General features: G+C 37.6%; 1 protein-coding gene and 1 long non-coding RNA gene across 3 annotated transcripts; one reads left to right on the top strand and one right to left on the bottom strand.

Annotated features, from left to right (window-relative positions):
- The first annotated feature begins 39695 nt into the window (after positions 1 to 39695).
- On the top strand, positions 39696 to 48962 carry GJA1 (gap junction protein alpha 1). Of its 2 annotated transcripts, none has more exons than XM_021547096.3 (2): positions 39696 to 39966; positions 45880 to 48962. In XM_021547096.3, the coding sequence occupies exon 2, from the start codon at positions 45892 to 45894 to the stop codon at positions 47035 to 47037; it is 1146 nt and encodes a 381-aa protein (XP_021402771.1). In that variant the 5' UTR covers positions 39696 to 39966; positions 45880 to 45891; the 3' UTR covers positions 47038 to 48962. The 2 variants fall into 2 exon arrangements, with proteins under 2 accessions (XP_021402771.1, XP_021402770.1); XM_021547095.3 differs by having other exon boundaries at positions 39697 to 39966; positions 45876 to 48962.
- A 61947-nt stretch (positions 48963 to 110909) lies between these two features.
- LOC110479666 (uncharacterized) lies at positions 110910 to 240399 on the bottom strand. The gene is made up of 3 exons (XR_004148046.2): positions 240269 to 240399; positions 166653 to 166716; positions 110910 to 111187 (listed from the first exon to the last, which is right to left on the bottom strand). It is a non-coding gene; the product is annotated as an uncharacterized LOC110479666 (long non-coding RNA).
- Positions 240400 to 286878: the final 46479 nt, after the last annotated feature.

Genomic DNA, 286878 nt, shown 5'->3' with positions numbered 1-286878 from the left:
GGATGATACCACTCCGAGGGTGATACTCTAGTGTGAAGAACACCATTTTGAAGTACAGTATGTTTGCATGGATGGCTGTCTGTCATGTGAGAGAGTTTGCAATCATTGTGAAATTGTTTGTATGGATTTCACACTGGTCAAATTCCACTCACTCTAGGAATTCCTTCTCCTTGGTATTGAGATGTTCTCCCTCGGTTGTACAAACAGGAAAGCCTGGCTCCTAACCCCAGTTCAAGAAGGCACAGTCTTCATAAGATCTCAGCATTGTTAGAAAGTCACAGTGCTGACTTCTGTAATTTTAGAAACTTAAAGGAAACAATACACAAATTCTTAAAGTGTGTAGCATATAAGGTAAGCAGAGTTTCAAACTGTGAAACATTATAGGAACGTGAGTAATTTAAGTATTATAGAGGAGTTTAATTGATATGCTTTTCTCCCCATACCTTCAACATGTCCTAAAAATCATTTTATGGCAAATTTCCATAAATTTAAAATGTTCCTAAAATGTCTTCAATGTGGCAGACCAGAAAAAAAGAAAACTGTGAAAAACGAAGAATCTTCTTTACAAGCTGGTGGTAGTAGTGGAAACAGCTTATGTTGGTGCCAGGGTCATTACAACTGGGACATAATTTCTCTCCCCTCTTTCTGCTCTTTCTGACTTTTCTCTTTCACTCTAACTTACAACAAGACCACTCTTTTTTTTTTTGGAATGACACATAAAAGTTTGGAGAAATTTTTATTTTATGTAGTTAGTTTATCCAAGACTCTTTAGCTATGACTTTCACCAACTCTATATGTAGGACCTTCTAAAGAAATTGGAGGTTAGTATCTTAAATGATTAAAAAATTTAGCATAGCCAGAATCTATTGAAATTTCAGTTTATCAGCCTTTCCTTGGCTGATACAGTTTTTAAAGGACTATATACCAAAGAAATAAAAGGGAAGGCAAACTTCACTTGACCAACAAACCCAACCAAACCAAAACAAAAGCAGCTTTCTATACTCCCATTTCAGAGCTAAATCAAGATCAGAAGGAGCCATGGTGTCCTCACTTTAGAGTTTCCAAAACTGGGACTAAGATATGAAAAGGAATAAATAAGTTAGTAAAGGAGAAATAAGTTTGAATTTTGGTCTGGAGGTAGAACAAGAAATCACCACCTTTCTGCACACTGACCTCCCCTGAGAAGTTCTTGAAACTCCAAATAAAAGATCATCAACCCTTGTATGAATGTTGTGGCATTTGTTGCCCTCTCACATCACATTTATGGCAGTTTCCAAAATTAGGAGAAACAATGAACATGTTTTAAGACATCATTAGATCATAATCTAATCATAGATATCAAAAAGGAAACTGCTTAAAATATTACAGCTGATGGGAAAATCGTTTTAAGTAATCTCCAAAGGAAATTTTCTGTTTTGGAGACCATCTGTCCTTTCCTCCCTGTGCACTCTGGGGAACTACTAACCCCTGGATAGATGTTTCCGTTAAAACACTGAGGAACTAGCGGGTAAATGGTCACGAGGGTTGCAGGCTGGAGCACTGATGCGATCAGCTGCACTTAGGAGTTTTGAGTTAAAACACATGCAAACAGAATTCATATCAGTTCCGTAACAGGGAAAATGTAAAGTGTCCTGACAGGTCTAAAGTTATATCAGATGACTTTGTACGTTCTGTTGAGAGCTAAGCTGGTATGAGATGCATGTAAACTATTACAGGAATCAAAAAACTAAACTGGGTCAGTTTGCTTATTTGGTGATTAAGCTTCAGTTATGCTGACATTTCAAAAAGACTGAAGATCTCTGCTGTTCCTGATCTCTTTTTTTTCTGAAAAGTGAAAGACTGACAGGAAATCGATAGGACTCTCGCATAACATTGTAAAGCACCAGCTCTGAACCAGCCTGTCCAATAACAATCAAGAATGTTATTGATTAAAAATGTAACTCAGTGAATTTAGAGGTACCGATTTTTCCATCTGTACTTTATGATGCAGTTTTCAATAGATGCTCTGCTTGCAGTTGTAAAAGGAGCTGCTGGAAATGAGGTGATAAAGTTTATATCACAATTCTAAGTAACTACCTCAAAGAATCAAAGACAAAATAAGCCTCAATGACAATGTAAATATCCAAATGCCAATAAAATAATTTTTTGATCCACAACTTTCTTTTTGTGAAACTTCAAGGAGCCAAGGACATGTATTATTAGCTCTGACTGGCCTTAGGCAGATCTCTTAGCATCAGAATTAGGTCTTTATTGGAAATTGAGGATAATAAAATTATCTTTATATGCCATTATGAAAATTAATCTCACAACATAATAACCAAATGGCATCATAGATCTTGACTTTATTTTCCATTTCTTTTCTAATTAATATTTTGGTCCTATTTTATTGTGTGTTTCCTGAAGGTGGCAGCAATATTCAGGACTTGCAAGAATGTCTGACTTTTGAACCTATTGACCAATAATACAGCATTTCTTTCAATGTAAATGTATTTGTATTTATGGATATTAATAATATGTTTAAATCAAAATTTGATGACATAGATATTGTTGTTGTAGACACAGTATATACAATATCACTAGAAAATATGAAGAAACTATGTTGACCTGGAGTGTTAGAATTGCTTATTCTTTTGTTTGGTAGAAATTCATAAACTAAAGGTGGATTCCTAAAGTATTAAATATTTTAATTAAAAATTTACCATTGCTTGTAGTTAAAATTATCCATTTCATTGTCTTCATTGAAGCCTGTATTGTATGCTTTTTCTGAAGTGAACTGTAACCTCATTTGGGGACACTACATTAGCAGTTCAAAACACTACAAATGTTATGTGTGATCTCTGAAGGAAGATTATAGCCTATCTGTAGGGTTTCTTTCAGTTCCATTTTTTCATTGATCTTAATCGTTTAAAATCATTGCTGGAGTCAAGCAGGCAAACTATCTCAGCATTGCAGGGTTTCAATTAAAAAAGAAACTTTAACATTTCTCCTTTTGCTTCAGATGTGGTAAAATGCATTGTTGTGAAATGCTTCTGCTACTGAGGCAAGGTAGTTGCATCAACATTAAAAATATTAAATAATTTAGAGAACTTTTGTCTCCTTTCATTAGCAGTTGCCTGGTCAGGTAGTTGTAGATCCCACTCCAATTTAAATGGATGATCATGGAAGCCCACAAAGACGTCTCTGCAGCAGGGCTTTCCTCCCCTTTGTCTTTTGCTAACAGAACTGCATTATGTCAGGTGATTGTTTTGCCTGCAAGTCTTCTGTCAGCTCCAGGGCTGCTCTCACAATACATCCAGGACAAGGGCTCAAGTACCAGTACTGCTGTCCCAGAAATGCTACTTTGATGCAGGTCTCCTCAGTACAAGAGAGTCATGGAGCTCCTGTATCAGATCCAGCAGAAGGCTATGAAGATGATGAGGGGACTGGAACATCTCTTTCAAGAGGAAAGGCCGAGGGAGCTGGGCCTGCTCAGCCTCAAGAAGAGATAGATGAGAAGGCACCTCATCAATGTCTGTCAGTATCTCAAGGGGGGTGTCAAGACAATAGAGCCAGGCTCTGCTGGGTGGTGCCAAGCAACAGGATGAGGCAATGGGCAGAAACTGATGCACAGAAAATTCCACCTGAATATGAGGAAGAACTTCTTTACTGTGCAGGTGGCCATGCACTGGAACCAGTTGCCCTGAGAGGTTGTGGAGTCTATTCCACTGAAGATGTTCAAGAACCATCTGGACACAATCCTCTGCCATTTGGTCTAGGATGACCTGACTTGAGCTTGGAGGTTAGACCAGATGACTTCCAGTGGTCCTTTCTATCCTTATTCTGTGACTCTGTCAGTTGCATACCTGCCAATGGCCATGCTTCTAAAGAAAGTGCAGAACAGGGCTTCCTTTTGAGTTTTCACTTGTCCAAATGAACTCCCTAATCCTTGCATGCCTCAGATCTGAATGCTTCATCACAAGAGAAAAGTAAGGAAGAAATTTTTTTTTTCCTTAAAGTAATCTCCATTCCTAAATAGGCATGGAACACAAAAGCTACAATTTTAAATTATACTGACAGAATTTATTCCACTGTCCTTCTTAAGGAGTTTGCTTGGAAAACCTGGTGGCCCTTTTAGTAGTTGTATATTAATATTTCCGTGCCTTAGAATTGTCTGTCTTTCTTCCTGTCTTTACCAATGACTGTTGTGCTACCCCTCAAAACAGTACTTTGATATCCTGAAGTTGAATATTTTCATAATTGCTCAACTTATGTTCATCCTTAGTAAAGAATTGTTAAAGTAACTTCCTTAAGATTTCCTCTCAAGATCATCATTCATTCCTGTGCTTGTCACATTGACATTTCAGAATTCATTCATCAGCTTCTCTGAGCTGCTGATGTGGTATTCTTTTGCAGATACTGGCTGGTATTCCTCTTTGCATTTCTGCTCCCTCTTAGATTTCCCTAAAATATGTCATTGGTATCACTTCCTTTATTACACCATTATTACTACAAAGCCTAGCACTAACTACAAAGCCTAATTACTAGCAAAAGTGTTTTTGTTACTTGTGGTTTAAGTGTTGAGTGACCCCACCTTCTCTTTCCTGTTTCCCATTTGTCTTATGGAAATTTTACCAGTCCAGATAAACTACTGCTCTCCTTACCCAATGGCTTATCCTGATATACTTCTGAATCCCAGCACCAAACACAATACAGTTTCCTTCCTGGATCATCAACCCAGTTCTGTCTGTAATCTTAATATTTGCAGGGAGTCAAATACTGGAGAATTTGCTGTGTAAGCTGCTGTTTTATATTCTCTTGTTAATATAAGTTATAGTCTTCTTGTAAGAATCTCTTCTACAAGTACAGATTAATCTGACCAGATGTGACACACAGATAACTTTGTTCTGTTCATTTTTGGAATGTTGTAAAATGCTTGAAAAGTAAGCAAGCAAATTGTGCCCTTTGCTGCTCACTTGAAGCTGTACTCTTTGTAAGACAGGCTCAGGAAGACAGAATTTGGCCCATCCTTTGCCATGCTTTATTCCTTTCTGTACTTTCAGTAACATGAACTGTGCTTTGTTTTTCAAATGTTTTGTGTCCTAGCAAACTGCAACCTCTTCCTCAAAGTGATGTTTTAAAGAAATAGTCAAAGCATTGCTTGGTAACAACACTGTTTATTTAAATTACAGAAAACACTTGTTTTTACTTTTTTCTTTTATTTTGCTTAGATAGTGTCTGTGATCCTAACAGAATTTTACATCTGAGAAAAGTTTTTAGCGATTCTGTGAACAAATACAGTGTCTGAAAGAAAAATGGATGAAGAAAAACACCAGTCCTGAATGCCTTCATACACAAAATATGGTCTTTTAATAAAAAATTTATTTCAAGATTGTTGTGTAACAGAATCTGTTGTGCAATGTAATCTTATTGGTGACACACGTTCCTTAAGATAATTAATCTAATTTATTTAAAAAAAAAACTGTCATAGTTTTGCATTATTGAAGTCAATATGCCACCATCATCTCAATATAATTTCCGTGAATATTATTGTTAAGGATGAATTTGATTCAGTAAATCTGCAAGTATATTTCTCTGACATGAAAAATAATCTCCATGTAACAAGAAGAATATTTAATATTTTCACTGGTATTTTTTTAGTGCCCTCATGATGTCAGTGGAATTCCAATAGAGATATGATTTTTTCAGATGAATTTCTTTCACTGAGGAATAAGACAAACACTTCTGTATTTTGATACACCTGTTCACTGACTGTTACAAATTTTGTAATGTATATTTTATCATACAGCTGTAGTGCTGGGTTGTTGTAAGCCAAAGGCACAACATGGCACTTGGCCTTGTTGAACCTCAGACAACTGGCCTTGATCCATCAATCTAGTTTATTTGAATTCACAAGATGACTCAGATCTCTTGATTCAGAAGGTATCTTTTTTCCGGACTTGTGAATGGCCTTGTTTACTATACCAGACGTGTAGTGTGCAAGTCAGTGCTACTGAAGGGGAAAGAGCTGTGATTCTGGAGTAAAAGTAACTCTTGATGGGGGATGGAACTTCATAATTGGCTTTACAGTTGAAGCAAATGGGAGTATATTCTGTTTTGATAAGGCTGAGTGTAATATTCATCCCTTTGTAATCCGTCAGATGGGCTTTGTGGACTTGTGATTTGATTGGAGACTGATTATTCTGCTTGGAATCCTTGGAGCACTCTGTAATATGAAAAGTATGCTAAGAATGTGATAATTACTATTTTAAAGTCTGATTCCTTTTTGGTGCACTCTTTTCTGATTAAATGAGGTTCTGGAGCTGGCATTGGAGAATAATGCAGGAGGTGGAGGAAAAAATTAATGTGGATGTAGACTCTAGGCTGCTTTGGTTGATTAACTTGATTTATTCTGATGGATCTATCAAAATACACCAATGGAATATTCAATCCCAGTTTTAAGGAGGAAGGAGGATATACTCACAGATGAGTAGTTTTTGGCAAAGCTCTCAGAACACTTTAAAAATACCTGCTTAGTTTTTAGAATAATTTTGCTAGCTACTCTGATGCTTTATAGTGTTTATTGCACTAAATAATTGTAATGCCATTGTGTTTCATACTCTTTATTTTACTGTTTATGCACCATATGGTATTGATGTGTATTATATTGCATATAACTCAACACAATAAACATAATATTACAAAACAGATTTGGTATAGGTAGGTTACCTACTGTGATGAAAATAATATAAAAATATAGAGAAATTATTACTCCCTTCTTAATTTTTATTCAAGAAATAACCTGTGGTAAATTAGGTGCAATTCCACAAAGTTTTATAGAAGCATAGATCTTGTTATAAAACTGTAAATAAGCTCTGCTAGGATTTTATGGTTTTTATACTTGTCTTTTAAAATTAGTTTATATTTGTAATGTTTTGCCTCAAAGGTTACTTGGAGATCACTCCTGAGTGTTATTGCACATTCTCAATTATTTCTGAAGGCAATAAATGCCAAGAATCTCACTTTGCAGACCAGAACCGTTTATTCTTTCTATTACTTACCCCATGCAGATTTTTTTTTTTTTGCATGTTAACCATGACATCCCAATTCCTATCCATCAAAGATTTAATACTTAGCTAAGAGAGTAAATCTAGGGACTAAATAAATTTTCTGTTGTTCTATAATATGATCCTAAGGTTAGTGAGATGAGCTGACCTCTGCAGAAATAGACTGCATGGCTCTCATTTTGTTGATTTAATTCCAGAATAGACCTAAGAGCCAAAAGGAACCATTGAAATTGCATTTTTTAGGCAAACCTTCCTCTCTCAGCTTTCCATTTTGTGAGCTCCACAGAGAAGGGAAAGGAAAGGAAGGAAAGCATTCCTCTCCCAAAGGAATTACAAATTCCTTGCAATCTTACACAACTATGAAGCTTGACTGTAGCATTGTGGTTAAGTACTGATGTGGGAGTGTTGGTACTTTTCTTTTTATTAAGTCCAGTCACTGTTTAATATAAAATGGATGATCAGTCCTGACAATAGAAACAGTCTCACAACTCACTCCTACCCAAGTGTCTCTCCAGAGTCAATTTCCCACTTGTTGGATTTCCCTCCTTCTTTGGCAAATCACTACCTACTTCACAAGTCTTCAGCAGAAGAGGAAAGCCCTGCTCAGCCTAGCCTGCTTCTCAGCCACTAAAAAGTTCTAGAAGCAGGTTTGTTTTGAATTCCCCATTTCTAAAGCTGAGTTAGATACTGTCAGTGGGCACTGTGACTCTGAAGTGTAAAGAGCCAAACAGGAGGCTGCATCCTAATTTTTAGTCTCAGACCTTCCTAATCTGGTCCTAAATGCCTTCCATTTTTCACACGTGCCTCTTTTTCCAGGTCAATAGGTTATATATCGATTTTCTAGGTTATTTATCAATTTCTGTTACCTAGGATAACATAATAAGGATAAGATGTAGAAGATGTTTGTATCTTTATATGAGCATAATTTTTTTTTCAATTTTTCACTTATTTTGTATAAATGTAAGACTTTTTATCAGACAGATGTTACAGCAAATTAAAACCTGCATGGGGTACAGAAGGAAGTGAATGACAATCTGGATCAAACATATAAGGAACTATGCTGTATGTTTAGAAGTTTTATCTGCAAAAAAGGCAGCATGTAGAAAAATTCCTCTCAGCCTTTCACATCATCTGTCTGTCAAAGGTGATTTGTGTTTTATTTAATGCTAGTTGAACCTGTCATATCCCAACACTACATATTGTTTGTATCAAAGCACCAAAACCTTGGTTCATAGTACATCATGCAGATTTATTTGTCTTAAATAGTTTTTTCAGGGTGAATACCACAGACTTTGTCTTACTACTGTTACAATTTTGTAGCAATACAAAACCAATGGAGCTACTTCACCTGCATCATCCTCCCCTTCAGTCTTATGCTAATGTAGCACATCTACCAGAAAAAAATTACATCTACCTGCTCTACGTCCTAGTCATTCTTGGTACTATAAAGGAATGTAGTGCTGGTCCCATGGAAAGAGTACACAAACCAGGCCCAAATTCCCTACAGTCATTACTATTCTTCCTGCTGCAACTGTGCCCCACTGGAATTTTAAACGCAGGCACTGCAGAGGCTCATTGGGAACAAGTGAAGCTGTTCAAGTGCTGATTACACTGACAGAGCCTGAGCAAATTAGTTAATAATTAGGTGTGAAATTAATGTACACCTTCTGTTTTCCTGAGTAGATTTCCCATGTTGTTAATTTGTTTCTGCACCACCAAGGGACAAAGTACATTTAAGGAACATATGTGGGAATGAGCTAAAAATGTCCCCAGGTAAACCTTGTTACAGTTGTTATCTAAATTTTAGTATTGTATAGAGCTTTGTCTGAACTCTTCAAAATGTCTCACTCCTTAAATCTTAACTATGTATAGTGCCTGTTTGAGCAAGATGTAATTGCCTGATGAGAAAAATAAAGCATTGCTTTGGCTTTGTGTTACATTATGTTAGATAGAGACACAGTATAGTATATTATCTCATGATGCCATATCATGTATGTTTAAATTTCAAATGTGATATTTCAGAGTGTTTATATAGAATGTACTAGCTAAAAATTGTGTGATGTGATGTTGGACCTGCAGTGTGGTGCCTAATGTAGCAATGTGTTGTTGGAGGGGTTCATGTATTTCTGTATGTTGAGCAGGATGTTATATTCAAAGGAAGTGTTTTGTGATTCTTTACTTTGAGAAATACATAAATGATGTTAAGTAGACCTGAAAGCCGCTGTAGGAACTTGTGATTATAGACTGCACCAAAATTCAGAATGAACGTTATCGACATTTCACTGAAATTACCATTCTCACTGTCACCCACAATGTAGAGTGTGGGAAGATCACTTGGAAATCTGAGGTGATGCAAGATAAAGTTTGAATTTCTGGTCCTCTTAAAAGGTGATGTTAGAGACTTTTTGCTCTAACAGACCTTTTTTTGATACTCCAGTATATTTAAAGCTATGCCAAATCGTTGTCTCACTGTTTATCCTGTTAGCACAGAGTGTGACTTTTGTTTTCTGTAGCCTCTCTGACTTTTTTGACTACTCCAGTTTACCGGACAGGGATGGAAATGTTTGTATGCAAGGGCAAACATGTAAGCTTGGAAGCTTTTATGGGAATAGATAGAAGCAAGTGTATTGAAGTTTAGGAAGTACATACTGCTGTAGCAGGCAGGGCACATGAGAAAATGAAAGGTTCTTTCCCTTTTTCTAGAACAGACTTGTTATAGGAGATCAGCAAGCCTTTAAAAGATTGCTTTGTTGCCTGTTTTGAATTTTGTGCTATTCAGGTGTCTCACTTCAGCTGGAGGTAAGAATACCATTTTCATCAACTAGGAACATTGCAAAATGACATGACTTTTGACAAACTCTAGGAGTCTTTGAAGTAGCTCATATAATGTAAATAATTTCCCAAACTGTTCTTAATGCATATATTAAGCAAACAGTCAGAACAAAATTGAGCTAACCCATCAGGTTCAGATTAGCCTTCTTGCAAGAATGTTAACAGAGGGAATTTTTGTGATCTCTAAGTGTTTATTGTATGCATATACCAAAAGGTAGCACTTTCTTTTCATTGAATGCTATTTACAGTCAAAAAATCCAGGAATAATCTGAAGGATAAATAGTTAGGCTACTTGTAAACTGTGGTAGGAATATATGCCAACATTTCAGTTTACAAAGGATAGTATTTGCATATAAGTCTAAAGAACAGTTTACATTAAAAAAATTAGAAGGCTGATTCATCAAAAATCAGTTACAAAAATACATTAGGATTAAATAGAATCTAAATGTTATGGCTGGACTTAAGTGGCTTGATTATGCTTTTAAATATCTAGCATTGAGTTTCCATAGTCTTAATAAACTGAATTTTTTTTTCTTCCAAAAATTGTTTCTACTGTTTATCCCATTTGAATAAATATTAGTGCTTGGACTGGCTGGCAGGGGAAGAGAGGCAAAACCCTTTCACTCAAGTCACTGCTGGTGAAAGCTCTGAGAAGCACCTGCCATCTGGACTATGACCTGTGCCTGGGTGAGGAACTGTGTTTTCATCAATTGTCAAAGTTGGTCTGCTTACCATCTCCCAGGATGAAAAATTTTAAGGCTCTCTTAGTGCAGTCTTAGGTTAAAATATTTTTAATGTAGGCTTAGTCTTATTATGGATTTCATCAGTTTTCTGATGTGGGTGTTCTTTTTTTTCCCATCTCATAATCCTTTTCTAAGGCCACCCATTCTGCTTCATGCATGCTCATGAGTAATAGAGGACCATTTTTACCAGACCTGTAGATAATGATCTTTTTGGATTATGTGTCTTTTACTTTAACCACAAAGTTTTTTTCTGAGCTGCAACCTTCTCTTCAGTGTTAAATTCTGAATGCAAGAAACTGTATTTTATTGGTCTGTGATTTGCATTCTCTCTTTTTGTCATTACTAGTATACGTGCTTCTTGCCACCAGTGCAAAAGCTTTCCTCTTTGTCTTCTTTGCTTTTTTGCTTTCAGTTTTCTTGGAATTTGCAGTAAGAATAACAAAGTGGGAGAGGTACTTGGAGGATGTTGAACCCTTGCAGCTTTAATCAGAGGCCCATGAAGGTGCTTCCAACTGTGTTATTAATTTCCCTCTGCTGTGCCAGGTTCATCTTCCTCCTTCTTCCTTGACCCAGCTTCCTTTGATCATGTCTCTTCCCTTCCCCATCAGTTTTTCCAAGAGGTACATAGCCCAGAGTTCCTATTCCCCTTTATGCCTCTGCCTGCCCTCCTTCCTTACTGTTATAATTTTTTTTCCCCTTTTTTTTTTGTTCCTTTCCCTCAGTTAGGCATAGAAAGGACAAGGACCTTGTCCTCTGGGCTTTCTTGAACTTTGGGTGCTATCCATAAGTTCACTTCACTCTGGCAAATGTCAGAGTCTATTTAAGTCCATGGAAAGACTCCAGTAATTTCAGGGAGGTTTTGGTACTGGCCGTGAGACCATGGCTGTGTTGGTCAGAATTTCTTTCCATAGCAACCTTATCCAGGTATTCAGTAGAATGTCATGGCTTACCCTCATTCTCCAAAACACTTGTTCACTGTTATAGTAAGTGGTAACTACAGCAGCAGTGAGAAACTCTTTCTTGACTTGTTTCTTGAGCTATTGGAAATATTACTTTTTCAGTGATCACAATATCATGAATTTTTGCTTCCTTTCCACAAAAAAAACCCTTTTTTTTAAATAAGAAAGTAGCCAACTGATTCATACAATACATCTGAACTTTTACAATGATGATTCATGTACCAAATAGCCCTATGGAATGCAATTGCCTTAATTTTTCATAAAGAAAACCAGAAAATGCTTATTCTTAATTTTTAGTGATACTTCCTCAGTTTTTTCCAGTTTTACTTTATATCATATTGAGGTTAACATTTTTAAAGAAATGTCTGTGACATTTCTTTAAAACCAGTTACATTGCCCTTCAGTTAGCCCCGTGCTAAGTTTGAGATATTCAACACTTTTAATTGTATCTTATAATTAGTCCAAACATTCTGACCATTTCTGTTGTTCTTCGTTGAACTTAATTTAGTAATGTTTTTCTACTTCTTGAAAGTAGTCTAAAAATTCTCAACCTATTAGCCAAATTGTCTTATTAAAATTTCAATATTTGACTGGTAAGTTTGTATAACAAGGTGGTCATGGTATATTAATACTTTTAATGAGCTATTGAAGAAATTACTTCACATATCTTGGAACTCCTAATTTTCTTCTTGGCATATACATCCTAACTATGAATACCCAAGTATTAATGGGTTCTTGGCTTAAGTTACACAAGATTTTTTCTCTGTCTGTAATTCTTTTTTTTTTTTTTTTTTTTTTTTTTTTTTTTTTTTTTTTTGACAGTTGCTTCTAACCTCAGGATACAATTTACAATTTTTCCCAATTTTTCCAGCCTTTAGGAATAAGTCAGAATATCCTCTGGAGTTTTTTTTGGTTTTTTTTGGTTTTTTTTTTGATAACTAGAATTTACTGTCTTTTTAGATCCTTGGGATTTATGTGCCAGATTTGTGTTTTAAAGTTACATCAAATGAAGATAGTACACAATCTATGCAAGCTGATCCACAAATTACATTTTGTTGGCTGATATTTATAATCCTTTCCTCTCATTTTAATGTGATTTCTCAACTGTAGAATTTTTTTCCAATTTCTTATCTCTGCCAATTTAGTTTATTAAAAAACGTCATCATGATCCTTCTCACGGAAAAAAGAGGTCACTGCAACACTGATAATTCTGCTATTTTAGACAGCCAAAAAATCACAGTGTGAGGCAGATATGCCATTTGTTCAGTGTTGACTATAAATTGGAGCCATGGCAGGAGACAATTGTTCATGTCAAAACCAAATCCTCAAATAATTTATCAAATTTGATTTACAATCCAGGAGAATTGTAAGGAGAATAAGATGAAGGAGATAATAAAACATTTTTGAGAGATCTCTGATGTTATCATGTTCTGGCAAGCAAATGGGAATTTGTCCCATCTGCTTCTAAATTTCAGGCTTGGATGAAATTCTTGAATAAATAAATAAAAAAGAAAACCACAACAAAAAATCCCAATAAAACACTCCTCCCCAGAACAAAACAAAAGGCAACCAAACAAAAAAGAATCCATCAAAAGTAAACTGATTAATAATGCATGTCCAAATGCTAACAAAAAGTAGTAGATTGGTCGTAGTTGGAAAAGACAGAAAGTTCATCTGGTTCAAACTTTCATGTGAAAGGGAGCCCTAATGACGTTATCTAGTACCCTTTCCAATGGTATCTTAAAACCTACAATGACGGAGACTATCGCATGACTGGGAGATTGTTCCAATTACGGATTGTTCTCACAGTGAAAAATTTACTTCTTATATCAAGATGAAACCTGTTCTTATGAAGCTTGAGCCCACTGTCCCTTGTCCTCTCCATTTGTGTCCTTGTGAAGTGACCTTCTGTTGGCTTTTTAACTGCCCTTTAAGTACTAGAAAATTGTGATGAGGTCACATGAGTCTTCTCATGAGAGAAATTAATTCCTTCAGTTTTCCTTGTAAGTCAGATTCTCCAGGAACTGAATCATCTTTATGGCCCTCACGTGGATCTTCCCAAGTCTGTGCATGTCTGTTTTGAGTTGTGGAGCTGAAAACTGGACACAGTTCTTAAAGCACATCCTCAGTTTTGTTGGCTGATACCTCTGCAGATAGCCTTTAGAGATGTAATTGAGAGTTACATCCCTTTTACTATCTTGAAACTCAGCTAAATCTTGGCTTTTGTACACTTTGCATTAATAGCATTCTTGCAATTTTTTCTACAAGAATATATATATATATATATATATATAAAATTTGCAGGAGGATTTTGAAAGGAGGAGTACTTATAGTTGATGAAATATTTCTTTTTTGTCCTGTTAAATTTTGGTAAGCCTCTGCTGAGATATAAATTCTTCATACTGCCATTGATCTTCTTTAGCACATGGGCCACAAGAAAAGACTATGATAGCAAGCTGAAATATTCACAGACTGTGAAACTCTGTGGCTGGGCTGATTCAAAAGCCAAGGCAAAAAATAGTTATTCTTTCTAATGGAATCAATATGCAATACCAAAATACACAGTCAAGACTGGAATTATCTCTATCTCCATATCTGCTTCAGTACCCCCAAATTTTCTGTGTTTCCCTGGAGTATGATATAGACAGCAGGAACAGAGAGAAGAAAAGCTGAGTTATTGTTAATTGTCTCCCAAACAAACCAGGTGATTGCTATCCCCATTTCATCATATTAAAGTACATGTGTATGGAGAAGGGAAAGAAGGAAATAAGGTTATGGTAAAGCTGTTTTTGGCAGTGACACACAACCTGGAAGTGTCTTAGAACCTAGCAACTAGATATATGTTACAGATCCTTGTCTTTCACTCTTGCCAGGAGCCTCAGTCACTCACCAGGGCTGCAGTGCCCAGGTGCTGTCTAAACACAGAAAGAACAGTCCCTGTCAGTTTACAATCACAAAAGAAAAATAATAGGAGAAAACAAGAAGCAATGTGCTTAAAAAAAATATGTGTTTTCTGAGTTGGAATTATGGATTGTCAAGTGAACTTTTCTTGCAATACCAACTTTTGAACATGTTAGTGGGCACTCATATCCTAGGACTGGGCATGTACCCCTGTCGTGGTTTGACACGGAAAGGGAATTTTTTCCGGAAGGAAGAGGTCAATTTAGGTATTGACCAATTGAAAGTAGACACGCCTCTGAGAACACAGAGGGGCTAAAAGCAGAATTCCCAGGGGAACTCGCTCTCTTTGGTTCCGGTCAGTGTGCAGTGCAGACCTTCCCCCGCCCAGCCACGAGCTGTGTTAGCCACAACCTGAACCAATCTTCTCCTCCAAGAGAGACTGTGTTTTGGGAGGATGCCAGTGAGTCAAGAGACCTGCTTCAGCTGGGAAAAAAGACAAAATAGGAGTGAACAGAGAAAAAGTTAGGGGGTTTGTGGTGGCACCCCCTTGCCCTGGAAAGGAAAGAGAAGAGAAGAAGATCTCTGTTCTTGAGCCCTCGGCCCCAGGGGAAAATGGGGGGGGGCTGTGGTCCCAAACAATGAAAAACTGAACTGTTGTTTTCTCCCCTCTTGGCAGGGCATCCTTGAAAGGAAAAATCCTAAAAACAGTCTGTCCATCCATGCATTTAGTGGTGAGAGCACTGTGCATGGAAAGGAGAAGGGTCACCATGGCAAACTTTTCTCCGGGCGGTGCCATGTGTGACATGGAAACACAGGATGTGGAGCTGTGTTTTCTTGGGGGGTCTGTGGCACAGGAGAGACTGTTCCCTCAATGGACTGAGTATCTATTGTTTGGAGGGTGGAAACCTGATTGGGGTCCAGATTGTGTCTCACTGTGGTTTGTTGGAGTTGGGTGGTGGGGGGAGGAATGTTTTGCAAGGTTTTCATTTGGGTCTTTGTGTAGTTTTTTTTCCCCTTCTTTAGTTTTCTCTTTTCTTTTGTAGTAGTAGTTTAATAAAGTATTTTTCTGTCATTAAGCTTGGGCCTGCTTTGCTCTATTCTAGATTCCACTTCACAGCATTCAAGGGAGGGATCACATTTTCATGGGGGCACTGGCATTGTGCCAGTGTCAAACCATGACAACCCCAAACACAGGTTTAATACACAAAGCAATGTATTTTCTAACCTTTTTTGTGTTTAACTTTTCAAACCATAACTCAGGGCTCTTTAACAACAGACAGTTAAGAGTGTAAAAATAAATGTATCATTCTAATAATGAATGAAAATAAAGGCATTGTTTTATATGGAATTCAAATGAATTAATTATGGTCATCACTTATCTCCTGGGGAAAAAAAAAAAGCTTTCTTCACCTATGTTTATAGATTTCAGTAGCTTTGATGGGATTTTATAAACTAAGCCTTAAAATCTGCTGTCAAGCAATGGACAAAAATCTTATGAAAGAAGTAGAATTTAATGAATGGATCTCTTGAAGACACCAACTTAAAATGAAATTCAGTGATTAATTAATGTTGTATCCACTCTGAAGGTTTCAAATATATTACTAGTAGAGAAAGACATTAAATACAATCCATTTTATATGCAAGTTGGAACAATTTCTACCAGTTAGGATAGTCTCCAGCATGCTGATCCCAGGGAAGACCATGGAGCAAGTTTTCTTGAAGAACATTTTGGGACAGGTCAAGAAGGAAGTGACTGGCAACAGACAGCATGGATTTTCTGGGGATTGATAAATCATACCTTACCAAGCTGACAGCAGTGGGTACCATTTACCTTGACTTTAGCAAGTCTTCCAGCAGAGTCTCCTTTAAACTTCATGGAAATAAGTTGAGTCATTACACTGTGAATGGGTGGAGATAATTGGCTAAAAAGTAGTTGGATGGTTGGGCTCAAAGGACAGAGAGCAGTTAGAGGATTTTTTTTACCTGGAGGCTGGTGGCAGTGGAGTGCCACCAGTGCATCTGCCCTGGGACCTCTTCTGTTTGACATCACAGGAGCACCCCAGTCCAACCCCAGCAGAGTCTTCTGTAGCAGGGCTACAGCAAGGACCTCCCAATCATTTTTATCATATAGCCTTTGTACATCTGCCAGTGTCTGCATTCTGTAAAGGATATGTTTAGAATTTGTTTTCCTTTTGAAAGACTGTTATCTTGTAAGTAACTCTTTAAATTGCTTACAGTAGGCACCAGGCACAACTGAGCTCGGTTGAGATTGAACAATATGTTACTTACACCTGAAAATTTAATCTAGTGAAGATTTTAGACAGTTCTTAAAAATGAGGATTTGATTTTAAATGTCAGAGAAAAAGAAAACAGAAACAAAGTAGTAGGAATAAATCCATTTGCTAATAAAAAATATTTGCTAAGTGGCAACCCTACTTAGTAGAATTTGAATTTATTTGCAGAATGAGTGCTGAGTCAGAAAAAGTAGTTGTGAAGCCAGCTGAGCACAAATAGCCAAATTCAGCACTCACATGTATTCACACAGCTATCATTTACTGGGAACAGGATTGGCTCAGCGCATGGAAATTAATAAGCCTTTGCCAAGAAAAAAAAAACTGAGACAAAAAAACCACATCATAGGAACATTTCACCATTGTGCCTGTGGTTGTGGTCTGGTGGTCTGCTGAAGTGAGGGAGAAGAGAAAAGCATAAAATCAGACAGAAAAATGTGTCTGCAGGCACCAAAGCAGCAAGAGGTTTGCAGTATAGTGGCAAAGTGGCTCACTGAGTAATTCCTTTTTAAAAGGCTGAAACTGCATTTTGAAAAAGTTTATTAATTCTTTACAGTCAATTGAAGAATTGTGGATGGATGTGCTTTGTAAAAGTGATACTCTGCTTGTTGAATCTTAGATGTATTCCTCCTGATCAAGCATTTTTCTTTACTGTACTCTTTTTCCCTCTCCACATGTGTGACAGTTGATAACTTGAATTACAGGAAATCAATCAATAGACCTGTTTTCACTACATTACTGAAGGTTGCTTTAAATGATTTTATTAAAGTCAGGAAAATGAAACTAATTTTACATGAAAATATAGCTTACTCTGTGGTCAATAAGAGTTACTTAAAGTATTTTGAAGATTATTGGACTGAATTAGTCTGTACAAAGTTGGAGGCCAAAAAAACACAAAGTCTAAAGTTTCCTAGATTTTCAGGACAAAACACTAAATCTAAAGCAGTTATTTAGCTAATGAATGTTTGAGTCAGACTAAGGGGGGACAGTGGAAAATAATTTTGAGAGAAATTCTTATTCTTTAGAATTACTAAATTACTGCTAGACAAGTCAGAGTTAATTTCATTCATATCCCTACTTTTTTTTTCCTGCCTAGGCTGCAAAATATTTTTCAGTTATTTTCAGTGGGAACAGATAGTTGTAAAGGCTACTGCTCTCAGTGCTCCTGAGCAGACCTTCAGATGGTATTTAACAAGTCTGATGGACCTGAGGACATGGTGCTGCAATATTAGCTTAGCTGCTTTTCAGTCCAGTCAATGGGTCTGAGCACAGTGAATTCCTTTCCTTGCTATTTTTTTCAACGGGAAAAAACCAAGAGTCAGCAATATGAGTTTTAAACTGTGGAACTTTATTATTTACTCAAAGGATAAATTAAGCCATTCACCATTTTAAATCCTGTGTGCTCTCTAGATGCAAGATGCCTGCAATAGGAAGCTGGTCCCAGGAAACCAGAACAGTATCCCTGCCCACCCAGCAGGGCTGGAGCTTTTCTCCTTTGGTAATGAGCTCTGCCCAACAAAGTGCACAGTACAGGAAACATCATCAGTCTGTATGCAAGTGCCTGTGGCCCCTGATCTAGCTACAAATCATTAGACCCACTCTTAAGCATGTACTGAGTTGGACATTACCAGCAGGAGCAATAGCAGGTCTATCTAGCAATAATGACATGATGGTGGCAGAAATACTGTGAAGAAATATTTCCACTGCTTTAGACCTTTGCTTCAGCATAGCAGCATAGTGCCTCATATTCCTAGTCAGACACTATACAAGTATACAGCAAACAATTTAATTCTCCATTATATGTGTCAGAAATAATGCTTACAATATATAAATAATGTATAACAATAAAACCTTCCTTGCCTTTGACCATTCAGCCTGTGTCTGATAAGTACAAAGAACAGAAACCCACAGCCCTCTGAAGAAAGCAAGCAGGCAGCTGCACAGGGTCCGGTGAGCCAAAAGGACCTCTGAACTTTTGAGCTGGCCATAAAATTCACACTTTTTCCACCAAGGAGGACAGTGGTTGGCCACTGCTGCATACTCATTAAACACTGGCTATACACTTTGCTATGTGTGCTGTGTCTGTGTGATTTAGTAAAAGTCATAGCAGCCTCCTCTTCCCCTCTGTCTACTGATGATATGTTTCTGTTCTATATTAAAACTTCCATTGTGATGACTAAAAAAAAGAGAAAAATTTATGGGGCTGTGTGTTAGCTTAAAAACAAAAACCACTAGCATATTTGGATATGTTATGTGTAATAACATGTGAAAAAAATCTTTTGCTTTGCTAATTAAAAAAATTTTACAGATACTGTAGTAATGATTAGGTCTGCTTCAACACAGAAACACAGATACTTGATGATTTTTTTCTACACTTCCCTCATTTTTGCATTGTGCTTCTAGCTAAGATTTCCTCTTAATTCTAAGGTTTTGGCATTGTTTCATGCATTTATAACACTTGAGGAGCACTCAGCCCTCACTGCACCCTGAGCATGTCTTTTGAGGGCAAGAGAAGAAAAAATTCATTATAGCTACACAGTGATTTCTCAATGCATTTTGATACAAGGCTGAATACAAAGAAAACAGGATCTATGTGTTGAGTTGCAGGAAAGAAGGATAAAGGAAAGGCAAGGAGGCTAGATGTGCTTGAATTGAGAGGTTTTTTCTGCCGCATGGATTTGGCAGTGGTTGCTGGAGGCTTGAAACAAAACTCCGCCTGAATTTGGTTATTTAAAGTGATAGTGGCAGCTCCTTTAATGCAACAAAACACACTGGGGTTCCTGTGTTAGTTTTGATCACTGTGTAAGTGACTTGACTAACTTTGGTGGGTATAGAAGAAGGTTGCTACTAGGAGGAGAAAGGGTGTGGCCATTCAGAGCTCTCTCCAAGTACTTACTCAGAGCTCCCTTTGAGTGCTTATTCAGAGCAACACACAGTGTAGATGTTAAAAGGTGGTGATGAGACTTTTCAGAAAAGATAGTTGATTTTTGGGGTGTTTAAGTATATTTCAGGAAACTTTGGTGGGGCATGCTTTTTAGGAAGTGCTGTGTATTCATGCTCTGCACATCTTCTTTGTGTCTCCTTTGCACACATTGCTGCCACCCACTGCTGAATATCTCAGGCTACCTTCTTGCATCTGTTCTAGGTGATGGCTGAAGCCTTCCAAGACTAATTAAAGGAGCCACTTTGTTATCACAAGAAAGAATATCCTCTGTGAATAAAGCATTCCAACTTCTGTTCATGCACCCTTCCTCTCCAGCTAATGGCGATGTGCCAGTTATCTTGTAGTGCTTGTCCATAACAGCAGGAAATTGAAATTTGAAGTTTCTATTTAAGAAAGCTGAATAAAGAGTTTGAATTCTTCCAGATCAACTACTTTTGAAAATAAACCCTCAGTATTAGGATGCCAGAAAGCACAGTAAAATCTGCAGCCTCTTGCAGACTCAGAGCAGATACTTTTGGCTGGAGCAGGAGCTAGGATTTTTGCAGAAAGAGAGAGAAGGACCAGCATGAAAGACCAGGAGAAAAAAAGAAAAAGGGTTGGGGAAACTACAATGAAAGATGTAAGTTGAAGATAGAATCACAGTGAAATTAAAGTTGTCATTAGAACTATATAATGACATTACTTTCCCAGTAGTGCAAAGCTATGAGCCTGCTGGTGGAATAAACTCAGTGCTTAATGCCATCTGCCCTTGCTGATAGAAAACAGTGTTTTGCTGGATGTAGAGGGTGGGACATTCCTGAACATGTTAATGCTATAAGCTGTTCATAGATTAGCATGGTCTGTTGCAGAAATGCTTGAATTAGAGAAGGAAATGACTTGTCATAGCAACTTTACAAGAGCCCTTAATGGTCTCTTGCAGATCTACTGCATGCGAGTGAGTGACTCACCCAGCAGTGATCTGAGAACATTGCAAAATCTTATCTGCAAGCATAGATCCTGTTTGTGCCTGCAGGCAACATACTCAATTTACAGCCAAAGCTGAAAACCCTTTGAAATTTGGCTCTTAAGGTCATGCTCTCAGTCCTAAAGTCTGTCAAGGAATTTTCCCCTACAAGATATTCGAGAGTTTTCTAGTACATGCTTGACTTGTTTTGTTTTTGATGTGGCAGAAACAGCAACCTTTGTGAAAGTTCAGATAATCAGATTTTCATTTTGTTTAGCCATTCTCACTGCTACTATTTTGCAAATAACTCTTAATGTAGTTTTATACTCCATTAGCATAATATCTGGTCATCTTTCAGATTAAAAAACAACAACAAAAAAACAAACCAAACCAAACCAAAAAACAAAAACAAACAAACAAACAAAACAGCAAAGAAGTTCCTGAAGGAATCCAGAGTCCCTGGCATTTTCTTTTCTTTGGCATCTTTTTTTTGAGTCAGTATGATTTTTAACTTCTGAGGTTCTTTTGATTTGATTTACTGTTTTTCTTCAGACTCCTGCAATGCATGTTGGGAGTGGCATGGATTAATATTTGTTAGTACAAAGCACTGTGATTCTTAGATGAAATGTGGAATCTTTTCTGTTTAAGGTTTTGCTGTGTTTCCTAAAAAAAAGTGAGATTATAACACTTTCTAATTTTTTTTTCTTTCACCATAACTGGATTTGTCTCCATACACTCACAACCTTTGTCCTGTGCTTTCCAGCTTGGCACTGTTATAAAGCTTTCTCTATAGTACATATTTCGCCCTATAAATGTTTGTATACACTTAGCACCTCTTCAAAAGTGTCACACTATTAGTATTGATTTTTTCAATTTAATATTTCCCATTATTTTCTCAACTTTCAATGTTCTTTATTTACCTATTTTAACTCTGAAAACTCATATATTTCCATTCTTCTTGTATTATTATTATTATTAAGTATCCTGCTGGGTAAATCTGAAGTAATTTAGAACTGTAAATCTCAAACCTTATAAGGGAAGAACACTTAATTTGTATAAAATATTTACATTAATGAAAATTACTCAGTGGAACTGGATTATAAACCAATTCATTTATACAATACTTAAGTCAGTTGTTTTAGATTATTCCAAGAGCCTAAGAATAACAAGCAAGGCCAAAATGAATTCTTTAACTTAGAGATTGCAAACTAGAAGAAAAAACAAAATCAGAGGGGATTTAATGGCAGAGTAAATGGATAGAAGGCATGCAGGCAATCTAGAATTATTTGATTTCTCTCCTTGTTTTTGCTTATTTTGCACCACCAAGTTAGTTGGTCAGAAGTCATGCTCCATTTATAATATTCTAAGTGATGGGAGGATCTGGCTAAAATGACATTCAAAATCTCCGTAATCACGTAAATGGAAGCCCAAAGGAAACACAAACTGAATTAGCTAAGGTGAGGTCCATGTTAAGACATGGAGTCATAGACTTTATGCTAAAGTTCTTTTCTGTGCGGCCTCCTTTGGAATGTAACTGTTTACCCCTTTTCCCTCAAATACTGCAAGTGGCAAAAGTGCTCCAGTGTTCAGGGGCTCTTGCAGCAACCACCAGCCTTTGCTTCAGCTCTGTGTATGGGTCATTAATTTCCACATCATCAGTGCTGAGAATGAAAGTACAAATGACAGTAGATTAAAACATTCTGTTTAGTGAGCTCAAAAGAATCTCATAAAGTTGTTTCCATCCCTGTCTGGTGGAATAGCATGTGGGCAAATGTTGATCTGTTAGCTATGTGAAGCACCCTGTTGTGCAGAACTGGGCAGTGCAAAACGATCTTACTTGATATTTGTGAGTTTTCATTGGCAATGAGGACTGTAAAGTACCCTGAAATTGAAGGGAACATGATTTGGAGCAACATAAAATAACAATGGGAAAATGATCCATCTGTTAACAAAATCCGGTTTTTATTGTAGAGCAATTCACATGAAAATTCCTGGGTTAAGTGTGGCCTTCTTTTGCTATATTACAATACATTATTTTGGGTGATTGTTTTCAAAGCTTTAGTGGGACAATAAGCTTCAAATTCAGTTATCTATAAATGGCATTTAGTTTGAGATATTCTCGGGCCCAGTGCATGGTATCCAGATGCTCCAAAACAGTGTAGACATCCTGTTTGTCCTGTGTCACATCTGCCAGAAACATGCATATGTCTGAAACACCCTAAGGCATCCCAAATTGCAATAGCTGTCTGAGCCTGCTGAATCAATCCTCCAGTTTAAGCTCACTTTCACGTGAGCTTAAACTGAAGCTGGATTTAAGCCAACTAACATAGGAACAAACTTTAGTTTAACTTAAAGTCTTATCAAAGGGCTGCACATTGCCTATATATCTGTCCTTTCTCACAGTCCCATGATATACTAAGTGCACAAAATGGCCCTAGTCACCTGTAAATATAGGCAGTCTCACCATATGCAATTAATGCAACTAGATTTTATCCTTAACATCTACTTAATTTCTGTTTAGGCTCCGACATCCTGTGTATGTAGGAAACCATACCTGTCACTGAGGTCTACCATGTTAGTTAAGTCTATTTGTTTTTCACTAATGCACTCATCCCCCTTAACTCTTAGGCAGTAAATGCATGTGGAATCAGAGTGGTGAACACAGAAATTAAACAAATGAAAGTGGAAGACAATCAATTCCTTCTCTTTTACTATTTTTTGGAAAGAAATATTATCCCTCTTTTCCCATCTTTTTGCTCCAAATTAATTCTTCATCACAACGATTGCCAGCCTTTCTCAACAAAGCAGTCTCTTGTCTTGAAAGTAATCCCATTGAAACTCTGTAGGATTTCCTGAGCAGAAAGTTCTTATTCATTTCATTAAAATCATTTGAAAGATGAAGGGTGCTTGTGGAACAGGCTGCATGTCCACAACAATCACTGAGACAGCAGCATATGCAGCAATTTGACTATGACATTAAAACCATGCACCCTGGGCTTTCAGGCAGGTGACATTGCTAGACTAATTCCCATCTTCTGACAATTTTCTATCTTGTGCAGCTGTTGAGAACATGTGAGCTTTAATGTTTCTGTGCTTAGCGAGTCTTCCTCTTGCTTTCTCTTATGTAAACACATGCAGACCACAGCCTGCCTCTACTGAGCACACTGAACATTAAAATAACAGATTTGTTTTCAGAACAAGAAAGTAATGGATTCAACTCTTAATTGTTGAATAGCTGTGTTCTCTTTTAACAAATCTGAAACTCTTGCCAGTTCTGTAATCTGCTACTTTGATACTGGTATAGATTTTATTTGTGAGTGCATTCAGCTATATCTGTAGGAGAGTCTGAAAACCCTAAAGCACAGCTTGCTCCTTCCTGATTATACTGAACATTTTACAGGTATGGAAACATTGTGTTTTAGTTGGCTACAGTAATTTAGGTAGAAAGGTAAGTGCTGCCAATTTCCGTGCTAATTAAACAGAATTTTTACAGCAGTAGAAAGTGATATATCCTATTTTTCCAAATATAGGTTCAATCCAATCTGTCTTTTTAATTGCACTGCAACAGATTATTACATTATGCAAATAAATAATAGAACAAAACTTCAACTAAAATCCTGCTGAAGGGGAAAGTGCCTTGTATAAAAATGGTTCCATAAAATTTTGTTCTGCACTCCGACAAATACACAGCCATCAATATCCTTGCTTCAGTATGACAGAATTGTTCACATTAATAGCTAGCTATTTGGGTCTCAGTATGAATAATTATTTAAAACATTGATAAAACTGCCATCATGTTGTTTTAATGGACAGACCATAAAAAACTGCATTGCCCTGCAATATTACTTAATAATTCAGCAAATTTAAATCTTGAGAATTTTAGTAATTAAACTCCAAAATAAAAAATATGCATAACTCAGCCAATTGAAGACAGAAAGAAAATTCAAATTTTTTGCCAAATTATGCTTTGTATGGAAGAACGCTATGTAACAGATATTGAATGCTAATCCTTCAATAGCCAAGCTATTTTGAAAACCACCTGACAAGAATTCATATGCCTGGAGGAAAAGATGAGGGTAAGACAACCAGATCCTAGAACCACACAGAGAATCACTGCTAGGAAAAACCCTGTCTCCACAAAATTGGCAGTTTTGGTCTCAGAAAGTGGAAAAAAAATTTTGAACTTTTGGTATTAAGATATGGGAATAAGATACAAACCTGTTGATCATTTGGAAAATCACACTAGTGCACCCACCTCTGGAAAAGCTCAACCTTGGAAGCAATTACTGGTTCACAATCTGGAGCACGGGAAGGGCAAACCTATAGGAGAAATTAGATCAGGGTAACTGGAGGACTTGTGGACCTTTCAGCTTTGGGACGAAGCACTGAGACCTGCAGACTGGAATATCATTCCGTATTTAGTAATCATAGTCCCCAAATGGTTGTAATCATAGTCCCCAAATGGTTATCTTATTCACCTTTCACCTCCAAATAAAAGTTTACACCGGTTTACAAGATGTCAATTATTTTGATTTTCCTAATTTTGAGTTTTAAGGCTGGCTATCCATCCCAGATTCAGTAGATACAGGTACACACCAAAGTTTTACATTGAGAAAAGTTGAATCTGTCTTTTAATACAGTCTTTCATAGCCATGTCTTCCTTCAAATAGATTGCCAGAGGTGTCAAAGGTAACCCTGCTTGATAAAAAGAGAATAATTTCCAAAAACTGGTGAAAAAGGCAAACAAATGAGAGTAAGATCTAGCAAAACTACTAATGGTGCAGCACAGCATATGTGCACTCCATAACTTTGCACAAAATTCATAGTAGAGGTACACTTCTTATTGAGTCCATCCAAACACTAAATCTCACATAAATTAGATACCTTTAGATATTATATTTCAAATGAAGCCCTTACAACTGAGATAATTCCCATTTCCTACATTTATCCATTATTTGCTCCACATTGAGCCATGATTTAAAGTCTAGGTTATTTCAGTACTAAATCTGATTTTGACTTAATTAACTGTTGATCCAGAAAAGTTTTTAATACTGAGCAGGGGACACTGATTATTATGAGAGCAAATAGAAAACAAGGTAAAAAGGCAAACAAACAGAAAACCAAACTGAAAAGGTGAACTGAAAATCTATGTCAGTATAATGATCATATTAAAAAAAAAAAAAAAAGCCTCAGTATGGTTGTTTCAAGAACAAATCAGATTACATTTCCAGAAGTATAACCCATATTGAAGCATTAATCACGTCATTATCTCTTTTGTACCATTAATATTTTGTACAAACCCATGTGCATTTTTCTTGCTTAAAAAATCCCTCACTCTTCTGAAGGATGCACCTCTATTAAGAGCAACTCCATGTTGAGGCTTCCTTCCAGCTACTGGAAATTCTAAAATGTATTTTCTAAAGAGATAGCAGTTTGCTAGAAATCTCTGTAACAATATTGGGTAAGCTTGTGCATATCCATCATGCAGTGCATGACTTCCAATAAGGAGTTTTCATCTCTTTGTACTATGTTTCTTTTAAAAATTGTTTAAAAATCACCCATGCCTTTGGCGATATCTCTTTATACTGTTCACTTCATTGGGACTGATCTTCAAAGCCTTCAAAGAGGACACAAGAAGAGGACATCATTCATTTTCATATATTGCAAGTCTCCCAACACAATGAAGGAGAAGACCCCAGTTGTTGAAATACAAAATCAAAAGATTTAGAGCTGTAAATAGGCTTCATTATATCCTCTCACCTATGGTTTTGCTGTTTCAAAATTGTTGTCTTTTGAGTGTTCATGTCAAGTTAGTTACAAACAACTTAGGCCATATAAAGACTGAGAACAAAAGGAAGTTTCCATTCCCTGGCAGTTGGAAAATATTTTCCTTCATTCAAGAGCATCTTTTATTTTTTATTTTCACTTACTGTATTTTCTCACCTTCCCTGCACAAAACCAAATAATCAGCCAAACAAGACAATCCCAAACTTTACCACTATCCTTAATTTCTGTTTGTATTACTAGCTTGGAGTTTAGATTGCACTGTTTTGTCTACTATCTTATGCTGTATTCCACATTTCCTTCAGGACAATCATTCAGGATAAGTCTCATTATCAGTGATTTTTTCTGAAAATCAAATATTAGAAACAAATTAATATGGGCGTGTACATGTCTATTTTGTGGGGATGAACAGGCAGACTACATGTTCTGGAAAGTATTTTGTGGGCTTAAGAAGTCAATCAATATAGCAACCACAAACTGTAGTTTACAAATAACCCATGCTGGAAATAAAGAATTGGAATTACATGTTACAGGACCATTTCCAAGACATTCCTAAAATACATTAATATAAATATTTAAATGGATAGTGTTGAATACTGGATACTTTTATTATTAGCAAACTGTGCCTGGAAATATAATGTAAATATCTAAATGAATTTTCTAAATTAATTAGATATTCTATTTACTATGGTTATAACTTACTATTACATGACTGTATAACAACTTAAGAGTAATGGAAGTCTTATTTTTTTTTATGGAACTCTTGACTTTTTGTTAATTTATGTACTGCAACATTAACTTGTATCTACAGTACAAGTGGAGAGCCTCCTGTGCTTTGATTATCCTATAAAGAGCAATAAGAAAGTGTTTAAACTCCTGATGCTTACATCCACCAGTGACTCCACATATTATGTATGGTTATTTACCTTAGAACTTGTTTGGGTTTTTTTCTCCCAAATGTATTCAGTGCCCTTTCTAGAAGTGACATCAGATGGGAACATGTCCTCAAATATCATTACCAGTTGACTTTTTTTGCTGTTAACTTACTATAAAGGAATTTCAATGCTTCTAGAGATAATTAGATTTCAAGTGATCTAAGTACTTTTTTTTTCTGCCAGTAAACGTAATCTCCAGAGAAAAACACTAAGGCTTGACATACAGTCTCTAAAATTGAAATTGTTGTTTAAACAATTGCTGTCATATTTCCCAGGAGTTGACCAAATCAATTACAAGTAATCACTCACTTTCTGTGCAACTGACTGACACTTTTAATGAAAAATGTCTGTGTTGTAGGTTTATTGACAAAAGTATGCAACCTGTTGTTCCCAGAAGAACCAGAACATTTTAATAGAGTAATATGAATGACAGGAAAAAAACAAGAAAACAATTAATGACAATTTATTAGTTGTACTAATAGACCTTGAAAACCCTGGGGTACTAGCCAAATCACGACACCATGTAAATGGTGAATGTGTCCTGGGGTGCATCAGGCACAGCATCACCAGCCAGGCAAGGCAGGAGATTGTCATACTCTGCTCTGCACTGGGGTGGCCTCTTCTCAAGTGCTGGAGGCAGTTTTGGGTGCCACAATATAAAAAAGAGATTAAAGCACTAGATAGCATCCTTGAGGAGGAAGCTATATGAGGAGCAGCTGAGGTCACTTGGTCTGTTCAGCCTGGAGGAGAGGAGACTGAGGGGAGACCTCACTGCAGTTAAACTTCCTCATGAGGGAAAAAGGAAGGGCAGGGACTTATTTCTTCTCTGTGGTGACAGGACTGAAGAAAATGGAATCAAGTTGTGTAAGGGAAGGTTTAGGTTGGATGTTAGAAAATGGTTCTTTACCCAGAAGATGGTTAGGCACTGGTACAGACTCCCCAGGGAAATGGTCACAGCACCAAGATTACAGAGTTCAAGAACCATTTAGACAATGTTCTCAGGCATTGATGTGTCACATGATGTGACTCTTGGGGTGTCCTGTGCTGAGCCAGGGCTTGGACTTGATGATCCTTGAGGGTCCCTTTTGACTCAGCTTATTCTGTGATCTGTGACATGCAGAACTCCTGATGCACGAGTTAAAAACAAGGACTAACTTTCTGAGATGAACTCTGTCTTTGAAAGCAGATTGATTTTGTAGATAATCCAAGCTGATAGATAGCCAATCAGGCATCCTGTCAATTTATCTTTACTTTTATGGTAAAAGCAAAACCAAACAAAATATTGTTGATCAGTTTGTCAAAGTCCGAAAATGTTATGACAAGTTTATATTCTAGTCCATTATATAAAAGACTTTAAAATGCATTTCAATCATTACTTTCGGGTGGGAACCCTTCAGAACTCACTCGTTTCCCATTCTCAGATATTCATTCCCGAGCTAAGCCCGCAGCGCTCCCCTGTCTCGCACCGCCCCCTGGCGGCACCTGCTGGAAGCGCGGACCGTCCCGCCTGGCCCCTGTCCCCCGGCCAAGCCCCTGCCTCCTCCTGGTTCGAAACCTTAGTCTCGCATAAATCAAAATTTCTATCGTTAAATTATTTCGTATCATAATATGGAAATTAAAAAAAAAAAAAAACTTTTCAACATTAAAAACCAAAATTTTTATTTTGATCGATTCATTGTGGTTTTTTGTATATTTTCCCCCCTCAGCATGGGACTTCTTTTATATTTAGATGTAGGGCAAAATTGAATAGGGAAAATGTAAAAATTCATGTTATGTCCTCCAATGTCTTCGAGGCTAATTTGCTGTATTGGCACATTATACTTCTTTCTAGCCACAAAAACTTTAAACCCTGGTTAAAATTGGGATGTCAAAAGAGTCCTTCAGGCTTTTTGCCCAGCAGCAGTTATTCTTTTTGGCACAATGTGAAAAGTGTGTCTAATACCTCTTTGCAACCTTCATCTGCAGAGCTGCTTAGAAATGTGAGCTTGTTGTAAAACCAGTAATTAACAGGGACAGAAAGAATGATTATATCTCAGTGTAACATTTGGAATTAAGTCAAAGATTTTTGGTTTAAGGACATACACTGTTTCTGGTGCTGAGTTATGGTTTAGGCCTTTCTCCCCTGCTGTAATAGCCTTGAAGCTCCAAGTCAGCAGCTGCCATCTCTGAAGGCACCTCATTTTCTGAGAAGTCATTAATTGCTTCCTGCTGTGACTGCTGAGGGGCAGCATGCTGGTCTTGAGAGCATGAAGCTGCTTGGTGCCTCAGTCTGTGCAAAGAAAGCACCTTTGTAAGCTAAAACAGGACTTTAAATAGGTTGTGGTTGTGGTGGTCATCAGTGTGGCCATACTGACCAGTCATGCAGTGTAAAGATCCTTTTATGGATTTGATCCACAAAGATCCTTGGTATGCCTCTTTCCTGAATGTCCTTAGTGTCTTCAAGGGAAAAAAAAAGGCAATGATTTTATAATTTTAGTTCATATTTTTGTTGCCTTTTTTTTTTTTTTTTTTCATCCCTAAGTTGAAAACATTGGCAAGCACTCATAGTTTTATAGGAATAAACCTTCCTCAGGACAATTTATAGGACAAAAGAAATAATATGCTTTTGTCTATCAGTCCTGCTCTAGTGAGTTCACAGAGAGGCCAAAAGATGTTTCACACATTTTTAAGTGCATATTATTGCCTTAATGTGTTTACCTAGATTTCATGAATATTCAGAATAATTAAATGCAATAAATACTTAATTCCCAGATGGCTGTCTTAAAATAAATCTCACATATCTATACCATCAGAGCAAAACACTTATTTTAAAACACATGGTGAGTTGTTACAGCAGAGACCAGTGGTAGAAGTGAGCTGTTTTATGGCAGTATATATGGCACCAGGGTTCCCAACACAGGCACTTCTCAGATGCAGTCTGCAGTCAAGCAGATTGCATATCAAGGACTTTTACAATTTCACACTGAGAATTCTACATTTCCATTTCAAAGGCTGGTAGAGATCCTGTTTGTTCTTGATGTAGAATCCCCTCTTGAAATCAAGTGGTATTGAGGGCAGGGAACAAAGGCCGAGTAAGTAACAAAGAGCTATTTATGTGCCATGGAAAAGCAAAAAAATTATGCAAGTGCATCAATATCACTTGACTCTACAAGAATTCATAAAAGGATCTGTGTTTTATATAGTCATTCATGAAGTAATCTAAAGAGATTTTATTTATGTTTTTAGTATTTAACTTGCAGTATATAATGTGTTTTCCTGTGCTGTATGCAAGATTAGCCCTTCTTTTTCTGGCTCACTTGGCTAATCAGAAGATCTTTATCAGTAAACATTTTCAGCAGTATCTTCTACAGATACCAGCTAAACTGGCTTCATACCCATGACTGCTTTCCAGGTTTCAGAGAACGAATTTACTCAGAGGAGGATAAAAAGTGAGTAAAGAAGTTCATCCAAATAAAGAAGTTCAGCCAAAATGTAGTAGTTACAATTTCCACAGAATAGTGTGCAGTGGGTGGCCCAAGGGATTCTCAGGCTCATGTAGATTGCATCCACTTGTGCTATGATCATTTGAAATTGACAGAAATAAATTTACATTCTTTAACACTGTGTTATGACCTTGCCCATTTTAGGACTGTTTTTGAAAAAGATGTTAAGAAAAAGACCACATTTTTTCTCAATTATTTCTCATCTTACTGAACTTTTAAATTATTTTTCATATAATCATAGTGGAACGGACCATAAAAATTATCTAATTCCAACCTCATAGAATTATTAAGGTTGGAAGAGACCTTTATAGAGTTCAACCATAAATCTAGCACAGGCAAACCCACTGCTAAACCACAGCCCTAATGCCATATTTTTGCAAAATAGTGCAGCTTTCTCAACAGGAATAAAGGATGCATCAGTTTTCCTTCAGTTGTCCTCAGTTTTAATAGTTTGAGCAGTGGCTTTGAAAGCTAAAGATATTGTTTTGAACTTTACAGTCTTAGCAGGGCTTGCAGGTAAGTTTACCACTTTGGGAGCAAGTGTTCGGGTCACTAACTAATTAGCAAAAATCTCAGCAGCAGCAAAAGCAGAGTCACAAGCAGCCTCATCCAGGAAGAACAGGATGGCATGAGAAGCCCCACATGGCAGCTCATCCTGGCTGCTTCAGGTAATATGGAGCAAAACAGGGCCTTTCTGGGCAGGGAGGTAGGAGCACCTCTGGTGTTTTGGGGTTTCTGGTCAGAGCAAGGATGGGAGAAGGCTCTGGGCAGCACAATGTGCAGTGGTTGTGGGTGTGTTGAGCACCATGGGTGCCTCCTGAGCTCTGCAGGAATTTTTGCTTTTCCAGAGCTTGGTAATCACTGAAGAAAGGCAACCCAACCAGAAATTAGGACTTTTGTGCCTCAGCGCTCCAGTGTCTGTACTAGGACCTAAATTCTGTATTCATTCTCATCCTCACTGCTGACAACACTAGGTCACCATTAATATGCTATTATATAAAGACTTTTTTTTTATATAAGATATAACATCTTACAGGCATTGTCTACCATTTTTTACTTAGATTTTAGACAGAATTTGCCAGATATAACATTGATCATGACAATACTGATTTAATTTGTGCATTCCATCTTATAAAAATATTCTGTACATATGGAAAAGTCTGAGATTATTAGTACCCATTTGGAATTTTATTGTGATCAAATGTGCAAGAACTACGTTTTTGGATAATACACTGGTGTCAGTTTTTAGGGCAGGTAAGTGAGAGTTTTTTGTTTTGAATACAGCTTCAGAAATTTGTAAAGCTGCTGGGTTTTACTATTCAAATATGGCACATAAAAGAAAACCCTTAGTTTAATGCTCAGTACATTACAACTAATTTTTCTCACATTATTGAACATGCTTTTAGCATGCTTTTGATACAATGTACTTTGTATTAGATTTTTTAATAGCTTTCAGCGATTATCTTTTATGTGATGTTTTCCCTTATGCTCTATGTTCATGTCTGCTGAACAGTGCTGGCAATAACTAATGAGCAGTTTCCAGCCTAAGCTGTGAAGTCAGGGTTTCTTATGTTCTTTACGCATCATTTGTACATGTCATTAAATTACTGATATACTGTGTTACTTGACTACATTTCTTCTTCAGTTTGGTTAATCTAAAAATTTCTGAGAAATTAAACTAATGAATGTACACACATTTAAATTCAAAGCAGATTTCTGGACCTGATGTTCTTTACTGCCTAAGAAAATGACTCATGGATTATACTAGAACATCCCCTTCTGGGAAAATCTATAACAGAAACTGCTAATTCCAGTAGATTAATTTTCCAGTTGTTTTCCCAAAGCTGCTCTTATGGGAACCCCTTAATTAGTAGTATATTTTAAATCAATTTGTGTTTTTATCAGCAGTAAACCCTATTAATAATTTTTACTTTGCTTTTATGTAAAATTTCTTGACATTTAGTTCTTTGCAGACCCTTTCATGTCCTCAACACCATTAATCCTGCAGGCTGCCAAAAGAAAGAAGCCACTATACTCCTCAAGTGATTCTGTCCAACATATAAGCAGCTGTACAACAAATGGCAACAGAGTGGTGTAGGGGAAATGAGTGGGAAACCTTGAAATGTTCATGTCCTCAAACACCCCTGTGGTGCTATCAAGAAGCCCAGTAAGTGCACCTTTCCCTTTCAGCCAGGAACATCTCACTCCCTTTGCCTTTGATTTTTCAAAAAATTTTTGAAAGACTGTGCTTCAGGCCCATTCTCTTAGATAACATTAAATTTCTCTTTTCTGCAGGCAAAAACCCTCTTAAAGTGAGAGGAAAGATAAACCTCTTTGTTTCCTTGGCAGGTGTGTGAGCAGAAGACTTTAAAATAAATGACCAGCATAGTCTGTATGCCAGGTGAGTGAGCAGAGTCACTCAGTGAAATGTGAATGAAGCCACATGTCAATCTAAAAATAATTGTATCTACAGCAAAAGGCTTCCCAAGAGCATTCTTGAATCTTGTGAAGAATAAAAAAACAAAACAAAAAAAAAAAAAAAAAAAAAAAAAAACCCAAACAGTTGCAATTATAATGTACCATTATAATTAACACACTTTATTCTAATGCATGACATAAGAGGAGAGAGCCTATAAAATATTGATTCTAGTTTCTTTCTATGTAGGAATTGATAAAAAAAGAACTTTTATTTTTCTAAATGTAAATGTGTAGACTAGCAATAAAAAATGTTCATTTTCATGTTCTAGATAAAAAGTCCATTTACTTAGATTTCAATGTTCATTAAATTATTGAAACAGCTCAGTTTAATTCACTATAACCAATTGTATTGCCTAGCTAAATGTAAAAATATTGTTCTCTTAGTAAAACATAGTGTCTTACACTAATAAATTCACTCAAATGATGAGTGGATCTGGAATTACTTAAGTAAGACCAAAAATCAAAATTAAATAAAACTCGAGGACATTCTGAGAACAGGATTAAAAAGGCATGGTTTCTTGAGGGGAAGGAAGCTCACCCATTTCCTCTTTGCTCCTTTGAAAGTAGCCAAATTTTCTGTCCCTCAGTTCATCCACATGTGGAAAACTCATCAATCTCTGCAAGATTTCTAAGACTTCCATAGAAAGGCAGTTGCTGTTTCAAATCCTGGATAAAAAGTATTAGAATTATGTCAAAACAGCTCATTTATTCTAAACATCCAAAGCCCAATGATTACTGCAGAGCAATTTTTTATTTTTTTTTATAATAAAGAGTTTTTTCATCAATAAAGTTACAGAAGTATTTTCAGCTGGGTAATAATTTTGGGGACATACCTACTCTGTTTTTTTTTTTTTTTTCATTTGTGAAAATTCTTATTTTGTAGTTTGGTTGTACAACCTTTATTTATATTGCTGGATAATACTTTATGTGTGCAAATTTATTGTCTTCTGTGCAGTTACCCATAAGACTAAGTAGCAGACGTCATTACATATCCTGATGTTTTATTTCATTGATAATAAATTCCATCATTTCCAGACCTCCTGAAGAATTTAAAGACAGTTTGGTGAAAGACAATGTTACTTTCTCACTGTTACTCTATGGTTTGAAAATATGAAATGGCCATATTTGTTTTTAAAATCTCCCATCCATTGGGACCGAAGGACTTGGAATCCACACCACCATTGACAGAGAGAAACAAAAGCTCCCAAAATACTGTAAGACCATCTCACTGCTGCATTTTTTAATGTGAAATGAAAAATAAAATAAACAGAAAGATATTACCTGGCATTCAAGATCCAATATAATTCATGTTTATTTTCACTGTGTACAGAAGGTGGAGCCAAATTCATAAGGATCTGTGAACTCATACTTCAATCTTTCTTTGAATACTTTTCTAGTGTCTTTCTAGAGGGGCAACTAGTTCAGAGGATGTATTGACTTGGAATCAGTAATAATCATGGGATAAATCCTTTTCAGCCCCACTTTTCTGCTGTTTAAGCTGTCTTTTATGAGGTTTAGAAGTTTCTTGGCACAGATGAAGAGCATCTGAGCCTTCATGTATTATCCTTCTCCCTTTCTCCATCCATGACACAGGAATGAATTCATATTTCTGAATGAAGCATGTGAAAGTGAACAAGCTGAGTGTCTCCATGAAGTTGTGGTGAGACCTTAGTGGTATGAAGGGGCAAGTGAGACCTTTCTTGGTATGAAGGAAACAATCACCCCAAGTTTTGAGCACTTTATTTTCCTTCTCTGTGATCCTCATAAATTTTAAAAAGAAACTGGAACTCAGTTGTTTGTCCTGCTAGCTGATATTCCAAAATGCAACTAGAGAACAATCTAGAGAATAATCTGGGTCTTAAAGGATGGACTCTGACCTTAGAGAAATTTTGCTTCTCATTCTACTTGACCCATGAGTTGTCTGTGACTCAGAAGAGCTGCTGATATTCTCCATGACAAACTTTCCAAGTCCATAAAAAAAGCTACTATAAAGTAACTTATTCTATGATAATATTTATAAAACACTCTAAGATTGTAGACAGATGACTGTACAACAGTGCAATGTATTTCGGGAGAATGGTGAGCATACTCTAGGATGGGCTCTGATGCAATGGCATCTGTCACAGAGAGCTTCCCACTTTCATTTCAAGTGCTTCAGTCTGCTGTTTTTTTGCAGCAGGGTCTCTTTTAAAATAGCAATTATTTTCTTTTGCAGGCAGTAAGAGCAGAACCTATCTTATGCCAACTAAGACTCCTTTTCCCCTGAGGAATATCTAGCTTGGAATTAAATTAATCTGAGAGACTAGTTTCAACAAGGAATGGAAGTTGAACTCACTAAGAGGCAGTCTTGTGATTATCCTCCTTTTATTATTACTATCCTTAAAATTATTATAAGAGAATATTCTTATAGGCTATGTGCTGGGCCACCCAAGTGGGACCAGATACCCCCCTGAAGAATGACAATTGCCCTTAACTGTCTGTTTTGAAGAAGCAATGACCCTTTGAAACTTGGGGCAGGGGGTGAATATGGCTGTGCTCCACAGACTCAAGGGCATCCTGAGTGCATCAGTGGGCTCCAACCCAGTCACCCCAGCTGAAAGAATGTGCATTATGGTCACGTACTTCAAAGTTGAGTTGTATTTCTACGTGACGTAAATTCCTTAAACAAACAAAAAAATTACCCACTGGGTGAAAAAAAAAAAAAAAAAAGCATTAGTCTGCACATTTATATGCTTAGCTAATCATGAAATACTACATTATTGTTCCTTGGGTGTTCTGAAAAGCTTTACCCTTTACCTCCATAGGGGATGAAACAGGGCCACGCATTATTCATTATTTGAAGTTTGTCTTCAAAGCCAAATGTGTGAGAAGGGATATCAGTGAAAACCTGCCAAAGCTTATGTGCCATCCAGGGACGTGGGTTACTGCACAGCTACCTTGAAAGCAAGAAAATCTGCACTGCCTGTGTATATTAATTTCTATTTACTGTATATTCAGCTCATGTTACTTGGTCTGTGGATTCCTCTCTCAAAATGCACAGGATGAGGACAGTGCTGTGTATGGAAGTACTGGGAAGTGAATTTTGCAAGCAAATTGAAAACAAGTGAAGGCATATGATTCATTTTAAGAGCTCCACAAATTACAGACATGCTGAATTGGAAGTAGACCATGAACCCCACTGATATCCATGGGGAATTTGGTGATGGTCAAAGGACAGGATAGAGCCTTCCAAATGAAACATTCACTAGGTCTTTTCTAGTGAATCAGGTTTCTCAAAAATTATTGAGAGATTATTTGGAAGAAATATGAGGAAAAAAAAGGTTTTTTTAATAAAATGTTTCACTTGTGTTAAGGTAATGACTACAAAGAAAACAGTGGAGTGAGTTTTGTATTAACCATGAATATGTGCCAAAAGCTGGAAATACTAAATTATCCAAATTTCAGTTTCCTTTGGTAAGTCTGCATAGAAAAGCAGCAGCAGTGGCCAGTGTGGGCTCTGAACTATTTCACTGATTTAGCTGAGGATTCAGCAGAGACTGGACAGAAGCACTGTGGAAGTCATCCTGAGGTTCAGCCTCAGAGGTGCACTTGGCAGAGCCTGCGCTCCAGCACTGCACCTGGGTTGAGGTGCAACTGTGCCCTTATAGATTGTGCTGCAGCCTGCCAAAACAAAGGCAAATGGGTTCTGGAGGAGTCCTTGAACTGTTTTGCCCTTTGTTTGCTCCAAAAGGCAAAACATCATCAGTTCCCAGACAGTTCAATGCACCAAAATGTTTATTTTTTTAATGTGAAAAGAACCTGTCTTATACAATTCAAGGCTTCAAACCTGTGATCTTCTTACCCCTCTGTTAGTCCATAATTATGGACATATTTGCAAACATCTCAGATCTGACACTCCTGTGCTTTCCTGTTGAACACACTTTCAGCTGAAGAAGGGTTGTGTGTGTCACATTTGATCATCTGAAACAATCGTTTCCCTTGCAAGCAAAGGAATGTGAGATTTTCTTATAACCTTGTGAAATGATAGATCATTGCATCACCAGAGGCTGGATATGTTCTGGTAATAGGCTTTAAAATGTGATCATGAAGACATATTTCCAAACTCTAAGAAACATTTCCAAGTAATTCTTATCAGGACAGATAATAGTCCTTCCCAATTCTACACAGTATCACAGTGGAGACTTGCAAACCTTTCCCTTTTGCATGTAGATAATGCCATAGCAAAAGCAAGTCTTATACTTAATATGGCTGCAAACCCATTCTTCCCTTGTTACTTATGTACACATTTTAGTTTTCCAAACTGGGTTTTAAGATTGCTGGGCTTCTCACAAATGCCAGGAGTTTTAGTGGAGAATTTCTCTAAGTGGAGAAATACTTCTTCCTTCCTTCAAAACCATAATATTTGGAAAATTGCAGAGCCTGTACTGGAAGATAATGGGAAAATGCAAGATCTGGCAAGCTGGACCCTGTGATCTTTTGATCTTGCCAGCTTCAACAGGGAATGATAGCTTTGTATTCTTGCATGTTATAATTCAAGGGTTTATTTGTGGCATAATTCTGCTTTCCTAAGGGGCAATTTTTTTCAGTACCAACATACACGACATCCAAAATATCCTCAATGTCTCAACATTTACCCGCATAGTCATGTTGACAGAGTTTTATACTTTGCTCCAGAACAGATAGTAGCAGGAGACCTATGTGTACACTGCTTACTGTCTATACCACAGTCGTGAAGACAGTGAAATGCTATGGTTTGTATATTACAATTTATCAATTCTCAAGAAGGGCCCACAGTCTGTGAGGCACAAAACTCTAATTCCCCCTTAATGTGATGAGAAAAGGCAACCTGAAAACTACCTTCATGAAGTTTCTTTCTGCCATATGGCTTGGACAACTGTAAAAACAAGAGGGGGGGAAAAGAAACTCAAAACTAACAAACTAATAGCCACTATCAAAGGAAAAAGAGGAAACGAGCAAACTGTTTTTCTTTGCAGCTGGAAGAAGGGGAATGGAAGGTGTGCATTGTAGTGTACTATCTCTTTTTGTCAAACAGGAGGCGGTGTGGGCTGCTATTAACTGCTCCAGAGCACGAATCAGGACGGATGCGTTTAGCTCCTCGCTTCAAAGCTCCCTGCTGAGTATATTTCTACAAAGATCTTGTCTTCTCTTCTCCGGAGAGATCTGGGTGAAAAAACAGAAGGGAAGGACTGGGAAAAATAAGCAGCAATATCTAGGTTGTGTTGCAGAATGTAACTAATTGTTTCAAAAATAAACTGTAAAGAGGACCTTTATCTAGGAATAGCTCCATACCCTTCAAAGAGCAAAAAACGCTTATCCATGCTACTGAGCCCAGAAATAGCTCTTGAGAATAACATGAGTTAAAATCCAAGTGAGCCTGGTACAACCCAAAGTGTGAAAATTTATGCAGAACTATCTGGCCAGGACACTTCTAGAGTGGCTCTAAAGTCCCATGGAGCAGCTAATACTCCATGACATGAACAAGGACAAGACCAATTCCTAATGAAATTAGAACTCCATTTGTGAGGAGCTTAAAATAAAAAATAAATTAATCTCTGTTCTACAGACAAGGCATTTTTCAAGGAGTGTTTAACCACGGTCTAGGCAGGAGCAAAGCCAAATTAGTTTTGTTCCAATTGCATGGATCAGTTTTGAAGCATGTTTTTATTCCGTAGAATGTGTTCAAAAATTATTAAGAACATTTCTCACTATTGAAGCCTGATTCTCTGTACTATACTTTATTTTCTGAAGTTTCCTGGAAAGAGTTTCCTGGAATGTGAGATCATGTCTTCATTTCTCCCGTGGGACAGACACACGCACACATACACACACAAATAATAGTAAAACAATATGTGATGTGTATCTTGCGTGAAAACAAACACGCTGCTCTTGGTGTGTACTATGCACGTAAAGGAAATTGACCTCAGTAAGCAAGGCTGTGTTCACAACAAAAAAAGCAGAGAAGGCTTGGGAGGGCTTCCTCTCCTGAGTGGTGGCTGTGAGACTGCAGCCCCCTATGCAGAATGTGCACGCTGGTTACTCATTGATGCCTTTCGCTGCATTTCTGCCTTTCCCTGCGGTGAACAGGCGCACACCGGGGAGCCAGCCTGTTGCATCTGTCTCAGGCGAGCCCGGGTCCGGTCACCGCGCCGCCCAGGTGCCCCAGTGGCTGTGGGGCGGCTGCTGCCTGCCCGTGTGTTTGTTTTGTTGCATCAGCAAAGTGCACTGCCATGCTCTCCGGCTTTCCGCGGGCTGGTTTTTTGCTGTGCCTTCAATCCTCTCCCTCCTCCTCCCCCAGCTCCGCGCTCCCCGCCCGCAGAGCGCCCCTCCTCCCGGGCTGCCTCCCCTCCCTCTCCCCTCCTCTCGCACAGTCAGAGGCTTGAAAACTTGTTAAAAGCTCTCCCAGTGTTCCAAGTTGGAAAAAAAAAAAAAAACTTTTACGAGGTATCAGCACTTTTCTTTCATTAGTGGGGAAGGAAGGATGAAAAATACAAAACAGCAGTAGACTTTTAAAGTTTAAATAGACAGGTCTGAGTGACTGAACGTGCTCTTCCATTTTAGTTTAACCCTCCAAAGAAGTGCTCTGATCCATTTTCACTGCTGACCAGCAAGGGTAAGTTGAAAGTTTTCCTTTTTCAGCATTTTGTGTATCCTTTTTTTTTCCTTTTTTTCTGAAAACGCTTCTTTTCTTTTATTCTTTTTCCCCACCCTAAGAATTTTGTATTACTGCGTTGAAAGTTGAACTTGTTTAAAAGCACACATCTCTAAACAGCGTAGATTCTCTTAAAATCTAAGTTCCAACTTGGAGGAATTATTTCTTTCTTTTGTCACACATTTCTATAGGTTTCAATAAGTGCTACACTTTTACAACTTGTAACCTTGTTCAGCCCAAAGAGGAACTGCGGGGAAGTTGTGACTGCCGGGCTGAGCAGATTTGTTGCTGGCAAAGGCGATCTCTCCCCTCCACTGCTCTCGGGCTATCTCAGCTCCATTAAAGAAAAAGCCGAGGTGCTCTTCACTCTCCTCTGCTGTACCAAAATTGCACCCGAAATTAGTAACAGGGAGACCTTGCCTTGGATGCGTCCCATTCCTTCCCCGCACGCTTTGCTTTCATATGGAAATCCTGATTGATGCCTGATGCTTTGAGCAAAGCAAGCTTAATTAGATGCCTTGTTAAGTGCTGCAGCTACTGAAGTGGTGACTTTCACGTGGTCTTCCTGATAAGTTTTTTCCCCTTTTCTTTTAAAATAGATGTGATAAAATCCAGACACGGGATATGGATTTTTAACCTGGTTTGTATATAGTTACTCTGTTTTAGCAACCTCAGTGAGGGATTTTAGAGGAGGAATGTGGGATATCATGATATGCCTTACCACGTTGGCAATGTCTGTGAAAGTCTTGGGTAGATATAAATGAAAGTTGTCTAGGAAGGACTGTACATAATCCGCATATGACACATTCCCTGTATAATACCTCAAAGACTTAATTGTCAAAATGCAGAGGAAAAAATACTTGAGCAGCATCTCTTGGAGACCTAAAAACCTTTTCATGTTGTGAGACTTGGAGTGATTCCTTATAGCAGTTGTTGCTTCTTCTCGCCAGTAGTTATAAAGCAGCACGAGGAAGGAAAAAAAAGAGCCTTCAGCTGAAGGACAGACGAAGCAGAGAGTCTATCTTATCATGAACAAGGTGTGCTTATATGTGTCCTCATATTTTGCCTTGAGATAACCGGCAAGCATCATGGAGCTGCGTATTTCCTCTGAGGATTTAATTTTTGTACATGATGCCTATGACGAAAACCCTGGTAATGAGCACAAAAACGGGATATGGACACCTTTTGCTTGACGTCTGTCCCCGTGTGTGTGTGTGTGTGCATAGGGAGTGAGTTAGAGGACTTGCGTGAAGCTTTCATCCTGCCATTTTTAACATCTGGACAGCACACTACACGGCAGAATTTAAGCCTCTAGTCTTTGGGATGTTTACTGAAGTGTTTCCTTCAGAAACTTCAAAGCCAAACACTGGCGCTGACCCACGATACCTAACAAGCACCCGAATGGCAGAAAGGCAAGGGGCAGGCTGGGATCAGGAGAGGGAAGAGAGGGATGGATACAAGGGATTTGATTTGCAACATAAAGCTGAATGCTAACACACACAGGAGCGCAGACAGATTCAACACTCTAAAGTTATCTCAGCTCTCATATTATGCAAGCCCAAGAGATTAATTTTATTTGTCTCTGCAATGAACCAGGGCCAAGGATTCCTGTGGGCATGGGGAAGGTTAGAGGACATTGAGCAATGCATCTCTTTCATCAGATACATTGCTCTCTTTCCCCCAGTCTCTGGTATCTCCTTCCCATGTAACTCACTGAATTTGTCTGGTGTTGAGGCACCTGGGCTGATGTTTATTCCATTTATGTATTTAGATATCCAGATTTCAAGATCCTCAAGCAGGAGCATCAGAGGGCCTGAGGCCCCCTCAGGGAATTCAGTGTTCCTCCCTTAATTCCAAAGTGAGTCAGGAGCAGGATGAATCTGAGCATTAACACAGAGGATAGACCTGTCTTGTACAAATAGGGAACATCTAAGGAAGTGCTTACAGTTGCCTTTGCAAATGTGCTTTAAAATTAAATTAGGTATGGAGGGTACAAAATGGGAAAGCCATAAGCTAAGAAGTAGATCTGGTAGTGACTCACCACCAGCCAAAGGAAAAACCACAGTTGTGACACTTTAGATTCTAGTTACTGCAACCATTTTGTGTGTAACCTTTGTCCGGTGCATGAAGTGAACCGAAGGTCATCTGCAGACCTATATATGAACTACATCCTCCCAAGGGAATGTCTGCAAGGCATTTGATAAGATTTTGGAAAACTAGCCTTCCCTGTTCCAACAGGTCCAAACCCAATGAGTTGTACATTTCAGCTTCTTTCTCTGCGATGCATGTTATTTTTGGGAAATGCTCAAGCTGATTTATGTTCAAGGTCCAGAGTCTTCTCTTTTGTTGTTTAGGTGTGTGTGAGCACAAATAAAAAGATAGAAAAAGTTGGAAAACCAAAGCTTTGGCCTGTTTCCAAATTACTTCAGCTGCACAATCCCACTTTAGAACCCAATCTAAGCCTTGCTGCTCTTCCATCCACTGGCATGTGATCTTCTATCACTGTAGTCAGACCTAGGACATTACCACAGCACTGAGTTTGCATTATTCTTCTTGGAAAATATGAACCAGATGACGTGATGAATGCCATCCATAAAAAATAGTTCTAGAATTTCTTAATTGTGGCTTACAAATCAAATGTCTTATATATGTGGTCATCCTAAACCCATGCAGATGAATGTTGTCAGATCTCCTGCTGCTCTATGGGTTTTTTATCCTGCCTTTACCCACACACAGTAGGACCTGGAAGAAATCCATCTTTTAAAGACTGCTGGATTTTAATGCTAGGCCAGCATTAGTCTGCCTCAGAGAAGGTTATGATCCTGTAAAGCATTAATCAGTAGGAACTCATGAAATGCACGTACTCATCATCAGCCATATCCTTAAACTCCTGAAGTACTGAATTTTTATGAATTCAATAGGCCAGCCTGTGTCATTCAGTGGAGTCCTTTAAGGTATTTAGAAGTGTTAAAACAAGCTAAAGTCCAGAAAGCTAAAGAGCTATTTTTAAAGGTTGTCTGCCAACCATTTCAAACTAATTACAAAGCTAGAATACTTAAGTACCTGTTTGATACAAAACCTCTTTTTATACCTGGTAAACAGATTTGTAATCGCTTAATAAAACTGGTCTTTCAGTGCCCTGAAAGTAAACAAGTTAGATCCGATGAATGAATTTTCTCTACAACAAAGCAAAGTACTGTATTTCATAAAGCAATGGAATCCACTTAAGAAAAGGAATAATATATTCGTGCCACCACAAGGTTATCTGATTAACAGTACAATGTTTTGAATTGATGTGGGTTTTTTTATCACTGGCGAAGGCTAGCATGTAACTGATCTCTTTTTTAAAAAGTTGCTTTTCAGAACTATGTATGAGTAATTCAAGCATGGAATGTTTCCTCCTGGAGTTTATATTGCCAGCGGACACAAATGAAACTTAGCAATTTTGCATGCTGAAGCAAATTAAAAAAATAGGGAGTAAATTCTCCAAATATTGCAGGTGTGGGATTAAGTAGGTCAAAACTGAAGTAAATCATATTGCATTAATGAACCAGAGAGGAGTGTAATTAGAAAACAAACAACACATAACTGCCTAGAAATAACATAACCTCTGTTTTCTTAATCAGGCTTTCAATCTGCAATAACATTTAGACAGTAAAAAAAAAGTACGTTGAGTCTGAAGAAAGTCTGTTAACCCAATAGTTTCTAGTCACTGGAAAGCTGACTAATTAAATCAAGAAGCTGTTACTTGAAAAAGGCTCCTTCTGTCTCCTTGCACTCGGACATGGAGCAAATAGCTTGCCTTTGAAACAGACTTCACATGTTGTATAGTCACAGGCTGTTCTGTTTTAACAATCCCTGCCTGAGGAGGAACGTGGTCACATTTCATTCCAGCCTTTCCAGGGACCTCTGCACTTCTCTGCCTGACTCCTTCCCTGCCACTCCAGCCCAAAAAGACAAACTCAGTTTTTCTGGGAAGGATGAAAGCTGGTGGGGCTGAGGGGATGTGTCAGAGACAAACATGCTCTGTTTGCTCCTCCCAGCAGAGTCTTCCAGTTTTAAAAGTTTGAAAGTTTAAAAGGCCCGATCCTTTGATGGGGCTTCATTCATGAGAGGAACTAATTACATGAGGAAGGGTCAACAGGCTGCAGTGGCCGAACTTCAGAGCCAGCTGTTAAGGCAGAGGAGGAAATGGCCCTGGCATATTTTTCAGGGGTTCAAAGATAATTGGCATCTCAGAGCTATCAGAGCGAGTACACTCGTCTCCCATTACTCTCTCAGGGTCGGCAGCAGGAATGGTGTGTTTTTATTTGGCATCTATTGTTATGTTTGAGATTGCCAGATTTACAGTCTTGTGTTCCCAGTGACTCACCGCTTCTTGAAAGCAAGTCTCCTTGGTGCTAAAATTTCCCATTTTATTAATTCTCCAAAAAGCGTGTATTCTATAAATGACCTTCACTAGGGAATATATCCATGATGCAGTTGGGAGGAAATAATTTGGACAGTATCAAAACTATTAATACCAGGAAGGGATTACTCAGCATCCATGGAACAAATATCTGTGCCCAGCAGCATTAACATTAAAAGGGAAACTTCATGATTATTTTTCCTCTTAAGTTCCTGATTTCATGTGATTCATGCTTTTTTCATGTCAGGCAAGTTAAAACATAAGTTTTAATAAGATTGCCATTCTCCATTTGATAAAAATCTATAGTGAAATTTGTTTTTCCTAGGAATCTAGACTATCAAGCAAATTATTTCATTTCTTTTATGTCATCCTGTGTATTTCCAGATATCCTGAGAAGCTGTCTGTGTCCCAGAAACCACACTTCAAAACTCAAGTCAGGAAAGACACTTTAAACTTGCAGTGTTCAACACTTGGAATGTAAATTGCAAGCCAGGAGTCGCCTTACAAACAGAGCATATTTACCTTTTTTTTCCCTGCTAAATCTTTTCCTTTCTAAACAAAGAAGGAATTTACATACAAAAAGATGCAAATACAAACCTGAAACTCCAATGAATTACGCAAATCACAGATAAACAGGAAACCAGTTCCTCCAATATGGTAACACAATCTTAGCTGTGTTTCATGTATTTGCAATTTTTTGTTCCTTCATAAAACAATAGGTAAAGAATGCTTTCTTTGATCTTTGTGATGCAAATCCTAATGTATAAGCTTAATTTAGGCAGCAAATGCTTTTTCTGAAGTTTAGTAGAGTATAAACTTGGCATCATTAGGAGCTATACCCTTAAATGTGTTACATGCTATGAAGTTACAGGCAGAAGCTCAGTGTAATATTGCTGTGTAGAAAAAACTATGTGTATTTTGCAAAGGTAGAACTTTGGGTATGTGACCCTAATATTAACTTAAGGCAACCTATTGTATTTGGGTTATACTGCGGTTTGCTTTTTTAGTATCTGAAAGACTGAGAAATCTTTCATATATTCTAGCATATTTATGCAGCACTACTACTTATTCAACACCCTGCTTCAGCTGTGTGTCACAGCTGTTTTTTCGCCTGAGGCAGGTGTAGGTCACTGAACTGAGGCTGCCATCAAGGAAGCTGAGCCAACCACAGTGGTCACTGAGGGTTATCATGGGCTTCCTGAAAACTGGAGTGAAATTAGGAACTTTTTCAATTGTGCTCTGACACATTATATGTTACTCTCTTTTCAGTTTCCCTGACTTCCCACTTCACCTGCAGACTTACTAAAACTCCAGTTTCTCTTCAGATTTTGTAAAATACATTAATTACAACAAAGCTGACACTGCTGCTCTATTAGCATTGATCAGTGATTTAGTGTGTCAAAGGTATTAAAGCTCTGACTTAACCCTTGCTATTTTTTTTTTCCTTTGTGTTCTTGTTTAGCCAGCATCCTGTGAAGATGGGTGATTGGAGTGCCTTAGGAAAACTTCTTGACAAAGTTCAAGCCTATTCTACTGCAGGAGGGAAAGTGTGGCTGTCTGTCCTTTTCATTTTCCGAATCTTGTTATTGGGAACAGCAGTTGAATCTGCTTGGGGAGATGAACAGTCTGCATTCCGGTGTAACACTCAACAGCCTGGTTGTGAGAACGTCTGCTATGACAAGTCCTTTCCCATCTCCCATGTACGCTTTTGGGTTCTGCAGATCATATTTGTGTCTGTACCTACCCTTTTGTACCTGGCACATGTGTTCTATGTAATGAGGAAAGAAGAGAAGCTGAACAAAAGAGAAGAAGAGCTTAAAGTAGTGGCAAATGATGGTGTGAATGTGGATATGCATCTCAAGCAAATAGAAATTAAGAAATTCAAGTATGGGATCGAAGAGCATGGCAAAGTGAAGATGCGTGGGGGACTGCTCCGTACTTATATCATCAGCATCCTGTTTAAATCTGTCTTCGAGGTGGCTTTCTTGCTGATACAGTGGTACATTTACGGGTTTAGCCTGAATGCCATCTACACCTGTGAGCGAGACCCATGCCCACACAGAGTGGACTGTTTCCTCTCCCGTCCAACGGAGAAAACCATCTTCATCCTCTTCATGCTGGTGGTGTCCTTGGTGTCTCTTGCCTTGAACATCATTGAGCTTTTTTACGTGTTCTTCAAGGGTGTAAAGGATCGTGTGAAAGGGAAAACCGACCCCTACTCCCACAGCGGTGCCATGAGCCCTTCCAAGGACTGTGGCTCCCCCAAATATGCTTATTACAATGGCTGCTCTTCACCGACCGCCCCCTTGTCTCCCATGTCTCCCCCAGGGTACAAGCTTGTTACTGGAGACAGGAACAACTCCTCCTGTCGTAATTACAATAAGCAAGCCAGCGAGCAAAACTGGGCCAACTACAGTGCGGAGCAGAACAGAATGGGGCAGGCTGGCAGCACCATCTCCAACTCGCACGCCCAGCCCTTCGACTTCTCCGATGAGCACCAGAACACGAAAAAACTGGCGTCGGGACATGAGCTGCAGCCCCTCACCATTGTAGACCAGAGGCCTCCCAGCAGAGCCAGCAGCCGAGCCAGCAGCAGGCCTCGACCTGACGACCTGGAGATCTAAGCTTCTTGATGCAGTACTTGCTCAGCTACGAAACGACGTGCATTGGAAGATGCCGTCAGTGCTGATATATTGTTCCAGTGGAGGTGGTACTTAACAGTCTCAAGCAGGAGATTTTAACAGTCATAAAAGAAAAAAAAAGCAAAACAAACAAGCAAACAAACTTTTAAAATACTTGCTGGTTCTTTGGGGGGTGTGGGGTTGGTGTGGGGTGGTACAGTACACATTGATATTTAATGTAGCTGGTTTAAAGAATTTTAAATACTAAAAAAAAAAAAAGAAAAATGTAGTACTAAGGTAAAGGGCTGTTTTTCTAGAAAGGCTGTAAATATCTGAGTGTATGTGTATGTGTGTACTATCATGTTTGTTTCTAAAGATTCTTCTGTAATACTAAAACCCAATAATAACTGAACTCACATTTATCAGGGTGAAGTGCTACCTGAAGATGAAAACATTTTTCCTATTCAACATGCAAAAAAGTCCAGGATTGCCTCTGATCATTTCCCTGTCAAGAACATTCCAGTCTTAGAAAGTGCACTTTGAAGGTAAACTTTCCTACATGGTCCTCTGGGCTGTTGGAAGGCTCCTGTGAGGACAATTTACAGTCTTTGAGTCGTTCAATTCAAATTTCAGGCATGGCCCACCAAGAAATACCTTGGTCACCTGCTCTTCCAGCCCTTCATGCAGGTATATTTTGTGATGTGCGTAAATGGGATGGCTCCACATGCGGAACCAGCAACGACACAGTCTTGCCCATGGCAATACTTGTGTCCTGCTACTTATGTAGAGTCCCTTTAGTATTATATGAAACACAGTTTGCTGCCACTTGCAGATTTATGCATCAAGACAAGCAAGCAACTGCCTTTAGTGAATTTTATCATACCTTTATGTGCACTAAGGGTGTACGTATGTGTGTGGATGTGGAGGTAAAGGTATACACAAAACACCCTCAGAAGCATAGGCTGAGAAATAAACGCACACAGGTTACTTGCAGTTGACACATTCTCATGGATGTTGTGAAGATCTGGGCCACTATGGTGTTTACATTCTCTGGTTCCTTCAATGTAAGTGAAGCACAGGTTGTTATATTTTTTTAATTCTATAAAATATTTTCCATGTATCCTAAATGGATGCTCTTTTTAAAATAAATTAAAAAAAAAAATCTAAAGGGCGTAATCCTGGATGTCTTGCTCTGGAAAATCTCTCTTTCAAGTTGTTGGGAGTTTTGCCTCAACAAATCTGCAGGATCAAGCCCAAGATGTAGCGAAACATGTTCTTGCTGGCATGAATGATTTTCTTTTGTAGAAGTTAGGGGTGGAAAAGACCCATTAGGTCATCTAGCCAATCTCCCTGATAGGTAATTATGATGCTTGAATGATAGAAGATGTAGTACTGTAAGCAAGCTTTAGTCTTTTATGTGAGAAACTTAGAAGAAGTGCTTTGTGCTGGATTAATAATAAAATATGCCTAAATGGCTTTTGCAGTAACTGGTATTTTTCTTGTTCTAAATATTCACATTTACTGAACTGCAGTGTCCACTGAGTTTGACAGTTAGGTCTTTCTAGATGGCTCTAGCAACTTTAGTGTTTACAGTTAGATTATGTTTGAAATGCAAGTGAAGTTGAAAGGATTTTTAAAGCGTACAATTCTAGCTAATTTATTTGAAATATATGCTAAAGAAATCTACCAGTTTCTTCAAATGCATAGCCTGTTAGCTGAACACAGATTGACCAAGGAAATACATAGCTTGGTTTCATTTTGCAGCAACACAGATAAATTGTTCCTTTAATACATTATATTAATTTGTTTGACATTCCATGTTAAACTACTGTTGTCTTCAACTTCATTGCATGTATGCAACCATAGTTTGTCAGATCATGTTGTCTGGAGAACATTAGTCAATAAAGTTTTAATTTAGTATAAATACATTTTCTAATTGTCTTTTACTGTTTCATATGTCCATAGATATCTTTAGTTTCAGTCTGATAATCCAAACTCATTCCTCCCTTGTTCATTTTTCCACAGTCACTCTGCATTTCAGAAGCATCCTTTATTTAATGCATCTGGATTTGCTTTGAACTGAAATTCCACAGGGTTACGTTCAGACACCCTCACAACAACTGGAAAAACAAGCATTGTCTCTGTCACTCCTGAAACAAAGTAATGTTCAGCATGAACAAATCTTGCTAGAAATCTCAGAAAATGCCTATTTATTTACAAACTATTATAAAAATGGCAGTCCCAAAAGATTGTAACATAATTTCTCAAGCAATTTTTATATATGGATTAGATTTAACATTATGAAATAATTGCCTCTAGTTTACATTTCCCTATGTTATTAGATTGCTCAAGTGACAGTTTCAATTTCTGAAATGAAAACCTCATTTTTTCAAACTCAATAAGATAAAGGTTCTGATTTTGATAAGGCTGGGATTTTGCATATTTCCTCTCCTACTTCACCTTTTACATCCCCATCAATAATAAAGTCATACAGTGCTTGGCTTTTCAGGATTGTACTCTATATGTGAGGTGGTTCAATTCCTTCTATTTGAAAAATTAAAATATAATGGTCACGTGATTATCACAAAAGGTTTTACTTTCAAATTTGCTTGTTATTTTAAGTCCAAATTCTTCCCCTGCTTATTAGTAATGATGAGGGGAAAGCAGAGCAGTGGTAGTGGATTTATAGCTCTGAGAGATACTACAAAAGTACCAGCACAAGGAGTGACTCCTTGAAGTTTTCCTTAAATAATAACAGTGAGTCATATTTAAGCTGGCTTGTCCTTGTTCATCTGTACAAATGGAAGGGCATTCCAAGCATTTTGTAAGGATCATGCCCTTGGAAAGGTGGACACCAAAGCATTCAGAGAAGGGCTCACCCTGAGATAAAATGTAGTGTCTCCTAGACAGTCTGAATGTCAGGTATGTCCCATGGGGCATCTTGGACAACTGAAATAATTTAGCGCTTCAATGCCAAAGCTCTCTGAGTGATTATTTTTTGGTGGTAATGCATGTGTGTACATGTGTAGGGTAAAGACATCCCAGAGGCTATTTTTCCCACCTAGATTTATTTCTGTGGATGACATTTATTATACACATCAAAGTCATCGTGATTTTGTATGCCATTCATCTAGTTCTTTAGGCTCTTTCTCCCAGTGCATCCCTGCAGCAGCATTTGCTTTGTCTGCAGGTGACACAAAATAAGCTGTGATACAATGCTAGCACACACTTCTCAATTCACATCCTGTTAATTATTTTAAAATCATGTTTATGTTTTGTGTAGCAGTATTTTGCAAAAAAGGCAAATCATCTTAAGGCTTCCACCCTGTCCCAGTAATTTGAAATGTTTTTAAAGAGTAAAGTTAGAAGGAAAAGTTACAGACAGCCTAAAATCTATATGCCTATCATGTAATTTCAAGACTTTTTAAATACTGTGAGCACACACTGAAGATTATTTCCTAATTTAGAAATTCTATTTCCATATTTAAAGTGGAAACTACAGTAATAGTTTGAGAACCAGGACAAATTATGTGACTATACCTACCTTCCTCACGCACTGAAATCCATAATTTTTAAGCAATGCACTTGTGTCACTTGTCCAGAACCACATCTCCCACATCTGTCTGCAGCACTCCTGTGCTACTCAGCAGTAGCACACTGGCTCAGCTGCACACTACCACCATTCTACCTTTCCCTCAGACTTACTTTACAGCTTGTTATTGATTAAAACAGAGAAAAAAAAAAAAAATAGCGATGGAAGTAGCAGTTTTTCAAGTCAGATGTAAGAGTTCTGAAGTTACCCTGACTGGTTAATCCAGAGTTCTGAGTATGTCAGATCAAAACCTCCTCAAGTTTTGGAGGTGCCTGTTTCTATTCTGCTGAGACAGAATTCTACTTTTAATCTTTCTTGTAATTCCTCCATGATTACCACTGCTCCCTTTTCAAGAATTTAAACAAAGTAGGGCAGAAAATAGGATTTATCTTCCTCCTGTAGAATTTTTCCTTTCTATTTACTCCTAATCCAAATTTAGCAAGACTGAGCGTTCTACTGAGCTTGACATACATTTTTTTAATGTGCTGTATTATTCAAATAGTTCAATTTACCATAATCTCCTTGAAGATATCTTGACTTCTCATGCTGCTCATGAGAAGTCATGATTCTCCAGCCATTTGCATTAGATCTGCCAAAGAGCTCAGAAGACAGAGGTGGAATGGATGGCCCTTAAAGGATTTTTCTGGCCAAAATCCAGTCCTTTGATGATACAGAGCTACTCGTTACATGACTTCTATTTCTACTCACAACATAGACAATAAGGTCAGAAACCTAAGTCATGTCTGAGAAATCACTACCTAGATGTATCATCTGCCTCATTGCATGAAACTATTTGAGTGTCCTCTATTTTAACTTATTCTAACATAATTCTCCAGAAATATGGGCCTGCAAAATCAGCTCTGCAAAGATGATGACTGCCTTTCCCTGGCTTAAATCATGTGCTTTTGACTGTGCCCAAGGATATATTCACACCCAGACTCTGCCAGTCCTGGAAAAGTGTGTCAGATGTAAATTACATGATGCTAGTGCATCAGTAGATTGAAACAGGAAGAGCTTATTTGTTCCTGTTCTTATTTAAAAGGTATTTTGATAGACACAAAGGAAAAAAAAAAAACAAAACAGAATGCTTGTCTTAAATGTATCTTAAATACTTCCTAACCTGGAGCACTACCACACTACCAAAGACCCTATGAAGCAATACAGACAATGTGGATGTAAACATATTGAGCATTATCAATGGATACCATGAATATAAACAGTTTAAATAGATCCAGCTGGTCAGTAATGTGGTAAAACCAGCCTCCTCTAAAATGGCTGCTCTCACTGTTTCCACATGGTAGCCAAAATGCTGCATCCAGCTTCCTAGTTTTCTGGCATTTACATTGCAAAAGCATCTTGGACAAAGGCAGACATGTTTTTACACTGATGATTTTGCCTTAACTCCTTGTAAGTGCTGGAGAAGCTGAGTGTTGGAGGCAGAGAACGTGGGACAGCCTGTACTGGGTTAGTGACACTGTCAGGGGAGTCAGCCAGGGGAGTCACTGGTGAGAAGTAATGGCTTTTTGGGGATTGTGGCCTCTCCCATCACTTAAAAAGGTCTCCACTGTTGTGTTGAGGAAATTTCCGCAACAAAATGAAACATGTGAGCTTAGACCAGTATAAAAGGGAAAATGTTCAGACATTTAAATTGCTCCTTGAAACAAGCCTAGACCACAGTGACATGCTTCCCATTAGAACTGACAGAAAATGTTCACATAAGTTCCAGGATTTCAGTCATTTAAATCAATGCTAAAATTATTTTCAACATCAAACATAAACAGATTAGACCAATAAAGATATATAATGACATTTAATTTTCATTTATATAACTGCAGGGGGAAGCTGATGAGTATAAGCTATGAAATTTTGGATGTGACTATTTAAATATGTGTAATCATACTATTTCCTCACACTGTCTTTTTACTGTAATTTGGTCTAGAGGCAAATTTATGAAAAGTAGTCTAAAGGTTTGTTTCTTTTTACAAAGAGACATGAATTCTGTTAATGTAATGAAATACATTTACATGATGTCCATGTCAAATTTTTGCAGGATTATGTAAGAGAGTGTGGGGTAATATATAACATTCATCTAACTCTTCTGGGCTAGGCAGCTGGGGAGTGAAATCTTAACTTTGTCTCTCCCCATCCTTGTTAGAAAATTATTCATATCCCAATTGACTGAACATTTTCTCTGGAACTTAGCTTGGGTAGGGGTGTTTACATCCTCTTCCCCCTCCTTCTTTTTCCATCTATAGTGAAAGTTCCATACTGGAAAACAGAAGCAGCTACAAATATGCAAATAAATGCAATCACAGTTGATAACAAAACACTGCAATCAGGGACTAAGCAGTAGTTCTTTTTTGCATGTCTGCAACTAACTCAATAGGAGAGCAGCAGGGAAAATAGTTTAAGGCATTAGAAAATCCTCTGGATTCTTTAGCATCTGAAAACCACTTGGTCCTTGCTGAAACAGGCCTTTTCAGTCTCAGCTTCTGCTGAATCACAGAGTTTGCTGCCTTTGAAGGCTGAAGTACCTTGGCTCAAAATTGAAGTTGCTTTGGAAAAATTCAGACCTTCCCTAATGACCATATTTGCATGCTATTCTCAGTAGTATTTACATATAATAGGACACTTTCCACAGGAAGGCTTCTTCCAAACACAGGCTCTGCTTACACTTTGAATTTCCCTATTCAAAGGAGAATATTCAAAATTATCTATGCATCACTACTTCAAAGTGTTTCACTGGGAGTACTCTGCCATATATTTGGGAGACTCATCATAGTCGTTTCAAAGCTGAATATATAGCCAACTGTAAGATTGCCACCTGGGTTTTGTGTGTAGAGGCAAAGAAGTATTACTCAGCCAAGAATCCTACCTGGCCTGACCTAGCATACTTCTGCTGAGGACAAGGAGTTTCTGTTGAGTGATGCGAGATGAAAACCCTTCTCTGAGCTTTACTTAGTTCCTTCTTTTATTCAAGTCCCTGTAGTGTTGGTTGGTTTTTTTTGTTTTTTTTTTTTTTTTTTTTTTTTGTTTTTTTTTTTTTTTTTTTTTTTTGTTTTTTTTTTTTTTTTTGTTTGTTTTTTTGGGGTTTTTTTTTTGAGCACACAGAGGATCCAGCTTTGACTCTATGTAACTTGCTGAGGTCTAGGATAATTTCTGAGGAATTTCTTCTGTTTCTACTTTGGTTGTTCCAGCTCTGTGGACTTTTCCAGCTGTGTGGACTGTAGTTCTCAATCCCTCAATGATAGGGCAATTGGTGATGGCAAAGGGTGTGCAAGTAGAGAAAATGGGTCTGGGTTGTTTCCCATATGATTTCCCATAGAATCAAGGCAAGTTAGTCAACCTCCTTCCTTGTCCTGAAAAGTCAAGATGCAAAGGTGTGAAAGGATGCCTGCATTCTGAAAGAGGCTTCAACCATGTGCTGTAGTATCCTCTTAATCTCTGTTGTCTTCTTCACTCCATGCAGCTGTCTTCTCTCACCACCCACTTCTTTTCTGCATCACTTATGCCACAGGTATTTAGTGTTTTGTACTAAAAAAGCTTTCAATTTGATTTTTTTTTTCTCCTTGTGTCATGTGCTGGGGACCACTCAAATACCTTAGAAGAACCTGCTCTATTAAATATCTATTAATTAACAAGCTGTTTTATCTCCTATTTCATGTATTTAGAATGAATGCTAACTACTACAAGTTTTGCCTGACAGCTTAGGAAGGAATTTTGTACCTGACCTCATAGGAGCCCACATTTGCTTCAATCACTTTTTTTTTCATACTGTTTTACAAATAAAGAAGATAGTAGAGGTACACAGAATTCTAGTTATCTACCATAACCAGGTGCAGTGAAAGTGTCAGGACATGGAGTTTGTCCAAATCTTCCTCCCACCTTAGTCCTAAAGGAACTCAAATCTAGGCTCCCACTAATGGTTATGTATGCTATATAAACAGTAATAATAATCATACCTGGAGTTGCACTGATACAGTGCCTTTCATCTTCAAAGCACTTTAAGAACCCTGTATAATTAGTTTGCTATGGAGTCATCACTGACAATGCTGCATGAGCTCCAGTACTACCCACTGTGAGAGTCAAAGATGGAATCTGAACAGTCACAGAGACCATACATAACCTCCATATCACTACTAAAAGAAATTTAAAATGCTGAACAAGTATATTTTAACACTTCACACAGGAGGAGGATCCACAACCAGCCGGAAGCCAGTCTCCCTATGATAAGGAAACAGGAATGTTTTCTTTGCTGGTAATCTACTACTTCAGATCTCTAAACACATTTTACCTTGAACTATGTCTCAGTCAAGCTGGCAGAAGATCACAGGAAGATTATCTCATTGCATGGAATCTTCATATTCATGTAACTAGAATATATAAATTTTTTTAATTTAAAAAGTTTTTATTTGATGAATCCAGAAGGGATGCAGACACAATAAATATAACATTAAATGAGTTTTTACAAACTTCAATGAGATTACATGGGAACAATTTATCTAGAGTTTGCCATTGGCAATTGACAAATACAATTTTAATATCATAGTATTTTTTCAAGTATTTCCAGTGAGCTTATAACAGGTTCTTACCAATGTCCAGGGGTTTGCTCTTTAAATCAATTTGGCATTTTCTGGAGATTATTATCCCAACATAAATTTGTAAACAGCCTTTTCAAAATACACCATTAAGAAAAGAGAAGAAAAAAAAAAAAGCAGTAAGAGTCTGTTCAAACTGGTGAGAAAAAGAATGTAGAGGAACAGAGCATTTTTGTATAAAGGATGCTTGTAATATCTCTTAACATTACTAATTTTTACTTGCCTCACACAGTACACTGCCTAGCATTTATTTTCTCAGTAGAAAACCTACTGTGCTTTATTTGCCCTTTCCAAATAAATTCTTCTTATGGAAGATTCTATAGGACAAAAGGACACAATTTTACATCATTGCATATATTAATGGTCAAATGAAGAATAATCTTGAGAGTAATTTTTAAAGTTGTGATCAGGCAGAGTTACTGAACAGGCAGAAGCAGCTCTGCTTCCCGTGCAGTTAATGAATATGTCTTGATTTCTGCTCCATTTTAAGATCACTGTTTCTTTTTTAAAAATTGGTGTTCTTCCCTGTTATATTTAAATATCACACAAAACCATAAACATAACCATATGTCAGAATGAGGGTTTTACTGATGAATGATGGTTTGGACTCAGACTCTTTGCTTTTATTTTTACTCCTTATTCCATTAGTTTTAATTGAAATGTATTCTTGGTGTATGTTACATTCAGCTTTTTTTTAGCTACTCTTGGATTTCTTAAGGAAAGTCAGTGCATGACCTCAAGAGCATGAAAAGTACCTACTAAAGCTGCCTTTTCTCTCTCCTGTGGTGCATCAGTACAGCTTCATCAACACTGCCACTATACAACAATTATATAAACAAGAAGTAATGTTTTGGAAAAGCAGCAAAACAAAGAAAAGGGCTGGGGAAGAGCAGTGAGATGAATAATTTGGGTAGTCCTTCCAGATTTCAAGCAATCACAGCTGTTTCATTTCTGTAGTAAAAGCAGTTAGCCTTCCACACCAGCTATTTTTACAGTGGTGGAGCTGCAGGTCTCTGAGCAGGAGGAAGGAAAGGGAGTGACAAGGCACAGCTACATGAGAGGTGGTGTAGGAAAAAAGGTGACAGCCGGAAAACGGATGTTTCAAAAGAAAGAGTTACACCAAAGTAGATGTTCTGTGATCTTCCCATATGCAACAATAATGGAACTTTAAATTCAAGCTTAGAGTGTGGAAAGTGTTGGAGGTGAGACACTCAGAGCTTAAGAGTCTCCAGGAATTCATGAAGTTTCTCTGGGCCTGACTGCACTTTTGAAACATATGATGAATACATATCTGAGCAGAGAAATGTGGTTTGCTTCACAATTCTGCCAGGCAGTATACAGCCACACTGAGGAAAAATGTCCACGCAAACACTTCAAAGGTATGAGGAGGGAACTCATCCTACTTTGTTTTTTTTTTTTTTTTTTTTTTTTTGCAGATCCAGACTTCTCATTTTCAAAGCCATATGTACAGCTGTGCTTTTCACACTTTCATTCCCTGCCGAACCTTCATTTGGCCCTATTTTTTTATTATTTATCTGACATTGCTCCTTTTTTCTTTACCTCTACTCAGTGGTCAGGTATACTCTGCATGTCTGAGCAGGTACACCTCTTCAGAGGCACAGCCAGCCCTGGGGCTCGGGGCAATATTTCCTCATTCTAGTGACCCTGTGGCTGATTCAGTGTGTCCAGCAGAGAAGGTGATGCTACTGAGCAGGTCTGAGCACCACAGCAGTGCGGCTGCAGGAGCTGTCACGCCCTGCTGCCCTGAGTCACCAGGAGACACTGGCCCAGCTAGTGCTGGCTCAAGGATAGGAAATCTCAGGGAAGAACACCAGGCTGCTGTGTACAGCAGACCTGACCAGTGTTTTTGTCCACACTGTTTCTTCTCTTAAATTTTAACTTCGTTTTTGGATCCCACCTGACCTCTGCCACATCTTGCCTTATTTTCCATTGCTCTGGGCCATGTTCTGGAATGCTTTTCAAACTGTGAGCTTTTCAGACATTCTCTATCAAATGTAAATAGAGCATTTGCAGAAGCATGCAAACTGAGTAGTTGATTTGTTGATGGTTAAATGTTTTGGGCAAAGGAGGAGGATTAATTTTACAGCTTTTTAGAGCCAGAGTGTCAGAAATTATTGTTTTGGCACCCGTGTGTTCCTGAGCTCTTTAATAAATTTGCAAGTGAATAAACTAAAAGTATCTTGTAGCTTTTTGCAGGCAATATTCATCATGAACGTACATATTTCTCACAGATTTTTAAACTTCCTTTATTGACTTCTAAAAAAACCTTAAAACTGATACACATTTTATAAAGTTTTAAATTGAATTTATAAAATTTATTGTAGTGACCTGATATCACATATTATATTTAACATGAATTGGGACTTATCTGAGCCAGTAGCAATGACCTCAATTCACTGGAAGAAGACTCAGGAAATCTCCAGTCTGTGACTGAATGACCTTTACTGTTAGATTTCCTTTCTGAAAAATGTCAATTGTACTCCTTTCCTTTGTCTGCCCTATATAGATAAATTGTGAGGTTTGGGGAAAAGGAGATTACTAGTGTTGTACAGAACATCTGAGGCTCATCTGATACATAGGAAGGGCTCATCATTGGAGAACAGATACAGTCATTGCCCTGATCTGTCCACCAGGTCCTCAGGGCAGGAAGATATGATCCATGGACCAGTCAGTTCCTGCAGAGATTTCACTTGTGTATCAGCATTATAAAGCCACTATTAATCAGTAATAATTTAAACCAAATCTCACTGTAACCCAGTGATTAGGAGCAGATTAATAATCTATTCTCTGTGCAGTGCAGCTGAAGTAGACAGCTGAACACCTTGCCTGCCTGACAACATCATCATTTGTCTGTCCAAAGCACAGACACGGAAATTCAACTACCAAAAACTTCTATTATGCTTGAGTACAGTTGGTCAGAAAGTTTTATGTTTTTCATAGGCATTTAATTTTTCAGGGGCAAATATGGAAGTGGAATTCAGAGGAATGCCACCATGAAAGTTGCAGTGAAAAAACATCACAATCATTAAGAAAAGTATCACTAGATCTTTTCAGTAGTTGCTGCCTGGAATAAGCTCTCCTGGTTGGCCTCCAGGCTGCTTAAAGGCCTCAGAACACACCATGGCCAGGTGTCTTGTCTGTTCTCATGGTGCATCTTGGAAAATCCAAAATAACTTGCACCAGATAGAATATTCTTTTCCACATGTAAAAATTTGCAAATACTCAAAACACAAACTGATTGTGGAATTGAATATGTAAAACATCTTGCTATTTTTTAAATTAAATGCTCTGATAAACTTTCATGTCTTAATCAAGAATTATAACAGTTGCATGTTTAAGGCTGATGACTGAAAGTAAATAGAAAATAGCACAAGGTGAAACAACTTGAGAGAAACTGTCTTTGCCATCTGGATTCATGGCATCTTTTGCTTGCTGAGGTTTTACTGTGGCACAAACAAAACTCAGCATCAACAGCTACAAACAAAACTAAAAAATAGAATCCTTTCTAGTATTGCTTCATTTTTAAACAGCTGCTTCACAGGTGGAGAAATATTATGCACAGCTGGGTGCCCAGCTCAGCACAGGTGAGCTCAATGAGGATCTTGTATCTCCATGGAGAATCTGATTGGAGGGAAAGCAGGTGGCTGAAGTGCAAAGAAAGGGAAACAGGTCTAACTCCTGCTGCAGGGTGGGGAGAGCTGGTGGTGATGCTTACGTGCCTGAAAACTCGCCAGCGCTGGTTGTCTGGTTGCACTTGATGAATCGGCTCTCAGAGTCCCTCCTGCACATACCTTTTCTCAATGCTTTGCATTAGTGCTACCTCAGTCTATTTTTAACAGCTACATTTTCCATGATTAGATTTTAATGCTATTTATTTATTTAAACTGAACCAAACAATTCCACATAAGCTGAACATTCCAGAGGGCATCACTCTTGGCCATGCAGAGGATTCTAAATCCAGTTTAAATTACATTCCTTGAATGGTAGAAAAAGCTGGGTCATGTGCCGAAGCTTGGTGATGAATAACCAAATCATTCTTTCACAGACTTAAAAACTTTATTAAGGGAAGATAAACAGGTTAAAGGTCTTTCAATGGCTGTGGTGTCTATACATAGCAATTTCCCCTCACTTTTTCCCTCTTCGGCTCCTTGTTGAATGTATATTGCTTACTCTCACCATAATTGAGGCAGATCCTCTGTATTCTCACAGCATAGCTGTTTCTTAGTCTTTGTTCCAGGCTTCCAAGGCTTCCTGGTAGGAAGGGAGAGTGTGCTTCCCAGTTGCATCCATGTTAGTAAAATAAGTCACTTGTGTTAAAATTAGCAGTGGGCGAACTATTTCAGTTAAAACTAGAATTGTCCTGGATTGGTGCCAATCCTCAAAATAAATTAAAGCCAGTTTTATTTTTAAGTTTTAAAAGTAATAAAAAGTAGTAAGCATGCAATGTATATATAGACATACGTACAGAGACTAGCTCAGGGATTAGAAAAAGATGTATTTTGTATCTGGAGCCCTGGTTTTGCATATGCATGCAAGCAACTTTGCTCATGTGAATTATCCCCTGGTACCATGCACTATTTGCTGTCTAATCAGGCAGCAATATATACAAAAGGCTTTAGTGCATAAGGGTGCTATAACCTGCAGAACATCCCCATTTGTGTATCTAGTGAAGAGAGGTGACACTAGTTAATAGGACAAATCTGGCACCAATTAAACCACATCCAGCACAATGACTCCACTTTCTGGAAGCAGAGTCATCCCCAAATATTGTGTTAGGAAGTACAGCCAGCCCTGCCTACAGCAGGATGTGGCTTCCAAATATCACGAGTTGCATATAATTTATTGAGTAAATTAAAGCGGGGGGGATGAAGAGTGGGAGGGATGAGGCTTCACTGGGCTGTGGCCTCAAGAGGAAGATCAGTTTGGTTTACATGGGGAGCATGGGGGTTATTTTGAGGAGTTGGAGGAAGCGAGTGTTGTCCATGTACATTATTTCACACACCATAAACTTCATTTCTTGGGGTTTCTTTTTAGCAGTCAAGAAACAGATCATTCCCATGTGAGGTTTAACAGCACCAAACTGTGAACATAAGGCTTGGGGCTTTTGTTTAGATTATTTTGTTTTCATCTTCAAACTTCATCTTCAATGGCTGCAGGGGTATTTACTCCTGCAGACTTGTGCAGGTGCGATAGTCACATGTGAGGTGAGGACATGGGGATGGCTATCTTTAGTTTAGACTGACTGCCTAAACTTTAATGAAAATTGTTTCACTGCTTAGGCAGCTCTGACCTGGCATGTGCAGTGACACATAGTGCTACCTAACACACCCAGACATCTCATTCCTTTATGATTTATCTTCCTAGGAATAGGTCAACAGGGATATTGTACAGAGTGTACCATAACCTCTCTGGAAAATACATATTTGTTACAGGCTCATACCCAACAATTGTTTTTTTTTACACCAAAATTTTGTCCCTCCACAGCTCTTTTTTAGATGTATCTTCTAGAATGGAAACAGAACTCTACAGCCACTTTCTTTTCAATTCACCATGAACATCCTTCACCCATTCCTGTTCTTCTAATAGCACTGTATCTAGTTATGGATGAACAATGGAGCTTGCTAGAAGGGGCCCCCAAAGATACAGTTCTAACTGTTGGATTTGTGTGATAATGTTTTGAGAATGCCAACACACATGAAAAGTTGTTTTTGTGGCTGTAAGGAAATGCTGGATAAATTACTTGAGGTTCATGCAAGTATTGGCAAATCAGTTTTGTACCAGCCATACAGGAATGAGGACACTCAGAGATGGGCTCCCAAAAGTAAAAGAACAGGAACCTTTCTGAGAAACTCTCACCCTGCTTTAGTATGTACAATACATGTTGAACATAGGACTTGGACTTTTTTTTCTCCAAATAAATATGAAACACAATACGACTGCGAGACCAGTTTGTAAGAAAAAATTAAATCCTGTCCGAGGATCTCCCTGGAACAAGCTGAGTTACAACACTTCAAATGCATATTAATTGGGATATGTGGTCTAGTATTTAAGCAAAGGCATGCATTTGCTTGGCCAGAGTGTTCAAAGGACACTTAAGGTCAAAGCCTTCATGGATCTGATGAAATTTTTGATCAGCTGATGGGAATGTTTACCTTACAATAAACATGAAGGACTGTCCTGCACAGAAGTGACACACAGGAGTTTGTTGTTGGGCAGCCCTGTGAAATCATCTGCAGTGTCTGTATGTGTTTTGTTGTTTTGTTATCCCCAAGTCCCTTGCAAAAGACTGACAGACTTCTGAGGCATTGTCCAGAAGAAAATCTGGTACAACATTCACCTTGCTTGATGCAGCCATGAGGAGGAAGGCATCTTCCAGGAGCCTGCCAACCACAGGCTGTCATGCTGCATCTCTGATGGGCTCCATAGAAGAGAGGTCACCATATTTCAGCCCCTGAACATCACTGATCCTCTATCTCCCTGTTTCATGATCTGTAGGACTCTCCCACAGTGGCAATGGGATGGTGTGAGCTGCTTTATTTTGGTCTAGCACAATGAAGATCAGACAAAACCAGTGAGGATGACTATGTGCACCAGACCAGACAACAAATAAGTCCAAACTGAGCAGTCCATCATGGAAGCCCTTATGCTGCCCGTGAATGAAGGGGAGTACTAAGGGGATGGCTGTTGCAGGCTGAGCCCATGGGCTGCACTCCTCTCCAGTCATACTGGCAACCCTATGTTGAGAACATTAATGTACACTCTATAATGAATATGCTGCCTACTCTATTTGATGTTATGGACACACAGGAGAATCAGTGGAAGCAAAACCTATCAGGATCTCTTTCTTTCATCTCTGCAAACCTAAGAATTATAACTTCTTAGGTTCATTATGCGACTCATTGTGTTACACATTGAATATATTTCACATGGACAATGTTACATCACTTTTCAATAAGTAATTTAAAAGAGCTCTTCATGTCATACAAGACACAAACAGTCTGTAAGTCAGTATCTTAGATCCTCATCAACTTTGTCACATTTTCTTGTTTTCAAATTCCTCATCTTAAAAATATGAGTCAACATAAATAACTTTGAATCTCTGTTACCTTATTAACCAATGATGGGTGACTCTACTCATAAAATATTTACATAGACAACAGTCTTGTGCTTGTAATGTATTTTCACATTACTTAGTAATTTAAAACATGTCAAACCTTTCCAAATAGTAGAAACAATCCAAACATGAAAATGATGTTGACCTTAAAAGGCTGCTACTTTTTATTTTAAGTCAAACAACAATTATTACAGATTATTCACTGTAGATTCTTCATACAACTCGTTATCAGCAATACCCACAAATAGAACTCTAAATGGTAAGAGATAAAGTAGGTGGAAAGGGATGATGTTACATCAGTAGCATGACCTGTAAGGGAGTTTGTAGAAGACCATATGGAAAATATATAATTTAACATTTAATATTACATATTAATGAGGTAAATCAATTATATACATGTCTATTTCAAAAAGCTACTGAGTTGTGTGTTTGACTGAATCTGCATTTGATAATTCTTTGCATCATAAAAGTGTGCATGAGTTTGCAAATTCATCTATTTATGACTATGCATACATATGCATGAAGTTTTTTTATATAATTTATGTGTGTATTGGATATCAGGTTTTGTTTTTCTTTTTTTTTCTGTTTTCAAATCCTGCTTCTGTTATTAGAGGAGCAGGTGATGGTATAGACAACATTTAGTGTGTGTTCTGGAGTACAGCATGTGTGTATTATAGCCTAGGTGACATGGACTTTTTTTTCCGATGATGATCAATAGAAACTAATTTCTGCTCCCCAGGTCACAGGACACAGCCATGGTATGAGATGGAGCAAGTGAAAGAACAGAAAAAAATTAACATTCTTATTTATCATGTAGATATTTATATAATATATTATATTTTCAGTGTGTTTAGCGGCAAAAGATGGTAGTCTCCATGTTGTATAATAAATGACATGTGTCTCCTTTGGCAGACACTTAGTCCATTCAGCCAACTAACTATTTACAATGCTTTACTTTTGAAAAAAATGAACAAAATAACAAAAATTCACAACAGTCTACTGTTTCTTCCTGTCTCTCAAAACACTTTTCCAGGGTGAGCCGTGTGACTTGGAGAGCTGTTCACTAAAGGTAATATCTTAATCACACTGTTCCCTGCAGACTGGAGCAGATCAAAGAAACAATAAAACCTCTGTCACGCACAGTACAAAGAACCTGATCACACCATGCTTCTCAGGTGACTGGCAGGTGTTGAAGATTTTTGGGGCAGCATGTGTGACTAATTGCTCTTTTTCTGTACCTCAAGTTTAATATTGAAAAAAAGTCTTTTACAAGATTTTCTTTTTCTCTTCTATCTTTATATTTCACCTGTAATTGCATGGAAATTAAATACAGTATTTTCTAGAGGACATATAATACTTAAGAGAATGAATATCAATATTTAAAGCTGTAGGGGCTGTGAAAATTTTCACTTTGGATTTTGCCTTTTTTTCCCCCCCTCTCTTTTCAGTATTATACCATTATTAGTCAGACTTTAACTATATTTCATCTTGACCAAGCAGCCCATTAAATATATAAAGTGTAGGAAAATAATAATATTTCCTTCAAAGTTCTTTCAAAATAAGCAGAGACATTGTTATTGGCCCTAGTATGTAAAGTTACACTGTCTGTTCTGTGATAAATTTAAGTCTACTCACACTGAACCTGATACAAGGGCAGGGTGCTTGGTGACTACAGTGAGAGGGATTAAGGGGATAGTAAGGCATCTGCAGTGATTTTTTTGAAAATACCATTACTTGACCCAAGGGCAGAGAGCAGCACAGACCCCTCAGGTGGAGTAGTGTCAGTCTCTAGGATGAGACAGGCTAATCCCTCCCCATAATGTACTTTTTATCTTAGTATTACTATCAATTATATACTTCTGATTGTTTGTTTTGTTTTTTTTTTTATTTTATTTTCATGTCTGTCAGAGACAGCATTTTTCACAATGCTGGTAAGTGTTCTGATCTTAGGTTGGTGTCTGGATGATGAGACTAGTAACATGTTTAAAGGTCTTTGTTGGATCAAGTCCTTGGAAGAGAACGTATGTGGTTGTTCTACTTTTTAAAGTTGTATATTAAGTTATAAAATTTGTGATCTAGAAAATCTTACACTGAAATAAACCTTCTGCAGAGACATGTATTGTAATCATGGTGTTTAGCAGGGACAGCAGTTATAGAACAGCACAATAGTTTTAGGTGTAGGATAAGGTAGAACTGTGTGATCAGACAAACTTTTTTTAAAGGCTGGTGAACATTTTTCAAATACCTATTTGTCCAACAGTCCTACTCTTCTAAAGGTAAGTCCGGTTTTACTTACTTTGCTTATCATTCTAAGCCTATTCCATGTGATTGCTCTTGACTTGGCTTGGATTTGCAAGATATGAAGCAGCTTCAAACAGAATGCAAGGGTGATAGAGCATTGGACAGGCTGTCCAGAAAGATTGTGGAGTCTCCTTCTCTGTAAATATTCAAAACCCACCAGGACATGATCTTGCAAAACCTGCTCTAGGTAAGGCTGCTTTAGCAGGGAGCTGAACTAGATGATCACCAAAGTTCCTTTCCAGCCTCAACCATTCTGTGATGCTGTGATCCCATGATTCCGTGGTTTTGTGATTATGTGAATTGATGGTACATTATTTTATTTCAACATGGAAAATCATCACATAGGAAGAAGCCTGGTAAGCCTATCTTTCACAGCAGCATTCTCCTTGTTATAAATTAAGAAGGCCAAAAGATGCTTCTTATTGAACATGGCAAGAGTAAGACATGATGTGGTGTAACTGGAAGATTCCCATCTGTGGGGAGTCAGAGTGGCGCAAGGAGGGGAAGGTGGGACACAGGGCAAGGAGTTTGGAGCCTGCTGCAACTTCTATTGGTCATGTGTGATAAATGACTGCAAATTATAATCCCTTGACTTTTCCTCTTGTTACAGGTAGGAATTAGATCCTCCCAATATTTACTGAGTAAAACCTGACCCAATAAAGCAGATGCCATTCTCTCCCAAAATATATGGGGAGGAGTATCAGGAGGCTTTCATTATTGACTGAGTGGTAGATGAATGAATGTTCCCTGAGCCAGCCCCAACCTTCTCTTTCACCTACCTGATTCCTTCAGTTGAAGGTCTGAAACCTTTTATACCATCTCCCCAATGTTTTCCAAGTTACCTACAGAAGGTATGACAGGGATAAAACATGAGTTAAACATCTTGGCTTAGTCCATTCTATTACTCCTAGAAATACCTATGATACCTTTGTTAAAACCTTTTTGAGCTCTGGCAGTGTACAAGTTAAGGCTCAACCAGTTGTTGGTTGATCCTTACCTTTTGTTGTCAGTTCTTGAACTGTGGTGGAATCTCTTGGAATAAGAATTTTCTGGAAGAGAAGAGTGGTGGCATCAGTGGTTAAAAACAAAACCTACATTAAAAGATGTAGATGAGTAAGACTGCCAAGTGACATACTAATGCCAGGATATAAGACTGAATTACTTATCTTACTTATACATGATAATTTGATCTTTGATTATATGTTCACATACTGCTTTAAGAGGATCCTTGCCAGATTCTGTGTACCTGATGTGCTGCACTCACATGACATACTAAACAATGTTCAGCCGCAGTCTCCTTGTTCAATGTGTGGCTGGATGGCTGGATGCCTTATTTACTGCATTCCCTTCTAAAATTAGAATTATAAATTTCCTCACAGACTTTGTAGTGAAATTAGAGAGCTTAAAAAAGTAATTAGTACTAATCTTTGTCAGACTATTGTGAAAAACACTGGATTTATTTCCAGTTAGAGATGAGGAACCAGAGCACGGACAGAATAGCTAGAATATATTCTCTGCTTTTTGAGCCTGATTTAAGGTCACTAAGACATGATATTAAAGTACTGTATTTATTATGTGCTATTTATTATAACAAGAATTGCATGTGCTATCTTCACAAAGATTTCCTAGGAGACGTTCCAAAATCCATTGGAAATGTACTGAAGCATATAGTCTTGAAAGTTTCTTTCTTATGATAGTACTTCAAAGAAAGGTTTCTTCTGCTCTAGTATTTGAGATCCTCTCAGCAGAGCTAAACATGGCTGATGGTCTGACTTCAACTTGTAGGGATAGTCTGTGTTTAGTTTTAGTCATCATTTTAATGCCATGTGGCATTTAATGTCACCCAGATTTTCCCACCTCCATTTGCTATTTGTAAAGGGGTTTTTTTCGGCTGAGGAAAGGCCTCAAATCTACTGTTTATCTGCCAAATGCTTACTTAGTGGAAAATATGTAACAGATGACCTTTCATCAATATCTGCCCCTTTTTCTGGTATCAAGTATGTTTATCTAATATTTTTATACAAATTATCCATTCCTATATGCTTAAAAAGTTGAATTTCTTAGGCATAAGGTACTTGAAACCATTGTCCATAGTATAAGGAAAGGTATTTTCTTTCCTTTGGAGTTTGAAGTGATTTTATCATGCATTAGAGACAGACAGTTTGCACTTTTACATGAGATGACACTGCATAACAAGAGCACAATCACATCTCGGCAGCCATGACCTGATGTAGAGACATCTAGTGACAATAACTTTTAGTTATAAAGGACAGAGATTAAGGCAGGACAAGAAGCTTGTGGAGTACCACAGGAAGGGCAGCATGTGGTAAATGAACCAGCATGAAGTTGACTGGTCATTATTTTTTAACATAGCTGATCTGGCACTGTGAATTGATATCAAATCAGTGCTTTGGACCATGTGGCAAGTATAAGAAACCCTAAAACTGGATTTTCAATTTCATGGAGATGTGGCCTGGGATTTTACCTTGTGATTGTTACCACAGATGAAGTAACATGTGTCACTGGTTTAGATCTTAATAGCAACTTCACCACCTCTCTTGGGCAACTTGTGTTGGTGCTTGGTCATCCTCACAGTGAAAAAAGTGCTTTCTGATATTCAGGGGAAATGTCCTGTGTTTCAGTGTGTGCCCTTTTCCTCTGATCCTGTCACTAGGAACCACTGAAAAGACTCATCTCCATTTTCTCTGTACCTTCCTTGCAGGTATTTATGTATATGTTGTTAAGAGCCCTGTGAGCCTCCTCCAAGCTGACAATTCCTAGCTCCTTCAGGCATTCCTTATAAGAGAGATGCTCTAGACCCTTAATAATTAGGAGGTTCCTGTCAACCTATTTTTCCAGCCTTTTGAGGTCTCTCTCAGTGACAGTATGACACTCTTATTTATCAGCCCTTTCCCCCACTTTTCTGTTATCTGAAAGCTTGCTGTAGGTACACTCTGCTGCATCATCCAGATAATTAATGAAGATGTCAAATGAGATCAGAACCAAGTATGGCCCCTGGAGTACTCCACTAGCTACCAATCTCCAAGTGGACTTATGCCAGTGATCACCACCCTCTGGTCTGGCAGTTTAGGAATGTTTCACCTCACTGTCTGCTCAGCGAGCCCATACTTCATCACATTCTGTAGGGGAATCCTATGGAAGACAGTGGCAAAAGCCTTTCTGATGTCAAGGCAGAAAATAGCCACTGCTCTCCCCTGGTCTACCATGGCAGCCATCTCATCACAGAAGGCTAACAGGTGGTTTGAGTGTGATTTGCCCTTTGTTAACCATGTTGACTATTCCTCATCACCTTCTTGTCCTTCACGTGCCCCAGCAGTGGTCTCCAGGACCAGCTGCTCCATCATACTCCCAGGGATTGAGGCAAGGCTGACCTGCCTGTAGGTCCCTGGCTCCTTCTTGAGGGTGAGAACAGCACTTGTTTTCCTCCAGTCTTTGGACACCTTTCCCAGTCACTATGATCAACCAAAGATTATCATGAGTAGATCAAAGACTACTGAGAGTTTTGAACAGGCTTTAAAAGATTATAGCCATTGGGTGAATGTAGTAGATTCAATTTAATCTCAGTAGCCCTTTATCCAATGAAGACAAAACAGAAGGTTTTTACTATTACAGTTAAAAAAAAAATATTAAGCAGATGGGTGGGGGGGGGATAGACTCAATATAACTGCAGAATTTAAGTGATTTTTGGCTTTAAATTTGATTTATTTTGATGTGTTTGTCATGCTGTCTTGTGCAGTTCTGATGACTACAGTACTGATGATAAAAATAAAACCTGGCATTCATTGTTTAAACCTGAACAAATTTTGTATTTGTTTTCAAGTTTGAACAAATCTTGGTGTTTTTGTTAAAATTAATTGATTGTGAAAGGAGTGTTGTTGGAGCAAATTATTGTCCAAGCCCTGCTGATTCTGTTTGTTATCAATATTTGTTGAAAGTAATCTAAGTCCTGCTGCGCTGTAACCAGAAAGTTACTTCACTGTCCAAATATTGACAGCAGTTAGGGAAAAAGTTCTAGTTTATTCTAGTCCCTTGAGTTTGCCAAATTATTACAGACCTACATTTGTAATGATAAGATTATTGATAATCTTTTTTTAATATGAGTAATAGACGACACTTGAAAGTTTGTTTTTGTCTAAGGTTTCCTTGGTTTATCTCAACCTTATTCCTTTCATTATAAAACTGATCTATCTGATGAGACTTCTATCATTCCTGTCATTTCTCATAACAATAAAACCCAACCTTTTTCTAAGTGATTTTGGACACTGGTGTTCTGGCTTCATATTGAAAAAAAAATAGTTGTTTTGTTGGAAGCTTACATGAAGATCCAGTTTAGAAATGTATGATTGTTCTGAGGAGCTGTGGCAGTGAATATGCATTCTTTAGCAGCATCACACATGCTGAGTGATTACATCCAATCTCAATCATCCTTTCTATTCTTTCTGTGGCTAACTGTTATGATAGCCTAATGAAGAGTCTTTGAATTTTCTTGAAACTTTGATATAGCAACTGCTCCGTAATCTCTTTGGTGCCAGAAAGGGACATACATGCAGTTCAGAGACAGGAGATCTTACCTTTCTTACAACAAACTACCCCAGCACCGAAAATTTATTTAATGCTCCTTGCAACATACACAATGTGGGTAAATATGTAAATTAATATATGGAGAGCCTTCTAGCAGACAATCAGAATAGAACAGAATTCCAGAATTATTTCAGTTGGAGAAAACCTTTATGATCATCAGTTTCAACCCTGCACTCAGCACTGCCAAGGCCACCACTAAAGCATATCCCAAACTCCCCATCTACAGATCTTTTAAACACTTTTAGGGATGGTGATTGTACCACTTCTCTGGGCAGCTTATTCCAGTGCTGAACAACATTTTCCACAAAGAAATTTTTTCTAACATCCAACTTAAACCTCCACTGGTGCAAATTGAGGCCTTGTGCTTTTGTCCTATCACCTGGGAGAACCCTCACTTCATTGCACATGCACAGTTTACTACAACCTCCTGTCAGGTAAGTAGTTGTAAAGAGTGATAAGGTCTCCCCTGAGCCTTCTTTTCTCCAGGCAACTGTGTTTTGTGTTCAGTTTCTAGGGACCTTCACTGATACTCAATTTACCTTTTTGTCTTCAAAATACACTCCTCTACACTACCTAAGAGGATAAATGCAATGCTGTTACTTTTCTGTGGGGGGAAAAAAATGGCAAAATAAAATAAATAACCTTGAATTCTGCTTACAACATCTTTTTCTTCGGCTTAGTCAGAGTATTTGACCAATTCTCAGCTATTCAGGAAGGTAGTTAAACAAATTTTAGCCACTGTTATGTAGAGTCATACCAAAAAACTTCTTCTTTAGGGTTACTTGAAAGCTATGTTTAAAATGTTAGCATCCAGTCAGCAAAGAAAACTGTGCATGTGGTTTGGTTGAATAAGCTCACAAAAGAAATAGTGAAGAGTCATAAAAAAGCCATAAAAGCCATAAGGTCATAAAAACATCAAAATTGTAAATATATTATCAGAAATGTTTCATAGCTACTTAAGGAGTAGCTAGATGGTATGCATGACTAATAAATTTCCTTTACTATGAACAGATCCATAAATTTGACTGATGAACCTCAAAGGAGTATTACGGGCTTCACAACAGAAACTGAGAGAGTAAGTAGTACTTTATTTCAAAAGTACCTAACTTAGTGGAATTGTAATGACTGAACAGCTTATTCAGTCTTACTTAGAGTACCAAAATCTGGCCATTCATGAATTAGGGTCAGATCAAACCTCCCTTTGACCTCAGTGGGAGTTTTGCCATTTAGTTCAATGAAAGTAGAATCAAGGTATCAATGCTTTAAAATGGTTCAACAGGGAGTGTTATTGAAATGCAAATGTTCACATTCTCTTAATCTGAACTTCCCATCTCCCCATTCAGAGCTGTGTGTAGAGAGTTTTATCATGGGCTGTTACTCTGGGACCTGTGTTAGACAGAGATTTTTGTATGCTCATTAGAGAAATACCCTGTAGTACAGGGGAATACACCTTCAAGTTTTCCAAGTATAACTCTAAGTAAATCTAGTGAGTTTGGTCTGAACAGCAACCAAGTCTTGCTGTATCACCAAGACTGAACAAATGTGAAGTTAAATATGCTGTTGAGTAGAATATGTTCACTTAACACTTAGTGTGAGTTGACCTGGTTGGTGTAATGAAAAGGATCTTTCAGATATTCAGTTGCCAGGAGACACTACTTGCAATGGTTTCATATAACACTTAAAACTACTAGAGCTGCAAAAGCCTTGACTAGTGAAAAACAGAAGTTTGAGCTCATGTATTTGATACAACTTAGTGCTAGCTCAGTTTCATTCTTTGTGAATTCGATGTCATCAGCACACATGAGTGGAGCCAAAAAGGCTCCATTTTGTTAAAATCAAACTATGCCTGTCTTTCTCCTGCCTACCACAAACCCCCTCCCAATTGCAAATGCCAGTCTTTCTCTTCCTCCTCACCAGCAATAGTAATTATTTACACCAAACCAGTTTCACTGTGGAGTAGACATAACCTGTTCAGCTTGCTTGAGGTCTTGAAAGCAGTCTAGAGCTTTCAGCTGCAGACAGCAGGCCAGTCTACATCTTCTGGGCCAGTCAGGAGTGGATACACAAACACAGCTGGTTGCTTGCCCACACAGGAAATGCACAACTTCTGACTAGTGGCTTTGAGGCAAAGTCTTGCATCTCAGCCTGTGAGGGGGACAGATCTCAGCACCACTGTCATTGGGAAAAGACCAAGGAATTATTTTGTGAGAGATGTGTTATACAGACCCACCTCAGGTATTTCCTAGAGCTCTTTGAATACAACAGCCAACATAAAAGAAAGCAAAGCAGCACCTTCTCCTTCACCCCCCCAAAGAAAACCAACTCCCCACTCACCCAAGAAAACACCTTCCAGAAAAATTTTAAATCTAATTGCAACTGCTTCATAGTGTAGTGATGGAAGAAAAGAGATAAATGGATTAGCAAATCAAGCTCAACTTTTTCCTTACTAGATATTGATTCAGTCACATCACTGTGATATAAGAAGGGCGCTTCTGTTCAAGTTAGAGTCTGTTACTATTGCATATGGAAATTGTTACAAATGTAACCTTTGTTCTAGGTGTGTAGTAAGCAAATTAAAAAGACAGGTAGCTTGCTCATTGTTATTAAAGCACTAATAATATTATCTCTTATTTCCCTGTCAGTAGTATTTTAATTGCCAAGGACACATGGCAGCTCACAATGCCACCTACACGTTCTTCAGGGACCAGAGGTTGCATCCTTACTCTAATATAAAAGACACAAGCTTGTTTGCTCTTCCATAACTATCCATATGGTTTAGCTTTTAACCTACTTTCTGGCATGGGTTTGGCCTTGCTCCTCATCTGTGTCCTAGACACAACTTGGGAAGAATTATGGCCAAACACGTGCTATTGACTGCTGAATGGCTGAAGTTGCTATGTCTGAAGTTGGCAGGGAAGCAGAAGAAAACAAACAAAAAGTGTGAAAATCATGAGTTCACATTTATTCTTGAGAACAGAGAATGATCCGTAAACAGTTTTGTTTACTTGACTAGATTTAGAGTATAAATTCCCACTGTCATGATACTTGCAATTCCCAATAGAATAAGTCTTGATCTAATACCAATAATTCTCTGTAAAGAAGAAGCAGAGGGCAGAAAAGCTTTCACAGGGTTATTTAAGCAAACATATTCATACTGCTTATATCCTTTTTCTCTACTTTTAGCCAGAAGTCATTTTATGTAGGTAAAGAGGACTGTAAGTACATGAAAGCAATTTTATAATTCTAGAGGATGGAAAAGGTCCTGGATGGCTCTGGCCTACAGTGAAATTTAGAAGAGAGATGTCATTTCATTCACTTCAGTTCAATGCACATTATCAAACTGGAAGAATTGTTGGGGGCCCTTTGGGTGTACTGAGCACTTTTTACAGGTGGTCCATATACTCCTGTATGCTTGCACCTATGATTATAGAGCAATGTTTTTCACCATCACTTACTTTAGAAGCTAGTTGAAGTAATTTTCCCAGCAGCACAACTCTTCCTAAGATCCAGCATGAGTCCATGAGTCTGAGAGGAGTGCTACTTCCACTCTTATTAAAACACTGCTTGCAAGCACTGCAAGCTTGTCTTGGAAAACTCCCCATTGAGTAACTTTGCTGAGCAGGATTAGTCCTGCTTAGTTTATGGGATCCAGCATGATCACAGCTGTGATGATGTTGCACCTAGCCAAGAGAATAAAGCAACCACGTCTTGCATATATGTATATTTGGTAAATAAAAAAGAAAAAATGTTAATTGAGGAGGGTTTCTTTTTCAGGATTTTTTCACTCTCTTTATAATTAATTACACTTTGTTCACGGTTTTGAGGGGATTTATTTTTAACTTTGGTTGAAACTCTTTTGTACAGAAGTCTGTGTTATATGAATTCCAGGTTTTTTTAGCAATGGATTAAGTTGTGGGAGACTCTGACCTTGTGATACTACCATGTTTCTGCTAAACAAAGTCCAGTATGCCAAACAAAGATGTAGCAAGTAGTTACGAAATGGCACGGCTATTACACATGCTTTTGATTCTCATTGTCTGGTGTTTATTTTGGGATAATTCTGTTTTGAGAGTGGAAAAACCAGACTGTAAATAAAAGGGAGGCCTACAATACATGCATAATGCTACACGCTTTGCAAAAGGCTGATAGAGGGCTCTTCAATGAGTGCCTAGAAAATAAGAAAATTATTTTCAATAGTGAAAGGAAAAGGTAAGAATATTCTGGGACACCATGACAAGTCAGGAAAATAGTTATTCACCCACTTGCGCAAAGCCTGAGTAATTTACTGTTGCAGTCTGTGTTGTTTTTCTCCTATGTAATGTTTCTAGGTCATTGTCTCTGGTGTTGTTCTAAACCACTCAGCTCCACTCCCAACACACCTCCCTCCTGCTGGACAGTGAGAGAATCTCTATTGCAGCTTCCAGGAGATGTTGAGTTGTCTGGTACTGCATTTCCTCTCCTGACTTCTCTCCCATATTACCCCACCCATGAAACTAGATGATAGGAAAGAAGAGGGAAGGGAACAGGTCAGACTGAAAGTCAAATGAATCCAAAGACTTAAAAGAGTGCAACAGTAATCCAAAATCATAGTCCAAGAGACACTAACGCCATTTTAAGATGAAACTTTTGTTAGTGATGTGGATTCAGCCCTTAGTCCCAGAAAACATAATCAAAATTATCTACTTGTAGTTTTATAGCTCTATAAATCTTTGAGGCCAAATTCTGTCTTTCTACAAATGCAGGACTCTATTCCATGGGGAATTGCACTCCTATATCAGAGGGTAAAATCTGGTTATATTTTCTAGATAGCAATAGGAAAAAGGGGAGGTCTTTCACTTTTACAAACATTTACTGTATCCTAGCAATGTGCAGCGATGCAAGCCTGACAACAGACGAATAGTATTAAGACCTTAAAGAAGACAATGTGATAATCTTTGGGAAACTGTAGGTAGGGCAAATCCCAAACATTGATTCTAGGCACAAAGCAACTAAGGCAATATAGAAGGAAATATCTTAAACCTCTGTGTTGAGGTTGATGCAAACCTCAAGAAAATCTGACTGTCCAGAAATATAAACAGACAGGGGAATTAGGAGAAGCAAATATTTTGTTCTCAAGATTTTGTAACTCAAAAAAATTGTATCTACCTTTTTTTTTCTTATTTTTTTATTATGTGTAGACTGCATTTGCAAAGTCTTAGCTTGAGATTGTTGTTTTATAGCTTAGAGCTTAAGTGATTTTAAAATTCTTAAAAGCAACAACAAAATTCTCTCCATAAGCAAATAAAGAATGAATCAGCTGTTTAATTCCCCAGGATGAAAAAAATTAAAGAAACAGGAAAAAAATGTACTAAAAGAACAGCTTTATGATCTTGTTAGCTACAACATATAGCTAATTAGACAAAACATTCTGAATTTGAACTTTTCTGGAATGAGAAATTGTTATTTGCAAACACGCAGTATAACTGCATGCAGTCTATCACTATTTATGATGGCAAGTTGACTCTTGAATAGGTTGTGTAATTACTAGAGGAGGAGAGAGAAATGGGAGTCTGAAGATGACAAACACTGCTGGTTTCCATAATTTCAACTCCTTTCAGCCATATTTGCCGATTTACAGAAACATGAATTGTGAACAGAGTAAAAGGGAAATGGCACTGCTGGAAGCTTTTCTATGAAAACCTTAAAACAATTTAATTTCCATCCTCTAGACCACCCTAAGATGTGTTCTTAGTCTTAGTGACAATGTTCTGCCTCTTCAGCAACTTACTTTCTTCCAGTTATGAGAACTACCATTTGATCAGAATTTATTGTAGTTCAGTAGGTGCTCTACAAAAATCTTTCAAAGGAAGTGTGTCCCTAAGGAATGTGCTAAGTGGTATGGATGAAAATTTGAGAAATATCAGACAGGAAAGTATAGGAGTATAAATAAGTCTCCTACAAACGCAGCATATCTTGGTACATCTTCATGTTTTGTTGCCTTGCATACTTCTGACTTGACAGTATCATGCTCTGGAGCTTGGCTCTAGAGATGAAGGGAAGGAACAGAATTCCCAGAGGGAATTGCAGCAGATTCAGCTGTGGTGGCAGGACACTCTGCTTGACCCTTTGAGCAGAGCTGATGCAACTTTTTCATCTCCTTTCTCTGTTGAAGATTCCAGCAATCATAAGATTGAGAAGATTGAGAGAGAGGAACCTGAATCAGGTGTTTTTGCATAGCTCAGCAATGGACTCAACTTTTTGACAAGGATTAGATACTAGTATTTTAAAGGGCAGTTACAAAATATTTGCCAAAATCTATTTTTCATATCCAACTGTATTAATATAATGAATAAATAATTTAAAATATACACTTACAAAAAATAAAAAAGGGTTGCAATATTCAAGACTTCTTTATCACTTAGGTGAAATAAGAAAAAGATCCTTTATGGAAACCTTAAAGGAATCCTCTAGCTGCTGTATATTTGGGTTATTGAAGAGGAGATAAAGGCATGGTTCTTTATTTACAGATATTTTTACAGCTACTGAATATCTGTTTTGAAGCCCTTATGGTTGAGACCCTTTCTCATGACAAGTCCTTACTGCTTCCTTCTGCTGCAAATGAGAGCAATATCTGAGGCCTTTTTTTACTTAGATTGCTTTCCTTCTCATGACTTTACCAATGGATTGGGTCATTCTCTGTGCCCAGTGATTTTGTGGTAACTCATTGGTTAAGAGTCCTCCAGAATGATATCTTTAACATACTTATGAAACTTCTTCACCGGTGAAATATGTGGGCTAAGCCCAAAATCAACACTAGCACATCTGGGGTATCTATATTTTCTGGCGTCACTTTCCAGTACAGCCACATAATAATTAAGTAGCTGGCTGATATCATAGCCAGTCTGGATAGCTGTTTTATCAGATGTTAAATGGCAGGAAAACATACAAAAATAGCAGTGGCAAGCTCTGCTTTATATGATAACCTCAGAATGCATCATACAAAATAAGGCATTATTAGCTCTTACTAATTGTTGAAATAACTTTTACATTTAAGTGGTAGTGAAGTCACTTAGCTGATAGCAATGGAGTGCTAATAATTGCTTTCTGTGAGTTCCCTGAGATGATCTGGTGTTGAATATAGCTATTCCTGAAGGAAGCCCTGATGAAGGTGAACGGTATACCAGTGGGGTGACATTTTCTTCATCTAGTGGCCAAGGGAATGTGCAACATCTGACAATGCCAAGTCAGGGACTGCAGTTTCTCTTGTCTTCATGCTTCTCATTTAAATCTGTGTCTCATGGTCCATTTCTAAGTTGCTAGGCATCACAGCCAATCTAATTGTTATCCTCCTCATCACTGACTAATGGACGAATGAGATTAATCACAGGTCACTTAATCAAGCCAGATCCTCTAATTTCTGTCTGCATTTGGGGTTTTTTGATAAGAATTATCTGAATTAGTTCACTACTCCAGTACTGTGTCCTGTCCATTTGCAGCAGACATAGTGCCCCACAATGTCCAATGTCTGGACAGCAAATTTTTCAGCTTTGTCATGGTTTTACCACTTCCTTTTCTTGTAAATCTGCTGTACCTCCATCTGCCACCTGTGGAACAGGGTTAATTAAATCTGCCTCATATGCTGGGGCTGCTGGGTAGGGCTTAATTCCCCGGGTGTGCCTCTCTACTGCTGCTTTATTTAGGATGAGGCTTTTGAAGTGGACTTCTTCATCTGCTCTGATTACCACACTTTGGTACATCTTGGAGCACGTCTCACCATAATTCTTGGGTCCTTCCTTGTGCTCAGCTGGAAAATGCACTCCATCTCCACATCTGATGCTGTTCAATCAAAAGGAATGGAATAAAGCTAGTCCAAATTGAAACCTTCAAAATATTTATCATAGGGGATATTGAGTCTCTGGTATGAACTGTTTTGCTCTGCAGGTTCATTCCTATTGTGCCATGGTATATAATGAAAGCATCAACATTATTATAACTGATGGTTGCCTTTGTGATCCTTGGATGAAGAGAGCAGCAAAAGCATGATATTTTGTGTGCATTTCAGAGAATAAATGCAGCCTTTGTGTTTTAATCCCAAATTTTGGCTTTATTTCACTGTACCATTTTAGTGGGAGATTCCATAGTTTATATAAGAAAGTTTACCTTAGAAGATCTAATAGCAAATGGAACCTGCCTCTGCACTTATGTAAATAAAATCTGTTCATGCTGAGCTCATTCTGGTCCATGGACATTAACCAGCAATGTTTATTTTTTTATACCTGGCAAATTTCCCTGAAATTTTCATTTTCAATAGATGCAGAAGGTTAACACCAGTAGTTTATTTTGATACACACTGTATATACATCCTAAGATACTAAGCTACACTTTGGGGTTACAGTAAACTTAGTTTTTAAGTCCTCCACAGCAATATTCCCCTTACCCCACCATATGCTTGAAATGAAAATATAAATGCAAAAGAACCCTCATACATGTCATTCCCTTGCAGCACTTCTGTGTTTTAGAGCACACCATTTTTACTAATGCTGTCTTGTGGTTGGTTCTTATTCCATTCTAATATCTTTCACTCTCATACAATTCAGATTGTCTCTGCAATATTACTTTCAATAGTATATGACTAATGAGGCCAAGAAAAATAATTTTTGTTACTTGCTCAAGTCCCTGGTTTTTCTTTTGTCCTGCACAAACCTTGGTTTTTTTCTGTTTGCCATCACTATTGACAACACTACAGAAACCCCTGGCCTTTTGCGTGGTGGCAAAGTATCACTCACTTTCATGCACATTATTTTATAGGCCAGCTATGCTCAGTTAGCTCTCATACCAATAAAAGTCTCTCTATGTCTCTTAGCCAGAAGAAGGTGCTGAGGAATGATGCAACAAATATCTTTTCACTGAAATAGTTGGATTCCCTCTGTGCTCAACACAAAGATTTTCACTAACTTGTGAGCTGGATCTAAGCATTGTCACATCAAAGTGAGGATTTTAGTTCTATTTTTAGGATGGCATTTGGCTAGAGCAGGGACATTCTTCTTTTGCTCTTGTTTTAATTAAATAACCTTTAAGACAAATGAGCAGGAACATTCAACCCAAAGCAATGCTTTCTGTTACTCCAAGAAGGAGCAATGTGAATGCATAGTATTTATTAAAGACTTGGCTCTTTTTGATCTACTTGGGATAAATGGCAATACATTAAAATGATAGAGGTGGGATAACCAATAAAGAGAGGAAATATTGCTAATCCTTAAACTAACTAGCAAGACAAACTGCAATGACAGCTTTAGATGATATTTTATGTTAAAAAGTGATCAAAGAAAATCCAAGGAAGGTAGGCAAATATAGAAAGATTTTCTTGCTTTCAAATTAGCGACTACTGGTTATCATTCACCCCTTAAAATTCCCCTGCATATTTGTTAACAGTAGTCCTACCATAACTAAAATGACTACTGAACCTTTCAAATAGGAATCCTCTCTCCACCTGCAGCTGCAAGTTTCCATGTAATGGCTGAGTAAATATCTTTAGCACTCTTCTAGGGAAGCAATGGCAAGGGCTGGAAAATACATATTATTTCTCAAGTCACTGTGTTTCTTTAATTTCTTGGAAGTTTCAGTTCTCAGTGTGTGATGTGGACACCTTTCTTCCAGTAAGGTCTATGAAATCAGATAATCACTGAACACAAACACTTTATTAACAAGAACAGACAGGCATATGCACCTTGGAATATTTAATCAACTACAAAAGCAATCACTGAACCAGCAATGATTAGTTTAAACAAAATATAGAATACCATGGAAGACACTGAGATGAGAGAATATATGCTATAATTCCCATTCATGGGAATGGGAGCTTAATAAATTATAAATGCCTAGAAATGCCTAGAAAGATAATGCTGTTACTAAATAAATCCTACAATACTACAGTGTATAATCACTTTGTGGACACTTTGAGCATTTTTACAGTGATAAAAAAGTGTTGTATTGATTTATCAGAAACAAATCCATCTCATTTTTCTTTGACAGATTAATTGGCCAAGGAGATAAGGATGAGGAGTAGACTTGTTAGATCTTGATTTTAAGAAAGTTTTCCACACAGTCTTACACACTTTTCTGAAAAAGAAACTGGAAAAATGCACTGTAGATTAGTTCATCATAGCATACATATGGACAGATGCCACTTGTTAGTCTAGTTGTAATACTTATTTTCATTAATGGCTTGAAATATGAAGCAGTGGATCTTCAAGTTACACCAGCAGATGGGAAGTGCCAGCACGTCAGGGGACTCTGTTAGAGCCTGGAGAAACAATCTGATATGAGTGGTACAAATTCAGAAAAAATAAGTGTAGTTTGCCACAGATATTAACTGCATGAATACAATATGGGAGAAGTTTATGTGTTATGCAGGACAATAAAGAAACCTGAAGACTATACAACCCCTATGCTAAGTAGGAGTGAGCTGCACTATATGGCTGAGAAAAGATGAATCTCACTGCAGAACATCCTAGTAAGATTGCCTTATGTTCTGTTTTACTCTGCTGGTGCTGGGGAGTAAATACTTTGTCCTCTTCTGGGCACCACACTATGAAATTATAGATATATAGAAACAAACTGGAGAGAGTTCAGAGGAGAAGAAGAATAATAAGTAGTATGGAAAACACACTGCATGAAGGAAGGTCAAGAGAACTGGTACTGTTTAGTCTAGAAAGAGAAGATGAGAACAATGTGCCAGAAGCTTTCCTGTATACAGAGCTCACTGTTCACCATGTCCATAACAGGCTGACAAGGAGGTGAGAAATTAATTTACAGCAAAATGTTTGGCTGCCCTGATAGGGAAAAGCTGTAAATTGGAGGGCAGTGATATGGTAGAGTAAGTAGGTCTCCAACAGAGCTTGCAGAATCCAGTGCACAGGATGGATTTGAGCAGGGATGAGGTGTTTCTCCAGATGGTCCAAGGGAGTGAGGATACCTGAAAGCAGAGACAACATTTGTCTGAGATCGTGTTCATGTTTTCTGTCATTCAGCTTTCTAACAAGACAAGAAATTCCCACTGGATTTTAACTTGTGAAAAAGTATTTCAGAGTATTTCTCTTATCTTTAAGAGATATTTACTTACCCACTTTCCATTATTTCATTGTCCTCTCTTCTTGCTCAGACTGCTCCCCAAAACTCATAAAAACATGTATGTTGCTATTACTATTTCACTTGGAGTTTAGTGCTCACACTCCCATTTTATGCAATGTGGAAAAACATTCCCACATTTAGGAGTATACAATATACTGATAAGAGTCTAAAAGGAAAATATTGACATTAGTCTGGCTGTGATAATGTGAGTAAATATTTAGTTGACTATTTAGTAGCTAAGTAGTCAAGAAATTATGTAAAACCCAAAACCAGATGTATAACAAGAAGATGCAGTTCCCTTTACCCTTTTCCTGGCTCCAGAAATAGGTACTAGCACAGAAGAAAAGACTTTGTTGCTTTCCACATGTCTGGTCATGCCAGTGTCTCAACTCATCTTACTTCAAATGACACTTTAAAATACATCAGTGCTGTAATGCATAAAAGGAACCTGCTGTGCAATAACATTTTATGTAAATTGTGACTTGTGGTTGTTGCTACAGCTCCACTAAGCATTACAAGCACATTTCGTCCGTACACTTTAGCTGTCTGTATTAAACACCTGCCTTGTATTTGAGATTGCAAACTTTTCAGGTCAGAGTTTACCTGATATCTGTACAGTGCCTCACACATTGCCCTCCTGCCTGTCATTCTCATTCGTATGCTAAGATTTATCCACACTATCTGCTTTAGTTCTGCAAATCCAAGCTATGTCTTAACTCTTCTTTGTAACACCTATAAGTTGCCAATTTTGAGTTGTCCTCTGGGACCTTTATTAATCCACCATGAACCTTTTTACTACAATATTAACTTCCTGTCCTTTGGCTAAAGCAATGCTGTCCTTCTTCTATCATTCATTCCAAGAGGCTTTAGCAGTGCTTATTTTCCTATTCCTATGGCCCTGTCTGCTATTCCACTAGCTCCTCCTTTACCACCACATCAAATGAACTACCCCTTGCTCTTCTTAGGCTTGCTGCCATATTCCAAGCAGCCAGTTTTGTTCTCTCTCTTGACAGCTTTCATCACCCACATCCTAGATTTTCAGACATGTACTTGCACATTCCCAACTCACGGGTTCTCAGCAGAGTAGGCAAAATCAAATTTTGCTACCCCAGCAAGTTGACTGCTGGTGTGTTGGCACTGTTGAAAATGCTTTTTAATAGCTTCTTTTACTCTCTTTACCACTGTCTGTCCATATCAATCTCCTCTCTCCCCTACTCTCCCTCTTCCTCTCCCAATGCCTTTTAGGTTAGAAATTTATCAGGTAAGGAATCATTTATTTGTGTTCAGCACAATTCGGTCTTGGCCAATGACTGGAACTCACAGATAAGCCATTCAGTCTTCATTAACATTTCAAAGTTTCTCTTTCTATTGCAACATACATGCTTTTTAACAAGATCAAGAGAGTTACTCCCAAACTACTGATCATTAGGTATTTCTTCATTTTATTTTAACACTGGCAGATCCAGCTCTCATTTCCTTATCAGGAAAAAAAAACACCACAAAATTTGTGCTTTTTAAGAACCACATAAGATTTTCTGTTTTTCCTTTTCTTTGCTGATTAATTTGTCTTCCTCAACAGATGATTCTTGTTCCATAGTTTTTATCCTGCTGGGTCATTTTACCATTCTAAATTATATTACCAACATTTTTCAGCCCTGTAAATCATATAATCAATCACTACTGTCAAATTTGAAGAGCAGAGGAATGCTCAGAGGAATTGTCCATATCTTTCATAGTAAAGCTCAGCGGAGTCTGTGGTGACCTCTAATGGTTGCAAGAGTCCTGTACCTGGAGCAAGAACACAGGGATTTCTGGATTCCCCTTCCTTCTCTTCATATACAGAGAGCATATTTACTCAAACTTATGATTATGTCACGAGAATTAATCCAATATACCTTTTACCATTGCTTATCTTTTCTAACTATTATTTGAATACCCTGGAGAAATAAACCATAATCCTCTAGAAGGTCAACAGCACACAGGTACCCTCAGCCATGCATCTTTTTCACTCTCAGTGCTGATAACAGAGGCCTGAATACCTGGCAGAAATTAGTAAATTCATAAAGGTCAACTGGCTGAAATTCACAGAGAACAAAACAGAAGCAATAGTTTCAGGAAATGGAAAATATTTGGCAGGATTAGCCACAGCACTTCTCACCATGGGGAGCACTTCTCTGTCAAATAGCCAGCTCTAGTTATCATCTTTATGGATTTCCAGAAGCCTGTTGCTTTTTTTAGTGAATGGCAGAATTGCTAGAGCTACATGTCTGGCAACTTGGTCACAGTGATTTCCCTTTTGGATGGGACTACTGGCAACTTTCAACATATTTACTGCAGCCTACTGTGCTAAAGAAGAAATTGCATCCCCCCTGGAAAGAGCCACACAACAGCATTTGTGCCTGCAGCAAGACTGGAGATCATTGCTCTGCTTGTTCGGCTGGATGATTGCTGTATGACAACCCACTTTGAAGTCCCAGGTCTCCATCTGGAATGAAGACTCTTCAGGCAAGGTGTACCTGCTATGTGCCACACAGCATGCAAGCTGTTAATAAGGGTTCTTAGTAAGAACTCTTTTCATTTATTAAAATATAACATGTACAGGCAGTGGCAAATGAAAAGGAGGACCAAGCAGAAAGTGCAGTTGGCATTTTACCACTATGGCACAAAGATTTAAAAAAACCCCACCTAACCAGAAGTCAGGAAAGACCATACTTGGTGAGTCACACTCAAATTTTGTGGTTAGGACAGAAAATGAGAATTATCGTTACCATATATAAGTTGGACTTCATGGGAAATCATAAGGATTGCTTTGAAATTATAAAACTGAGAAACTTCTTGGTGTTTGGCCAAGTCCCAAAACCCCTAGTTCAAGTTTCACTGTCTGAAGGGCAGTTTGATTAAGGAAGGAGGCTAAACTCAAATTACTTGGGTTAGGATTTGGACTCGTCTATCTTCTTGATCATTTTGCCATCCTGTAGAAAATTTTTGAAGCATATGAATGATTTCTTGAGGAAAATAAAGCAAAATAAACCATTTTTTTCTTCTGTTTTTGCTTTTACTCAAATATAAGTACAATTGTTAAACTTGGTAAAATTCATCATTCATTGTTGGAAAAGCACTACAAAATATATCTGCAAAATTTTCCTCAACTATAAAGATTAGTCTTGATGTATTTGGTTGCTTCTTGGACTTAGTTTAGAGATCTCAAAAGCTCCAGGTCCAATCTCTTGGTTTGAAAGAAGGCTGCTTTAAGAAAACAAGTTTAGTAATCCCCTTTAGTAATGATTTTTTAGAGAGCCACAATGTGCTCATTAAATGAGACGACTCATCTTCTATCCTTTTCCAGACCACTTTTCCTAAGTATTCTAATGATCTAGTTTTACTGCCAATAAAATTACTGGAAAAGAAATGCACTGGTGGTGGTTTCAATATATATTTGCAATTCTGGAAAAAGTTTCAAACAGCAATTTAAACTGTACAGGAAATCCTCAGATGTGAGTGTTAGCTAAAAATGGCACTGCTTGGGATAGTGGTTTGGTGCAGAAGTACTGGGCAGATAGAAGATTTCATACTCAGGATAATGAAAAATAATGAAAAAAACTTTGAAGAAGCAGCAAAAGAGTCAGAGATATAAACAGGGCATGAAAGTTTTATATTTTACTTAATATAGAAAAAAACCAAAATTGTAAAGGACTTGAAGATAATTAGGGCTTTTTTAATGACAGAAACCAATTAAAAAGCCATCTTTAGACCATTTTTAAAGAAGGTTACTCATTAAAAGGAACTATACATAAGATTTGAGCTGTAAAAAATTGTCAAGAAAAGACTCATTATTGCCTGATAGGACACTTCATTTATGGCATGTCAGGAAAAAATTTCAGAAAATTACAAGACTAAGGGTAAGAAATATGACAAACAAATAGCAATTTATATAATGTGGCTGTCTACATTAAAACTTTTCCTCATTAGATGCATGTGTGGAAACCCCTAATAAGTCAAATTTTGTGACAATGTTGATTTCTCAAAGATATAAGCAGAATTGATGAGTTCAAAGACTTCAGTGTGGGTGCTGGATGAAATCTTTTTGCATCAGATGGAACAAGAACTATGTCAATTCACTGGTCCACTTGAAAAGGCTTATAGAGAAATGTTTCTAACCTGATTCAAAACACAGATTTAGAGATAAGAGAGAGAATAGGTTTCATCAGCAAAAAGTCTGATGCTTTAAAGGCTGGAAAATGTCAGTCATTGGGTTAGTGGATGCTGCTAGATGCTAAGAGAAGTACAAATTTGCAAAGAAAACCAGAACAATAGCAAAAATATTTTTTTTTTAGGTATATAAAGAACAAGGAAGAAAGAGGCTTCTCATTAAACATGCGGCAGTTATTAGTAAGCCAGGGCAGAGAACATAGGTTTGGCCCTTATAATAACTGAATAATTTGTCTCTGAGTTTGGTGGGAAGGATAATGTTGGGCATGAAGGCTGGGGTGGAAGAGTTAATGAAAGCAGACTACAGAGGTGGGGAGGAAAAGGTGTGCAAGACTGGGTTTGTTCAGAGCCTCCTGAAAGGTCAAACAAATGTTAGGGAGCAAATCTCACTCTATCTGCAGTACAGCAACTGTGCCTGTCAGTATATTAAGAATACCTCCACAGCACTGAATTTGGCCATGACAGGCACTGCTGAAGTCATGCCTGGACCGTCAAGCAATTGCCTAATGGAAGATATTTGGTTCTCTTTATTCCTAATATCTCCCACACAAAAACATATATATTTCCAAAAGTACCTTTTCCACCGGCAACCTCCCTTCTGTGGCCAATGCCTTGTGTGAGCATGAAAGCTGGAGTCACTTACAACCCGTTGGTAAAACATTAAAAAAAAATATCTGCTTGCTTCCTGCTATTTGTATTTCTTTAAATGATCAGAATAACAGAAAACTGGAATATAAAGGTACAAGCTTATTTTAATTGCACATTTTAGGAGTTTCCTTTAAGAGGAGTAATTCAAATGTTTTTTTCAGAAGGAAGAACCTGCATTTAAAATGCTTCAAAGCAACCATGCAACACAATACTGAAGAAATACTAAAAAGAACAGCAAGTACAGTGGAGTAATTTTACCAAATAATAGAAACAATTAAGATAAAATAAATATAAGCAAAGCTGAAAATAATTATGGCATAAAACACACACATGAATGCTATGATTAATGTAAGGGAGATTGCATATTCTGTTATAAATGTTTAATGCCTTTATTTTTACATTGTGGTTTACATTATGGATGTAATAGCCTTTTAGAAATGGCAGATAAATGACAATTTCAAGCTAAGACTTTTTCAACTACTTAAGGAAAGTTATAATGCCAAGTTTTCTTATGATTTTTATTGCAGTATATTTACATTAAAAGCTAGAGATATATAAACTAGAGCAAAGAATCCTTTACTCAGAAATATAATTTGTTTGGAATTCCTATGGCTCTGGTCTCTTACAGCAATATGCATATATTTAAATGACAACAATAAATCTCAAGAATAAAATCTCAATGCTAACAGATTAAGATACACAATATTTTAACATATCATTTTATTTTGAAAGTTAATTTTATAATTCAACCAATAAAAAAAACTCATGTGAAAATTTCTAAGAGCCTATCGATTAAAAAAACCCTTTCTTATGATATTGTTTATGGTTACAAACTAATAGTCAGTTTTGTACATTTTTGCAATTGTATCTATCCTCTACTGATGACCTTTGAATTTTGCAATATTTCACCTTCTTTCAAGACTGCAGTAAGTGAACTGTTGTTGGTGATAAGAGAAAAAACGCATTGATGCATCACAGAAAATGGACATGAATCTGTTCAGATTGCTGGAAAATATTTTCTAGAAAATTAAATAAACATTTTTGGAGAGCATGTTATTGTTATGAAATTCAAAGCCCAGTTTGGGAGACTTTTTGCATAACAATACCAACTCTTTCTTAGGACTATAGAAATGTAAAATGGGTGCCATTGTGATTACAGATATTGTGAAAGACACAGGTTAAACTTAATGGCCCCACTGAAGTAATTCAGTTTCACAGAGATCTTCAGCTGGAGTGAATTAATGGGATCACTGAACTGAATTTTTCTGTGGAATGAATTTTTCATGGACCAGCTGAGCTCCTCTGTTATGATGGTGCTGCAGTGATAACATAAATTCAGAGCAAAGTATTGTACTGAACAAGCAAATGCAAATGATAACAAACTGTTTTGTGTATCTGCAAGTGTTTATCTGCTGCCTGGAGTTTAATATACCTTCTCAAATTTTATGTTTCCTCATAGTGCTTGATCTGGACTTAAGAGAGATGCTATCATGTGCTGGAACTCTCCTAGTGTGCTATGAATGATATAATTCACCCCTAATATGAAAGTTCATGGTGAGGAATAGAAAGCTACTCTGCTTTTGATCAGTCTGTTATGCTGTTGTCTAAAGCATTACATAAAGTCTCTTGGGCAGAGTAATTAAACTAGTTAGAGCACTTGAACTTGACTGGTTTGCTGGAAGCGCTGTGAGGTGGCCTCATGGGGTCACACACTGGATTTATGATGATCTAATTCAAACTCGTGCAGCTGCAGGACTTTTTGTAACTTTACTTGCTTTGTGCTGCATTATGTGTGGCACCATTTCTCTTGGAGTGGCAGATTAGCTTGGAGGAGGATCTGGTATTGTCTTTCCAGTGTTTTAAGTACTTTTTTTTGTATTTGGAAATTGCTGAGCTTACATTAGGATAAGAATTTCTAGAGTGAAAAAGTAATGAAAATGACAAGCAAAGTAGATAAATTTACCTACTCCTTCAGTGGTTTTGGTATCCAAGTGTTTATAAGCCTCTGGCCAGAGTGGTTATCCTAAACTGAGGCTGATGTTCCCTAATTAACTGTATCTATAGTGATTTCCTTCAGTCTCTCTTTAATGAGCAACTGTTATGCAAGTACTGGCAGTGGCAAGACAGTTGCATTGCTATGACATTGCACTTGCAGCAAGTGAGACTTGTGCAAAGAGCAGGAGGATGATACTGCAGATTTTCACCTAGCATACACTAGGATTTATGACTAAAGATGTGTGTTACTTCATCACTGATACCAATCTTGATGAGGGAATCTGATATTTACACACTTAGTGTTATGTTCTATATTCAGAGAGAGCTGTTGAATATTAAATTCAAAATAAGGCAAAAGTATTAAAAAGCACAAAACTCACTATTTTTCAGTAGATTGTCAGTCTGGACATTTTTCTGGAGTGAAGGAGTCTGTGGAGTTGCAGGGGCAATCTGACACATGCAATAAGGAGCTAAGAGCAACACAAGCAGCTGTCCTGCCACCCTCCCCCCTGGGTGGGCATGGACTGAGAAAGGTGGGCTCCTTGTTGCCAAAGAAAATTGATTGCACTTTGTAGACAAGGCTACATTTTCAATCAGTACACAATACTGTCATTGTCACTCTTTATTTAATGTCTTTTAAGCAGTAGATAAACTGGTTAACTCTTTTCCAAATGAGTTCTGTTTGCAGAGGGTTCAGTGCTCTTAAGGAAGCAGTCTGCAAAGATTTAATGGGACCTGTCAAAAGAAGAGGCTGGCTTCGGTTTCTTTGTTCGCTGATCTATGTATTTTTTGTCAGATTAATTTGAAGTCTTTACCTGTTTCTATTTTATTTCTTGAATTATTTCTTGCAGATGTGTGCTTTAAGAAGTTTTCATCTGGAGTGATTAATTGGAGACTAGGTTACAGATAAGGTATGGGAGGCTGATTTCTTAATGAGATCTGCTTTCCCAAAACCCTCCCTCCTGCTCTCATAGATAGAGGCTGTGCTGATAGGTTGTATAGCCCAGCTGTCATGATTCCTAAGGTGACATCAGAGCTGTTGACCAGAGATCAGCCACACCTGCCACCTCAGGGAAGGCTTAGTAGGTCTAAGATTACCTGTGTTTGCCCAGAACCTCAGTAATACTCCAACAACCTGCTCCCGGCAGGAACTTGGTGTCATCACTTCGTGCACTAAGAAAATTACAATTCCTTGTTAATATAGTCTGTTTTCTAATTCTGTGCAGTATGTGAATGGCTGAGTCTCTTTTAGGTGAATGGAGTTAGCCATACATACAAAATTTTAATTGTAAATCTTTTCAAGAAACTGCTATGGGATTGAAATGTCCATTTCTGAGTTCAGCTCCGTTCAGAAATACTCATGCATAGCTGCTAACTTCAGTGGAATTTTCTGTGGCATGGATGTTTTTTCCACCCTGCTTGCTTAAAAGGATGATAAGAATAGGTAAACACAAGTGTTTTGCTGAATAAGAGCAGTACTTAAATGAATGTGTTGATTGAGTACCTCCAAAATAAGACTTAAATTTCCCATGACCTTGTCCATATTATTGAATTTTCACTTTCCTAGCAAGATAATGCTTCGAAGACTGGAATAAACAAATCAAAGTCCTTGAACACAGATTTGTAAGATGGCTTTGTTTTTTCTTTTCTATTTCATGGGGTTTGCAATTTTCTCCACAGCTTCATGTAATGGAAAATGTTAGTAGAGCTGCGCTCAGATGGTAATCTGTGTTCTCCACAGAATCAAGCATTTTGAGTGAAGGCTAGAGAATGACAGTAGAAGAATCTTGAAATGAGCACTGAGTAACTTCAATCTATTTTGTCCCTCATTAATGGATTACCTGGTGCTGAGTGAGCTTGAGTCAGTTCTCTGAAACTATTGTAATAGAGGCAGAGGTATTGAGAGAATAAAGCCTAAAAGCTACATAGCATCAGCTCAGGAATAGTTTGGGGTAACAGGCTATCTTGATACCCAAAAAGTGTGGAATCCAGGGCTTTCTTGGCACTGTTACCCTCAGACTGGACACCCTTCACTTTCACATGAATACATTCCTACAGATCAATGCACTGTAGTCATAAAAGAAAGACTATTGTAAGGGAAATGTGATGAAACTAGACTTTTTTGCACTCTGAAGAAGATTAAGATGAAATATAATAATAGCAGAAATTAATCTTCTTTAAACAAAGCTCTGATGAAAATGGATGTATTGAAAAACCTGAGCTGCAGCTCTTGACAGTTGTGGGAACTCAAAATGTCTCTCAGACATTTTTAGAGGTTCCGGGCCTTGGTCGGAAGCATTCTAGACCCTGGCAGACAGCTGAAAAACAGCTGTGATTTTGAGTTTGAGCCATGGAATGAATTGCCAACTTTGGAGGTGGAACAAGCAGTCACAAAAGGTTAGATAGTATAGTAAAAGTAGTTACAAAGTAGAGGGGAAATTTCTTTAGTATTGTACAGGGGGGTTTTCACTTTGTACATGGGGGTCAGAAGTTCTAAGACGGAGGAAAGTGGGCTGATCCTGTTCTTCCTCCTTCTTTTTCCTTACCTCCATGTTCTTGGTGATGTTGGCACTCACAGATTGGTTTAGAGTAGAAAAACACTTGGCAACATATGTAGTAGGTATTGGGGAATAATTGTAAACATGTAATACGTAATATATCTTATAAAAGATAGCAGCAGCCCTGGGCGGGGGGACAGACGAAGAAGACAGCAGATAGAGAGGATGTCAGGGTGTGTGTGTGCCCCTACCCAGGCCGCTGATCAAATAGCTGCAGTCCAAGAACATAATCTGTTAGATAACTAGCAATAAACTGCCTTGAGACCGAACAGCTAAAGCCTGCGGAGTTTTTCTTTGGAAGCACGGATGGAGGAGGAATTTCCACCACCATATGAGACCCCAAAGCAAGGCCAGGGTTCTCACAGACAGTGATCCACAGCCAGGCAGGCCTAAGTCAGCATGAAGACAGAAAGATGAGTTGAGTTGCCTGTAGTTCCCAAAAATTGTTCATTGCCTGTAAAAATATATAATCCTTCTCTTTTTAAGGCTAGAGGAACAAAATCTCCCTAGTACCCTGCTAGCTTTTGTGGAGAAGGAACCCAGACGTGGGAGAAATGCATTTTTGTAATGAATCATAAGTATGGACCTCTAATAAAACCGAACAATAAAATAGCTGGGTCTTTTGGACTGTTGGCTATAATTTAATGTAAATGATAAAAATGTTAGGTGTTCCAGCAGCAGCTGAGAATGCTTAGAGATGTGAGTAAACATTATGTTAACACACTTGTGAAAGTCACTGATAGGTATCTGTGTCATTCCCAAACAGAAAGAGCACACCTGGCTTAAACAGATACAACTCTCCTTGAAGCTAGTGGGAGCTGCTCTGATAGCTACGGCTGAATTTGGCCTGATGTGATAATCCCTGAGAACTGACCAGAAAACTTCTATTACCAGTCTCATTCTTCAACCACAAGAACATCCACTTTACCAGGAAAATGTATCCCCTTTTGTATAATTTGACAAATGTGCTTTATTCCAAAGAAAATGTTTCTTTGGGGAGAAAAAAAAAGTGTGGAGAAATACAATCAGTATTACTTAATCTTTCTCCCTTCATCTGGATATTCTCAACTCATTGATATTGCACAGGCTGCAATAGAACAAACAAATCAATCACAGCATGGCACTGTTACTGGCTCAGCCTCTCTCAAGCCAATGATAAGTTACTTTTATTCTCCCCCTTTTTTAAAAATGAAATTCTTCCTAGTGGGAGAAGCACCATCAGTCTTACTAATGTCAGTGTGGGTGGAGGCACTCCACAGTGCCATCCTTCCCTCTCCAAATAACCCCATACACCTATAGAAAAGCTAAATACTAAGAAGTGTTTTCCCCTCTGTGCTGGGGTTCTTTCTTACAGGGCAATCAATCAATAAATAATAGTATTGGAATTGTGTGGTATAATGAAGCAGGAGAAAAGAAGGAAAGAGGGCAAACTGAGGCTTTATTTTCAATCCAGGAAATCAAAGTCTATGCCAAGCCATGTTCTGCAGCAGGATCCTAGCTTTTATCTACAATTCTAAGTGGCTGCTGCATAATACTGCTTTTGGTGCTAACCAGTGAATTTTTTTTATTTTTTTTTTTTTTTTTTTTGGTGGGATTCACCTATTGTTCTGGTGAGCTCTGCCTGTGTAAGAACTGTACACTCCCCTCTGCTTCCCAACTAGAGAGTAAGTCTCTCCTGTGTGGTCTGAAACATAAAGCATGTGTTTGTGGATCTCTCCTTCTGTGGATCCAACCAAAATGTTCCTGCACTCACTTGTTCCATAGCTCCACAGTTCCATGTGTTGCCACATGACTGCTGGAGGTAAGCTTCATCTCGTGTCCCTGCAGGAAGAAGTTATAAAATACAAAGTGGGAGTTAGGCTGTCTGAGGCAACCCTTGGCCATTACGTGCAATGAGCTAAGGTCTGGTCACAGAGCACTTCAGCTAATGTCTCCTGCAGCTCACCCTGTTCCAGTCTGGCCTGATTGTTCCTTGGAGCTTTCCACTGTACTTTGCTACCATGGGAGCAAATCACAGCATGTTTCAAATTTTTGCCATGTGGTTTTGTTTCTGCTCTGCAGAATGTGTCTAGCCTAGAAATGGTTCTCTTTCTCAAGCAATGTTACAAGTGATATTTGGATTCTAAACTTACAGGTGTTTCAGCAATCCTGCTCTATAACTGGGTCCTGCAGATCCCAAATTGATGTCGTTGGTTCTCAGATTTTCTTGTCTTGGACTGTTTTTCAATCAATACTTCTTGTAACAGCTTTCACTTGGTGATTGTTTGCTGAGTGCCTTGGGAGTCACAGAAATCAAGGACCAGCATCCATCAGCTTTAATTAATGCATAATGCCCCCCTAGACACCTTTGAAAGGAAAAGAGTAGAAGTGAACAAATTTGAAGTGTAGTTTTTCAGTATTGGCCAACTAACACATGACAAAACAATGGAAAGACCTTGGACACAAATGATGTATTCTGCCTAAGATTCTGTTCTCACACATATCTTGCTACATCTTATCATTGGCCAGAGAAAAGGCATTCTTCATAACAAGCAAAACAAGGGTTATAATCTGTGGTTGACCTTTGATGGAGATAATGATACATTTTCTTTCAAAATCTGTGTGAGGCAGAGTTATTCATAGCTTCATGAAAATGTCCTGTTTAAAAACAGTACATTGTTTTAAGTTAAAAAAAAATCACATTTGATTATAGTTTACAAATGTCACAATCCTACCCTGTGCACAACAGGGGAGCTATGTTGATGTGGAGATTTGACAAGAACCCCTATAGAACAAGACATTGAAGAGGCTTGGATTGGTTTGCAATGTAAAATAAATACATAAAAATAAAACCAGAAGAAAGTTCATTTTTTTAAGTTTAGAACTAGACCCATCAGATAAACATATGAGTGGAGAAAATGTGTCATAAGACTTTGTATGCTCTGTAGTATTTTGACCGAAAAGCTTTCCCTGGATCATCTGACACAAGTTTGGTGCATTCAAAATTCCAGTGGATTTTAATGTAATTTATTTTTATCAAGGTGTTTTTCTCATCATATAAGTCAGATTGTCTACCTTCCATCTCAGGACAATATTTTATATAATAGACCTGATCTGTACAATAATTATGAAGGGCACATTTACTGCAGAACCAGTCAATACTAAAAACAAGATAGACTTTACTTCAATATTCCAACATCAAACTCTTCATTAATTACTCCTGTTCAACCCAGAAACTTTTTATTGTATTCAAACATTTCTGTTGGCAATTAAAATACAAGTAAATCTTCTGGGAGACTGATTTTATGGGCAAAAATTGGTTGTAATATCAATTTTCCTCAGTTGTTTAGACTTGGTAATTTTCCTGATGTTCTGCAATAGTTAGCAGCCTTTGTTTTATAAGGCAAGACAGGCACAAAAAAGTGCAAAAGGCAGTTTGTCTTCGCAGTGTAGTAGAGCTTTATGTGTCTGGCAGCCAACAGTAGATTTCAATGTTTAAACATATTTTTTAAATGCTGTGTTTGCATATTGAAAGGGATGCTTGGAGAATGCAGGTTACCCATATGTAAATTTCATCACAAACACTGATTAAAATGAATTTCATAGGGAAAGGGCTATCTATGAAAGAGTTTAGGAGCTTCTGCAGTATTAATGCTTCTTGTTAAGCTTCTGCTATGCTCCAAACATTTCTTTCTTGTGAATGCATTAAATATTCAGGGGATGAAGGAAGGAGGATGAAGGAAAGAGGAGTAGAGAACTTAAATTTTGTGTGCCTGGGCTGTTTAGGAGGTGGATTTTGAATTCTAGGATAAACAGTAGCCATAAGTGACTGCAAAAACAATGAGCATTAGTATATCTGCTAAGAAAAATTTTAGGAGTGATTAAAATGTCAGCACTATCACCCAGTCTAAATAGAGCAGACTCTTCAGGCCTCTGGATTGCTGGATCTGATATTTTACTGTGACAGGATTTACAGTTGTTCTAAAGAAGTATAAACTAGATATGAGATCTTACCACATCATTTTCTGGGAAATATGGCCTCTTGCTTGAAAATTAAGGCAGGAGTTATTTAGGTTTGTAGAAGCACTTACTTAAGAACTTATGAGCAGGGATAGATTTCTAAATCATTGTGCTGGGCAAGGACTAATTTGGATTCTAATATACTGTGTGCAGTAGAAGTAATGCAACCTTTTCGACACACAAACCAAGCTAGAAACTAATTTATTTCAACACATATTCCTCTGTTTATCAAGGATAAAGACAGCCAAAAAATTCATAATCTTGTATTTATTGTAGTTTCATTTAGATATCAGGTTAAAAATAAAAAGCTATCAAACCCTGATGAAATATCCTATCTAAGTTTATACAGCCACACCACTTTGATAGTCCTGGAATCCATTTCCTATTCCTTTTCAAGACATACCTGAGAAATCTTTTGGTAAATAAAAAGTCATGGTTTTTTACCCTCTTTCTGTCAGGATGCAGTTCACAGACAAATATAGCATTTTAAAAAGATTTTGTCTGGACTTCAGTATAAACTCAGAAAAAAAGGTCAACTGAGAATGGATGGGAAATGATCCACCAAAATAATCATTATGTGGTGCCTTTTCATGCAACAGAAAATGAAGGGTTCGGTTTTCCCAAGCAAAGAAGGAAAACAAATACATTTGTGCAGTTTCTCAGCTGCTGCAAATAGATTCATCTTCACTGACCTCACCAGCATAAGCAGGCCCTGAATTTTACTTTATTATTCACATTACAGTATCACCATGAAGATATAACATGGTCCAAAGGTAGAAGAGAGATAGTAAGGGGGGAACAAAGGCAAAGATTGGACAGAGGTGCAAAGAGCAGAGTGTGCAGATGCTTTCTGCTGACACTGTACCACAGTGCATGGCTGTGCATCTCAGAGCTCAAGTGCCAGCACTGCAGGTGAGAACTGTGGAAGCACCATCCAGAACAAACATGAAAATATGGACTTGTGATCCTTCCAGCAGCAAAATCCTGGATGAACTTTCCCCCTTTAAACACCACTTTTAATTTCACCCTCTCTTGGGCCCCTGGGGCTGTACTTCTACAAAGCAGAGCAGAGACTTTATACATGTCCTGAACTGCCCCAGTCTTGACAGGAACAAGCAGCTCCAAGTTAATGCCTCCTGAATTTTTTGCTGAGCTGCAGCTCATTTTTGGTGGGGAAGGAGGGTGGAAAGTTTTATTCCTATCTCATAGGCTGATATGCACGCTGCTCTTCTGAGGGTCGTAGGTTTGAACCCCTCAGGCTAAGAAGAGAAATTAATTGCTTTCTTTTACCTTTGGGATTGCATATTTGGGAAAAAAAAAAAAAAAAAACCCAAACCAGCCCCCACCCCTCAGATTAACCCAGCCAAAAAAACCCCCAACAAGTAAGAAATCAGTGTGATGAGCAGTTTTTTCTTAAAGATAGTTACAAGGAGAACTGTTTGGTTTTTTGAAGGAGTTTCACCTCCTGGTTTCTCCAGGCTGGGAGAGCAGCAATAACACCTTCTGCAGTTCTCTTATCCTGTCCTTGGTGCTCCTTAAAAAGTAGGATTCAGCAGCTGCCTGCTGAGCCTACTGATCTCAGGCAGGTCCAAGCTTAGCATGTCAATAGTTTTGTATTTTATTAGGAAGTACCTGACTCTCCTATGAAGATATACAGTGGTAAAGATTTACCTCCAGGACCTAAGCTGGCAGCCTGTGCTTTCCTGGGAAAGAAGCTGGGATTAAAGCTGACACTTAAATAAACCTTCTTTTTAAAATACTTGTGAACTCTTGCAGGATAAAACAGGGGCAATCCACAAATTCAGTCTTGTTCTGCAAATATATCTTTTGTGAAAGAAGGCACAAAATGCTTAATCTATGTTCTTTTATGTGCAGCATGCATACAAGGTCTGAGTCTGCTGTACTAGAAAAAGTCAAAAATCAATCATATCAGGATGGGTTGTTGCTTAAAACTTACATCATACTCTAAAGCTGCTATATATTTTTACCTGTGTCTAAAAATCCTTCTTCCTTCATTAATAGTTACCATGGATTAATTAATTTGCAAAAGATGGCAAATATTTTGCCACTTTGTCTTTTACCAAGTGTCCTTTTATACAACTGGTAGTCTGTATTCTAAACTAATTCAAACCATCTCACCTTAATAGGTTTGTTGGTGTCTGCTTGCTTAAGTTCCTGCACCAAGTATCTGCTGCCATTTCAAGGCATGTTCTACAGAGTTCTGTAGAACTGTTTTCTGAAGGGAAAACAGCTCTGTTGAAGGGACCAGACAGAGTAATTTCTGATGGAAATTTCATGAAAATTGAATTATTTTGAAAAGCAAAATCATCATTCCTTAGGTGAAGTTCTGGTTTGTTTGGGGTTTTTTCCCAGATGTTGTTGCTACTGTGTTCTTGCTCACGCAAATACAGTGTTTTCCAAAATTAAAGCCACACAGTATTTCATCTCGGTATGATCTAACATTCATGCAACCTTTCTAGTTAGTTCTACACAAAGATTCCAGATGTTGCACTTGATGATCTGAGAGGCATTTTCCAAACTTAATTCTCAAATTCCACTTCTCAAGGTGTGAGATTATGAAGAATGTTACAGAAATCAGTTGGTCTGTAATCTTACATGAAGAAAGGGGGCCATGATTTTAATCTATCACTACCAAACTTAGTTTGTGAGTCAGTTTTATAAGAGCTACTTAATGTCAAACAAATAGAATAACAACAAACCTAGTTAAAACCTTATGAAGCACCACTTTCCTGTCAGTGCAGCTAGCTCATTTTCTTCATAGAATAAAAGAAACATGGGATTGCATAATGGTTTGTACTGGAAGGGACCTTTAAAGATCTTCTAGTTCTAACCAGCCATGGGCAGGGACATCTTTCACCAGACCAGGTTGCTCAAAATCCTGTCCAACCTGATCTTGAGCAGTTTCAGGGATGGGGTATCCTCAACTTCTCTGGACTGCCTGTTTCAAAGTCTCGCCACCTTCATTGTATAGAATTTCTTCCTTATGTTCATCGTAAACTTCCTTCTTCCTGCTGAACCCTAACTCTTGTCCTCTAAGTATAGCCTTGGCAAAAAAGTCTCTCCAAGTTTCTTATAAGCCCTCCTAAAGTATTGAAAGGCTGCAATAAAATTTCCTCAGAGCCCTCTCTTCTCCAGGCTGAACACACCCAACCCTCTCAACCTGCCTCCATTGGAGAGATGTTCCAGCCCTCTGATCATCTGCATGTCCCTCTTCTGGACTTGCTCCAATAGTTCCACATCCTTTTTGTGTTTGAAGTCCCAGAACTGGATGGGGTATTCCAGGTGGGATCACACAAGAGCCGAGTAGAGATGGAAAAATCACCTCCCTCAACTTGCTGGTCACACTGCTTTCTAAGCAGCCCAGAATATGCCAAAAATATTTTCTAGGTAGTAGAAAGAGTTGAAAACAATGGCCTCTTTGTTACTTTCTTTGTGGGGAGATTTCTCATTCAACTGAAAAAGCCATTTACTGCTTTTATTATTATCTCTAAGTATCAGCAAGGACCTTTAACTTGAGGTGTGCAGGTGTTCAGTGCATAAAAATAACAAAAGCACAGCTGAGTAGTGTATAAAGGAGCACAATTGCAAAAGCTTCATGCTTCATTCCAGCCACAGGCCTGGGCTTTTTCAGGCCATCCTCTGCCCCTTAATGGGTCCTGCAAGGACAATGCTCTGCAAGGCTGGACATCTAGAAACAGGCTGGTCGTGGTCCACAGTTCTGAAGGGTTATTCAACTACACGGCACTCAGAGTAAAGCAAGAGGAGCTGCAGACTGCTGGAGCTGATAGAAGCCTTGCCCAAGCTGAAATGCTCTAGAAATGCAAAGGATCACTGGAGGAGGAGTAAACAGCAATGCACTGTACATTCCAGCAGCACCTGCCAGCTCAGGAGAAGATATGCAGAACATAGTCTTATTTCAACAATAGTTGATTCTGCAGCATTAAGCATTTTAAAAATGTTCAGTTCAGTTGTATACAGGAGGCTAGCATAAAACTTTGGTAATGAAATGTGAAACATCTGTATCTGTAGAGCAGAACTAAGTTCCCTCAGCTACTTTTAAACAGGCTTTGATATTGGCAGCAACCTGGCCATAACAGCCCCAAGCTCAGCACAGGCTGATTTATCCTTGTCAGGGGAAGTATTTGGAAGTGGTTATAGTGTAGTCAACTTCTGTAACAGAAAGAAAGTCATAAATTCTGCAAACCACAGGAAAAACAAAACATGTATGACTATTTTATTCAGAGAATACTGAAGTTGGAGAGACAGCATTGCAGCTTCTTCATAATGAAAAGGGTTAAAATTAGATGAATATATCCTATATAAATGACCAAATCAAAATGAATTCTACAAACTGTGTTACACAGTTATTTATGGGGTGAGTATGGATCTCTAGCATTAGTAATATACCCAGAACAGCTCTTAAGGTAGCTATGAATGATTGCCTCCAGCAAGGTCCAGCCCTTGTCCTCACCTGGTAAACTGCACAGGACGCACTCATAAACCTGTTCGTGCAGTGTCTGCCCTCTCAAGTACCAACCTCAGCTGTGTCACTACCCCTGTAAAAATTAATTCTCTGAGTGGGGCTAATATGAAAGACTCCTTTCCTACCTGTTTCTGCCTGTCAGTTAACTTGTTTTAATTAAATGTGTCAAACATACAGAGCTCTGAGTGTACAGTAATGGCTGCAGCATAGAGATCTTTGGAAAACAGTATGTTTGGTGTTTAATAAATTTTCCATTGCTTTGGCACATCCCAAATGTGCTTCTGAGGAGAATATTGGCAATGATATATATGTATTGTGTATCCCATATTTCTCTAAAGAAATCAGCTGGCAAACAACTTGTGAGTGCTCAGACTCCATCTCTTTTGTCAAACCTGTATCCCTGTGTGGGGTTTGACAGTAAAAAAAAGAGGTAAAATGCACTGTGGATTGCAATGGATATGCAGACATTGATGTAGCAGGTTTTACTTTCACTAGAAATATGCCTAAGGAAGTCAGAGAAGTACACTGAAGATCAAGAATTAATCTTTGAACAATGTGCTTGGGGAGCCAAACAACTTACAAGGTATGAAGTGAGGTGGTGGTTTGGCTTTATGGGCCAAGGAATACAAGCTATCCTGTGAAAACAGACACAAACTAAAGGGCACTTGAGTGTCACGTATGTTTTCACTGCTAGAAACTGGAGAGTCATTGGAGACTTCCATCAGTCAAGGCCAAACAAAAAGCTCATTGTGAGCTTGGGTCCCAGAGGCTGCTACCACTTGATGAAAATTTTCCTGGGAAACAATGGTTGCTAGCAGAACTGAGCAGCCCTGGGCTGGAAGGGTTGTCACAGAGACAGATGCATATTACAAAGAAATATGCAATTTGTTCTCCAAAACCCCTGAAAGAAGAAATCCAGTTCAAGATTCTCCCCAAGCAGTTTGTCAAACAGACAATAGCTTCACCAAGCTGCAAGGGACAGAGATCCTGGCCCTTAGGAAATGAGGACAAGCAGTGTCCATGCTGCTGCAGGGATATGGGGGGCCTGGTGGTCTCCCAGGGGGGTGGCTGCAGCTATAGCAGTGTGTGGGACTGCAGGGAAATTGGGATGTGAAACATGATGGATGTCATATGTATTAGAAATGCTGCACTGGACTGCTGATTGTTGTTTGATGGTGGTGCTCTTTTGCTTCTCTTGGGAGAGGAGTTGTTGAGGAAACTCAGCCTTCACGAGGCCCTTGTGGGAGCCAGCCAGGAAGGAGGAGTAGCAGTGGCGCTCAGAAACTCCAGTGGCAGTGAGGAGAAGTGACCATAGTCACTGGGTTAAACTCACTGCTGCCACACTCCTCATCATGGAGAAGCATTGGAGAAACCCCTTTCCATATGTGCCCCAAAAAGACCAGTTATACATTTGACCTAGGCCACAATACCCAGAAACTCCTTAGGGGAAGGAAAAGGCATCGAAACCTCCTTTGCCTCCTCCCACGAGGCCATAACCCCTCAAAGGTTCATGCTCGCTCATGTTCTCCATAGCCGTTGTGATGCTGTGGTTTGCTCCTATGGGATGGAAGAGCTTCAAAGGCAGGGTGGAGAGCACTTTCACCCAGAACAGCCCCGGCCTTGTGGCAAGGGCGTGGGTTTTGATTTCCTTGGGCACAGGAGGGTGTAAACCCCAGCTTTCCCACATCTAGGGTAAAAGCCCTGACCACAGAGCTCTTGAATGCGGCAGAGGAGAGCAGTAACAGCTGCTGCTGCGCTTCGCAGAGCAGCAGCTCTCTGTGTTTTGGGAATGTTCATTGGCTCTACCCCTTGGGCAAGATGGGTGCAGGTGCAGGAAAGCTGAGTTCATTGGATCTGACAGAGCCAGAGTGTAAGTTAACTGGGTGCCATGACATGAGAGGCATTTCTGGACATGCCCACAACAGAATTTCAGGAGTCTGGAGAATTTTAATGTGAAAAGCTGGTGTCTCAGGAGCTTAGGCACTTCCAGGGTGTGGCAAAAAAATAGCAGGAATTTAGACTGCAGTTTTGGATGTAGGTGTTTCATCCTGGTAGAAATAAATACCTCCTTTCTGTCCAGAGGGATGTAGTTCCCTGAATTTGCCATGTAACTTCATGCTGAATAGGAACAATTCTTCAATTCAAGGAGCATTTGAGTAAAATGCAAAAGAGTAAAAACTGTCAGCAGAGATGATGCCACAAAGTTCTGACTCTATAAGATTTATGGGGCTGTGAGAAGCTATTTTGAATGAATCATAAATAATTACATATAACATACTAATGTAGCTGCAGAATGGGAGTTAGTTTAGTTTTAGCCACTAATTCAAAAGACTCTCCTTGTGAGCATTTGGTAAAAGTAGTTTAGTAGTTTATTAGGAAAAAATCTTCCTAAATGGCTAAAAATGAAATGAAAAAAAGAGGAAGAAATAAAATTAGGTGTCATAATCCAACAGCCCTGTTAAGGTTGTTGAGAAAAGGTAGAAACCTTTTTTCTCCATGAAACATTTCATAAAACACATGCATGCCTCTTAATACATTACTGCAGAACAATTGTTTCTAGTTTTATAAAGATGACGTATCATTTTAACACCGATAATTTAGCAATAGATGCAACACATTCAAGGATAAATGCTTTGGGCACAGTGGTAGAGCCAGCTGTCTTTGATACTAACATCACATCTACCAGACTCAGTGTTTTGAGAGGCAAATTTGACCTAATGCCCAAAGTCCATACAGCCAAGTGGAAAAAATTTACCAGCAACGACCAACTTGTCAACTACTACTGTTTCAAAGATTTGATGTGTTGTACTGGAGGCTGATTTTATCTCATTGGCCTTAGTTTATGCTGGTATTCCTCTGTGACAGCAAAGAATTTCTTTTGGTTGTAAGCAGTAATAGTATCAGTCCCTAACTAGAAAAGTTCCTGAGGATGAGGAAAGCCCCATCCTTTTTCTTTCAAGGCTCTAAATTATTGCAAAGAGACAGAGAACTCCCTGAATGATGGAGATGAATAGGAGGGTTGCACCTAAAATGAGAGTCTGAGAGCTGTGTGCTGAAAGAAGCTCAGCCTGGTTTCCTATATTTGGCTTTTCAAAACATGTCCTAAGAAGATCACATTCCCACTGCTACAGCATCTCTTCTTGCTTTTCCCTACTCAGATCTAGGCTGGGAAGTCCCCTGAGCTTGCTAGTACTAATATGCCAGTATTGATAGCATGGGGTGTCCAAGGTTCTATAGAATAGCAACAGACCTTAAGGAAATGCTCTTTTGCCAAAGTTTTTGTAAGTTAAATGGACAAGACACATAAGGAATTCAAAAAGACAAAGAACTGGAAAGTAAAACCTGAATCAGTCAGTGACAGAGCTAGGACTATAATATAAATATCCTTCTGCCAACTCAAAGACTGATTTTTTTTTTTATATCTCTGTCTGTCATTCCATATCTGTTTTTTTCCCAGTAGAAGGATACATATAGTATGTGATCTGCCCAATAAATATGGTTATATTTCCTCTCTTTCATTTCTCCCTGTCCAGAAAAAAACTTACAATTAGAAATGGCTGGGAACTTTTTACAAAGTCTTTTTCCACCAAAAGAAAAAAAAAAAAAGTTACCCGTGGGAGTTTAGCTGGTATGAAATTTATTGCCAAAATGAAAATGAATACGATAATATATATTATTTACCTAGAAAATAAGGCACCTGGCATCAAGCATATAACCTATATGAGGAAGAACAAGGATTTGAATCAATTTTCTAGAATGCTCAACAAATGTGTATTCTATTGAGTGTTTCTATTTGCCTTTCTTAAAAAGAGAATATAATCTATAATCTAATGTATAAACCTAAGAGATTATTTGCGTAGCACCCTGTGTTTTTTAGCACCTATACTTTTCCAGTTTGAAATTTATAAGTGAACACTTTATCAAATACATGGATTTTAGAAATTATACCATATAATTATCCTGAATAATTTTTGGCCTGCAGATTTCTGCAATTAGTGTGTTCTTACTGTTATATATTCAAAAAGAGAAGTTTAGGTTGTTTTGATTATGTAAGGTTGAAGAAAAGGTCATACAAAGCACTTCCATTCTGACTGGCTGGGGTCTACACCTAGATCCAGGTTTCTGTTTCGGAACTCATATTCTGCATACTGTTAATAACTACTAGTTTGTGCTTTAACTTTTCTGTTTGAAAATGTCTGACAGTAAAATTATCTGCTTGGACAGAAGAGGGTATAAGCAGAGCCATTTTTCTTATAAATACTTGCCTGATTACTTTTGCAAATTCTTTTTGCAATGATTTCCCAGACTGTTTAATATCCAGATCAAGCACCTTGAACGTTAGGATGGGAGTGGAGTGTGAGAAGATATTAAGGAAGTGAATGTAGATGCAGATGTAGAAATAGATTTGAAGCAATTAGATGGAAGCCAGTTTAACCAGATCCTCTATCTGCCTAGTGCATATTGCACAGAATTTGGTATTCTGTTTTTCTACCCTTCACCCCTAACTGCATGTCTTGCTGTGTAGACTTTAAGTAAGCTGCATGACTGAGACAGTGTGAAGAAAACCTAAAGCTACTCTAGTGTCTCTTTGGGACTGAAAAGTGGGTCTTCGGGACTTTGACTCTGGGGGGGTTTATGTCACTGCAAAAGGGCAGACATGAGAAGACTCCAGTCACATTCATGCCAGTCCCAGAGTGGGAAACCTGCTTGAAAAGCACCACAGTTCTTGAGCAGGAGCCACCTGACACCCTGAAAGAGGAGAGCTGGCTTTGCAGCACTCAAGCACTAAGTGAATTTGCTGAGCAGATTAACTGCTCCAGTGCTATTTATAGCACATTCCCCATCCGATGGTGCAGTTCTCCATGCCCTCTAGTTTGCCTTTCCTCAGAAAGGAGTTGGGAAAGTGATAGTCCCAATAGACTGAAGATAACTATACACGTACAGAAGTTATGTCAACATATGGTTTATGTAGTGCAGCCTCAGTGCAACATATTTTCTGCTCAGCGAGGCTTATTGACTCGTGTTCAACCTGGCTTGTGTTCACAAAATTGCTTACCAGCATATAATGGAGTTAGCTGTTGCATTGTTTCAGTACAGGCAGATTAAACTAATTTCTGCCTGTTGATTTTTTGATGTTAAAATACACTCAGTGCATAATTAGGTCATTTTGTCTCAATTTTATTTTTTTTAAAGACCTGGATTTGAAAGCAATTGAAACACACACCTGAATCTTCATCTATCAGAAACTGGAGAAGATTTTATTCAAGAAAACAGTCCCACTAATGCTGCTGATGAAATGTCTTCTATTCTAAAGACTATTAGAATCACATAATTGTTTTAGTTGGAAAAGAACTCTAAGCTCTCCTAGTACACCCATTAACCTAACATTGACAACTCCACCCCTAAAGCATGTCCCCATTAGAGTGTAATATTGAGATGCTACACCTGAATTATTTTCCTTCACTATCTAATGCAAGAAATAAAAGTCCTAAGAGACCACTAGAATAAGTTTTCCCAGAAGTTGTGACTGTGCATTGGATAAAAAATGCAAAATCACTGTCTACTGCACCACACTGGAAAATACTGCTGCTAATCATTCAGAAACAAGCTGCGACTGGCTAAGACACACAAATATTAAAAGCAAATATTTCTTGAATTTACTAGTTCCTTTACTTTCTACTTTACATTGAAGGTGCTAAGGGCTCTTTCCTGGAAAAGTTTTCCTCCTGATTGAGGAAACAATAGACATGCAATAAGCGTAGACACAGAAGCTTTTTGTCAGGACTAGTTCTTGCTTACAAAAGCATTTTGCAGATTTTACATAAATTCTAATTTATTAAGGGATCAGATTTTACATTAAAAACATTTATGCTGGCTAACAGGAAAATGTTAGGTTTAGGATTTCAGGAGTATTTTTTTCATTACATGGCTGCTGGTGAGCAGAAGTATGTCACTGCAATTTTGCGACAGCAGCAAAACTGCATTGAATTTATTTTATTTTATTTTTTTTTTTTTTAGTTCAGGGTCACTAAATATATGTCAGTCTGGTCAGCCATATTCATCAAATTCAGATTTAGATAATTTAGCAAGACATTGAAAGGGAATAAATGTTATTTTTACTTCTGTCATAAAATAAGTTATATTATTTTGACCAAAAACATAGTCTGTGTAAAATATATATATAAGTAGATTAATTTCTGTTTGTGCCTACTACATTTCCTAATAAAACTTAGAAAAATGAGTTATTAAACACCAAACATACTATTTTCCAAAGATCTCTATGCTGTAGCCATGAGTAATTACTGTACACTCAGAGCTCTGTATGTTTGACAAATTTAATTAATTTGTCAATTTCCTTAATCTGCTAAGCATTTACAAATTAAAAAAAGCAAAAACCTCTATTCTAAAATTATACCCTATGTTTTGCCTCAGAGCAACCCAAATTTCTTGTGAGGTCAACTAGTCATTATATTCATATGACTGGTTTTTGGACTAGTCTTTAAAAAATACACAAAATAGCAACATACATGAATTGGAAGCTTTGGAGCTGCATATTATCTTTTAATAACATGCCAGTGATATAAAAGTGTGAAAGACTTCACACTGATCTCAAGTATCATAATGCATTAGCACTCAGCGAGGGTCATGGTCTTTTCTAAACCTCTGAAAACAAGGAATTATTTGCCTGGGAGTAGATTACTTGAAGGATGGGCATCCTAACAGCTGGATACTCCAGGATCAGGAAAGATCCATGAGCAAACTCAAACGATGAAGGAACTCTGTAGATAGCCACAGGTTGTTTGGGTTGTCCTTGGGCTGTAGAACTACTAGGAGTCCTACTAATAAGCTTCACCATATATCCTTGTGGCTGGACTGCACCTCCCATTGCTGCCTTTCCCTGGGTGTAAGAGAAGAGAAAAGGTAGAAGCACCAGTAAGACAAGTATGGTAAAGAGAAATGTTTCTTTTGCAGAAGGTATCATTTGTGGAAGGCAATATGTTCCACCTCCTAAGCAGAGAAATAAATACACAGGATGAATTATCTCTGTCTCACTGGCCTTTTTAATTGATCAAAATATTATTAAATTTACAACAAAAACTGATAAGAACAAGAAATACTTTTAGAGAAATGTCAGTCTTGAGAGCAATCTTAATCAAGGCACTAAGGAGCACAAAATAGAGAAATGTCTGAAATTGTCTGCCTGTTCTAGGATCCGATGTAATAAACAAGAGAACTGAGAACTGCTCAATTTATTGACTTAATTTTACTTAGATGGTATTAATAAATTTTGAAATATGTTAATGACTTATAGAACTTAATACAGAAAGGGACCAGCTGAGTAAATGAAGAGAGTGGTACTTCATCAGAATGAAGTTATTTTTGGATCAGCATCAATTTGGAAATAAATTATATTGATTATATTAATACTTATGGATTAATGTTCTAGTAAAGAATGCCAAAATCTGCTGCTGAAAACCACACCAAACTAGTAAGCAGGACAATCATGTACTTAAGTATGTGTCCACACTATGCAAGAGGAATTGTCAGCACTGAAGCATCTTTGAAATTCTATAATGTTCTAGAAGCAAATTTCCCATCCCAAAAATTTCCAAATCCAATCACAGAAATTCTGTTTTAGGCCTTCACTCAAAAGGTGCAGTGTACTGGTAGCATGATTAACAATCATGTACTCATACGTATTATTTTACACATTATATTAAGCACGTCTTCCTTTTCCATCAAGATTCAATGCCAACAAATGCAATAGAAAAATCTAATTGAATTCAGTGACCTTTAATGGTACTTTTTGTATTTATACTCTCAATTTCTGGCAAATATATTATTACTCATCATATATAGGCTGCTCTGACAGTTTGCTTTACTTACATGAATAGTTCCACATGGATACTTTATTGCAAGGAATTTTGGGAGTCACTAATAGCTGGACAAGGGACACTGATTACTGAATTCCTGTCTCTGTTTTCAGTTTTGGACTGACTAGTATGTTTATATGATGCAGAAGTCAACCACAGGATGCCTAATTCATACTTACAGCAGTGCATGTTCCTATTATTTTGTGTAATAATATATCATTTACTTTATAAAGACTTTTCTCATTCTATTTTATCAGTGGTTCACAGACAAAGTTAGAAACAAGTTGAACATCAGGACTTGTAATTTTTCTAAGCCTTGTCTTCAAATCTTTCCTCTGTCCATATTAATTATAAATTGCATTCATTACACTGAACACTATTTATTTGCTTCTTCTGTTTATCTGTTTTGCCTATCTGTAATACCACAGTGGGAATGGCATGTACAATGACAAGAAAATGACCCGTGTCAAACAAAATAGATGGTTTGCATGCAGATAAAAAAAGCAAAACCAAAATATTTGCAGCATAAATAATATTTTTTTCCATCTTTTGTTTTCCCATTGTTCAATATGAATTAAAGATCTAAACATCTCAACTGCTACCAGCAAAAATTCTGCATCTATTCCTCTATCAAAAGATGTGATATTTAATAACTTTCCTCACTGCTTCTTCTCCAAGATATGAACAGAATTTTTATTTCTCCATAAGAAGGGAAATTGTATTTTAATGTCCTAAAACCTTAATTCAGCTTAGTCTGATTGGATTTTTTTTAATATGTAAATGTCTCGTTCTTCCTGTTGTGCTTTTTATTAATGCATGATATTTCTCTTCATGAAAAAAGAAAAAAGAAGTGAAAGTAGTAGCAGAGGAAAATACACTAAATATGAAGGAACAAATAACCTGCTAAAGGCAGAGGTGAACAGGCCTAATAAGAGGCCCCATTTTAATAGTTCAGTCTTAACAGATTACCACAATGTCACCCCAGAAAAACACCTTAAATATAATGATAGCAAATTTTTCAGTGGTACTGGCAGGTATTTACTTTCAGGTTTTATTCAGCCACCTGGCTGAATAAAGCCACCAGCTTTTATTTTACTTTAAGGGACCAAGAGGTAACTGTAAATAAGACTGAAATTCCCAGGGTAATTCAGTTCTAGAAGAGAGGTTCAAACAAGCTGTCCCTAATCCATCTGTGTCAATATATAGTTAAGCTCTGAATCTCCTTATCACAGCTTGTTTCAGATGCTGAAAGTTTGCATGATTTCCAAAGTCAACTACACAAATTCATATAAGAAAAGTCCATTGAGAGTTATTGTATATGCCAGACAACCAGAGCAAAAAGTCAGTGAGGCACAAATGGTTGCATGATGGATGAGTATTCTTCAGTGGAATCACTTACAAACTTCCATAGGCATCCGCTTCTTGACTTTTTGATAATAGGACTCTGAGCTGAGGTGTGACCCAGTCAGATCACTCTCATGTTCTTATGCATCAAAATAATTGAGATGGCACATGTTACTTTCTGAGGAAAGCTCCCCAACACAAGTAGCTCACTGAAAGTGTACATGTTCAGTAGAAAGGCTGCCCACCTGAGATACTTAAATTACTATTTCCCACTTAGCTACATTTGAGAATTATCAACAAAACATCCTTAATTTTCATGTCCAGCTCTTCATGTCCATCCAGCTCTTCTGGGTGGATTTGAATTTACTATCTGTAGGCACCTTCCCTGAAGAAACTGGTTGATACCTACCTCTTGAGCAATGGCCTAATGATTAGAGTACATCCAGGAACTGTGTCACCTGGATTTTGATCAAGGCCCACAGGGTTGGGCAACACAGTTAGCACTCCTACAAAGAGCATGCTAGTCTAGAATAGAAGGTTCCCATTTTGTACGGTATTCAGGAGAGGTCTTTTTTGTCTGAGTTGAAAGCTGGGATCCCAGGAGTACAGATTCTAGGAGGGCGGGAGATCTAGCAAGAGTGAGGCTCTCTTGGGAAGCAAAGGAGAGTACTCCGGCAAAATTCAGGGGTGTGATTTACTTCCAGGCCATTGCTGGCATGCACTTCATTGAAAAGCAAGAGAGGAAAAGTAATGAGGAGTCTAGACAGCAAACTCTTGTATCTCTGTGGCCTTGGGGATATATGAAAAGTCTTTTAATGTTCTTCTGTATACATGTCTACATTTAAGTCAAATAATATAATAAATGGAAATCAAAGCCTTCTTTGCTGAATAATTTTTATATTCATTTAATAATTTCCTATTTAGAGCATGAGTTTTGAAAGGTTTCTCACATTGCTACGTCAAGGAAGTCAAGGATGGTCTGTTTCCCCAAGCTTGACACCACTGAAGTGGAAGCAACAGGAGGGAAGGGGTGAGGAGGCAGCAGCAGGACAGCTACTGATGACAAAGCAATCTGCATTTTCCTGTGGAAGGCAAATAAGAGATAACCACAGCAAATGAAGGATTAAACTGGGAACATGTTTGCTTAAACCTAGAGTAATTTCCAGTTACCATTGTTTGATTTCCAAGCAAACAGTTTGTTGCCAAATTAGAAAAGTTTGTATCAAATGACCTGAATCTGATTACAGTTAGAGGTATATTAGGATAGTCATGTTTGTAATAATTAATAAGCTTGGTTTTTATGGCTGATTTGAAATGCAAGTAATAAATTTTGTGTATTTTATTTCTGCTATGAACATCTATTTCAACCACAACTTTCACAAGGCTTTGCTTCACTCATTATCTGTGGAGGTGCTCAGGCAAAATGCTACAAACCTGGACAGGTCTGAGCTTTCTCTTTCCTGAATTTCAAACTGCTGAAGGCACCTTTTAAACAAAATGTGTCTCTCAAAATCATTCATCAGGATGTTTCTGTTACTTTGCACTAAGAAGAGGTTCAATATTGTTTCAAATAAATATTATTTTACACTATTTTGTTCCTCTTGTTAAGTTCTGACAGTCAGTACAATCACTCATAAATATATGGCTGAGGACAAATACAGGCAGGTTGTATATAAGTTGTACCTATTTTTTCCTATACACCAAGAAGTATTTTTTTATCTACTTTTGTATTTTCTAGGCCATTCATGCATCTTTCTTTTTTGTATCTTTTATATCTATTTGTACATGAACTCCTGGTTACCATCCTATTCATTTTTCTATTTATTATTATGCAGAGGAAGATAGAAAAGAAGATAGAAATTAATGCTGTCTTGCTGTGATGTGATTTCAAATTTATACCAGAATTAATTGAATATGGCTGTGCTACTCACCAGTGGGTGACTGGTCATGAATGATGAATTGCAAGTGGAGAATATATATAATCCCAGAGTGACTCCAAGAAACTAAACAATTACTATTTGAGGTGTAGCTGAGAGGGTTAGACAGTTTCCAAACAGTTAAATGGATAATTTTGTATCCTTCCTATACACAAGCCAGAAGTAATTTTGACAATTACTTGTGCACCTCAAGATTCAGATAACCACCTGGTTCCTCCTAATTGGCCTATGATGGATGGCAGAAAAATCCTGCTGGGAGAGTTTTATCTGGTACAGAACTGAGGCCTGATATGAAACTCATTGATGTCAAGAAGGGCCTTCCAAAAAAACACCAGATCAAAAGATGTCTTTTGTGGAACTACAGGGACACAGTGTTGCAAACAGAAAACAACAAAATAAAAAAAATCCCACAAAATTATCTTACTGCTTTAGTATTGGCTGTGGGATGGTACTAAAAGCACATAATCCAAAAAAGAGAAGACTTTATGTCAGAGATATCTGTCACCAGGTGACGCCAGCAATTAGATTTTTTCATTTAGCTTTCTTATGTGTTTTATAACATTTTAATACATACTTCATGCCTAGTGTTTTGTGATGTCTATTCTATGTACCAGGTGAATAAATAAACCAATAAAACCATGTAATTTACATTTTTGTAAGTATAGCAGTGGAAGAGAACAATTAGTCTTGCAAGAAGACTTTGGGGTTGCAATGATAAATGTTAACAACCCTCGAAAATCATCTTCTGGCATATAGAGAAAAAAATTAATCAATTACCAAATACTTGTCATTTTACAGAGTTTTCAATCATTTTTTAACCATACCAGTCGCTAACTTGCCAATTGGCCTTTGTGGATGAGTTAATAGTCCAGATACTGTCGTGAACTGCCAGCCAGAAACAATGAAGTTGCCATTTAAGGATGTGTGGTGGAATAAATTTCTTGATAGGATTATAAAATGGAACACATAGAAAACAGGTCTGCAGACAGATAGCCTGCAATTCTCAGGAGGAGAATTGGAAGCAGAGGTCACAGTCCCTTACAACTAGCCCTTCCAGACATTACAATGTTATCCTGAAGGTAAAATAGGGTGAGTGTTGGTGGAGATTATTTGGATTGAAAACCAGCAGATTTTTGTCATATTTTTAACAGTATATTGATTTTAATTTATGTTGTTAGCCTGAATAATTTAGATTATATCAAGACCGAAGATTAAATTTCAGGAACTTTCCTTTTTCATTAAATGCTTCTCTTAACTGCAGGTCTGCACTTGGACCCCATTTAATGTTTTAGTTAGGTTTAATATTACATTAGAGCATACAGGCCAGCCAAAACACAGCCTCACTTAACATCTGGCAAATAACTAAGCCAAATAATGAACCTGAAGCACTCCTTGTTGGAGTCTCTCTTTCAAGTATGTGAAAGGTGATGGACTTGTTTCATGAAAAAAAAAGCCAACACATATTTGCAAACAGAGAAATTACACGACAAATGGATTTTAATGAAGAAATTTCCTTTAGGTGATGGATGACAGGTCCTCATAATTATTTGCAGGATGAAAAATAGCTTTCTTAGAAAGCATTTAAAGAGGGACAACATTCAGGATTGACCCTGAGGTGTCCTAGCACAGATCTTTTCTGTTCTATTTTCCATTTCTGTTCTTCTGTTTATCAGTGCTTTTTCAATCCCTTTGCTTGGTGGAAGGGAAGAAATAGATGAGTTGAAAATCATCCAGTGCAGACTTTCCTCCTGTGGAAGAGATTAGCAAAGTGAAGCTTATAAAGTCTTTGTAAACAGGCTGCATACTTAGAAATCATAACAATTTTTTAAATGTAATGAGGATTTTCATTGAAAATAATTTTGTTCTCTATTCCCTTTGCCCTCCAGAAGCAACCTTTTTGGAAGTCCTTTTCTCTATTGTTTTTAGATGTTATTTCTTTTTTTCACTTCTTCCATGCTTTTGAGATAGCTGCCAGTTCTCTGTCATTGCTCCCAACCAAGTCTGTATCTCTTTGAAGTCACCAGAATGTCATTATTTCAACCAATGCAAACTCAGTTTATCATCTTTTAGGTTCCTATTTTTTACTTCTGCTAGGTCTCTTATTGACAAATAAAACTTGGGACCTGTACCTGCAAACATACCAGACTTCCTTAATTTATTTTCCAGTTTACTACAGTAAAATTTGGGGTAGTTTGGGATAGGGAGACAGGAGAAAAGATGGAATGGGAAAAAAGAGAGTTTGGTGACAGGAGGACAGCTCACACATAATGCAGTGGCTGTCTCAGGACTAGCTTTACACATTCTAGTCAACATTTCAACAACATTAAGTTACGTTCAGAAAATATTCTGTACTTTGGAGAATAATTCTGCCTGTAGGTGTAATATTAACTATTTGATACTTTTTGCATACCTCCCTCATTCCTTTCTAACAGCTTGGTTTCAAGTTTCCCAAACTTCCACAGATTCTTTCTGACTTACATGTTTTGATTCTAACTCCTTATGTCTGTATTTTTTGGATTGAAAATTATATAATTTATGGTAAATCCAAGAAGCTGGAAGCAGCACAAATATCTCAAAAAATGGAACAGGATCTTCATCATGGCGCTAATTCTGACCCTATTCAGTTCATAAATCATTACGGAACCTCATCTTTTACTTAATAGTATTCTGTGAAAAATGATGTCAGCAAATTGCTTCAGTCCTTAGACTTTGGGCCAATTAGGAATAACAAATCACAAATTGTGGGTGTTCAAATCTCCTTCAATTCTCATTATGGAAAGTTTTGCTCACTACTGAAAAACTGTTAACTATACCTAAAGATATGCTCTTCAGGGCCAGTACAGGACATTTTACCACTCGGTGAGAACACAAAAGTGGATTTTTTCCTAGATGTCAATGGGGAAAGTCTTTATATACAGGTCTGCCTCTGGCCATACACTGGGCGTGGCAGAGCTTACAGAACCAGTTTAGATTTGTGGTAGAGTATTTCTTCTCCCTCAAATTCTGCCAGGAGATGTATGCACAGATAAGAGGTGCAAGAATGAGAACCCTAAGCAGATGTAGGGACAAAAAGGAAGCAAAACACCTTTGTGGGAATGGCCTTTGCCTCCAGCAGGTCTCAGAAGACCTGATGGTACTCTGGGTGGAACCCGTCAGATCTTCTCATAGGGGGAGCTGAAACCTACTAAAGCCTATTCTGAAAGGAAGTTTGCCCTGCCCTGATCACAAGAATTACCTGTGGAACAGTCTGTGCAGTCTGGGAAAGCTGCATTTCCCTACTGTAGACCTCATAAGCCCTATACAAGCAGTCATGTGGATTTAAGAACCCTAAAAGTTTGAATAAATGTCTTTTAATGATTAAATAATTGCCCCCTGAAGCACCCCAAAAGAAGCCAAATGAAAGAGGAATCACCGTCTACAAAAGATTAAAACAAAATTTCAAGTTCCTCAGCCAACACATTTTGTAGTTTCTATGAGCCAAAAAAAAGTTAGGAAAACTTTCAAGAGGTGAAACTGTTTCCTTTTTTGAGCCCTCCTGTCTCCCAGACATCTTGTTGAATTGACTTCAAACTTTCCATTAAACTTCTGCTTTGCCAGAATAACAAACTTCTGAAATTCTAAGCAGGTTGGTTTGGTCTGGTAAAAGGTAAAGAGCTAAAAATTCTGCCCAGGAGTAAAAGCCTGCTGCCATCTTTAGTAGAGAGAATATAAAATGAGAAATCCAGCCCAGCAAACTAAGAGCATTGGTTGTGTACATAATGTTTATTTCTGAGCAGTAGTATTTAGTGCCATTTAGACTGATGTCAGAGCGTTAAATCAAAGTTTTACTTAAATCACTCCTCTGGACTTTGAACTACCATCTGAAACAAGCATTCTAGCAAAAAATACGCCACCTTTCTGTTTCTTAAGTGCTGCTGTCAGAAGGACTTGATGCCCTCATGATTTGCATAATCACATGGAAATATTATTCTTAAAGTTTATTTATAAGTTTTATTCCTAAAATCAAGTAGCACCCTCTACTGGGCAGTAGATCTTCTTCTGGGCATATTGATCTGTCACTGAAAATAAAATATCTTGCCTTAATTAAAATGCCTGCATAATTATCTATGCTGGAAAATCAGAAAATGTGACATTAGTGTAGAAATGTCAGGGTGAGTGCAAGCACATAAAAGCATAGAACCATATGTGAAAAACTATATACTGTATTTTGGAATTCAGCTCTATGAATTTCAACTGAGTTTGGCTATTTATCACCAAAACAGAGTTGGCCACAACTTTTTTGGTTAGTTTCATATTTAGATTTCATCAGAAGCTGAAAGCCTGAGCAGAAACCCATGTGTTCCATTTGTTGGCATGGATATTTTCTGTCCAGATAAGTGAAGGTATACGGCTTTTTTAGAAATATTTGGAAGGTTAGCTCATGGTCCCTTCCAAGGTAATGCAAGAGATGCTTATGTTTATTCTGCAGCACTACTGAAGTGCTGTGGTTTTAGTTCAAGACATGCAGCAGGCAAACCAGACAGATTGCCCTTCCTTTCACTCCACTTCAGAGCCCTTAGTGGGTTCTTTCAAGGTTAGAAGAAATTTGGTTCTTAATGTTTTAGCCTCCATAAATGCCTGATATCATTTGCTCACAGAACCTGGCAAATGCCTCTGTCTGATCTCTCCCAGTTGCGCTCTCTCTCTCTCTCTCTCTCTCTCTCTCTCTCTCTCTCTCTCTCTCTCTCATTCTCTCTCTCATTCTCTGTCTTTAATGAAGCTTCATCTAAATGTCTACTTTATTCCTTGTGTTCTGTCTCTTTTTCTGTCCCTTTCCAGGAGTTCTGTGACACAACTGACCAGAAGCACCATATTAGAGTCTAAGGACAGTTTGTCAGAAGAGCAGTTGTGCAGGAATGACCTGGTGATGTGGCACTTGGCTGAGAAACCAATCTTCTGAAAGCCAGCTCTGAACAGTGCTGAAATCAGTGTCTTCCTGTCAGTCTAGGGCACCTTGGATCAGGCCCATGTGCACATCTGGATGCAGTTTGTTCAAAAGTGCCTGCACTACCCCACCTCTTATCTGGTATCACTTTTTATGGGATAAAGGAAAGCTTCAGCCTTACATCTGATGCTCCACTGTTTCATGATTCTTTTACAGTAATTAGATTAATATGTGACTTTCTCATCTGTTTAATTTATTGTTGCCATTGGATTTAGATCTTTTTTCTCTGCTGTCAGTATATTAACCTCAAAGAATGTGCAACCACTAGTTTCAAATGCATTAGTTGCTTTTGGTGATTTTGGTGGGGGGCTTTTTGTTTTGTGTGGGTTTTTTAAAAGGAGGAATATATACTTTTTCCTGGGCTAAATATTCTAGCTCACAATATTGTCATTGAATCAGATAAAAGCATATCTGGAGGAAATTAACTCCTTGGCACACCTGATAGAGAAAATTTTAGTAGGAAAAAAAAAAATCTAACTTAAAACGTTGATGTAAATCATAGCAAGAGTTAGTCTGTATTTGGTAAATTCTGATTCTTTATTTCTTGCACCTATCACATGGAAATCCATGCAATTATTTTAGAAAGTTCAATTTCAAGTATTCAATAGTTTGAGAAGATTTTATTCTCACTAGTGCACGGTTATAGATGACAGAAGGAGCAGGACAATGTATTTGCTCTTCATGGCTGGAAATTCTTCAGATTTCAAAGCTGGAAACTTTTAGAAGCAGCTACTCAAATGTATCATGGAAGAGATAATACCCTCTCTGTTTGCCTTAAAAATGTGGCCCATGAGTAATGTCAGAACACTTTTCTTTTACTGAAATATGACCTGATTCTGTAACTCTAGCTTTACTTAGGAAAAAATTGGTTTGTTAAAGAATTCACACAAGCCTATTTTCAGTGGTTACAGAAATGGGTGTGGAATACAACTTAAAATAAGGTACAATTTTGTCCTTATGTAGAAGATTTTAGTAACATCCACAGTAGAATCAAGTTATATTTTTGTATTTAAAATGCAATACTGACATGTTTTTCAAGGCATATGTTACATATAATTTTGTATTATCCTTTGATGTTAGTACACAGTGGTAAAAAATTTTCAAGAGTGCATAGATTTGGCATACTGAGAAGAAAGATTTAGAATATGATTGCTTTGAGTTGGAAAAAAAAATTCAAATAATGAGATTTTCCTATATTTGCAATTGGAAATTGGCTGGAATTCTTCACAAAACTCTTGGATTGCACGCCTAACCTGCTTGTACCTGTAAGAAAATCAGATTATTCTTATTCTTGTAATACCTTAGCCATCCATCCCAAAGAGTTGTGAAATACAATTATCTCCAACATGTCCATATAATTATTTTATCCTGGACTTTTGAAAGCATTTTTATGTCTACCATAAATTGTAGATTATTTTATTTAAAGCTCTACAGAGGAAGGACATTTGTAGTTTGTACTATGATTTCAAAGCTTTTGTTCCTTGTAATCCAAAGCAGCCCTTTTCAACTTTTATACCATTAATGAAGAGGAATTCTAAAGAAAATAAACCACCTTTTGAAACATACAATACACGCTATTTTTGGGGAGATATTTTTGTACTGTAATAATGTATTTTTAAATTACAGCATTAAAGATTAATTTTAAAGAAAATTTTGAAAAGAAAATTTGTATTTATCAGCTCCTCAATTTTAATTAATATGATGTATATTTTTCATTTATTTTCCTAGATTTTCCTTTCAGGCAAAATTTCTTCTCTCCTTTACACAGTCTCTGGACACATTTTAAATAAGAGAAAAATAAGCAAATCTTATATAAGTCAATATTAGGCTTACTGGGCAGGACACTTCTTTTTAATAGAATTATAAGGAAGTTATGGAAGGTCAGGAAATGCTGAGGACAAAATGTGAAGAAGATGGATAAAAAATTTGCAGAGGGATGAAAGTTTAAAACTTGTATGTCCTAGACACAAAAAGGACATGGTGATATAACTAGTAGAGATGTGAATGAATTGAAAAACATGGTTAATAATTTAATTTTAAAGAAAACCTGTTATCAATAAAAGCTTATTTGTGTGAACTGAAGAGAGAAACTAGAATAAGAGAAAATTAAGATGACAGAAGAGGTTACAGTGGGTAGACCAGAGCAGGAGTTGGTGACTGAAATTATGCTGAGATAATATATGTATCCAAAAATAATTTCCATGTTTTAATGTTTTTTATTTTTCTCCCAAATGCCTACCCGAACATTCTTCCTTTTTTGTTTCTCTTTTATACAACAGTTTTTTTCTCTGAAATTTATTGCCCTGCTTGCTAATTCTGCTTCCTTGATCAAAGTTCATGAGCTTTCCTCTCAGATCAGCATGGAAGAGACACGTTCACAGGAACATGGAGTCAGCTGTGTGAACCATTTCACCCTGAATCTGTGACACACATCCCATGAAGAATCACATCTGTGTCCTTTTCATGGATGTGACCTGACACACAGCAGCACAGAGCTCATCATTGCTTGGCATGAGCAGTGGTCTCGTTTCAGCATCAAGCTTGTTCCTTGTTGCTTCCAAATATTAGATTGTCTCAGAAGATGTTGCTTAAATTATGCTCATCACTTTTTCTTTAATAGAAAGAGAGATAATCCCAGCTGAGTGTGGCTGAAGAGCTATGCAGTCAAGAAGGTTTCACTTTCATGTGACAGTGCCCCTTGACACTCCCTTTAAGCATCCCACACAGCTTTCAACCCACGCATTCATAACATTATTGCTCCAGAGACTCATAGTCCAGTGAGTGGAGAGTTGGGAACTCCATCCCTGAAAATGCAGTTGGAGGTGCCCAGCCACTAACAAAAACAATGGTGGGAGGAGGGCTGTTCTTAGGGACTCAGATCTGTAGGGGGATAATCACAGGCTCCACACACCGCTGAAGCCAACTGCAAAGTTTTCAGTGCTTTCAGTGAGGGAGTGGATGGTGTCCTATGGGCAGGAATAGTATGACAATGGCACAAACCAGCCAAAACAAGTCATCAAATGGCATAGGTAAGCTCTTTGTATGGGGAGAGTTTTATGGGCTTCTTGAGTCAGCTATTTTGGACAATTATTTTTGAAGGCAGCAACAGGCACTGAGTCACACTAGTACATCTGAGTTCATTGCAGAACAAGTTGCTGTAGGCGCCCTCTGTGCATTGTCAGCCTATTTTCACCCTACGCAAAGGACAGATGGATTAGCATTTGCTAAGATTGTAGCTAATGTGCTAAATACATTAAGGAGTCATAGTTTATTAGCAAGGAAATTTGGGATCATAAAGTGCAACAGAAGAGCTGGTGTTCAGCAAGACAGCAACTTTAGCAGCTCAATATTAATATTATGAACAGTATCAACAATAAAGATAATAGCTTTTACTTTGGATACTTTACTAGCCAAGACCTTGAACTAAAATAATCCCTGATAAAGATTTAAAAAATCTTTATTAAAATTGCCATGCAAGTCTGATATGTAAGAGAATATATATAAACTCTATCTGGTTGATATGAAAGAAATAACCAACTGGCACTCAGTGCAGTGGGATCCAGACTGAAGAAGCAAGATTTGGCTAACTTAACCTTCAGCCTTCAAAATTCAGGACAAATTTCCCAAACTGCAACTTGCAGCTGCAGAACATCCTCACAGTTGCCAAAAAACAGCAGTGCTTTCATATTTATTCAAGTTCCCGTATTCTTTATACATATAATTTTTAAAGTATGGATCCTGCTAATCCACAAATACTTCTCCACACACAGCAGAGAGGTGCAATATGAAATGCAACAGTGATTGCTCACATAGAAAGCAAAGGGATTTTTAAAACATCTGCATAATTGAAAGTCCATTAGGAAACACAGTAAGCAGAATGGCATGCTGTAGTGCATCCCCCTCACCCCTGCAGAGCAAGGGGAAGACTCATGCAGGGGGAACAGCTGTTTGGAAAAGCCCTCTTGTCTCTACAACTAGGAAAGAAGTGCTCCTTCGGGAATCTTGTCCAGGTGTAGAAGCAGAGGAAAGTAAAAACAGGGGAAGGCAGCTGCTCATCATTCAGCAGCTGAGGTGAAAAACCCATGACATGAGCTAAAAATGAGGGCTCTCCTGAGACAGGAGAGTCAAGAGTCCAGCCAGGACACTCTTGCTTCCTTGCAAGAATATTTATGTCCATGGTGCAAAGAAGGAGATGGTGTAACATGGAAGACCCAGACAGACAAATCTTACTGAAAATAGATAACTCGTTACATTTTACAGGTGTTAATTGTGACAGGAGAGCACTTCTAAACAAGGCTGTAAGTACAGAGGATGCCCAGGGGTGCCTGTGTGTGATGGGAGCATCCCAGTACAAATATATTCCCTTTTGCTGCTCAATAAATACACACCTGTTTATACTATGACATCAATAGTTCTTGAAAGAATATAGCTATATTGGCCTGCTAAGGCCATTTTAGTGCTTTTGTTGGGATGATACTACTAGTATAAGATAGTTAAAAGCTTCTTTTTTCAGAAAATTCTTTCCTGTAACATAGTATTTCTTACCATGCACCGCATAAACCTGGGTTGTCAGGAGACCAAATAGAAACTTCCTCAATCCCTACAAAGTTTCCAGACGGATTATAAAAATTGCTTGCATGTTTTGGGTACCTGTCTGCCTTTCAAAATACTTACAATTCAGCGGGAGGTCTGCTGGATATACATTTGTGGGAATACACATGTGGGAACCCAGCTGGGAGGGGAAATGGAGTTGGGGGAGGCTGTAGCTTAGCGCAGGGAGAGCACGCGGTGTCCTGGCGCTGGCAGAATAGGTAACCCAAGTGTGTCTTCATGTGGTGCAATCCCAGCTCTGCCTGCAATGTAGACATGCCTTTGTAGTGACTGCTTCCTACTCTTAACGCTAAAGAGCTAGAGTGGCGTCTACAAGTCTGCCTGTGGGAAGGAGAGAGAGAGGGGGACTCATTAAATGTTATTATCTTGTGAATAGACTTGGTCAGACAAAACAATAGGATAGCTGAAGCTTGGGGGAAAGCTCCTCTGTGACGCATTGGGGTCTACATCATTAGCATTTCTTCAGTGACAAAGCCAAAGAAAAAAGGTCTTTTACAGCCCTTTGAAAACAGAAAGGCCAAAGAGATGAATGCAAGGATACACGTGGGGGTGTGAAAGATGGGCATAAGGTAGGAAAGGGAAAAGCTGCTCTTCCAGCAGTGAAATGCTTCAATCAAATTATTTGTGACTGGAGAAGCAGAGAAGGAATCAGGTATTTGGACATTTGCAATGAAGGAAGGAAAAAAAGCAGTGTGGAATAGGAGGGATATCCTCCAGCTGCTCAAAAAAATATAAGAAACACAAGAGAAGAAAATATGAGAAATTTCACTTGGACTGGTGTATTTCCCATGCTAATTAAAATAGAGGAATTATCGGGATTTTTCTACGTGTACCTATCTTGAAATATTGCATGGTCTTACAGAGCGAATGGAAAACGTGGCTTGACAAAAAGACTGGTGCTGTGGAATAAGATCCAGTAGATAGTCAGGATGTGGGGGACTTGTGGGTGGTACTGGGCTGAGGGTAACCTATGATTTAATTGCATGATGAGTAAGAGAGAGAGAAGTCTGATAAGGAGCTCAAAGATAACATTTGCTGCTTAGATCATGGAGTGCTGAAGATCATCACACTGATAGTACTGAAGATCTGGGACACAAAATATGATATTTAGTCAGAGCACAGTCATAGGAGTGTGATGAAAGATCCATAAAATTTGAATAATAGTACTATTCAAACTTAAACTGTGTTCACAACAAATTTCAAAATAACACAACAGAATTACAAAGCATAGGAAACATATATGTGTCTTGCCTACTATTAACATTTGATCTGTATTTGTTGATTTTGACACACTAACAATCTTTGAAGAGGGAAATAGAAAAAACTACAATGCACTGCATAATTTCACAAGAGAAGGCATGTTAAGAAGACAAAGCCCACTGACTGCGTATGAGTTTATCACACTCATATCTCTGCCTCTGACAGCTGAGAGACTGAGGCTATATGGAGACAAAACTTTCACCATTCAGATCTTTCCTCCTCCTCAGATCTTCTGCCTCGCAAAGTATCTATCCACAAGTGCTGCTGAAGGACATTGCACCAGCACAAACTAAAATAAAGACTTTGTAATGAAACAACAGAAGACTGTTTGGGAAAAGAAGATGTCTGCCTAGCATACCAAAGAGGAAGGAGGGAGGCAAAAAGCAAAGCATGCTGGCAAGACAGACAACTGAGGGATGTGTCCATGCAAATTTGAGGGTTTGAGGGGAAAGGCCTCATCGTGCTGCCAGCTACCATACTCTGCACAGCCTTTGCAGAACAGGACTGTGCCTTCAGTTCTGCTGAAGTGGGCTGAAGGACCCTACTCACTGTCTTGCTAGTAGGGGTATTGTGTGCAAGGCAGTACAGCAGAACAAGGAGGCTAGGCACATCTCAAGTATTTGGGCTGGTTTTCAGCAAGACTGCAGCGTCCTGAGTCAATAGGTGGTTTCACTACATGATGAAGTGAAAGAACTTCAGCTTTTTCGCTTTGACAATAGAGCAAGGCCTCCTAAAATAGCAATAGTTTCAGGCACTTAATACAAACATGCCGTTTGTCAAAATCTTATTTGCTTCACAGAGATGATTGATGAGTGTGCTATTTTGTGCTAAATAGGACAACATTCTGGAACATTCCTTGTTGATGACCATGAACTTTGCTCCTTGCAAGGCCAGCTGAGGCTGCAGTAGTGTAACGAGCATGTCCTCAGTGGTGACATTGGCATTATTACTTCTGGATAACCCTCTACTTCTAGATAAATATTTGCCTTTTAAAAATGGGGGGAAAGGCCTTGAATGTGCTTAGAACACTTTGTAAATCAGTTGTCTGAAAGCCAACTTTTTTATATCAATTAATTTTTGTTTACATACAGGAAATTTTTAGCTGTGTCTGAGCCGACTGTCTATATATTTTGAAGGATTGGGAAGGTCATTTGATTACTTGTGGCTGCATCAAAGATCCTTTATCAGTATCCTGAAATGGTCATACAATATTTGAAAGAAAAGCTTTTCCCTGCTTTATATTTTTTGGAGACAGCTGACATCTGCAGCATGTGTAAACTCAGAGTACCTTCTGTTAAATACATTTGTAGAATCAAGAAAAGTGTTTTGGGTGAAGAAAATATTTCCAACCCCTTTTGCCAGCTCTTTTTTTCCCCACTGTAGGACACTGCATCATGGCACATTGCAAAAGCAAAGTAGCAACAAAGCAACACCAGTTTTTGGTTATTCCCAAGAAGAAGCAGGAGAAGGTCCATGAGACAGAACAGATGCAGTCATTCAGTGCATAATGCTGCTTCTGGTTCTTGCTTGTTTGATATACTTTCATGTAACTAATTTATTATCTGTAATTTCCTCACAAGCCTTCAAAGGTTTAAAATCTTTGAGTGGGCTGAAGCATTACATGTGCTGCTGGTACTAAACTCACAAAGACTCTTGCATCCATTTTTTGATATAACTGCAAGGATCCAAACTCTTAGGTCTTTGTCATGAGTTGCAGTATAATTGGAATGATGCAGTGAGTTCAGTGTCAATGAAGAATGAATGAGATGGGTGTTGTTTGTAATATTACTACTGGTAATCTCAATATTCTTGGTATGAAGATCATTAAAATAAAAAAAAATTGCAGAACAGATGGAGAGATCAGACATTTCACAAAATCAACTTCTCTAGGCTGACAGTAATGGTATGTACTATTGTAATCTACATAATTGTATTATTCAGAATCTATTAAATGATCACTTTCTATTATACAAAGATTGTTATATCTAGTTGATCTAATAATATCTGTTCATAGCACTGCAAAATGACTCACATGATTTTGAATCTTTGATTAAGTAAAACTTTCCTTGTTTTAATGAACAAACGAAACCAAAATAGACTCACAGGAAGCAATAGTCTAGTAAATCCAATTTTTATTCATGCCTGAGAAATCTCCTCAAACATTGAATGAGTGCAAATTTTTTATCTGCTATCTTGAAATATATAGTTTTCCCATTCTTTCTAATGGAGCATATGGTTAAATCTGACTCTTGGGTACTTTAAAAAAGTCAGTTTTCTGGAAAATATTTCAAAATAAGTCAATTTGCTGGGAAGATATTCCATATTACCAAGAAATTAGGAAAAAATCCCAGCTCCTCTCAGACTTTCACTTCTAAATCTAAATGGATCACAGAGACAAAATCTGCTTTCACCACAAGAAGAAAAAAATACTCAATGCTAAATTTTCAGCCTTGACAAAGTAACATTGCAAACATAGAACTGAACAGAAATGTGAGAGAAACAGAACTATTCCATCAACTGAGTGATTGGCCAGTTACCACCTGCCTGGTCTATATCCCTCCAACATTAACTTACCCCTGGGTGCCTAAAAACTGACCATGCCAACAGGAAAGGTTCAGCAGCAACTACTCTGGCCATGCTCTCACATTTCTTTACAAGTTCTCTGGACTGCATTTTTTCTTCCTAGAATGGAAATGATGGAGTAGCATGTGTTGCAGTGATTTAGTTTGCATAGAGCCTGGACTTAACTCCCATGCTCTACAACTAAAGGGATCAGAGAACCTTTCTGCCCATCGTTGGCCAACAGAAGTTGTTAGTGATTTGCTCAAAGTAAGCTTTGTGCTCTTATTTGGCTGTGTCTAGACAGCCAAATATTTTGCTACTATCCAAGGAATGTGCAGCTAATGTCAGTTATGTATTCACAGGAAGGCATTGGTTCTGGAGCATAGGCTCAACACAATCACTGCAAAGGGTAGAAGCCAAGAGGCAGGGTGTTCTTCCTTGAGCAGGCTATTTATTATGGGGCTTTCTTAATTTCCTCCAAGAGACAAAAAATTTTGCATAAAGTTCTTTAAAATTTCATCAATTTAAAATTCAGCTAATATTCAGTTTGATAGTCATATGAGGGAGATTTAGTTAAGAGGCATTTTAGACATATAAACACACATAAAATTATTGTGTGGTCCAAGAATTACAAGCAGAAGAAGCAGAACTATCTTGTGTTTTTCACTAGCAAGTGGAACTTCCTTTGGATAAAAATTTATGACCTGTCTTGAGTAACTGTATTAACAGTTGACAAGTGTTTAGAAAAACAAAATGACAATTCAAGAGGTCAATATGAAGAAAAACCCAAACCAAACAGCACTAGCATATTTTGAAAAGGACAGTAACACCCTAGTAAAAATTTAGTTTCTGTTAGCTCCAAGTGGAGTTATGCCTGCTTGCAGAAATGACCCATCGTACAGTGATGGGCTGTTCTTTGACTACTTCTGAGGGAGAATAGTTGGCTACTAGCATTGTTGACTACAACCAATCCTATGAAAGATCAGGCAACTGTCTCACAAAGAACTGAGCAGCTGTAATAATTTGTGCCAGATAATGAACACTGCCCCTATTTATCAGCTGTGCAAGCAAAAGCACAGCAGAGGTAACTGAATTGTCCACAGCCATGCAAGGAGAGTTAAACAAGACAAACTTTCTAGGTGAAGGGTGGAGGCAGCAGACCAGAACATGAGGTACTTGGTGTTAGATTTAATCCTAACATTGCAGTAGCTTTGTTTTTAACTCAGCAATGTATCTGGCGTCTTGTCTCTCCTATACATCAAGTGCAGGAAGACAATATGAACAGTTTCTAGCTCTACCTCATAAACTTCTCTGAGCAGGCACTGGAGTTACAATAACATCTTTGTTGGCAAACTTTTCCAGGCACTGTAAATCTGTCTGACTCTAAGGAGAGATGGTTGATGTGCAGATCTCTAAGTCACTGTTGTTAAAAAACAGAGCCCCTGTTCATCCATCTTGGGCCTTATTTTATAGCATACCCTATAAATGAGAACTTAAAATAGTTCTTTATCCTTCCAAAGTGCACAGTCACTGGAAAGGATAACATAACAAGTTTAGCCTTAGGAACCTGAATCAGCTGAGAAAAGAGCAGCTGAAGGACACATCTGTGTTTGCCTTTCCCCATTCAGAGGCAGCCCCTGCAGTCCATACCTATGCTAGCATGCTTTTACTCCCTTAAGAAATGTAATCTTTTCACCCAAATGTTCACCAGACCAAGGCAAGGAGTTCCAATTTTTATCACTTAGCATCAGGGAAGCAGTGCAGTATTGTACAAGAATTTTCCCAAGGAATGTAATAACATGAGCTGGAATCATCTGGCTTCTTACCACATGAGGCTGTGGAGAGAAAAATAGCTATTCCTCCCTTCCCATAAGCACACAGGAGGACAAGCATCTATCCTTTGTTATCCATGCTGTAATGTGTATTTATTAGTAATAGCACAAAGATATTTTCCTCATGGTTTTGACAGTATCTTTGACATGGGCTAGGTGGAGAGGATTTCCATTTTTTGAAGAGGTTTAAGATTTTGAAAGATTTTAAGAAATACAAGCAAACAATTCAATTTGACTGGTGATCTCAAAATGGTAAGAAAAATATCAGAGAACTTACGCTGTCGTTTACTAGAAAGGCTTTCAGCTCTTCACTCTGCAGTATTATTCCGAACCTTAAAAGATTTCCAGGTGAGACATGCATGGAAAAAAAGTTTAACCTTTTTTTTTCTTTCCCCCAGCAGCCTCACTGCAGAGCCATATTTAGAAATGCTTGATCTGAAGGTGTTTGGATTTGGCAGGGAATGGCTATGATGTACTTTCCCCAGGGCCTGGGAAAGAGAAGCAGGCTGCAAAGACAGCTTTCACGAGTTACTTGCTCTGAAAGGCAGTGTATAATTATAGATGCTGGCAATGAAAGACAGAGCAGCCTCCAGGGATACCCCTTTTCTATTCTGCCACTTACAAGGATTCTTGCCTTTGCAGTCAAGTTCTGTCGTGTCCTGAGTAAGAAGCTCGGTCAGCAGGGAATGAGACAGCTTGCATCATCTTTCTCCTTCAGCTAAACTATTAAAAGGAGGCAGATCTAAGGCTCTTTTTTTTCTTTTTTTTTCCTCTTGGCAGACCTGTGACTCATGAATGCTGCAGGAGAGGAGAAACCAATAAAAACTATTTCTACTCTTTAGGTTTTGAGCTTCCCTTTTAGGGATCACATAAGGTAGAGTGTTCACTGCCTTTGTTAATACTGCTATTATGATTTATTATTATTACTAATACTATTACTACGATCTTGTGTTGAGGCATCTTGCATCCACTCTAAGAACAGGTTTAAGTATGCAGCTGATCTGTGTGATGATGCCTGAAAGCTTTGTACATTTGAAAGCTCAGTGCTAGGGCCACCTGCAGAGCTTTCTGAGATATGTACACCACCTCCAAAGATTGTTTTCAAAACCAATATTGGCTTCTCACAGCCAGGACCTGTTCTGCTGAGTGCCAGAAACTCCTTTTACCAACCTCTTGTCTCCCTTTGTGCTGTCCAGTATTTCTGCTGTAGTTCTGGTGGCAGAGATGGGAGGGAAATGCTATGGAGCTTTCACAAACTGCATTTTTTTCTGTCAGCAGCCTCTTCTCCCTCAGGTTTACATCAAACCCAGTGCCAAGTCTGTGGCTTAAGCCCATCTCTGCACTGGACTCCCAAAGAAACCAAAACAAAAAAACTTAATTGCCCCCACATCTCTCTGCCTTATGCTAATTATTTCAGAGACAGATATTATGGACTATATTCTCATTAAAGCAACTTTAAAAACCCCTCACATACTAGGGGATGCAAGGGACATGGAGAATGAAGGAAAAAATGGGCTAGGAAATTGTAAAGTAAAAGAGAACATGCTGCAGTTTTAAAATACTTTCTCATTTGTTATTTTTATTGTAATTTTCAAATTAAACCTGAAACAGTTCAGCTGAAATGTATGTCAATATGTAGCCATGAATTTTGTATATGTTATTAGTTCTGATACATGTAAAGGCCATTTCCATTAGTGATTAAATAGACAGCAAAAGCTAAAACTACAAATTGCTTCCAATTTTACTTCTGGTTCTTTTTTCTGGAATTCAGGGTGCTACAGAAGACCCTCCAGAATTTAACTGTGCTGCACATGGAGATAAATGCAGCTGAATGGAAGTGGATTTTCTGTCACATTTATTCATTTCAGCACCTGTTTACTTTCCAAATTGGAACAAAAGGTCAAAGCACACTGAAATTATAAAACATTTTGATTCAAAAATACTAAACCAGTTCATTTTGCCATTTTTAACTAAGAGAAGCATTTTGATGTTATATTAACTAGATGAATTAACCTAAATAAAATTATTTTGTTTCAGTTTCCAGAAACTTTTTTTTTTTGCTTGAAAATGAAACTGTTTCCATGAAAATACAGACATCTGAAAAGAATTTCAGATGTTCTTGTTCTGAAAAAAATTCTGAACAGCTCAACAAAAACCTCATACCATAGTATAGCATTCTGTCAAATTCTTCTTTCATTGTGCTGTACCATGTATATCCTTCATGTGTCTGTGAGGGATTGTTAATTTTCAAATATTTCTATTTTTAGGGAAATTGTCTCCATTGCCAGTATTAGAAGTTACCCATGAGTGTGGGTGAATGTTAGGATTCTCTCTTAATTAATGTGTTAGGATTGTGCACATCATGATGTCCTGCAGTCATGGACAGTCATGAGCAGTTAGGACAGGACTTTCTGACGTCACTATTGCTTTTTATTGCAGAAGGAATGGGAGAAATGGAAGTTGCTCATCAGGTTCTCCTTCTGGTAAGGAAAGTAGAACAGAAGCTGCAATGCACCAGGTTTTCCTCCATCCAGTAGGTATGAAGATATAGTTTTCCCTTCTAATAATATCAAATCACACAATTTTATTAGAATTATATAAATATGGAAAAAAAGGATAATTGTTTAGTAAAAATTTAAAGAAAAAATTTGATTTAGTTTAGTGGTTTAGTTTCTTAGGGTCTGTTCATTGGCTGTTGCATGAGCTTTCTTTTGACTAGTGCCAAGTAGGTAAAACAAAGCAGTTTTCTTGAAAAGGTTCCTCAGATCAGGCATAGATAGTTTACATCACCTTTATCTCTTCTGCAACATTCCAAGAAATTCTTCGAATAAGTGTGTGGGATTTTAGATACTTTTGGAAACCTAGGTTTTACTTTACTAGAATGCATAACTGCAATCAGAAAGGTAATCTTGGGTTATATATTATACTACATATGTACAGCTTTAGCTTAAAGGTTTTCCTCTGGCAGCATGACCAACAGGAGAGTATCTGTACATTTTCAGAGCAGAGTTGGAGATGCTGCAAGGAAGGCTCACACCATGAACATGAGAAAATCCCTCATTATCTTCTTTTTCTTCAGCCCCTCCTACACTGCCCCTCCTCAAACCCAGCAACTGACTTGGATTAATAATTCAGTAACCAACTATAATCAGTGTACTAGTTATATGACAATCATTGCACAGATAAAATAGGTGTTTTTTAATTCTTTATTCTAGGACTTGTAGACAAAATACATAAAAGGATGGCAGAACAATCCTATGTTCTTTTAAGACACGGCCCAGTTTTTCCACCTGCAGTTTGTCACGTCTAGCAGGCGTAAACCTGTATATTATTCAACATGTCTACTGCAAATTATCCCACTAATGTGATGTTGAAATAGGTAGCTCAGCATAAAGAAAAGAAATCCTGATGTTTGTCTTTTATCATCATAGGAGAGGTGTCTCTAAACATGCAGTGAAAGAAAAAAGACACGTTAAAATAACCACTCAGAATCAAAACTAGTTAAAAAAAGATAAAAAATTCTTCTTTGCTTTGGTTCTGCACCTTTTAATGAACTCATGCAGCTTAAATAGTGGAACAAATATACTCCATCACATGAGTGAGAGCTAATATGTAGTTTTCAACTAGTTTAATTGACTGGAATCTGGGATACCTGAAATAATTGTAAATGTTTCACATTGCTTAATGTGTAAATTTGGCTAGCACTTTTAAACATTTGAAATTATAGAAAACCCCAAGCCATTCTAATGTATTTTAAACACTTGCAAGCTCTTATGTTATATCAATATTCAACATATTGTCTAGTAGAAAAACAGCAATTTTATTGGGGAGAATGGTAGAGTTATAAGAATAGCTACATGGTTATCTTAGATGAAAATAGAACTGATATGGGTGGAGGATTAAAATAAGGATAGGATAACTAGAAGAGATTAAAATAACAGACATCTAAATTTAGGAGTGTTTGAATGCTCCAAACTTTATTTTCATTGGCTTTTGTGTGGCATTTCATAAAGTTATTTGGATGGTGCTGAGAACCTATAGCAAGCACAGTCTTTGCACAACACTATTCTGTAGACTGTCTTAATTTTTTTCCTTAAAAGTCATTAACAGAATAAGAATAAAGATATTTTTATAACTTTTCTTTCACTTGGACATGGCAAAAACTGCAAAAGTGGCATGTGAGTTTACAAGTAGCTATTTAATGCAAAAGGAAAATTCTCCTCATACAATTTCAACCTCTTATATTTAATTCCAAACTTTTGTCTCCTGCAGAACTGTCTGATGATCATTTCTCCTTCTGCAGCTTGTTCCTTAAAAGCTAACTGTGGGAAGTTCTGGAGCTTTCTGGCATTTTGATTGAACAAAGGAGCGGGAGCGCTTCTGTCCTCCTCACTGAAACACGCCTTGAATCCTAAAACATGCAGGAGGGACGTGTCCCTCAAAAGGAGTACAGTGAGAGCAGGTTAGTGTGGGAGGAATGGTTTAAGATGATTCTGCCCTGTCATTCCATGTCTGGGATACCACCTTGCAAGCTGGGGCTGGCCTGATGTCAGCCATGTGGAGGTTGTACATGTGGTCTGAACAAAACACCTAAGCTCCCTCTGGAGTCAGTGCAGGAAGATGAGCATGTCTGGAGAACTGCTCCAGACATTTTAATACCAGCCTTGCTAATTAGGACTTTTCTTGCAGTCCATAATACAACACTCAAGTATTCTCTCAGACCAGAGAACTGTGTTTCAGATGACTAGAGCTAGGTGTGAGAAATCTTACTTTCCATGAAGAAATATCTTAAGGGTACACCAAAAGATTTTTTAGATTCACACTAGGAAAAAAAAAATCAGGGAGATTCAAAACTGTGCACCAAGTGAAGCTCACAGCTACTTTTCATTATGGAAATTTTTACTCCTCCCATTCAACCACTTGATGAAGTATCATTGCAAAACTTGTTCAGGGAGTGATGGAAGACAAATATACAAATCTATTTGACAGCAGCTTTAGAGAGAAGACTATTCACATTTATTTCTATACATCATGTTATGCATTGCTCCTTATAAAAATCTCAGTCCATCTCTAGCTTTTTGTACCTTTATACCTCATACCATCTATACCTTTACATAAAGGGAGGTTTCTCCTTTCTAAAGAGTAGAGATAAGTGTGAGTTACTTGACATAGTACTCTTTCTCAGTGGTCAGTTTCTTCAAGATCCTAGAATCTGACATGTGTTCACTAAAGGGAGACCTGACGGCTGGAGAAGATCAGTCAACTGCAGGCTGGAAACTGGAGTTTTTTTTTCAAAGGACTCGAATAAATATAACTCTCTGTATTTTCATATTATGAAAGAGAACATACCTATTTGCCTTTATGGTGAGAGCACAAGAGATGTCAAATTGCTTCCTAAAGTGAAACAGAAAGGGAGAACTTTGCCTTGGAAGAATATTATGACAGCTCTTTCCCAGGAAGATGTTCAGAACTGTTCGCAGAAAGCTCTCAAAACAGGTAAACGAAATGTGGAGAAAAAAAAGTAGGAAAAGAAGACATGAAAGGATTCAGGTAAACTCTGTGTGTTTACAGTCAAAATGAGTTACCACTTTCAAGTTTTGTTTATCTGAAACCTGGGCACCTGCGTTGTTGTAACAAAGAGAAGGAATTGTGTGCAACCTAAAAATAATTTGCACAACTGTTGGGTTGCTATAAAGGAATTCAGATTTGATTCTTCTTTGCTTTTTACATATATTTTGATTGATTGTTCATTTTGTAGAAATAACACAAATAAATTCCAGATAGTTCTGGTGTATACTCTGTACATTAATATACACACATGTACATGTATAGCAATATATTTAGTGATGCTGATGGGTGGTCTGAAAATTTATTAAAATATTTGTATCTGGTCCACAAAATGCTAACAAAATGAGACTTTTTTGGATTAGGAAAGATTTTCATTTTCCCTTGGTACCTGCTCGGGCAATTTTAAAAACTCTTTGTACCTTTTGACAAAGATAGCAGGTTGTGTGGTTTAGAGAGGCAGATAAAATCCTGAAGACTTAAAAGAAAACATTTTTTTTTAACATTTCATGATCACTAACTAAATTAACTTTCCTACTCAGGAGGAAATGATAACTTGGCAGGGAGGTAGAGATTAAGAAAACTTCATTTTCTGTTTTCTAATATTTTTAAAATGAGTGGTCCTTTCCTTTCCAAAGCATGAGTCTTTGAATTAAAGGTGTAGAGTTGTTTAAAAAAAAAGAATTTATCTACAAAATATGGAGCCATGAAAGGGAATGTTTGACTAGAAAAGCTCTGTCCATTAATATTTCTTGGTCCTGTACATATCCTAGACAAAGAAGGGCAATAATTCATAGTGAACATCTTCTCATCAGTAATTTTATTTTGCTGTTGTTGATTTAACTGATTTAACTCCTTACTAATTTTCTTCATTGTGACATTTCAAATTTTTATTTTGGAGACTGTATGAGTTATTTGACCAGTTAAAAGATATGTGTTTCCAAATTCTCCAAACTGAGGTTTGGGAATGTTAGTAGTCAACATGATCCCAGTTAAGGAAGTTTTTTGCTCCATGAAGGCAATTACGTAGAATGGTTTTAGTAACTCTGTTGGTCCTAGTAGCACCTCTTTTTGTTCCTTTTATTAAATAAAATTCAACAACTAGTTTCTGTTCCAGTTCTGTTTCTGTTCCCTCCAGAGTGCACTTGCTGATTCCTCATCCTCTCTTTTTCTCTCAGCTGAACCGAGGAACCACGGCATTAGCAAAGTGCCTTGGCTGGTTCCCTGTGCGTCACAGACTTCCAAAGTCTCTCTGCATCCAGTAGAGCCCCAGCAGTTTCCTTTTGCCCTTCTGGTGTGGTAAGACTATACACAGCAGCATAATGCATAGGGAGTTATATAGCTCCCAATAAACATTTATCTCCAGAAAAGTAGTGGTATCCATTTTCTTAAGTTTACTGGAATCAGGTTTTAAATTACATTATCCACAATACTTTAAAGATGTTTCATAATAATAGCACTTCAGATCTCAGATTCCTTTTGTGAGCTAAAGCGCTTTGAAATGTCAAATATCCTTTTCTCAAATATTTCATTTTTATAACAAGGAAAATTGCATTTACATTACCTACCTTATAAATAACAAAGCAAATTTCTGGCATTGAGTGACTCAGTGAATAAATCGTAGCATTATTCCTCAGAGCACAGTTTGGTTACATCAACCCATAGGGAAACAAAAGAATTCAAACTAATTCCTCCCTACAACTTCTTGCTTGGTGGCCCTTGTTCACCTCCTCCTGATTTCTGTGGAGTGGAAGTGTTTATGGTACATCTGCTGGGAACTGACTCACATCAAAAATAAGTAGAACCTTTGTGAATCTGAGAGAAATCCTGGCCCCATTTCATCAGTGCCTACTGTATGTGAGCATGTTCCAGAAGCAAAGTGGGGAGGGCTGAAAATATCAAGACAAATTTGAGAGAATCCTATTATTTTTTCTGAATGTTTTTCTTCTGGTCTCATTTTGAGGCTTACAAAAATAACTGGAGTTATTAGGGCAATGTCTCCCCTGCCTGCACTGGATTCCCTGCTTGCAATAGAAGAATAAAGACAAAATGTTCAAAACTAAGATAACAAGGACAGAAGACAGGAAAAAGCTACTGCTCTGCAGCTATCAGTTTTAATTATCATTGTTATAACCTACTGTACTGTGAGTTGAAGCTCTCTTTAACTTCTCTGCTGTCTTATCTCTATTCTCATATACCTGTTTGATTATTGCTTCTCCTGTTAAAGGCAGTAATGATTGTCTCCCCTACCCCCCATGGTTAATTCTTAATTCATCAATACTACAGCTGTAGTGACAGGAAAGATTTGTAAGAATAAAGCCTTTTAACTAACACAATTATTTACACATTTTGTTCCCAAATGGAAAACACAATAATTATGTCAAGGTTTGCCTTTTGCTTAACAAGGCTTGAGGTAAGTGGACAAGCCAAGCCAGTTTCAAAGCTGACAGTAGCTTTTCCAGTTTTTTAGGATCCTACAGTTGATAGTACAACTGAATACAAAGCAAAAGTCTTACCTGTGCAGTTTCTATTAATTTAATTGCAATTTTGTAGCTAAATACCCTTGATAGCAATAAGTAGCTCAGCCATCATTACCAAAAGTCACAGATTAAAAACAATGCCCTTTGACTTCAGACAGCTGATATTTTCTTTTCCATAAAATGAAATGTGCACTTAAGACCATAATAAGTAAGCACCTCCTCCTTTAATTTGAAACACACTTTTGTTCTGGTACAAGAGACAAATTTATCTGTTTCCAAGTTCAGCTATGATATATCATTTTCTTATAGTGCAGTTAATTATATTTAAAATTCCTTGTTAAAATGGAAGACAATAGCATACAGTAAAAAATGAATAAAAGAAGAATTATACCTTTAAACGAGACATAAAAGAATGCTTAGCTGTTACCCTAAAGGTGGTAATTCTACTGAAAAGAAAAACACAGCATATTTTCAGCTGATGAAGCATTTTGAGCAGGTGAACATGCCTTCATGCTTTAGAATTTCAGTAATTTACAGCAAACTGCCATGGAAAAAATAATTGGACAGAGAAATTAGTGTCAAACTTCTGAAAGTCTAAATAGTTGAGCCAGAAGGAAGGCTATAATTTCCAGGAGAAGACAGTAGCAATTGCAGACATGTTTAAGGATTGGTTAAAAATCAATTAACATAAATAGCTAAAACATATTTTTATGGTATTGAGTCTCTCAAGACGAGTCGTCTCATGCAGGATTCATTTATTTAGATAATTTAATTCTCAGACGCGTGCATCAGAGTGGAAAGTGTCACGGAGATCTGTAATGGAACTATTTCAAAATCTTAAGTCTTTGAAACCTAGCTATAGAGGGAGAACTTTAATAGTAGCATTAAAAAAAGCTTAAGGTCTTTGGCAGAAAGTTGTGAAGTCATCCAGCTATAATCAGCCACATAAACTGCACGTGACAGCATGGTCCTGTGATCTGAACACTGAGCAAGAATGTTGTTTTCTGCTTCTGAAAGGTCTCAAGTGAGTTGTAGTGCTCTTCCATTTTTTAAAAGTAAGTCATTACATTGTGTTAGTGTGTGTGGAGCTAAGAAAAGAATATCACCTTGTCTAATACTACTGAAAACCTAGTCTGTGTTTTGTGCTGAGAGCATGAAAAATAGTCTCCCTACTTTAAATGATTAAATTTAAATGACAAAAAAAAGTTGTACAGTAAAAAGAAAAAAATAATTGAAAAATTCTGAACAGTTAAACATTTTGGTGTGTGCTCACACACATATGCATACACAACATGATGTTTATACATTTGCACTCAAACACAGATGTACACAATTTTATTTAAATATTAACTGTATTTTCAGCTCAGCAAAACATTGAATCACAGATTTTTTTTTTTTTTAGTAAGTGTTTGAACATCATCTCTGCTTTCCAAGCAAGAAAGCTTCTTGCCCTTACCCATTTATACCTCAGCAACTAAAATGTCAGCAAATGTCTTTGAGAAGATGGAGGACTTTAATCACTAGATCTATCCAGAGTGAAGTAGTGAGTTTCTGCTTCTCACAATGTGAAAAAGAAATTCCCTACAGCACCACATCCAGAGAAGTTCAACAGGGAAAGGTGTGACTGGGCAACTCTTTCAGACACATGTAACCTCCTTACTCAGTAAATTCTAGTCCATAACTGATTCAATGTCAGTACAAATAAATTAATTCTATTTGCAGTCTTTACTCTGGGAAAGCTTAGATTCTTTTCTCTTCTGTTTTTCTTCTTTTCACCTTTTTTATTCTTTCTTTTGTCCTTTTTCTATAATCCTGTTTACTAGATTGTAAGAAAAACAAAGAAACAAGTAAAAAAAAAAAAGGCAACAAAAACAACAACAAAAAACCCATAGGAAGGATGTAAATCTGTACCAAAGCAGCTGAATTACTATCAGGAGCATGGCAGAGAGCTTTGATCATCCTGTCTTAGGAACTCAAGACTTCAAGAGAGGGTGCCAGCAAGGCTCTTGCTGGTGATGTCCTTGGGGTTCACCCAGGCTGTGCAGTTTCTGGGGTTTCCAGGAGGTTTGGCATCTCAAATTTACTTTAATTTGGCAGGCTGTGAATCAAGATAGCCATCAGTCTTCCCCCATAATAAGTGATATTTAAATAGTTCAATTGTATTTATAACCCAGACAAGTTGTAGTTATAGTCATTAGACAGGTCTGCCTCCAAACATCATAAAATATAAAGAATGACTCCTCCAAAGAACAATATCTTTTTAAGTGAATGGTACATTAAACTGCATTAAACCACTTCCAATCTCAGGCATTTGATTTCTATCCATTTGAATTGTGGACATGAGCAGTTTTAAGCTTGCTTTGGACAGAAGAACCTGACAGGAATATAATCACATCAATTATGCTTTCCTTCCAGATTCTGAAGGTGTTTTCATGAGCCTACTTAATTAGTTACTGTACCCCTAGCATGGAGAGGATAATTGCTATCATGAGTCACGCATTAAGTGGGATCTGGAAATACCCCAGAAAGCATCAAGCTTTCTCAGATTTTCAATATTTGATGCTTTGTGACTGTTGTGGGGTTTTTAAGGGTTTGGAATTTCCTCTAGGAGTGAAATGAGGCAGAATATATCACAGCTACTTACAAAAAACTAAAGGCCTCACAGGCCCAGCACTAACTCCCCAGAGATGCATCTAAGCTTTCCTCTCTCTTCCTTCGAAACATTTTCAATTATGTTAATTTCTTTCTATGCCCTCTGCTCTGGAGCACATTTTTATGCTATTGCACCAAGCAGTTCTTTCTCATTTCACAAGTACCCAATTTAGTTCCTTTCCTTTGAATGAATGGTTGAATCAATGGATATTATGAGTTGACAGAAGGCACCGCTTCTGCTTGTCACTTCACAGCTCAGTCATCCTTGGACCACCATCCATCTCTCCAATGGAAGGAAGTCTTATTAAACAAGAGTATTATTTGATCATCCATGTAAAACATTTTTTCATGTAGTACATATGCAACAAGGGTGAATTTATAAAAAATATACCATGATTAGCTTTTAATTTTTCAGGGCTTGACTTTGTTTCCATAAATTTAAATAAATAAATAAAAATCTATGCATCGACAAAGCTACTTCAGTGTCTACAAAATATTGTAATTATTTTTTTCCCTTTCCTTTCTTTTTCCCCACTATGAAGATATCCCAGACCCTTTCCCTGAAAGACAGTAAGTCCTTGAAGTACAAAAATGCTGGACTTTGCAAGCTGATGTTGCAACAAGGGTGGAGTGTCACATAGTTTGTACATTTAACAAAACTTAAATGTGCAGATGACTAATGTTAGTAGATACTAAGACATATGAACTACCATCAAGGCAAACTTTTCTGATGTTTGCTTTGGTTTAAATATATGCATGCGTGCTGGTTCAATTTCCTATGAGGATGTAATACATATTGAAAGCACCTAAATATTTTGGAAAAGCTAGGTAACTATTTTTTTAAGTACCAAGGAATTTTATTTTTTTTATAATTTATCTGAATTTACATAAACATAGTAATTGTGTCACTTTTTGGCATGTGCTATTGGATACACCTAAAAATAAATGAATAGAAGAAAAAACAGTGAAATAATGTATCTTTTCTAGGCCCAGAAATCTTTTGTTATTATATGGGGAGAGGCACTGGTTACACAGCCTGAAACACCAATTGTGATGAGAAAACACATGCATTTAATGTACTGTCCCGCTCTTTGTATCTGCTGTAGTGTCCTACTGTTTCATTCCTTCATTTTAGCTTAATCCAAAAGCTATTGAATTCAATGGAAAACCACCCAGTGACTTCAGTGGGGAGTAAATAAATCTAAAAAGCTTTTAACAGTACAGGATAAAAATGATTTAGTACTTTGTGTTACACATCTCTCTTCCACAGCAGAACTTGTAGCCCTGTCTCAATAGCATTAAACCAGAGTAAGAAAGTAAAAAAGAGGCAAATTAACTAATTAACTTTCAGCTGGGGAGATCTTGGCTCTAAAATCTCACAATAGTACCTTTTTTTTTTTTTTTTTTTGCATTGTCTCCAGTATCCACACCATGGAGTTATGGGCAGAGGGGCTGGGTTGGAGGCATAGACAAGTCACAACACAATAGCTCTGTAAAAACAAGCAGGTTAAAAGGTAGAGATTCAGACCACAGACAAAATTGATCATCATGATTTCTGGGGGAAAAATATCACTGCTGGGTAGGTTTATGTTGCCTTTTCAATGTTGAATCATACAAGTTTGTGATATTGTTCTGAAATGAGTGTAGCTTGATTTACCAACTTCTCAGTTGTCCATCCCTCTATTCACATCTTCTACTGGGGCTTAAATTGTTAAAGAAACTGATTCAGATTTCAAGTATTTTTCTGTATGATACATTTGATAACAAATTGGGGGGAAAAAAAAGATTAATATAAATATATGCTGGAAATATTCCCTCAGCAGTCATGCAAAAAAAAGTAGCTGTCACAGGTTATGAGATATTAATAGAATCCTAAAATAGTTAAAACATTTAACATTTTTAACTTTAATACTGTCAATAACATGAAGGAGTAGCAGGGCTTTCTCCTTAATACTGTTAGATGAATCTAATGCCACCAATTTTTATGTGATCTCCATTCACAGATTCGGGGGAAAACAGCCACAATGCAACAAAACCTCAATGCAGCCTTTGCAGTTCTAGGACCATTTAATTTCCAGAATTTCAGCAGAGATTGAGAAAGTAATATCAGCTATAAATTCTGAATTTGCCTATCTTTTTTTTTTTTCAGCATTTGCTGGTTACTCAGAAAAGAAAACAGGGAAGAAAAGTTTGAAAAGTACATCAGCCTTTGGACAAGGTTAAGCTTCTGTTCATGCTATTCTAATCAGGAAAGAAACCAGATTCTCCAAGACAAACTGTATTATACTGGAGTCTGGAGCTCTGATGGATGGTGTTCTTCATGGGTTGAGCCCTTCATGGATGGTTATACTTTGCATGAACAAACTCAGAGTACAGATGACAGAGACAAATTGTGTGCACTCATTCTACCTGGATATTCCAATTCCTTGATTTTCACTTCCATTCCCTGTTCTTAAATATGATAAATCAATATCTCTTTGTGATAGATATAAAGCGCTTCCTGTTCCAATGAGAATTACAATGAAATACAAAGGAAATTAATGATTAAACTAATCTGGATTAATTTCTCCTCTCTGCCAGGCTGTTGGAGAGCACCAGCACAGCTGCAGCTTGCTCCTCCTACAGCTCACACTGCTCCCATCTGATTAGTCTGGCTGATATTTGGTTGCATGGCAGGGGAAGTTCAGGACAAGATTTTTGATTCAGCTGCTTTCACACTTGGGACATTTTTTGTCTCCCTAGTCACAGCCTCTGGTCTTCAGGCAGTCTGTATGACAAATGTCTCACAGAGACTCCTTCACCTTGGGAACTGCTGTCATGGAATTTTTATGAGCAATCTAGCACAGTCCTCAGCTAAACTCGCCTCAAGTATAGAAAGAGAGAGAAATAATAAATCAACAGGGTCCATTGACAAGTAGAAGGGACAATAGGCTGTCAGTATGATGTAACTTACCCCAGTAAAACACAAGATTTAAAAATACCGCATTTGTCTTGAGAGAAATTGGGAAGCTGCTGGAAATCACAAAAAACCAAAACCAACCAAACAAAAAACAAACAAACCCAAAACAATTCAAATCTTCTCCTACCTAGTGATTCTGCAGTAAAGCAGTCTTAACTGAGGGGCAAAAATACCTCAAAATATCGTTACGATATTTATTTTTTAAGTGTAGGTCTCACTGTTATCTATAGAGAACAGAATTGAATAAAACTTAATGTAGATGGTAACAGTGTTTCTACAATCAGGAAAGAAGGAAAAGTTTCTGGAAATGAATTTCCATTATCTATATTTTGATGTGAAAGGACTGCACTAGAATCACAGAATCTAGTCCATTACCCAGCATTGTTAAATCCACCACTAACTTTATATGAAACAGGTAAATTAATAAGAAACATTGTGGTTATCTACATTTTAGAGATTGTTGCCTATTTAATCACTTGATTCTAAAATGTCATGAATGTTGTATATTGGATGTCCAGAATTTTCAACAAAACATGGTGTTTAATTCTGTAGGCTAGCATACAACTATGGTAAATGTACCAGTCAGAAAGTCCACAGGCAGAATCTAATACAGAATAAAATGCTTAGCAGAGATAGAGGAAATGTAAATCTGGATGCTGGCATTTATTTCCATATTCTTTAAATGAAAGTGACACATAGGCAAATAGCAGAGCTATGCAGACATGACCTTAGTCTGACAGCCATTCCTCAAAGACAGCACCTCTTCCGAGGCCAGTGCTTAAATAATATTGCAGAGCACAAATAATGTTGCCCTGTTAGCCCTGGCCACATGCTGGTATGAAGCTTGCACTGTCAGCTGAAAGGGAAAAAGGTGGGTAGAGGCATGTGTAACTTCATTCCTACACATCTTTTTTTATTTGTTTGTTAAAAGAGCCTCTTGAACACAATTTGTGTTGCTGAAAACTACAAAACTCATTGTTCCATTTCAGGGTATTTGGTGTTGGGTTTTTTGTTTTTGTTTTTGTTTTTTTTTTTTTTTTTTTTTTTTTGTTGTTGTTGTTGTTGTTTTTGGGTTTTTTTGTTTGTTTGATTTTTTGTTTTTGTTTTTGTTTTGTTTATTTGTTTGTTTTTTTACATAATGAAGACAGTGAACAGTCTCTGATATGTGCTAGTGGACCATCCATGAAGTTCTTGGATAATTCAAACCCAAATAGTTTTATAGCTGATGTTGAAGTTACCTGTTGAAGTGTTTGTAACATTAATGAAGGAATCAGGCAATTGGTACTGATGTGATTTAGAAAGACCAGCACCCAGCTGGGTGCAGTGTAGTCATTCCAGAACATGAGTAAATACAGCTAAGTTCACTTAGAGCCCTAACCCCAGGTCAAGCTGTGAAAATTGCCATGGTTCTTATGAAATTTTAGTTTGGGCTTTTTTCCCCACTAAAAATAAGGTAGTGGCTGAAGCATGGAAATAATTGATGTCTATTGGTTAAGGTTTAGAAGTGGCCTGAGGACTCACAAGACAAGAGAGGATCACAGAAATGGGTAGAGAAGCTGTTAAAGCAGCAAAGATGTCTTTTTTTAATTCAAAGGACAGAACTTGAGATCTGGAGTGACAAATGTGAAATAATCTGCCCTAACCTAGAGTCTGACCCATGGCAGTAAAAGTGAGGCTGTAGGTGTCTATCAAAGTTTTGGTTTTGAGAGGTGACAAGCCTTCCCAAGGTGCCAATCTGCACCATCTTGTAGTCCTGCAGGTATCTATGCCACCCTTTATAAAGCCATAGTGCAGTGATGCCTCTCTGAGGGCTTGTTGTAGAAAGCTTCACAGAGCCCATAAAGTTTTGGATAGAGGAAGGAATATACTAATGAGATTTAGAAAGGGAAAGGAAGGTCACAGTGGCTTACAAGGCATCTGTGCTATGACAGAGTAAAACTAGCATGAGCTGAAATAGAAGGAAGGAAGAAAAAAAGTGTGAAGGTTATTGAGACTGATAAGTTTATCTTGGCCTCATGCAATTTCCACTCAGGGTCAACCCTTTTGTTGACTCAGTGACAATCACACAATAGCTGTGGGATGCGGTTGGGCTGGACTTTTCCTGAATTACCTAGGGTACTCTGTCACAGAAAAATTCACAGGGAACTTGAGTCACCTTTGCTGTTACTGTGATCTAGCAACAAGATAATTCCACCAAGTTAAAGGAAATCACATAGCAGTTCTCACAGGAATAAATATATATATACCTCATCCACAAAATTTGTCAAATTGTAAAGCAGAATATTCACCTGGCAATATTCACTCCAAGCACAAAGAAACATTCCCATCCAAAATCATTTCTGGAAAATAAGCCCTGCCTCGCCAGTGGTAATATCAAAGACCCAACATAAAACAAGAAATATGACACTAAATCTATTCCTTGATAGCAGCTTGATAACTATGGATGTCATATATCTGGATTTCTGGTTCCCCACAACATCCTACTCTTTAAATTGGAGAGATATGTACTGATGGATGGACTGCTTGGTGGATAAGGAGTTGGTTGGGCAGTTTGGACAGTTTAATCCAGAGTGTAGTGGTCAATGGCTCAATGTCCTGATGCATGTTGGTGACAAGAGGTTTCCCTCAGGGGTCCATATTGGGATCACTACCATTCAATATTTTCATCAATGATGTAGATGACAGGATCAAGTGCACCCCCAGCAAGTTTTCAAATGCACCAAGGTGAGTGGTGCAGCTAACATGCCAAAGGGGTGGAGTGTCATCCAGAAGGACCTGGACTAGTTTGAGCAGTGGATCCATGGGAACCTCATGGATTTCAACAAGACCAAGTACAGGGTCCTGCAGCTGGATCAGGGCAACATGTTGTATCAATGCAGCCTGGGGGGTGAGGGGATGGAGAGCACACCTGCTAAGAAGGACTTGGTACTACTGGTTAATTAGAAACTAGTTATGAAGCAGCTATGATTTCTTGCAGCCCAGAAGGACAACCTTATGCTGGATTGCATCAAAAGAAGTGTGACCAAAAAGGTTGAGGAAGGTAACTCTCCTCCTTCACTTGTCTCTGGTGAGACCCCATCTGGAGTACTCAGTCTACCTCAGGTCATGAAGAAAGGCCAGAAGAGGATTACCATAGGGCTGGAACAGTTCTACTATGAAAACAGGCTGAAAAAGTTGGAGTTGTTTAGCCTGGAGAAGTCTCCTGGAAGAATTTATTGTGGCCTTTCAGACCTGAAAGAGACTTAGTAGAAAGATGGGGAAAAAACTTCGTAGCAGGGCCTGTTGTGATAGGATGGGGGTAATGGTTTTAAACTAAGGGAAGATAGATTCAGACCACATGTAAGCAAGAAGTTTTTCCCTTGAGGATAGTAAAACACTGGAACAGGTTGCCCTGAGCCATTATCCCTGGAAACACTGACAGTCAGTATAGATGGAGCCCTGAGCAGCCTGGAACCTGGTCTAGTTGAAGATGCTCCTGCCTATGGCACAGCCATTACACTAAATGACCTTTAAAAGTCCCTTCCAGCTGCAGCTATTCTATGGTTCTATGATAGTGTGCCAGCACTCCAACAATCAACTAAATGAGGTTTTAAAGAGCAAAGTTTCTGGTTTTGTTCCTACAAAGTTACTGCATACATACACTAATTCAAGAAAGATGCATTAAAATTGTGAGACATGTACCAGGTTATTGCATTGCTCCTTTGGGCTTCTTTTTGTTTGACATTATACATATGTGTAAATAATTCTTCAGTGAAAAGGCCATATGTGTATTCCAGTTTAATGGAGAAAAAATTAAGAAATGTGTACAGTAAATGAGTTTTGGCAACAGCTTCTCCCAAAGCCCTATTTCACACAAATTCTGTGTTCATTGCCTGTTTTTGACAATGCATGTAGGAAGATCTGTTTACTATTTGATTTATTACTGACTTTACTTGAGGAATAAGAAAACTAGGTTTTCAGCTAACTTGCAGTTCCATTCTTATTGTATTAATTTAAACTCTATATTGAAGAATTTGTTTTCAGCTGTAGTTTTAGGGGCTATTCAACCTTTTTTTGTAAAGAATTTAACTCTTTATATTTATATGAGAGTATTTTTTTCCTCCAGTAGGGATAGTCTTTAAGGCTTTAGCAACTTTTTTTGATGTAAAATTCTACCCTCTGTTGTATCATTTCACATGCTGGAAAGAATTTTTAAAGTATACCTTTTACTTAGTAGCATGCAATTATAGAACTAGTTTAAACTTGTCCTTTTCTTTTAATAATGTGTTGTGCATGGTTGTGGCTACTGCTGTTTTGACTTCAAGAACAATGGAAAAGTTGTGAGTGATCTATAATCCCAAATATGTTTGGAAAGGCTTAATTAGAGGTAATCTTTAAACAGAAGTAGTATGTATTCCAAACTTCATGCCATCTTAATACTACATGGCAAATCTAGATTTCCATGCTGAGGCAAAATTCTGACCTTTATTTGTGAGATTTGTGTGGCACACCCACACAGGCATTGACACCTCAGCATTCTCCTATAGGCTGGACCAGGGATAGAACCAGACCAGTTCCCAATCATCCCCATGAATGGAATGCTGCAGGAGGTGGCACAGGCCACTGCTCATGGCACCAGGTTTCTTCTTACTAAAGGTGGATGTAAGGCTGAGATCAGGTTTGAGCTCCACAGTCTGAAGATAACTTAATTCTTAAAAAAAAAGGCATGCTTAATTAATTATTATTCTTTTCTTTTTTCAATGGCAAAAAATATGCCTGTGTAGGCAGTCCTCAGCAAACAAAGGCATCCATGAATGCAATTTATTTTTCCTCACTAGGGAGGATTTCACTCTTCATGTTCCAATTTATCATTCCTGGTCATTCTCTCTTGAGTGCTATTAAGTAACCACTGAAGACAACAGGAGTGCGTTGTAGGGCAGAGGGAGAAATGAGAGGAGCAAAATCTTAATCTGGGCTCCTCTTTAGAGGGAGCCGGAGACTGGACATTTTTCTCCTTGAGGAAACAACATTGCATGTGGGAGCCAGACAATGTACATACCTTGGCTGTAACCACGAGGAGACAAATGGAGGAGATAAACTGTGCAGCTGCCAGGACTGTTTGGTACTGAGCTACCTTTGTGTCCCTGTTCAGCCTGTGCACTTTAAGCCATACAACATTCAGCTTCAAATAAAAAGGCACTGGGTTTTCTCCATGTAGGAAGTATGGTATCCACTATGATACACACTGAACTCAATATACAGAGGGAACAAAGGGCAAATGCTTTGTTGATTTTGTTTCCTTGTCTGCAAAACCCAGTGGGTCCGGAATACTCAACAGTCTGACACATCCAAAAGGTGATGAAGAATTGTTAACAATCATGTGAGCAACTTCTCCCGGCAGTTCTCAGAAAAAGCAGTGCTGTGAGACGGAAAGGCACAGGATGTTACGGGATCCGTCTATGGCTTCTGGGATGTGGGAAGCAGAGAGCACTCTGTTTTTGGAGGATGCATAGCTGTAAACAGGAAGCTTTGCAGGGCACAGCTGAATCCTTGGGCTCTGTGCAGGACAGGGGAAGAAATCTGCTGAAACAGGTAGTGGTAGCCAGCACACAGTTGTCAAGGCATAAAGTATTCGGATTTCCTGAAAGTACATTATTCAGCCTTGTCACTGATAACCAGCCCATCAGGCCAGCTTATGCACTGTTGTGTTTTCAAACCACTGAAAAAGAGCTGAGCTCTGAAATCTGGGGGATTTTGGAAGCACACTAAAGTTAAAAATTTGCTCCCTTAAGACTTTCCATTTCGGAAAGCACCTAAGTTAACAGTGAGTTGTTAAACCAGTATTAAACAGAACTACTGCCAAAATTTAATTGAATTAATTTACTACTAGTGCAGTTAATTAGAGTCCAAATCATTTCAGCCAATCCCTAACATAAAAGCTTTGATGAGTTGCAGGAAAACTGCACAGAGAAGGGGAAGGAATGGGGTCCCTAGAGTGCTTGAGCAGATCTCCTCTGATCCAGCAGTCAAAAAATTCAAATAAAAATCACTTGTCAGAAGAACCTCATATTTTGGCTGTGCAGTTAAAAAGAGCCAGGGCACTTGCATAGCACAGATTTAACCTTCTGAACCCTTGCCCTCACTCTTCTCAAAAATTGTGTTGCAAAATCCATTCCCCAAATTATTCTAGTTTTGCTGGCACCAAGATGTATGAATTTAATGGGTTGACAAAGGATCATGGGAAAAGATAAGTGTTCCAGCACGTCCACTATTGTGTTTTGTGGTTTAGGCAGTCACTGTTGCCAAATGACCACTAAAGAAAGCAGTACATCTGACAATAATGTCATTCTACAGCATTAACGAGTAGAGAAAAACACAACAGTTTTGGAGTTCACATTTTAATCATTACCCCAAGGACAACTGCCTAAGACCAAGATAGGAGAATGCAGAAAGGAACTGCAAGTCTATGTCATATAATTTAAGTTTAATGCATTCACTGCAATGCCCTGTGTTTTTTACTTTCTAAGGCAAGCAGATAAAATTCAGGAGTCTAAAAGAACCTTCATTCTGAGCTGGCCACTTCCTACCAAATTCTCAGTAACAAAGGCTGTCTCAGGGAAGATGAATAGAGGTTCCTACACATTCAGCAGGTTAGAGCCGAGTATGTAGAAATGCTCTGTTCTCTCACCTGCAGCTCTCACACTACTTTTACCATGGAGCCTCTTGAGGAGCCCTGGCAGAAGCTGGCACCCAACAATTTTCCCCAAAACTCAAACTTCATATGTGTTGCTGTCCTTCAGTAAGACCTTTAAGAAATAAGCCAGCAGTCTTTTGTTCAACCTATGTTATAAATAAAAAGCTTACATTATTTGGGAGAGGAAATAACAACTAAATTGTAAAGTAATTTTTTATATGGAAGGTAGTTATCCACTATGATTTATATACTTTCCACAATAGATTTTGAATTGGGAAATAGGAGGCAGAGAGGGGAGCAGCAGAGAGAATAGGAATGGGAATAATGATTAATAACACCCAGCTTATTCTAGTAGAAACTGAGAAGTATATTGTCTTTTTCAGGCAAGAAGTATTTTACAAAAATAATGTGCTTCTTTATGAATGGACCATTTGGCCAGATCTGTCTCCTAAAAATTGTCATATCTCTTGAAACACAAGGGTATATCTGAAATATTTTTTAAAGTGTAACCCTCAAAGGCAAACAACAAATGGGGACAGGGGCATGAGATGAATCCTGGAACACCAGGAAATGCATAAAGTACATATTAACCCATGATCCTTTCTTCAGGCTTAAGCAAATATCTAGGCACTTACATGCTAGGCACTTACATTTTCTGTAGAGGAGCTCTTAGTTGGTTTAGGCGCTATCAGTATCTCATTACACACAGATGCAAGAAGAAAGGAGATTTTTGTCTACTGAAGGAGCCTATAAATCTCCCTCCATGACTTCAAACACCTGGCTCTGCTTACTGCACCGACAACTACCCCAACTCTGTCTGTTGCTCATTCTCCCCTACACTATAAAACTTTCCTACTTTATCTCTCACCTGTCTCTCATAACTACTCCCTAATAGGTACCAGGTGGCTCCAGGGATAGTTGAGGCTGACTCTTCCTATCACAGATATTAACTCCTTCCTTGCTTGACTTCACATAAACAGTTTATGGATTTGGGTATGCTGTCCTGTGATGAGACCTAAAACAAGGTGAAAGAACTGGGAAGAGTCTTATGATCCCACAAATTATATGTTACCATCCACTTTCTTTCCACTAGACCAATGAACAGAGAAGTGGATTCAAAGGCATGACACCTCCATTCTGTTCTCTCTTCTGTCACTGAACTGCATACAACACTGTCATTATGGAAAGATTTTATCAACCAGAACATTAATAAATTAAATAATATTTTCACATAAATGAAATAAAATCAATAAAGCAGTGTATGGGAACCGTAAAATATGCTGGATAAACATATCTTCATGGTCCACTACAACAACAAAATATCACCAGTAAAAGGAAACAAACAAGTACAACAAAACCTAAACCCAAAGCACTAAGATAAGATGAAAAAGCATGATGTGGACTACAAAAACACAGGGGATTGATTTTCAGATAATTGTAACAGTCACATGCTGCATTCCTAACTCACAGCTTCCATTTCCTTGTAAATTTAGAGTCAAAATAATTTTTAATTGTGATCTGCATCTAACATATCCAGGACATAAGTTATTTCAGTCACACCTATACTGGCCTTTGTCAGATTAAAGTGAATCCATCCTTGGCATCTTTTTCTTGCTATGTTTCTCCCTGTTTTATGTTTATGATCTTACAATTAATTTTATCCTCTGAAATCAAAGTGCTTCTCTCACTCTGCTATCTTTAATTTTGTTTAATGAGGATGAACTCTTGGACACAAGATACACAAGAGATTTAGAAGACAAATATTCTTATATAATTAAATTGTTGTATATCTAAAATTTTTTAAAATAAATGACTGGGAAAAAAAACTCCCTAACACTAAAACAAATAGATCATAACTTGATTTAAATACTCTGCAAATCCCAAATGAGCTACAGTGAGCATTTATTCAATGTAGTTGAAGTACAAAAATCATTTGCTGAGGATGAACCTTTCTGCAAACACACAGGAGGAAAGAAGAGTTGCAGTGAGATTGCCACAGTCCCCAAGAGCTGCCAGCCCATCAGCTGAGCAGGCTGTGTTGTGTGGATAATGGGGTGCTTTCCTCTCCACACCAGATTCATTTCCTCCAGATGTGAAGAGGGATGTAGAATTTTAGTGTCCTTGAACCCCAAGATTAAAAGTCACTGGTCTGATGGCTTGTGCTTTTTGGCTTTGGCTTAGTGGCATGAACCATCTGCTTGAACAACCACATTTCTTCTCCAGTGTGAATCTGTCATCATGGCAATTAGACAAGGTTCACAGGTTGGAAATAGCATATGTGTTGCCCAGCAGAGAACGTATCAGACTGCTAGCAAAAAACTGGCTACGATGGACACTTGTTTGGAATGTATTTCACCTTTCTTCTGAAGGCAACTATATAATTATCCCTCTCAAGAAAATAATGAAACTAAGTTTTCCCCTGGGTTTAGGGGAAAGAGCATGGGAGATGTGTGATGAGGCAAAGATGATTTTGATTTTTAGTCTTTTTTTTTTTTTTGTAGTATTTTATAACACCTTGTGGAAATTCAGTGGTTGAATTTAAAAGAAAAAAAATACACAGGTTCCCCTTATATGCCATTTGCTAGGACAGGAAACATACCCATGCTAAAAAAACCTGAGAGTTTTAAGGGAGGAGAAAATAGAATTCTAAAATCAGAAACAGTTTAGTTCAAGCATATAACTTGATACAGGAGGGTGTGTGTGTCTCTGTGTGTGTGTATATGTACACAGGTATGGTTTTCTAATTTATGTCTTTCTATGTATTTAGCCACCACCCTTAGCTAGAATTTCCTTTGTTGGCATTGATGGAGTATATTTGTGTGACTGAGTATTTCAAGCCACTTTTTTTTTTTTTTTTTTTTTTGCTTTGGACTGGAGATTTTCAGTTTTGTGTAGTTCCTTGCATACGCTCTTCTAAGAGACAGAAAATCAAGGTTGTCCTTGCTGTATTCTGGACCTACATATATTTTTTACTGTCATGTGCTGTGCTCCAGGTATCCAGGTATCTCATATAGCAATGAAGATAGAGGGATGGAGGAAATCATACTATCCTGGCCAGCTGGCTTGCAAAATTGTGTATTTCAAGCCACACATTGCTTTGGAAGTGACTAAAGAAGAAGTCTAGTGTTTTCTGTTAAAGTGCAAGGTTAGAACTATGGTTGGCTTGTAGGGTTAATTGATTCCATAGAAAGCACAAGAGCCTCCTCACAGATCTGAGACCAAATGACACAACATGGAAAAAAAAATTACATAATGTATCTTAAATCATCATTTATTCTGAAATGGCAATTGCTATTTTACAAAACCATTTGCTTTTGTGTGTGGTTAAAGGAAGCTGCATTTAGATGTTCCTGTACAATCTTTATAATGTGTCCCAGATATTTCAACCAAAAAAAGCCCAGTTTTACAAAGAGAGGTAAAATATAAGGAGAATTTTGTGGCCTTTGGTCTCACCAGTTGCAGCAGCTACCCTCCTGAACTACAATGTAAGTCATGCCTAGTATTTCAACATGCAAACAAGGTTAACTACTTAGTAGATTTTTTTTTATACTTGGGTGAAATGCAGCTATGTGATCAATGCAACTCAGTGGTCCTTATGGGTCCCTTACAACTTGAGATATTCTATGAGTTTATATAGTTTGCCTTCCATTCTGAAGCTGTTCAGTGTAATATATGTTTATTATGTCCTTAATAAAGGGGACCAAAAGACATTATCTATTTTAGAGGAGTGGGGGGAAAAAAGTTGTATTTTTCTTTTATGTGTTTTATATTTTCACTAAAAAGCAAATCCTCAAAATGGGATTGTATGGCTCATAATTTACTGTATATTTAACATATATTTAATGTGAACAAAAACATAGAAGCAGCTCATTTTTCAATTCATAATTGAAAAATCAAGTGATGGGTCTTCATAGATGCTTGTCACAAAAATTGGGGAAAACCATGAAAACCATCACACTTACACCAGCAATGAATGGGTGAAGAGGGCATCACTCTCTAGACAGTTTTTATAGTATCTCATGCTTCTCTCTGCTGCTCATAGTTAAAGGATCTGCATAGTTGTGAAGTAGCTGTTCCACTGTGTCCGAAAATGGAGCCACATGTAGGATTGTGCCGTTCTACAGTGATAAAATATCTTCTGTTTTGAGATCTTTTCATACATACACACAAAAATTTTATCCTTAAAAACGTGCAGTTTAAAAGATTTTTTTCTTAAAAAAGTATATGACTAGCCTTACTTTTTAGAATAAGAAATATAATGAGAAATATAAAACAACAGCATGCAACACCATAAATATTATCCTGTTTTCTTTGAAAAATAAAGGAATTTGGGCTTTCAGCTGGTTTCAAGAGCATAAATAACATTAATGATCTATAAGTGTAATTCATCATTATATACTCAGATGACCAAAAATAATGAAAAAAGATGAAAACAAATGGGTTTTTAGGAATTACAATTTTATAAAGTCCAGCTTGAAAAGGAAATCACCTAGTTTACACACTAAAACAATAATCAGTATTTTATAGCATCTGAATATTATATAGTATATGTTACTACTGAGAATTAAGGGAACAAGAAAAACTATCATCCAAAGTAAGGGAGCTAGGCAAGCAAAAACTGAAGGAAGTCCCATCCTCCTGACCAGTGAGGAACAGATAAAACATAATTTGTGTGGTATTACGAAGTGCTGAACAAATGTCAGACAAACAAAAGCCTGCCTTTTATTTTTTGTGTGTGACTATCTCATGTCTACAAAGGACAAGTTATATTAACTGCTCACTTTGTATACCTATTAGGAAAACATACATCTCCCCATGTTTCTATGCATTTCTTATCCATTTATTTGAGAGGCTGCTTCTGTCCTCAATTCCTTGCTGCAGCAGTGGGATAAAATGAATGACCTTGCTGCCTTTTGCTGTGGTAGAGCTGCTCCTGTGCCTTTCGAGGAGTGAGCTCCAGGGTTATGGGCTGTCCTTCAGGAAGCTTTGTTTCCTGCAGTTGCAATATTTACTTGAAGATGACAACTCCATCCTTCCAACAGGATGTAAGTGATGTGGGAGTCACACAGTATGAAATGCACTTGGTAATTGAAGCCAGTCCTGCTTAGGGCTTTGAAAGGAAGCACGTAGTTGTCAGTGGGGCACCAGTGAAGAGAAAAAAGACAGACTCTCACGTTCTCTGTGGTCTGTGTCACTGGGTAGATGGGCTGCTGTGATTTGAAACAGCCGTAAATGTGATTTGAATGCTGCAGAATTCTGATTGCAGTTTCAGTCGCTGTCTGACTTTTCTCTGCAGTCTTACATCAAGGCAAAATGGTGTGGTGTGAAGCAGGAAAGAAATCCATGGACAATAATGAATGCAGGAACAGGGGTCTAAAATCTCAGCTGACAGATCTTATATATACCATGAGATATCTTGTCACCTGTTTTCAGACTTCTATACAGGCATTCTATAAAAAAATTCACAGAGAAAAGAGTAATTCTTCTTCTAGTGAAGATTCTTTTCTGAAAAAAACATGGTGCTGTTTTTAGTGCCAAATGTACATATGCTGTGTATCACCTACATGATGTTTGCTGTTCCACTTATTGCCTGGCTGAAAGCACTAGCTGCTCAGAGTAATTCAGTACTAATGTAAACTCTTAATTACAATCTTATGCTTCTGAGAAGACATAAAATAGATAGAGGACAGGTTATGCTTTTTCTTCACTCTGACTGGTCTTGACTCCTCCACTGGGATGAGCATCCCTATGGACCTTCTATCAGAGCTTGACCTGCCAGATCACTGAAGTCACTGTCCTCCATAAATATATTACAGTCTTCTTTCAGAAAAACACACTGGTGTAAACATTTATCCCATGGAACTGTCATTCACAGAAGGATTTTTACAGACTTGGAGCACTTTACGAATTCTAGGTAGTCCTGTAGACCATTTAGTTGTTATAGCTAAGCCTGAAATGAAGAGCTTTCCTGGATCAGGTGCTTCCTGGGTAAAGACAAGAAGTCAGCTAAACTAATGCTGGCTCTGTGACATCTCTGTTTAAAGTGTGCCATAATGCTGGAGTAGTGGTTCTGCCAGCTGAGGCAGATGGATTTAAAAATGTCAGGGTTTTCAACCTGATTCCAGCCTCCACTCCTTGGCTCACTTTACCCTTTGTAGCATGTGTGAAATTCTTCACACGTACTCTGCAGATCCAGGAGGTCCCAAGACAGTCACCAAGTGTGAGGGATCCATGTTTCCTAGCCCTGGGTACTGACGTGATCTAGGTCTTAATGCTTATAACAGAGGCATTCAGCAAACCCATCTGAAGTGACAATAAAAATGAAATCTACATCTGCAGAGTAATTATGTGGAGCATTTCAGAAAGTGTGTTTCTTGGTATGATGAATAAACTCTCAGAGAAACTTACAGAAAGGGAAGAAAGAAACAAATACCTTTCCTTTTTTTACATACATCTCTGTTGTAATTAATCTTGATCAAATGTGTTTCTGACATTTTTCTGTGTTTTCTCTCCTATCTTTCATAATGAGATCAGCTGTGACTTAGGTACATCTGCAGCTATTTCTTTTCTCTCAGATAGTATTTGTTTTGGCTAAATGGAAACCCACACTCTATCTGTTTTTCTGAGGCAGCTGCTCCATTGTGATTGATAGCATTTGACTTTCATGTTTGCATACCTGATGCTGATGTCTCCTGTCTTGCATGACATCAAAGGGAGGCAGCACTGGCTGGCATCTTAATTCGTGGCTCATGTTCTCCGTGCTTGGCTGGGCCTGGAGAGTTGCATTTGCTGACTTTTCTTCCTGTCACTGTGTATGTGCCGAGCCACCTTGGCCACTGGCATCCTCCCACACAGGGAAGGTTGCCTGGTGTCAGGGCTGTTCCTCTCCTTTCATCTTCTGATGTCCATGAGATAAGGCTGGGCACATGAGAGAACTTTATTTTCACTAAGCCTTTAATGATGTGCAACACTTTTCTTGTGAGAGGGCTGGTGTGGGGGTGAAGACCTCAGGTAGGTTCAAAGATTCGGGGCACATGACAATGACTGGGCTTGTCAAGGCTTGTGCAAATCAGGCTATGCTGTGATATAAAGTGAATTGAGTGTTACTTGTGCACTCGGAGGTTGGGAAGAGATTCCCAGGAAATATCAGGATCATCTTTTTATTTACATTTTGGTAATGCACCAGGCGCCAGCAATAACTTAAGTTTCTTCTCAGAGATGATGCAAAGAGTACTATGAAAAATCTCTGAGCACCACAAAAAAGGTATGAAAGAAAAACAAGATGTTTTGGTGTTCACAGACAGCATCTGCTTCAGAGTGTTCAGCATATGAATTTTGCACCTAAATGTCCTTAGTGTGAGACCTGAGATCCTTAAAAGAGATTTAGGATAATCTTGTCTAACATTTCAGGGAAATGTTTCTCCAGGGAAGAAAAATCTCCACCTAATGTCCCATCTACTGAATGAAGATCCTGTGCCTGCATGAGGGAAAACCCAGATATTAAATAGGCTGGGTGGAGAAGGAATTGAGACGAGCCCTGGAGAGAAGGACTTGGGGTACTGCTTGATGGGAAGCTCAGCATGAGCTGGCAAGGAGCATTGGCAGTCCAGATAGGCAATGTCCTAAGCTCCATCCAAATCTGCATGGTGAGGAGGTTGAGGTGATTCTTCCCTTCTACTTTGTTTTGTGAGACCCCACCTGGAGTACTGCATACAGCTCTGGGGCCTCCAGCATAAGACATGGATATGCTGGAGTAGGTCCAGAGAAGGGTCACAAAGATGATCAGAGGACTGGAGCACCTGTCCTGTGAAGACAGGATGACAGAGCTGAGGTTGTTTGAAGAAGAAAAGGTTCAGGGGAGATTTTGTAGCAGCCTTCCAGTATCTAAAGGGGGCTTACAAGAGAGGGAGAGGGACCTTTTATAAGGCACTGTAGTGGTAGGACAAGGATTATTGGATTAAAACTGAAAGAGTATAGATTTAGGTAAGAAATTAGAGAGAAATTCTTTCCTAGAAAGGGTAGTGAGGCACTGGAACAGGTTGTCCAGAGAAGCTGAGTGGACACCCTACCCCAGAAGTATTCAAGGTCAGTTTAAATGGAGCTCTGAGAAACTTGGTCTACCCATGACAGGGGGGCTGGAAAACGATCTTTAAGGTCATTTCCAACTCAAACCATTATGCAATCCTAAGATAATGGATGAATGGATCAGGAACATCTCTATTCTAGGCTGACTACCTGTATGGCTACTTACACTGAAGGCAGGGATGATAGGTGGTAAGTGGAAAACACCTCCAGCACCTTGCATCTTTGGTCTCTGCCTGCTCCTTGGATTTAGATCTGACTCCAAGTACAAGATACCGAAAGAGTAAATTCTATGAGATTTTCTGTGTGAAAATACTGTTCCTATCTCCAAGGCAAGTCAGAACAAATTGAAATTAGAAAATCAGTATTTCTAGTCTCTGTGCTTGCAGATAGGGAAGATACTTTCTGGTCTGTAGAATACATTAGATTTTTCCAACAGTGATATGGTGCAGAATACACAAACAGTCTTGATGGAAAACTGTAGCTGAGGCAGAAAAACTGAAGACAGATAAACTTCAGACTGTGAAGGCCAAATTCTTATAAATCTTGCTTAACTATGGCATTGAAGCATGTACTCAAGTCGGTCTGTACACTTCCTACTGAGTTTTTGAAACATCCCAGTTCCCAGTTGTGATTGCTGAGTGTCCCAGAGCAGAAGCCTAATTCCTTACAGTAAGAGATGTTTCACACAACTGCCTGCAAAAATGAGGTAGCTCTGCATAATTTTTACTACTTCTGGAGCTGAGAGTCTGCCTCATAGGTTCTACTATTTAGTTACAGCATCCTAACTCCCTCTGTTAAAAGTTTGCTTCTGCAGTTAAATGACTAAAAAGGTTCAGTTAGGAGAAATTTGAAATTTTGTGAGAGGATACCAGCCAATTACTTTAAACTTAGCATCAGTTTTCCCTGAAAAAAAAATCAAAAAGTCTTGATCAAATTCATTTCTACTTCTACAGATGCTATTTGAGTGTAGCATTTAAAGCTTTTTAAATTTTTCTTCCCTACAATAGATCTAAAATATATGTGTGATATGCAGTTCATAATGCATTTAAAACTAAAGGGACTTGGATGACATTGTTAGTTTCTTATAATCTTGGAGTATAAAACTAGGAAATCAGTGGTCTGTGGATAAATATACGGTCTTCCTGTTTTCTCTGCTGCTAGAGTTTCATGGTTTTGGTTGCACAGCATCAGGTTTTGGCTAGGAAGTCAATGAGGTTTGCCCAGTTGTAAGTGGAAAAATTTTGGCCTAGATTTTGTGTTTTATGTAATTTGAGATTTTTTGTTGAAACCTTCAGGATGCAAAAACTATGTGGGAAAGATATTACTTTTGGTAATATCTTAATATCTGGCCCAGACCACCACTGATTAAACATCTTCTCTATCTTCTGATAGGTCTTGCAATTTATGAGAGAAATATAGATGGAATCTGCCAAATTCTAGCTGGACAAAGCTGTCAAAGAGAGCTGGTGCACCTCACTGGTGATCCACCTCAAGGCTGACCACTGCAAAAACCAGAACTGCTCACTCTGCCAAAAGTGTGGGATTCTTCATGTTTACTCTCAGGGAAATGTTCATTTGTCCTCCCGGTGCCCTTACTGGACTTCTGAGATAAATATCTCTGGCTTCCAAGATTCTCTTAATAAACATAAACTTCACTTTACATTTTGTAAAAATAGAGAAAAAATACCATATTCCAAGAAACCACAAAGAGAAATTGAGAGAGCATGTTACGAGAAGAAACATAGCATCTCCACATGAATATTGGTCTTGGCATTGCAATGCAGTATCACTGATCTTGTTAAAATATCTAAAATTACTGCTACATCAGTATTATAACCTGCAGGGGAGGAGAGAGAGAAGAAGTTCATGGCATAGTACAGAGAGACAAGCTGTCAGAAAAATTGTAATGGATAAAGGTAGATTTTTTTAAATTCAGATTATCTGATCCATTTCATCCCTTTTAAATCAGAAACGAAGTCCAAGCAAATCACATCATCTGCGTTCTCACACAATGATTAAAAACCCCAGGCATTTGCACATTGTGATTTATCCCATCAGTCCTAAACATGATTTACTGTTGGGAAAAGCTTGTTTCTACCACTTGAGTCTAGGTAGCTAATGCAGCCTGGATGGTCAGTTTTTAATTAGGCTAAGTTTGACAGATGATTCTTACCCTGGATGATTCTGGAGAGTTCACATTTCTTCCCACCAGTGGCATTTAGCAATCCAACTAATTTGATGAAGTAGGTTCAGTTCTACAACAAGCAGTTTAGCACAGAGAAATGCATAGTCATTCATTTAAATGTATACCTTACTTATAAGAAGAGGGATTATGATCAGCATGGTAGTGATGCTGATATAGATTTCATGTTCCTGGTAGGTAACACATTAAATGTGAATTCCTTCCTGACAAAAACACTTAGGAAGTAAACATCAGTTTTAAATGTATATATAAATTAATTCTTTGAAAGTGTAGCAGATGATATTATCTTTTTATAGAATATTACTGAGACCATAACTGCTGTTTCCAGCTCGGTTACCTTTCCTTTGGAAAGGATAAACAAAACTAAGAAAAGAAGCTAGCAATGCTTACATTACTGAGTAACAAATAGCATGCTGTAAGACTCAGGGGTTTTATTTTGAGTTGATCCAGAATATGATTAAAAGATTACTTCCTCACCTTCACTGAGAAACAAGGAGGAAAATTAAACAGTGGGTGAAGGTCAAAATGAAACTCTGTAGCAGCAAAATATTTTTGCCATTTAATTTACCACTACTTCTTTTGGGCTAGTTTATTTGAGATTTGGCAGCTTTCCAATGGCTGGTTTTCCTTAAGAAAGAGCTGATAGTGTGACAGAGATGTTAGAAAAGACAAAGATCATATCCCTTTACAAAACTGGGGAGACTCTTTTCCAGTCTGACATTTGTATGCATTCATTTCTCCTGAAAAATAAGACTAGTTCCAGTTCTAAAAAGTTCTAAACTTCTAAAAAGCTTTGTTAGTTAAGGGCTTACTTCAGATCTGAACTGTCTAAAGTTTTCTCACTTCTCTGTGCTGACCTCTCAAATCCCAGTGGTCCTCATAGTAGATTTTTACTGTTTCTGAAATGTGTTATGGTGCCACAGTACTGAGAAATCCTCTTGTCCAGCTGTGCAGAAAGCAGATGCCAAAGAGCACTGCTCCCATCCCCTCCCTGCCCCATCATCTAGATTTCTGTCATGAACAGGGAGCACACCTAGAGGGAGTGTCCTTTCCTGGGGGATTAGAGCATCTTGTTTTAACATCAAGAAACAAACAATTGTGTGCATGTATGCATACATATAGCAAGAGATACAAACATATTTGTGTTTATGAACTTGCAGGTATCAGTACCTCCTCACAGCAAATAGAGGACAATATTACTGTCATATTCATATACTTTTCATATTCTTCAATTAACTAAGGTAATGGCACTGTGAGACAGATATATTTTCATCACTGTAATCTATCTACAGTGTCTTGGAGTAAATATTTAAAAGCAGAGAAAGGAGCAGGGTTTACTTCTATTATTAGGGCCCTTTCTCAGCCAACTTTTCTGAGTTCCTTTTCAACAAGATACATCTATCTTTGTAAAACTATGCCAGCATTGGCCATTTTAACTCATTTATCTAGCATACAATCATATTTTGTACAGTATTTATTAATAAAGAAGCTGTTATATAAATAATGCTAAATAAAACACAAATCAGCACATATCTTTGAACTAGCAAATGGGTAATAAGGAAAAGACATTTAAAGAGTCCTAATTCACTTGCAAGAGAATAGGAAAAAGAATGAAGGAAAAAAGAAAAAGAGGAGATTACTGTAAATTTTATTTTTTTAAGGGTCTAATTTAATTCCAATGCATATCAGTCAGATTCTTTTTTATGGCTTTGAGATATGGATTACAGACAAAGCTTCCACAAAGATCGTACTGTAACAAGAACAATCACGGTAACAAGTTCACGATAACAATTCCTTTCCGATTTATATCCTAAATTAACATCACAATAGCCCAGCATAACACCTGAAAAGGTCAGGGACAGAAATGCCCTCTATTGGGAAGGCTTGCGAGGCTGCCTTCACGTGGTGGACATCCTGAGCAGGCACAAGGGCAGTGAACATGTAGCCCAGCTTCCCATGTGCTTCATCAGCTATTGTTCTAAACACAATTAGCTAATAAAAAGATTTCTCCAGTAAAACGAGTAGAACATGTTGAGTGATAGGAGAGATGCAAAACGTGAAAAAGTACCTTTTCTTACTTTTTCTCCTGCTAATAACAATTTCAGAAGGAAGATGCTTTTTAAATTTTTTTCTTTTAAATCTGACTAGAGGAAAGTGGAGTTTTTTTTTCCCTCTCCATAACAACAATTATGCTTTCTAGAGGTCTGTTCCTTTATTATCAGCCAAGGACAGATAAGGCAAACATGTAACATCCACAATGCTACCGGCATTCTCTGGGACTAAATGTTTATTTGAAGGACAATGCAAAGTTCCTTCTACTGCTCTGAGTACCCATGCTGAATTAAAATCCTAAGCACTTACAAAAATGAGGTTAATTTGCTCTACAATTCTTTGCTGCTTCAGGACAATAGCAACAATGATTCGTGTAGTTATATGTTGACATAACCATTAGACACTGACTTCTCAGCCAAATTCTAAAACTGTGAAGAACTAATAGAAATTCTTTACTGCCAAAGGATTGTCACTGACAAAAATGTAGTCTTGGTCTTAAGAAAAGTCCTTTGGCTAAAAATACCTGAGAGTGTACAGGAATTCTCAGTCAGGAAAGAACAACATGAGGAGAGTAATATTTCTTTGACTTTAATAAGAAGCTACCAGAACCTATGCTGTCATAAACTAGTTTTCAAAGTTTTAGAAAGCTTGAGAACTTAAACATAGTTACTGTTATGATTTTTACTGCTTCCTGTTTAAGGGCAAGACAAGAAGTGGAAATTGCTCAAAAATAGCTTCTTGGAAGTTGCTTCCATACCAGACTGAGTGTGTTTTTGCAATATTTCCAGTTCCTTTTTTTGTATCAACAAGTTCTCATAGATAGTACTTGAACAGCATGTTGCTGATTAGAACCACACCAAACTTGTAAACCTTGGATCCACTTGCAAATGTGATTTCAGTGTTTGAACCTCAAAGTGTAGCTGACAAGTTAAAAGCAACAGACGAGTACAAGTCCTTGGAGGTATCGGGGTGGAAGATAAAGTTTTTTCAACACAAAGAATGGTTGCTCACTTAGCCCTAGCCTGAAATATACATGTTTTTTGTATTTTCTGAGTATTCAACTGGTTGCTAAAAATGCTTTCTCCTGAATAATAGTATTTTATTTCCAGAGAATGATGTTTTAAACTATTTTCTTTTCAATTATAAAACTATGTAATATGATCCTAATTAATAGATGCATAAAAGTGACTAATGAGATTTATATAAATCACCATCAATATCTGGCAAGATAATATAGGGAAGATAAATGCAGAGATGTAGGAGACCAATTGTCCTTTATGGCCTTTTTATGTTCACAGTTATCAGAGAGGCAGTATAGCTCATGCAATCCATCTACACCTCACTGCACCACTGAGAATTAAACAGGACTTACTCAAAGACCTGTCCACCCCATACTACTGTTTTCTTCATAGGTATAAAATTCCAATTGTTAATTTTTAAAGCATTTTCCTCTGTGCATCTCTTCAGGATACTGAGACAAACTTAGTTCAAAGCAAATTGAAAAACAAGGAGAAGTAGAGAGAAACACAACACCAACATGGTTCTGGTGACTGCTGTATAAATGCTGTGACAACTAATGTCACTCATACACCAGCCTTGTCCTAGAGCTCACTGCCTCTGGAGGTGCACAACATTTTAATGGACCTGACCAAAACCACTATGATCACATTATTCTCTGTCCTCAAATGTTCTTCTTTCCTTCTCTTTGTTCTTATTTGTTTTGCTGCCTCCTCCACCAGAGCAAGATATTTGGGGTTTAAGGTCCATGGCTGCTGTTTCATGCTATTTGTGGTAAAAACCAAGTATGGCATCTGTCTTAATATTCAATCAGCTTGGGTTTTTTTTCTTGAGAGCCCGAGGTGAAGAGGGAGAGAACCCCAACAAAACATAAATTTCTGAAGTGAAATCTTTTGGCAGGCCAACTTTATTCAAAATTTGTTTGTTCAGCTCTGATGCTCAACCAGGCATAGTAATCACTAGGGTGACTTTGGAGGATTAAAGTCTTAAGGCCTAGTGGATTAGTATGTTCAAACCTACATCTTTCAGCTGTCAGATAGAAGAAGGGTTGCTTCAGGAGCAGAAATTTTTTCTAAGTACTTGCATGCAGAGAGCCCAATTTGTCAAAGTATTGAGCAGCTCCCAAGAATTAATGAATTTATCTTCCAGGCTGCCTGGAGAAGTGGAGAAGGATTATCTCCAGTTTATAGTTCTGGAAGAAAAGCACAGGAGGATTAAATTACTTGTTTCAGGTCACATACAGGGCACTCAGGCTGCAGGGGCACTTGATGATTTGGAGCAGAAACAAAAGAAAGAGGTCCTTTGAGTTTCTTCACTAAGAAAATGGCCCCATGAGCTTCTTCACTTCCCCACCTTTTACAAGGTGGGGGAAAACACCTTCTTTGTGCCTTTGTCTACTAAAAGTTTTGGGAAGGTTTTGGTGAACTCCAGACTCCTGATCTCTCCAACAAGGACTTTCAGTAATGGTGCTGATATTAGCCATTAAAAACAGCAGACCAAGGCATTGGCTTGATGCCCTGGATGTAAAGAAGTACATCTTGGCTGCAAGAGGTGAACTGGGCAATTCACCAGAAGGTTTTGATTACTGCCTCAGCCTACAGGTTTTCTTCAGTTAGACCTGTTAAGGGAAGGAATGATATGTAATTCGTATAGACCAAAGCCTCTGGGAAAAGTAAATTGGAGAAGTTAATCTCAGGAATTTTGCATGTCATATGTGAATCACAGCACTTGTTTTTAGTGCTGTGAGCAAGGGAGTGCTGAAGTGCAGAAAATGTCTATTATTATTATCTATTATTCCAACTGCTCTTTTTATCATTGTCAGTCAAAATTATATCTTTCCAACTTTTGAAATAGTTGACAAGAACTGGTGATCATTCTGAAAACTCCGGAGATCAGGCATCTTTTTTCCATGCTGTCATTGTCTTGCTTTTTCTAGAGGTTGTTGAGATTAATTCCAAATATTTGGAAGATTTATTATTTCAAATCTAAAATATGCAAGGTTTTACAGGGCATTCTTTAAAAAGATGCATTCAAAATTAGATAAATTAGATACTACATATTATGAAATGACAATAGAAAACAAAAAAAGAAGGAAATCCTGAGTTTGGATATTTACAACGTTTTGTTACCAGAGACTCCTGTGCCGACGGACACATACAGCCCTGTTGACATTGTAAAACTTCCTCTCCCATCTTTCTGTGAGACTGCCAAGAAGGAAACAAAATCATCTAGATTATCTGGAAGCCAAGGGCCTTAGCATTTCTCTCTGTATTATTGAGTTAAAGCTTCAGAACACACTGATAACACTCTGCTAATGCTGCCCTTATCCAAGGATGTCCTGGTAGCATTAGTAAAAGTCACAAATGTTTCATTTCAGTTCCTACAAGTGATGGAAACATTGATAAGAACACTCATCATTATTTGAATCTAAGGAGTCCTACATCTGTCTCCCCAATTCTTAATTTCCTTTATTTTCTTCTAACTTCACCTAGCCTCACAGGCATGAAGTCATACATCTGGATGTGCAGTTCTCTTCCAAAAACTACCTCAGACCTGGTTTTTCATGACTATCACAATAGCAGAGGAAAGCAAAAAGCCATGATCATTCCCTGTAGTGTGACGGTTACCTAATCTTTAGGAAGAAACATCACTAGTCTGCATAAGAGGTGTATAAAGCAACTTGTGTCAGGTAAGACACACCCAGAGAAAGTACAATCTTAGGAAGGTAATATATTAGCCTTGTCTTCTAATATGTTAATAACAGGAGAAGTGAAAACCACATGTTCTGACCCATCCACACTTGTCTGGGTCATAAAAGTCCTATGGCTGCTGAGATTGTTTTTGGAGCTTCCTTTAAAAAAATCAGAGCTTTACTGTATGTACTGCAATGTATCAGGGCTGAAACATTTTTCCTTCACATGTGCAGGTAAGAGGTGCTTTAAAATGTGGAAGGAGGTGAGCAATGGAAAAATTTCTTGCAACTTTGTGTCCTGCAGGGGTTAAAAATGTTCCCAGTAATACAGCACTGGATTGCTTTTAGGGATTTATCTTTGCTATGGGTAATCTACCTCTCTGCCTTTTACATGAAGCTGATTTTGGAAGGTGTTTGTAAAGTTTTATATGGATGCTGGAGAGACAATGGAGCCATGCAGCTCTTCACTTACCCAGGCTCCAAATTTTTGACCTCACAGATGCCCTTAGAGACAAAATTCACTGCCTGCATGCAGACAGTTGTCCTGCGTAGGCAATCTGGATCCTACCCCTTGGACCACATGTCACTTGTTGCACTTAAGCACAGCATGGTACTCATTGCATTTAAACATACCACACTGCACTGACAGTCTTTAGTCTGTCTGTAAATAAGTCATGCAGTAGGAATGGAGGCAAGTAACAGAGCCCCTCTCTCCACCCTCCTTCAGATTTTTCCCAGATGTAGCAACAATTTTATCCCACAAATTGCTGATGTCTTTGATCAGTACCAATGAACACAGGGTGTGGCTCTCAAATGCTGCTTAACAGCAAGTGCCTCAGTTTAATTTTTTGTCTCTATATATATCTACAAGTATGGAAGAAAATATAGGAAAAAAAACAAGTTTCCTCCTCCATCAGCATATTCATTCATCACAAAGGTGACACTAGGTGGGTATTCTGGTATATTTTATATTCTATATTATTTTGTGGTGCAGAGATCATTTTTCAAATAGAAAAGCAGTCCACATATTTATTCCCATCTGGATATAGCTTTTGGGTCTGACTGAGAATCACCTGAGCTTCTTTATGGACTTAGGAATGATTCCAATGCATATGTAAAGGGATGCTGCTTAACTTTGGTATTGTCTCTTTTTCAAAAGGCTTTGCAATATCAAGCATTTTTTTCCACTAAAAGAGTGAAATCAATTTCCCTCTAAATGTGCCCCCCTTGGCATTATTGTGCTTTTACCATACTAAGATTTTATGAGCATGTCTGTTGCTTAGTGGTGTGCTTTCTGGACAAACAGAAATTGTGAGAAAGAGAAACATCTTTCTCACAGTTGATTCCTCTTTGTTGTTTCAAAGGGGCCTGTTGCTCCAAATAATAATATGTATGCATTATATATAAAGAAGTGTCTTCCATCTCTCCAGATTTTAGACATCCAGTTTTTCATTGGAAATTTCATATGCGATGATGTGTCCTCAACCTATTCCAATTGCAGAGTAAATGCAACTGCCAAGTGAATCACAAAGGGCCAAATTTGAAATGAAAGATGTTTCCAGGTTGGTTCCTCAGTGAACTGCACCATATATCACTTAAGCATAAATTTTAATTCATGAGCTTTCATCAGACTCCAGCTATGAGGCAGTGCCATGTTGACAAATCTTTCAGTCCACAGAAATTATATCAGTATACATATATCAGAAAATTTTCACTTATATTAGGAAGAAAAATATTTTAGTACTTACTGAAGGACTGTTTGGAAATATATATTTATGCTACTATATTTTGGATTATATCCTCTTGTATCCTTCAATGAATCTCCAGAAAGACTAAGGCCTGTATCTGGGTATGAAAAAAAAACCCAAGTAAATCTTTGGGCAGTGATTTCATGGAATATAGAAGTGGAGGTCTGAAGATAAAGGTATATATGCTTGTTTTCTTCCACTTTTCTTTTCTTTTTCTACTGATCTTACCTGTCCCACTACTGTAATTCATCTTTCAGCAAAAGAGAACAGTGTGTGGCAATGTAACAATATAGTTGCAGTAAGAAGGATGAGAACAATTCCTTTTTAAAAACACCTAAAAGTAAATATAATAATAAATTCCAAAAATCTCAGACTGTCTAGAGCCCTTTTCAGAATTTTAACAGCTTTCCTGAGAGAAGGGTTTCAGATTGAATATCAAACCCAAGCTTTTCATGCAAGAACGTAGATGCAGGTGAAGTTTCCACTCTGGCATGCTTCTAGGATGATAAATTATCAAATTATTTTCATCACTTCAGTCTCCTCATTTTTCATTAACTACAGGTATGCATGCATCATAAGGAATCCCAGTTGGGTGTAAACATAATTAATTAGCCTAATTTGTTGTGCTATGTAATTAAACAAACATTGTAATTGTCTGGAATTAATAAAAGTAAGACGAGAAGCTGCCTAGCAGATAGAGTCATAGGTTTTCACTGCTGCCAAGGTAAAATTTTAAAGAATGCTAAACAGCCTTAAAGGACTGAAGAGAAAATATTGAGAAATGAATTCTGCTTCTGTCAGATTATCTGGTGTTTCATATATTGCATAGAGATTGGGGGAAAACGAACTCAGTGGGGTAACATTCACCCAACTACTACACTGCAATACATGTTAACAGATCATATCTATATGTATATACATACTATACAACATTTTATTCTGGCCTATTTTAGATCTAACTATTACTAAACTGTCACTAGGAATGCAAATACACATATTAGCAAACCACATATTTGCAAATTAACATATACTTAGAGGTTTTTCTTTTTTTACAGGGTTTACCATATCCAAGAAAATATTATTCTCCTCATGTTTATAGGCTGGTGCTTGAGGCTAGAATTGGATATAGAGTGAAGAAAGAAGGGGAGGAGAGAGGGAAGGGGGGACGGGGTTGGACAGAGAAGTAGAACATCTTGATGCCCTATAGCCTGGATTTCTTTCTGCGTCAAGTGATGTCAATAGGGGCACATAGTCTCAGCAGTGACACACAGTGATGTGTGGTTAGTAAGGATTTAAACAAATAGCCTCCTTATATTCATGTAGACTTTGGCTTTCTGGTAATTTTACCCTAAAGCTTTGAGGTACCCGAATAGCAAAAGCAGTATTCCTTATAAATTTAATTGCTTCCTCACTTGCCTTGCACTTTTCTCCATTTCCCCCCTTAATCTCTATATCTCTGCCTGGATTTCCTCATACTGCCTTTCAGTGCCTACAGCCATAACACTGAAATTCTAGAACTACAGTTTTGTGCTATGGAACACCTGGGCTGGTTCCCTATTAAAGTTTTTAGGAAAGAGTTGTGTTTGTTATTTAGATCTAGGTATCATGAAGACCATCATTCTTTTATCCATATCACATGAAAACAGAATTTATATTAGAAACTACACAAGATGAGGGCCAAGGGAAAAAGATAAAGAAAAACAAGGACGGGAGAAAACTTTTTACACTATCTGTTTAAAAAGAAAATCCCAGCATGATCAGCCAGGTATACAAGCAAAACAAAAGTAGAGAGATAAAGAGATGCAGAAATCCTACAAAAGAAAGACTACAGAATATATAAGAAGAAGAGGAAGAAAGAGTTTAAAACATTGAGAAGGAGCTCTAGTATTTAAAAGGAGATCAGCATTAAGGCCAGACTAGGAATAAAGAAAAAGGGGAGTTTTATGAATGATAGGTGAAAAACAGAAATGAGATAAAAAAAAAAATCAACTGGGAAGATTTTATGTATTTGTGACAAAGAAGAAAAGGAAGACAAAATTGTCCAGATATCTGACTAAATGGTTTGGAACACGGAACAATTGAAAGCATGAGTTAAACACAAACAAGTTGTAAAGAAAATATCATATATGATGTCTAAAAAACATTTCATAGACTTTTTACTTTTTCTCACACATATTGTCACTTACTAATTCAATACAGAAAGTTTGGAAATACAGTAAAAAAGAGGATTGTCACAATGTTCTCCAGGCAGATACCAGGAAGGAATGGAAGGCCTCTGGAAGGTGTTGTATTTACAGAAAAAGCTGAAGATACATAGAAAGCAGCTTTGAAATTCCACTTTCAGAGCCCAATTTGCCAACTTTTGAAGGATCAACAAACATACATGAGAATAACAATAAAGAAGAAAGAGAATTCATGGAGATAAAACTGCCCAGATTTTAATAGAAAGTAATGGAATATGGAAGTGATTAATGTAATATAATGTAAAGAGTGATAAAGTATAATTACTCCAGTTTGATTTGTTATGCATGTCTCAACGCTGTGTGTAAATATTCCAACCCCTGCATTGTGGTCCTTTGCTTTCACTTACTGTTGATTTTCTGAAGCAGGTGTAAAGGAAGAAATAACTGCATTCACTTATATAAAGGTGGCCTTAAGAGAAATTATCTGAAATCTGAAAAGACACTTTTTGATCACTAAACCATCTAAAGCAACAGAAGACATGATCTCAATGTTGAACTGAACTTATTTTTGAGGATATCAAATAGAAAAGGAAGAAGAAACTAGGAAACTAAAACTGGGTGACCTGAGTAGTAGGGGGAAAAACGTAGGAAAAATATATGATGTGCGTTTGAGAATATCCAGAATATTCTCTGTTAAACTGCTGTCAAATTTTAAATTTAGAAAGAGAAGGAATTTCCTTGGATGAATACTTAAAAATAGAGCTACATATCACAGACTTAATAACTGTCAAGCTTCTGATTAAGAGCTATGACAGTGCCTTCCTTCCAAAGATAACCTGAGCCAAAGAAATGTAGCTTTTTCTTTAGAAGCCAAGGAGAAAGTTAATGAGTCTTTCATGGCCTTGCAAACATAAATCCTAAGATATCAGGATCTAATGATATGACTCCTAATTGAGCAAATGTCCCATGTATTTGCCTTGTGATCAATCATGAACCCAACACATGAGCAATCACCACTTAATGATGCGAAATCTGTTTCTGGACAACTTTGAACTCTGTAGGGGAATGGTACGGATACATCAACATTCCTCCCAAAAAGATGTTTTGGACAAACTCCAGCTTGGCAGATTTTGCACAGCACTTGCTATCTGATGAATAAAATTAAGAGAAAGCAACCACTCTTTACAAAAGAACATTAAAGGTCAATGGGCAAGGATAGCCTGGATAGATAAGGATGAGTTTATCCACATGAATAATATTAGTTATTAAACTGCACAGAATAGGTGTTCTATGTAAATAGTCAACTAAAAATCAGGTTGCAACGACTCCTTTCTTTTGCTTCAGTTGCCTATTGAGTGGAGCAGTATCCCTGAAATCTTTTGCTACAATAATTTAATCTAGTTAACTCATATTGCTTATTAATATTTCTATTCCGTATAATAGTATATTTATATGTTTTATTCAGAATTAAAGCTTTGTGGAGTCATTGCTCTGTGATTTGCAGTAAACTATTCTGTAATAGGATTGGTTGAAACATACAAATGAACATGCAGAAATGACAGAATCAAACTCCAAAAATAAGGATGACTTTTCCATATTTAAAATTCTGGGCTTTTTCTCTTCATGAGTGACTACAGAGCTACAGGATTACTCACAGTGTGCCTGATACTCAGTTGTAAGTGGTTCTGGGACCTGTTAGTCATCTGCATGATGCATTTCCTAAAAAAGATGAAGATATCCTCTGTTGAGAACTGCACACTGACAGAAGTTGGTGAAACACTGAAGGGAAAGGCTACTTGCTTCTTCCAATAACACTTGATAAAGTGTTTGATAAAACTACATGCATATAATGATCTATCCATCCCAACACAATATCCACCCGCAATTAAACTTCTTGTGAGAAGTTATGCCTCTGATCAACATCCTGTACTCTCAGTGGTGAGTAGTTTCCTTTTGGCTTTTTACCAAAAATAATAACCAATCTACAAACTGAATGGAAGCTATTCCAAGTCAACTGCACCAAACTGAAAATGGTTATTAATCTCATTTCTCACACGGATTTCAGGAACTTTGCATCCCCTCTTTGAACTCTCAGAAAGGCAGAAGCATTTTCCAGTAAATATTTCCCATAATTGTTCAGAAAATGGTACATTGAAATTCCAGACACCTTTACTCCATGAAGCCAACAATGTTTCATTTGTGTTGCAAGACTAACTGGAAATTAAAGGGAAAGATCCTGGTTACTATGCTCAGCAGAGTGAGATGTTATAGGACACTCATGACATACACTCTCCAGTGTCATGAATCTGGTTTATAGAAAATGAGATGTGGCATCATTTTAGAAGAGGCACCAATTTTCAAGATACAAGAACAAAAGACCACTTTATCTCCTGTGAGTCCCTTTCCCGCATTTGTCAAGGAAACTCATTCTGAGCTCTGCAAAAGCAGTTGAGTTGTGGTTTTTTGACATGTAGAGTAAGAAAATTCACTGGTGCTGTATATACTGAGAACACTTTGAATTAGATGATTCTAAACATTCACTGAATAAAAAGGCCCAGAGCATCAAAGCTGATGTTATATCAGACAGCCTTTGATCGCTTCCAAAGATGGTTTCAAAAGGAGGGGCATAAGGCCCACGGCAACAACCAGAGTCCACAATAGATGGCAGGTCATAGTTACTCATCAAGATGCACATCCCTGCCACAATTTAGAGCATACCTTTGCTGACTAGAAATTAAAAACTTTATCTTACTGGTTAGTGTGCAACTTGGGCCAATCTCAAAGTCCAGTTTTCATGTAGGGAGTACAGTCTAGTCAATCTCTATCAATGGAGAAACAGAGGCTCCACTGGAATGAAATCCAGGGTTCTTACTTGTCCTTCTTTCCCTCCCTCTTTTACCAACAAGGGTTGGTCTGGTATCAGGTATGGTATCAGTCTCTGGCATGATCAAGATATTTACACAGAGAAGCAACATCTCCTGCTCTGCCCAAGCATCACTTTATGTTTGATAGATCAGAGCAAGACAATGTCCATGAACCTGTTTCCATTCTGCAGCTATTTCTGCTCTGCAAATACATTTCCCTAGCAATTATTGTTCTGTTTAAGCCCGTAGGAAATTGTGATAGCTATTTGAAGCTGAGGATCTTAGCTACTATCCAAGAAGACCTCCAAGAGTCTTCCAAGTTCTGACGCCAGAACCTTTCTTTCCTATCTGCAACTGGCACAATTTATGGCTCTAATAAAGGCTATGCAAAATCCATCCAACATCTATCCTTAAGGTATCTATGTTTGTCATTGCAGTCTTACCTGGAGAGCTTTTATAATTTACCAAATCATAAATATATAAAAACAATGTGGCATAAAAAAGTGACATACCTGGGGATTTATTTATAAGTTTTTCCTTTAAACCAGGTTCCTCTCACCATTTACCATATTTCATGGTCATCTCCAGCATAGATTTTCCCACATTTAAAACAGCAAAACATTAATTTCTGGTTGATATCTGATTGCAGTCTCCTGGGATTATGTTGTCAGGAGACAACAGATGGACCATCCCATTTTCTTACTGCTCATGGGCAAAGTATCACAGACACCTGAAGGGACCTTTACTTTGAGATGACTAAACCAATGTTACTCATTTACAGACTGGACCTGACCTATGAGAATCTAGAATAAGTCTAAGCTAACATTTTGGGAGAACATGGAAATGGCTTAAATACATTTAAATAAATAGGAAACTTCCTGCAAATCATTGACTGATTTCTGTATGTTTCATTGTAAAGGATAAAAAATATTATTACAATAAGTCAGTAAGGATTTCAGCCTTGTCAAAACTGAAAAATGAACAGACTTTTCATAAACAGACATTTTTGGTAGAAAAAGTATTTGCAAACCACGCAAACAATTGTACATGTAATCTTGTAAAATACTTCTTAAGCCCCAGTCCTCTCCCATATTAGGCAGTATTTTTTTATCATCATGGCAGAGCTGGTAGAGTTGCCCTTCATGCACAAAATAAAAAGCCTTTTGAAAACTCACTAAAGTGCATGAACCTTACTTTTCTGATCTTGAGATGAAAGGCAGCAGCCCCTCATTTCTTAGGTAGTGTTATTTCTATTGCTGGCATTCCATCAACCACTGGAATGTGTGGCACACAAAGCAAATAAGTTACAAGCATATCTAAACATCACCTTCTGCCTCCCCTCATTGTTATGAGAATGGATTGTATTATACTCTGCTGCCCTTTGATGAGACAGATTTTGCTCTTCATGCCAAAAAACTTGTTTTGAACAAAAAAATAGAAATAAAAGCACTTTTTAAATAAAAGCAAGATTCTGCATGTTGGTGTTAGAAGTTACAGCAAAACAGAGAGCTCTCATATAACAAGTTAACACTAGATCCATGGAGGTGGAGAAGAGGGGATGAACTGCAGGGATCTGGGACTTGACCCATCCTGTGAAGCCGTACCAAGAGCACCAGGATGAACCTCTGCTGGGACAACCCAGGCCTGATACTTCATGTTTTGTCAAACTCTCAGCCACTACTAACAGAGCTGTTATGTTGGGACACTCTACCTTAGGACATAATTTGCATTCTGACCTCCTTCATAACAAGTGTATAAAGGAAACTACAGAGGTAAGTTCATCTCTGCGTGCAGATTACTCCGTATCCAACCAGATGATATGTTTAACTTGCAGCTTCCCTCTGGCTTGTGTTACACAATCTCAATTTGAGTCAACTTGAACATTTGGCTCAAGACAAGCACCCTGCATAGAAATATTGCTTTCTTACACTCCTACTGGGTAGAATGAAAAATGGAAATATGACCAGACCCTTTTGAATATTTACTTTAAAGGGAGGAATGAAAAACCTCAATCATCCAAGCACTGTGTGCACTTTAGGCAATAACATCCTCTTTCCAGGAATGCTTGGTACATTATGAAGAATTTTTCTTTCAGTCTCATTGAGAGAAACTTTATTTAACAGATGTTATCTGGTGGCTAAGAAGGTTAGCAAAAGAATAGATGTGAAGATGAAAAAGGTTTGCAAAATTTGAACACATGAGCAAAACAGGGTTAGCTACTATACTGTTTCATAAGTTATACCATGTTAAAAGGTGTAATGGCATAAAGAAAACAAAACACTGTCTCTGGAACCAGCTTTGCTTTTTATAGGGCTTACTACTCTATCTAGAGATAAAAGGTAGGAATATAATATTTTCTGAACAATAGCTCAGCTAAAATAAAGACTATTTCTGTCCTGATTTTCACTCACTAATACTCTGGCCTGCTGGAATCTCGTAGACACCTGTGAAAGACAAACCAACCTGACAGTAGCACAAGAACATCTTGCAAGATATCTGACATGTGCTGAGTTTTCCTTAGCCGTCAGGTACCTAATGTAAATATTGTTGAGATACATGGTGACAACAGAATAGAATGTTCCATGTGACAAAGTCTTCTTCTCTTGTGTCAGTAAACCCAAATAGAAAAAAGAAAGGTGCATCTGTGCTTCAACAGCTGAAGTTTATAATACTAATTAATTGTATCACAAGTTCTTCCTCATTGAAGTTTTGAAGGACCATACATATTTGGAAATCTCCAACAATAATACTTCTCAAATAAAATAGTTATCTGCTCTAATGCATTGGATGACACTGTTATTTAACTCTGTGCCATTAACATGACACTTTTCTGCCTCTTGCCAGGAAGGTTAAAGAGAATGGAAGAGGTAAAAATATAAAGGAAAAGATAATACCTCTTCCATGCAATCAGAAATGAAGAACTACTTTGGGAGTTACCTTCTTACATCTTCATTTCTAGTTCCAGTTGTTTGGGGAGTGGTACATACTACCAAATTAACTTCTGCACTAAGCATATGCCTAAATGTGACAAAATGCGTTCAACAACTGAATTCACATGCTTCTGGGACAAGATAAGACATTTCACTAGCCCACCTTCTGCAACATATGCTACTAATGACAAAAAAAGATCTCCCTGTCAGCTCTAAAATTTGGTTTTAATGGTATTCCTATCATGGCCCTCATACTTGGTCCTGCCCTATTGAAAAAAGGAAGGAAAATTTTCTTTTTGGCATAGAAGGTTATCTTTAGGCTGGAGGAAAGGCTTGGATTCAGGGAAAGCCAAAAAAAAGGTCTTGTCCAGCCAATTAGTTTTGTCTTCAAGGTCAAAAAGTCTGATGATTATCAGGTTATGCAAGTTACTATTGTTAAATGAATTAATGACTTACCTTTTACTGCTTATCCAAACAGACAAAAGAAGAGATTCCATACAGAGAAGTCCAAACTTGTGACACTGCCAGCTTTATTTCACAGCCTTGATTATTTCAAGTGAATTTTAAGAAACCCTTGTGAAACTTTTCTCCACCTTCTGATATGTTTCTTAAAAGCTGGGTTAAGAATAGATTTTCACTGTAGAGCACATTGAAACATTGAGTGTACCTGTTAGTTATTATGTTCACAGATGACTGATTTCTTTAGCATCTGGCAAATGCCAAAGTATTTCTTTACAGAACATTTTTTTTGCATCCTGTTCTTAATTGATTCATCTGCTCATGGAATTCTTCTTTTTGAATGTACAGGTCAAACCATGGGATTTAACAGACCTGAACAAAGTGGTAATTTTACTTGCTCCGTGAAAATTCTGAAGAGCTAACAAAATTTTCACATTCTGTTCCAGACAAACACAAAATTTAATGTCTGTCAGATTTCTCCCAATCACCTGTTACTGGAGGGAATGAAAAAATGCTATTAGCAAGTCAGAGCTGCTTGATCAGCCACTCACTACCTAGTAGATATTTACTTAACCAAAGTGCAAAAGCCACAGCAACACGTGCTAGTCTTTATAAGGATGTGAAAGACCCTGTTCCAGTCCGAAAAACAGAACAGCCACAGCAGGGGAGTAATGAGAGAATCCACTCCTCACAGCCACCTGGTAACATTCAGTATGTGTGTGACTGAGTCAAATCACCACTCCAAATCCACCACAAAAACCTTGACTACCATTTACAGTATCTCAGTGAACATCTTAACTGTTGTGTATTAGATCTTCTCTGCTTTATATTCTGCAGGAAATACATGCATCTTGACAAGATATTTTGCCCAAAATAAATCTGGCTACCTCCAATTCAATCGACAAAAGTCCAGCTATTTATCATGAGTTCTTTTCAGTCCCATTTTTCTGAACTTTAACAATTCCTCTCTGACTGCAAGGTCCTCCATTTCCTTGTCTTTCTGCTATTATCTGATTCTGCAGGCTTCATTTTCATTATCCTCTCTATAAGAAACAGAGGACAATAGTTACTTCATAATTAACTGATTTTTTTCCTCCCAGGATATTTCTAATGCTGTTTTTTCTAAAAAAAAAGCAGCTACATAAAAAACAAAATGTAACATTTAAATGTCCACTCTTTCTTTCAGAGGTCTTGACTAATTAATTATTTGCAGATTCCAAGTTTGACAGGATTCTTAGTCTCTTGTACATAAACTTTCTTAAAAGTTCAAACCCTCCTAATGATACCAACCAGTTTCTAGGAACTCATTAAAGGATTTTCAACAGATTTGAGATTTTCTTGGTGCTAAATCCTATCATGTGGTCCTGAGATAGTTTTCACTACCAGATTATGGCATGAGAGGGATCATATGACTTAAAGCCCACATTCTCAACACTATCCTAATTCTTCAAAGAAGACCTCCAAGAAAAATCTCTCCTGTCTCCTTGACTGTAGGTTTTACTTTGAAGACTATTGTACTTTCCATGGGATATTTCTGGAAACTGTTGATTTTAGTTTAGCCAAATGCTGTATTTGCTTAAGGTTCAGTTCTTCATGATATATACATACCTTTCATGAAAATATAATTCAAGCATTGAATAACATGAGAGCAAGGAATGAAAAGCAGCAGAGTTCACATTACTGCCTTTGCACATTTAGTAGATGTGCCAGTCCTCTGGTTCTTCAGACAGTTCTATATATATCTTCCAGCTCTTTAGACTTTTTCCCCATAACATTTGCCCAAACTCAATAGTATAAAAATTGATTTAAAAAAGCACAGTGTTCTGCCTACTTCACTTTATCTCCTGCATATTCTTAGGCTCCTCCTGTAAATGTCCAAATGCACAACTGGCAAGAGCCATTTTTCTGCCCTAGGTAGGGCAGAAAGGTAACAGAAATACCTTTCAGTGAAACAATATCCTCTTAAACCACCCCAAAAATAATTTGTGACCACCATCCAAATTTTTCTGATAAGGTGAATCAAAGCTCTTTGCCTAAAACCACAGTTTTTCACATCTCCAAAAGTCTTATGGTGAGAAACCATTTACGAAGCAACACCTCTGAGAAGTTAGAAGACATTTCTTTATGCAGCCAGCAGGATAAATGCCAATCCCCATAGACACACACACATACAAACTTACATAATTTATAAAGATAAATTCCCAAAAGTTTGGGAACACTGGAAGATTTAACAGGCTCCAGAAGTCCACCTGGCCTGCCACTTGAAAACTGAGTCTCTGACATAAGCAGATATTTTCAGTGCATCAGTCATTGATCAAAAGTATCTATTATGTCTATCTTAGGCCAAATTTATATTTTTCTGGATCATCTTTGCTTGTTTTCTATGTTGAGACAACAATACAGCTTCTGCCCTTGCAGATAAACATGCAGTTTCAGGAAAAGCCAATACAATTGTGGTTTGTGAATTTCAGAACAGTTTCTAAGCCTTAAATTGGGTTTTGCAGGGGTTTGGAGAAGAAAGACATTTCTATGGTGATACAATTATTTGTGATTTTGTTTGTGTGTTCTTGTTGTGAAAACTTACTGGGTGCTAAATTTTAGATTCCTGAAGTGCTATTTTAAAGTGCTATTTTAAAGTGCTATCTTTATTTAAGTGTATAGGAAATATTAAGCACAAGAAACACACACAGTAATTCAAATTCCTTTTAGGTTTTTACAATGGTAAGGGGGAACAATCCATTCCAGACATCTGATAGCTTATCCTAATTATTTGGACACATAGTTCAGAACCAGTGCCTGGAAAATTATCTAAGGTCTATAGAGTTTGGACTTAGGCATGTGATCTACTCAGTGTTTGTGTCACAGAAACAAGTCCTTCAGGGTTTAGCAGCATTTAGGTTCCATCCCACTCTAAGAATGCATGGAAGTTTTAATTAGTCCTTTGTTGGCTCTTATGTTGGATTCTCTTTCTCAGTTAGATTTGAAAATTTTGATCTCATCTTTTTTGAGCTCCCCAGTGAGAAAATATCAAGCAACATTTTTTAAACAGAATGCAGGTAAAGTTTTTGCCAGTAAAAGATGCCATATCATTCTGTGTAGTTTTTCTTTTGCTTTGGTTGAAAGTCTTACTGAGTGTAATCTGATTTCAACAAACATTCATTTATGAGGGAGATATATTCCACAGTGCCAGTTATCTGGGGTTAAGCAAGGTAGAAAGGAAAGAATTTACCAGCTGTGTTTAAGGTAAACATAATGCCTCAATGCGTTGTTTTTTAAAAAATAAAATATACTTCAAAGTGTAAGTTAGAATTATTTTATGGGCAAGTGAGAGTTTAAAAAGTCCTAAAAGGTCTGGGGGTTTGGGACTGTTTTTCTTGCCAAGAATGTAACAAAGACAAATAGGGAGGAGCGACCTCTAAGCATTCAAATACAAGAATAGATAATAATATTTTGATATGTACAAAATAATAAATAGAATTACCAGCTTGCCATAGGCAAAATTAAATTTTCAGAGATAGGAATAATATTCATTACTTCATCAGATTTTAAATAAAATCTAGAAGAGTTTCCTCTGTTTTACAGAGCCAACTAAGAATAATTAGAGAAAACAACTGCTACTAACAAACATAAACTGTGCTAATGACCTTGAACATATCTCAAAATCACTGTGAAATATTAATATCAAGAACTAAGAACTCCAGCTCTCAGCCAACAATTCTGTGGTCATGCAAAATCATCATGCCAAAACGTTTCATGAATGCAAATTGTATTCCTTTGCAGAGCTGAAGACAGTATTTTTCTTCCAGAAGAAGTATATTTCCTGCTAGCTACTGTATTAAGGGCAACATCTGGTCCTACCAGGATATCAGGTCAAATTAAACATTTTTTAAAAGGATGAGACTTGGGACCTAAGATGAAATTTTAGAAGTGTATCATAAATTTTGTAAAGGAACCTGATACAGGGGAAATAATTACTTCTTTGAAGTATCTTGAATAATTGATAAATATATATCCCTTGTATTTCATACTACACCAACTATCCTCAAAGTCATTCAACTGCATACTTTGTCTGCTTATTTCAACGTAAAGCTGGGACTTTTGACCCTTTAATTCTTGTTGCACTTGAGCTATATCTCTCCACAAACTTTATGCCTGAGACTGATATTTGACATAATTCTGTATAAGTAGAGAGCTACATTGTTGGTGCATAAATTTGGTAAATTCAGTGCTTTTATTCCAGAGTGAAAACATGGTGCCAATATATGTTTTAAATGTCTTGTGAGGTATTTAAATTACTTTGCAATTGCCTGATTTTTGAAATTGTAGGAATTTAACTCTCAGTAAGAACAAATGCTTTTCCAGTCACTGAAGATATTTATATTTTAAGTAATGAAGTGTTTGGATATCTTATGACATACAGAATGATTATTGATACATGCATTTAGACACCATAGTTTCCCTTGTTCTTTATTTTGGACTTTGGCAAATGGAAAGTTTACATGCAGTCCTGTGACTGTATGATTAAATACATAAAAATAAAACCATGGGTTGTGTATTTACATGTGTTGTAGATTTTCCTCCCTTGTATAGATGTGAATACAATTATGTCATATAAATTGCGATGTATGTAAGTTGGCTCCTTGGATTTAAAATTAGCATTTTGCACTTATATTGTCAGCTGCATTAGAAGTGTTTCAGAGGGACTCTTAATTTAGTTTTTTTTTTAATTGTTAAACATTTATAAATAGGTTATTTGATATCAATATTTTCCTGACAAGGTTATTTAAATAAAGGGGGAAAAAAGAACATTGCTTTTTTTTATTATATACCTGCTGAAAGCGGCCTCATTCTCAAGACAGTAAGGTCAGAACATGTTAATTTCCTTGAATTCAAATGCACACAGCCATTATTCTGAAATATAAATATGATGGAGTAACATGAACTTAATTGCAAAAACACTTCCTGGGGTATCTGTTTAATCCACAGCCAAATGATAAACAGCCCTCTCAGAAAGACCTGTCTCTTTGCCCAGTGGAGTCCATTAGCTACTCAGTTTTCACACCTTCCAAAACTCCTCCTTGTTTGTTCTTTAGTGGTGACTCAAGTATATGTTCGTTTGATCTTTACAATGAGAAAACAGCCAGATGCTTAGAACTCTCAAAGATAAATTAAATTAGAACACTCAAAGGGTTTACTTGAGTTCAAAATTATTAATTTAGCCTACTTTCAAACAAAGAGTTTAAAATTTTAAAAGCATGTCAATCTACAACTCTATACAATAAGCATATGAAAATCAAAGCATATGAAAATCAAAAGCCATTTATTTTTCTGACGACTTGCTGTGAAGATAGCAGAACATGCAGAACTGTTCCCATTGCTGGGCAGTTTCACTCCTGCAAAGGTTATTGCAAACATTTTCCTTGGTTTCATTCTTTGTGGATTTACACCCTTCCCTCTAAAACTTTTGTTTTGGTGATGTTCAATTTGACAAGAATGTTAAACTGACCTTGATTTGATCTGAGGACCACTAAAAGATTATTCATGACCAGGGTTGACCTCAAAACTCAAGATCAAGGCATAACTGCTGAGTCTCAATATTTTGCCACTTAAAACACAAATGTTTAATACTCTCAGAATTAAAATTTCCATTGGCTATAATCTTGTCTTAGAATGTTTTCTCATAACTAACCTATAATTTATGAAGGCTCATGTAGAATATTGAAATGTAAGATGGATATGTCTTTTATCATTCTAAAAATATTGGTTTTATACAGATATATAGTTGAACATGGGAAATAAAGGACATTGATAACAATTCAGCAGAGCATTAAAAGAGATGCTTAAAGTGAGCCTTAATTATCAGTCTCTAAGCCTGAGACCTAAAGGTTTGTGACTTTCTGTATTTATGACAAAGCATGTACTTAGGTGCACTGTCAGAGGCAGTAGTGAATGCCCATGTAGTGCCAAACATATTCTTAGTTTACAACAGGAGCTGATTTACACTGAAATGAGATTTGGTGTCATTGCTGCCTGCCCCAGATCAAATTTAGTATAAGAACAGAGATATTAATTCATCAACCTGAAAATTTGCCTCTGACAGGAAAAGAGATGTACAGCTACCTAAATGTAGGGGAAAGTATATCCTACTTAATCTCCAGAACCTGTTCCAAAAAACAGGTCTTCTTCCCATGAGATCATATGCCTGACCTGCATTAAATAACATAAGGCCTCAAAAAAAAAAAAAATTATATGTTCAGGTGCCTGAATTTCTCCAACTGACAGAATGTCATGGCTTTTATGAACTGCTAGAGGTATTTTGCTACATGCCCTTTGGACATAGGTATCTAATCAGTCCCATTCAGAAGAGCAGCATGGAGTTTTTTGGAAGGTTGTTTGCTTTAAATTAGTATTCTGAAAAATTCTGGAAGAAGCAAGTTAAGTGGGCAACCTTGTCAGTCAATCTTGAAAGCAAGATTTCTACTTGTACTCCTTTGCTGTAAAGATATCTATCTATATTTATATCTATATCATCTATATCTATATCTATATCTATATCTATATCTATATCTATATCTATATCTATCTATATCTATCTATCTATCTATATCTATATATCTATATCTATATCATCTATATCTATATCTATATCTATATCTATATCTATATCTATATCTATCTATATCATCATCTATATCTATATCATCATCTATATAATCATCTATATCATCTATATCTATATCTATATCATCATCTATATCTATATCTATATCATCATCTATATCTATATAATCTATCTATGTCTACCTATATATCTCAACCTTTGCTACCTACTAGATCAGTTCCTGTGTTTTATGTCCCATCATTGAAGAGATGCAATGTAGGCTTAAATTGTAAGAATAAGATTACCCACAAATAAACTTATCTTATATGGTTCCTCATTAAAGTCCTTTTTATGCAAAAAGAGAGTGAGATTTGTATTGCCTAAAGTAATATAAAATTAATCTATCCTAGGCTACATCACTTTCCCCTCAGGTTGAATGGTGTCCTTTATACAATTCATAGCTTTCTATCCTTCAAACAGTTTATTCTTGTTATGGGAACAAGGTTGGACAAAATTATTATGAAAACTCAAACAGGAGTGGGGACAAATCAAAAACCCTATCAAGAACAACTCTGGAATCATCCTGAAGGACAGCAAACAGAGGTTATTTGTTATTGTTAGCTGGCAAAAGCTGCTATTAGTTTTTTCTCTCAGAAAACAAAACCGTAATGAAGAATGTCCTGTCTGTATCATCTTTAGAAAACATCATCTTACCTCAGGCCAAAATCTGTGTGTGAAATGGCATTACTAGTCAATAAAAACAGGCTCAGACCCAAGCAAACATTCATAAGACCTGGAGGCCCATGGCACCAATTTCATATGTGGATGTGAAAGGAGCTGTGGTCATTTAGGGGAGAATGTAGGGCAATGTCCACTGCCTTCAAACTCACAGTCTACATGAAGCTGCACAGAAATTAACTTGTTTACTTTTCATAACTCATGCTTTCTTTAGCCTTTTCTGTCTGTTATAGCCAAAGGCTTAATTCACCAAGAATGTGCTGATAGGCCAGACCAAGTAATAAAACATACAAGCATGCAGATTCTTCCCACCCAATGATCAAGAGGAAATGTAATTAACAAATGCATTAGGAAAGCCAAAGTTGCTGTCATGAGGATGGTGCTTGCTTCCACTGTGAACAAGGCAAATCCCACAGACAGTATGATCTCAGGTCTGTGGCTTCACAAAGCCTCATGGAGGGTGCTTGATGGAGTGTTAAATAACAAATTTATCCACAGGGACCTAATGCTGAACTTACCCCACAGGGAATGAAAAATGATGAATTAAAGCATGGATCACTTGCTCAGAACTTTAATCCTCAATTTACAAGACAATATTTTAGAAATTATAAAATAATTTCATCATGCCAGGTGAAATTATTTTCTATTTAACTCCTTGCAGTTATGAAATGCAGAAACATGCAGATCACATTTTGTAATCCTGCCATTCAAGTGCCTTTTACTTACAGAGAAATCTTAAAATGTACACCTGGAATTGTATTACATGTGCACAACTCTGGATAAATGACAGTACTTCACAGCTGACATTTGAGGAAATCCTAATGCTTGTTCTCCCAATTCCCTGAGAATTTGTATTTCTCAAAAGTATTTTTCACATTTTAAGTCTGGGGTTTTTTGTTTGTTTGTTTTTTTTTTTCTTTTCATGTTGGTGTGTTTTTGTGTTTGTGGGGTTTTTTTTACGTTTTTTTTGTGTCCTGGGCCGCCTTTCTCACCAGACCTCCCTGACATGTTAGTCTACAGTCATAGAGATGGTAAGAGAATAGACTTGATAAGTACTTGCAGTTTCAGATGAGGGAGCTGCTGTCCTGGACCATTTTCTAGCTGCTCCATTTTAGATCAGACTGGTTTTTTACTGTAATACCTTATGATTAGAGGCTACAAAAACCAGTTATTGCCATTCTTATAAGCAGTTCCAGCAGGCTTTGCTTCTAAGTGTCCATTACAAAAAGTCAGACTACGGAGTGAGAGCTGTAATTTTAACTGAGCCATCACTGTTTTTCTATGCTTAACAACAGCAAGTTGAGTTCAGGACCAGAGTTCTCAACTCTACTTGCTTTTATTTTACTTACATTTACCTCCAAATGAACAAAGCCATAGCCATAAAATATGATCTTGTGTGAGATCCTCTCATTGAGCCCACTTCATATTTGTTAGCTCATTAAATTGATACCTTCTGCTCACATCTTAAATCCCTTCTATCAATTCTGTGACTTTTATATAGTTCTAACTGTTGCTGCAGAACTGTCAAAATTGTAAAAAATTGTTCCTAATCATATTAGCTGGAAAAAATGATAGGCCTTGAGAATTTTAAAATTATTTTCATTTTTGAAGATGTGAGGAAACTACAAAGAAATAAAGAAATGTTTGAACATGATTTACAGTATAAAGCCAAAGAAGGATCAAAGAATAATGTCTATTTTAAAATTAATGTTTCTGAAATTGGAAACAAGCCTTCTGCCAATAGGGTGGAAATTATAGTCCATGTAAAGAAACTTTCAACCAATCAAGAGAATACTATTCCCCTAGGGTACATAAACCCATATTTTATTTGAGGTTGGGTGTAATGAGTCCAGTACTGTGTCTCTGACAAAGATCTGTGCTAAATACTGGCAAAAGTGTACAAGAGGCAGAAGAAACACTTCATGGTAGCTCTTCCACAATGTCCTCCCAGCTTCTAGAAATCTTTGGTGCTGAGACTTCCTGAGTTCATAACAGCTTTTTTTTTTTTTGTAAACAGCCTTGATGGGCAAAAAGTAACTATATAATTTTTAATAATATTTGAAGTACAATAAATTGAAGTAACAACTTCAATAATTACCTCCTCATCTTCTCTAAGCAACTCATAATTCAGATTGTCCTCCAATCCCTCCCTTTACACTGCTTACATTTATTGGATTTTATCTGCCTTTTTAGCTGCCAGTTTTACCTCTATCAGTTAGGAAAATGTCTGCTCATTTCCTGTTCTTTGCTTTCCATCTTTTAAGTAGCATTCTATCTTTGCTTGTCTTTTAAATTCATAAGAGGACTTACTCTTTTTTTAACCTGTAATAGCCTAATTTCTCTAAGGGTTTGTGGTGAGTAACCACCTGAGAACCTTCTGGAAACCTATGTCAGCTGTATTAACATGATGTAATGACCATGAGCAGCTTTTGAAGAAAAAAAATTGCAAGTAATATGTTTGCTCTTTTATGGTGAGCTAATTTAGCTACATACATACTATGTCTACCGTGATGACAGATTTTTTCCAATTTTATGAGTACAGAAACCGGGGTTACTGGGCAATGATCTATACGAGACCCTGTTTAAGAAGAAATAATTTTCTGTTTTATACAGGTTGTGATTGAATTGATAGAATTTAATAGTTTGAGAATGTCATATTTCAGCCCTTTCAAATATCTTAGATGTCTATTATCTTGGCCTTGAAGCTTATCACTCTTCATTTAATGAACATTTTTCTGAGCTTCTGTTGCTGCTGCTACTGCTCAGGATGACTCTGACTTATCCCGCAAAATAACAGCATCAGAATGAAACCTCCTCAGGTTCCTCATATTCAGCAGGAATGCAAGGAATTAATCTAGCTTTTCTCTTACAGTCTTTTCTGAGTGGACTTTTCATATCTTGACTACTTGTTAATCCAGAAGACTATGCCAAACTTCTAGTTTCTGGTATATTTGCTTTCCATTTTGCTTGATTAATAATTTTATGCCTACAATATGTTGATTCTAGAAATTTGGTTTAGTCTCTACTATAATTGTTTGTATTTAATTCTTCAGAATGTATATTTTCTATTTTCCTTTTAATTTTAATAGGTTGGAATTTTGGAGAATAATTTTTGTCATAGCCTCTTCATCTCTGTTGTTTACTAATTTTTGTTGTTCTCTTAAAGTACTTTCTGATATGCATTACACACTCAATTTGAACTCCTGATAGAATGTCTTCAAAAGGTGTTATCTTCCAACTATAAACGTTTGCCTTCCCTGCTTGCTTACCTTAAAATACCAAAATTGTAGTTCCTAATTTCTATTTTTATAATTTTTTAAAAATTAAAACCCATCAGATTTCTGTGGGTTATAAAGTTGAAGAAAATTTGCTTCCACAGAGAAGCTACAACAAAAATGTAGTTTCAATTGTATTTGTGTATCTTTTTTATTAATTACCATCACAAAAATTACTTGTCAGAGTGATATCTGTCAAAAGTATCTAGCAAAACACACATAATTTGGCTGGAAAAATCTGTGTAGATGTCATTTGCAAAACATCTTCTAGCAAGCCACTATCCCTATGAGCAAGTTATTCCTTTCCAAGAGTTTCACATGGTAGCCTCATAACAAATATACTGCAATAATCTAATTTCAGTGACAAGGTTTCAAAGATGGGTGGCAATCTCTGTTTCTAAGAAGAAAAGTCAGTTTACCAGTCAACAGAATTGATAAATCCCAGCTGAGCTCTGAGCATGAATTTTTATCAAGCACAAACTGGGTATTACACCAAGTTCTGAACAATCTTAGCTATGTAAGGCTTAGCTCTCTCACTAGAGAGGCTGAGGCTACTTTTTCCATCTCTGCCATCAATGTCTCCCAAATTTTCTTCTTCCTGTCATTATATCTGAGCTGAATTGCAGTCATGTTCATATGCACCATGTGTCCCTAAGTCAGATATTTGTATGGTGAAATTTTGGATTGAATGTCTTATCAGCATATCACTGTAGGAAACCTTTGAGTACACAGGTTGCACATCTGACTAAATTGCTTTTAGGATTAAACTGGGTAAGAAATTCTATAAAATAAAGGGACAAACTAGCTCAGGTTCATTGCCTGTAAGGTTTTTGTGCCTGTTGCTTTTTGCCTACTACCTACAGAGATCAGTTTTATACGAACTTCAGTGTCTAGCACCTGTGTCAAAGTCAATAAATCAAATTCAAAAATAGGAAAACTGCTTGAGATGCACAGTGGATTAGTTCACTCTGGTGACTTTTTTGTTTTGGGAGTAGGAGGTAAGAAGGAGTAGAAATTTTGGAGTAGAAATTTTAAGTGGTAATAATGAACACAAACATAGGACACGATGGAAATTGGATAGTGCAAACTTTGCCCTCATAAATTTCCTGCATGATTTCTTATGAAATATTTGTATCACTTTCTTTTCCACTTATACAACTCCTCCAGAAACTGTGAATCCAAGACATATAGGCCTTTTCACCTTATTTTCCACTATCATCAAATTCTTTCTCTCTGTCCTGCATATAAGTGTACTTCTCTCTGTTTCTGTTTGGACTTGACCAGCCTGTTTCTCATTTAGGGCCATCCACCAACACATTTCTTGGAAAGTCCTTCTAGTGATCTCTATCCACAGCAGTTTTGGGAGCAGTTCCTATTCTGAATCTCTTTGGTTTTCCTTTTGTCTGTCCTGCCATCTATTGACTTAGGAATTTCCATTCTTTCCTGGTTTTCACTCTAAACTTTTTATGAACTTTTGGTCTGTGCCTCATTCAGTGGCATTACTTCTCCTGTTACTCCTGCTGATGGTGGTCATGAATCTTGAGTCCTTGGTCCACATTCTGTATATTTTCTATAAATTACTAGCCAATGAGACAGGTCTGAATTTTGAAGGATCATTGCAGAGGTCTACAGACTCGCAGAGTGTGAAAAAGTCTGTGAAGATGAAATGTCAGGAATCCATTATAAAATTAATCCTATCTGTCCAACCCTGTAGAGCACTATAACCCTACGGCAAGTTTCTGAGCTTCTGCACTGTTGCTGGGTAAATACTGAAAATATGTAGCTCTCTATGTCCTTTCCTTTTGCCTACAGGTTTCTTTTGCTTCTTAATATATAAACTATCCTGGGTAACGAAAAGTATTTCTGGTTCACTTTGTGCACTGAAGACCCTCCTCATGTGTTTTCAATATAAAATATAACAGATTACACTGCTCCCAAAAAGGATAAACGACTTTATAAGGTACAATATATTTATAGAAAGAACTAAAATCACTTGAATTATACTTCATTTTTTGTGCTAAAATGAGATAAAATTGTGGAAAAAGATATATGTGTTCCTCTGAATCCTTCATATCCCCTGTGGGACAGTCAGAAATTTATTTGCAAATAGAAAACACATGCATTGTCAAGTAATGCCAGACAAGTTTGCTTACAAAGACTTCGGAGCATTTCAAATGTTCATGTTTATAGCAAACATAATGCTCTTCCAATAGTGAATCTATCCAGGCATGGAACTGTCATACACTTTTAAAGTCCACAAGACATGAAGTATCACAGCCCTAAAATGTCAGGCTTTTATAAAAGTAGGCCCTGCATTTTGCTCTGGAGATCCAGGGACAGCTGGAAGGCCATGGCTAACTCTACCAGAGGAGGTCTGGAAGGCAGAGAGGGCTAGGGGACAGGGACACTGTATATGTGCCCATCCTACTCCCAAGGTCTGATAGAGTCTAGCAGCATGGAAGTGGCCAGACTGCTCGGCAGCCTCCCAGTCACTGGTCTACTGCCAGAGACAGCATCAGTAGTCCTGCACTGATGGTCATGGTGCTGCCTGTGCCAACAGCTCCCTCAGGGCCATGAAGAGGGACCAGGGGGTGCCAAGGCTGGCAGGACACAGCCTGGCCACCAGGGTCTGCTCCCTCCCATCCATGCAGGATCAGAACAGCTGGGGGGATGAGGGCAGGCCAGGATGCAACATGACAGGGTCCATGGTGGGTCAGGGCAGGGTTGTGACTGCTGGAGACTGACCCTGCTGCAGCATCACTGAGGCAGGGGCTGATGGCCCTGAAATGGGGTCCAGGGCCATGGCTAGAGTGAATGGAGGCTCCAAAGGGATGGGCAGGGACAATCAGGTGATGAGTGTCCTCATGACCATAATACTGAAGTTTTGCTTCCCTTCTTTCATTTATTTAATTCTCTCGTACACTCACTGTAAAATAGCTTTTTGAGCACAGATGTGTGTTGCTTAAAAAAATCAGCACACAACCTTAAACACCTAAAATACAGCTACAACAAATGGCCTCAGGTTACAGCAGCCATCTCTTCTCCTGCTCCAGAACCTCAGCAGGTGTCTGTCATCCTGCCCATCTCACCACCACATGTGGACACCATGAGGGTCTGGGGAAAATGGGTAGAGTATAAATGCAGAGCAGACTTCTGCTGTTTTCTGAACAGCTACTGAACAGAGGGACAATATAATCACACCATACTGTACGGACACCCTTAAAACCCCAGAAAACTGCTTCTGTCTATATAGAAATATTGTATTAGGTAAAGAATCTAATTTTTCCCCCTGCTACCTAGAATATATGAAATTTGAACCTGTACCTGTTTTCATAGCCCTGAGTGCCTCACAGGAAAGTACTTCATAAGCAAGAGCTCAATTCTTTTTGTCTCCAAATATCTGCCTTAAACATCTGCTTTTAATCAAAGTGAAACCAACACACTCCTTCAGTGGACAATGTGGTGCAGATAAAAAAGGCCGATGGTGTATTGACTGTAAAGCCCTCAGCTTTCTTATTCCCCACTTCAGATCCTTTGCCAAAGAACCTTTGGTGTCATTTCAGTTTTCCAGCAACAACCCAAATTTAATGGTCAAAATTTAAAAGAAAAACTATGTATAAATATATTATTTGATATTCAGTTTTATCTTATTCTTTTTCTAAGCAATGCTTCTCTGAAATAAAAAAAAAATTAAATTTTGTTCATTCAAGAATAAAATATATTTTATCATCTCTGAGGGAATTGTAGATGATTATTTAGTGTGGTATGTACTGGGGGTAGTTAACCACATAATTCCTGTTAACAATGAAAAATTAGTAAGCAGTTCAAAGTAGACCAATTTAAAAACTCTGAATGTCACAAATATACATGTACATGGGGTTTCCAAAGGACATATTATTGGGGGATATAAATAATTTTGCACACATATGTGGCAGCTTGTAAAATCCTCCTTTCTGCTTCAAGAAGCACTTTTTGCAATAAACCCAGATTCTTTCAAACTCTATTTAACATAAATTGCATATGCTGTTTGCATCATAGAATAAGCTATTTGAAAACATCAGATTTAAGTCAATGAAAATAAGAACATGGCCTGAATAATTAATTCTTTTGAAATTAGATGCTGAGCTGGTGACTGAAATCAGTGGAAAATACTCCAATTAACATTAATGAACTTTAGTCCATCCGGTCAAACACTGGCCTCACTGTGCCTTTTTACCATTGTTGCCAAGTGAACCGAGAGTTCACACTCAAGCACTGCTTGCTCCCGTGGGATTACTGATGTCCTGCTAGCATGTGGTGGGAGCAGTTTTCTCTCAGCCAGGTCAGTCCAACCCTGGTTACACTGAGATGTATAGCTCATGTAACCACAGCATGTTTGTCAACTAAGCAGCCAGGGATATTGTAGAAACTATTCTAGATCAACAAACTAGGTAGTTTTGGCAGTTTTATGGAAGATACGTGTTTGTCCCACTACTCCAGCACTATTTTTAGATGTTTGCCCTTCCTTTTTTAACATTAATCCTTAGTCTGGTTGGTTGACTGCTGTGTTATTTTGACTGCTCTGCCCTCTCCACTGCTGAGAGGTGAAGGCCAGCTGGGGAGGCAGTGCTGGTCGGACTGCAGCTCAGGATGTGACCGACTTACTCTCACATGAGTCAAGCAATTTTGGCTTTGGAGTGCCGGGTGAAAACACGTTGTTTTCCTTTTTCGTTTTCCTTGTTGCTACACAAGAAAGAAAAAGGAGAGCTGATTCAGTTGCTCTGTTTTCTGGTTTGAAAATCTGACAATGACAAGAGAGAATGCGGATTGCTTTTTATGTTGTACTCTGTCCTGGAGCATGATTTCCGTAAAAGTCTATAAAACTCAGTAGCTATAGATCCTATAGATCATTATTTTAAATTCTGCCTGTTTTTGGAAAATACTCCTGCAGAAACCTGTTTCAATTCTGTAGATCTTTATGCTTTATCCTTTTGAAATTTTATCCCTATCATAATTCCACAGTAAGGCTCTAATCTTTTTAATATCAACTGAAATATTCTGCATATTCTTCGTATATCTTTTGTACAGATCAGTTCAGTACAAATAAAACAGTCTAAAATATGCATTTTCCAGTGACAGTAGAAACTGACAAGTGAAGTATATTTTCCGTTTGACTTTGCAATTATTCACTCTGAATATATATATATATGTAGATATGCATATATGTATGTATGTATATGTGTATATATTTAAACTCTGCTAAATGAAAATGAGGTAAAAGGAAAATTAAGAAGAGTGTCCCAGAGGGAGTTCATACTTGTTTTAGTTCTTCTCAAGTTCCTTTGTCATTGTTTCAGCTGCAAAGAAAAAATGCAAGAAGCACAGAGATATGAAATATCACCTTCCCTTCTCATCCCCTATTTCTGTATTCTTGTTCAGAGTACAAGCTTAGGGGAAACCTTATACAGAGATTAGTTTTTTGTCTAAGGTCAGTTCCCAAAGGGCATATTATTTTGAAACAATAGCTCAATGGATAATTAGTGACCCTAAGTCTGATCTCACTTATTTACATGTACAGCCAGAAAAATTCCCTAAAAGTCTATGTAGTTGCAGTGATGAAAATTTGATTTATGGTAAAGGAAGATTTCTAAAAACTCCAGGCAACCTATTTTTAGGGAAAGCAGAGAGATATTATTTCTACTCACTTAAATGAGATTTTCACATTTCTCCCTGCTGCACAATATCAAAATTTAGTTCTACAATTACAGCAGCTTTTTAATCCAGAGACAGTATATGATATTATTGTTTTAAACAGACGATAGGCCAGATAAAATTTGCCATTAGAGGATTGCACTGGAGACAGGTGTCCTTCTTTTCTAGTTATAAATTTCATCAAGCTTTGAAGAAAATTCAAGTACAAATGCATTAAGCAATAGTGACAAGAGTACAGCAGCAAAAATGCTTTCTTAAAAACGTTTCAACTCCATGCTTCATGTTTATATCTTCAGCATCTTGTGTTGCATCACATTGGCCTCCCATCACATTCAGCCAATTTGCAACAGGCTGCACTGCCACGTGTCAAACAGCAACAAACTGAATTGTGCAACACAACCATTGCCACACACTGATGTTCACTCCTTTTTCTGTCATCACATTTCTAATCCCACTTCAAAGGCCATAAAATGAGTAACCCAAGGAGGTATCCAGTGCCTTAGCATCTTTCAAGCTGCTGTATAGTTTAACAGACTTCTAACCCCCAAGCAGCCTCTTGGTTGCTGATCCTGCTCGGAGGTTAGCAGTCTGTATTTTAGGGACTGGAAGCACTTCCCACTCTCATAGACACAGTGTTGGCTTTTGATATCCTTGGAATTTCTGATTTTCCCTGCTGTTTTTGCTGAACCTAGACAATTTTTTTTCTATTATTTTAAAGTTAGGAGTGGATAAAAACAACAGCAAAAGTTGCAAGAAACAAGGTAATGAAGGGTCTGTATATTTAGATAAAAGATTTACAATAAGCTTTTTTTTTAGTGAGTTGTCAGTGATCAGATAAAACAGATGTACTCATGCTGTTTTCCTGTTTGAAAGAAAGAAAGCAGAGCCATTTCACTGTATTCATTCAGAGAAGTTAAATTTTGACAGAAGAATTGCAAATGATGTCATCACGCTGAAGATTACTGTCATAGGCAAGCACTTTATCCTTTTCCTCCTCACACCAGTAAAAACACCTGCACTTTTTATTGTTTTTGTAATAAATTCTACCTGAAAAACTGGGAAAGATTTTCAGAAAATTGTTGACTCTTTTTGAAATAGTTATCAGTAAGGACGACATCTGAGAATAGGCTTGATCTAAAATGTTTCAAATTGGAAATTCAAAGCTCTTTTTTTAGGGTCCTACTTCACATGGGATTTTCATACCTTCATATCCCAAGGTGGTGGAGAGGGACTGAAACAAATAAAATTATTGAATAAAACAGTGTTATTTACATCTCCAATGTTTTCACAGAGAGAAGATAAGATTTTACTTTATTTAACTAAAGTAGGTGCAATATGCATCAGGGATGTGGCAGTTAAAGGATAGGTTACAGATGTTACTTTTGGCCTTAACTAAAGTTTCACACAGCATTGGAGGAAGTGAGTCAATTGTATTGAATTTATCATTCTTCACATTTGATTAGTATGGATGTCTTCCTCTGAGTGGCATTTGTCTATGCTCAGAGCACAGCAAAATTTTCAGAGCAGTCAGCTATTACAGAAATGCTTTAGCATGCATCAATTCTGAATTGTGGAAACCAGGTTTGATACAGACAAGGATTGTGAAGTTCCCATCTTCCTGATATGTGATCTCTGTGTAAATCCATTTTAGTCAGTTCTAAAAAGTATACAAAGTTTGAAATTTACTTTTTCAGCCACTTCTCAGTCATAGTTAAGGTGAAAGATTTATTTACCCAAACTATAAAATGTTGTTGCTGGCGTCTCACTAGATAGGTGGGGATAATTTATTTTATTTTATAGTGGAGACAGAACTTATAGAAATTTCAAGATAATTATATAGAAACATCTTTCTTAGAACATATATGTGTATAAAGATGTTTCACACATTCACACCATGCAAATATATGACCATCTTTACCACTGCCAGCAAAAAATAAAGTGTCCAATGACAATTTAAAGGAGTAAATCTAATTTATTTTAAGCAATTATATTTTTTTAAAGAATTCATTCTTATTCTATCAATATGGTTTATCTTTAGCTTATGCTGAAAAATTGGTTATTATAGAGTTGTTAAAACAATAAATGTCTCATCAGCATTGCTTTTAAAATCATAAAACACTACTCTTTTCTGAGCCATGAGCCACATGGATCTTTGAGAAAAAAAAGTCCACATTTTTAAAGTTGCATTGACTCAGAATTATGGTAACTGCAGTTTTCCTGCAGAAGTACTCGTTTCTGAGTCAATACTTGTGGGAATATATTGTTTCAAAGTACTTCATGGGATATAATTTTCAAAGGGATATATGAAAACCATACACTTCCGATTAACATTAATGGGGAGTTGTGTGGCTGCACAGAGCTTTGAACATTCTGGTAAGAAGTTTATATCTTAGTGAGCTGCACATGGCTCCCCTGCCCTGAGCAGATGGTTTTTTATAGATTGCAGAAGAGCCTGCTGTGGATCAGCAGACACCATGCTGAATGTTTCTCTCAACTACATACTTCATAGGTAACTCCACTAGGAGACAGGAACCTTTTCTCTATCAAATATCATATTTCATAAGCTTAGTTCTTGAATTATACGTTACAGCTATCTATCATAATACAAGAAACTTCCTCATGCAAAATCAATATTTCCTTACTCACAATAACTCCATCAGCCCAAATTGCTGTTGTGTTACATTCTTATCAGACCCACAAACCACTGTGGAAAGTGCTCAGTTAGCTTTACTCACAATTTGCATGCTCTGTGAAAGATTTTACTGTCTGTGCTCCAGGTGATACATGACAATAAAGCATTACGTAATTGCAACACACACCACTTGGAACTGGGAATGGAATAATGGGAAGCCATGCAATGCTGAGTGGAAAGAGGCTAATGGCAATGTGATAATACAGTATGGAAAATGATTGCATGAGTAAGTATATGCAATGAATTCCCATTCACATTTGCTAGTCAGGAGCTGGAAGCTGTTATGAGGAAGCTCTAAACTACCTCGTATAACATGGCATATTAGAATTGATGGCATTAATTATCTATATTTGCCTGTTAGCTATCTAAGCAAATGATCTTTTTGAAACATGGATTTATCACCTTTCTTTTTCTCACTTCAGAACACTAAAATGCAACATGTGCAGAATGCCAAGTTGCCTTCTGGTGCAGACCATTTGCATGATTAGGATAACAATCAGCACTCGTAGGGCTCCACAAGGCTTTTCAACCAAAAAAAAAATAAAAATCAAGAGCTCTCCTTTCTCCTCATATCTCTGCAGGTGTTCAAAGACTACTCCTTATATTATCCCAGATATTAACGTTGCCAGCTTATTGTTTCTATAACAATAGCTTCTGCAGAGCGTGGGAAACTAGGCTTTTATGTTTTCACTGCCTGTGTCCTGATTCAGGACTTAGCACAGGGATCCAATATGTGCAATTAACCTCTGGTATTATAATGACTAAACTACAAGCTCAGTAACACATGATAATACATAAGATAGATATTAATTTAATACCTCATATATTTACTGATGGGGACAATAGACATATGGGTTTAAAAGAAGAAAACGTGTTTAAAGAATAGAGTTTTCAGCTCTGACCATCTATTGCTCACTGATCCACAAATTGATTGCCCTTTTAAAGCGCTTATAAGCTCTACAAAAGTAATAGAGCTGAATGCAGTTTACCTCCAACTCCAAAACCAGGACAGTTTTTCTAATTTGCGGGAATGACAGAAAAGATGGATGGAATAGCTTCACCTGTCTTGTGTTACTCTTTCTTGGAAATCAATGGTGTCTTGCATTAGAATCTGTGACCTCTGGAGCAATCTCCAGAGATGGCATTTTTAAAAATCATCCTGAGTGAACTGAATCATGACTCTTGACCAGAGTACCACTGAAGTCAGAAGGATTTAAAATTTGTGTTTCTAGTGGAATCTCAGCCTGTATCTCATCATATAACCCATCATATAATGTTGCCTTTATTAGTAAATAATTTCTATTAGTCACTTCAGGAAAAAAAACCCCAAAATTTTCACTCATTTAGCAGTGTTGGTATTATGATTTTATGTAATATATCAAATTGAAAAGGTGTCATTTCTTTAAGAATCTTTTGTTGTAAAACTGTAATCCTTCTTTTAAAGCATCAATGAAAATTATGATGACTGAAATGTGCTTTTTCAAATGTTCTCAGTTTTATAGGTCAGAAGATGTTATTGGAAATATAGTTTCAGCAAAATTTAAATTTTATTACATATTTTACTTATAAACATTGCTGAGAATTATCTTGAGGAGATAAGTAGCAAGTTTATATTTTTAATTACATTCTTTCTCTAGCAATCAGGAAACTTGGAAGACCACTGTAAAATGACACCTTCAGTTTTTAAAAAGTAGAAGGAATATGACACTGCAAAATCAAAATAGTTAATTCGATAGACAAAACTTTCATTTGCATTTTTAATTCTTAGCTCTTGCATAATATAAAAGAAAAGAACAGCAAATAGCAAGATTGTGTTTTAAATATTTGCAATTTGGAGAGCTTAAAACATGTTTTTAGCTTAAATTCATGTATACTCATAGTCCAAAGAAGAATAGACTCTAATGTACATTCAAAAAATAATCAGCAGATTATTTTTCTATAGCTGTTTTCTATATTTTTTCAATTAGTTTGTTGTAGGTGTCACTGGTAGGCAAAAACATGTGAGCTGGTACAAAGTCTTTCTTGGCTGTTAATGTGATATTTATGTACATAACACCTTTCCAAAATTAATTTATGTTTATGAAGGTAGTTAATAATACAGGTCTGCATATTTTTTTATTTTCTAAAGAAAACCTCAGAAATCAGGCAATACAATCTTGATATAACAAGATAATCAGTTCCAGTCTTATTTAGTAATTTGTTCAGTTCAGTTTATCTGGATAAATCTCATAAGACAAGAGTGTGCATATTTTTGTAACTCATTTCTAATGAAATAAACCTTGCACTTCTGCTCTGTTCATTGATATAAGTTAACTTTCCAAATAAATTTTTAGTTTTGGCACCTAGGAATAAACAGATTTCTTTGTGGTAGAAAGTATTTCTGATAAACAATAAGAAAGCATGGACAAGAAGAGGCCAATATCAAATTCTGAATATGAAGTAGCATTTAGAGAGCTCAAGTCTGGAGAGGTTTAGCTTATTATGTTGATTAAAACACATTTAACAAAACCACTGTCACCAATGTATGCAGATCTTTGCTCCTTTGGGAGTATCTGACTTTCAGAAGAATATCATAACAAGTAAAAACTCCCAATTAATTCTTCTCCATATATTCATATTATAAGCTCTCCTACAACTCTAAGAGAACTTTTCTAATTATTTCCCAGAGCTACCCTATTGTTCCCTCTTTAGCCAAATATCTTTCTTTTATTGTTTGTTAATGGGGCATTACCTACATGCACATTATAACAGATCAGACAAAATTATGTATCCTGCACGGAGTATTCACCTGATTTGTTAGATTGAGCATGAATAAAGTTCAATACAAACAAAGACTTGAAAATTGAAATAGCTAAGATACCATTGGGAAAGTCTTGGCCAACAGTGGAAAAAATTTAGATGCCAAAAGTTTATCTATTAATCTTGCAACATACAAACATGCAGTTGGAGCATAACAAAATATTTTCATTCTAATATTTAGAATAAGATCAGACAGAGTTCAATGGTTGAGTGGTTTGTCTGACTGGACAAGAGAAATTTATATTATTTTTTGTGGACCTGCTTTCCTCAATTCTACCTGATAAGTCAGTGGTCCAAAATCCAATATGAGACATAGCAATTTACAGGTAAGCTATGCAGAACAGGTGAAGTATACTCTACTCTCAGTCCCTTTTTATTCATTTGTATATACAGGGGAAAAAAACTGTATATAAAGCTGAAAATAAATTTTTGACATTATGATAAGTCTGCATCTTAGTATGATACCATTCAATAGTTATTTTTATGACTGTTGTATGATTTGGACATGACTATCAACTTTGTTTAATGTATTTATACATTACTTTAAAGTACAAGAAATAGCAACTTCTAACAGTGGATGTCTGAGTCATTTAAGGCCCAAGTTCCAGCTGATCAGTGCACTGGCCAGTACATTTTGTAGTCATACATAAAAAGTAAATTATAGAGAGACTCTAAAAATATCACATCTATAAAAATAATTCCAACAATTGGTGCCATCTTAGAGTTTTACCTGGAAATGTTGTAGCATGGTGGCCTAAAACACTGCTTAGGGGAGAAGACATTTCATTACTGGTTTTATGAAAAGTTTCAATAAAAATATTGTGGCTTTCCGTTTAAACATCTCATGCAGAGCAGTGAAACCAAAGATAACCATGGTGAGTTCCCAGTGAGAGGCAGGAAGATAAAAATCAACATTAAATAGAATTGGAAGAAAAGTGGTTTTATTGTTCGGGCAGACACAAAATGTAAACAAAAAGTTCAAATACTGGAGGGCATATTGGATTGTAGAACATGGTTTTAGTCTACATTTTTCAGTACTGATTAACGCAGTGATCTTTTGAGATACTTTTAATAGTGTTTCTTTTTACAACCATTAACCTCTCAGGGTTAAGAAATCATTTTATCAAATGTCACTTTTGTGTTATGGCAGATGATGGAGCTGATGCAGTCCCATAAAGATTTTACCTTCTGACCTTTAGAACAGTGATTTTATTGTCTCAGGCAAACCTTAAAGTTATGCCTTGGCATTAGACAGTAGTACAGATCTATCCCATCCTAGAAAATTGGTGCCTCGAGCTACACATTCTTTATTAACTAGTAGAAGAAAATTTTGTGAAATTAGTCATCTTTGCCTATAATATTCACATGACAAAGCACCATATTTTTTCAAATGCTGGTGCCATGATGTTTAGATAATAACAAGATTTTAGGTATTCTTCATGAGTCAGAAGTGAGAAGAAAAAGTATCACAGAAGACTCATTCTATTACCTAACAAATTAATTACTTCCAGTTTCTCAAATTAATTACTTCCAGTTTGTGTCAAACAGAGTTTCAGTGGATTTTAGTGGAAGGGTAATCAGCAAAATTGGCAGCTCTGACAGACTATTTCTTTGCAGGAAGTACCAGTTTTGGGGGCCTGAAGTTTGTTTGTATTAGGGACACATCTCTAGAGTTAACATGAGGTCTAATCTAGACCTTAGACTTTCCTATCCTGTGATCAGGTCAGTTTGTAGCCTATCCCCTTCAGATGTAGGTGATTTTTATACAGTAAAACAGCTCCATCAGAAAAGAGTGCAAAAATTACACCATGGTACAGCCAAGTTCTTGTCATTTTGCACAGCTGTCAGGGAGGCAGAAAACAGCTCAATGTCTCTTTGGAACAGGTGAAGTAGAAGTCATGCCTTTCACTTTTGAGGTGAGTGCTTCCAGGCAGCTTGAAACCTTCAGCTCTGTGGTTCTAATGAAAGACTTCAGCTTGCCTAAGGTTCTTCATGCAAACCTGCTCTCCTCAGCAGAAATTGATACCGCTTGACATATTTTATTCTCTACTTACTGTTTTGCTACAAGAATGACAAGCAGGCAAAGTCTTACTGAACCCAATCTTCCCCTTCATATCTGCTCCCAGACAACCTCTTTTAGCATGCTTGTGTATTATCAGCTTTTATTTTTAATTTGTTCTGAAGCTATGCAGCATCACTCCAGAACAATGAAGTTCTCCTGGAACTGGGAGTAGTGGGGACTGCTATGTATTGTCATTTTACCTAGTTGTTATCTCTACACAAGAGCTGTTCTGTGAAAGCTCTTTGTACCTTGTTCAGGCACTAAAATAGCAAAGTTCCTGTCTGGCTCACATAGCTACTCTGCACATTCCATATTATCTTAATGTATTTTAGCTCAGAAAATCCTGATTCAACCTCAGCAGAAATTAGGTAAACTCTTGTCTTACAAGAAATAAAGATAATAAATATTCCTTTATATATCCATATTTTTGGTGGGTTTCGCTTGGTACAGGCAATGAGAGGCAGACACTGAGCCTACCTGGGTTTTTTATTTCAATGAGGAAAACTGAGAAGAAGGTACTGAAATGCCTTGCTTTTTAATGTCTGCTAGAATATGGGGGGATAGCAGGTTTTTGTTGGTGTCCAAGAAGACAGGAGCAATCTACACTAATAAGTTTTAGAGCACCTAGGAAATCTTCCCTGCGTTAAAATAATATAACTTGTGCTTGCAACACTAAATTCTTCAGTGACACAAATCTGTCCTCTTCCCATTAGTCCTTTCCCTGTACAGTTCCCTTTGTCTGAACTCAGGATTGTAGAATCCAGAGGTTGTTCCCAGTAGGAAACGTATACAACATCCTGTTTTGGAAGCTTATATAGCCTCCACTAGCAGAAATCCTGGTCTGCTGGTCTCACTCCTCTGCAAGTCTCATTGTCTTTATTAGGACACATGTAGCCATATTTACTGATAACAGCTGTGAGAGTGCTTTAAATACATACATTTTAAGTTATCTGTGGCTTATTTACAAAATTTTGGTACCACCTTACCTTCTAAGTGCATACAGTAGGGGTAAAATCTGTGGTTTTTTAGCATCACAAAAATTTTAGATTTTTGGAGGTTTTTTGGATCACAAAAATTTTACATTTCAGTTATGAAAATGACACAGTGTTGGATATGCTTGAAATTAAGGATATATCTTTCCTTGACTGAAGATAGAAGAAATAAACACTTGCTCATGGATCTTGAGCCTTTTCATGTTTAAACAAGTCAACCTGAATTATTTTAGTATAGAATATTGATTTTTACTACTGAAAAAACCCAGAAAACAGATAGAAAATAATTCTACAGAACTTTTTTTTTCCTTTTTTTTTTTTTTTTTTTTTACTGAAAATCTCTAAATAGGGCTATGTAATCAGAGAACAGCCGAGGTTGTAAGTCTCCTCTGGAGATAGTCTATTCAAACCCTTTGCTCAGAGGAAGATCACCTAGACCAGGTTCCTCAGGCCATGTCCAGTCAGGTTTTAAATAACTCTGAGGATGGAGACACCACAGCCTTTCTTAGCAATTTGTCCTAGTGGTTGATCATAGTATAAAAAGTTTTTTCTTCTGTTTAAATTGAGTTTTTTGTATTTTAATTTGTGCCAACTGCCTCTATACCTTTCATTGGCGCTACTGGAAAGAATATTTCCCTTTACCACCCCACACTGAGTGCTCATACACATAGATCAGATCCATCAGAGCCTTCCCTTCCTCATCCTAAACTCTCAATGTCTTTTCATATATCAGGTGCTCCATCAGTATGTCCATGTCACTTTTGTACTGGAGGGCCAGAACTGGACCCAGGATTCCTGATATCTTTTACCAGTGAACAGTGAAGGGGAAGGATCAATTCATTTGCTGTTGAAGATCTTCATCAGCCCAACATGCTGTTGGCTGCCTTTGCAACCATGATGCATTGATGGTCAACTTGCTGACCTCTAGGACCCTGAGGGCCTTTTCTGCAAAGCTGCTTTCTAATCTGCCTGTCCTCAGACCTCTGCCATATCAGGTTATTTTGGTCCAGCAGCAGGACTTTGCACTTCCCATTGTTAAATATAATTTTATTCCTACTGGTCCATCTCTCCAGCATGTTTGAGATTCCTCTGAGGTGCAAACCTGCCCTCCTGTGCACTATTTCCCCCATTTGATATAACCTGTGATTGCTCTGAGGGCATGTATCAAGCAATCTGCAAATACTGGAAGTAACCACTCCCTCTCTTAGCAGTCTAGTTTTATATTGTATTTAGCTATCAAGGGCCACAGGCTACACAGTTGGGTCACAACAGTAAATGTGTCATAAAGTATAGGTAAGGGCTTAATCACCTTTGTCACCTCCCTGTTTAATGCTCCTCAAGAAATTAGCATTACAGATTTGCCCCTGCACATGCTGACAACGTTCCAGTGCTGACAGTCTGAGATTGCAGACTCAGCACCAAAGCTTGATCAGTATCTACACCTACGTGCTCCTCTGCCACATCCCTTGTAGGATTTGATCCAGCGTAATCTTCCAGAGGAGACTTGTTAAAGATACCCTTGCTCCAATTTATATGAGCATGTCAGAAGAAGACAGCAATGTTACCAGTCTTGCTTATATAAAAGTTGAATGGAAAGGCCAGTCATGTCTGAGAGGGGGTCTGGCAGTCTGCATCCACAATACCCCTAAGGCATTAAGTCCATCTCAAGATGTGTTCAGTCTCACCTATTCAGAAACAAGTGTTCAAAAGTTGGTGGGTTGGACACAAAACAAAAAAAAAAAAATAATACAAACCAGTGATTTCCTGTTTGCCAAAGAAAATGAGATTGTGAAAATCACTCTGGAGGCAACTGAAGTTTCTAAGCCCAGGATGAGCAGAAAGGTTTCTAAATATTGTGCAGGAAAGGTACAGCATGAATTCTGGCTGTAGCTAAAGAAACATGACTACTCTAAGCTGTTGCTTCAGATTGTAGAGGATCTGTTCGACTCCCTAGTGCAAGATTCTCTATGGATGGAGGAAAACAATTATTTACACTGCTCAGGTCTAAATGTGATAGAGGAATGTGGGTTTCTAAGTGAGAAGAAAGAGTCATCAAAGAAGAACCTCTGGCTATAGAACCAGTAGGACAAGGAAAAATATCCAAAATAACCAGCTCAATTTTTTTTTGTATTGAATCTGGTGATTTTCTTTGTTTTTTCTAATAGCATTGCAACCAGAATTTCTGAACAGTACATTAGAATCACAGTTAGCATAACAAGAGGGAAGAACTAAATGCTGAAAATTATTATCTGCAGACACATGCGAAAAAAAAAAAAAAAAGACTAAAGAAACAACGGCCATAGACAGTGAAAAGTAGACCCACACATATAACTTGTTTATGCATAATAGCTTGATTTTTATATCCTCAACTCATACTTATGACCAAGAAAAAAAAAGGATAATAGATCTCAGGGTGCTTATGTCTGGAAGACCTGAGATACCTACACAAAGGCAAGGAGTAAACCTAGAAATCCACTGAAGTTGTTAAAGAAATTATGTAATCATCATTTACAGGTCAGTCATCTGTAAAAAACAACAATTAAAAAAAGTGGTGCATGGCAGAAGACAATGAAATTAAAAATAGCAGAATTAAAGTGTCAGCCTCCCATGCTACACAGACCAGGCAATTATTTTTACTCTCAGAAAAAGAGGGATTCAAAGGTCAGCTGGTGTTAAACCTGAACACTAATGATATTACTGCTTATGTCATGTGGGCTGATGACTGGGAATGTGGCCAGAGCATCTTAGCTAGCAAAATATCTCAATTAGCTGCAAACTCATTGCCAAGTTGCTCAGACACATAATATGGCTTTCTTATCTCATCCAGTCAAATACTTTTTAGAATTCAACAAATGGGACTAGACAAAGGCAACTGGAGGCAAGAAATGATGGTAGAAAATTTTTCTTTTCTAAGGAGGTAAGAGAGTTTTCCTCTACAAATGCTTCCACAAGGTACTGATCATAAGTATATAATTTAAATTCAGACAATTTTTAAAAGCTCTTACATTTTGCTTTATTGTAGGCCAAACCCTGTCCAATCATTGCATGCCTTTTATGCTTCTGTCTGTAAATTTTACCCTGCAGCTTGATGGTTCAGATCCTGGGTCTGTTTGATTATTAAAAATCCCAGTTCCTTTCACATTATGCCAAGTAAATCTGAACTTGATTCTTTTATCTTGTATCTGACACTGTAGCTACAAAGCTATAGTTTCTTTTATACTCATCTTCTACCTCTCTAGTTCTGGCACAAAAATCTGTCCTATTGTGTCTTCACAAAATATTTACTAAAACAGCAGACTTTGGCAAAACAAAAATTCTTCCAGGTCTAATAAACAAAAATATTTTCATACATATTTACATGTACATACATGAATATATTTCTACTATGCCTCGAATAACTGGCATTTATCTTCAAGCATTTTCTTAGATCAGCTTTACAAATATCTTGTAATAATTTATTATAGGCCATATGTTTCAAATTTTCTCACAGATTATATAAAAGGAGTGTCAAAAGTCATACTAAAGTCAAGCTATCTCATGTCTTTAAATTCTTCATCTGATGGGTCAATCCCTGAAACAGAAGGATTTTAAACTAATCTAACATAATTTGGTCTTGAGTAATTTAAGTCTGCTGTTTTCACTCACCTTTAAGCGTGTACAAATTGATTGTTCAATGTCATGATTTCAATATCTCCCAAGGTACTACCATTCTTCTGACTAATGTGCTGGATCTTTATTCTTTCTTTATAACCTACAAGATCTAAATTTGCTTTCTTCAGCCCCCTCAAGTGCCAATTGCATTGAAAGTCAATCTTCATTCCCAGACCTTGTTGAAGGATTTTGGATCATTAAGCTGTGTCTTAATAAAGTGATTGTTTTATATGCAAAGCTATACTGGATAGTCGCAGTCCTCCTCCATGATGAGAAAGTGGCTTGTTTGGCCTTTGGGTAGATGGTACAAAAGAGAAATTTGCTGATGTAGTTTTGCTTATTGAATTAAAGGGGATCCTTGGACTAGTTATGCTGCTGAAACTGAAGACAAATTATCATGAAGTCCATATTGGCCTTAATCTCAGCACCACCTTCTTTATGTGTATATCTCTCTCTCTATATATATATATATAAATATATATATATAGAGAGAGAGAGAGAGAGAGAAAGTGAGACATGACCTCACTTGTGCGTTTTTTGTTGGTTTTTTTTGCAGACAAAGAATTTTTAAACTGATTTTTATATTCTACATATCAGGTAATTCTTTTGTGGGTTCATTTCCTCTGTGCCAAGTCCTCTCTTGAGTGATAATTTTTTTATTATTATTTTGTTGGGAAGATGTGGAGTCTTATCTTAAAAGATTTTTCTCAGTTTGGAGACAGATTTCTTTGTGTGTATGTGTCTGTCTTTTATTTAAAGGGATGTCTATGGCAATATCTATCCATTCATTTGATTTTAGTGCACTAAATATCTGAGGATATTTCATGTGAGTTCTTGACAATTTATGACCTGTACTGTACCTAGCAAGCAATGAACAGTTTGCTAATCCCCCAATTTTTCTTCCCAGTCATTACAATTTTTGCCTTTTTCTGTGCATGTGTGGCCTGCAATAGATTTGTCTTGGATCCAGCTGGCACTGGCTTTCTCAGACATAGGAGAAGTTTCTAGAAGCTTCTCACAGAATCACATGCATGTGAATATGAAATAAACACACACACATCATTCCACTAAAGCATGTCAAGTAATCACTTGCAGTAGAATATTTCCCCTCTAGCAGGAGTTTTTCCTCAAAATTACTGGGCTATGTTTGAAGCTGAACAAGCAATGAGAGAATAGAGCTGAGAAATTTTCAGGGTTTTTTTTTTTCTTTTGGCAATAGTACACCTTTCACATGGGCAAGAACCTGACTGGTTGACTGGTTACAAAAATACAGGGAAACTTTTTTGAAGTAGAGATAAAAGGAAATGATGATGCTATGTGGGAGGGGACTTGGGAAACTGTCCCCCCGAATTACCCTGGGAGGTGACAGGTGTGTAGTTCCCCGCCTCCCCTGTTATCAATCAGTATGTCTGTCATCCCTTGGTGCTAGAAAATTCTTTGTTCTTTATACCTCCATTGGTTCCTTCCCTGAAGCCGCTCCTTCCCCTTACCCTCATTGGTTATAACCCTGCCACTCGACCCTGACTCTGCCCCCGAAGCCTTCCTTCACTGAACGCTTCATGCCTGGACCCTCCCTCTCTTGTCCCAGTTATAATCCCGATTCCGCCCCCTGTTCGGCGCTCTCAGAGCGAGCTCCCTCCCGGAGTGGTTGTTTTCCCTTCGCTCCCTGAATTGCTATTCCTCAATAAACCCTCCTGGAAAAAAAGCCGCCTGTGAGCCGTCCCGCCTTCATAGAGGAAGATTTCATTACGCTATCCGGCTTTCGAGGACTCGGCTCTCTGACAAGCAGAGTGGTCAGAGACCCAGAAGCCCTCAATGCTATGACATCAAGGTCTGCATTCCATTGTCATCTGGACCCTCACCTCTATTTGCTACAGAAATGCAAGGCTTTTTAGATGTAGAGTTTGGGTTTGGTAGGTCTGGGTTTTACAAGGCAGATGTGTGACTTGAACTGCAATCCTTTTTGAAAACTAACATCTACTTGGAGCTCATATTTGGCCCTAAAAACACATTATTTGCTTCAAGAAGACTTTTCTTTAGACCAAAAATATTATTATTCTAAACAGTATTACTAGGTAGAGTGAAGAAAACATACTCAGTAACTAGAGTTCATAAGGTCTACACCAGGTAAATCTGTAAGAGTGGAGCAGTATCTTAACACGTCTCAGCTTCAGAGTAAGTTTTTTCACTGTTTCAAGTGGGCAGTTATAAGTACATATAATGGATTCATGAGTTTATTTAGTTCCAAAGCGTATAGAGAGGTGAAAAATTTCAGAAAGCTTTGTAATACAAAATGCACATTTACTGTTTCTACCTAGCATGCATTATAAGACCTTTCAAAATATTTTGCAACTGCTTTATGTCTTTCCATTCCCAGGCGATGCTAAACATCAATTAAGTTTATGTAAGTAAATGAAATTATGTTAGTGCTGAAGTAGTAAGGACTGTATTTGAATCCAAGCCTTTTCTTGATCTTTGAAGCTTTTTGTGTACAAAACTGTTCCTTCATGTGCTTATGTCTACAGCTTTGACTGACTCCACACCTGTGCAAACATGTAGTATTATGTGTGAGGATTATCTAATGTTTGAGTGCCAGATCTCCCATTTGTGTACAGGTAGTATTGAAGAGCAAATGTGGATGCAAGTGTTTGCACTGCTGGATCTGGGAAGGTATAATTGTTGGTGCAACTTCACAAGTACATAAAGGAACCAGCGGGTTAAGTATCTGGTCTGTGAGGCTGAGTGGCAATGACTGCACTGGCATGGGCATCTCAACTCACTGAACTCTCAAACACACACTGATTTATTGCCTATCTACACCCAAAAAACCTCACCCATGTAAAATGTGAGCCTGGGAAGTCGCATCTAGGTCCCTGGAAGTGGCAGTGAATGGGAACAATTTTCTGTCTCCCCACAGTGTGCCCTCTGCATGACAAGATTCATGGTGTAAAGCAGATATAGGAAAAAGCAAACAAAGAAAAAAAAATACCACCAACTCCCCCAAAAAACCAACAAAAATAACCCACCTCTCCCACATGTTTTTTTTCAGCTGTTTACTCATCTCACACACTTTCGTAAGTTCCCAGACTTGCTTCCAGAAAGTTTTCAGAGATGATCTTTTTCTGCCTTTTCCTCTCTCTTCAGTGTTTTGTTATTTTTGTCTCCTCATTTAGCTGCTTGGAACCATTTTCAACAGAGAGAGAGCAATTGTAAAAAAAGTACTTTTTTTCCAAAGGATAAAACCACCTGTAGATGGGAGGTGGCTACTGCACAGATCTTTCTTTCAAAACTCTATTTAATAATGAGGATTGAGTTAGCAGTAAACTGTAACTTCAGCAGAAGCACCTTTAAAATAAGTTGATAAGTGTATAAGCTGGGACATGTTGAAGTGTATTGTCAGACTCAGTATGCAGTGTCTGAAGAAGGTTAACAAAAGGATCCAATTAGTTTAAGATGAAGTGAATAATAAGTTGAAATACCATGATTCCTTGATTGAGGAAAAAGAGACTATTGCAGAAATTTACGCTGCTTGGCAATGGTGAGATTAGGAGGCATAGGTCACATTCTTGCAGAAAACAGCCAACGATAGTTCTAATAAAAGTTTCTGTGCTTCGAAAGAAATCTAGGAAAAAAATTACTGAATGGAAAACACAGCAAGAAGCAATAATACCACTGGTCTTTAGCCCATTCAAGCTTCTGAAAATGTCTAATATATTAGAAGACACCTTGGAAAACATCATCTACCACAATGCTGTCAGTATGCCCTGCTGCCATACCTCATTTGCACTGACACTTCTTGTTGGCTTCTTCTGGCTGGGGTTACTGCCATCCTTTGGGAGGAGATGTCTCCTTGCACAGTGCTGATGGCATAGTTAGGGTCTACTTAGATCTACCGTGTTCAGAAAACTTCATTTCCTTCATTTTCCCACTTACTCCCTTTTATTTTCTTTATGTGTGAGGACTCTGCCCTTTCTGCATTAATTCCCATCTTCCTTGTTGAAGGACTAGCATGACAAGTATGACAGCAAATGGTAGGCAAGCCCAGCATTTCTTAACCTGTGGACTGGAAAACAGATATATTTTCTTAGAGCAGTGGACTTTAAAGTAAACAGCTCTCAGAGGAGATGGGAAGGGTCATTGCACAGTGACAGAGGACAGCTAGATATACTCCCAGCTAGTGTGTTTTGGTTTTGATTAAGGTGTTTTTAATCTAAAAATATTTTGTAATCTTACAGTTTAAAGTTATTTTATGTGTGTTTTCTCACATGCAAATAATTCAATTAAGTGCTAACACACACCAACTCTTGCAAATTCTCCATATTGTTTAAGAAAATTACTTTAATGAAAACTCTTATCAGTGTCACGATTACATTTTTTTCCACTTAAAATTCACATAAATTAGATTGCTGTAATAATTTGTTCCGGGCATAAAACTTAAGGTCTGTAAATAACTCAAAAATTATCTAGTTACCATACATATTAAATCAGTAGTAGAGAAAATATATTTGTATACATTTATCAAAAAGTCAAGCACTTTTTTGAATGAGTGATAGTCAAAGGTACAATTTGACCACAGGTTTTCTAAACCTGTATCTAAATGAATTTTCAGCAAATGCAATTTTAACTTCTAATGTTGAGTGCCATATATCATGCATATCTGAAGAATGTTGATTTTGTAAGGCTTGCATTTTCCTGTTGAATTGACTCTTAATCTGGCACTTACGGATCTAAAAGGGCTTTGTGCCAAACCTCATCCAATTTGGTGACACCAGCAGACATGATAAATCCCATAACTGTACTGTCTCCTTTCCTCTTCTCTATTTTTATAGGAATCTTTAACAAAAAATGGCAACATTGCTTTTGTTTGAGCCAGTTTTAACACTTGAACTTTAAATAACTTAGATGGCAAGAATTTTTGTGTGGTGTCAAACTGATGATCTCTTTATTATTCCTTTGCTTTCTAAATTGTAAAGAATGAAACAGATGTGAATTTATGAGACAACTTCTTAGAATAAATTAAGAACTGGCTTCCAAAAGTTATGAGCAGCTTTTATTTCTTGTCTAGACATTTTTTAAATTGGACAAGAGAAAAAGAATGTTTATTGTTTTAATATTATGACAATGTTTTGATAATGTTGTATTAAAAAAAAACCCAGAAACCCACCTACTTGAGGCAAGCAAAGTTGCATTCTGCAGCACAGGGTTTTATCTCACATTGCAGCAACCTGATATTTAAGTGAGGTTCACACTCTGCTGACTGATCCTGTCAGAGATCTGTCCTGGTGAAATAAGCCAGAAGGGAGTGGTCAATATTTTTGTCAATACATAACAAAAAACAGTTTCTGTCTGATGTTTAATGGTCTCCCTTGCATGAAATAATTTTACTGGAGAAAATCTGATATCCAAGTTTCTCTTGAAAAATCTTTCCATGTGCATTGACTCTCAATTAATTTCCACTGTCTTTCTTCACATATAGGAAGGAGTTCAGTTCAGGCTGTTTTCCTGGACATGGTGTTTCACTTCAACTGATACTTTAAAAACCAAACAAGAAAAATACAGTGAGACATGATGAGAAAATCTCCAAAGATTTAGAACATGGGTTCCAAAATTATTGTCCAGATGTAAACTGTCACAGATATATAGACCTTAATGGAATTGTTCTGATACATGCCAACTGCAGGTCTAACCCAGAATATTCATGGGAAGACTTGAATGTGTGAAACTGGGTGTCCAATTGAGAATAAATTAACTTTCTTGGACAAACCAGATCACATTCATTTGGAAAGGAGCCCCACCAGTTCGCATTGATTTTAAAACCATTTTTTAAGCACCTTTAAGAGTGCCTGATTCAGACCCAATGAAGTCAGTGGAACAGCTCCCTTTAATGGGTCTGGAATCAGGCACATCATGAAAACTGTTTCACCATATGTTTCAATGACATTTAAGTTCACTCATCTTGTTTGAAGAATTCTTTATTCAGCTTCTCACAGCTTGAGATTCTCAGTTCTTTGGATATTTTTGGTCGATTTCATTTTTGTTTGGAAGAAACTGGAATGGGAAGAACTCAGGGAACTTATTAGGTTAGGAAAAATAAGAAGAATTCTGAGGTTGTCTTGAGGTATTGAGGTTTTTTTTAATGCCAATTTAATCCTGACTGCTTGAACTGTGATACAAAAGAGAATATTACTGGTATGCCAGAGATAGAGAAAGCTTCAAAAATTCTTTTTCCAAATTTATTTTGTTTTGAAAGGAGGAACAAAATAAAAGCAAGACCCTGTATTTTGAAAGATCATGGAAGACCATATAACATTGTTTTTGGTGTTCTTGGCAGATTTACTGATGAGATACATTTACTGTGGGATGGTTATCCTTCAAAACTGGAATAATATACCACCAGAAATATGGCTGTCATTGCTCTCAATACTCTTACTAGTGACAGCAATTTGAGATACACCTCCAACAAGATCAGTATGATCCTGTAGGGAAGAAGACATATTTATGCATAAATTTTCATAGAATTGTCCCATCTTTAAGAGCATAAAATCTCCTGTGAACTGATGGACATCTAAGAAGAAAAACTGGTTATTACTAGAAGGAGCAAATATGAATGGAAAATAAGAAAAATATGTGTACAAGACTCATGTCTGGAATTAGTTTTTCTGAGTTACGAGGCACTAGTTAGTCTAAAACTAAAAATAAAGACAAACTGAAAAGAATCCTAATAGTGTGGCTTCTTTTGAACTGCAAATTGACAGACATTTTATGGGGAGGAAATAAAAAAAAAGTGAAGCAAGTCATCTACCAATGTGAAATAGTGAATGTACGCTGCAAGGAATATGAATTCCCTTACAGTGGTGATAACTTCCATATTCAGCTGAGGTGGATTTAAAATGTGGTCAAGTCATGCTAGTTTTTTCCTGTCAAATCATTGCAATTTCAAAGCCATGACCAAGGAGTTATGCACATGGAATATATTACCGTGAAATGAGGAACAGGGCCTGTGGTAATAAAAATATTTACATCTACATATACTTTCTTAAAAAAAAAAACCCAGACAAGCTTCCCCCTGCTGCAATTCCCCATCCCCTATTACAGCAGCCAGAATAATAACAAAAACAACAAAAAAAAAAAAAAAAAAAAAAAAAAAACACAAAAAAAACCAAAAAAAAAAAAAAACCAACAAAAAAAACGTTATGGTTAAGGAAAATTTTGCACCTATTGGCTAGTCTCCCAGTGTTCCAGGGGTTTATCTGCCCTTATGAAAAAAAATACATAAGACAAATTTTTGAAAAAAAAAAAATGTTTGCACTATACTATCACCCTAGATTTTTGCAGAGGAGAGCAGCATGAGGAGATTTCTGGATAATTGTTCTTTATTAATTTTATTTTGTCTGTCAAAGAATCTTCATGGTTCTTCACAGAAATATTTAAACATCCTAGCATAGTCCCATTGAAGGAAGTATTTGGATCTGAACAGAAAATTTTAATTGCAATAATTTTTGTAAATATGAATGTGATGGGATTTCTGAAACTGTTTTATATTTAATGGGTATTCATAATCTCTTAGATATCTTCTCTCTTCATAGTCAGTAGTTGCACTAGAACACTACCTCCCTGAGGCAGCTGGATCCCTGTTTCCCTCTGGAAAAACCCCATTTTCACCTGCACTGCATTTTTGAAAGCCCTATGAAGTTTTCCAAGAACATTAAATATATTCATTTAATCAACAGGTCTTTGGTAACTTAACTCATTTGGCTAAAATGGATTAGGAAACCACTGCAAGTGAAAAGTTGACAAGTTCCAGCAGAGAGGGCCCATGAGAATTAGAGCTGTCAAATCTCTCAGCCCTTTTGTTGAAGCCAGCAGAATGTGCATAAAGTCTAAACCTCTTACCAAATGCACCCAAAGGTGTTCTCCACATAGAAATGGAATTCAAACCTACTTAGATCTTGTGGGAAAGCACATAAAGGGAGAAGTTGGTAGATATAAGCCTGTTGGCTTGCTCTGTTTTGTGTTGCAGTTAGAAGTCATCTTGATACGATACAGCTCAGCATAAGCACATATGGGATGAAATGTGACATGCAATAAACAAAGCATTTTAAATGAAACTTTTTATAGTCTTAAGAAGTAGAAGAAACAGTCACACGCTGCTCATTAGCTTGTAAAAGTAGACACAATGGCTTGTTTTGTAGGAAATTTCAATTCATGCCCATAAATCAAGAAACAACGTAAGCAGTTCTGATTCTAGTTTGTGGGAAATGTTTAATTGCTTATTTATTTGAGTTGTTGCTCTAAAATGTATTCTTATACAATGTATTCTTGCATCTTGTGTCTGCAAAGGGAAGAGACGTTTTTTAAAAGCATTTTTTAGGATGATTTGGTATCGGTCCAGTGCTCTGATGTCACTGGAACAGAAACAGGACTCTGTCTGGATTTATTAGAAGGGGAAAGACTCTTTTTACTTTTCTCTGTTTTATTGCATCTTTCTTGACATTAAACCCCGGTACTCAGTACAGCCTATTCCAGATGTAAAGTTTTTCTTTAAGTACTATGCCAATTACTGACACATAATGTCATATAAATTATTGTAAACTATTAGCTAAAATGTACTAATAAAATCAGGCCTATTAAACACTTGCAATTTGATTTCTCCATTTAAACCACCACATTAAAATTATGAAATGTAATATACTTATTATATATAGCATATGTTTGCGTAGTAAAAAATAACAAAATATAAACTTAACTCTCCTTATTGCTGATTGTCAAATAAATTTTCTGATAGAGAGACTTTTAGTAGCTTCTGTAGGCTTTATTGCAAAATTACATGCTTTCTCTGTAGTACAGTTGAAAGACAAAGGACAGATGTCATAGATCTCTTCCCAAAAAACCTACCTTCCATAAATGTCTCATTTTTATCTGTAAGATGTAAACTCCAACTCCAACTTGTAATCTACATCTTTGACTTCAACGCCTCACAATATGCATTTTTTGTCTTTTTCAGTTAGATAATGTTAACTTGCCATAATGTTATCCACCATCATAGTGCTCTTGGAGATTGCTTTTGCACATATTGGAGAATGTAACATTATTTCCTCTCTTCCATACTTAAAAGCTAAAATGTCCACATTAGTTTATTTACAATGCTCAGAGTATGAGGCTAATTATGCTTATTCACCTGTAGTAGCAATCATAAAACCTTGTGCTCAAATTAACCCTTATATACTCATTTAACTCTTCTGTTCAAGAAGAAATACTTTTATGCCTCTTGGAGAAATAAATTTTTTTTTTAAAAAAGTTAAATTAGGTCTCTCCAAAGCATTGATTTTTGTATTTGCAAAACAATTATTTCAAGAATTATCTGTATAAGCCAAAAGTCATACATTTAACATCAGACAAAATATCATATGGGAACTCAGACATTAGAGAGAAATATGTACTTCAGTAATTTAAACTATATATATAAAGTTTTGGTTTCTTTACAGAAGGGTTTGGATTGGTTTTTCGAAATTTATTAAATAACTTTTTTGAATGATCATACACAAAATATGTGTATACCTTTGAGTAAATAGCTGTTATGGTTTAAGTTCTGAGCACTTCTCTAAGGTCAAGAATTAGTCTGAGGTCAATGCCAGACAATTTAACATAAAATTAAAAAAAAGGAAAAAAAAAAAACCATGTAGATCACCATAATAGAAATCATCATGAAGTAAGGAAACTATTTGATAACTTTTTAAAAAATTTTAAAATCTCTTTTGAATTGTTAGTCAGCCATGCAGTGCAGTTGTTCCATGATGTGGTTAAATTGGCAGATCTAATTTTGAGCAATATGTCATAATCAGGGTACTGTAACCTTCATGATTCCTTCAAAGTAACAATTAAGAACATGAATTTATAGTTTAACTGTGCTCAAAGAATTTGATTTAGAGCTGTCTGAAGAATGTGGAGAGAATGAGTTTCTCTGCTGATTTTTTTACTACTCTTTAGGCAGTGAATTTGAGCTCATATAATAACATTTGTACAGCTACTGGGGTAAAAGACATTGCAGGTAAAGGAAGGACAACAAAGACTGGTAAGAGATGTGATAACCTTTAGTTTGATCAGATTAGGAATATCTGGGAGCATCTGAATGAACCACTGTTTCACAATTTCCCAAACTCTTGCACAGTCTGTAGATAAGATATTAGTAGGTAGGAATATTTAGGAGGAAAACAGTTACTCCATTCCTAGTGCACTGTAAGTTTGAAAAAAATATAAATTGCATGGTTTCTCATTAAATATTTTTACAATAAACATAATAAAGGAATTTTTGGTTTAGGATGAGTAAGGAAAGAGTAAACCTATACTATGAAAAAGACATGGCTTATTTAATATAATAAAACAAAAGTTAAAAGGGACATGACTCTTCCTCATAAAATATGAACAGCTCAATAGTAGAGCAGGAAACACAATGCTGGCACAGGAATAAATAGGAAAAAAACTGACCATTAATAAATAAAAGCTGAAAAATTGAAGTCTGTTTCTTGCTTTCTCTCTAAAAGCCCCAAAAATATACAAGTAAGGATAAACAAAAAATGTGAGTAGTTTGAGGGAGAAAAACTTTCATACATTTTATTTAAATTTAAGATTTACATTCTTGTATTGAGGAAGATTGATTCATTATACTGACTATTGTGGGAAAAAAAAGGTGCAGAATTCAAGCAGAGAAGTATATTTTGGTCCCTTTTGAATTTGAAGTTAAATTACTCAAAACTTAATTTAAATAAAAAGTAATTGTTTCATGTTAAAGTGTTTCATAGACAGTACATAATTACATTTCATTTCATACTCGATCCATTGCTTCGTATGGTTAGAGTAAAATTATATTCTTGCACAAATTCCCTCCCTAAAAGGGTAAGAACTCCACTCTGCCATTTGTCTTACTGAGACTGAGTGGTTTTAACCAGGAGAGAAGAGCGTTTGGGACTATGTAATGAACTTACTATGAACCAGTAATTGCAATATAAACAATTTTGGATTTGAAGTAACCAGAGACCTTCCACAGATTCCAATGGAAATCTTATAGTCAAAAATATGTTAATGAGCCATAAATATGCTAGAAAGATGTTTTAAAAAGTAGATGTTTCCATCCTTTCTTTAGGATGGAAAGAGAAAATATTGCAGCATCTTACTAATGAAAATTCAGGAATTACACTGCCCTTTCTCCTTGCCAAGACAAACATCCCACAGGGAATACTCAGGGTTTTCCAAGGATAAAATGAAAAGCTCCAAAGAGTGGAGAGCAATATCTGTACATCCAGGAGCATTATACCAGGTCTGGATCATTCTTTCCCCATATTCTATCCATATTTGACAGTGCACAGTGACTTCAAGTGTGTAATTTAAGTTTGACTGCAGTATTCCTTAGAAAGAGCTGTGGTTTGTATTTCAGAGACTGCTATAAGTCTTGATTAATAAACAGCCTAGGAGGTTTCTGGAGTGTGTGAAAGATAATTTCTTGGCACAGCTGGTGAGTGAGCCATCTAGGGAAAGTGTCCCACTGCACCCGCTGTTCGTGAGCAGAAGAGGGCTGGTAGGTCATATGGGCTGGAGACCATGAGATCACAGCATTCTCTCAAACACCCACCTACTCCAGGGGGGATTCCTCCACAGGCTGCAGGTGGATCTCTGCATCCCCGTGGTCCTTCACGGGCTGCCGGTTCTTCATGGTTTGCACCATGGGCTGTAGGAGAATCTAGCTCTGGTGCCTGAAGCACCTCTTTTTCCTCCTCCACTGACCTTGGTGTTTCCAGAGCTATTCCTCTCACATATTCTCATCCTGTTCTTCTCTGGCCACAATTACACCTGTCCAATAACCTTTTTCTCTTCTTCTTCTTAAACAGGTTATCACCATTTCAAATTGGCCCAGCCTTGACCAGAGATTGGCTGCCAGAGATTGGCCCTGCAGGACATGGAGGAAGGTTCTAGCAGGTTCACACAGGATCCACACCTGTAGCTCCTCCTGTTACCAAAGCTTGGCATAAAAACTCAACACACAGCCCCCTGCAGCACTAAAGGCAAGGGGCAGAGTGGCTGGAAAGCTGTCCAGCAGAAAAGGACCTGGCTGTGCTGGTCAACAGCAGGTGAACGTGAGCCAGCATGTGCCCAGGCAGCCCAACAACATCCTGGTCTGTACCAGACATAGTGGAGCCAGCAGGAGCAGGACAGTGATCATTCTCATGTAATTGGCACTGGTGAGTCTGCACCTCAAGTTTTGGGTCCCTCACTACAAGGAAGGCATTGAGGGGCCTGTTCTGAGGAACTGGTGAAGCATCTAGAGCACAAGTGCTGTGAAGAGTGGCTGAGGGAGCTAGGGTTGTTTAGCCTGGAGAAAAGAGGTTGTAATGAGGTGAGGGTCAGTCTCTTCTCCCAACTAACAAGCAGTATGACAATGGGGAATGGCCTCAAGTTGTACTAGGAGAGGTTTAGGTTGGATATCAGAAAAAAAATTGTTCACAGAAAGGGCTGCAAGCATTGAAATAGGCTGTTCAGGGAAATGGTTAAATCACGATTACTGAAGGTGGTGCAGGTGTGGTGCTTAGGAACATGGTTTAATGATGGGCTTGGCAGTGATGGACAGTTGGACTCAATGATCTCAGAAGTTTTTTCTAGCCTAAATGGTACTATGACTTTCATCTATTCTCAATATTGTATGAAAATCATTTACCCATTGGCTGTATAGTGGCTTATTGTCTGTGTTATTCATGTCAACCGAGCATGTATTAGACCCCATGGGTTTTCCTAGTTTCTATTATGTGTTGCTGTTCCTATGAAAATTGGTGTAATTAAGGCCTTTCAGTTACATATGTGAAAAGATTAACTTGATAAAATGCTAAGCATGAAAAAAAATCTGAGGAAGATAAAAGGAAAATGCATTTTCTTCATAAGAATAGAAGGCATAGGTCATTAAAAGCACATGGGCTTTACATTATAAAAACACTGAACAAAGGTGAAAGGATTTAATTAGGATAGACGATCAGTTCGTATGTAATTTGGATTTATATGTCACAATTTCTCTTTATTGTTTATCATTTGAACTGAGTATGTAGGGTAATGAAAGTAATAGTTGAACCCTTTTAATTTTCCTCTTTTTTTTTTTTTTCTCTTCTTTTTGTTTAGGGGCTTTTTGAAATTCACCACATGTATAGTTGAAAATTGGCAGTACCAGTTAGTAAAAACAGAATCCAATAGAGAGCAGAGGTGAATGGAACTTCGACTGATTTTCCAAAGTACTGCTGCCTTCTTGAGAAAAACATGGGAAACAGTTTGGTAAAAAGAGGCAGCAAGCCCCATCCTAACTAGCCAGCTTTTACTTTGATCACCTCCGCAGCACTGGTGTTCCAGGATTTTTCCTTAGCTGGGACTCCTGAAAATCTTTTTGGAATATCAGGATAGAAGAATGAAGTATATTTTATGCTTCACCCTCCCTCTCCCTTCTCTTTTCACAAGTGAAAAAGTTCCACTTGAGAAAACATATTCCCCTCTTGTCTTCTTTTTGGGAACTACTTAAAAGAGAAATCTCAAGTAGCCAATGAAGTAACAAAAGCATTTTTGGTGTACTGGCTCTTTGAGAGGTTTATAAATCTGACCTTTTCAAAAGAAGAATTCCTTTAAGAAATAGAAAAAAACTTCCTTTAAAGTTAATTCTCTTAAAGAAGCTATTTGTCAACCTCTCAGATCTAGTTAAAACATTTTCCAAAACTGTTTAATAACAAACATGGCTTTTTTCTTAAGCAGTAAAAGTATGTACTGCTAGCATATTCTCTGAAGCCAATAAATACCAGCTGATCAGCCTTGAATCCTTTTAGGAAGTTTAAAACAGCTGTGCTGCAAAATGAAGTGAGAAAAGCAGCAGGAACAGACTTTGGCAAGACTGGATTTGTTCATAATGAAACAAAGGTTCTAAATTATTTCAGTGCTGGTAACCTGCAAACTGTAACTCCAGCTATTCACTTCGGTGAGTGAATAGCACGCACGAATGACCCAACAGACAAATTAATTCAGCTGCAATTGGGACACAAAAAAAAGTATGCCTTTATAAAATTTATTTATAATATGTGTGTTCAGATACCTTGCAGACTTGCAAAATTTGTCAGTGAGATCCACATGAACCATTTGCAGAGTCAGAATACTGGAAGGAAATGAACCCCTGATAGATGAAGTGTGCTTATTTAATTAGCCTAATATCAGAGAAAAAGCTATTATAAGTACTCAAGGCATTATAAAACAAGAAGCATTTAGTCCTATGTATTGGGATTTTAATCAACTTTACTAATGGAGTGTGTTGTTTCTATAAATTGGTTGCACCCCAGTATGCCATTAGGTTTGCCTTCATAGGCAGTCAATCTTTCTTCAGTGCCCTCATTCCATTGCTAGGCATATTCAGTAGACAGCCTTACTTAATGGTTTATTTCTTTTCATGGTAACAATTGATAATTGTGTCTTGTTTAACTACTGCTTACAGATTCAGCAAAATGTGGGACTGTTGACTTGAATATTAACTGTGGCTTTGGCACTTTCTTTTTTTCCTGGATGGATTTTGGTCAGCATACATGGATAATCTTATTTATGGAGATAATAGCTTTTACTTTGTTAAATCTCAGTTTCAGATTCAACTTCTGCAATAGCTCTTTGAGAGAAAAAGAGGACATAACCTTATTTGATGTTCAGAGGAATAAAAGTCTACCAGATTCTTACAATTGTGGAAAAAAAATAGACAAGTGTTTGTTGTAATTCTAGCTCCTTTCTTTGATCTTATTGAATAAAATTCAAGAGTAATTTCTCACACGAATGATTTGCATAAGAAATTTACTTCCAAGCACTGGCAAAAATGTCAAATCACCAAATTTAGGGGTTTTAATCTTTGTTAACTAACAGACTTCCTTACATATGAGGTTCTAAATGCAGAATACATAGTCTTTCCACCAAAGAAAATTATGATTAGCCTATTCACAATTTTGTGCCAGTCTGAAAGTGATCCATCAACTCAAAATGCCAGTAACACTTCATTGTTTATTTCAAGAAAGCAGTTGGTAAAAATTGTTACTGAACAGCACTTAATACAACCATATACACTCTGTCCAGTTTATCCAGGTGATGTATTATACCATCTATCCTTCCAGTGAAAATGTACTCTTTTTCTTTAGACTGTTTGCATATGAAAGACTTTTGACTTTTGGTTTTGATTCTCTCTTTCTGCTAATATTCCAAAGTATCAAGTGAAATGATGCCATATGTATATAATCATTCAAGAAACTCTGGACAGACATTTAAGGAAATGTTTCTTGGCACTTTCTGACCTCCTCCCCAAAACATTCCTGCTCCTATTGAGGGTTTTGGTGAAATGTCCTTAGAAAATAATGGATTCCAGGACAATACCACAGCCTTTGACAAGAACTATCCAGTAAAAACATCATCCTGAGAATCAGGAAGCTTGTCCTCTCAAACTTACACCCCACCCTTTTCTGTTCACACTTGCTTTTGTGAGCTACTTTAGACAGAATTAGATTTCTGGAGACCAGAAGTTCTTAAATATTGCTGCCTTGTGCTCTCTCTCTCTCTCTCACACACACACACACACACCTTACACACACTGTAAGAATTAAGGATCAGAGGTTGGCTTCTCACAGCCCAGTTCAATAAGGCACATTAGGAGATTAGAAGCCACTGAGAATCAGGAGACAGAGGTGAGCATGTGAAGGTAGAATGAGTGATCCCAGAGCTGCAGAGCTGCAGCAGAAAAAATATTCACCAGACAGCACCAAAGTTAAGAGCACAGAAAACTTTTGTTTACTGAGTGCCTTTTAAGAACTCAGTGCTTCAGGCTTGATCACAATAGCGTATCTAAGCAGCAGTTTCTTCACACCCAAGGTACTCATTTGCTCCATAGCTGGAGTCATCTTGTTATAACTTTGTGCTTTTTCTCTGACTCAGACACCTCTTTCCTGTTGAAATCCTTAATTTCACACCCACAGCCACTGGAACAACATTTCTTCCCAAGCTTCATATCTCACTCATCTATTCTACAGAGGGGATGACTTCCCCACACACATCCCCCTGTATATGGGTGGCTACTCTTATGGGTTTAGTTTATTGGCAAACAAGAGAATTAGAAAAAAAATCCTATAAGGAATAAGAAACTGGCAGTAAGACAAGTAACAGCTCCTATTTGAAATGAAAAAGAATTAAGTAAAACTTCTAGGTGTCCAAAGATGATATAGCCTGACAAAATTTCTACTTAATCAACTATATATGCACCTGATTTTCATTCTTAACAAGGTAAACTGTATATAAGATAAGATATATATTAATCTCTTTAAGTATACAGTAAAAAATAGTCAGCACCTATGGACATTCAGCTGGGAGAAACACCTCTTGAAAATGCAATACCTTGGCATACACAGGATTCAGCATCTGACACTGCATTTTGAGTGCACAGCCCAAGGAACCCAGATGGTGACATCTGTAGCCAGCAGATCCAGATGATACTAAATTCCTCATCTCTGATCTAACATACTGTGGCAGATGCAGAGATAAGAAATTGCTAATATGCACCATTAGCATTTCCAGACTGGTGCCTGTTGCCTAGGAGATGCTCTCACCTATTCTTGAGGTTGTGCAAAGATTTTGACAGCTGTAAAAGACTGTAGCACTGATCTTTTTCACAAAAAAAATTGAGGAAGGAACTGGAGGTCAGAAAGAGTTCAGGCCATTAAGCTCTTAAATCAGTATCAGTGATAGTAGGAACAGAGAGTAATAGAAATATGCAAGAAGATTATGAAAAAAATTTCCAAGGTAAAAACATGTGAGATACATCTCAGGTTAGAACAAAAAATTTGTTGCCAACTTTAGATAAGTGAAAATAATAGTTATTAAAGTTCAGATTTTTCTGATTTTCTTTTAATGTTCTGTTCATATAAAATCAATTATTTCCAATGGATCAAGATGCCAGTACAATTGGATTATTTCTGAAGGACCCATCACATTTGTTTGGTTTCTGTCTTTGCAAATCTCTAGCAGAGTAGATAATGTAGACGACAACAGCCTGATTTACAATAGGCCTTCACAGAAAATATCAGGGAAATGCTTGCTCCATTAGCTATATTTATGCCTCTTAAGCAGCTCCTTTCAATTTAAAAGTTTCCTAATGTGTCAGAGTCAAGCTTTAAACAATTCAGATGGCATCTTTTTCTCTGCCAGATGGGGGTTTTCAGTAAAATTCCCAGTAATCAGTCTTCAATTTTCATCCGTCAACTCTTCTGGAATAAAAAATCAGAATTTTTAACCATTCCATATCATCATGTTGAAAAGAAGTCCAAGCTTATGGTCTTGGTAACTCTAAGTGATAGATAGCTTATCACACTTGTGTTACTGATAAGGAGGAAGGAAGTTCCACTGAAGGAACTTGTGGCATCAAGTATAAAATATTATATTTCACAGCATTTTAAATCTCATCACATCTTACCTCAGTTATAAGTATTTGGATTGTCTTTTTCCCTCTCTTTCATTTTTCTTTTTCTTCCAGCAAATTCAATATATTTGTATAATTTATGATGGATGATTATTATCGGGAAAAAAGTTAACAATTAGTAAACTTGCATCTATATTGCACATGTTGGTACTAGGGGCACTAAGGCATTGCATTAAAAAATAAAGAAAGTGTACTCTATGCTAGCCCAACACAGCTCTGTTTTAAATAGCCAAGAAACATTTGCACTGGGATGTTTGGTAAAAAATATGTTTTTTGGATCCTTTCATGCACTCTTACATCATCACTGGGTTAGACCTTGGAATTACTGAAACAAGGAGCAAAAATCCAGGCACCTTCAGAGGAGGTGTCCCAGTTTTTCTGTGAATGTCAAATTAGTCATCTAAGAACCAGGTGTGTTCCAAGACAGCTGTCAGTGTTAGGGCATGAAGAATGGATGTAAAAGGCATGGAATGAGTCACGCTCTGAAGATGCTGGCTTTTCTCTCTGCTCTCCTTGGACTACAGAATGTGCTCAGCAAAGAGCAAGCACCTAACACACAGACAGGGTCATCTCTATGTTCACTGTAATCCATCCTAACTCTAGCCTTGCCCTCACCAGGATAACTGATGGAAATAAACTACTTCATTCATTAACTAAAGCTACCTCTGAGCAGGCAGAGTTTTCCACTGAGCCACCTCTTTTCCGCTCCATTTTATTTTGTAGAAAGCAACAGTTCAAGGAAATATTTTGCTGCACGATTTCTGTGCTCAGCAAAGGAAAGTCATGTCTATATTGTAAAGAATTGCACATGCAATTAACTTACTGTAATTTCCTTGAGAAAAAGAAATAAATTACTTCAATACAAATTAATTGTTATCTTCAGCAGGCTTACATATTTTGGTCATTCATTGTGTGTGCCTGTTGTTTTTTGCTGCTTCATGACCTTTGTGACATCAAAAGACACTCTTTTGTCTTTTGGCCACATTAGCAACCCCAAAACTTATGGCTTGATCACAGGTTCCTATTGTTCATCTGCGCCCTGTGTTATAAATTCCTCAGTAAAAAAAAAACCCACAGTCAAAACCCTTGTGGGAACAAAGTGCATGTCTTAATTTTAACTCATACAATGCATAGGCAACTTCTCTTTAAACTGTAATTGTTAGGCCTGAACAAGCATCCATTGAAGACCTCTACATTGTTGGTACCCTGGTGAGATCACTTGGAAAGCCAGTAGTTAGTGCTGCACAATATGCTAAAATGCCCAGAGGAATTAGGACGCTTTCTTAGCTTTGCCTGTAAACTTTTCTTATTGGCTTGTCTTTTCTTGTATATGCCACTCATAATTAACTACAGCAAAAGAGGGCCCAGCACGGAAAAGCAAGTTATCTGAAGGCCCCTATTCTTTTCTCAAAATGTATGAAGGCTTATTTTGTACTTCCAGTTGACCAGTATTTCCTTTTTGTTTGCTGAATAATGATCTGATTGTCTCAAATAATAGAACAGCTTCTAGAGAAGCTCACATATATAAATTTGCACTCATCTTTTCTGTAGTAGCTTTTATACTGGTAAGGAGTCACTGCCCTTCCTGCCTAGAAGTGACAAACGTGTATGAATACAGAATGAATAAGTAGATATTTCAGCAGCTATCTCACATGATGAAAAAAAAAATTGGGAAGTTTGGGTCTTTGGCCAACAAAATAGCCAGTATGTGTTATCATCCATGTAATGCCATTTAAGCTAGCATACCTTCATCTGTAGGAATGTAATTTTTTTCTTCATCTGTGAGAAACAACTTGTTGGTTCCAGTCTCATGAGGAGAGTTCTTAATGTTGTGGAAGATTCTGTATTTTTCCAGCTTCTACATCAGGCAGAGTGTTTAACATGGTAATATTGTCTAAAAGAACCATGTATACAACAAGTAAAATACATTAAAGAATCAAAGGGCTGTGAAAGAGACAAATATGCAGATCAAAAGCTCTTCCACAGAAATTATGATCCTTCAGACAAAGTTTGAAAGGCCTGTGCATGGCTGATTTTCCATGTGAACCCTTAGGAACTGGTCAAACACAGATGCTTTGCATTGGCCTGAGGAGGAATCCAAGTGTTACATTATGGCTTAGACTCAGACTTGCTGGAATTTGTATTTTCCCCTTTATATTTTGCTTTTAAATGTTAGTATCACGTTGTTTTTAAGAAAAGGACAAATACTCCCATAGACTCAAACACAAAAAGACTACATTGCTCTCTTCTCTTAACTGCACCTTCCCCGAAGTGTCTAAATGTTTGGTTTGGACTGCTTCATCAGTGCCTTGCCCTCTATGCCAACAGTCAAAGACACATCAAGGCTGAACAAAAGTCCACTAAATTTGGTAAAAATCCCTTCAGTATCTTTAGTGAGCACTGGATGCAGCTGTAAACTTACAGGTTGTTGCCAAGAAAAGGTGTCTACTGCCACCAGTTATATACTGACATGCTAAAGGCTTGCATGTTTATTAAAAAAAACCCAACAAAACAAACAAAAAAAAACCCTATTGTGTTTCCCAAGCAGCACATAGAGAAATAAAGGGAAATTTTCAGAAAGGAAAGAAAAAACCCTGTAAAATAATAATTTTTGAAAATAGGAAGTGTTTTAAAAAATATTTCTGTTATTGCACTGATGCCTTGTCTTCCCAGTTTGTGCTTGCCAAATGAGGGAAATGCATACTCAAAGCTATTTTGAAGTTAAACAAACCAAAGGTGTTTGTAAATCTGCAAGCAGTTTCACCTCCTGTGCCCTAAAGTCAGCCGAAACAAGGTTATTTAAACTGAATTTCAAGTGACTGTTTCTGGCTTAATATCTCGGTCTAATTTTTAATGGTTCAGAGCACTATTTTCGCAGAAATTATAAAACAATGGAAATAGACCTTTTATAGAGGAAAACAAGAAACACTTCTGAACTCTCACAGAACAGACAGTGAGCACTGCTCAAACACTGTCTGTTACAGAGGTTAAAAAGTTTCTTCTTATCTTTGGGCTTACAAAATAACCTCCATTATCTTGATTGCTTCTCCTCAGTGAAACAATCATTCAAATGTCTTACATGTCATTAAAGGTAGGGGGAAATTGTTTAGTGGACTGTTAGCAGGTACAAACTGTTTGTTTTTCTTAAATAACATTCCCACATAAAGGATGTTTGGAGTGGCTATTTCAGAAAAGGAAGAAAACTTTTGACTTTAAAAAAGGAAGGACCTTCAGAAAAGATGAAAAAAAGGTCATTGATTAGCTGTGTGTTGAATGCAGTAGTTATAACTGGCAAAGACAGAGCTCCAAACATCTAAGTGATGAAAGAAGATTTTCTTCCCAAGTCAAAGATTTAAGAGATTTTGCCATGCAAATATTAAACAGTATTCATCATCTATTTCTCATGGGCTACTAAACAGGTATCCTAGCATCCTGGTTTATCTGCTGACTCAGACTGACATTAATTCTTTTCAAGTAAATTTCTTGGAGAAATTAATATAGTTAGTTAATTATTTTAAACAAAATCCCAAACTTGCTCATATTCTTACTCCATATAGGCCAAAGGTGTTGTCTTCATTGTCCTCTCAAATAAGCCATGTAAGGGATGGTGATAAATCCAAATGCTGCATCCAAGGATGCAGTGTTATGGGCACCTTTTACACCTTTACTCTTATGCTGGTGATAGTGTAGGAGAAAAGGCACTAATGGAAGCAAATTTCCCTCCTATCCATCACTGCAGGGTAATTTCCTGCTGCACATGCTGTCTTTGCTGTCTGTTAGACTCTGTATTTCTCTGAATTATATTCAGTTCTTAAACTGACAAACCTTCCTGTCTGCTTTACTTGCACATTTCCCCTCAAAGCATTTTGTTAGACTTGTTCTCTGCTTCTTGAGCTGCCAAAGCTTTATTGACTAGTAGTTATTCGGCATTTTCCAGCCTTTCTCACCTTTGAAAACCCACGTTGGGGTCAGGACACTCCTTAGATGTAAGGCTTTTGGCACTGGAATTACATTTTCATCACTCAGGGAAACACTACAAAGTGGTATATCTGGAGTCACTCCAAAGTGAGTAGAACAATTCAAAAATTTCTTTGATTGCCAGTTTGACTGTCACATAGATTGGGTGAGAGCCTATATGTGCTTGTATTTGGCAGAATTCCAGGCAGAATACAGATGCTGGACACAAGACAACTGGAGAAAAGATCATCAGAGGCATCAGTGTACCAGCCTCTATGAAATTATTCGTGGTTCATGGATAATGAGCTTTAGCTTTCATCTTAATCTTGCACTTATATTTAGTGGTGCAACACCATGGTAAATGCAGCTGAGTGTTGATACATGTGTTTCTGTACTTCTGTGAGGTTCACATTTCTTTCCACCTTACCTACCTGTATCCTAGTTTAAAACCAGCACAATACCCTCTTATGAAAGCCTTCAGTGTCTATCTCTGAATCTGAGATCATACAAAATAATCCATAATTGTGTGCATAGTTGAACTGCAGCCATTTGTACAAAATTCATGTCTGGGCAAAGTTTTACATAATTTCTTCTTGGTGGTACTGGAAACTACCTCCTGTCTTGTGTTAATAAGATTTGTACCTATGGAAGTCCTTAAAAGACAGATGAGATCTTCAGTCAGAGTATACAGAGAACTCTTAACATTCTGCAGTTTCATTCTTCATTAGTCATTTATAATCTTTTATCAGCCTAGCAATACAAGCCAGATTGTGTTGGTTAGAAGTCAGAATAATGAAAACTAAAGTGAGTACATGGTTGTGAATTTTGGAAAATGTATGAAAAGAGAGATTAGCTATACCAAAATTTTTGGCATTGTTCCTGAATTTAGCATAATATATTAATTGGATCTTGAATGCACCTAGGATCTGCTCACCAGTGAGGCCACTGGCACTGCTCGTTCATTTCCACTGCTTCACTGTCCAACAGGTCTAATTGATCTGCACTTGATGGAGGCCTCTGGTTTATGTGTTCATCAGTATGAACAAAAGTCACAAAGCACCATGAGTGTTTCTTTCTGGTTGCAATACTAGAGGGATATTTTTTTTAAATATTAGTAGCTGATTAAGTTAGAGTAAGATAAGACATACAAATCCTAAAAGCCCACATCCCAGTCAAAAAACTGAGCTATTCAAAGTTGGTTCATCATAAACTCAATCAAACCTGTGATCAGCTGCTGGTGCCTTCAGGCGTCCTCTATTGCTCTGATAAGAACTATGGTGAACATAAAATGAAGGATCACCACATGAACCCTTTTCTTCACCTTTGAAGGTAACATCAGTTTGAGAAGCTGCACTGCACTTTCATCCATTATCTTGCAGAGTTATGCCACCTCCCTTAGGCTTTCTGGGAAGATTATAGTGTTCACAAATGCTTTGCACACTCGTGAAAATCCAGGGGGACCATATGGGTGCTCTTGTCTGACCTCTCACATAATACAGGTCATAGAATAATTTACCTTGGTACTTTACATAAAATCCAGTAAGTTGTGGCAGAAATTCAGCATATATTTTTGACACCTATCTCAATTTAAAGTTGTCAAGGAGCTGCATGATTCACTCTGACTTTAAGTAACCAGTTCAAAATGTTAAATTTATTCACTTTCAAAAACTATGTCTTATTTCTAGTTTAAATTGTTTTCATTTCAACCCCTACCTACAGACTTTCCTATACATTTATCTGATAAGGAGTCCTTTACTATCACAGTCAGGTTTCCTGGGCAAGAATTTTGGGATCCTACTCAGATGAAGTCTCATCTTTCTATACTTAACTCTTCAAGCATAATTGCCATTATTCAAAAAGAAACTGATTATTTAGTGGGGTGGTAATACTTCCAAGTGGCTAAGACACAAACAGCTAATAAACATTTGTGAGATAGCAGCATGCCAAATATACAGAGGAGATTGAAAGTTCTCCAGAGCTAATTTAGAAATGTCTCTTCTTGATATCTACATCCTGATCCTGAAATAGCACTGGAGTTGTTTTGCTAACATCTACCTCTAAAGATTTCTGGTTATGTCCTATTCCAGATCACAGCCAAGAGTGGCTTGGCTTTATTTGTATTTTTGTCTTCCAGATAAACCATTTTCATTCCTTGTATCCATTATTGCATTGCTAGACTTGCATTGCTTTGATTAAACTGAGAGGGTCAAAAGATGAGTTTGGATAAGAGAGTAGATAGCTCTACTTATACCAATTTGATTGAGCCAGCCATAAATCTCAGCTTGACAACTCTTTAATGTAGTTGATTCATGAAAGCACACACTTCCTGATTTTCATAGATTTGTCTTTGTCAGGAAGACAGCTGCCAAGCTGAGCATCAGCATGTCAAGCTGCACTTGATGGATAAACAAATTTTATCTGTCTCTGAAGCTTTAGATCTGAAGGTTTCTCAACAAATTCCATCACTAATAAGCACCAGTTTTCAGTCAACTCATACCTACCTTGGTATACCTCCTTACTTATCTGTGATAGACCACACAGTGCAGATCAAATGTAACCACAGAGGAATATGTTATTCCAACCCTGCCCTATTATTTTTTTTTCTAGTTATCTATGGCTTTAGACAGAAATGTGACTTTCATAACTAAAGGTAAAATTCCTGCACAGGAAGACAGAATTTTTGTGTGTATTTTTGTGTGTCTGAATCACTTCTCCCTGTGACTATGTGCATCTTCATTATTAAAAAAAAAAAAAAAAAAATCTCTTTATATCAGCTGTAGATAATGTTGTACTGTTATGGAAAAGATAATAAGTCATAAAACCTTCACTTCTGGAAAATACTGCACATTTTGAACATGATTAGTCATGAACCAGAACAAAGCAGTTATGTGTATTCCATTTCCCTGCCTGCTTTGAGGCAGTGCTTGGAAAAAATTATGATAAACCAGATTAGAACTGTGAAATCACTTTGCCACTTTTATACGCTGTCACTGCCTTGGTGGATGAATAGCTATGAAGATAAGTGCAGCTCTGCCACGTAGCTCCATTCCCTTCTCCACCCTGCCACCCACACTCAAGTTCTGATGCAAGTGCAGCCCAACTCCTTCAGGGCTGTTCAGGAAATTGCCACCCAGTGATTTCCGTAGTAGTTTTTGCAGGCAGCACCACCAAAGGAGGAGATAAAGGTTTGTTCAGAGCGAATGCCTTGAACTACTATTTCCACAATAGTTGCCTTAAACCAGCTTGCAATCTGCCATCTCATCTTTGTCAAAGTTTCTGGCATTATACACAATTTTTCTTCGCTCATGTACAGTTGATGTGTGTGTACAAATGCACATAGCACTTCCCAGAGTGAAAAAAATAACCTGCAGAAGTGAAAATTCATTTTAAGAGAAAGTAGAAGAAATAACACCATGCAATAGCCTGGCTAGGATTTCTGAAGATGTCTCATGAAATCTGCCTGATGTTACAGAAATCACTTCACAATGAGTTTTACTATGTGAGACACTGAGGCCCTTCCTTGTAATTTACTTCTCAATATATTTATCTAAAAACTTCTTAGGAAGTGGCTTTTTGAAGAGCAAGTGGATAAGAAGTGGCCCTAGAATTTAGCTCAGTAATTAGTTGTTATTTTTTCTATGATTACTAGAAGAAAAGTTTACTTTTCCGGAGGATGTATGATGTACGATGTACAATGTACGATGGCAAGTCCAAACATTGTAAGCATGATACAGTCACAAACCTTCTAGAAAATCTTCCTTTAGCAAGAGATAGTTATCAAACCACTCAGTCGTTGGCTGCACTGTACACATTGCTAGAAATCTTGGCTAGAGACAGAAGTGATCACTTTCAAATGGGGGAAAAAAAAAGGGAAGAAAACAGAAGAACAAACTTTCAAACACAGAATTTCCAGCCTGATGAGAGGGGAATCCAGAAGGTTAAAATGTGGAGTCCATGAAGGAGCCAAGATGCGTCACACATGCTTTTGGAGCTGAAAAGTTAGGCTGGCTCAGAGATGAAGTTTTAGGTAGAAGAATTAGGAAAATTGCCATTAAACATGCCAACTTCATGCACCAGCTGTGGAGATGATGTTACTGATAAGGGTGGAAGATGTTTCAGGGAGCTGTGGCAATACCATAGCAGCGACCTATATGCTGAGCAGCTTCTGAGCAGTCAGATTTATGTTCCTGCTTCCACTCTTCAATGAGAAATTTGGTCCTCTTAGGCTCCTCAGAGAATCACTGACATGTCCACTTAGACAGAGGTCTTTGCATCTTTTCTATCTAAAGAATAACTGGTGCCTCAGTGCTCCCAGGGGAGTGGGAAGGGTAGGGAACAAGCAGCACCTTCTGCTCTCCCTGTCTATGAAGGACAGAGGTGGATACAATAAAGATGTAAAGTGGAAAATATCTGATACAGATAACTAATATTTTATTGCTCAAATGAGAATTTCAAAGTTTGGACAAAACAAAGTGGCATTTCCTTAATTTTACTCAGATTTGTTGGAGAGCATTCTTTAATGGCAGCTGGGACAGGTTATTCTCTCAGAAAGCACAAACCTGAGAACAAAAGTAGTTGAAGTCCCTGACATTACTGAGAACTCGTGTGCTCCTTACGAAGGACTGCAAGGAATCTGGGACAGCAGCAGGAGCAAGAGCAGATGATGTTGGCTCGTCCAAGAACATGCATCCTTGCCAGGAGGCCTTTCCAGGTCTCAGACACAGAATGCTCTGTGCTTGCACAAGAGTCAATGTTTTTCTGTCTTACACATGGCAGCACTGAGGCAGTACTCTGCCGAGCATTTGCTACTGGATTTGTGCCCTTATGTGAAGAAGGATGACTCGGTGCAAATGCAATGGTGGTGGTTGGGGAGTACTGAGAAAGCTAATGGTTTTTTAATTCCTTTCTCAACATTAACCAAAAACCAGACTGTGTGACCTCTGGTTTTCTTAAGAGCCCCCTAGCTTCAGTACCAGAAGCAGGAAGGCAGGCAGTGACTCATAGCTCTTCCCTGAGGAAGTTATAGAGTGACCCCAATGAATCATGGTCCTGATCAAAGTATAGCAGCAGTAATCATAAATTCAATCCCCTGTTCTTCTAATATTAGCATTTATTCATAGAGGACATGTCCCTGCTCACATATATAATTTGTTGCATTATTAATGATTTCAAAATCCTTGTCATATATTTTTTCCTTTGCATTGTGGTGGGAAGTTAGGTTAGGGAGGTTGTGGCAGCAAACATTTCTGGTGTTTATCTTTTATTTTGAATTCAATTAGACTTTAATTTCTCTTATATTTTAATTTAAAAAAAAAAGCAAAACCACAAACAAACAAACAAACATCTGGCTCCTGCTACTACTGAAGAAGAGGTGGTCATACACTTCTTGTCTCCAGCCTTGGAAAAGCCCAGGAACAAGATGGCCCTGGGTTCCAACCACAAAAGTACTTAAAGTAAATCTTTTGGCTCAAGTCACAGTCAGAAAGAAAAAGGAAGGAAAATTATTTGCAATTGCAACAGCAATTATTTCACAAATCATGAGTATAAACAATTAAATCTCTCATGATTGTGAAATTGCATAGTATAAGATAGGAATTTCTTACTATTCCAGTACTCTTTAATGCATTCATTTTAATGTCTTTCTTGACAACAATTATCTATAAAACTCCATCACTTTCCATTCTTTGTAGCGTTCACATAATGTATAAACTTTTCCAACTGTTCATGGCTTAGAGTTTTGTTTAAAACGCTTAACAGAAGTTACACAGAGGTCCAATACAGCAAATGTCCAGCAAATGTACTCTGTTCTACATGCTTAAATATATAAAAACCACAATTATGCTTCCTAAGTGCCTAAACTTTTTCATCCAGAATAGTTGTTTTTCTATGTTACTTCCTACCATTCTTAAGTGGCAGGAAAATGAAAAAATATGTGAGTTGATCTGCCCGAAATAACCAAGAGATGGCAGCACTCCATTCAACCCAAACTTGTCATATAATCTATATGGCTGCAGTACAGCAGCCGGTGCAAGTGGGAAATGCGAGGGAAACAGAGCAGTCAGCCGTAGAGTAAGCTAGGACATGCATCATTTCATCAGTCACTCTCCCTGCTTGTCATGGTGAGGCTGAGAATCACTGCAGGCATGGAAAGCTCCTGACTAAATGGGGAGAAGGAGGAAGCTCATGACAATTGGTTTCTTCCTGGTGCCCTGTCCATTGATGACAGCAACATTCTCTGAGCTCCTGAGGCCATCCCTTGCATTTGAAAGCGTAAGGAAAAATATTGTCATCAGGAGGAAATGTATTAAGGCGCATAGTGAACACATTCCAAATTGTATTAATAATTTTTTTTCTCTTTTAAAAGAACACTGAAATTTTTGCACGTATTATAATGGGTTAAATTTCTTGCAGCATTCTTTCCTTCCTCTTTTAAATGCTGGAGTGAACTCCCTCTAGTTCTCCTCAGTCTTCATACACTACTCCCTGACAGTGCTAGCTACAAATTATGAGGAACTTTTTCTCAGTTTGCCAAGGTGAAAATGGCCATAGGGTGAGAACTTACTTGATGTCAGGTGCTCTGGGTTCTTTGGGAAGAGAGTTACTGTTTGGAGAGCAGAGTGCTAAGGATTTTGAAATTAACCTTGAAGCAGCTGTGATTGATATAGTGGTACAATTTACATTTTTTTGGTCTCCAGAAACCTTACAAAAGGCCAGGCACTCTCTGATACTGATGATCACTGCTGGAGCTAAACTCAAATATTCTTCCTTGCATGAGAAACATAGATGCATTCACAAAAAGTAAACTTTCTTTGCACTTAAATGGCTATGTTTATCTTGCATGTTCAGTAGGTGGATTTCAGTCTGGATTTTGCTGTACATGTTAGGGCAATCACTCCATTTGGTTTTATACTTTTTTCCCATAAATTCTTTCACTGACAAAGGTGGGAGGTTTTAAATTAGTGTGCAATAATTATTATGTTGCAAAATCTCAGCAGAGATAAAGCACCTGACATTTACACCAAGTCAGCTCTGTAAAATCGCTGCTAATGTTTGACTGAGTCAGGCTCCATGACAGCAAAATTACAAAGGTGTATTACCACTAGGGTGTTACAGTAGGAGCTTACACTCATATACAAAATCCATGGTTTGCTGATTAAATGTAAGCTTTTGAACACATCAAGAATTCCATGGATTAAGGTTCTCACATTTCCCACCATACCTAGCTGCTCTTTTAGAAGCACATTTTGTAGCTTTCTCTCTCTCAACCCACTCTTTCAACACAGGGGAAGTTTGTGTCATACTTTAACACAATCATTAATTACCTTAGTTAACATTGAGAATGCTAAAGAAGACACATGGCTTTTCAGATAAGGCTAAAGTAAATATTTAGGTTTACCTGTATTGAAATAGATGCAACTTCTGGGATATTGCAAATGAAATCCCTAATTTATGTATATTTAACTTGAATGGAATAGCTGATGATTCTTTCCCATTATAGTAGCCTCTATCTCTTATAATCCATTAATTTTACCAAGAAAACATTCCTTTCATCCCACTTTTGAACAAAAACTTCATATCAGAGACCACTCTAGTGATCCTCTTTCCACTAAAAAGTCACTGTTTAAATCAAACAGGAAACAGCTGGCAGCACTCTGTGAGGAGCTACTCTGTCACACTGTGTGGCACCATCAGGATCTTTGATTGTCACAGGCTGTGGGGGCTCTGCTGCGAGGTGTCATCTGCAAGGCACCCCCCAAAAAACGGTGTATCCTTAATGCCACGTCAGACAAGTGCCTGCTGGACCTGCCTCAGACTTTGCACATGCATAGGCTCAAAGAAGTCCAGGAATGATTTACAGCTTTACCACTCAGGATATAAGCCGAGGACAAGAAGAGTTTCTGTAAGCGGAAAATGTAGGCTCTCACATGCTGAGAGAGGGGAAAAGGGAAAAGGAAACATTTTTGACAGGACAGAGGAGAAGATGCTTTCAGAGGAAAGAAGCTGAGCTTCAGAGTGTGCTTGGAGAGCACAAGTAAAGCCATGCTTTGTCAGGCTGCAGCACGCGTTCCCCCAGGGCAGCAGCACACGCCAGTAAGAGCTGTGCCTCCCCATACATTGTCTCTCCTAATAGTACTGCTGTATCTTTTATGGACTTCTCTGGAGTGACTGCTACCCCCACACACTCCTCCACAACTTTCTCTGTAGTCTCCACCTTCAATCTCTATTCTTTATAAACTTAACCTGCACATGATACAGCGACCTGAGGTGAAATGATATATGTGATGCTCACTATCTAAAGTCCTGCTTTATTTACTTTGGAGTATATGGGGGAAATAGAGGTATTTCAGGCAACCTGAAAAGTTCAAGAAAGCTCTTGATTAATATGCTGCTGGACAGGATAAAATTATATTGCCAATGAAAACACAATCAGGCCAAGTGCAAATGAATGCTTATAGTGGGCTGGGAGGGTCTGCATGGGCAAAGAAAGGCTTTTGAATTAACTCAGGGGATCAGGAAAAAATATAGGAATGACTGTAAGAAGAGCGACGGGAAAGAAGGAGTGTGTTGGCCCACGTGTCAATGAATCGGCTGTTGGCAGCACATAAATGTTAAGGAGCAGCTTGCAGTCTCTGACTATTTGTAGCCTGATTCCTAAACCAAAGAAGAAATCCAGAGCAGTACTGGATACCAGACTACACCTCTGAGCCATCAGAGCCTTTCACTTGCACTAAGGAAAATAGATTATTGATGCTGGCAGGAACATGTGCTCTAAAAACAGACAAGGAGATTGCAGCCTAATCCAAATCCAAACAGAAGCAAGTTGTCTAAAGCCAAATTCCTTTTACAGTCTTTTAATTTCACTACAAAATTGCTTTCCTTTAAGTTTTAAATTGTGTAGTATCCGAGCCAATCTAGCTAACCCTTGCTTACAAGAGAAGTCTGTCTGTGCAGGAGCGGACCCATTAAAAACTCAAAAGCCTAATGGCTTACAGGACTCAGGGTAAAATCTTGGCCCCACTGAAGGCAGTAGGAGGCTTGCCAAGGACTTCAGTGGGGCCAGTATTTTACCTCAGCTCTTTACAAGCAGCAGTGTTGCTCATTTAGAAGCACAAAAACACCACTGTGAATTTCCTGAGGTCCAATCACCAGCTTTTGCTGGTGATTCCATCGTCATCACGTGGCTTCACTTTCAAACCCAAAAGGAAGAGGCTGAAAAGTGAAGCCATATTCTCCCACCAAAAGCCCTTTCCTTTTGCATGATCTATGCATGATGTTCAATTGCAGGGAAAAGAGGAAGAAATCCATTACTTGTGTGTTTTTCTTTTCCCCCGTTCCTCTCATTCTGAAAAAACCTCCTTACCCTGGAGGGTAGCATAAAGAGACTTTGCTAGAAATGACAAGGCTCAGGGCTGCTGCTCCAGCTGGGGATACCTGGGACATGACGTGTCCGGAGAGCCGGGTGGGAGGCACCCCAGCCTGGGGCTGCTCGTGGGGCCCCCGCCCAGCAGATGCCCAGGCTCGGACACGGCCCCATGGCCGGACACGCCGCCAGGCCAGCGCAGTAATTGAAAACAGCGGGACTTGCGCCTGCAGTCTCCAGTGTGAGTGCTCGGGAGTGTGTGATCATGATCAATAATGCTCCATGGGAATCTTTTAAAGTCCTCCCAGCCACATCACTCCAGTAAAGGATTTGTCAGCTTTTCCATAAACCCCAGTTTTGAAAAGTTTATAGTGCAGCTTGTTTTCATTACCTTGAGGTGAAAGTTGCCATATAAAATTTCAGACCAGAAACCTTTTTTCCCTTGCTAATACAAAATAACATTTAAAACAAATTTTAGTCTCCAAATTTAGAGTCCTAGTAGGAACCATGTTATTCCCTGAGTGCTTTGAGTGTGCTGCTCAGAACTCCTGTGTGAAAATCTAGTGAAGTCAAGAATTAACAAACAAATGGCAAACTCTTCTGTTGGATTTTTAAACCACTGACTAATACGTCCAGAACTGCAGAGTTATTTTGCTCACCCCCAAGAAATGCTGTAAGTCTGTGTCAGGGACTTCTGTGGAAGAAGAACAGACAATGTGCCTTTTCTCTTCCCTTTCCAGCAGCTGGAATTATGGTTTTGCACCACTTTGGTTTTTTTTTAAGGAGTAAAATTTCAGCTCATATAAAGTTGCTGTAGCTCCATTCACTACAGTCTACATTGCATCTTCTCTCTGCTAAACAGTTTCTATGCTGCAGCCTAGAAATGATTGAACTTCCACAGACAGGACTTTTCCTGTTACAGGCATGAGTCACATTCCAGCTACCTGTACTTACAGAACACAGTGGGAGAAGAACCAAAGCTCAGCTGACATCAGATGCCTGTGCCTCACACAGACAGGCAGAGCATTTCTCATCACCTGAGCAGTAATAGCTGACCTCTTCATCGCCAACAGCTGCCCCCACTGCTGAACCAGGCCTTTGCCCCTCACAGTACATTGGCATCCCCTCACTGCTGCTTTCTGACCTTACCAGCAGGAACACACTAAAGTTGCTGCCTCTCCTGGGAAGAAGAGAGTTGTAAGAACAGCTGTTTCCAGGCCTGCAAGCCTAGTGCTGCTGTTTTACAGCAATAGATGCCAGCAACCAAAGCAGCAGCTAACAAGCACCAAAGGAATTTTGTACCTGTGCATACCTTTGTGTATAGATACCTTCGTGTATCTATTGTTGGAAGGATTAAGGCTCCTTTAATTTCACAAAGTTAATTTCACACAATGTTCTTACAAAACAGAATACAGAATGTTGCAGTCTACTATCTTTGGAGACTGACCCAGGAGAACAAGAACTAATGTCATGTAGATGAGTTCATCCATAGAAACCAAATGGACTTATATTTGCTAGATGTCCAGTCCCTGAAAAGTCCATCCAAGTGTCATATGACCATGTTACTACTGGTAGAATTAACATATTCTGGATATTTTCTTGATAAGAAAGCATATTTAACTTATTTTTTGGCATGGCCTATGCCTAGGCTAATTTCTTCTTAACAGTGGATTTTTTGCTGGTGAAAGAAAGCTTGTAAAAGTCAGAAGAGAAAATGATTTCTTTTTTGCCTAAGCAGTGCTTAGAAAAAAGTATCTATGTGGGTATTGAACTGATTAGTCATGGAGGTGTTTTTTGGATGAAAGTAAATAATACAAAATATCTGGGAATGGACAACAGATGGAAGGAGTCTTCAACAAAATTTAAAAGGTATTAATATTGTCATTACAACAGGAAGGTGAAAATGTATTGCCAAGTATGGAATACCAAGTATAAATACAGCACATTTGAGTCTTGTTTCTTAAGAAAATGAGGCGTATATGATTGTGTGATTGTGTACTTATAAATCACATGTCTTTATTCTTCTTCAATCCTTTTTTATTCTCTGGAGTGAATCAGGAGAATAATAGAGGTTTCAAGGTCAAAATATTTCAGTGAGGGTCCTAAAAGCTTGAAGCCCATCAGAAAAAATAAAATTAAAACTAAACCAAAACAAAAGCCAACACCCCAAAACTATTAGCACTTCCACTAAGTTATACTGTAAATGTTCATCTGCTTTTTAACACCAGAAAATCCACAGATGGTAATAGACAGTCAGAGAACTCCAACAGCTGGAAAGGTTTTACTTAAAGCTGTTACCTTATTAGACATCTGAAAACCTGTTGCAAAGTAAAACACTCCTGGCTCTCACACTAGATGCATTGACAGTCAAAGGTGACAAGCATGTACTCTGACTCTAAAATTTCCGACAAGTTTTCAGTGTTATAGATCTTGTAGTCTTCACAGGATGCTGGCCAATAGACAGTATCAACAGAAAGCTAAGCCCAAGCTAACTGAAGGATATATAGAGCCTTATTGAAAGGATTTCCTTGGCATTAATTTCATGCTGTAGCCAATAGACCATATTTCGTTTTCATTTCTTTTAAATTGAGGCTATTTAGAGAGCTATAAATTCTTTGTACGAAGTAGATTTTCCTCTTCTATTATCCTATTCAAAGGCTGTATTTCTTAAGGCTTTTCTTTAAGTAAATCTCATGGAGAGTAAGTCACCTGTTAAAATTATACAAGTCATTTGCAAATGCCTTTTCAAGCCCTGGGAGCCACAGGTAGAATGAGAATAGATTTTAAGCAACCTTCCAAAGGAGGCAAGAAGACAAGCTTCTGTTTGTTTCATATCTTTTCAATCTTTCCACAGGATAGCCCAGCAAAAGACAACAGTAAACAATTCCCAAATTTCTTCATTGTGGTAGAACATTTTCCAGTTGGCCCACTTTTCTGTTTCCAGCTAACAGCTTTATGCCCAAAGGTATGTTTGTACTACCATCAGTGTCCTGCGTGAGACAGAGTGGGCAGAAGATTGGGACATGTTTTAAATTGTTTTCTGCTGTAATGGGAAAGTCTGTGATGCTGCAGGATTCTCAGCCTACTTGAGGTGGAGGAAGGGCACAGTCCACACAGCCTCTTGCAGGGCCAGTGCCTTAGTACATGGCCAAGGCTTATCAGCCACCCTGATGCTCTGCCAGTGAGCAGAGAAGCAGCAATTGCTGAATGAAAGAGGAAGATCATGTAGTCCAAATGAACAGCAATTTAGACTCTTTATGTACGTAACCCCTGCCTTCTTTGTGCTGTCAAGAATAGCAAACAAGTGAGCAAATCCATCTGGTGTCCGTTCCATCCCCCTCAAACACAGATTCTTGGATTAATGTAGCCCTGTGCCAAGTACTTTGACTGGCATGGAAATTAGGATCTGTTTTCTTTGTTGATGAATAGCCAAAGCAATATTCCTGTCTTTGTGAGGCTGATGGAAATCCCTCTGAAAGCACTTGAAAATACCACAAGATTCCTGCCCAGCCTGAAAAATAGAAGGATAGGAGGAAGTAAAATTGTGTGTTAGGTTTATCTCCTTGCAGTTTTTTCAGTGAATTTTATGGATATTAATAGAAGGCATGCTGAGAAGAAGGAAACCACTCACTCTGCAGCATTCCTGCTGCTACTGCTTCTAATGAAACGATGAAGAAACCTTCATGGTGTTCATGATCTTGTGCCAAATCCCAAATATTAAATCACTGTATGTTGTTGGGCTTCCAGTCATGAAAACTTAAAGCAAAACAAAACAACAAAAATGCCTTTACAGTTTTGTTTTGTTTTTTTTTTTTTTTTTCTGAATGGCAGTAGGCCTGGACATTCTTGTATCAGATCCACCATAAATATTTGATTGTCAAGCCACTCATATTCATAATTCATATTGTTAACAGACTAGTAGGCACACTTTGGCAGAGGACTCACCATGTACCAGCTATTTGGAAACACGAACACATTGGAAACTGCCTTTTTTGACCATCTAATGTTCTATCTTATCAAATTGTAAGCACAGGAGAGGACTTAGGGACAGACTGTTCTTGGCCCACAACAAACAGAGTAAAAGCAGGGATTTTGTCCAATCAGTAAACAAAGTTCTTGTAAAGGAGTAAAAGGTCTTGGAATACCTGCCACCTTGCAAAGTGCACTCGGAGCTGACACTAAAACCACTGAGGACAGGAAGAGATGGGCTGCTCTATTTATCAGGAATTTTATTACACCCCATGCAGAAAAAGGTGTAGGAGAGGACAAAGGCAGCAGCAGCATCTGTCCTCTGCTGAATTGATGTACTGTGAACTGCTAGGTACAATCCATATGAGTGAATATGGTGACAGGAGCAGGGACTAAGCACAGCATGCATCTGCCAGTGCTGACATTGAAGAAACAGAGACAGATCAAAAGGAAACAAAGCCTTATCTATATTTCAAAGTCAACATTGGTGCAGTGCCAAAACTGAGGAGAACAGCTGAGAGCAGCTGGAGACCTTCATTTCTCTTGACCACGCTTGGACTTCTCCTTCAGAGTGCCTTACTATGATCTGAATCCTTTCCTGGAGCAGAGTGAGAGCAGAAGTGGACAGGAGAGGTGTTGAAGAATGAGTTGTGCATTGCAGGAAGAGGTCAAATTTTAAAAAAGAGTGTGGATGAAGGAGGAGAAGAATGAAAAATTACCTTCCTTATGAGTGTCTGTGATTTTATCTTCCTGTGACCAAAAAGAGGAAGCCAAATTCAGAACAAAAAGTGTTTTTTCACTCCACAGAGAACCAATAAGGTTTTAGCCTGGTCCTTCCACAAGGTATTTTATATGCCAGCTGTGAAATATCACAAACACTTGACAAATGTTTAACAATCCAGCCTTGGTATGTTTATCCCTTTCAAACAATACCTTGTTGGGGGCCTAGTTCTGAGAAGCAACTGTGCAAAGAATGTGGATAGGAGGAAAAGCAGCTTGTCAGAAAAGAGAAATACAGCGTTGACAGAAGCTGCAAAATTTTTGTGAACTCTATTCTTCTGCCAACATACAAATGTCACTGCCTGGCAGGTGGAATCATCAGCAGAGAGTGCTCCCTAAGCATTGCTTAAATGAGCAAATGCTTCATTTTCCAAACCCAGTTGTGATAGCAAACTGCTGGGGAAGTTAATTGGTGAGTCTGGATACATCTAAAGCATGAAGAGCCTGCAATCACCTCTCAGCATCCATTTCTTTGCAAATGGCTGTGCTGAGCAGGAAAGACGACCTACCACAGCTCCATGTCACAGCCAGCGTCTTTGCAAGGAAATACTTTGATGCTTGCTTTTTCTTAGTGGCCTGTTGTCCTGCATAAGGCATACTTAGAGATTTATTTGGTCTCCGTTGTGCAATGAAAGAGGTATCAGAATTTCTTTCTCCAGGCAATGAACCACTAGAGACTCCCTTGTTACCTTTAACTCAGAAATCGTCATTCAGAAATTTACAGGCTGACCTATAGCTCTCCAGAGAAACTCTGCATTACTTTTCTTTGCCTTTCTCTCGTATGCCTGCCTTTTCCTCTGTTGCCTTTCCCCCCATCACAACTTCCTTTTTATCCTGATGACCTCAGCTCTGTTTATGCAGTGAAAAGAGTGAATGTATTAAAACAGTTTTGGATGACTTAAGTCCTTTTGAACATTTTCCACACACATCAGGTATTCTCCCACCAGCACATCGCTGCCTTTGTTTGAGCTAGGTCACAGTCTAGTCTTTGAGGAACAAAGGCATAACATTCGTAGGGACTTGTATTCAAGGTAAGAATTCATTACCCAGCTGTTGTGTGTGAACCTTGGCAGCCATCTAAGGGAAATAGAATCAGAAAGGTAAAAGTGAGAAAACACATGGATTGAGATAAAGCCATTTTAATGTGTTAAAAAAAAATTAAAAATTAAAAACAAGGAATGAAAAAGCAACAATTCACCACCTCACTCAAATGGCATTAATAAACACTCTCCCAGTTTTGTTCCTGAGCAAGGTGTTACATGGTAGAGAATATTCCTTTGGAGTCAGCTGTCTGTCTGTCTCTTCCTAATCTCTTGCCCACCTCTAGCCTACTCTTCTATTGGCAGGAGAAACAGAGAAGACCTTGGCACTGTGCAAGCACTGTTCAGTAACAACAGAAAATACATGATAAAAATGTTCGAGTCACAAATCAAAAGCGTAGCACCATACAGACTGCTGTGAAGAAAATTAACTCTCAGCTCATATGGTGACAATAGTTTGGTTACCCTAAGTAATGCACAATCGCCTTGCTTCAAGAGGACTTACACCATCCAAAGATGATCCAGAAATCTTGTCACTTCCAATTACATCTGTTGCTCTAAAACAGAGTAGGACCTTTTCTGCACATCTTAAATTCTCTCTTATATACTTAGGCCATAAAAAGAGCTTAAGAATCACTTTTCCTTTAGCTGTCATCCATGAGCTGACAGACCAGACTAGGTCCTGCTGCCATGCAAGCTCTGCACAGCCTCATCTGGATGTATTTTGGCTGAATGAAATTCCCTGTCTTATCATGTTCACAATATTCTCCTAACTCTTTCCTAGCTGGGAGATCTAAGAATATAAAGGAAATGGCAACCAGGGACATTGGGCATTATGCTTAGAAGGCTAGGGTTAGGAAGAAGCCAGAAACCTCTTCTGGAGCAAGGGCTAGAGGCTTCAGTCCAGTGAGGCTCCTGTCCAGAGAGGCCCTGCATCTGGGAGAGTAGAGGTTGGGGCTGCTTATGCCCAGCTCGTCAGCTGCAGAGGTCTGGTCGGAAATTGGGAAAGAAAGATGTTCACAGCCTGGGAGCAGGAAAATTATATGGTCTCATTTATGGGAGCCTTGCTAAACTCTTTCCTGACAAGGGAGATTGCATACTTGGAAGACAGATACAAGCAGTGCTACAGCATCCAAACGGCCAGCCTTGGGAGAGAGAGAGGTCTGAGAAAGACAAAAAGGGAGAAATCCTGTAGGTATCTAAGCTAGGGAAAGTTGTATGCCCATAGTGAACTGCTGAGCCAAAGTGGCTCAGTGCTGAGCCAAAAGGCTCTTCAACAGTAACAGTGGAGAATAAGTGGTGGTACCTGTGCTGCTTCTGCTGGATGCTGTCACTGGCACAGCGGTGCTGGCAGGAGCACCAGCACCAGCAGTGGTGGAGGTTTGCTCTGTAACAGACAGCTCCCTGCCTTCCCTGCCTTTGTGAACCCTGAGCTATGCCGTGGCTGGGGGGGGAAGCTGTAATCCTTGTTCTCATGTCATGCAATCTCAGCCAATCTCCCAAGAGGAAAAGCTGCCTAGTTTAGGATGTCGATCTACTGGTAGTATCTGTTTATGAGTAAAATAACCCATCTTGCTTGAGAACAGAAAGTTGGAATGGAAGAGTAAGAAAGGGTAAACTAAAAAGTAAAGTGCTATATAAAATTTTGTGTTAGTAATGCCAAATGACTCATGGAAAACTTAATAATCACCTCACTTCAGTTTCAAAACAATGTGAAAATGTTTTTAGTCCCACGTCTTCACTTGCTTCCTTCCCCCACCCCTTTACAGAGACCCTGTCTGGTGGCAGGGTACAATTTTTCTGTGCCAGAGCTCAGGGCCAGAAGGTCTCAGCCAACACCAATTTGAATTTAATACAACACGCCCCACTGAGAAACTCTTCAGACAGATCAGTTTTTTTCTTTTTGTATTAGACTACAGGTAAATCTGGAGATTGGATTAACTTTTTTTTTAATCCAATTTTTTTGAGTATAGACATTCACTGCAAGCAGCCAAGATTCACAGAAATGCAGTCATGAGTTTCATACCCATCATTACATACTTGTATCACATCCAGTACATAGAGGGATTGGTCCTGAGGGGTTTGTCCAAGTTACCATACTACAGAGAAGCATCAAAAAAGCCAAATCTTTCAGCTGACCAATTTCATTGGAGTCATTTTGGATTTATACAGTCAGTCAAGATCAGCAGATACTTAAGCTCTGTTTTATCTGGAAAGAGACTAACTCTTAGCTGGACTTCATAAACTAGCCTTCATCCAGGACCCAGCATCATATTCAAATGAATCAGTTGAGAGAGAACAGCAGAGGAGAGGAAAGTAAATGTTACAAAGATCTTGAAATCCCCTGCATCACCCTGCAATTTCTTTGCAATCTCACATGTGCACATACCAGATGGTGCATTTAAACTCAAATATTAACTTTCTTGATGATATTTCATTTGAAACTCTGTGTTCATTTAATTCAAAAATAAAAACTTAAAAATCATTCCAGAAGAAAAATATGTCTTTCTCATGTAAAAGAATGATTTTGAGAAATCTGACTTCAATAATTTGTCTTGGCGCAAAAGCCATATATAAGCAAAAACTGGGGTTTGGATGAGCCAAAATGAAACTTGGTTCTGATTGCTTTGTGCTGTAAGGTTATGATTTCTCTAAACAGCCAAAGTAGAATTCATGGTTCTACACCACAGAAGGGGAGGAAGCCCTGCTTCCCTGGTATCAATCGACTCTGTTCATCCCCATCTTCTCAGATCCCCTCTACCCAGCTGCCAGCTTTAGCACTTCTCTGCCTGCCGAGGAAGATCATTCACTTCACCAAAAAAAAAAAAAAAAAAAAAAAAAAAAAGGGTAAAAAAGCAGTGCCCCCCCCCCTTCCCAAATTAAAACAAGATTTTTTTTTTTTTTTGCAAGGATTAAGCTAGCTCGTCTCCTGGTCAGAGAGATGCCAGCACTGTCTGCAGGGTTGGCTGAATGGTGGCTAAGGAAAGAAAGGCTCAGGCAGGGAAGTGCAGAGAGCAAGACTTCCCCCTTTCGGCAGCTGCAAGCTGTTAGTTCAGCTCACAGTGGTAACTTTAATCCAAACCCTAAGTGAACTGAAAAAGCTCATTAACTGGTTTTCATGCAGTTTTCTCTTTCCCTATCAGGTGAAACTTTGTGTTTTATTTTTTCATCTGTAGCAAGGGAATTGAAATTATCAGATTAGGAAAATTATTGATTGACTCTTAAAATATAATTTGGTACTCACATTTTATATTTCATATTTCTTTATGCCTCTGAAAAGGAATCAACAACAGTAGTGCTAGCTGTATGTAATTTGTATTCCTAAGAAAAAACTAATGTGCAAGTTCAGCTAAGTACATATTTAAAACATTTTGTAAAGAATTCCTTATAAAAATCAAAGGGATATTTATATTTGGTCCCTTCTGTAAAGACAAATTCACATCTATAGCTAGACATACATGTACAAAGACAGGGTGATGTGGACAGTTACACATGTGGAGTGGGTCTTTCTGACCTGACCTTTTCAACACTGTATTTGTGAAAGCAGGACAGCGACTAACTGCAGCAAGCCAGAAACTATAGTAATTACTCTAATTCAGAAGCTATCAGCCTTCTGAAAAGAGAAGAAGAGGAATAGAATCATGCTTAAATACAGCCCATTTTGCTTTGTTCTTCAACACAGTCCCATTCAAAATACTTTGGAATTTATGAGTCTACTGAAAGTGAGGTCTCATAATGTGCACAGCATGTTGCCAGTTAACTTGAATGGGCTTCTCCTCTGTTTTCTGTCTGATTACTATAATAGATCACTTGAAAAGGGGCCCCTCCTTCTAAAACATATGTATTATGATGAAGAAAAAAGCCAGTCCCTAAGATGTCCAGGTAGGTTTGTGCAGCTCACCTAAACATCTGCCTTCCAAAATGTGATCTGGTGTCCCTTGAAGCAATTTGGAGCGAAGCGTCCCTGCGGTGCTCTGGCCCCAGCCCTGCAGCAGCACGATTCCTTGTCAGCCTTCCAGTGCTTCCTTGTGCAGTTCAAGAGACAAATATTCGCTCGCTTGAGGGACTGCAGTGCTTTGATCTCCACTTCCAGATGGAACCAGAAGTGCCGAGGCACGTAGAGAAAACAAAAGCAAATTTTTGCAATCCGCAAGAAAGATGGCTAAGAATAATAGAAATGTATTTATATATGCCTTTCTGCCTTTTTTTTTTTTTGACAGCATCATAACCTCAATCAAATAAAAATCTATAAAAGAACAGACAGAAAATAAGGATTGCAGATTTTTTATTTAATTTTAATATTTTTGACATTCAATTCTTCCAAAGACATAGACAAAGCTTCTTCTGATCTCAGTGGTGGAGGATTTGACTCTAAAAGTTCAAACCGCAAACAATGAAGCTATTACTCCTATGATTCATCTCACCCTCCATAGGAAAAAAAGAGTACCCTGTTCCTATAGATGCAGTGCTTACTATAATTATTTATGAACTGATATGCAGTACTGGAATATCCAACATGTTTTAGATGCAGATTAGCTGGTATATTGAAAGCACTTAGCTGTAAAAATGACTTTAAAAATAATTTATGCAATCTTTTGCATGTTGACCTAAAGATCATCTGCAGTATTTGAAAACTGTAGAGCTTTGTATACCCTTTTCAATTGATTTCTCAATATGAATTCAAATGACAATATCTTGCATTAGTCACATTTGTAAGTATGCAAAACTAGTTTGAGAAATGCATTTACTCTCAATATCCTCTCATTGCGTTCTGCTCAGAAGTACTGGAATGATTTTTCTCCTCATTTAGAGCTATTCAAACCCTTTAAAACATAGTGGCACTAACATTTTGAACCTCTTATGCAAATAATCTGATATTTTTTCTAAAACTGACAGGAAAGTGAAAAAAGTTACATTTATAGAAAAAAGATTGGTTGATACTTGATAGTTACAAAATGTGGTCTTTTTGCTTTCCTTGAGCTCACTGAGAATGAATTTGTGTCATCACCATGGTACAAATCTTATGCTTACTTAATAATCTGCACAACATATGCTTTTTGTAGAGAAGAGATACAAAGAGTGCTTCATCTGAGAAGTCATACCTTGCTTTCACCATGAGCTTAGCCCTGAGACAGATAAGAGAGAGCTCCAAGGCTCAGCCCACATTGGAGCTACTAGCTTGGGATGCATGAGTGGCATGGCCATCTTCTGATATCTGTGTCCTGGGTGCAGAGCTGCAACCAGGGCAGATACTTTGTGTAATTGAATGCCCTTTTCATACTTAGAGAAAACCTCAATTTTCCACTCTGTCTTCTAGCTGCTGGAGCTGCAAGAGAAGCATTTCATTTTAAGAAGTTCCTATTCAGCCGTTCTGATTCCTGGGATCTTTCCAGTCTCCCCCCACAGCCAATTTACCACCATTCTCCCCATAGTAGGTCACCAAAGGCTGAGGAGAGCAATCTTGCCTTTCTCTGCTACAGTCCTGTTGGAGGAAAAAGATTTCATCAAAGAGATTGACTAGAATGACTGCTTCTCTTAACCATGTCACCAGCAGGCAGCCAAGGATTAGATGAGGACTGAGCCTGCCTTTCACACCCTGTGACCTGCCCTGGCTCTGAGACATTGAAGGAGGCCCAGCTGCACCAATGTGGTACCAAGTCTTGTGTCCCATGCCAGCATTAGCAGGGTTGTGTGGCTGAGTAGCAAACCCCACCTGTCCTCACCACACAGTCTGACTGGACATATCCTACCCCATGTATGGGAAGAAGAGTGTCATTGAGGGCAAAGATGTCGACTGTGATGTGTCTGTTCTCAGGAGAGGAAAAGGTGTTCATTGTCCAGCACTGCTGGGTTTTGTGATTGAGGGTTTTCTTCTTCATTATTTTATTTTTATCTTTTAATTAAATTGCATGCTCTCATTTTCCTGGTAAATTCCAGTTTTAAATAAACTATGAGCTATTTAAACACTGTTTTACAAGACATACTTCAGATCTGAAGAGCTGTTGATGGCAAGAGGATCTGATATAATCCACATCCACACAGAAGATATTAGGAAACCAAAGAAAGAGACATGTTAGGATCCAGGAGCAGGATATTTTAAAATTTCATCCCATTTCAAGGCCAGATCTTGCTAATTTAGTGTTCTATATGCTATAGTTCAGAAGCACCAAATAAATGGAGAGTCACTCACTTTTGAATTGATTTTAAGGCAGTTTAGGAGTATAACTCTTCCTTATCACTTGCCTACATTATGCCAGTAGACCAGGATAATTACAGCAGTATGTTATAAACTGCAGAGATGTTGACATCTAAATTCCTATATGGGGAATCTAAATTCCTATAGGGGACCTATGGGGGAATGAAGTCACTATATTTGCTGTGTAATTAATTATTTTCCAAACAAAAACATTCTGCTTCTCTCAATAAACCTGTATTTTAAAAAAAATCTCCATCTAGTTCCCCTTTTGGAAATGAAGGTTTACACACTGTGATGCTTAAAATCACATTTATTCAAATGGTCAAAATGTTTCAGGCTACATAAATAATTGTCTTTTTGAATAACAGACATGTTTGGAATTACTTAGAGGATTTTTATTTAGTCTATTGATTAATTTTTCAAGGGGAAAACAATAAAAAAGGGGAGTTAGAAATCCTAAGATAAATTCTTTCATAAAACAGAACATCATACCTTTTCCCTCAAGAATTTTAAACATTGGGGTTTTGCTCTTTTGTTTTCTTCCTTTCATAGTGACCTTAATGACAGAAGTGTGATGATTATAGTATTAAATGAAAGTAACTTTACCATCATCACTATCACTTTAAGATTTGTGTCCATATTTGTCTGCCTAATTACCGTTTTTCATAACTGATATATCACTGAGATGCAAAAATACAAATGCTACACATGGCATTGACAGAAACAAACTATGTTTTTTTCTCAATTATTTTTCCTTATATCAGCCTGCCTTGAAAACAGTGCTCTCTATGCTCTGTGCTTTATTCCAGGGGGATGCAGTTATGATTACACTGAAAAAGGAGGCTCTATAAACCACAAACATTTGCCAGCTTTGCCAGCATATCATTATTACAACACCCAGTATGCTGTTTTTCTTCTGCTTTATGCAAACAAAATTCACACTCAGTGGGAAAAAAGTATATTACCAAGGCATGACTTAAATCCCTCCCAGACTCAAACCCTCCATCCCATAATTTTAGAGTTTCAGATATGCATATTTCTCTCATGTCTATGTCTTAGTTTCAGCTGATAAAGGAAGAGTGTCAGGGGAAATTTTGCTTTTTGCCTGCCCTGCCTTGACATATTAGGTCAATTTGAGTGGAGCTATTTGATCTGCCAGCAGTCAGCTACTTCCCATATTCAAGTGACCTTAATTAAAGTCTAGCTGAAGATGAATACAAAGTACATGAGAATTATACACATGGACCTGGTTAAAAAATTGTTGTAATTCAACCACTGAACAACCAAGAAAAACCAGAATGAATGTGCAGCACTGCAAACATGTGTGTAGGCATGTTAAATTAGAAAAACATGAAAATTATCATTAATGCCCCTTAACCAATACATTACTAGAGCAAAGCATTAAAAGTATTATCTGGGAACTATGCCATATACAAGATGTATAAAGAAATTTCTAATGAAAATAAAGTTCTGACCATATTTTCATTATAATTTCTTTCTTTCCTCTGAATAGATAAAACAAGACATTTGTTAAATTGAAATCAAAAAATCTGAGCGCAATTATCTTAAATGTGTTACTTATTAATATGTGAGGCTCTGTGTGGATATTGTCTCTGGAAATGCTCTTTTCATATCTGGAAGAAAGCTCTGCATTCCAACTCTTTGCAGCCCTTCTTGGGAGGCATGAGATTTTTACTTGTCCTAGCAAGCTGGATGGTATTTATCCATTCCAGTTATTCCAGCTAGTTCATGCCACCCTTGATGGGTTGCAGAAACTAAGAGAAAGAATACAAAGCAGCATGGATATTAGAGGCACAGGGGTAAGGTGACAATGACTTTTCTTATGCACAGACTTATCTTTTATTCTTCCACATGGGTATCCATCAGAATTCAGTCCTGATGTGAGAGATTTTAGGACACAGAATGCAACTAGTCCAAAGGACAGTATGAGAATAATTACACTGCCATATATTTTATGTTTGTGGAAGCAAAAAGCCAGGTGAAGCAAACTTCTGATTCATCTGACTGCCAGGATCTCTCAAAGCCTCACCCTTTTACTCACACAATTCTGGCTAGAATTAACTTCATTTAAGTTAGTCCTATTAAGGCTCATAAATTTGTTTTGGGAATGCTGACAACATTCTTTTGGAATGGTAGTTTGTGAACAGTTTTCTTCCCATTCCACACACCAGCAATGAGGCAATCAGGGCAGGACAAGGTGGTGTCATGCTGGAAACCTAATATGCATTGCAAATGATAACATACACAAGTGGGTGAGAAACCTTTCTGCCTCAACTTGTGGACCCTTGGGACATTCCTGTTTTTGTTCTATGAAAATCAGCTAGCTGTGAGAACTCTTGGTTTTTTAGGGTAACTTTTAGTGAGCTCAGATGAAAACCAAATTAACAACAATCAAAAAAATATGTTTTCCCTTTACACAAAACCCCTGTACTTTATCCAGTTTTTGGGCTTGAAACTGAAGATCCAGGTGCTGGGGGTAGTAGGTGAAAGAATTCCACTATGGTATTTTCAGTGCTATCTACTGGGAATAATACATCCAGAGATGTCTTCAAACTGAGAAGGGGTTCCCAAATATAATAATTCAATAACCAAAGTGATTTCAGCTACTAATTTCCAATTATTTCAGCAGTTAAAGTCTTTGAGGGTGAAAAGTCTGTAGAACCAAATGAGGAACTACCCATAGGTGCAACCCCATTCCCAGCAATGCTTTTGGCCTCTTTCCCCTTCTGGTAGAGGGAGGCAAATGCTCCTGAATTCCTTCTCTGGGGAGACTGTGACACTTCACACAATACTGCATCAATCAGCCTATTCAGCATGCACAAAGAGGAAAGATCTTTGGGTAATTCACTGTGAATGGACAGAAATAAGACTGAAATCCTCTAAGGCTCTTTAGTTTCCTATCTCTAGCATAATAGGTCAAGCATAATACACTGCATTTTTTTTTTATCATGCTTTCAGAATTCACATACCCAGAATTACTATTTTTGCATTTAGTTCTTATTGGAAAATATTAATTTTGTATAGAAATTTGAAACCCTCTTCTTTTCTTGTTACAATTACAGGCATAATTTTTTCTTTCCATCCTTGAAATATTCAGGAGAGTCCAAACTATGCCAATAACAGAGTAATTTTCCCATACCCTGTGGAAGAGAAAATGTTATGTCTTTGCAGGAGCGAAGACAAAACAGAAGAGCAGCTGTTTCATACATAAATGTATTGAACTAGGTCAGGTCCACTGAATGATGATAAAAAAATGATATGTATTGAGGCAGAATTTGAAAGCAAATTTTTGGAACTGTAAATTTTATCTATTAGGGTGTTCCAGAGTAACTTGTTATCTTATTTATTGAAAATAGCTACGGGTACTTACTTTTTAAAAGATCCTTATTCAATAGTTTAGAAATCAAGTATGTTTTGGGCTATACAGCCTTTTTAAATTTCTAAAACTGATGGTCATTTTTACATGTAAAATGAAGAATATGGTGTTCAGATGTAGAAGTGCAAATCAGCTAATTAATTTCATTTATTGAAAAATTTATAAATTACTTTTATTTAATGGATTCAAAAGTTAATCAATTACTTAAAAGAGCATTACATCCTATTAATCCAGAATTTAATAAATAAAAGCAGATGTAGGTTTTAAGCCAAAGCAGTTGTGTTTGGAAATGTTGAGGTCATTGGAAATGGCACAGGCTGTTGCAACATGGAACAAAAAGAACCCAACATGGATATGATCTTGTACATAAACCTCCTACAAACTTCAGAGATTAATTTGGTTGCATAATTGCAAAGGATAGTCCTTCAGGTCTGTTTTTCAAAACATGGTGGGGAGAGGGGATATCTATTTGTCTCTAAGATGCAAATAGATAGCAAATGAGGGTTTTTTTCATTTAGAACAAGTGAAAGCAAGTATCTAATGTTCTTTGTGTTAATAACTGCATAGAAAATCTCATTAAACATTACTCATTTGGGCATTGTTTATTTCCTTGGAGACAGCATCAAATCCTGAAGTACAATTGAAATCAATGACAAAACCTTCATCAAATTCCAGGAAAAACAGTTCAAGTCTACAGTGAGGTAACGAGTCTTTTATTTAAAAACCCAACAAAACCAATACAAAACACATTTTTCAATGCCTGAAAAATGTAGTCTACTAGGAGCTTTGGGTATTTCAATGTCTCTACTATTTTGACAGATAAATCAACTAACTCACATAGATTTTAGTTTTGAAGAAGAGTGGCAACTGAGTAAATGCTAAAAGGGCAACAACAACAAAAGACATGGATTAAGACCTTCAGCTGAAAGAAGGATTCTGACATCATCTTGTGTTTATTGGGAACACACACACGCACAAACACAGACACACACCTTAATACATTTTTGTCCCAGACAGAATAGAAAGAAGTGTAGAGATGAAAATTTCTGTTTAAACCTGCTGAGCTCACTAATTTGTGAAAGACCAGGGAGACAAACCAGAATAACTTGTGGACATGACATTGCAGCAGAATGAAGTTTGGCAGATGGAATTGTGGGAGCTGCCATCATGAACTTCTCCCATAATTGATGTGTTTGTCAACCGGAAACAAGCACTGAGATGAAAAGGTCTGGGTCTTCAAGTTGGTGTCAGTGTAACAATGAACTTACAGAGAGATGCTTCCATAAAAAAGAGATGTGATAGTGAGACATATAAGGGTATTACCTTGCACCATTCCCTTGTAGAAAACTACAGAGTGTGAAATAAAGCATTCAGTTCTATGAGAAAAATGAGTTTGAATTGGAATCAAAATACTGAAGGAATAATGAAAGACTACTGAAAATAAAAAAGGTGATTAAAAGAATTTTGCATTGTCATGTTAAGCAATTCTAAGGCCCGGACAGAAAATGCCATTTTTTAATAGACACTGCTGAGACAAAAACAAGCTATTAATTAATTTAGGATGGAGATGAGACTTATCCTTCCAGAACTAGGTTTTTGGAACAACTTGTTTTTCGATTAATCGTTATAAATTTGTGCAAGGATTGCATGACAGAGGAGCCACAAGTAGCATAAAGGAATGGGTCTCATCAGCACAGAATGTTCCTTTCTTGAGAGTTTGTGTTCCTTGGTTTTAGAAACAGGATTATAGCAAGTGCTGGGGAAAAAATATCAAAACAAACACAAAACCAAAACCAAAACCAAAAACAACCCCAAAAAATTAACAACAACAAAACCTTGCAAAGAAGTCTAAAACTCACTGAGCAGCAAAGAATTGTCTTCTAGAAATATATATTTTTATTGTTCAAAATAGGAACATTTCCTTCAGATTGTACATTGCATAAATCTGATAATAATTTCAAGGAAGGCATATAGATAGACATAAATTTTGAAATTCATTTAGGTTTCAACACAGCACCACCTATTGGAATGAAAATAGCAATGAGTCTGAAACAGTGAAAACATAGCTGCAGTCAACTATGATGAATCTATAAGCTTAAAGTGTGGAGGGCTCTGTAACTTACTCTGCCTTGCAAACTCTCCCTGTTAATAAAAACTTGACAGCAAATTCACTATTCTTTTTTCATGTTGTTAGAAAGGAAGACTTTACCACAGTGAAGGTGAGGTAAAGTTTTTCTTGGAGTCATTAGACATCGCACAAAGTGAAGCTATTTACACAGAGTTAAATGAGATAATAATATCTCTCCTAGTAAAGAGACCATTGTGTATGGCAATTTAAATGAGCTGCAGATAGATAGATGTAAGTGATAAAAAGTAGGTGCTCAGCCTGTCATTAGAGAACATATCAGCCACTTTAAAATACACTTCACTTAGACTAATCACCACATTATTGCTATTCCAAATGAGGTGTGCAGGTATAAAACTGGAATAGAGCAGTCCCTTCTGCTTGATAAATGAGGAGATTATAATGTGTTGAAGATCAGAGTTTCAGGGGAGCAGAAAGTACAGGCACTGAACAACATCCAGAGAGTAAGATGGGACATGTGTGGTTCAAAGGCATGTTCAGAGGGATTTCTCTCTTTTGAGTTCCCTCTGTCCTTCTTCCTTGTGGGGAACAAAAAGTCCTCCAACTTCCTATTCCCAGGAATTTTTTTTCTTCTCACAGCTCTAGAAAGAGTTATGGGGAAAATAGCTGCTTTGCATGGATATTGCACTGGCAAAGTTTGAAATACCAGTGTCCCCATACCCACCCCACTCTCCGTGGCTGCTTTCCCACGCATCCTGTGTCTGCAAAAGCAATCCAGAGAACACTTGTAAGATGTGTGGGGCAAAAAAAACCCCAAACAAACAAACAAACAAAAAAACAAAAAAGGCCCCACTCTGTGTCTCTCTGAAATGTTAGGATGCAGAAAGAGGGGTGATGTAAAGAACATGCTAAAGTTCCTTTGGAATAAACAGCTTGCCTTCTGTTGGCCAGGAGTGCTCAGAAATGCTGCCTGTCCCAGCTTTTGCAGCCATGGAGGAAACTGAACTCTGCTGAGCTGGTGTGTGGCCCCATCACAGTGGCCTGCCCCATCAGGGACAGCTCTGATGTGCTTGTGTCATGCCAGAAAAACAGTAATTCTGGAGCAGGCAGCAGGAGCTTTTTATTTCTCACAAGAGTGCCAGGACAGATGCCACTTAAACAAAAAAAAGATGCTGGAGAGAGTGGGGATTGGAAGGGTGATGGTACAGCAGTAAACTGTTGCATTTACTGCAGGCCAAAGGATCTTTCAGGATTCCCAGCCACAGACCTTGGTTTGCCAGGAAAACACAGCCCAGCACCAACTCCCCCTACTACTCACTGTACCCTCAGCTGGATAAGCTGATAGGGTTTGGTTAGGACTTTGGATAAGATAACTGCCACCTGGCATGAAGGATCTCACAGTTGTCCTATGTTGCTTGGAGTTTAGAATGTCTCTGGAAGCACTGAGATGGAACTACTCTCTCCAGGGTAAGACTGATGCTAGAGCTGCTTAAAGAGAAAGAGAGGAATCATCATCTGCATGCCTTCCCCTTTTCCTTGAGCTAGCCCCAAGTTAGCTGAATCCCAACCAGGAAACATGATAATATTATAATTTTAATGCTGAAAATCCTTAGATTATTAATTGCTTTTTAAAAAATAAAGGCAGATACACCCAACACTGTAGCAGAGAGTATGCATAAACAATTGCAAACAGCACACTCCCATTTAGCAAGAGCATCCATGTCAAATAAGCTTATTCTTTTGAAATTCCTGAATGTGAAAACAACAGTGTTCAAAAACAAAAGCAGAACTCTTGCATTTCAGTACTATGGCTGTACTATAGAAAATGGATATAAAGTTATGATTCACACTAATTAGAGGATACCAGTTCATTATTTAGTGCAAATTTACACAATTTCTTTTGTGTAGAGTTTGACATTTGAAAGTCTCATACCTTATTTATTGTCAAGCAGCCACAAGGATTCACATTCTGTAAATATTTTTCTTCTTATTTAGTTGTTTGAAATCTTCACTTGCCCTCTGTTCTCATCCCTAGACAGAGTTTACACAACAAGAAGGAGATTTCAAATGTGTGATTTTTTTTTTAAAGAGACAAGAGCCTAGAACAAAGCTAGTAACAATGTGTGGGGCTTCAAAGTTGTCTTATTTCAGACATCTTAGTCATCTACTTCTCATAGTTTTGCTGCAGGACATGAGCTCAAAATCAAAACCCGGAATACTTTTAAAATAGTGATAAAATTGGGACTGAGGGAAATTATCCTCTTTTTAAAATCCTTTTTAAATTCTTTATATTCACAAATGTACGGTTTTTTCTTCTTTTCCACCTAATAAACAGCATTATGTTTCCAAATGGCCACTAAAGAGCTTTCAAGGAAAATATAATTCTGATTCTTCTGTGGCCTACCATTGCTGAAAATTTGTTCATTTGTTTCCCTATAGGAGCAAATATAATAAAAAATTAAGATGGCAAATATATTTTCATGCACAAATAGTAAGCATGATGATTTTTTATTGTATTTGCATTGGTTAGATGTGACTTAGACTTGTTTTTAAAATCTTTATGATTGTGTCTCCAAGCATTTTCATGTTCTTATACATATTTCAAGGTAAATGCCAGTCTAAAGCAGTGCATTTGCACTAACTCAGACTAAAAATGAACATTGTCCTATTTATTTTTTATTCCTCTCATAAGTTTTCCAAACTCTGAAATAAATATTCCCCAGAAATATACATTGTCATTTACCATAGTGTAGTAGGTAGATTTAAGCTGTATGTGTGCTTTCATTTTTGTAATGAGTGATTTCAGAAATAATGTAAATTGAGTTTTGCCTCACTCTCTTAGAAAGGCACATAGCTTATGCTACAATAAGTATGAAAAATATAACAGTATTCTTACATTGTACAGACCACACACTTCTTGATATGCATTGATCTGATAAAAGAAAAAATTCTACAGACTCCTGAAAAATCTTTTGCTGCAATGTTACAATACTATGTGCTGTTCATAAACTGGTAAAATAAAGAAAATATCTGCATACTTGCACCCTGACATCTGAAAATTTACTCTTTTGTTATCATGACCTGAAGAACCACCACATTAGTGATGTATTTTTGCATTAAGCTGGATTATTTTGATTGTTACACTCAAAAATACTTTTTCAAATATTTTTTCCCTTACTGGTTAAAAAAAATCCCATGCCTTTGTCCCCTCATTTCTCTCTGTAGTATTTTGAGGCTAACTCATGCAAGTTACCCAGCTAGAAATAAAGCCTGACTTTCAAATTGACTGAGTATTACCACTCCTACATCATGGATATTGGTGTGTACTCAAATTTTTACAAATTGGGCCATTTATGATAAAATCCTTAAGCAGTCTGAGTTAAAATATTGACCCAATCTGTACTTTGAAAGACCTGACAAAACGCCAACCATTCCTAAGTTCCAATCATTGTACTTTCTAAGGGAGACAGGAAAGGGGGAAGCAAATGGTTGACTTTCCAGCTGCAAAAACCTCTGGTCACATCAGCAGGAAAATCCTGGCCATGAGATGTTATCCTGAGTTACTGAGCTAGTGTTGCTTAAAGACTTTTCCAGGGTTGCAAGAAATCACTGCACCATGGGGGCTGTTAACTTTATTTCTGACCTTTGAATTATTTTTGGAAATGTTTTCATTGAAATTACATTCACCCCTGAGCATATTGTATTTACAGTGTGTATGTATGTATGTATCATTGAAACAGGTGCCCAGAGACTGCAGAGTCTTCATCCTCAAGAATGTTTACAGCCCAGCTGGCCAACACCCTGAGCAAGCCAACACAGCTGCAAAGTTGACCCTGTTCTGACTGGGGGCTGGGACCAGATGCCCTCCAGACAGCCCCTGCAGACAGAAAAGATTACTGGATGATTCTGTTGTTCACTGTCATGGTAGCAAACAACCCAGGTGCTTCCTTTTTCTGCCATGTATTTAACATTTTTCTCATTATGTTATTACCAAATCCCAGTGTAATGAGATTTCAATGCTTTTTGGTATTTTAAGTAGGCACAGGAAATAGAGGGGATCATTTGTTAAGAAGCAGTATAATCCGTAATTAACTTTGTATACTATTTAGATGCTAATTTGTTTTAAGTGTTTTTAAATACAAGCAAAATATGAATTGAAACGCCAAAGTACTGGGTGTAGCTATTTATCAGATATCTGGAGCTTCATAAGATCAGAGAGTATACCTATCAGTTCTTATAACAGTTTTACATTAAGCATTGATATTGCTCAGCCTTTACTACAGCAGGTAATTGTCAAAGTTCATTTCTAGTTCCAATGTTATTTGTCTGGAATATAATCTGATAGAAATTGAGATCTCCTAGGCAGTCCAATGAGCAAGACATGGGAATCAAAGGCTTTGGTATATTCATATCTTTGCCGCTGAATAAGCTCATTCTTAAACCAGGCTGGGGACGGATTCAAGGTTTATCATAAAAAGGGAGAAGCTTTATGTTATCTTCAGTTTTTCCTAGTGTCCACTCATCTCAGTTCTGATAGTCTCATGCAAGAAAAAATGTCCATTTCTAATCTTGAAGATAATAGTAGGTGCTAAATGCAATCTCAGTGAGGTTAAGCAATAGGGTTATATAAAAGAACAGTGATCCCTATTCATGCATTGTGCAATATGTGATGCCTAATGGATGAGGAGGGAGGGAGAACCTTTTCTCTCCAGATAAGTTTTCTCATTAAATACTTACCAATTTGGGTCAGAAGGTTCTCACGAACATTAATTGTTTACTGTCATCATTGTTGTAGTATTAATTGCTGTTAATTACAATGCTATTGTAATAATGCCTTCAGCAAGGCTTTCTAGTTCAGGGAAATGGGAAAATGATGTTCCTACCTATAGGAGCAGGATTGTTAGGAGCAGAATTGTTTCTTAGTTGTTAAGAACATTTAAATGCCTTCATTATGCTTAAGTCTCAGAGATTTCTAATCCACCTGTCTTGCAGACAGAGAAGCATTTCTGTTTTGCTTTGGGTTGGGTTGGTTTGGGCTGTTGCTTTTGTAAGGACTCAGTGTTAATAAAATTCACCCTGCAGGTCAGGAAGTCCTCCTGCAGGCAGATGGAATTTAAAGATTATTCAGAATTACCATCCAAAACTGCCTGTATCTGGCAGGGATCACGGTGGGAAAAGAAGATCCTGTTTATGTTTTCCTTACTGCAAGGACATAAATTATGGGATGTATATGAACCAAACCTCAATTTCTGCACATCTCTTACAAGAGGTCTGTGTTTATAAACACATAAACCATCTGTTAAGTGCTTGCAAATTAAACACCAGGCTTTTTATAGTACAATTTAATATCTAGTTTCAAAAAGCCCGTGACATCTAATGAAGTTGCACAGGCTGTTACTTGTCTCTTTGCAAGAAATGCAAAATAATTACATAATTACAGAAAACACCTGCAAATGCAGATTGCATTTTCTCATTTCAGTTGAATTCCTATGTTGAAGTAATTAATTGGACCTCTGCAATGAAAACTTTGCAAACATTTCAATTTTTTCAAGTCTTGTATGAATTTTTGTGATGTGTGTATCTTCACTGAGGAAGAACTGGAACAACTGTTCATAAAAGAAAATCAGTTTTACAAACAAGTAAATGTGTTATGTACTCTGGATGTTCTCTTGGCATGTGAATGCCAAGTTGACATATCTACTTTTTCATTCACAGAAAACATCTCCAAGTCACTGTTCACATCAGCACTTTCCAGCACTGAGGTGGTTACTAGCTTTCCATACAATACACTGCTTGGCTTGGAAAGGTGGTTCATCACACAATTGACAAAGATACTCAGAAAGCCAAGACAACTCAATCTCCAAACTTTGAAGAGGTTAAAATAGATTTTGATGTCCTCAGTTAGGGTACCTGGACACAACAAAATCTCACAAGAGCGTCTATTTGCATTTTTGATTGCCTAAACACATTTGCCATACTGGCCTTAAACAGATTGTTCTATAAAAAATGCTGTCTTTTTTTCAGAGTGAAATCAGCCATGAAAATTCTGGCACATTTCTAAGTATGTTCCATTGAATTCTTTTTGTAGCAGTAAGTCTAGCTTTAACAGGTGCCATTAAAACTTGTTCTGCTTTATGAGGAACATGTTGGTCAACTCCACTGAAAATTCATGGCAAACCAAGAGTTTGTCAATCTTCAGTGTATTTGCTCTCTGGCAGAATGGGAACAAACCTCTGTATCAGTGAGCACACCCTGCAGACATATAACAAAATTAAATAAAAGCCTCATTTTATTTGAGAATACAAAGTAAAATTTTCTTATGACAGCTTATTTTTACTTTATCTAGGCAATGCAACAAAAATGTGTCATCATCCAGATGCACCAGATCTTTACTAACAAATAGCTTTAACTGCCTGATGGTGCAGGCAAGTAGTTTTGTTCTGTTCCCACTGAAGTCAAAGGGAGTTTTGCTACTGACTACAACCAAGTATCTTGTCCTTGTGTGAACTTAATAAATGTGTCATTTCCGTGATTACTATGCATCATGTTTCATGATGACTATGTGGTCTACTCTGATTATTGGTTATTTGAAACTTACATATTAGACACTGGGATACAGTTTCTCCTCTGAACTAAGTACTTTGTGCAGCCACAGTAAGAGAAATGGGAAAGATTTTGGCACATTAGGGTATAGGCACAACTAAGAATTCATCTGTCAAAGAGGATTCCCCAGCTGGTGAAGAAAAAATATCTGACTCTTATGCCTTGCAAACCTCAAACCCAGGACAGGGTGTTAAAAAGCCAAAATCAAAGTGTTCCACTGATTTTTAGCTTTTAAATGGCCATGAGAAGAAGTGCCAGTCAGTTCAGAGCAGTGTCTGCACATCTCATTTTGCACTGCAGAAACAGAAAGCTGTTATCTGTCTGGTAATTTGTGGTATTATCTCTCTCAGGCTGAGTGGTTGGCTCCTGAGTTTGAACACCAGGATATCAATTTTTCACTGTATCAATAGAAAATGCCTTTTGAATAATACAGATGAGTCTCTCTGACATCTCAGGGACCATCCCCTGATTTTCCATGCAACAAGGAGAAAGGAAATTTTCTGATCCTTTCCTGATTAATACAGAAAAGCTTGTCTGTCTCTGGCACACAGAGAGGGGCACTTGAGGACTGGAGATACTCAGATATGTTTGCCCAGGTGTTGGAGTAAGACAGGTTGAGGAGGAAGGAATGCCAATAACTCATATTGTTTCACTGAAGACCCTAGGCACAGAGCTGCAAGCCACGGTCCCTGTGTGATGTGCTTCTCATTGGTGCCTACTTCCATTCAACATCTTTTAGCCCATGAGTGCTTTTCCCAGACTACCTTTGGCCACTTACAGCAGCAGTGTTTTGTTTCCCTATGACTTATAGCTCCTTCCAAGCTCTCTAAGTGCTAGTAAATGCTGCAATGGTGGTGATGGCTCTGAGCAGTGAGAGGAGGCTGTTCAGCGTGGGAAGGTGATAAAGAGCAGCAGGAACAGCAGCACCGGTGCAGGAGCAAGCACAGGCTCCTGTTCCCTTTCCCATGTTCTGCCGGTGCATGACCCTGCTCACTTGGGTCCCAAGAGCTCCCCCATGCCTGGGTGCTTTTGGAGACAATCTCAGCTTTGCAGAGGTTGGCAAATTGACTGAGGCATAATTCTGTGTTTTTGTTCTTACTCATTTGTCACTATGGGACCAGTTTCTTATTCACAGGAAAATGTGTTTCCTGCATAAAAAAGCACGTGGACATTGGTCAGCCACATTGATGTGGCCACTGTGACTTATGGAAGCAAAGCAAAAAAAACATTGGCTCCTGGAGCATTGTTCCACCTTGCCCACACACCCCACAGGAGTTCCCATGAACCCCTGCAACAGTATCCTTATATCCAGGCTATTCAGGTGGAGGAAATGTTCTCTGGTGAGTTCAAAAATTGTCAACTATCAATATAATTTGCAGTACGTAGCAGAAAACTGCAACAGATTAAATCAAATATAAATTATCTGCTTAAACTACATTGCCTGTGCAGCACCACCATTCCATGGCTTCTGCTTCACTGTCCCTTTACAGAAGCCTCCTCACACTCATGGACATATGTTTCTAATCAGAAAATGCTCAAGGAAAGACCACCTGCCTACAAAGGATACTTTTTTTCCCAGCTTGAGTGGGCGTCTCACAGACAGGTTTTAGTACACAGCAAGAAAACAAGCAGAACAATGAAGTGAAAGGGCAGCTTTCTTCTAATGAAAGCCTACACTGTTATCTGACATGTAAAAACTAGGAGAGAGGCATTTCTTGATGATTATTCCTGGTGAAAATATAATTAATAAATAACTTAATGGGACAACACAGTAATAAGAAACTTGTTTGCTTTGGTGCTTTAGTTTACTTTGGCTTGTCTAACCAAGATATTTTTTAAGGAAAAAAGTATGAATGCACTCAAACAGAAAAATAAAAGCTTTTCTTGGCTGCTGATTTTTGATCAGAGTTTTCTGAGCCATCCTTAAATAGTAAGCTGTTAAAAAAATCAATACTGTTGTTTATAGAAATCTTCAAAAGTTAACCACAGAGACTGTTGGAGACAAGGAAGATAATCATCTTTGTGGCTTATCATACTGGTATCAGGTAAGCCAGATGTTAAAGTCCTCTAGGTGGGAATCTCAAAGAGTAGGGGTCCAATCCCTTGCATTTAAAGCTGGATCCAAAATGGACTGGGTTTAATGATTTAAGTTGACTTAAATGGACACCGGATCAGTCTGATCTGCTCTAGTACTTTCAATTTCACACAGTCATGCCTTCAAGAATAGTATGATTGCACTGTGAGAGTGACGGAAGCTTTACTTGGCTGGACCACCAGTGAAAAAAAAAAAAATAAGGCTATTTAGATCCAGCAAGGACTTGGCACTATATGTTTTAGTGCTAAATAAATAAATAAGTAAAACTATTAAGAATAGGCTTTGTAATCGGTAGGGAAAAACCTTATCAATTTAGTGATGGTCAGAGTCAATGACCCAGTGGTAGGTATCTATAGCAATATCAATCAGCACCTAAATAAATGGGAAAACAGCCCCTTCTCTCACAGTGCTTTTCACTGTATGTTCTTTTAGTCTAGCAACAGAAACTGGGGATGACAATTTCTTCCCATCCAAAGGGAATCTCAGGAGCTCATCACCTAGAAGCAAGAGAGACCTTGGCAGTCTGAACCTGCCCTAGGCAGCTGCAGACAGCTCTCACTGCTCTACGGGCTGCCTGCCACACAAGAGGCCAGCAAGAGACCCAGCAGCAAGCCCGTCTGCTGCTGCTGCTGCCAGACCTCAGCCTGGAAGGTGATGGCTCAGTGTCCTGCAGCTGCCACGCACATCCTGTGTGTGCACTGAGGTGCCTGAGGGTCACTCTGCACAGCCAAGTGAGTGTGGGAGGAAGGCAAGGAGTGACATCACTGTCAGACCGCCAGCCATAGGAGGGGGCGGCTGCAGAGCAGTGGCTCGTTCTAGCACATACACCACATACACACACAGACTTTTGAGCCAAATTGCTTTCTAACAGCTCTGGTATGTAGTAGATACAAAATCCATGGCTTAGGAAAACATCCCTCTCTGTGCAGAACTTCACTGTTTTTACAGTGTTACCTTATCCAATTCTTGCTAATGGGAAGTCTGATGAAAGCTCAAGGCCTGGGGACACAAAATAAAAGAGAAAGCTGAGCAGAATCATGTAATCAACAAGTAGTAGGGCTCTGTTGCCTTCTTAATAAGGAGAAAAAAGGCAACCTAAATACTAAATAGGCTTATATTTGCAAATCTGATATCTATTCTGCACATTTTTCTTTTCAAAATTTTAACACACACACATACCTTTCTTCTATGAAACTTTTTATACTTAATTACTTTCTACTATACTTGTATACTTGCAGGCCTGAGATAATAAAAAAATATATAGGATAACAAAAAAGTAGCTCCAAACCCAAAAATAATAGAAATCCAATGGCTGTCTATGTGCTTCTACCCAACAGTTCTGAAAAGATGGAATTTAAAGGATGTCCTGAGATAATAAAAAAATGGAATAACAAAAAAAGTAGCTCCAAACCCAAAGATAATAGTAATCCAATGGCTGTCTATGTGTTTCCACCCAACAGTTCTGAAAAGATGGAATTTAAACAGGCTCTTGGGAGTTCATGTGAGTCATGCAGTGTCCACCAGAGTCCTCAAGAACTTCCAGTCTAGCTCTTCTACATGCAGGAAAAGGCAAGAAAATAATGTGCATGGGCACACATACAAACATGTTTGCTTCTTAATCATCCACACAGTAGGGATAAGCAGATCAAGCAATACTTTATAAATGGAAAATGATGTGTACTTAGTGATGTACAAAATCTCAAGTAGCTTAGTTTGTTTAGAACCAGCTGGGGCTTCCTGTTCATCCAGGTCTTATCTGAGCAAATCAGACCTCTCAACTTCTTCTCAAGAAAACAGGGCTGGAAAATTAAGGGTTATTTGTTTATTCACAATACTTCACGTTGGACTGGGTGACTTTATTTCAGACAGATATGGGGAAAATTCCTACACAGTAAATAAGACAAAAGGAAGAAATGGAAAATGTCTGTAGTAAAAATATTCTAAATCACACAGATAACACCATTTTGAGCACCTAAAGTCATCCAGCCATTTTTTGTGTACATTACTAATGAATACATCTAAATAATTAATTTACATTTGTTTTAGGGTAAAAGCAGAAATCTGCTGCCAGACACTGGAAATGATGGTATAAACAAGTTCTTATGTCCAGTTCTCTCTTTGGAATGACACTTGCAGCATTGGGTTTTGCAGTGCTTTCTGGAATCAAAGTTCTCTAACACTATTCCTTGCAGGCTGGATTAAGTAAAAATGAGTATTTTCCTCCCATCTTCTGCATTTCAGGAAAGTATTAGCCAAATCTCCTAGCCTGTCATTAATTATATACTTTACATCTTCTTCACAAGCTCTAATAGAAGTCAGCTCAGCTGCAGTTGGGAAATAGAGGTGAAAGTAAATAAATTTATACTCAAGACTTGGCATCCTCAGTAAACTCGCATGTAGTTGCCATCTGTCTCTGCTTTTCACCAATAGCTGTGGTGATCCCTCAGTGTCTGTTTCTGGCCATGCAGCACCATCTCTGTTCAGCCACTAAAAACTGACCCAAGCCAAGGATTTATGCAAGGATTAGCAGGCTGAGCTCCTGGTAATGCTACCAGGATTTAATGTCTTTCTTGATAGATATAGGGATGTTTCTGTTAAACTATATACCCACTCCCAGCAATTTTTCTCATCCTTTGCTCTTAAATCTCCCAAACTCAATCCACTTGAGGTGTTTTTAAATTACTTACCTTAAGCCAGGAGACAACATGATTTTCCCTCAGAAAGAGTAGCCATTGTCAAGGTTTCTTCAGGAAGACTCCCTTATTTGGAAATATTTCCTCAGCATCTCCCTCAGGTATTTAGTAAATAACATAGGCACTCTAAAATTTCCATATTGTGATAACAGCAGTGGTTGATGGCACTCCAATAAATTTTTTGAAGTCTTTGGTCAAAGCCCAATGCTGCAGCCAGACAGCTGCTACAGCTGGCATTGAGTTTCACTAGCAAAACCCACAAGTGGTTTGTGATCTATCCAAATGGTAAAGAGACTTCCCATGCAATTATGGAAGCACATGAAAGTCCAATGATAAAAGTTAGACTTTCTGTCTCCAACTGGCAGTAAATCTATCGTGCCATTTGATTATTCTCCAGAGACTGTCACTTTATGGATCAGAACTATCCCTTCTCTTACATTACAGATAAATTCTTGCTCAATATAAATAAGCAGCATGGAGGGCCAGGATAACTCTAAAATACTTGGTTCTCTCTCCCAGTACCAGACACAGCTCTTATTCTTAGCAAACTATGTAAATAATTTGAAACTGCTAAAGAACAAAGAGAAATAACGTTGGAAGGTAAATGAAAGTGCTTTTAGAGGTTATGTTCAGAAAATCTAACTCCTTTCACTGTTCATCCTATGTTTTATGCAAGATGGACACCCTTTCTCTATTCTGCCACCATCAAGATCCCTATCTGTAGTTTAAGCATGTGCTTTCTTTTACAGAAGGCCTGTGATGTTTAGTTTGAAGTGCCTTTGTTGGCTTATCAGTGTTACCTGTGCAAGAGGTGAGGCTGTAAACAGCACTTGCTAAATAATCTCTCTAGAAAATTCTGAAAAATTATTAAAGGTCACTTTAACAGTTACTACATCAAAACAAACATTCTTAATGTCTAAAACATGTATTTCTTACAACCATCTTCCAACTAACTCCATTGCCCACATACACACATAAATTGTCTCACATTTAGACATTAGTCACTAGCTTTTATATAAGTTCTTCAGATGTGGATAGTTTTGTCTGGCTTAATGAAAGAGGAGGTTCATTCATAATATTACAATGGTGAAATTATGTTGGCCTATCATCTAGACTCTCTAATTTAACCTCAAGTTTTTCTCTGAGGATCTTAGGAACGCACTTTGTATTCATATGTTTTGGTCTAGATACAAATCTTGGTCTTTACAACTCATTATTATGTCAGTCTTTAGTGTCTGCTAGATTGCCATTTAAAGGTTTGACCCAGTCTCCATTTCATTACATGCAATTTTCTGCCCAAGAAATTCACATTCGTCCCTTGAACACAAGGACTAAAAAAACCTCTTCTCTCCATATTCTTCAGTTTTTTATCTTTTTATCTATTTTAAGGTCAATACTACAGTTGTGACCAGGATCAGCTGAGCTATGCACAGCTGATACATACACCCCATATAAACTGTTAAACAAATCTATGGAAATGGAAGTCTTTCTCTTCACATCTTGACTATATAATTATTTATGTATATCACTAGTTGGCAAGGCTCTACTTTCTTTCCTTTCAGGCATATATGTCATTCTGCATGATAAGAAAATTTTTTACTCCTTCTTTTTCATACTCTCTTTTGGTCTTCATATCATTAATTTTAGAAGATGATTGATAGACTGCTTTGCATTTTCTGGCTTAATGCCTAATCTTGATGCATTTCTTGCAAGAGGCCACTTGTAAGTGGGTATAGACATACTCATCTAAAGTGGGCTAGCTCTTTCAAAACAAAAAAATCTTTTGTGAGATTGAGACTCTTCCAGCATGCCTTGTATTTTGTTTACTGGGGCAGTTTGTTTTCCTCTAGGTCCTAAGCACAAGTCTTGCAGTATTCTTCAGTTCTTCTTCTATCCCTAATACTAAATTTGATTACTTATGGAAATGTTAAATTCATATTTGCCTGAACTTTGAAAGCTGTCATTATTCATAAAAGGCAATCTGTCCCAGAGTATATAATTAAAGACATTTTCAGAAAAGTAATGCATAAGCTTTGTTGCATACACAGTTATATATTCCTTTTGCGTCACTACACAAGATTGAAATGTGAATCAGTTTCCAATAGCTGCATGGAAATGGTACATAGCTTTCTGTTAAGTTTTACAAATCTTCAAAAGTCCTTATCATCTCTAAGAATTCTGTAAGTGAACAGGGACTTTACAGATAAGTAGCCCCATGGGAGTCATTTGCTACTCCTGTCTACCATGTCTGTCACAAGAAATTAAGTGCCTACATTTAAAAATAAAATTGCAATTTTCACTGGTTGCACTGACTTTCTTAATTGGACATAAATTTTAATGATTTTTAAGTGTTCCTTGTCAGCAATGCTGCTAATTCTCTACCAGGATATTTCAAGCTGGAAACATCTGCCTAACTTAAGTATGGCATGACTGGAATGGGAGTGGGGGGAAAGTCACTACCACTCAATTACAGGGAGTAAGATTTCATATCTTCTTCTTGCTGAATTCTAAAGTGAGAAGCTCATGAGGCTGATAACTGTTTTATATGAAAAGCAAACTTGCACAGTACTCTTCCATTTTAATTTGGAATAAATCAACTCTTTAGAGATTATGAATGCTATAAACACCATGATTTCAAACTTAAATAAATAAGAGGGTTTCCCATAGCAGGTTTTTTCACATGCTTGTACCAGACATATCTAGATTCAAGCAACTGCAGGCAACTGTTAAAAATGACATAAGTTTGTGTCCATATTTCTATGCTTTTGAAAACAGCTGTCCACTGCTGTGTGGAAATGGGAGAAGTGACCAGCTGCCACTACTTTATTTCTTCACAATTCTAAATTTCTCTCAAGGTCAGATCCTTGGAATAGAGGAAATGACCTCTGAATTTATTTAAACATTTCTCTACCCTCACATCTTTGACTTGCATTTCCATACAACTAGGAGGATAGTGATGTTACATGAATATCTGGAGGCCAATTGCACTTACATGTCTGATGTTTATTAACAGCAGTGTGTCAACATACTCACTCAAAATTAAATAGACAATCCTTGTTCATTTCCTGCCTTACCTAATAATACTATTCCAGCCCAAAGCTGGACTTTGTTGGGATATCCACATGTAAGTCAAAATTCATGACTCAAAAAATTTCACCTTACCTTTTAGGTATGCATTAGGATTTAAACCTCCTCTCCTCTTTGACCAGCTAGAAGCACCTCAGTCCTGTAAGGCCCGGAATGTTACATATTCATCCTTCTTCCCTTGCATAATATCGGGCCAAAAGTCACAAGGATGTGTCATGGCAACTGCTTGAATATCATGGGAAGGACCACTGCTATTTTTTTCGGAAGGAGATCTCAAACCAGATTGGCAGTAAAGCAGTCAATGAAGTATAAAGGTCCTTAGAGATGTATGAAGTAGGGCAGACAAATTTCTGCAGATTCAGGAAAACTATGGCATAAAACAGGAAGGAGAATTTGCAAAATTATCAGAGACAATTTTGCTCATGCTTAGTTTCCAATGATTTGGAAGAATGAGAAGACTGGGCCTAGACAATTTGGATCAAATGCATTGCCAGCCAGAGAATGGAGCACATATGGCTGATGGAAATTAAAAGTGGAAGAAAATACTCTGGGGGGATTAAGAATTGATGAAACAAGATGGATACATGTCAACAGATGCATATTTTTTTGGAATCATTTTCAAGTAAGGTACTGCCATACCTAACTTTTTTTAAATTTAGTAAATTTTCTCAAGACTGCCTAACTAGAAAATACAGCTTTTCAGCCAAGAAACTGGAACACTATCACAAAATTTATCTATTAAAGCACATCTAACTACCCCACATACTTACAGTATTATCTGCCAAAGTGATCAAGCTATTGTACAAAAGCAAAACATGTACAAAAATAAGCACATAAATTTATATGTAATTTTAAAATATTTACATTTTGATGTTAGGCAGCAAGAAAGATTGATTAATTCAGTTTACTTTTTTTTTCTTATCAAAATAATCAACAGAAAATCAACTATGACCAGTTAGAATATTGCACATTTTCCTTCTTCTGCTGCATTATATTTAATGGAAATTAAACCCTCTGCATCTGACAGTGTAAAAAAGAATGAACCACATTATGTTTATTAATCAATATACCCTATACTATAAATAAACAGTCAACTAAATCCCCACGATGATGCAAGGTTTTAATTTAACTATATCAATGGATTTAGAAGAAACTTAGCTTGAATTTCTGATTATTGCAAGGGCCAGATTATGACTTTAGAAAAGATTTAGGTAATCTGATATTCTTATATATTTTTATTAAATTTCTATGCAAAATATGGCCAATATTTATCCCTCAAAAATTGCCCCAAGATCTCTCTTTGGTCTTAAGTTTAAAGACCTTTAGGTTTACCCTTTTGCATTAGAAAAAAAATTCCAACAATGTGGATCTAATTGGTTACCTAGGTCTAGCAGACAAATTGACAAGTAGTGAAGTAAGACAGATGCTCTTTTATTTTATTAGCTTTTATGTTCATTAAACCTTTTATGTTGGTTATAAAATAATGTGGCAGTATCACAAATGACCACCTTGCAATATGAAATACAGCAAATGTTCCACAGCAAATAATTCAGCAGCCAAATCCCAACTCTTTTCTTTTTGGTCAATTTTGTATTAAGAGAAAATGTTTATCATTTTAATTAAACAGGAAAATTGTTTTGCAATATTCTGTAGTTTATTCAAGAGCATCTGGTTTAATTATCCTAAGTTGGGAAACAGAACTGCTTTGATTGGGTGCATTATTCACAAGACATGGGTAAGTATGCTTACACTTGGCAAGTATTTCTCCCTGTTACTTTAAAACGTGCTCTTTCAGTAAACATTCCTGAGAAAAGCTCCCCAACTAGCAATGGCCCCATGAGGCCAACATTTAAAGTCACAAACTAGCATATTTCAGAGGTGACTGCACCAGAGTCCCTGTCCGAATAATTCATTCTCCTTTTCTTTGATACACAGCAGATGGAAAAAAAGATGGCACACTGATTGTGGCCCATTGCAAGATTTGCCTCTGCAGCAAAGTATTCTCTGAACATTAAAATAAAATCCAGGGGGCTTTTGCTGCTGATAACTAGCAACAAGGTGGAGCTGAGGGTAATTAGCCCAAAAAAATGGCTTCCTTTTCCTGATAAATCCCCAAGTTTCACCAAGGTCAACAACATCCTGATTCTCTTTAGAGCACAGTAAGAAGGCATCTCCAAAATTCCCTCACTCAGACCTCCTAGGAAACCATTTGTGGTGTTCCAATCTGTCTAGGCTTCTCTAACAGCAGAGGTAGATTTGCTGTGTATGGGTTTGTAGTGCTCCATGCTTGTACAGGTTCATGCTTTTCAGAGGAACTGAGTGCAAATCTATTACTGCCTGGTTGCCACAGAGCCTGCATATCTATATGGATCTTAGTTTACTTGTCAATTTACTAAGATTTACTAAGAATCTGTAAGGCAAAATCCGTATAACTTTCCTCAGCAGTCCACTCCAAGGCTTTAAGATGACCTTAAGATCATGTGTAACTACTGGTGTATACACAGAGAAAGTGATGTGCAGACAACACAACATCCTGAAGGATCTGGCCTTCTTTGGATTTGTTTTCTGACTGCACTTTGGTCTTAATGAAAAAAGAAAATAGCAGACATTGAGGAGACTTGGTTTTTAAATTCAGTTAAGGACTCTTAACTGAATTTAAAGGTCAGTATCTAGCAAAGAAAAAAAAATGTATTGGTGTTTTACACCAATTTTACCCTCTTATTTTCTGTTTATTTTATTTCTTTGGCTAAACATTTGCAGAAAAAATGAAGATGAAAATCTTGGAAGGAACTTTTAAAAACAAGAAATGTACTCCACCCTTATTACAACATTATTCATATGTAGCCAAACATTTTTCCTTTAACAAATGATCTGATATAGACACACAGAAAAGGCATAAAAGACCTACAACAGCCAAATCTTTTCAGATTAAAAAAAATAATTAGGAGGGGTGAATTATGTGAATAGATGACAGAAGGCAAAGAGTGCAAAATAAACAAGAAAGTAATAATCTTTCTGTGAATAAACTAAGGTCTTGCATAATAATTCCTTGAGTCCATGAAGAAGAAATTAGACTGAAATAAAAATCACATGGGTTTCATGGTTGCTTCCCATTGTGAGTGGATCGTGGGGCTCATGTGACTAAGCAGATGAAGAAGGGAATAAGCACATGAAGAGTGAAGGAGGGGAAAGTGAGTAAATAACCACAGCAAAATAAGTGTCAGAAGGGTTAAACATGTTAAAAGTGAAAGTCACAGTAACCTGTGTCAGCTTTCTGAAATGCATAAGTGAGAGGAAGGCTTAAAAAAGAAACTTGCAAGCATTTCAGGAAGCTATCAAAGATGTGGCCTTTCCCTGTGTTTATAGCTGGATTTTATTGCCTGGATGGTGTGCTGTTCACTCAAGGTTAGTGATTTATGCTTCCAGACTCTTTCTGAGAGCTAGGCTGCTTGCTGCAGGAGCCCCTTGGGGCAGCAGAGTTTTCAACAGAAAGTAGTCACATACATCACCAGTCCCCTAAAGTGTATATAATTGCCTTTGCTGACCTACAGACAGACATTTAGAGCATATTCTTTCCAAGAATTTCCAGAAGGACTTAAAGCAGGGATTATTGCTTTTTCTGACATCCTTCACGTTTCCCAATACAGTTTTCTTCTAAACCTGATTCAATATAATCTAAGTCCTATGCCAAGAATGCTTTGGTTTCATTGATTGTTTCCTCATTATAAGCCTTGCTAAAGGAGAGACCACTGAATCAACCTTGTTTTCAAAGACAGCTTTGGCTACTGTGTGCAGTCACTGGCTGCATAGCAGAGTTCTTTCATGCAGCACAGGGAGTGCCAATATCTCTCAAAAGAGCCTGTTAAAAACTCATTTTGGAGTAATCCCTGATTTGAGTGCAAGGCTTTGCATGAAATCTACAGAAGTACTTCATGATATAAAATTTTCTGTGACTCTGTAATCCTATGTGTCATAATATTGGCACAGCAGTGACAAGTGAGAAGGGGTAAGAGAATGTGTTTCTGTCACCAATATGCATTTATGCCAGGAATATGCATGCTCAAACATTACAAGTTAATTTCTGTATGAAATCCAGAAACTGACACTTAAATATTTTTACAGCTGTCATATATTTCATTTTTCAAAGAAAAATATCACTAAGAGCATTACTGAAGAATTTTGTTTATTAAGAATTACTACTTTTTACACCTTTTTTTTTTTTTTTGTCAGAAATAGTTCACATATCTCTCCCTTAGTTTTAAGACTTAACATATCAGTCTTCATCACTATATAGGTAGCCAAACACAATTACTTTTATAATGGAAACTGGCTTACTACACTTTTTGGTTTATGTCTTCATGACAGTAAGTGAATGCAACATAACCAAAGGAAGTTTACATGAATTGTAAATGTACCTATGACTTTGAGAGAACCTCAGATTCACAATAAAGTTACAACATTTGTATTTACACTATATTAATGATCTGTGAATAAGATTGAATACCATGGTTTTAGCCAGTTGAAGCTAAAACTTTCTCTTGTTTAGTAGCAGAAGGTAGTGCATCATAATAAAGCTGAATAACACTATCTAAAATCTTTGCACTATTTTCTGTGCTGTAAAGTAATAATGGTGCCTAAGAACAAGGAAAGCATAGTCACAGGGTGAGAAATTATGCCTTATTGATTTTATAGTCCAACAGGGTGAGAATCATGCCCCAGCATGAAGTATTTGCTGAATGGCCTCATGCTCAGTAAGCTAAATAAAATTTTAAACCTAAAAAAGCTATTGCAGTTTTATGCTTCAAGAAGTTGCACCTGGCAGGCACCTCAGACTGCAAAATAAAACTTCAGTTATTTCCTATGACTCTAGTTTTCCTGCCACATCTGGCTTGCTCAGGCCTCTTCCCAAAGTTAGAATATCATTACAAGGTGCGAGAAAGAGTTTCTCCTTGTCCTATTCAAGCTCACCTCTGTGATCTACTGAGTATACTACATATAAACTTATTTGGCATGTTAGGATAAAGAAATTATATTTGTACACAAATCTAAAATAGTACCTTTGTATTCCTTTAAATGCAACCCATGAAACAATATACTTACACCTAGTAATTGATAATACAACACTCTCAGGTGTTTACTGTTAAATCTCCACAACTCCATTACAAATTTCAATGTGATTTTCCTCTAAAATAAGAAAAGCAACAGATTTTAGAAAAGAGGGCAAGAAGAAGTCAAATAAAGAGCTAGGTCAAATAAAATCTCCTTTTAAATATTAAGTGATGTAGAGAGCTTTCCTCAAAATTCAGGTACAGGTCACTTGCTGTTTTCCTTCTTCTATTATCAAGAAATAAGGAAACCAAATATATACTTGATTTCTGAGGTATCCTAAAACAGAGACCATCTGACAGTGTCTCTAGTGCTCTAAAGATACTGCAGGAAGAAAACATTTCCAAATTCAGCACTCAGTCATCTTGGTTCAACCAAAAATCCAGTTTTACCAAGCAGCACGTAGGGCCACATCAATCTTAAGTAACAGAATATCAGTCTGGTGAGCACTCTACTTTTCTCAATATTGCTGCTTGTATCTGTTCAGTCTGAACTCATTTGCATATATATTTGCTATAGCTTTTATAAAAAATAACTGTTCCTCTGGGCATTCCCCTAATATTTTTATGTGTGCTTCCCTCAAAGTATCAGGCTTTCTTACTGCCAGTTCAAATGTATCCTTTCAATTCCCAATGTTGTTTTAGTAACTTCAGACTAAATAAATAAAAGGCACCTGAATTTGAGAGACAAAGGTCTTCACCACTGAATATTTAAAAGGAAAATAATTTATTCATCTCAGAACATACAGTTCTCCATACCCCAAAGCTGAGACTTTCTAAATTTTCACTCCATACTGAGATCAAATCTATTCTAAATACAGCAAAAATTCTCCATGACATGGGATGACCACTTCCACTAATTTCTAGCTAAGTATCAATTTCCCATAACTATTCTTTGGCTAATTGTTCCTTTCTTCCAGCATGATGTTTTCCAGTTTGATTCCTAAAAATGTTCATCTCTGGTGTGGTGCAAGGCAGTGTTTTTTTACTACTGAAATATGAAAGTAAAAACATGAGTGAATTTATCTAAATTATATTTCCCTGCCAGTTGAAGTTTCATCCAAACAGTGCAGCATTCAGTGTAAATTCATTTTTAGGGTAATTGTATTCAGGAGTAGATTAATTTTCTCATGCAGCAAAGGTTGTCCAAGCTGGAATACTTGAGAAATAAGCCTGCCATAAATTTTACCATTTTGACATAGCAATACCCAAAACACATAAATTATCTCCAGGTATAGTTATGTAGAAAAAGCTCCATGAATATTTTAGCTCTTTTTTTGACTGCTTTTTCTTTCCTTTTGAGGAGTCTCACTAGAAAAAACAGGTTGGTGTTTTTCTTTTCTTGCCATATAAAGATGTCTTGGCCAAAAAAAATTCATCACACTGTATCTGTGAGCCTTGTGGCAGAGATAGAAACATCTTCAGACTGCTTCAGATTTTTTTTAAGCCCCATTACTCCATATCCATGTGTTCTCCCTTGGGGCACATGAAATCATTTCAGGTAGAATTTTCAGTGCTACTGAGTTCTGCCACCAACCTAACCTATTTTTTCTTAGAGAGGGGCTATAGCTCTAGCTTTGAGCATTTCTTTCCTCCTTCCTATCTCTTTTCTGAAAGGCTCCAACTAATATTGGGCACAGAAAATTTTACTGACTCATCCTGTATGTAGAGCCTTTAGATTGATACACAAATGTCTGTGCATACCTGCATTACATTCTGTAGAATATAGCTGTACTTTCTGACACCTTTACCACTCCTCTAAATGAAATGCCCATTTTCAGTTGGTTTGCTTGAAATCAGCTCCAGGGTCAAACACAATATCAGAGTAAAAGACTGTTAATTCTATAAAGATAGAGATAGAAAAGGCAAGACAAAATATTTGCTGCCTTTCTTCTCATACATGCTTTTACATGCACTCTTGATGACAAATACAAGATGAAAAAAACAGGGAGAAACCCTTAAAAAGAAACAGAAAAGCAGTAGATTATCTCCTGGATTACTTTATTTGAAGACATTAAATCTTTATGCCCTACAAGTCTGAGCAAACATCAGTTGCTTCATTGACATGTCTGCATTTCTGCTTCACAAAGTTGCTTCCACAGCTAGGAAATCACAGCTTCAGTCTCCTAGTAAGTCATGCATTCTTATGAAAGTTTTTATTCATATAAAAAAGAACACATGTAATTTATTTTTCTAATAAGTTAAGTCTTCCAAGAGTATTTGCCAGGGAACTGTTATTCTAATACTTTGCTTGTCTTTGCAAGATGATCATCTTGATAATTTAAAATGTCATAGGATGTTTGCAGGAACAATAGACCAAATTCCTGAGCTGGTGTAAATTGGCGCGAATCCACGAATATCAAAGAAGCAATGCCATTTTCCACCACATCATCAATGTTCACAAATTAAATGGATGTTTTGTGGTTTACTACATGCCAGAAAACTTGTAGTGCATCTCAAGCCCTCATAAGCTATGCTGTAAAACTATTTGATTTTTAATAGATATACAAAAACAAACTTTTCCATCAGAATACTGACCTCAAATGGTTCTTTAACATCAGGGTTAAATCTCACATCTTTAATGGTTCAGGGAATGACTGTGCAAAAGATGCTATTGGCAAATTCTCTGAAGCACAGGCCAGATTTCTTCCAAATGCAATGCTTTACAACACCTTGATCATAAGACTGTATCTTCAAAAGTTTCCGGGTAAAGTTTAATTGGTTTTATTCTGAATGACTTCCCTCTTTCTGTCAGTAAAGGATTACCTTAAGAAGCACATTTGAGGGTTCAGAGTAGAGATTCCATCATTCATTTCCTAAAGCATATGAAAACTCTTCAGCAAAAGCAACATCTCAACTTGTTCCAAAGTTTTGTTTTAATCCTTTTTTGGCTCATAGAAAATCAACAGCTTTTAAATGTAATATATGTGTAGGTACAAACACTAGATAGAATGTTTATTTATATTTTAAAAAAAAATTACATAATGAGGAGCTATGAAGAATGAGCATTTCTAACATTAATTGTACATTAAATACATCATACATTTACATGAAAATAATAAAAATGCTTAGATAAATAGCTTTCATCAAGTGGTCCAAAATCACTTAACAAATGTTCTGTGATCCTCAAAATGTTTCTATGAGACAATTGCATATGAATAGATCCATTAACAGAGAACTCAGCCATGTTAAATTACTTTTTCCATTCAGCCTTGTTAGGAATAGAACCAGTAAAAAATAGTTCATAGCATTTCCAGCAGGAAAGAGAGGCGTAGAGTAGAAGGGTGAGAGGACACTATGGGATGTGGCAGAAAAGCAAGGGTCTGAGTTTGAAGAGAGAACATGGCAGTCCTATTCATGGCAGCACAAGAAAGAGGAAGGTCTGTCCATACAGCGAGTCGACTCCTCAGAACCCAGAGTTGCTTGTGCCCAGAAGCATTTCATCTTCTTCTGAGAAATTCCAGGTCTCCTAATTCTCCCAAAAAATCTTGAAATTCACTTTGTTTATATTCCACTTCCTCTGTCTTTACTCAGGCAGTGTGCCTAACAGTCCTTTCTCATTTTTCTTCCCACACTTTGACTGCTAACTGATAACCACTGCAGATCCTCTGTAGCCCACTTGCAGCTGGTGGAGCTGGAAGACTCACCTGAGGTTTCTATGTTGGGGTTTTTTCAGAGGAAAAAAAATCCTGGCTCCTCTTCCAGTAGAGATTTAAAGACATGAGTTGCATATGCCAAAAATCCATCTGTCTCAAATGCTAAAGTCAGAGAAGTAGCCATCCATGTCTGATGAAACACATGGCAGCCCAAATCAAGGATCCTGGATGACCTTAACCATTACCTCTTGCAGTCCCTTTCCATCATTGCTAGATGGAACGAAATAAGGATTGTATTAAATCTTAGTTTTCTTTACCATATTTATTATGATAGAAAAATTGTGCATAAGTTGTTTTTGTATTAATGCACCACTTGTTGGCTTTCACAAATGTTTCAAAACCTGCCAACTAAAAAGGGGTTGCTACTACAGCAGGATATAATATGGTCTGATATATACTAGTCAAAACACTTTCTAAGTGTACACTTTCATTTACCCTGATATAAACAAAGAAAGGAGAATTCCTTATACCATTTCCTCTCTGGGGGAAGTAGAAAATCACACTCATAAATTTACAGCAGAATGGCAGTCACATTCCATAGCTCTAGCAACAGTATTCTCTAAAATCAATAGAAACTGAGTTGATAAGGTACTTGCAGAAAACCATCAGTCTACTTGGCACTTAAGAAAAAGCTAAAAACTCAAGTTGTCCCCTGGAATAGCACACCCCAAGAGATAACAAGTAGTAGCATGGATAAGAGGCTGAAGAACAACCAGTCAGCAAAAGTCACAGTCTGCCACAACTCAGTGAACAGGGTAGATGATGCTTTTTTGATGCAAGTAGGGTTGGTTTTTTTTTCTTAAAGCAATTGTCCCAAAGGGCACCAAAGAACTGTCAAAGCTAGTAGCTCTAGTAATGCACATTAATAGAAAACTGGAATATTTACAGGCAGAAATACAAAAAGTCTCATAGACACTTTTTCTATATAACTGCCACTAAAAAAGTCTGCCAAGGCAATTTATGTCTCTGCAAATACTACTTTTCCTTGTAAATGTTTCTTTCTTATGTTTTTCTTTTACATACATTTGCAGTGAAAGAAAAGGGTAAGCAAAGCTCTTAGTTTTCTGTACAATAACAAATAGTTCCTAACAGAACTAATGAACAAAGACAACAAAACTCTGGGCCATTTTTCACAACCATTACAGTTAAAATGTATCTGCCATCTCTAGGAAGAATATTGGTCTAAAATACATGCATAATGTGCAGGGGTCTCAAAGTACATGTATTACCAAAAGATGTATGCGTTCTGTATGAATATACTAACACATTTGAATTAATTATATCCAGCAGGACCTTCCAATAAATTAGTAACACATTTTGAACACTGTTTGCACTGTTCCTCCTTCCCTCAGAGGAAACTCATTGTGACTAACTGAGGAAAACATCTGAGATGCCAAAAATGGTAGTGATTTATGGTTTCACAGTAGAGTCAAACACTCCTCTGAAATTTGAATAAAGCAATAATGCATAAGCACTGAGAATATATTTTAAAGATGTCATTCAGCTTGGTTCTGGACTTGGAAGACATTTCCTGTCAGTGGAGTGCTCTTCAACATGGAGAACTTTGCAGAGCAATGGACTTAAACACTGACGCCTTTTAGACTGTTTTTAAATTTTATTTTAGATAGAAAATGTACCTAGGAAATGTTCTACACTGTCTAATCCAAGGGAAAGAGCATCAGGACTGACTGCCTCCTTTGACCTCTGGTGCTACTTTAATACAGAATAAAATTATTATAATTGAAAACACCACTTGGCAAGTTGCTATTAATTATGTATTGGATTATTGCCTTAGACCCATGTTGCATTTAATTCTCGTGTTCAAAGGTTCTGGTTTCTATTGTGTTTTAATTTTTTGACTGCAGACCAAACATGAGTTGCAGCATTATCTGCAGGATCTTCTTCAATGGCTCCTTTCAGTGAGGCTGCTGGCTGCAGACAGCCATGGCCTGGCATATTTTGCATGAGGAACTACAAAATACAATGCAGAATTACTTCAGATTCTGCCTTAGAGCAGAGAGGGATTAAAGCCTCCTGACAAACACTTTCAAGCACAGCATGGCTCTCCTCATCCTGACTTGGTTAGCAGTGCAGAAACCCTACTTTGCCACGTGTGCATTTACTGGATCAGGAGACTTCTACACTTCCCACATCCTGAGGCATTCCCATCTCACCTTGAATTTTCAGCAATGGGTCTGTTATCCTTAAACTACATCTGTCCATCCAGCAATAGAAATGTGGTTGGGATCCATCTTGTGCACATCACTTCTAGGCTGTTGAATAAGCCCAGGGTATCTGATACAGAGATCATGCTGTAGTTAAAATTTTCTTGCTGGGCAGGATAGAGCTAATACCTGAAAGGGCATAGTATTTCAAACAGATGATATATGATCCAGCACAGAAGCTACTTATAGTAGGATGGTCCCTCACAAAAGAGAAGCAGTAAATTGAGTTTATATTGGTTCATCCATTTCTTTCTTACAGTTACACCTGTTTTAATCTGGTTCATGAAGACATTGAGCATGATTTATTGTATTGTAGAACCATGGTCTCAATTTCACCCACTTGCTTCTTCTTTGCTTGAAAATCCCTGAGCACTAATAAAAGGCAATTTATGTTTTGCAGAAATCCTTCAAAGTATGTGACATTTCTGTGTCATCAGCTGTAGCAGACCCATTGAAACCAAGTGAGCTGGTTCACAGTTTGCTCCTGGTGAGGATCTGACTGTATCATAACCTTTCACAAACCAGCACTCTTTCATTTGTCTTTCTGTTAAAAACTTCTGTCAGGGGAACAATAATATCAAAACCTACAATCCATATTCAAGCAAAACTTTTTATTACAGAACTGAAAATAAGCTCAATAGTTGTTTGAACTACAGAACTAAGGACGTGTAATGTTTTCCAGAAAGTAAATTATGTCATTAATTCTGTGCAGTGAAACTCCTCACAATAATTAGGTTTAAATTAAGCTAATTTTTAATGGCATACTAGCTGCTTTTTTTGAAGCAGCAGTTGGTTTATTCTCTCATTTTCATCCACCATGGTGTCACTTCAGGACAAAGACAATTTTGTACAGAAGCACTGCCTCTGCATTTTCATACTTTTAAATGCTTGATGATTTTTTTTTTAATATAGAATTATCTCTGAATTTCCTGGAATTTAATGTTTGAGAATGATTATAAGATCCTTTTAATGTAACCCTCTCCCTGTAAGGGACTTTACAATTCTAGGCCTTTTTTATTTTTCTGTCCTAATATTTAGTGATATTTCTTTAGAATCACTATGACAGTGATTGTATCAGAGCTGCAATCCTAACATATACTAACAAGTTTCATGTAACAATGAGAATTACAATAATGGGATTGTTAAGTGGCATGATCACTTCAACTTAATGAGTTGTTTATGATGGAGAAGGTGCAAATTTACTTGTAAATTAGGCAATTTTTTCTTGTCTTCTTTAAGACCATTCTTTATTTAATGCTGTGCAGAACTCATGTAAAGGCGGTGTTTGGTGACTGTTAGCATCAGGGCATTCATTATCCCATCAGTTTTACCATTAGCTGTGCACATACCTACAGAACATAACAATTCTAATCTGTGGGTCATTAAAAGTTTGAAAGGTTGATTATGTTCCCAGGACTGCTAAAACCAATAGAACCAGCTATTCTACTTAATATGGATAATTAATGCTATTAAAATCAGTGGAAGATGAGCCAATACTATTGTTCCCAAAAACATATTTTCAGATTGGAATATCTAATAATTTAAAACCAGGCCAGTATGCTTTTAACCAGAATGTTCTGTAACTCCATGTAGCATTATTTCATTTATTGAAAGTCTTTGACTTATAGCCTTTTCAGCTTTCTGAGGTGAAAAAAAAAAAAATCTGTTTTCTTAAAATCTTGCATTGTGTACTACTCCAGGCACTGTTTTATTTAAACATCATTCAGGCCTTGACAATGCCAGGTGACTCCCTCTGAAACCTTGTTTTATTTTAATGGAAATGCAGGCAAAAACCTTGCATTTGAGAGTTCTGGTGCTCTACCACAACAATCAGCTGGGACTGCTTGCTATGACTCTTTTCTTGACCACCATTTTTAATGTTCTGAGACATTTAATCTCTTTATTTTAACTTTATAACAGCTCTTAGTGTTGCACAGAGAATTATGCTGATTTAGACTTAGTATGGTATATGAAAGGCTATGACTTTGCTATTTTTAATAATTCTTCTACATGCAAAAAAAAAAATTATTTTGACTGCTGCTTCACACAAGGTACACATTACACATCCCTGTTCTGTGGCTTCTGATCTACGATGCTGACATCCTTGGCTTTTCTACAGAATAGCCAATCTGTTTACACTCTCAGAAGTCAGCATTTCTCATAATCAGAGTTGTGTTAGTCTTTGAGTGATAGCCTTATGGTCAGTATACAATGTAATGCATTCATCCTACAGTTTGGTTATCTTTTTACCAATGGAGAACCATCCCACCACAGTTCTCAGTCTTTTACAAGCAACTTTCCAGCACCTTGTAAAGTTACATTTTTTTCAATTTAAGCTCTTGCCTCCTTGTGTACTAAAAGGCATTTTTGTAGTTCACAAGAGGCATCAAATGCATGTTCACAGTCTTGAACCATTAGTTATTACAGTCAAATTGACACTGGCCTGGTCATTTGCAGCTATGACCTTGAACAAGCTTTCAACAGTTAACACCCATTTCTCCTGAAATTGTAAATAATTCTCTACAGACTAAGCAGCTCGATCCCTTTTGTCTTTGGTGTGTACCAATATAAGGGTGCTGTTAGAGTAGGAAAAAGCAGACAGGGCTTTGTTTATTTACATCTACTGTGATCCAGGCTCTAACAGTATCTAGGAAAAACTAATCCAAAAACTTTAAAATTAAAACAAAACAAAACAACTCCCATGTCCTATAGTAAACTTCAATATTTCCTAGTCTCAGTAGCAGAATTTGTTTGTAAGGTAACTTCTGTAACCACCTCTGGGTCAGATTTGTTAAACTGGGAGGGACTGTAAACTCCCTCAAAGGCAGGGAGGCCCTTCAGAGAGACCCCTGATACATTAGAAGATTGGGAAATCACCAACGATTTGAAGTTCAACAAAGGAAAGTGCCTGATTCAGCACCTGGGATGGGGCAGCCCTGGTTGTGTTTATAGACTGGGGAATGAGAGGCTGGAGAGCAGCCCATGGAAAGGGACCTGGGGGTCCTGCTCAGTGGCAAGTAGAACATGAGCCAGCAGTGCCCCGGCAGCCAGGAGGGCCAAGCGTCTCCTGGGGTGCATCAGGCTCAGCATGGCCAGCCGGGCAATGGAGGGATTGTCCTGCTCTGCTCTGAGCTGGGGCAGCCTCACCTCGAGTGCTGGGGGCAGTTTGGGTGCCACAACATAATAAAGACATTAAGCTGTTAAAGAGTGTCCAAAGGAGGGCAACAAAGATGGTGAAGGGTCTGGAGGGGAAGCTGCATGAGGAGTGGTCGAGGTCATTTGGTCTGTTCAGCCTGGAGAAGAGGAGACTGAGGAGAGACCTCACTGCAGTTACAACTTCCTTGTGAGGGGAAGAGGAGGGGAAGCACTGATCTCTGCCCTGTGGTGACCAGTGACAGGACCTGAGGGAATGGCCTGAAGCTGTGTTGGGGAAGTTTAGGTTGGATATCAGGAAATGGTTCTTCACCCAGAGAACTGAACAGGAAGTGGAACAGGCTCCCCAGGGAAGTGGTAACAGCACCAAGCCAGACAGAGTTCAAGAAGCACTTGACAATGCTCTCTGGCACATGTTGTGACTCTTTTGGGTGTCCTGTGCAGGGGCAGGAGCTGCACTCATGATTCTTGTGGGTTCCTCCCAACTCAGCTTATTCTATGATTCTGTGCTTCTGTGATCTCAGCATGTGCCCAGGTAGGCTCAAATCTTTGCTATGGCCTGGATCTCCTCTTCCTTCTTATCACAAGGAAGACCCTTCAGTTGACAAGACTTATGTGATCTCTAGGACATCAAAAGAGACCTGTTTGTGATAGAGAGAGGACTACCCTGCAGCTGTATCTGTACAGGTCTTTCAGGGTTGGAATGATGCAGGCTTGGCATCTGGACAACTCATAATCCTCATTTGAACAAATCGCATTAATTGGTTACTGTTACATTTAAAAAAAAGTAAAAAAAAAACTTCCTTTTACTGTATGGTGCCTAACCTTTGCAAACTAAAAATTGGGAACATAGAATACTTACATTCCTTCTGCTGAGCAATTTTTCTGTTTATTGGTCTTATCTTTCAAATGACAGTACTGAAGGTCTATAATGATCTGTACAGAAGATACTCGGCAAAGGGCTCATTAACAACAGAGATGAGCTGTAAAAGAAGCACATAAAATGTCAAGCTAATTTTAAAAAATCACGTTACTCTGTGGAACGGGCAATTAAACAATAACACACAGCACAGTAAGCTCTGAAAATGAAAATACAGCTCCCATAGTCCATAACAGGAATTAAATTCTTGGAAATGTAAGGAGAGATCCAGCATGAAAACTCAGTAACCAAAGTCTCTCTTCAGGTGTACTATATAGCACGTATAAGATGAACTCTATCTTCTAATGGTCAGTATGGGGTGCCAGCCTTTATCCCCAATGTCAGCCTGTCCAAAGGGACCTGCAGTATTAGAGCAAGGCATTGTGGTATCACTGCCAGCTGTGTGGGGAAAACCTGTGACAGAGTAGGAGAGGACAGCACACACACAGTCTTGAGCTGAGCTCCTGAAATAAATTCTGACTTAGGTACCTGGTATGCACTCAGATTTTAAACACCTACCAAGGCATTTCTAATGTAAATAACTACATTCCCTGTATGAAATAATGGAGATCTCCAGGTGGGTGACCCTGCACCTGCTGAAGCTCCCACAAGTAGGTCAGGCAAAATGGATGCTTTACCACAGTTTTTTGCTTGCACTCCTTGAACTATTCATCATAAAGATTTAATTATTTTCCAAAAGAGAAAGAAGCATCATAGAAAGGTTGTGAACTATAGAATCACTGAAAAGGGAGGCTTAAAAATGTTGATACTTATTCCTTGCAATTTGACCATTAGCTCACATTGTACTCCCAAGTGATCTTTCTCTTTCTGTTTTCATAATCCTTTGCCATGGGAATTTCTTCTTAATCACAATGAAATGTAGTTCAGAGTGCTTCTATCTCTTACTTCATTACTGAATTTCTCATACGACTGAGCTGCTTCACAGATGTTCTGAAGAAGTATTTGAAAAGTCGGTTAAAAACTTTTAAAAATGCAGTTCATGCCCCTAACTTCCACCAAAAGCATGGATTCTGATTTGGTGTTTCACAGATGCATGTTGTTTTTCAGCCCTAATTCAGTTAAAGACAATGATTATGTACTTCTGTGGAGCTATTGAAAAGTTAAGATGTGGACAATTGGGCTTCTTGTCAACAAAACATCAACCATCTACTGTCAAAACATTAAAAAGTGTGCAGTGAGTCCTCCCTGTGACTTCTTTATTTACCAAATTTAGAAAAAGTGAAGTAGAAGTATTAAATTTTTCATAGTTTGTTAACTTATTTACTGTTTAGAGATTGTTTGGTTTTATTTAATATGTTTCTTTGCTCAGGAGAAGCAGCTACTTGTAGGATAGGACTGTTTCTTTTGTTTAGTTATTTGGTTTTTTGTTTTAGTGTGTTTTTTTGGTTTTTTTTTTTTAATTTCCATTTGAGAAAGTAGCACTTAAACAGAAAAGCAGTATCTAAACTCCTCAGTCCATTTTCGAGTTTTGAGCAAAACTATGTCACTCTTGAAGTCCTTTTGATACTAAGGGACCACATGTCATGTAATGAAAGCACTTTTTAAAGTCACTTAAGACTGTAGAAATCAATAAAAAATTTTCACTGAATATGACAGAGAAGGCAGATCAGAAAATGAAGACAAGACGGATGAAGAAAAATAAAGCAAAAGAAATCAGTTTTAAAAACAGAGTAAAATTGGAAGCATGGAATTGGACCACTGAGAATAATAAGGGAGTTCACTACTTAAGTTGCACCTAGTCGTATTGATCTCACACAGCTGGGGAGCAATCAGGTAATTATGGCAGACTTTTTATGTATTTTCATTCAATTTCCATTCACATCCCAGAAGCCTGCAGTCACTTAACACAACAGTGGTGGTGGGAAGGGGAAAAGAACATTATAGTTACTAAAAAAGAAGCCAGACTTCTGAAGACATGGGGTTTTTTTAGTTCAAGAATGGATTGGACAGTTTTGGGAAGCCAATATTCTAAAACAAGGAAAACAATAATGATATGTCAACTGTTCTAAGAAAAATGATTCTGACAAAAAAAAAGTTTGAGTCATGGGAAATAGTCTTGAAACCAGATTCTGTTGTTAGCTTTATTAAAGGTTTTGGTTTTTTCACTTTTTTGACAGCTATGTGGAAACTCAAATCCAGCATTAAAACTGAAAAACTTGCACACAAAAATAAATATCAGTGCTGCTGAAGAAAGATATTTTTTAAATAGTAGTATGTCTCAGGCAGACAAAAGCTCATCCTGAACCCATCCTTAAACATTTGAAACATATGGGATACATTTGAGATTTCTTCATAAAGTACAACCAGCATGTTAAAGTGCACTCAAAGTTTGAGCCAACCACAAAAGCTTTTCTTTTTATGAGCTTCCTTCCAGTTAAAATAATATGTTCTATCCCCCACAAACACATATACAACTATGCACGGCATGTATATGGAATTGGTTTTATATGTCAAAGTATGGTTTTGCCTAAATTCTTTTATTATTTTAAGGCACACTTTTAAAATCGCTAATATTGGAATGAAGGTACCCTAGTGGTATATAAAGTTTGTTCAATTCATTGATTTGCTCTCTACCTTCATTAAAAAGAAAAAAAAAGTATAGTATTCACTTTGGACAATTCACAAGTTGTGCCTTCATTTTCTGGCTTCACCATTACACTTCACATATAGCACTTGGCAGAATACCAAATCCTTTTGCTTTATGAAATAGGAATAAGATTTTCCTGTAACAGGAGGAGTATCCAAAGGACTGAGACAAGATCATATATACTAAAGCAAAACAAATTTTGTAGGCAGCTTCTGGCTGCATACAGTGACATCTCTCTGCTGACACATCTTCCCACTCACCAGACAACTGTTTTGTCCTAACCCCCTCCTTGCTGTCCAACTCTGCTCCCAGTGGTGGGAGGGATGCAAAAAGCCATTTGGGCTGTGTTGCTTGGGATATATCTAACTTATGTCCATAGGTTACAAGACCAGGCCTCCTTAGGTGATAAATTCTATGAGTGGTAGCCACGTAAATTTCTTTATAAATCTTTAGGGTATGAGTACAACCTCACCAGATGTGTGCATGGTACTTAAGGTACTAGGACTACAAGGCAATAATGGAACAGGAGAGAAATAAAGTAACAAACTTGATAATCAGACTAATTAAATGTCATTGTCAGCAGCCCACATGGGCCCAAAGAGCATAATTTTCATCTGCTTTAGCATCTGGCTGGCTCTTCCCTGCTTTTTTCCCTGGTCAGAGAGGGAACTTGTTGAGACTCAAAAAGCCACTGAGTGAATTAAAACCAAGCTTTTAAAAAGGTATTTTCTTTCAGAGTATGTAGGCTTTCTCCTTCTGATCCATCTGTCCTAACAACTTTGAGATTGGTTGATTTACAAAGCTAATAATTCTACTAGACATTATAATAAAAAACTGCTTCTTTAGTCATCTTCAATTAGATTGTCATAAACAGAAGGTACACACAGAACTAAGCTCTGGCCAGCTTGTCCCACTGCACACTCCTTTTGGATTTTTCTTGTAGGTTTTTCTCTTCAGTTTGGTACTGAGGCCTCAAACAATTTTCAATAGTGATTTAGGCATTATTATCACTGAAATGTAGTCACACTTGGTAAAATGTGATTAAAATGTAGCACTAGATTCTCCTCTTAGTTTCACCAGTCAATTTGAACTCATAATTTAGTGGCTCAGAGAAAAGCCCTATTGATTTTTCATATCCCAGAGGATGTCCACTAGAGGCCTTGGAAGTTCTTGCTTGGTTTCTGATGTAGGTGGCTTAGGAATACTGAGTCTCCTGCAGCTGTGGACTCTCACTTATGCCCTGCTGGAGAGTTACCAACTACTGCTTAACAGGGAATATTCTCTTTCAACACTTTCCCTGTTAAATACACCCAGTTTTCCCCAGCAGCTGAAGTTCTGAAGGTGCTCTCTCCTGAGATTCATCAGGAATTCTGCTCTGGTCTGTGTTTTTCAGATTTTGGGAAATGTAAGCCTTTCCATAGTGAGACTATATTTTTTTTTAAACTATACTAGCTTAAGAATGAAGCAGAAAATTTTTTCTAGTAAAGAGCTTTTTGTTCTTATTCTCACTTGTTATTCGGTTTTCAATCAATTGGTAGCATAAATATTTATGGTTACAGACTTTTCTATTCCAAAATATTTGTAAAGATAAATCATCCTTGGTTACCCCTTGGGGAAGTGGACAATATATTCTCATTTCCCCAAAAAACCTGCAGATATTCTGTGCCCTTTTGTTTTAGCAGGAACTTTCTCCTCTTTCATATGTTTTTACTTTCATACTGAATTTTCTACAAATGCAGCTAATTAAGGCCTTAATCTCTGCCTGGAGTCCTATGACCTTCTAGGTGGTCAGAAGTACTTTTAAGACTATTGAAATATTTCATTAAATCATGTGGGATTAACAGCACTCACTATGGTTTCAGCTCCAGACCCTGAGTTCCCATTTGGTTAGGCTGTGCCTGTACTGAAGTGTGACGTGTTATATACTTTCTGACTCCTTACCAAGGATCACGGAAAGTGACCCTTCCTACCCACATGTTTGGATTTTCATTGCAAAACAACCAAAACATGGTTGTTCCAGCCAGACCCTGTTGTGGCCCACATCGGAATCTGAGAATTTGGAAAAAAAATGTTAATAAAAAGAATAATAATCACATCACAGCACCTAGGTGATGTGAGTAAAGTAGAATTACATAATGTAGAATCTGAAAGTGCCAATGGACAGTGCATCTCAAGATACAGTGGCATTAGCCTTTATATTCTACTGCAGCATATTCATACCATGCCAGCTATCTCACTTGTTGGTCTTAACAGTAATGCTCAATTTGGAAATGCAGAGGTTTTTTTGCATTTCACAATCAAGGATGAAATCAGTGGGGCTTTTATGGCCACCACACGAGCATATTAGAGCCATTTGCATTGCCATTGTCCCTATTCTACTTTAAATACTATATTATAGAATTCAAGTATCTTGTCGAAATCTGATCTGACCAAGATGGGCTTTCCTCCAAGAGTCTTTAATCCTTCTAATTTATTTACTTTTGCTTTTTGATTTCTTATTTCCATTTGGGTTGCTAATCTGCCAGTTCAGTTTATAGGTCATTCTGCCACCTCAAGGTTTCTATCCTTTCTATGGCTTTATTGTGAGTCTTTCCTGTCCAAGACTCTGAATTTTCCAGTGTTTCAACAGTTACATAGTCATTATGGGCACCTCTCTCAGCTGCAGCACCTAAGTTCTTTCTTTTGGGCAAGAATTTCTTCTCTCTCTGTCAAATACTCACTTTTCTTCCCCCTCTTCTGCCATCTAATTTAATTTATTTTACAACACTTTTTCCCCCATAGCAATTCTATTTCTGTAGTCTCTTTCTCACCCTAAACACAGCAAGACAAAGTGTAGTTCAGGACAGACTTCTGTTTTGAACTTTTTTTTTTTTTAATTCTCTGGAAATAAATCAGAAAACTAGCACAAAAAAAAACTCTTTACCCTCCCTCTGCAGAAAATGAACAGCAAACAGCTTCTAAGACTGTGCTGTACTGTTGGCACAGATCTTCCTGGTAACTGGTTCTTGGCTGAAGAAAAGTTGCACTCCAGGTCTGCTTCCGTTGCCTAAACATAGGCATCTAGTGCTGTTTCAGACACCACAGGAACCCAGATTCCAGCTACTGAATGCCCAGAAAGCCAAGGTTTCTCATAAGTTTTGTGTCATGCCTGCCTGCCCCGTGATGATGTTTTGGATAATCTGGGGCACCTCAAAAGCTACTGAGCTCCTATATTTAGGAATCTGGATCATTTCCCCAGCAGCACAATTGTTCTGGGATTAAATAAATCACTCTCTGAAGGACACATCCTCTCCATTGGCTAAAGAGGGAATCTAAAGTACTTGTTTATGTGCTCAGCCTTCAGACAGTAATGCATGGGTGAGAAGTTGAAACTATGCCTGCCCAGAAACGATGCATGATGGTGGCAGATGCCTGCCTTAGCAAGCTGACCTTGACCAGGTAAGAACAGGCAGAGAAGACAACATGCCATGGAACTAGGATCTGAAACTACCTATGCCACTGGCCTAGATCCTCCTAGAGAGCTCATAGGCTGGCTGCTACAGTGTTCTAGAGCTGATACTGCCACGTCCATACAGCTACCATCGAAGGGCTGCTCAGCACCTTGGATAAGGTTAACCAAAGTACAATAGCACCGGGTGCCTTCGTTTTCCTTATTGATCCATTGTCATGATTTAACTTCTTCCAGCATAGTGCAGTTTAATTTAATGTCTACAGCCATCTTTTTCTCCATTATTGTCTCCCAAATTGTTTTTGCATTTGTTTTTATTGTGCTGATTTGCTTTCCCAGACTACCCATTCCACTTTACTCTCATTCATTCCCTGTGAAATCACAGTCTAAAACTTTCTGCAATAACATTCTCAAAGCATAGTTGTTCAAAAGGTTTTACTACCAGAGTCATTGTAACTACCCTATCAATATAGGGTAATTTTCCAGAGAAGCTGTGGATGCCCCATGCCTGGGAGTGTGTAAGGCCGGATCGGATGGGGCTCTGAACAATTTGATGTAGTGTAAGGTGTCCATGGTAGAGGGGTTGGAACAATATCTGTTAAGATCTCATCCAACCCAACATTCTGTGGTTCTGTGATATGACAATTGTACACTGCAGTGTTTGGGATCATAATTGAGGAATTCTGTAGCAATTTTCAACAAGAGTGTTTGGTTTGTTTGTCAGTTTATTATGTCTCTTTATTGCCACAATCACATCTACAAACAATAATTCTTCTATTTTGTCCTCTGAGTGTTCAGCTATGGATCATGAAAATATGCCATTTTATTTCTCTTTTCCCACTGCTCACATCTTATAAACTGCTCCATTATTTAGGTGGTCTTTGCCCTATTTCCACATGTGCACCCCAATATTGTAAACAACAGTGATTTCTCTAAAAAAAGCTATTCCTCTTTCATGAATGTTAATTGTTACTACAGGATTTTAGTCAGAACCCTTCAATGCTATGTTCATAAGATCTTTTTTCATTTACAAAAAAACTCGCTGCATTACCAGAGTCACAATCTGTGTATCAAGGCATACAAGGGTAAAGAGGACATGCTGGAGATTGGGATATACCCCCAAAATTGTCAGTGGTAAGGCCATGTGGGCTAGAACCCACTCCATCTCAGGCAGAATTGCTTGTTTCCACTGAACTGCAAATTCTTCCCTCATGCTGATACACAAATGAATATTATATAATCAGGGTATGTTTACACCCTACACAGAGATGTCATAGCTTAAGTATAAATCCAAAGGTACTTGAACAAAGGCATGTAAAGCCTATGATCCAGTACTGCTGTTTGTCAGATGTTATGCTTTAATTATGTTCCCAAATAATAAGCTGAAATGGCAAACAGTTCAGAAATGTGGAAAAACAGAAATGGGCTGAAATGAAGTTAGGCTCAGTCATTTTCTTCTGACTTTCTATTATTATTTGCTGAGTAAATTCTGAACAAATTGTAGAGTAGCATCAATAGGAAAGTATTTATGATTTACTGACAAAAATATGGTTGCGTTGATGGAAACTCTGACTTAATCATAAAAAATAACTCATTTCCAGAAGCCAGTATTTTTATCTGATGCATACCTTTGCTCTGCTGAAGCCCATTTTCCTCGCTATAGTTACTGAATTCATTCTTCTGACTAGGGAAAAAAAAATCAAAAAGGAAGGAAAAAACCTCAGGAGATAAAAAATATATCTGTGACTGCTTAGCTGTGCTTCCTGTACCTTTAGTTTATGATGTTCAATACCTGTAAACTGTCCTGAACCTAAATTAACAATTTTGAAATGTTATTAGCACTTAAGCCATAGTTGACAGTGTAATGGACAAGTATAATTCAGGTACTGTTTAGGTACTGAAAGCAAAAGAGCTGTCAGTTTTGTACTGTATTTACTGAGAAAGTGCTTGACCACCTTATTCAGTTGGCCCAGCAACTCTGACTGGCACTCCAGTAAAGTGAGACCAGCCACATTCAGAGTTTGATTAAAGATAGACTTAAAGATAGACTTCACTGCAGTGAAAAGAGTCCCTGAAAGACATGAAGGTTAGAAGTGAAATGTACATGAAACTAAATTTAGTTTCCAGCTTTATTAATAACAATTCTTTCACTACTCAAAGTTTAATTCAATCAGAAAATAAGAAATGGTGTTGTTCTTTCTAGGATGACTTTAAATATGGACAGTAGTTTGCAAAAAAGTTTTGTTTTTCTTGGGAAGCCTTGAGCCTTAAACACATCAACCCTTTGCTGGCAGATGACTCAAGAGGTGAAATCTCCACAACTGGACTTGATGGAGAAGCTTTTTAGCTGCCACAGCATACTAAAGCATACTTCTAAGTATCTGTGTTTAAAGATCACCTGTGGAGCTAAAAGAGGCCACTCTGAAGTACAAGCTTAAAGTAGGTGAACATGTTTTCTGAAACAAACAAGCTGCCAAGTGTTTGCTCCATCTTCATACCAATCTTTATAAGTAGTCTCTAATAACCTAATTGCATTGCAGAAATACATCAGGTTTAGACTGATTTTGCAGATTAATAAAACTGGTACAGACTTTACTGAATTCCTTCAAGATTTTAGATTTTACAAGGACAAGAGAAAAAAAATAAAGATTTCTTCATCCTCCTTTATGACTTCCTTCATATCTCTTGGAGGGAGGGAAGGAGGGAGGGAGGAAGGGAGGAAGGGAGGAAGGGAGGAAGGGAAGAAAGAAAATTACTTCCAGGAACTGCCTTTTAAATTGGTTTGTCTGTTCTCAGTAACCCTCCAAGAGGAATGTACCTGTGTAATCTACTGAAAGTGGTACAAGTTTTGTGGTTTGGGATTTTTTGGGGTTTTTTGGGGTTTTTTTTGTTTTTTTTTTTTTTTTAGGGGATGGGAGGGTTGAGGAGGAAAAAGGCAGAGGGCTTGGTTTCAAAAGATGTGACCGTAATTGTTTATCTAATATCTTCCTGCAAACCCTATTTTCAAATGTGTTTTAAATATTTTGAAAATTTTATTTAAAAGAGGCATGTAAGACTCAAACATTCTGCAAACAAAATGTGATGTTAGGGAGAAAGATCCAAATTTCCTTTTCTCTACCAAGAAAAGGCAGTCAGAATTAGTTTTATTCAGCATAGTTTCATGGTCAGAGACTGTACACATTTGCCAGGAGCCAGACCACATATGAATAGTTTCACATGCTGAATCTGACCACTGAAGGG

The sequence above is a fragment of the Lonchura striata genome, chromosome 3, assembly GCF_046129695.1.
Source record: "Lonchura striata isolate bLonStr1 chromosome 3, bLonStr1.mat, whole genome shotgun sequence".
Lineage (NCBI taxonomy): Eukaryota > Metazoa > Chordata > Aves > Passeriformes > Estrildidae > Lonchura > Lonchura striata.
The sequence above is the reverse complement of the archived record's forward strand: the minus strand, read 5'-3'. Positions and strand labels throughout refer to the sequence as shown.

Excerpts from the sequence above, each read along its gene's own strand:
- GJA1 (XM_021547096.3), top strand. The coding sequence starts at position 45,892 with ATGGGTGATTGGAGTGCCTTAGGAAAACTTCTTGACAAAGTTCAAGCC.